Source organism: Xiphophorus couchianus, chromosome 5, assembly GCF_001444195.1.
Source record: "Xiphophorus couchianus chromosome 5, X_couchianus-1.0, whole genome shotgun sequence".
NCBI lineage: Eukaryota > Metazoa > Chordata > Actinopteri > Cyprinodontiformes > Poeciliidae > Xiphophorus > Xiphophorus couchianus.
In genome coordinates this window covers 1098055-1369541 of record NC_040232.1, presented here as the reverse complement: position 1 = coordinate 1369541, position 271487 = coordinate 1098055, and the positions used below count along the sequence as shown (strand labels likewise).

Sequence of the window (271487 nt, the reverse complement as noted above, 5' to 3'; positions counted from 1 at the left end):
TCATCTGGTGACAGAACAAGGTGATGCTGAGTTCGCCTCTGAAAGCTGATTGGTGGACAGGCCGTGTGGGCGTGGCACAGCGGCGTCTCGCGATTCCTTGCCGTTTCCGTACGGTTTGGCTCTAACTCGCACAAGAATGAAAAACTGACACCAAACTGGATCTGAATGATGTTTGCCCTAGTGGACACATGTGGGAATGGCGTGAGCCTGTTGCCAATGGCGAAGGGGTGGCAGTACAAACCCACTGACCGCCATGGGGTGTTGTCCACATAACCTGCCAGACTCCTCGGTGGAAGAACCTACCTGGCTTGGCTAAAGGTTCTGGGAACTGAGCTTCTGGAGGAAAAGTGTTCAGGAAGTTAGTTGAACAGTGATTTGACAGTGCCGTTTAGTTCTTCTCAGATGTTTTTTGTTCTTCTGACGAAAAAGAAAATGAGGAACGCTTCACGAATTTGCGTGTCATCCTTGCGCAGGGGCCATGCTAATCTTCTCTGTATCGTTCCAATTTTAGTATATGTCCTAGAGAACTAGGACACTAGCATGCTGTCTCAGAGCAGTATTTATAGCCCTCTGGTTCACCCCCTTCTCCTCAGCGGTTTTACTTTCACTTTCATAACAAGAGAAAACCTCCAAACATGAAGATCTGCTGCTAAATAAACTTTTACCTCCTTCCTGTACTTGACTACTTTAAAAATATACCCAAACTATCCACAAATTTGTTGTTTATTCTTGTAACCTGGTCGTTTCTGTGCACAGATGCATGATGGGTAATCTTGTACTCCATTACAAAGTAACCAGCCAGCTGAATTCACAAGAACCAGAGCTTTGACAACAAATATCAGGCTCAAAGCTCTCCCTGCCATCACCTGTGATTATGAAAGGTAAATATGAACACACTAATATCTATAAGACAAGACTGAATGAGAACTACAGGAGAAAAGTGGTTTGCTCCGGTTAAACTGAGCCATACGATGTTTGGTGTATGACTGCCATCTGCTGGACAAACCGAGCACTGCAAAGCCCAGAGTAACCCTGAAGTTTTCAGCAGCGTTACTCTGGTTTCTGGGGCAGGAGGAAATCACAAACCAAAGTTCAAATGTAGTATAAATACTGAAAATAAACACCTACCTGCTCCCCAACAAAACACAAAAAACCCTGGTGTATTCCCTTCTGGTGGTCAAAATCAATCCCAGAAACCATAAATTATGTCTGAAAAACGAAACTAAAGCAACAGCTGAAACAAGGAATTACAGCCGTATTAAGAAAAAAATAAAATTACAGGAAATCGGAATATTACCAGGAGTCATAATATTACGAGAATAAACTTGAAATAATACAACAATAAAGTCATAATATTAAAAGGTTAACATTGTAATGAGAATAAAGTCAGAATACTTTTAAAACAAATTTATAATATGAGAATAAAGTCGTATAATAATAAACTTGGAATAATACGAGAATAAAGTCATAATGAGAATAGTCGTACAAGAATAAATTTAAACTAGAAAATTTCTGAGGAAATTTAAAAGGGTCAGATCAGCGTTTTGATCTGACCCGAATCATTGCTGCGTTGCCTAACAAGTGCTTAGTGGATTCACTATGCTAACGTTAATGTATCAACAAAAATTATGCAAAATGCTAAGTTTAGATTAAATGCTGTCAGTAGCATGTGCGGTATCACCAGCATGTTGACTTACATTGACTTAATCCATTCAGTATGATAAACACAGCTATTAAACTAAAAATGAGCTAAAATGGTTGTTCTAAGTACAAACTAATGTTAGCATGAGGACTAGCACTAGCATGTAGCATCACTAGCATGTAGATACAACCAAGAGGTTGAGGGTTGTCCTTAGCGTGTTGAGTAACGCAAAATTAATCCATTCAGTATGCTAACAGTAGTGTACAAATTAAAATGATCCCAAATGCTAAGGTTAGCTAAAATGATGTCAGAAGCATGTGGGGCATCACCAGGATGTTGATTTATATTGACTTCATTCAGGATGATAGACATAGCTAATAAAAAGTGCCTATTTTAGGTGCAAGGCTAATGTTAGCATGAGGGCAATAGCTAGCATGTAGAGAGATTAGCATGTTGACACTACCAGTAGGGTGTAGGTTATCACCAGCAGGTTGACAAACACTGATATACTCCTTTTATTATGTAAAACTTTGCTTTTATATAAAAATGAGCTAAAATAACAATGTTAGCTTAAATGCTATGTTTAGTGAGTGTGGCTATAGCTAAGTAGCATGTTGATACCATTAGAATGTGTTTGAGCACGAAGGCTGTGTTTTAAGCCAATACTGCGATGTACTCTTCTCTCAGGTTAAAATACATAGAGTATAACAATGAGGCTTTTATTTTGAAATTTTCAGTTAGCTTAGTTTTCAAAGGCCACAGCAGTCCTGTGTGTAACAGTGGTTGGGTTATATCATGCCTGCTGTGTAAACTATGAAGGCTTGTATCTGCTAGGCTCCACTGACTTGATTTAAAGCCTTAGTTTCTCACCAGTGGAGGTTTGGAACCGACGTCGCTGCGTTTGACCTTTACGTCGCTTGGCGCCATCTTTAAAGGCCACAGACCAATTCTGCCGTTTTCATTGAGTAACCGACTGTGTGACCCCCACAAAGTGTGGTCACATTTGGTGGATTAAATTGTGATCTTAGTTGTTTTGAGGTTTTGGGGAGCAATGTCACGCAGTAACACGGGTGCGCCGCTAGATGGCAGAAGCGGGCTCTTGCGGGACTGACGGTGCATCATTGCGGTGTCGAGGAAGCTCCCTTCCATTCGGATGAGAGCTACCAGCACAGCAACACCGTCTCCTGTGGCTCATTTGTTCTTTTCCTGTTAAAACAGGTTATCTGCATCTGTTTGCCTGTCCCTCCGCCCGAGACCTGCAACAACTGCAGTGAAGTTGTTTTCAAGTTGGATATTGGATATCGGCGCTCCGCAGAGTTTAGCTGAAGGTTGATCCGATTTCTGAACGCTGATGTCGGCCAGCTGTTCTCTAGCTCCCTCCTCAGCGCTCGGCGGTTCACATTGGGACGTCAATTTCCAACCAAACACTCCTGTAAATAAAAGCCTTGTGACCAACTGATACAAAAAAGTGATAATTCATGCTATTACACTAGGCACACTATCCTCTATTAAAATGTTAAGACATATTCAATAGTTTAAATAATTTTAATATTAAATGTTTTCTTTAATAGCTTCCAAATAGTTGCCCAATTAACTCAAAATCCGTGTGAAATTATTCTACCAAACTGTACAGATGAGGCACATTTTTATTCCATTTTGACCCTTTTTTATTTTTTAAACTAATTTTATATTTAAAAATATATATATATTTTTTAAAGTTCATAAAATGTATTACCTCAGATGATCATCACATGTTACCTGTAATGTTTAATTACATAAAATTCTAGGACAGGATCAATTTCATTACATGTTCACTTCTTACCTTAAATATGTTAAATACAACAAATATTTCCTTAAAGTGTGACCTTTTCATGACATTTACTTGTCACCTTTATTGTTTACTCTGAAATGTTTAATTACACATTAAATGTTTAAAGATGGGCTCTTTCATCTGGTTTATATTAAATGTTTACTGCAAAATGTCTTATTATATAATTGTTTACTTTAATCACATAAAATGTTTATTTAAAAATATAATCTTTTATTACATATATGTTTATTACCTGAAATATTTTAAATATCACATTTTTTACTTAAAATGTGATTCATTTCATCACCTGTTTACATGCAACTTGAAGAGCTTGAGTCAAACGTATCATGAATTTTTACCACATTAAATTATTAAATGACAGAAAACAGCCACTTCCAACTGATCACATATTTCAACACAAATGGTTCATGTTCCTCTTCAGAGTGTGCAGCCTTGCCGATGCAGCCTTGCTGAGCTCTTCTCCTGGGGTTTCCTCCTCAGCCTCTCCAACTTGCTCCTCTTCTACAGCCTCCGTTGTTGTGTTTTCATGATTTACCTCTTCTGGGGTAAATCATGAAAACACAGTCTCTGTATAACTTGTTGATCCACCGTGGTTTTGCTGTATCGCCTCTTTAATTGACGCGCATGTCGGTCCGATGTTGTGGCGTTTACCTCTCAGTGACCCAGATTCAGCGCTAACAGGTTTGGTGTGCCATTGGACTTGACCTCTGACAGAGGTCACCAGTTCACGTCAGAGTTGTGGACTGCAGTGGCAGAGAGCCTTGGGGTTAAACTCCACCGTTCTGCTGCCTACCATCCGCAGACCAACGGTCAGTGTGACAGGTTCCACTGCACAATGAATTCAGCATTACGGGCCTCGTTGGTGGATAATAGCTGGACAGATCGCCTGCCTTGGGTTCTGTTGGGCCTGCGTTCAGATCCAAAAGAGGACCTGCTGTTTTCTTCAGTTGCGTTGGTCCTGGGCCAGCCTTTGAGAGTACCAGGGGAATTTCTTCCGGGTCCAGTGGGTTCGGTTGATTCCCAGGGCAGTAGAACAGTTCTAAATGGGGAATCTAGATCTTTTGCCCCGCTGGCAGCACATCACTGTCTTCCTCAGGTGTTTGTGCCAAAGGACCTGATGTCTGCCAAGTATGTACAGTATTTACCCGCCATGACTCACACCGCTCACCACTTCAGCCTCCTTACGATGGTCCATTCCGTGTTTTGGAGACCTAAGGATGTTTTGGTGGAGTTGGGGGTAATCAGGAGAGTATTTTGGTGGACCGTTTGAAGCCAGCTCATGTGTTACCAGGGACCCAGTTGGCTCAGCTGCCTCGCTGTGGTCGTCTTCCAGTTTCTTTACAAACTCTTCCAGGTCGTCCCCTTCCAGCTGGTTTGTCCCCTCAGGTGGACAGTTTGGTAGCAGTCGATCTGGAGAGTCTGTTTCAGTTTCAACCCGTTCCTGTGAAAAGAAGCCGTGGCGGCCGACTTGTTAGACTCCCTAGTCCAGGGGTGAACAACTCCAGGCCTGGAGGGCCGGTTCCTGCAACTTTTAGCTAATAAAGGATACAATGTATATATTTCACACCCTAATGTATGCTTTTATTGTGAAGGGGAGAAGATGTGGTGAGAAGACACCAACCGTTTTACTTCATTCTGTTTTTGGTTGGAAGACATTGAGAATAAATAAAGACTCAAATTACTTTTTGTCTTTTTCTGCTGACTTCCACAAGGTAATACTTGTAAAATGTTTGGTTTACTAAAGAATTTAATTTATTCCTGATCTAATTGGTTTGATTGATTAAAGTTAAGCCTTTAAACATAATAGTTTTATTTAACTGTAATGTCTTATCTTAGATCTGCAGAGTATTATATTATATATGAATAATTTGCTTATATTTATTCCTTGTAGATACACGTTTGAACATTTTGGAATCAAACCAACAGATTTATTTTTTACTCTGAACAGCCTTTACTACAGAATAAAACAGGAATCAGGAATAATACATGGCTGAAACAAACGTCGGCTCCGTTGTTTTTCCTTCGCCGCTGAGCTTCACGCCGTCACGGTTGCTAGGCAACATGAGTTACGCTGAGGTTGACGCTAACCAGCTAGCTGAAGGCTTAACCTGTCTGAGGTCACGGCTTCCCTCTTCCAGTCGTTGTTAATTCGTGACCCTGAATTCGGACACAGCTTGTATCCACCTTACTCCGAGCCCCCATGAGGCTTTGCGTGCTTTATGGGCGCAACTTCCGCCTCAAACCGGAACCGCCATTTGTTTACATGTTAGCAACTCGCTAACCGGCTTTTGTCAGAGGTTTTAGGCCATAAAATATGTAGGAACTCCAGCTATCAAAGCTTAAACGGCTACCTACAGCTAATGCGGGAAGGATGGCGACTTGAAATGGCCGCAAATAACCCGCACTAGCATAGTTAGCTTCTTCACTGACTCAGTTGCTTTGGGTTTTCTTCTGTTGGCTTTTTGTCCACAATGAAACGAGCACATAAAGCATTTTGGGTTCTCTGTTCAAGTTTAGATATTTCAGCCAAATTCTTTTTGTTTCCTTATCTGTCGGCAGGCGATGAAAACCTGCTTATCACAGAAACTCTGCCTTTTCGTTTCGGGAGCACGTTCACAACACACCTGCTGCTGCCACAAACCTGGTCTGGTTATTAGAGAACAGCAGCTACCTGAGCAACACGGCGGCATCTGACAGCACTTTCCAGGGCCTAGTTGCTCTGTAACGGGCTAATAGAGGCTGAGCCAGCGCTTGAAGCCACTGAGGGGGTACTGGTGCTGGTTACCTTGTCAGCTGAATTAAAATCAGAGCCGTGTTTGATCTTTGTGCAGGTCATCCATTTATTTTCTTTGCCTCTCGGCACTCAAAGCCAGAAATGTATCTTTCAAAACGATTCTATCCATCAAAAACCTGTTGACAGCATCTAGTGATCGGCGTTCATGTTCAACAAACCGTTTCCCCCGTTCGGGTGGAAAGGGGGAAACAAAGGGACCAACAAAGGTCCCTGTCAAATAGACGGCCGAGGAACCAGGCGACCCAATACCATTCACAAGTACGGTCATTCAAAACCTGCTCCTACAGTGTGATTCGGTTCGGTTCTGGTCCAGTGGGGAGATTCTCCGTATTACGGTCTGGAGCGCAGCAGCTGCGGTTGTTTCTCCGCTGATTTGCAGTGACACTCAACAACGGAGAACCTCGAGGTTCTGGTTCTGATGGACTAAATGAACCCAGATATTTCATTTTGTCTTGTAAAAATGTTTTAATGGCCCAAACATAACGATAAAGACTCAGATCATGAACTTTGTTATTTTTTAATTCAAACGAAAAATAAAATTCACATCACACCAAGCTAATATTATGCAGTTCTGCTGTTTTACGCAGAACTGCAGCTCAGACTCTGACCAGCTTTTCTCTTCTCTATCACCTCTGACCTTCAGAGAGACGAGCTGCTAACCCACCGTCACAAAACTCAGTTCCATCCTCTGTACTGAGCAGCTCTGACAGCTGACTCTGTGTCCGTAAACAAGTTTTAAATAACGAAATAACTGAAAAGAGATGTAACGACTGTCATGACTATAGATTAGCAAAAAACCTACAAATTACAGTGAAATGCTGCAAACCCCGTAAACGTTTCCACAGAAAGAAATAAACAGATGTACCATGGACAGCAGAGCAGCAGGTGACTCCCACACCCAGGGGCCCTGCGATCCTCTCCTCTCTGTCGTTCCCATTTTAATACTAAACAAGCTGCTGCCTCAGACCAACATTTATACATTCTGGTCCAAATAAAAACAGTTTCAGCAGATTAAACATCTGAATCATAATATTTGCATATAGTAGCCAAGTTTTCCAGATTCTGGTTCATTCTGATTTTGTCTTTTTTTATTTCTGTATTTCAGAGACACAGATGCATGATGGGAAATCAGGCAGGCTAACGCGAGCCACAACGTGATTGGCTCCTTACAGACACATGATCAACATGAGGGCACTAAGGGTACTGACAGCAGAGATACCATACAGATAAAAATTAATATTTATATCATGTTCTGTTCATAAATAATTGGAAAACTATGCGTAACCCCCATAAACTATGCTGATCTGTCTGTATGTTTAATGTGTTTGTTAGTTCTTAGAATGTCCTGTAGAGGGCACTAGACCCACATTTCTCCTGTGTCGGTATGAGAAGATCACTTCTCGGCCTTTTGGCTCAGACAGCGGCCCCCTCCTTTGGGTGGTGATAGCGGTAGTCTTTGTGACTTGGCTGTTACCACTGATTTAGAGGTTCAGTAAATCTTGTCCCCGGTTGAGATATTGACCACTAAGTAGTGGAAAATATCTTTTACCTTTTATTTGTATTTATTGGTGGTTCTTAACTATTTATTGGTTTTAGTAAAGGTTTTAAACCTTTAAACTGGTGGTGCCTCCACCATGGCGGCTAGCCATGCTGGCATGCGGAGGCACCACAGTGTTCGATTTTTATTTAAGGAAAGAGAAGAAGAAAATAGAGTAACGAGATTGGACTTTTCCAGGAAGCTAATCCAACAGGTGCTGAAGTTTCGGCCAGATGACCTGAATTGTATCCTCACCCTGCCTTTCAATAAGGGATATGACGTAAGTTTTTGCTCTGCCGCACTTCTTAAGGATTTTTGGACACGGTTTGAAAATGCTAAGACCCAGTTTTCAGCTTTTGACGTCGAGAAACTGACTGACAACTCCCTGAAAACGGTGATTGTCAGGATGTTCAATGAGACTGTCAGTGCTGAGGACATCTGTATGTGGCTGGGTAGATACTGCACTGTGAGAGGCCAGGCTATGAAGGTGCGGGATGTGGACGGCATCTGGAACTGTGCTTGGCGGGTCCCCATTAAACAATGGGAAGACCCCCAAGGCTTCCAGGGCCTGAAGCTTCTCCCCTCAATGATAGTCCTGGGGGAGAACAGGGGCTACATTCACTATCAAGGCCAACCCACACTGTGTCGGAAGTGTGGCGAGCATGGTCATCTGGCCGAAACTTGTGAAAAGGTATTCTGTGGTAAATGTCGAGAAGTGGGACACACTTTTGATGAATGTACGAACGGGCGGAAATGTAATTTGTGTGGCGGACAGGATCATTTGTTCAGAGACTGTCCAAAATCGTTTGCGAATAAACTGAAAAAAGGAAAAGAGATGCTAACGGAAACGGTTAATGAGCAAGTGGAAGCAGCTGGGTCGGAAATTTCAAATCTCCCGCCAGGTCCTCTGATTGGAGGAGAGGAGGAGATGGCGGGAAGCAGGGAGGGGAAGGAAGCCCCCCCCCCAGACCGAAACATCCAGTGAGGGGGGGGAGATGCTAACCGAAGGCGGAGCTAGCTCGGACTCTGAGGAAGAACAGACGGACAGCAGCGATGATGCCCCCCTCCCCGACGCCCAGCTGGCTAAGAGGCCGGCATCTGAGTCACCTCCCGACCTTACCCCCAAGGTAGGGAAGAGAGGAAGGCTGGAGGAACTCTTCGGTTCTTTCGGAGAGGAATCCAGAGCCTACCTCGCTGGCTCATCCAATGAGGTCTCGTTCCTAGACTTTGCTCACCAATCAACTCCGGAGGACCCAAACAAGGTAACGGCTTTAGAAAGACGGCCGACATATAAGGGACAGAAGCCTGCTGTCATATAAGGGACACTAGAGCCACAAAAGACCCTGGAGGGGTAAAACAAAAAAAAGCAACTAAACACAAGCAATAAATAAACAATCCAACAAGAATGTCTTGCAATGGCCGGTGACCTGTCCAGGTGACCCTGCCTCTCGCCCGCTAACCTCTGGAGATAGACACCAGCAAACTTTTTCTGGACAGACGGGGACACGCCCCCAGCGGAGGGACGGGGACACACCCCCAGCGGAGGGACGGGGACACGCCCCCAGCGGAGGGACGGGGACACGCCCCCAGCGGAGGGACGGGGACACACCCCCAGCGGAGGGACGGGGACACGCCCCCAGCGGGACCCGTTTAATTTGAAGTGTATTAATTTTCCAGTCATATTTTAGAAAGTTTTCCGAAGATGAACGGTATCAGATCGAGACGGACGGACGCCACCGGAAGCGGAAGTAAGACATGGAACGCCTTCCAGAGTTTTTTTATTTCTTACAAAGAACAACACAGTAATTAGAAACACAATAAAACTCCAAGGGTTTTACAGAACGCAGTTTACCGGCGCTGCAGTTATAAAGCCACTAAATTTGAATGACTTCAGCATTTCAGCTTAGTTTTAGGAATTAATAATAGAAGATAATCAAATCTAGAAATTAGGCGTTTGTTGTAAATATTTGGAGGTGTGAATATGATATTTACCAAAAATAATAAAAAAACTTTTAAAAAATCCTGTTAAAACTGGTTGACATTTCTCCATCCTTATCTGTTAAAGTAATATTAAAATTCTTTCGATGGAATAAAAACGCATCCCTAAAAAACACCAAAGCAGATGAACGAACTTTTCCCAAATATCTTTTTACCATTGTGAATAATTTTGTAGGAAATTTCTCTTACTTTATTATTTAGGCATTTCTTTGGAAGCAACCAACTGCGCTTCCAATTTCTATTTTCAGAAATAAAATATTCAAGCCAAAGAGTTAAAATGACATTTCTTCAGACCCAACACCCGGAACGTTCCTCTGGCTTTCTGCTCTCGGTTCTTATCACGGCGGGTGTGACGTCAGTGAACGTATCACGTGCGTCGCTCGGATCAGCTGACCGCGGTGTTTCCGGGTTTGTTTCTCAAACTTCATTTTGGTTCAGGTCCAGTTCGGTTCTGCACAGGTTCGTTTTTCTGAACTTACTCTGACAAAAAACGACCCGAGTGTCGGTCGGAATTATCCGAGTTCGGTTGGGTCAGGGAAAAGTCCGTTTGGGCCAACAGAGTCAGTTTGTTCTCTTCTGTTGAGGCAGGCAGTACCAGCTCGGTTCGGTTCTGTTCTATTAGACAGTAGAGTTCCGGTTCTGTTGCACTATACAGCACAGATTTGTTCCTATCGGTTTTCTGGATTCTGCTGTAGCAGTCGGCACAGGTTCTGTGTGGTTCTGGTAGTACAGACAGTAAAGGTTCGGTTCTGTTGGAGAAGATGTTACATGGTTCTGTTTGTGTACCGAGTCCAGGTTTTGGGTTCTGCTTAATTCTTTAGGTTCTTCTACAGATAACAGTACCTGTAGTTTCAGGACGGAGAGCAGCTTCTGTTGGGTTCTGCTTGGTTTTGTTGGGTTTAGCTGGTTCCGTTTGGTTCTGTTTGCAGTGATGAGCGTGTCAGACAGTGATGAGGAGCTCTACAACGAGCGGACCGCCCTGGTTCCCGCCCAGAACCCTGCGGTTCCGTCCTACCGACCTGACCCGGAGCTCAGCCCCACCGAGGACTCCGACAGTAAAATGGTACCAGCCCGGTTCTGCTGACCGTGTTTGAGGACGGTGTCGGTCCTGACGGGTTCTGCTCCCCTCGCAGGCCTGGCGGAGCGGCGGGCGGGCCGGTCCGGACCCGGGGGCGGAGCCTGAGGACGAGGAGGAGGAGCCTCTGAAGTACGGCGCCAAGCACGTCATCATGCTGTTCGTCCCCGTCACGCTGTGCATGGCGGTGGTGGTCGCCACCATCAAGTCCGTCAGCTTCTACTCAGAGAAGACCACCCAGCAGCTGTAGGTCCGCCAGGTTCTGGTCCCGGTTCTGGTTCTGGTCTCACCCGGTCTCTCTGCAGGATCTACACGCCGTTCAGCGAGGACACGCCCGATGTGGGCCGCCGGCTGCTGCACTCCGTCCTCAACACCGCCATCATGATCAGCGTCATCGTGGTCATGACCGTCCTCCTGGTGGTGCTGTACAAGTACCGCTGCTACAAGGTAGGACTGGGACCGGACCGGACCGGACCGGAGCAGATCGCCCTGACCCGACTCATCATGATCAGCGTCATAAACATATTTAATTATATTTTTGTGGCGGATTTTCTTTAGATTTTGTGTGATTATCAGTAAATCTTCTAATAACTCAGAATCATCAAGTTATATTTTTCCATTTCCTGTCAACTCTTAACATTTTGTAACAAAAAACCACGATGGGTGGATCTGGCGCCCCCTAGCGCCGCTGCCACCGGCACTGCCAGCAGGTTTTCGCAGGGAAACGATGTTTCTCCAGCAGATTTTCCAGCCGGTTCTGCTTGTGATCCACATTGATGCAACCGGATCGGGGCAGAGAATCGCTGCCTTGGTTCTGCACTAGAAGCCGGTCCAACCCGGTGAATGTTCTGGGTCCGTTTCAGCCTGAAGTTCTGGTTTTTCTCTGCCTCAGTTCATCCATGGCTGGCTCATCCTGTCCTCCCTCATGCTGCTCTTCTGGTTCAGCTTCATGTACCTGGGGTGAGTTTCTGTTCTGAAGGACCCAGCTGGCCCGGTTCTGGCTCTGGTCCATCGCTAGGCTCGTCCTTTCTGTGCCATCAGCGAGGTGTTTCGGACCTACAACGTGGCGGTGGACTATCCAACGGTTGCCATGGTGATCTGGAACTTCGGCGCCGTGGGCATGCTGTGCATCCACTGGAAGGGGCCGCTGCAGCTGCAACAGGCCTACCTCATCCTCATCAGCGCGCTCATGGCCCTTGTCTTCATCAAGTATCTCCCCGAGTGGTCCACCTGGGTCATCCTGGGCGCCATCTCTGTCTATGGTGAGTCCTGGAACGCCGTCACCTCCTGCCTCACCATCTTGGTGCCTCTAACTGTTCTCCCATCATGCCTTGCTCCCCTGCAGACTTGGTGGCTGTCCTCAGTCCAAAGGGACCGCTGCGGATGCTGGTGGAAACGGCTCAGGAGCGCAATGAACCCATCTTCCCCGCCCTCATCTACTCCTGTAAGTTCAGAGTCTCAACTAGTCTGAGTCTGGTTAGGTCTAATTACAGTTCTGTTCTAGTTGGGGGCTGGTCCGGGTCTCGTTCTTGTGTATTTGGGGGCTGGTCCGCATCTCGTTCTTGTCTAGTTGGGGGCTGGTCCGCGTGTCATTCTTGTCTAGTTGGGGGCTTGTCCGCGTCTCGTTCTTGTCTAGTTGGGGGCTTGTCCGCGTCTCGTTCTTGTCTAGTTGGGGGCTGGTCCATGTCTCGTTCTTGTCTAGTTGGGGGCTTGTCCGCGTCTTGTTCTTGTGTAGTTGGGGGCTGGTCCGGGTCTCATTCTTGTCTAGTTGGGGGCTGGTCCGCGTCTCGTTCTTGTGTAGTTGGGGGCTGGTCAGAGTCTGCTCTGGATGTCTGGTTGGAGTGCTCTGATTGGTGATAACGTCTCCGTCTTTCTGCAGCTGCCATGATGTGGACGGTGACGATGGCGAACCCGGCCGATGGCCAGCGCTCTGGAACAGGTCAGACATCGCTAGTGGCAACGCCTGCTCTGGCGTCCAAGCTTGCAATCTAAATAATGTCTCTATACTGTCTCTATGGCAACAGGTTCCGATGAGGAGGCAGAGTTAAATGGCGGGACGGCGGAGCCTCAAAGCCCACGTCTGAGGCCGGTCACGGAAGAGGAGCTGGAGGAGGAACGTAAGTGGAGGAGCTGCAGACCGGAGCTTAGCAGGTGTCTGGTTACCATGACGATGATGATGGTGTGTGTGTGCAGGCGGGGTGAAGCTTGGCCTCGGAGACTTCATCTTCTACAGTGTCCTGGTGGGAAAGGCTGCAGCGACCGGTGGAGACTGGAACACCACCCTGGCCTGCTTCGTGGCCATCCTCATCGTACGTTCAGCCATGTTGCTTTCCTTCCACTAAACTTTCCATCAATCATATCTGGGGTCAGTCAGGGTGCCAAGACAGTTTCAGATGCAAGGTAAGTTCCTTAGTCATCTCCAGGTGGTAGGAAGTTATCTAAGTCGGCCATGTTGAATCTGAGGATTCGGTCTTCTTCCTGTGTTTTCTGAGGCGAGGCTCTGATCCAGCAGCACTTCCTGTCAGAGAGGTAGAGGTAATGGCAGCATCATGTCTCCTCTAGTAGCATGACTAGGAGAGAATGAGCTGAAGAGAGAAAATGGTATGGAGTGTGAGAACTTTGAGCTGGTCATGTGACTCATTATCCACCTCCTTTGCCCCCCTCTTATGCCCCAACCCCTCTGCCCCTCCCTCCAGGGTCTGTGCCTCACCCTGCTGCTCCTGGCCACCTTCAGGAAGGCGCTGCCCGCGCTGCCCATCTCCATCACCTTCGGTCTCATCTTCTACTTCTCCACTGACTTCCTGGTTCAGCCCTTCATGGACAATCTGGCCAATCACCAGTTCTACATCTGAGACCAAGCCCCACCCACTTCCTCGTCAGCCTGCCAGACCGTCATCTGATGACACTTAAAGGCCACTTTGTGTGCAGCTCTGAGCAACAGGAAGTGACGTCATACACTCTGTGACCTTACCTGGTGGTCTGCTCGGGTGTTTGATCTATGTAGTTTGTCACTCTGTGATTGGCTGAGACCTGGCCTCTGCATCATCGACCTGGTGACCCCCAGACGCTCCAATAAAGGCGTGGAGATAGAGAAGCTGCAAAGTGGGCGGAGCCACCAGTTTGTTACTACTACATCCACTATATTACCCACAATCCTCAGTTCAAGAAGTCTGGTTCTTTGGACACTTCCTGTTGAAAAGCATTGTGGGAGTTGTAGTTTCCCATAAGACTCACAAACATTTTTACTTTTTTTTTTCCTTAATGAGATATTTTACTGCACAATTAAACTATTTAAGGTATTAGTTTTAACAGGAAGTGAAATGCCAAAATAAAAGCAGAAAATAATATTTTATAGTATTTGTCTGGCTCCTAGAAAATTAATAGTGGTGAATATGATCCCTTGTACGTGTTTGTATAATATTGGCCTGTCTGGACCTCCGTACGTCTGCAGGTTGTTCTGTTTTTAACTTGTTATTCTGTAAATGTTTCACATAAACAAATTAAATGGAGTTTTCTGGAACGGACTCAAGTCTTTTAACTTCTCAGTGACTTCCTGCTCCTCGGGTCCTGACCCTTCCTCCCTCCAGCTAAAGGTCAGAGGTCAGCTGACCTCTGAGTCATCCAGAGCTTCACAAGACGCTGCGGCCCGTCGGGTCCAGTCTCCAGAACAGAACCGGTGTGTCCTGAATAAACGAGGCGTTTCCATTTTTAACATGTTTATTCTTTATTCTAAAACAGATTTAGCTCCGCTCCTCGAACTGGGATTTGTTCTTCAGGAGGAACGCTGCCAGATATTCGATAGGGTTGGGAGGCCTGGAGAGAAACATCCACAACGTCAGAACCAGCGAATGGCAGCCGGTGCTGACCCATACCGCGGCAGAACCCACCTCTCCTTGGCCAGGATGGACAGGCCCTGCAACAGGATGGGAACCACGGTCTGGTCCAGGTAGGCCCGGGTCGGCAGCGCCTGCAGGTCCACCTTCTGCTTGGACAGCTTCTCCGCGCTCGCCTTCTCGTTCTCCACCGTCCGCTGGGAGCCAACGACCCGACCCGTTACTCAGACATCGGTTCTGGGACCGACCCGAAGGCGGGTCGGTGGCTCTGTCCCGTCCCGAGGTTCTGATCAGGCTTTGGATCCAGTAGCAGCAGAACCTCGAAACGGAACAGAACCTGTACAGTGGTGAGTGAAGCAAAGCATGCTGGGAGACGGAGTTACCTGCAGGTTCTCGGTCAGGCCAAACTCAGCGTGAGGGTTTTCAGAGACCTGCAGGAGGATTCAGGTTCAGACAGCTGTTGCCATGGAAACCAAGTGTGTGTGTGTGTGTGTGTGTACAGCTGTTGCCATGGAAACCAAGTGTGTGTGTGTGTGTGTGGCTCACAGGTGTGTGTCCCTCCATGGACTGGTCTGGGTCTGTGTGATCTGAAAGGTAGAGCAGCAGTTAGCTTAACAACAGGTACAGCTCCTGATCATGGGAAACATGGGAGAACGTTCTCCTCAGACCGGAAACACGCAGTGCATTGATCACGTGACTAGCATGCTGCAGCTCTTCACTGGATTGGTCCTCTGATTCCAGAACCAAACCGCTAACTGGACCGACTGGGTTTAGGATCAGCTTCATGGGACCCTGGTGACGTCTCCAGTGGCCGTTACCACGGTAACCTCCCCAGACGAGCAGCCTCTTGATCCGGAAGGAGACTGGACTCAGAACCAAAACCTCCACCTGAACCCTCGGGGTTGATTCGGAACTTCCCGGACTCACCGACAGAACCACAGGAACCGGTTCTGGTTCTGTTTGTGTCTCCAGCAACACAGCAGGGACAAAGCCGGCTATTTAAAGTTTGGTTGGAAATAAATCTGAGAGCAGCGGTTCGGTTCTGGTTCTGGCCGGTCTTAACCTGCACAGCTAGCCTGGATCCGGACCTGGCCCGGACCCAGATCGAACCGGGCGACGTGGGTCAGTACGCGGCGGGTTGTTAGCTTAGCATCTTAGCTCTTTCCGGTAAATAAACCGGACCGAAGACAGGAAGCGGCCAACGGCGGGAGACCTGAGCGATAACGCGCCAGATGAAACCGGAACAACCGGACCGAACCTCCCCAGAACTCATCGATAAGAACTAACAAAGCTCAACAATGAACTCACCGTCCGCCATGTTTGTTGTGGAAGTGTGCGCAGTAAATTCGGCGTACGCTGATTCTACTTTGACGTTACGTTAGAAGCGTTCCTTCCAAAATAAAAGCAACGGTATTTCCGGTTTTCTTTCAAAGTAAGAGCATAACAAGTACTTGATTTCAGGCTGAAGGAAAAACTAATCTCTGCGACAGACTGGCGACCTGTCCAGGGTGAACCCGCCTCCCGCCTGCAACGTACCTGGAGAGGCACCAGCAACCCTCCCGACCCCATTGGGGACAAAGGGTGAACAGAAAATGGATGGATGGATGGATGGATGGATGTGAATCAAAGAAGATTATTAAAAACAGAATTAGGTTTTTATAGAGAATTGAAATCTGAGAATGTGGTTGATCAGTTAAATAGCAATGAGGGGAAAGAGAAGATTTTTCGTTTTTAACAAAATACTGGGCTCATTAGGAAAATTTGAGGTATAGATATTAAGACCCAACAGATGGCAGTAGTGCAACAATAATGGATGCAAGCTGCCGTTAAAATCTAAAGAAGAAGAAGTAATCCACTTTAGATCCGCAGGTCGGATTTCCGCTCGGAAAGGTTTAAAATCCTGGCTCAGACTAAATATTCTCCGTAACTTTGAGCAGGATAATTTAATGAATGTTTTTCTATGTTGCAGTTCTGCAGAGTTAGCTTCAGGAAATGTTCCAACACCAGACAGAACCTGAGGAGCACCCAGGTTCTTCTGACCCGGCAGCTCCTCTGGTTCTGATTGAATGTGGGTCTGTTTACTGTTAAATCTGAGTTTATGAGAAATGTTGCAGCTTTCCTTTAAGACGTGGTTCTGCTTACCCTAAACAAGAAAAGCAGAACATTTTGCTGCTGGGTTAAAGTTTCCAGACGAGGCCTGTGGCCCTGTAGACTGCAGAGCTGTCAGATTACAACAATGTGAAAAGATTTTCAATATTATTTCATTTCAAGAAGTATTTGTCAAATTGCAGAAACAGCTGTTCATTAATATTCTAACAATCTGGTTTTATTGACGCTTTCTGCCACGAATGGCCCTTTGATGATTTTCATGATCTTAAAATGTCCAGAAATGAAAAAACCACAAGAGGACAGCAGATACTAAACCAACTGAGCCTAAGGCACCAATATAAGATACATTCAGTTTCAACATGAATGTTAAAATCTCCCACAATAATAACTTTATCTGTATTTAACTGTTAATCAGATTTTTTAAAAGTAGATTTGATGTAAACGTTGAGAGTGACGTCCTGTGGACGATACGGAACAACAAACTAAACGTTTCAGTTCTTTGAGGAAAACTGAGTTACATGTTCAAAAGAACTGCAGCTATTTATATTAATATTTAATAAAGCTTAAAGAAAAATGGCTGCTACTCAGACAAGTCATAGTAACACTTCAGTTTGGAAGGGTAAGTGAGGAATCCACCGAGCCAGAACCAGAACCCGCCGACTGCCTGAGTCCAAACTCACAGTCTGAATCAGCTTTAATGTTTATTCTGATGGAGTACCGACATGAAGACAAATACATAAAGTTTAGAGAAAATAAAAAGTACATATATGTGAATATAGAACCATTTTTAAAGAAAATATCAGGTTGTAACATTTCAAATCTGCTTATTTAGTTTCACTGCAGAGCAGCAGATGACTCTGTGGCGCCACCTGATGGTAAAAGCCTGGATAGTTTGAGTCCAGGATGTGCGGGTCCTGACCCTTGACCTATACCCAGTCCTGGATGGAGGGAACGTCAGCCTGTACCGGTCCAGTTCTGTGAAGGATCCGAACCTCACAGTGACGGAGGAGCACCAGGACGGTTCTGGGTTGGATTTATGGAGCATGTACTGGTTCTCTGAGGAGGAGGAACTGCAAAAGCCTCCATGCAGAAGGTACCAGTTCTCACGGGTCGGGCCTCCATCCCTACAGAATGAAGGGAATGATGGCTTTCCTGGAGCGGGGGTAGTCCTCAAACCTCCGCTTATAGTCCCTGGAAGACACGCAAGGAGCGATTCAGCCCAAGCTAAAACCCAAACCAGAACCCAACCAGAACCTTTGTTCAGTGTGTCTGATCCTGAAAGTATGGGACGGTACCTGTGGTGATGGTAGGCTCTGGGCCCGATGGAGCAGATGGTGAAGAAGGCAAAGGCGAAGGCTGGAAAGGACCAAACAGCGAGGGCGAAGCCGCACCACTCGGTGATCTCCCCAAAGAAGTTGGCACCAGAAACTAACTCAAACATCCCCCCTGGAAGACGGAGACCGGTCAACAGGAAGTCAGCATAAGGCGGAGCGACAGAGTCTTTGTGCCGTACCGCGGGGGATCCTGTAGACGTACTCCCCAGGTTTCCTCAGGTTACGCAGGACATGGTCACTGTGGATGTTAATGGTCAGACCGACAGCAAACACCAGAACACCTTGAGAAAACAGAATCAAGACATGAAGTCCAGCAGGAGCCACATCTCTACCCAACCTGATCCGCGGCCCAATTCCTCACTTTCCTATTTCAGAACCCCCCCGAACAAACCAAACCCAAACGTCCTCATCTCATCTTTCCAAACAAAAACTAATCAATTCATGTTCTAGCGTGCTTCTCATTGTCCTCTGGTGGCTTGTTCAGCTTTTGGACTTCAGAACCGGTTCCTGCCACGGCGGAGGGTTGCGTCTGACCTGCAGAGAGGCGAACGCCGGTCAGCCAGGTGTGCTGCAGGTGAGCGCAGTGCAGCAGGTGGTGACCCTGCAGGAAGCCGTTCAGAGAGCAGAAGACGACGGAGGAGCAGATGATCTTCAGAGGAACCGGCCGTCCGCGGGTCAGCAGGGAGTAGATGCAGCTCCTGCAGAACCAGAACAAAGTTCCTTCAGAACATCTCCACCAAAGCTGTCTGAAACCCAGAACATCAACAGGAAGAATAATCCATAATCCCAAACTAAATCCGTCTGAGACGCTGAAGCTGTTAGAAATCTTACAGCTTTCTAAATTCTGTAAATTCCCACAGGACCAGCGGCTCCTTGAATGCGTCACAGCTGGATCCCTCATCTGCATCGGGTCAGACAGAACCAAACAGGGTGGAACCGCTTTGGGTCAGTTTAATGGAGAACATCAACCACAGGTTGGAAGAGAAGGGTCAAAGGTCAAGCTAGCCTCTATAGAACTGCAACAAATCAAACAGGTTCTGCTCCAGGTCCACTTGACCTAGAGCAGAACCTGAAGAGCCTCCTCCCTGGGATCCGGGTCGGCTGGGTCAGAAGAACATGATGAGCTCAGCTTTCAGCCTCAGGTGAGACAAGTTGGACAGGTGAGGTAGCCAGCAGGAAGGTCTGAGTGTCTTACTAGAACCAGAACCATCTTAGGTTCTGTTCAGTCCAGTTAAACCTCCAGAGCCTGGGCTCTGATGAGGCGCAGGAATGACGTCATGATTCTTGACGTCATTCCTAATTCCAATCAAAAACCAGATCTGATCAGCTTCTCTCCTTGATGGATCTGCTGCTGAAAGTTCTTTTGGGTCGGCGGTTCTGGTTCTGATCAATAACCTTCATTAACGTCCTGTGGATAAATCAGGTGATCTGACGGGAACCGTCCCGCCAGGAGGTTCGGTTCCGAAACTCTGGACCTGACCTCACTGCGTCACTAAATCACCCAAAACACCCCGAATCTTTCCAGAACCTCCACCCGCCCCGGTCCGGTCCGGTCCGTCTAACCTGTAGAAGTAGTGCAGCATGAAGATCCAGACGAGCAGCGACCTCCCGGTGCCAGAGCCCGGTTCTGCAGAACCCAGCAGCAGCAGCAGCGGAACCAGGAAGGCCGGAACCTCCTGCAGGAACCAGGCCGGGCCGGCGGGCCAGCAGCGGCCGCCCGGCTGCGCGTAGCGGCCGTACTGTCCGCAGCGGCGCGTCTGCCGCAGCAGGAAGGCCGCCCCGCCGACCACCAGCGCCCAGCTGAGGGACGACACGGCGGCGGATCGACACTCCATCCGCGGCGGCGCAGCTGCTGCTTCCGGCGCGGCCCTCCGCCAGAGCCGCAGGATCAGCCAATGAGCTGCGGAGGCGAAGACAACAAGCTTTCAACGAGCCATGCAACTGCAGTTCTCAGAAGACACAGCAGATGGCAGCATAACAGCCTCCCATTAATAACCATTGAACAAATTACTGCTTCATATTTCAACACTTCATTTTTTACAATGGTATTAAGATACAAGATAGTGCTGGAATCACTTTTAACTCAACTTGCAAGACTAATTTATTATAGTTTACTTTTTGTCTTGCTATGCTCAAAACAATATTGTCAACTTTATAATGAAAACTACAAAGCAAGACATTCTATCACAGATTTACATTGGAAAAAGTCCAATTTTCTTCTAAAATACTCAAACTTCTGTCAAGATATCTGCCTTCATCTCATTGGTTGGACAATATTCTAGCTTGACTTCACCATTCTGCACACATTCATGAATGTAATGGTAACGAATGTCTGTGTGCTTGGTTCTTGAATGGTCCACCGGATTCTTTGCTATTGCAATGGCTCCTTGGTTGTCCTCCAGAATCACTGGAGGCTTGGTGACCAAACCCAGATCGTTCAGTAATCTTCTCAGCCAGGTTCCTTCTTGAGCTGCTTGACTGAGAGCAACATACTCAGCTTCTGCTGTTGAAAGTGCAACCGTTGCTTGTTCTTTGCTTAGCCAGCTCACTGCTCCTCCGCTGAGTAGAAATATGTTGCCTGTTGTTGAATGGCGGTCGTCTTGATCTCCAGCCCAGTCAGCAACAGAGAAACCAGTCAAATCTTTGTCCCCTGAACAGTCAGACTCTAGAGCAAGGTTAACAGTTCCCTTCAGGTATCGAAGAACCCTCTTCACAGCAGTCAGATGTGCAGTATTTGGATTTGCGTTGAACTTTGACACTGCACTCACTGCTTGTGCTATGTCTGGTCTTGCTTGGATTGACAGGGTTACTGACAGCATCATCCTTTTTCAGCTTTACACTGATGCCAGCAGGGGTTGCAACAGGATTTGCTTTATCCATCCCGTATTTCTGAAGAATGTTTTCAATGTTCTGTTTCTGGTGAAGAAAGATGCAGTTTTTTGCTTTGTCTTGAATAACTGAGATGCCGAGGATGTAGGACAGTTCACCCAAGTCCTTCATTTTGTAGCGCTCTTGGAGAGTCAGTTTTAACTAATCCATGCTTTCAGTTGACTCTGTAATCAGCATCAGATCATCTACATAAACTGCAACTATCTCCAGCTCCTGTGATGACTTCACAAACACACAGGGATCCCAGGTGCTCTGCTTAAATCCAAGCTCCATCATGAATTTTGTGAGCTCTTTGTTCCAACAATGAGGAGACTGTTTTAATCCGTAGATTGATTTTTTTTAGTTTGCATACAAGATGCTCCTGACCTGGTTTGATGGATCCCTCAGGTTGTTCCATGTATATTTTTTCCTCCAGGTGTCCATTTAAGAATGCAGTGACAACATCCATTTGATGTACATGTAGGTTATTCTGGATGGCAAAGGACAATAATGTACGAATTGACCCAATGACCTCTTTGTCCTTTGGTAGCTCCACCAGGTCCCATGTTTCATTTTCTTCCAGTGACTGGTCTTCTAAATCAGCCGCTTCTTGCCATTTTTTTGCATTTGGACTCTTTAATGCTTCTTTCAGTGTGATTGGTTCCATGACAGAACACACATTAGCACAATGATCAACAGTCACCATATCTGCAAACTCGTCATATCCATATCTCTTTGGAGCCTTTCTGATTCGGCTTCCTCTTTTAATAGTTTCATTGACAGTGACGTCATCATCAGTTGTTTCCTTTTCTTCTGTGATAGTAATCACCTCTTTCTCTGGACAGGAAACTTCCTCCTTCTGTTTCCAGTCAAAGTCCGACTCATTAAAGATGACATCCTTTCGAATCAGAATTCTTCTTTTTCTTCATCAAACAGACGATATCCTTATGCGTTGTTCGCATATCCCACAAACCTGAGCTTTACAGCTTTCTTTTCAAGTTTTCGTCTTTCAGCATCTGGAACATGTGCATAAGCAACACAACCAAACACTCTCACATGGTTCATGTCAGGTTTTTTACCAGACCATCGTTGGTAGGGTGTCTCTTGCTTCAGAACAGATGTTGGCAATCTGTTTTGTATGTAGGCTGCTGTTGCTACTGCTTCAGCCCAGTACATCTTTGGTAGCTTAGCATGTGACAACATGCTCCTAGCTGCTTTAACCAATGTCCTGTTTTTTCTCTCTGCAACTCCATTTTGCCGAGGTGTATGAGGTACAGACATCTCATGGTGGATACCTTGAAATGTACTCCCCACCATTATCTGATCTCAGTCTTGCAACTTTGTGTCCACACTCATTGGAGAATGTTCTCTCAAATTCCTTGAATTTGCTTAAGACTTCACTTTTTGTTTTATGAAGTAAACCTTACAACAGCGAGAAAAGTCATCAATGAAGGTTACAAAGTATTTTGACCCACCGATGGATTCAGTCTGCATGGGTCCACAGACATCACTATGGATCAGTTGCAGCTTTGGACCGGATTTCTCCCGCTGCCTTACTGTCTTGTGAGCTTTCCTTCCACACAGGCTTCACAGAAAGGAAGTTCTTTGTCTGCAGAGAATTTCACTCCATTCACCAGAGCTTCTAGTTTCTTTAGTTTGGTGGTGTGACCTAAGCGCTGATGCCACAGATTAGTTGTTACTGATGCACTTGATGCACTATGACAGACCGGCGTAGATCCTTTAATATCTAACTGCTACAGTCCATCAGATCTTTGCGTTCCCATTCCTTGAAGAGTTCCATCCTTGCCATGAATGTAGCACCGAGATTTTTTGAACTGCACTGTATTTCCTTTTCTTGTAGCAGCTCCCACTGAAAAAAGATTTCCAGACAACTTTGGGACGTATAACACATCATACATTATGGCAGGTTTAGCATCACTTATTTTGAAGGTCATGTTTAACAATGAACAATCCTTCAGCTTCCACCAGCCGGCCATCGCATGGTTTTACAGACTGTGGTTCTGAAAACTGCTGGTAGTTTTGAAGGATTTCTTTGTCACAGTTTTGATGCTCATCTTGTCCTGGTCCTTCCGAACATACCAGGGTCCAATCAGCAGCACAGGTTCTGTTCTGACCCGGTTCCTGGGAGTCCAGGCGGAGATCCGACTCTAGATTTCATGAAGTTAAATCTTCATCATCCTCTTCTCCAGTTCAGATTCCAGATGTTTTATAATATTTATGTTTCCGTCCTATTATAACCAGGAGCAGCTGAGACTCTGGAAATAAAGGTGATTTAATTCTCGGCTCTGCATCGAGTTCTGGCTTGTTGGACGGTTAGAGGTCCACTGAGTCCATCCGTCCTCTGCTGGACCTGAGAGAGACGGATCTGTCCCTTTCAGCCAAGGGGACAGCAGCAAACTTTATGTGTGGCAGACTAACTGTGATAAAACTTTCAGACGTGGATCAGAGTCCTGATGAAGGAACGGTGAACGCTGCCAGGTCCAACCTGGACGGGTCCACCGCGGACCCCGGGCGGAACCGGCTGGGGTTCGAACCGGGGACCTTGCTGCCTCCACAGCTCATCGTGAGTTTTAACCAAACTTTTTTCCTCTGGTTGTCCGAACCTGCGTCAGACCGGAAGTCCTTCATGTAGTCACGTGATAAGGCGTCCAGATGATCGGACACCTGATTTCATCATCATCATCTTCATCATCATCTTCTTTTTTTTTGTTTTATTAAACATTTTGAACAAGTGTACAATATCACGTGGCGTGTTCATACATGAAGAAACAAGTCTTACAGGCTTAAGGCACACATATAATTATGACAATAAAAAAATGTAAACAGGTAAAATAAAATTATAAATAAATAAAATTTATCAGACATCAAACAGAGGGATAGCATAACGACAAAAACAAGCAGAGACAAAGGGGCTTTAGTTTTCTAATAAATTCACACCATTACAGGCGTCTAACAGTTGTATTTATTCCTGCTGGTTTTTCATCAGTTTTAGCTTCTGAAGTGATTTTTGTCCATTAAAAGGTTTTTAAAAGCTGAAAAGTCAGGATTTCTATTTCCCATTTACAGCAGTGGATGGAGAATCTGGTGAGGATCAGCAGGTTGTGAAGAACTTCATCATCGTCTTCATCATAGTCTTCGTCAGCAGCAGCAGCAGCAGGTCTTCTTCTGCGTGGACCGGTTGTGTAACCGCAGGGCGAGACGCAGCCTGAAGGTCAGCTCCTGCTGCCCCCTGCTGGCGGCGGCGCGTCACCGCAGCTCCGCTCCGCCTCCATTTTGCCTCGGACAGCCGGCGGAGGAGCAGCGGCTCACAGCGGCTCGCAGCGGACTGTCGGCTCAGCGTCCCCGGCGGTGGATCCAGCTCTCTGCGGCTCCCTGCGGCTCTCTGCGGGTTTCTGCGGGTTTCTGCGGCATGGCGGCGCTGCGGCGGCCCGCGGTTCGGGCGCATCGGCTCTTCTGAGGATTTGTTCATTTGGCGGTTGTTTTGGAAGCGGAGCGGAGCAGCAGAGGGGGTTCGGTTCTGCTTCGGATGGTCAGGTACCGGCTTTGTTCTAATTCTCCATGATTGGCTGTGAGCTGCGGCTCCGCCTGATCCGCTCAGCGGGCCGCCGGGGGCCGCCAGGCCGCGGCTGGAGCCTCTCCGGCGGCCTGGCGGCGCCGCTTCCCCCGGCAGCATCCATCCGGCCCGGTGGGGGCCGCGGGGAGTGGGGTGGGGTGGGGTGGTGGGGGGGTGTTACATAATGTGTGCGCTGTGCACGCGCCCGGCGCGCGCTTGTGCCTGTCCGCATCTGATGGAGCAGATCCACGCAGGTGGATATGCGGGGATGCGCGGGGTCTCTGCGCTTTGTTTGGCTGGGAGGGCCGGTTCGGTTGGGGCCTAGCTGTACGTGCTGCGGCCCCGCACGGCCTGCTGGAGCTCCGGCAGAAATCAGGTCAAAGGATCAGCCGTCTGTCAGGCCTGAAACCCGAATGCTCGGTTCGGTTCGGTCCGTCATCCGGAACTAATGGGCCTGTTTGATCCCGGTCCAACACGAACTGCAGCTTTTTCAGAATATTTCCAGAGTTAACAGGAAGGAGTTTCCAGCACCTTGACTTATAAAGAACCTGATGGAGCTGGAGCCCAAACCTGGAAAAACCTGGAAAAATAAACCAGTAAATGTTCAACCCATCACTTCAGAGCTTCCTCGTTAGACCTGCTGACAGACCGGTTCTGGTTCTAAGCTGATATCAGTGTCAGAACAGAAACTTTATGATTTTAGTGAAAGTTGGTTTCCAGAACCATCCGAACCCATCGAGGCGTTTAATCTGTGTTGAAAACATGAACGAAACATCAACTCTGTTTTTCTTATCAAAGCTGTTGATCCATGACTGAAACATTCTAGAGGATCTTTGTTTGGTTCCGGGCCCATTTTAATCATTAAGCGATTTAAAAACAGAACCGCTGGACCCAGAGAGCCTATCGGAGGGCAGCACCGACGTATCGCTGCTCCTGCAAGAGCACAATGTTCATGAAACCAGCACGAAGCTCAACCACAGCGCGTAATGCGCATGGCCCACTGAAACAGCAGACTTTATTTATTTTTCCACACATTATGCCAAATAAGAAGACATGAAAGCAAAGCCTAGGATGAACCTGGAGGAGGACGGAGGTTCCAGGTCGGGAGGTTCCAGGTCCGGAGGTTCCAGGTCCGGTGGCTCTGAGACGTCCAGAGGAGAAGCAACAATGTCTGCTTCATTTCTGCTCTTTGGCCAACATTTCCACAGACGTAGCGCCACGCTCAGGGAGAGCGGCAGATGTCACGGTCGGCCAACCGGTCGCCAAACCATAAAACCGCCGACCCACCAGAACCGCACACGGTGAAAAGCCCAGGCGGGATCCAAACGGCTCTTAGAACTACGGGAGGATCAAACTCCCTCATTCACTTTTAGCTCACAGAAAAAGCAAACTGACCAATCAGATTCAGGCTTTGGCGTTCCCACAACAGACTCGCTACTACAAGACGTTTTCACACAAAAGATAATTTTTCTAAACAATTTTGCTAATAGTAAAGAGGGTTAGATAATAAAAAAATCCAGAAACTTCTTTTCTTTACTTGAAAGATAATCTGCAGTGAGCAGGCGCACCTAGATCTACAAAACCTAGAACATGGAGGAGTTGATGTTCTATCCGCCGGGTCAGGACAAGAAACAGACTGCAGCCATCAGTACCTGTTTTGCTGACCGGTTCTGATCCATTTCAGTCCAGTTCTTCAGCAGTTCTGGATCAGACGGTTCTAGGGGTTCTGGTTCTGTCTTCTATTGAACTAATCCTGAATTAATTCAGTAATTGATTAAGGGTTATGCCCTGCGACAGACTGGCGACCTGTCCAGGGTGAACCCCGCCTCTCGCCCGGAACGTAGCTGGAGATGGGCACCAGCAACCCTCCCGACCCCATTAGGGACAAGGGTGAACAGAAAATGGATGGATGGATGGATGGATGGATTAAGGGTTAACGGATCATTGTGGGGCGCCGCCGCAGGTTCGATTTCCGGCCTGCTCTTCTCTCATTTCCTGTCAACTCACTTCTGAATAAAAGGCCATCAGAGCCAATAAAACCTGAAAAACTGAATCCAGACTGAAAGAAAATCAGATCAATAATTAAAATAAAAATGTAAACACATATTAACATTTAAAATAAAAACATTTTAGTCTGAACTCCAGTTCAGTTTTAGCTTCACCTTCTGGAAATAATCTCCCATTAATCGGCTTTAGCATCCAGTCATTAATCAATAATCGATATCTATTGATGTTCAGCTTTTCTCCTGTCGGAGGGATTTCAGCTGCAGGAAATGATTTCTGCTTTCAAACGGGAAATAAATTCACGGTCAGCTGCAGCTCCGACCTCTGACCTCTGACCTTCATCCTCTGTGGACTCCAGGAAGGAAACCAGGTCTGAAGAGCTGAACCGGGTCAGAACTCTGGGAACACTCCCAGAGTTCTGACCCGGTTCAGAGAAGGAATCTGGATCCAGAATGGAGGAATCCAGGGATTTCATCCATTTGGGTCCAGATTAGAACCAGAACCAGAACCGGTCTCAGGGAGACGTTTGGACTTCAGAACTTTTCTTATGGTTCTGCTGATAGTCGGACGTTCTGCCGGTCTGACCGGGCCGTTGGTGGTTCTGATTCTGGAGCGGGTTTGCTGCAGCAGAACCACTTCCTGTTTCTGATCTGAGGCTCCTTATCGTTATCTGCCGGCTGCAGCCGACCCACCCGGACCAATCAGGAGCTGGGCCTGGGAGGGGGCGGGGCCAGGACGACGAGTCATGCTGCCGCGGCGCCATGGCAACGGGGAGGGGGGTCTGGGGGGAGAGCAGGGAGAACCCTGCTGGTTCTGGAAGCAGAACTTTTATGGATCTCCATCAACTGCTCCAGTAATAAACAGAACCACACGTGGTTCTCATAGAGCGGCCGAACAGAACCGCTGGAACCTCGGCTCTCATATGGTTCCTTCAGCTCAAATGAGTCGAAACCGGTACCATCATCTGGTACCGGTCGGGATGGAACCAGTCGGTCCGGTCAGGACAGACCTTTGGACCCAATCCGGATGGTTTCCTGGATCTCTGCTCAACGTTTTAATCTTCATCTTTAAAACTCCTATTTTCACCTGTGGTTGCGGAGCGACAGGTAGCGGAACACCTGGATCAGCTGCAGCGCTGCTACTGGTTACCATGGTGATGAAGATCAAATCAGACTAAAGCCACATGTAGCAAAGCTCCTCCTCTTCAGCGCTGTGACACTGAGTGCTGGGGTGTGCTGTGGTGGCGCAGGGGTTAAGCACAACCCACATAAGGAGGCCTTAGTTCTGGACCTGGCCGTCACAGGTTCGATTCCCGGCCTGGCGACCTTTGCTGCATGTCTTCCCCTTCTATCATTACCTGCTTTCCTGTCAAATAACTATCAAATAAAGGCCACCAGAGCCAATAAAACCTTTTTTTTTTTTTTTAAAGACTCTGAGTGCTAGCTGGCTAGCTGTAGCGTAAACATAGCTAGCACGTTAGCTCGCGTGCTCCTTTCAGCTGTTGGCACTGAGGTTTCCATGACGATATTTGTGCAGTCCCACTTTGTGTCAGACTCAGAGGAGGAGGTTTTGATTCCAACACCTAAAGAACATCCTTTAAAAAATAATTTATCATGTGTAACTGAATAAAATTGAATGATTTTATTTGCCACATGGCCCAGCCCAAGTATGTCTCTATGTACAACATCTGTGTTTCTATCTATCTTTGACAGATTTCTGCTCCACCGTCCAGACGATAAAAACATTACAGGAAATTACAAGATATAGCTGTGAATGCTAGCATTAGCCTGCTAGCATTAGCCTGCTGTTTCTAGATGTTGCTGGAAATCCAGAGGAATGTTCCCAGATCCCAAACCTCTGGCCTCTGTCTTCTTCAGGTTCCCAGTGAGGATGTGGCAGTGAGCATGCTCAGTGCGCTGATTGTCACCATGGAGTCAGTGGGTAGCAGCCCGGCCTGCAGCGAACAGAAAAACTGTACGGCCGACGATGAATCCAAAGACTACTGCTACTCAGCCCGCATCCGCAGCACGGTGCTGCAGGGGCTGCCGTTCGGAGGCGTGCCCACTGTGCTCGCCCTGGACTTCATGTGCTTCCTGGTGAGCCTGTCGTCGCTACGCTGAGCGGCGCGTTAGCAGCGCTGTTGGCTGACTGTAAGCAGAGCAGTTAGTAAAATGTTAGCACAGCATTAGCAGAGAAATTAGCAGGTGGTGGATGTGAGCTTCTGATTCTGAAATGCTGCTCAGGTGGTTTCAGCGAGGGAACCGTGTTTCTCTGGTTGGATCAGTTAAATGTGACGTTGTGCTAGAAAGCTGCATTTCTGTATTAATTTCTGTGAATTACAAGCAGAGCAAATGGCTCCATGTTCTCAGCTGGTTGTGTTACACAGAATCCAGTGAAAAAATACCCTCGGCTGAAAGCTAGCAGGAACTTAGGAGCAGGAATAGAGAGAGGGTTCAATCTGAAGAATCTACATCTAGCTCCGTATTCAGCTCTACATGCTCTTCTTCATCATGCTGTTTTTCTTCAGGTGCTCCTCTTCGTCTTCTCCATCCTGAGGAAGGTTGCGTGGGATTATGGCCGCCTGGCGCTGGTCACAGATGCAGACAGGTAAGCAGGAAGTGACTGGTTCCTGTGGTCTCATTGGCGCCCCCTGGTGGCGGGGCTGCTGAAGTGTAAATGTCTCTGGAGAACGCTGGGCTGAGGATCAGGAATGTCTGGAGAAGCGGGAGGTTCTGCTTCAGTAACTTTTCCTCATCTTCCTGTTTTTCCTTCTTGAAGACTGAAGAAGCGTTTCAGCGACCTGGAGGAGCAGGAATAGTATGTTGCTGCCTGTCGGCTGTTTGGTTTGTCCGTTAACTCCTTCTCTTCCTCCTCCTGTACCTCACTCTTCTTCTTCTTCTGCTGCTGCTTCCATTAACAGGATGCTGCGCTCTGATTGGTCCACTAGCACATCTGGCTCCTTCTTGTCCTATCAGACGTTCTGCTCACTAATGAGTGACTTTTGGCCCTGCTAACCCTCCATACTCTGTGTGTGTGTGTGTGTGTGATGAAGCTAACGCTGCGCTCCTCTCTCCATCTTTAACTCAGCCGCAGACGAGACACAGATAACTATGAGCCGGTGAAAAGGTAACGGCTGCTGCTGCAGCTCAGTGTGTGGTGACCCCGTGGTGACCTCGTGGTGACCCCGTGGTAGTCAGTAGGGTAGACCTCAGTGCGCCTTGGGCCGAATCAGAACCAGGTAGATCATGTCTGAACTCAGAACCCGCCTGCTAGCTTTCAAACTAGGAGGCGCCAAGGAGTTCATGGTTCCTGCAGGTCAGTCCCTGGAAGGACGGTCAGGAAACCCCTTACACCTGGTCACAGCAGGGAAGTGGGCGGGGCCTGTCTGGAAAGGTTTTCTTAATTTCTTTATGTTTTTGGTGGATTTTTAAACTTTTAGCTCAACATTTTCATGTTTTCATTTGCCTGAAATTTGATCCAGATCTTCATCGTTAAATCTGGGGTCGGCCTTTAGGGGGCGCAGTTTTAGTTCCTGTCCCTTTGGGGCCGTTTGTCCTGAAGTCTCAGACCCTGAAGCAGCTCCGTCTGTGTCTCCCTCATCCTGTCAGTCTGAGGGAACCAGCTTTCAGGCATAGAGGTCAAAGGTCAGGCGGCTACATGCTAACTGGCTCCTTCCCGTCTGTTTGCAGCGTTGCCTCAGCGATGCACTCGGAGACTCCGGATCGCTACGAACGGCTCACCTCGGTGTCCAGCTCTGTGGACTTTGACCAGAGAGACAACGTAAGGATGTCTTCATCACTCCTCTTCCTCCTCCTCCTCGCCGTCATCAGTCTCATATGAACCTTCAGATGTTTAACGGCCTCCTGGTTGGAGTTTCCTTCAGGTTCTGATCTGATTCTGAGGTCCGATTAGTTTCCCTGCTGTCATGTTCGCGTATAAAACTCAGCCTTCGGTACAGACTTGACCCGTTAGCCTAGCTTAGCATAATGCTGTAAACAGAGGGACACTGTTAGCCTAGCTTAGCATAATGCTACAAACAGAGGGAACAGGGTTTCCGCGCGGTAGTAAAAGGTAATAAATTAAATGAGCTCAAATTAAGGCCAGTAAAAGGTAGTAAAAGTAAGATAAGATTTATTTGTCATTGTCATCAACAGATTGAGATTTGCTCGACTCGAGTTAAGATGCAGGTTATGTGTATATACATAATATACAAAGATAAAGAAATGAATAGTACAAAATGAGAATAAATAGACATCAGAAGATGGTTGCAGCGCCTGGAGGTGTCGCAACAGAATTTACATTTTTAACAAAGTGGTGTCAAGAGCAGAAGTTCTTATGCCTTTGAATTTAGTGCCATGGTTGCCATCAGGTAAAAACGGTTTTTTAGGCGATTTGTCCTGGTTTTTATTGCTCTGTATCTCTTGCCTGATGGCAGCAGCTGGAAGAGACCATGGCCAGGGTGTGAAGAGTCATTTAAAATGTCCAAAACTTTCTTGTGGAGCCTGGAAGTGTAAATCTGTTCCATAGTGGGGAGGGGGCAGCCTATGGTTCTCTCTGCTGCCCTAAGTAACTAAAGGTAGTAAATTTTTCATCATTCCTTCAAAATATTTTTAATTTTCCATTGATGCCCACTTATTGTTTTAAGCTCGTTTTACTAAAATCTGTATAAAAATGATAACTACGGTTCTGGCAGGACCTGGGCTGTCACTGACGGACTCCAAGCTGCGTAGTGTTGGACCCGCCTAACCTGTTGAGACTAGCCAGTCATTTTGAGCTTCACCAGGGGAAAATATAAGTTTTCACAACTTTGGCTCGATGATCCGAGATTCAAAGACTAGGAATGACCGAAAGACATTTTATAAAGTATGCAGGAAAAAATGTAAATTTGACCCGGAACCACGTGACGGAGATGAAATCAGAGCGAGCGGAGCGTCCAGCTTTCATCAGCAGTCAGGATTCCTGCGGGTTGAGGCTCCACCGTGGAGCAGATCCCGTTTCATTTGTTGGTGCTAAACTAAGCGATGCATCTGGAAACTCGAGCTCAGATACGAGCCAAAGTTTTCCCAGCGACGCGCCAGGAGCTGCAGACAGGCAGCTGACCTGCTGACCCTAAAGCTCAGAGCTGAGCTGCTGCAGCAGCTAAAGTAAGTAAAATCCCACCAGCTGCAGTGTGAACAAAGTCAATAGTTAAGATTCCACTGCAAATGTAGGAAACATGTTAGAACAAGTTTATCATTCATTATTAGCTGGTACCATTTAGACACGTTTCATGTTATTGTTTACATCCAGAAATTTTGCAAAGGCAAAAAGACCATTCTTCTCCTTGCCGTCCGGAGCCGGTAGAACGGTTCTGGTAGAACGGTTCCGGTAGAACGGTTCCGGTAACTAAATGAAACCTTCTAATTTAGAGCAGTGCGCCGCAGCAAAGGGAAAATAACTCAGAAAAACCGTCAAAGAACAACTCAAACCACTCGTATCCCCTCCTCCCTCACTTTCCCTGTCGGCTAGCTACACGCAGACTCGTTGCCATGGCAACAAACCAACAGATATATGCATGAGGATCCATCACCATAAAACCCGCAAACGTTTTCCACACAAAGGGCAACACATTCAGTCCTCAACAGTTTCCTGTTTCCAGGCTGGATGTTTTTTTAGATTATAGAATAGAATAGAAGTACTTTATTCATCCCAGCAGGGAAATTATTTTGCAGTTACAGCATAGAGACAAGACACACAACATCCACCAAACAACATTTTTCAAAACAAGATTGTTAGATGATCTGAACTCAGCGCTGGTTGATCGGCTCATTTAAACTGCTGCTCTAATGGTGACCATGATCTGACACTGTGTGTGTGTGTGTGTGTGTGTGTGTGTGTGTGTGTGTGTGTGTGTGTCGGTTGCCTCGCTGCACATGGACATTTGTTTATTAAACTGTCCAATGACCTGTGAAATATGACACCTTGAACCTTGTTATCAAGTTGTCCTAGTTTGACGATTAGTAGCAAACTAATATTCTGAGAATAAAACATCAGCTTGTGAAATTAGAATGTCGTTGCATTTTGCTGATATTCTTAAAAAGAACAAATATCCTGAGTCTTATGGATTTAGGATAAGCACTAAAAATAGTGCTTCCTGTTTTTGACATGTGAGGTTTTGGTCTAGTTAAAGTCACAGTTAGACCTTCAAGTAAGTGAGATAAAGTTTTACATGAGCCGTCATCTTACATGGTCAGTAAACCGACTGCAGATTCTCACAGATTATCAATCTATAAAAGGTTTGACCTGCCGATTTCAATTTAGCCAGTTAAATCTTTTTTGATTGAAATGTCATTAAATATAGGAAGAAAGTCTCTGTTGGTCACAGTGAGGTCACTACTGATGACTACAGGCTTGCAGACCTGACCTGGTGGGTCGGTCTGTCAGTCAGTCTGTCCTCTCACTGCAGAGCAGAAATGAGATCGGCTTCACATAAATATCCACCGATCTCCCAGCTCCCAAAATTGAGGAAATTGTTGTTAAATTGGCTCAATTTTGTGTTTGTAGTAAAAATATTGTAGAGGTAGTTAAAAAGGTAGTAAATTCAACTCTGGGATTCTTGTATAAACCCAGGGGGAAACTGTTAGCCTAGCTTAGCATAATACTGTAAAAACAAGCTTAGCTTAGCATCAGATATAGTTAAGCAGATTAATGTAAAATATTGTCAGCAAAAACATTAGAAACTCATCTAAAAGTAGTTTTACAATATTTGTTTGTCATAAATTACAAACACAAAATTATGAAGTGTCATGTAAAATTAACCTTTTGATCTTAAAAACAAATATCCACTGCACCAAAGTGCTGTAGAGTATTCATAAACCTGCAGATAAAAACACAGATGAAAACAGTAAATTACCATGTCAGGCCTTCTGGAAAAGCTACAGAATAAAAATGAGTTTTGAACAGTGTTGTATAAAGTACTGAAATCTCAGAGTCAAGTAAAAGTACAAGTACCTCTCCAAAATATGACTTTGGTAAAAGTCCAAGTCACTGACTGAAATGTTACTTGAGTTAAAGTCTTAAAGTATCTGAAACTTCTTGTACTTAAGTATGGAAATTACTGTAAAAATGGATGTACTCAAGTAATGTAATGAAAAGTACAAGTAAAAAGTAAAACAAGGCAAATGCAGTTTGAATGACATTTTTTATATTTTGGTAAACTTGTCAAATACACTTAAAATAATGTACACAACCAAGTGCAGGCAAAATTAAACCTGCTAATAGATATACCTGCAGGCATCATTTAGTTAAGAAAATTAGGTGCTTTACCTATAGCACAAGGTTAACTTAACCTGCTTTACAACTGAACCAGCTTCTTAGTATACCCTCCAGGACAGAAAATACAAAGTTTTTGTAAGCCTCAAGTTTTCCCTTCAAGTAAGGTCAGTGCTGAAAATGAGAAAAATAAATAGTACAGAAAATGCGGCCAACATGAAGAAAAAGATCTGTTACGATTACTCTACTTCACAAATCAGTGAATCAGTCAATGCTACAGTCAGTAGGTGGTGCACACAACTGGTCATTATGCAAAAGAAAAAAAGAATTGGGAGGGAAATGCAGCTTATTGGCATCTGTAAACCTGGTTTTGAACTTGCATGCCTTTCCTATATTCGTTAAATTTAGTCTAAATTGCTATCGCTATGGCTTCTGTCCCCCTTGAACAGAGGAGTCTAGGTAGCCTGCTACAGTCAACATTAAGCCTAAGCTAAATACACCACGTATGGAACTGAAACGATGCCAAACAAAGTTCATTTATGGTCAACGTTTCACAATACAGTAGTGTCTAGTGACCAAGCTATAGTTACTGAAACAGGAGGATTATAACCATTTCATAAGAAGTTACCTCGATGTGTTTCTTCAAGTTGGACGGGGAGTTTTTGTAAGATAGAATTTCCACATCTTTGGGCAGGAATAACATAAACTGCGGTACGACGAATCTTTAACACCCACGAAAGAGTATATTGTGTTTAAATAAGGCCATGGGCTCTCATCACCAGCTGGTGGTTCCCCTGGAGCCGTGTCCGACATAGTTGCAGTCGTTGTGGTCTCCGTCTCCTCCTCCATGTGGCTGCTGCTGATTGCGAGACTTGCTTTGTGTTTAATGGGAGAAGCGAAACAGGTGTATCCTATTGGTGGTGATGAACAAGCCCAGGCAAGCAGGCTACGGACTTTGTTCGGTAGCCTGCTTGCTACTTGCTAATCAGTAGGTGGGATCAAAACACTTTGTTTCTCTCTCTCGCTTTTTTGTAACGAGTAACTAAACCACACATTGAAAATGTATCGGAGTAAAAGTACGCAATTAAGTTCGGAAATATAGTGAAGTAAAAGTGAAAGTTATCAAAAATTTTCATACTCGAGGAAAGTATGAAGTACTCCAAAATATACTTAAGTAAAGTAGTGAAGTATTTTTACTTCGTTACTATACAACACTGATTTTGATGATGTAATGTTGGAGGGCGAATCGCTCCACACATCAGGAGCAGTGACAGCGAATGGTTCTGGGAATATTTAGAGCAGTTTATTATTTGACGCTGGAGCGAGGCCACAGAAAGCTTTAAGAACCAATAAAAGGATTTAAAATCAATCCCATAAGAAACTGGCAGATACTGGAGTTCTGATCTCAGGTTTCAGGGTTCCAGCTAAAAGTCTCGCTGCCACATTTTGAATCATTTGGAGACGCTATAGAGAAGATTAATTCAAAGAAATGCTATTAATTTAAGTGAGGTTTGATGTATTCAGCAGTACAATGAGCTGAAGGCAACATGGCCGCTGGGTTGTGCCATGAAGTGGGACGACGTGCCTGGAAACGGACGCTGCGGCGCCGGCCCCTCGTCTGCTTGCTGCTCGATGGAAATGTCCTGAAATGAAATGTTGTTGTTCTCTGTACAACACAATAAATGTTGTGCCGCTGCTCTTCATGCTCTGGGGTTTGGTTCTGATCCGTCTGGTTCCTCCTGCAGGGCTTCTGTTCCTGGCTCACCGCCATCTTCAGAATAAAGTAAGTCTGGCTCTCAACAACCCGCCAGCTTCTCTTTGCTTTGGAAATGTCTGATCTCAGGGTCTGAGATCTGTCTCCTTCATCGACGCTTCAGGGACGAGGAGATCCGTGAGAAGTGCGGCGAGGACGCCGTGCACTACCTGTCCTTCCAGCGCCACATCATCGGCCTGCTGGTCGTCGTGGGCGTCCTCTCCGTGGGCATCGTCCTGCCGGTGAACTTCTCCGGTGACCTGCTGGGTAAGCGCTCCGGCTGAGGCTCAGAGGCAAAAAGCTGCAGACTCTGGACGGACTGCGGTCTGCAGGATTCCCTTCATGACGCTCTCCGTTTGTTTCTGGTTGGTTTTAGTCAGAATTATCAGTGCAGATGCTTTCCTAAGCCAGGGAGCTCCTGGACCTCCTTCCAAAGAAGGTAAAGGCGGCGGGCGGCTGCAGGGCGGGAGGCGCTCTGCGCCGCTCTAGGCGTGATTTAGCTGGTGGTTCTAGCTGGACCTGGACTCGGTCCCATCCGGTCTGTAGATGCCGTACTGAGTGTTGTGACCCGAGTCTGGTTCTGGTGAATTCTCCCTGACGTTGTTTAGATTTAGACCTCCAGCTTTTGGTCTGGAACGGTGTCAGAACGTGAAGGTTTCACCTGCTGGACTCATGACTCGTTTTGTCATGTCTGTCTGTTCCAGAGAACAACGCCTACAGCTTCGGACGCACCACAATCGCCAACCTGAAGTCAGAGTGAGTGACGGCGCTCAGCAACACTCACCGTCTGCTGGCATGTTTTCACCAACACGTGTGACCGCAAACCACAAATGAAGTATTAGATTTTGAATTGATTTAGCCTAGCTTAGCATGAAGACCTAAAACACAGGCTAAATGTTAGCCTAGCTTAGCATGGATACTGGAATTGAAAGAAACTCTTTGCCTCGTTTACAGGGACAAGTTTTAGGAAAATGCTAGTTCAGCATAAAGATTTGCCACAGAGGAACAATACTGACAGTGAAAGGTGACGGCTGCAGCGCAGCGCGCAGAACAACGCAGCATCAACCCAACAGAAACTGAACCGGCTCTTGTTTCCAGGACCAAGCTGCTGTGGCTCCATACGACCTTTGCCTTCATGTACCTGCTGCTGACGGTCTACAGCATGAGGAGACACACATCTAAGATGCACTACAAGGAGGACGATCTGGTAGGAGAGGCGGCGCTGCGGCCCGCCTTCTGATCCACTTGGTTCTGACGACGTCTACTGGGTTTGAGCTGGAGTGGCCAGTAATCCCAGGGTTGTGTCTTGCAGGTGAAACGCACTTTATTCATAAACGGCATCTCCAAGTATGCTGATGAGAGTCAGATCAAGCAGCACTTTGAGTGAGTTTTACCGTAACGAGGATCCGCCGGCCCGCAGCAGCTGTCCTAACCTTCCCTCCATGCTGCTCCGCAGGCAGGCCTACGACAACTGTGTGGTTCTGGAGGCTCGGATCTGTTACAACGTGGCCAAACTGATGGCGCTGAGCGCTGAGAGGTGAGTCCAGGTTGGTCCCGGGTCACTGGGCCTGCAGACGCAGCGTTCAGGACGTTTTATGGGTGTGGTTGCAGGAAGAAGACGGAGCGCAGTAAGAAGTTCTTCACCGACCTGATGGCCAAGGAGCACGTTCCCACCATGATCAACCCCAAACCTTGCGGACACCTGTGCTGCTGTGCCATCGCCGGCTGCGAGGAGGTGACCTCTGTCCAACCGGTCCCTCGTTCGTCAGGTTTCTGGGTTCAGAACCGGGCCGTTAACGCGTCTGGTTCCCCTACAGGAGGAGGCTGTGAGCTACTACACCAAGAGAGAGGCCAAGCTGAAGGAGGAGTACAGGAAGGAGAAGGAGAAGGTCCACACCAAGCCCCTGGGCATGGCCTTCGTCACCTTCCAGAACGAGGCCATGACTGCCATGTGAGCAGCCGAACCAAAACCACAGCTCAGATTTTACGTCCAAGATACCGATGGACACAATTTCATTCATTTCATCACTTAGATTACATTTATTCCTCAAATCGAGTATCTTTCTTCCTGCTGTTGGCCATTCATGCTTCTGACTCCACCCGTTCCCCTCTGACTCCACCCCTTCCGCTCTGACTCCACCCCTTCCCCTCTGACCCCACCCCTTCCTCTCTGACTCCGCCCCTTCCCTCTGACTCCGCCCCTTCCTCCACAGCATCCTGAAGGACTTCAACGCCTGTCAGGTTCAGGGTTGTCGTTGTCGCCAGGAGCCGTGTTCCTCTCAGTTCAGCGAAGTCCTGCATGTTCACAACTGGAGTGTGACGTACGCGCCGGACCCGCAGAACGTCCGCTGGTAGGTACACAGACTCCACCCACAGACTCCGCCCACAGACTCCGCCCACAGACTCCGCCTGTAAAACAAACCCGTGGCTGCGTCTCCTGCTGACGTGTTGCGGTTCCTTCCTGCAGGGAGCACCTGTCACTGGGCGGGATCTCCTGGTGGATCCGCTGCTTCATCATCAACTGCATCCTCTTCATCCTGCTCTTCTTCCTCACGACGCCGGCCATCATCATCTCCACCATGGACAAGTTCAACGTCACCAAGCCTGTGGAGTATCTGAACGTAAGCAGAGCCACCCTGTGTTTGTGTTCCTCTGAGCAACTCTTTGGGCCAGCTTTGTTCTACTCTGGTTCTGGTTCTGGTTCTGGTTCTGACTCTGACTCTGTTTTCTTCTGGACAGAACCCCATAATCACTCAGTTCTTCCCCACCCTGCTGCTCTGGGCCTTTTCTGCTCTGCTGCCCACCATCGTCTATTACTCTGCCTTCTTTGAAGCTCACTGGACCAGGTACCGCTGCTTCCTCTCATCTCTGGCATCAACCAGGGGTCGGGTTGCTGAGGCCCGTCTCGGTCCAGATCGGGCTCCGGTGTTCCGGTGATTGGAGCGGCGAGTGAAACCAGAACCGTGGCGGGTACTGACCGGTTCCTCTGTCTGTTCCTGCAGGTCTGGAGAAAACAGGACCACCATGCACAAATGTTACACCTTCCTGATCTTCATGGTTCTGCTGCTGCCGTCTCTTGGACTCAGCAGGTGGGACGCCTGCACCTGCAGCGGCGCCGCAGCGCCTGTCTGCTCTGCTGTCACTGAATCCTGTCTCTCTCTACAGTCTGGATGTTTTCTTTCGCTGGCTGTTCGATAAGAAGTTCCTGGATGACGCTAAAGTCAGATTTGAGTAAGTCACTGTGTCTCCATTTGTAAACTGCTCACCACAAACTGTAGGGAAGAGCTGATAAACCAGGTTCCCACTAGGGTCCATATGTCGTCTGAGTTAGAACCTGAGCTGAAACCAGAATTAAAGTCTAGACACCAAGTTCATCTTGACCAAGATGAAGAATCGGGTCGAGTTTTAAAGACAGCGATCAAGTCGCTGCCCCAACGACTTGGGAACAAGTCAAAGCCTGGCGCCTCATCTATAGAGGCTGAGACATTCAGCTGAAAACCAAAACTTTATGAAGTATGAAAAATATCAGTGAGACTTTTACGGGTCGGGACCAGAACCAGGATTTCTCCTGACTTCTTAAACACCAAAACTCAGAGTGATCCACACCGAGACAAAGACTTTGAGACTTGGACATCGAAACAGAGTCTAGACCTAAATTTGTAAATAAACACAATCAGGAAGTACCAAGGCTACAACTGTGAGCAACTGAGATTCAGTCAAAGCCAAAGGACAACGTGGCAGAAAGACAGAACCCAACAAAGTTACATCAAGCAGACGGGATTTCAACAGAAGCACAACCAGATGTTCAGAAAAGGAAGTGAGCCTTAAGGCATCTGGTTGGGTTTGTGTTTTCATCCTTCTGATCAGCCAATGAGAAAGGATTTTATCTTCAGGTGCGTCTTCTTACCGGATAACGGAGCGTTCTTCGTCAACTACGTCATCGCCTCGGCCTTCATCGGGAACGCCATGGACCTGCTGAGGATCCCCGGTCTGCTCATGTACATGATCCGCCTGTGCCTGGCTCGCTCCGCCGCCGACCGCCGCAACGTGAAGAGGGTAGGAGGGCGGAGACGGTGCTGGACACCTGGTCCCAGAAGTGTCCTTTCTGACTGCAACTCTGTCTCTGCAGCACCAGGCCTACGAGTTCCAGTTTGGCGCCGCGTATGCCTGGATGATGAACGTCTTCACGGTGGTGATGGCCTACAGCATCACCTGCCCCATCATAGTCCCCTTTGGTCAGTACGCAGCACTTCCATCAGCAGGTAGCTACCTGAGCAGGTAACTCAACTCTGCTGTTCCTCCAGGTCTCATGTACATGCTGCTGAAACACCTGGTGGACAGGTACAACATGTACTACGCCTACCTGCCCTCCAAGCTGGACAAGAAGATCCACTCAGCTGCAGTGACTCAGGTGGTGGCGGCGCCCATCCTCTGCCTCTTCTGGCTGCTCTTCTTCTCCACTGTCCGCACAAGTGAGCAGCTCTGCTTCTGGATTCCTGCAGCTTACCTTAGACGGCCAGACTAGGTGTGAGTTCTGGTACCAGGACTGGTTCTGTGGTCTCATTCTAACTGTTCTCCGTCCCGCCAGGCTTTGATACGCCCACCTCCATGTTCACGCTGGTGGTTCTGGTCGTCACCATCGTGGTCTGTCTGTCCCACGTCTGCTTTGGACACTTCAAGTACCTGAGCGCCCACAACTACAAGGTGAGTTCTGGCTGCAGGTGAGAGTCCGGCCGCTGATTGGTCGGTTGGTCGTCTCACTGCCCAGCATTCCTGTTTCAGATCGACACAAAGGAGAGCGACGTGGACGCCGTGAAGAACGGACGACCGGCTCGCTCTTCGTCCTCTCCAACCAACAAGTCTCAGGTGAGTCCTCCTGCCAGGTTCTGACCAGACCTCAGTTCTCCAACGGGTCACGAACCGTTCGGGTCCGGCTTTGACCCGCTTGTGGTTCTGTGGCAGGTGGCGCCGCAGCAGCAGATGTACATCGCCCAGGTGCTGCAGGACCCGAACTCGGACGAGCCGGGCGGCGCCAGCAGCGAGGAGGACCGGGGCTCGTCGCAGGACGAGGAAATGCTGAATGGAGGGAACAGCATCAACGAGGCGGATTTCCAGTCGGGGGAGGACAGTCTGATCGCCAACGAGGTCCACCAGTAGCCGGAGGCGGAGCTAGAGGAAGGGGCGGAACTAGCCACACCACAGCTACCAATAAGGCTAACTGGAGATTCACCGTTCGCACTCAAACGGTAGTGTGGCTGGGTTAGCCCCGCCCCCCTCAGCCTGAAGACTTGACCCTGACCTTTGACGCCGGCGCCGGATCGCCACCATCCAGCCCTCCACAGGAAGTCACTGTACATACCCACAACGCCAAAACTGTCGTCCGTTATCCGGGTGAGGGTGGGGTCCAACTTGTGCCTGGGCTGGTTTCCGTCTGTTCGCACTCGTGTCTTGATCGCCATCGATTCCTGTTCCGTCGGAAGAACGAACGCGTCGGACCGCTGAACTCTCCAACCGTCCGATCCAGTAGCCGTAGAAGCTTCGCTAACGCAGAACGGCCCCACCTTCCTTCTGTTCCCCAAACTCCGATGTCTGTTCTGCACATCCTTTTGGTTTGCTGTTGACCCGCCGAGCTTCTCGCTGCATGTCGTGACATCGCCACCTAGGGGCGACATCATTCATCACAGGAACAAACTCACCCGGATTCCTTTGTTTGTCAGCAGTTTGTCCGTCCAGATCCTCCCCTCCCGGATTATCTCACCTGGACTACCTTAAGTTGTGAATAAGGGAATGGGACGTTGGTGTCGGTAGCCTAGCGCTTCGACTCCTTCAAGACTCTCTGACTCTTCCGGCGGCAGAGAGCTCGGATGTCCGGAGACACGGAAGAGCAGCGCTTTTCGTCCGGTCCGATGCCTGAAGCTGTTTGGACTCTCAAGGGAAACGTTTTGTTGTGTCTTTTGTGAACTCTGTGTGTTTGTTTGTATGTGTGTGTGTGGATTCGATTGCTCTCCGGCATTCATTTCATACAGTCCAGCACCGTCTCCAGGTAATAGAACCGGTTCCGGTTCTGGTTCCTCTGGTCCCGGGTGGTTTTGATGATCCCAGTCGATCCCAGTGATGCTGGACTGGGCTGTTCCCTGTCAGACAGGTGAGCCCATTAAGGTATTCAAATGGCTGCTGTCTCCAACCTGACCACTAGATGGCAGTAGTTGTTCCAAACCAAACTGTTCCTTTTCAACATGGGTCATTATGTAGCAGCAAGGCTCTAGGCTGCCCCCTACTGGCTGATATTCTGAAACTTTAACTTTTTTCCTGTTTGATCCACTTTAGTTCTCTGGGATCCTGAGAATCAGCTGCATTATTACGTAGAATATCATCTTAATGTTATTCCTCATCAAAAACATCCCTGGAGTGTTGCCTGGACTCTTTCATTCATGTTTAAGAAAAAAATCATTCAAGTCTTAGTGGAGGAGCGACGTGTCAGAACGAGCAGGAGCTTCTTAAAGAGACAGAGGCCCAATTTCAAAACATTCAACAGCAAAGTCAGATTTCTTTAGTCATTTTAGATGCATCAAACATTTTCATAACCCAAGGCGACAGAGTCTCTGACTGGCCGTCAAAACAGATATGTGCTACCGTCCCTTTAAACCAGGGGTGTCAAAGTCCAGTCCTGGAGGTCCGGTGTTCTGCAACGTTTAGATGTTCTAGATGTTCCTCTGCTGCACCACTGGGACAGAATAATTAGGTCAGTAAGGCTCTGGGTCCTGGTCCTGGTCCTGGTCCAGGTCCAGGTCCAGGTGAAGGTCCAGGTTCTGGAGAACTGATCCACACAGGTCCAGGTAATGAAGCCGTTTCATTCCAGTTTTGGACCTGAGGCACAGTGACTGGAGTTTGATGCCTGTGGTTGAAACAGACCAGCTTGGTCCAGCATCATCCGGATCTGAACAGAACCACAGTTTCACTACTGGTTCTTCTAACCTGGTTGGTGCCGGCCCGGTCAGAACCAGACCCAGTCCAGTTGGGTTGTGGCTTCATTCCCAGTTTTCATTTCGGACCAGAACCGGTCCATTCAGACAATGATGCCCATGTTTTACTGTTGAGCGCCAATGGTGGTTTCCATGGTAACGGGAAACCGCCTGCAATGACGGGAAGTTTCAGGTGTTTGTTTTTCCTGAGTTCATGTTTACATCTGTTTGTTTTAGTGTGTGTGTGTGTGTGTATGTGTGTGTGTGTGTGTGTGTGTGTGTGTGTGTCAGACACTGAGCTGGACTATGAAAGCTGCAGCGCCCCCTCCTGGCGGCGGCTGCACGCTGGAGAACCTGCCGCCTCTGTGTCGTGTCGCTGCGTCTCCTCGGCCTCGATTGTAACACAGGAAGCAGAACCTGCAGAAGATCCGGGTCAGAACCAACAGAACCCTCCGGACTCTTCTGGGTCTCGCCGGATGCAGATAATCCGGCCCACTGGGTTCTGGTTCTGAGCTGGACCGCAGGTGGACCGGCTGTGTGATATTTTTGTAACTTGCTGATTGAAGTGTTTGATACCGGACAGAAGAAGCTGGAAGGTTTTTAAACGCAACACTTTCTGCTTTCCTTAGTTTTTTAAGCGTTGCTGCAGGAAGTGACACGTGATGATGATGATGATGATGATGAGTGTAAATAGCATTGGACTGCACCGCCTGAGGCGAACACGGCGCTTCATGTCAGGCTTTATTTATTGCTGTGAATATTTATTTTTACGTCGCTCTCCGGATGTACAGTGAACCTTTGTCCTGTTTATGTTCCATGATCAATAAAGCAGCTGATCCAAACCGCTCCGCCCTCTCTGGACCCGTCCCTCTGTCTGGACCCGTAGTCGGGTTGTGGTCTCGGTACCGTGGCGCAAAAAGTGGGTTTGAACCAGTGACGTGCGTTCATAGCTGGTGAGGCGCTGACGTAATCATAATCATTTTTACAAATATAAACCCTCTGCATGTTATTGTTTACATGTTTATTTCAAGTTCACCTCTCTGCAGCAAACAGGAAGGGCGGGACGGACCTCTGTTATGGAGGAAATTAAAGGTGCCTAAACTCATAGAATACATAAATAAAGGTTTAAATAAGACTCGCAACTCCATCTGCTCATGGTCACAGACTTTATTTGGAAATGGGACCGTTGCACTCCGGAAGTGAAGGGGGCGCTATTTCCTATATTATCCGTTTCTCCCATTTTTATTTTCTTTTGAAATCTGTGATATATCTTCACCTTTAGGAAGGATTTTCACTGAGCATTTTTCTGAACTTCTCTCTTTAATTTACTTCAGCTCAGCTCACAGTTTTTAACAGATTCTGTAGCTTTCTGTGAACTTCTAAATCTGCTGCTTAGTGGCATCTTTTCAGGTCTGATACTGCCTCTAGTGGCGTGGGGTGGTAACACAACTAGTCTATTACATTACTAAATCAGAGACCACAACGTCTTTAATATTTATTATTAATTCTGGCATTACTGGAACCTTAAAAGACCATACATTTTCATTTCCTTTAGGATGTAGAGCTAACGGTTGCTGCGCAGCCGCAGTGAGCTGCTATCAACCCGCGTCTTTTCAAAATGTCCGCCCGATAAAACACCGTCCTTAGAAATAAAACCTCTGGCAAAAATACAGACGGTGGTGGGAAGAAACAGGCTAAACAACCACAGTGACGTTTAATAAGGGCATTAAAATAAATGTGTCTGTGACATTCAGTGGGTTTGATATTAGACAGAATGGGTCAGGAGAGGAACCGCAGACCCGTCAGAACCTAAAGAACCAGAACATCAGTCTCTTCATCCCTCAGTCATTTCCTGAGACCGAAAAATAATATAAATGGCAATTTAAAGAACAAATCATACAAATAGATTAATAGGAAATAAATAAATATTGTGAAGAGAACATTAAAAACGTTTGTTAGGATTGTGTAGGAAAAATATTGATATATTTTATAAATACAGTGTTTTGTGGTCAATATTATTTCACCATTTTATTAATGTGGGTTGCCAGTTTGGATCAGGTTTCCTATCAAAACATAAAAATGATAGAAAACATGCTAACAAAAAGCCTCAGACCTGCAGACACAGAATAACAGAAGCGGCTCTTTGACTCAAATATATTAAAATATTAAATATTGCCCAGTTTTTTGTTTCGTTCTTTTTTTATTGCCCTGTAGGCAGCAATTATTCACATATATGTACATTTATTATTATTGATACTTTAAGTAAAGATGAATTGTACACGTTTATGTTTATGGGGGGGCGGTGACATGTTCGCACCTCAGAAAGTATGCAGTTTCTCCCCTGTCGGTACCCATTTCACTTTCTAAAAGCTTCTTTTTCTAATTTTTGAATCGTGTTCTTTGCTTGGAGCAAATTACCTGAGTAATAATAGTGATAAAGGTGATCCAGATTGGTTTGCATTTAAAATCAGATTAAACTGAGTCAGGTGTAACTGACAGATTAACAGTTTAGAATTAGAAAAGCATAAAGTGACGCGCAGCACAGACAGAATCTCATTGGGACGATTCACATCAACATGGCCGCCGTGATGAACACCGGGACGATGGTCCTGGTCCGGTCCGGTCCCGTTCTGGTTCTGGTCCTGGTTCTGGTCCTGGTCCAGTATTGGTCCTGGTTCTGGTTCTGATCCGGTCCTGATCTTGGTTTCAGCATTTAAAACATAAAGCCATTAAAAGAACTGATGTGTTCACTTTAACATTGTTTTTTGACGTTTCTATCTATTATTTTTGCTAAATACCCCACTGGCATTATTGTTTTGCATGTGCTGTGTTTATGATATTGATGTTGTTTGTCAACCCATTAAAAAAAAAAAAAAAAAGAAGATTAACAATAATAATAATCAGCGAGTTCTGAGTCCCGGAAACTACTGTAATCAGAGGAAGGAGAACGGTAATTATCCCGCTCCACCGGCAGGGGTCACTCCACTTCAACTCCGCAGAAGAAGAAGAGGAGGCGGAAGTAGCGGCAGCAGCGTCTGTTAGCTTCGTGCTAACTGCAGCGACCCAGAGGCATGTCTACGGCCTCCAAGGTGGTTCTGACGGTTTCTGTGGTTCTGACTGTCAGCTCGGTGGCCGGGGTCCACCTCAAGCAGGCCTGGGACCGGGAGGTAAGCGGACCGGAACCGGGCTGTACCGGACAAGTTGACCAGGTGGTGGACCCGGGTCCACCCAGACTCATCCGGACACAGACCTGTAGAGGTAAAGTCCAGAACCGATCCGGTTCCGATAGAACCCTCAGGGTTCGGGTGGTTCTATGGTTTAATGAGCGAATTGCCGGTAACCCTGGAGAAAGAGCTGGTTCCGGTCCACTTCATCATCCTCACTTAGAGAGGAAGATGGTTGCCAGCAGGAAAACTTCCCAGTCAGAGGTCAGAGGCACAGGCTGAACCCCAGAGCTTCACCTCTACAGGTCAAAGGTCATAACTCTGGTGGTAGTCCTGTTCTCCCCATCAATCAAACTGTAACCAGTTCTGGTTCTGATCTGGTCCTGATCCTGGTCCTGATCTGGTTCTGTTCCGATCCTGGTTCTGAGCCAGTCCTGGTTCTGATCTGGTGCCGGTTCTGTGCAGCGTCTGCGTGAGGGCGTCCTGCGGGATCTGGACCGGCTGCAGCGGAAGCAGCAGAACCTGCTGGAGGAGCAGAAGGTTCTGACCCAGCAGCTGGAGGAGGAGAGGCGGGGCCAGGAGGCCAGGCTCCGCCCACAGGACACCTGAGTCAGGTACGCACACCTCAAAAAGACCCTCACCGTGACGGGTCATTCTGAAGACGTCCTGACCCGGTTCAGGGTCCAAACCGGCGGCTGGTCACGTGACCCGTCCAGGCGTCTCTTCTCCAGGAGATGGACGGCGGCGGCGCGGCGGAGGGTCTGGAGGAGGGGGAGGTGGAGGGGGAGACGCTGCTGATCGTGGAGTCGGAGGACCAGGAGGACCTGTCACATGACCAGAGCGGAGACTCGCTGACCAGCGACCTGGGAGAGGACGCGGACGGCGGCTGGGCCTGCGAGGACATGTCCTTCTACTGTGACCGCTGCCACAAGTGGGTCCCTGCAGGTGAGCCAATCAGAGCTCTGCTGCCTGACTTGTTCTGCTGTTAAATCAAGATATTGGGAGGGAAAAAGCAACCCTTCAAAATAAGAGCACGAATATTAATGTCAAGCTACTTGGAGAATTAAAACTTCAAACCATCCCAGGAAATTATTGCTTCAGAATTTATCCAGACAAATAAACTTAGAGCTAAGAGCACTAACAATGTTCAATGTTGGCAAAGGTGCTAAGCTACAAGTTAGCTCCGCTGCTAGCAGGCTAGCATCCTGACCTGGTTGTGGTTCCAGGTCAGCTCCGCGGCGACCAGCCCAGTTACCTGAAGGGAGACAACTTCTTCAAGTTCCTGTGCTGCGACTGTTCTGAGGATGGCAAGGAGAGCTTCGAGAGGCTGAGGCTCACCTGGCAGCAGGTAAGGCCCCGCCCCCTCAGCAACTGCACACCTGTCCTGCAGGTTGAAACAACTTCCTGTGCGCAGGTGGTGATGCTGGCCATGTACAACCTGTCTCTGGAGGGAACAGGGCGGCAGGGCTACTTCAGGTGGAAGGAGGACATCTGCGCTTTCATTGGCCGTCACTGGAACTTCCTGCTGGGGAACAGGTGAGTTTCCCTCGGAGACCTGGCCGCAGGAAGCGGCTCTGTCCATATGTGGTGCAGTTCCTGTGCTGTAGCGGGCCGGTACCCCAGCCGAGTCGGGCGGCCAGGTGACGCTGGTGCTCTGATGTCGGCAGGAAGAAGACATCCACCTGGTGGAGCACAGTGGCCGGCTGCCTGTCCGTCGGAAGCCCCGCTTTCTTCCGGTCCGGAGCGCAGGAGTTCGGCGAGCCGGGTTGGTGGAAGCTGGTCCAGAACCGCCCCCCCACCCTGAGGCCGGACGGCGACAAGTCCGGCACCAAGACCAAAGGTGAGCGGCGGCGGCGGTGCGCCGGCGACCGGCCGAGCGAGCCCCGCCCCCTGACCTGTGGTTCCGCCGCAGCGACCCGGCCGCCCCTGGAACCCATCATCACGGTGGAGGGCCTGCGTAAGCGCGGCGCCAGGAACCCGGTGGAGAACGCCATGCAGCTGAAGGAGAAGCGCAGCCGCACACAGGAGGCCAAAGACATCCGGCGCGCCCAGAAGGAGGCGGCGGGCGGAGGCTACGCCGACCGCAGCGCCTCCTCCACGCCCGTCAAGCTGGCCTTAAGCCGCAGCGGCGTTCGCCGCCCCGACCTGGTGCTGGAGCGGGGCGAGGTCGTCGACTTCTCGTCGCTCAGCTCGTCGGACCAGACGCCGCTCACCAGCCCCTCGCCCTCACCGTCACCGGACTTCTCCGGGCCGGGGACTCCGGCCTCCCACTCGGCCACGCCGAGCCTGCTGTCAGAGGTCGACCTGATACCCGATGCCATGCCGCCACAGGCGCTGTTCCACGGTGAGTACGCCCGCCGCCAATGTCGGTGCAGACGTCAATTCCTGACTGCTGGCTCCACCCACAGATGACGAGGAGCTGGAGACGGAGGGCATGATCGACCCGGGGATGGAGTACCTACCCCCGCCCAGCGCCAGCCACACCGGTCAGAAGAAGCTCCGCCCCCCACATACTCTCATCAAGCGGGAAGCTGAGAGTGAGGAAGACGACGCCCACGAAGAGCGCTTCGAGCAGCCGGCGGGCTGCGGTGAGGCTCCGCCCCCTGACAGGCGCGTGGCAGAGCGTCGCAGGATGAACCTTCAGGACAAACTGGACGGCGCCGCACCGCGGCCCGTCGTCTCCGCCCTCAGCCTCTACGACGAGCGGCTGCTGCTGCGGCGGCTGGACGGCTGCCCGCTGGCGCTCGCCGTCACGCCACACGCCAAGCGCCTCCGCAGGAAGCTGCTGGTCCGCCACGCCAAGCGTCAGAGAGGGCTCCCCCTGCTGGACATCGACCGCGCCGTTAGCGCCGCGCTCAGCCTGGTGGGAGGGATCTACGCCACGCAGGAGGCGGAGCCACGGCCCGTGGGTGGGGTTAAGAGAAAGTACTGCACCAGCAGCCAGGAGCAGCGGATTCTGGACCGCTTCCAGGTCAGAACCTCCTGGTGCAGGTCAGAACCTCCGTAGGTCCGACCGGCTCTGACCCGTCTCTGTCCCTGCAGACCAGCGCGTCCAGCCGGCCGGGCGTCCAGCAGCGCTCTGTGTCTTTCTGGCACCGCCTGATGGGAGCCGAGGGCGGTCTGGACCAGAACATCAAGAGTCCGTACACGGCCCGGATCCTGAAGCCCTTCATCAGGTCCGGAACCGGCCGCCATTCACACATGCTGCAGTCTGAGTCTGCCGAGTTCTCTACTGCAACGATTCATATCAAATAATTCCCCCATTATTCTTGAAATATAAAAAACAAAGACAGATTGGTAACTAACATCACTTTCTAATGTCATAAACATATGAACATGTTCATCTCAAAGTAATGAAAACTGGACAAAACCAGAGCAAACCTGGAAACCCAAACTGTCCCTGTTAGCCAGCTATCTGGGCCTAGCGCAGTCTGACTCACCAGGAGCTAACTAGCCTAGCATGTCCTCACCTTCTTCACAGGTAGGAGTCAGGCTGGTTTGGGGAGCTGCTGACTCTGACTCATCTGCTGTTAAGTGGTAAAACCAACAAGTTAAATATATTTTCAATAAATATTTGTTCTTCACTGATGGTGAATTAGAGGCTAACAGCTTAGTTAGCTTAGCTACAGACTGCTAACAGGTCGATAGCCACCGACCTCTTGAAGAAATTGACTCCCTTCCTTCTCTAACCCTGGTTTTATTATTATTTTTTGGGCAGCTGGTTATTATCTCTTTCTCTACTGACTGCTAAACACCGTCACCGTCCGGCGCGCCCAGCAGGAACAAACCATTTCATGTAGAAACGGGGGGTCACTAAATATGGACGATGGCTTTCTGGTCTGGGAGGGAGAACATTTAACTCTCACTGCTAGAAACAAGTCAAATCAACCACAGCATTTATTGGATTAGTGACAAAAGGGCCTTTTGGTATTAAAAAATACATTTTTGTGGGGGGCCCCCTAGTGGTCAGGCCTTTGGAGTGCTAACTTTCCCTCCTATGAGGAACACTCGGTTCTGGTCCTTGTGTCTCTCTGTCTCTCCTTCACCTGTCCAACTCTTTCTCAGGAGGGATTTTGAGTCCCGCCCCCTAAAGCTCCGCCTCTTGGCTGAGATCCGGGCGTTTCCTCACAGGACGGATCCGGACTGGACCCCAGAACCTGACGCTCCCATTGACTACTGCTACGTCCGGCCCAACCACATCCCCTCGGTCAACGCCATGTGCCATGACAGCTTCTGGCCAGGTAGCCCCGCCCCCACCAGGCGCTGCTATGGCGGCTGTGGCCTCTGACCTCAGGCGTGTCCCTCCAGGTGTGGACCTGTCCGAGTGCCTGCAGTACCCGGACTTCAGCGTGGTGGCGCTCTACAGGAAGGTGGTGGTGGGTTTCGGGTTCATGGTTCCGGACGTGAAGTACAGCGAGGCGTACATTTCCTTCCTGCTGGTTCACCCGGAGTGGCGGCGCGCCGGCATCGGCACCTTCATGATCTACCACCTGATCCAGGTGAGTCCGGCCGCAAACACACACTGCCGGGACAGGTGTGTGTGTGTGTTTCAGACGTGTGCGACCCGTGTGTTTCAGACGTGCATGGGGAAGGACGTGACGCTCCACGTGTCGGCCAGCAACCCGGCCATGCTGCTCTACCAGAAGTTCGGCTTCAAGGCCGAGGAATACATCCTGGACTTCTACGACAAATATTACCCAGTGGACAGCAGCGAGTGCCGCCACGCCTTCTTCCTGAGGCTGCGGCGCTGACCCGCGCTCTGGACCTGGTTCTGGTTCTGGTCCTGGTTCTGGTCCTGGTTCTACCCTTCCAGTTTAAACCTTTAGCTCTGTGTTTTCCATGTTTGACCAGCAGGCGGCGCCGTTTCCCAGAGTCACAAATGAATCTGAATATATTGATAATTTTTCATCCTGATTTGATTAAAATGATAAAAATAATTTTCTCCTCCTGATGACATGAATAAATAAGAACTTCTAAATCAATGTTGGGTTTTATTTCCATAAACTTTCAGAAACGACCTGACTGGGGTCAAAGGTCAACCCCACAAATATTCCATCACATTCCATCTGTAGGTTCTGATTGGTCCGATCGAGGGCAGCCGTCACCATAGCAATCCAAGATGGCTGCCTCAATTCGTCACAGTAACGGGTCTGAAGCAGAACCAAGGAGTCTGAAACTCTGAAGGCGTATAGCGTTGTGGACCAGCCCGGTCCAGTCAGAGGAAGCAGCGGGCACTCAGGCCAGGTGAGTCGTACCTGAGCAGGAACTCGGCGATGGGCAGCCAATCAGAACCCAGAGCTGCAAATTTCTTCATCCTGAGGAAGAGGAGAACGCCTTGAGTCACATGACAAACTGAAGGGGGGGTGGTCAGAATGTGGGCGTGGTCAGGGTTCATGAATCAGGTGTTTCCACCTTCACTGTAACACCTGTGGCTCCGCCCACACCACCTGTGTGAGGTCATCAGGTCCTGGCGGCTCCTGGCTGGACTAAAACAGGAAGTAGGTCATGGTGACCATTCACCATGGTAACCGCCAGGACGTGGCGGTCCGCCCCCTGCTGGACCGACACTGGTCAGACGGGTGACGTCTGATCCGCTGCTCACCTGCAGCCAGACAGCCAATCAGAGCCCAGCTAGCTGGAGACAGCCCGGCCTGATCCGGTTCGGTTCTGTTCTTACCAACAGGTCTGGTTCCAGGTCGGCATCCCGCTTCCTCCTTGGACTTCCTGGAAGACAAAGCAGAGTTCTGAGCCAGAGGTTCTGATCCATTTCAAAACAGCCGGAGGAGAACCCCCAGGTATTCCGCAGGTCCCAGCCGGGTCGGAACCAGCTCTGTCAAGAGGAACCAATTTCATCCTAAAAGTAAAGTAGGAAGGTTTGGGATGGAGAAATGTGATCTTGTCAAAACAGAATTTTTATATGTTGTCAACTTTTTTATTATTTATGGTAAATATCATATTCACACCTCCAAACATTTACAACAAAAACCTAATTTCCAGATTTTATTATCTTCTATTAATATCTATTTAGAATCCTTAAAAATCAGCTCAAATGCTAAAGCCATTAAATCATAACTGCCCTTAAAGAACTGCAACCCTGGAGCACCGATTTGATTTTGACATTGAGAAATAATTGTTCTATGTTCTGTAAAGCCCGTTTATGTTATATCTGTTTGTAACTATTACTGTTCTATGTTGTTCACATATGTTCTTTGTTTGCAATAAAAAAAATAAATAAATAAAAAAAAGTAAAGTAGGAAGTAGTTTCTGGGTTTCCCCCTCCGGCCACCAGAGGTCACTGTTCGTCAGTCCGATCCAGTTCTCCTCTGTCCGGATCAGAACCACCAGAACGGGCGTAAGGGATAGCGTGACCCACGTTTGGAGGCCTTGAGTCCTCGACGCGGCCGTCGCAGGTTCGATTCCCGGGCCCGGGAAACTGGAGCCACAGAAAAACCCTGGAGGAGAAGAAGAACCAGAACATCCTCTGTTCTTACCGGCTCCGTCTGTAGCGCGCTGTGTGACACTGCTCAGCGTCTGGACCCGACCCGGTACCGTAGAACTACCCGCCGGGCCACGACCGTCGGGGTCGCCGTCAGGTCCGACCTGCTGGACACAGAGGTTCTGTTGGGTCAAATGTCTGCCTCAGAACCAGTTCAGTGAACCGGTCCAAACCTCACCTGCCGGTTCTGATTGGCTGCTAGCGAGAAGCTCAACGTCAGAACCACTTCCTCCTGGTTCTGCTGGACCAGCGCCGACACCATCTGGACCGGGTCAGAACAACAAACCGGATCAGAACCATTCTGGCCCACATTCAGCTGGACCACAGGTTCTGTTCCTCAGGTGAGCAGCTTACCCGGCCCAGTCGAGGTTCTGCCAGCAGGGTTCTGAAGGAGGCCCGGTTCTGGGTGTAGCTCCTCAGGTGAGAACAGACGTGGTCCAGTTGGTTCCTCCAGTAACCTGCAGAACCAGAACCAACAGAACAATCAGAATCGACAGAACCATCGGGAAGATCCCTGGACCGGGCCGAGCCTCTGATGGCGTTGCCATGGTACCTCTACCGGGGCTGACGGCGCTGAGCGGCGGCCGGGGGTCGCTCCTCGCCGCCTCCCGCCGGCGCCACAGCGCCCTCTGCTGGTCCCGCTGCTGCAGCTCAGTGGCTGATGGGTAATAGAGTCCGACGGTCTGCGTGGACCGATCCACAGGGGGAGGAGCTACACCCCGTCTGGAGGCGGGGCTCTGTGGGGGCGGGGCCTGCAAGTACCCAGCCTGTTAACAACAGGAAGGAAGTAAGCGGACAACAGGAAACCGGTGTCTTTCTACCTGGCTGTGGGCGGCGTCCTCTTCAGGCGGTGAGATGTCACTGCAGGGTGTGGGCGGGGCCATTGCCAGGAGGAACACGCCGCATGCCGCACAGTGGGGGGCGTCCAGCGGTGCGCTTGCTCCACACCGCCAACACGTCACCCAGCAGGGGGCTTGGCCAGCCTGGATACGCACAACAATGAATATCCCACAATGCTTCACTGCCCAGCACACCAGGAGGTCAAAGGTCACCTTGGTGCCACAACGGTCACAGAATCTGGCATCATGGCGGTTCAGACGGCGGCACCTGGAGCAGGACCACATGCTGCCGTCCGCCGGCCCACCAGAGGGGGCGCCGCCTCCACCCAGATCGACCTGCAGCAACACAAACAGGTAAACCCGGGCCGGTTCTGGTCTGGACGTAACGGCGGAAGGTCAGAACTCGATGTGAGTACTTCTTGGTTGACGTCCGGGTTCCATCAGTACCTGACCCATGGTTGCTAACAGCGATGCACCTTGAGCTCACCTGCAGGGAGAAGCCGGCCCGGGTCCCTTCTGTGGACGCCTCGCAGGTCCAACAGGTCCGAGAGTTGATCGGAACCAGGCAGCGACAGGAAGGACACGGCAGCAGCTGAGACAGCAGGACAGACGGTCAGTCCGTCTGTCCTGACCAGCCGGCAGCAGCTGGACGGTGGACGAGTGCAGTACCTGTCCTCTCCCAGCAGGGGGCGGCCTGAGTGTCGGTACCGGAGGAATCACAGCGCCACACTGAGAACAGAACCGAGCGAACGGGTCTGAAGGGCAGACGCAGAGGCAGCGGGGACACCTGGAGACACAGAGGACCAGGACATGTTCCCCAGTGGACAGGTGAGGAACCACAATACTAATAATACACCAATAATAAACTGATAATAAACCAACAGCAAAGATATTCTGACACTATAAAAACAAACTAGTTGGAAATCAGTTTGTATTTCATTGATAATCGATTTAGTGGGCGTGTCCTAATGGTAGTGTCATCAGAGTGGGGGTGTCCTGAGAGCCTACCGCTGCGCAGCGGCGTCTCTCGGCCGATGGGTTTGCGGTTCGCAGCTCAGCGGCGCTAGATGGTGAGAATCCTGGCAGACAGGAAGTAGATCACAGTAAAAGGTCGACCAGGTCTGGAACTTCCTGCTGGATCTCTCGTTAGCCTGTTTACCGCAGAGCGGGAGCGTCGGGAAGAGCTGGTCCAGGCAGCATCAGGATCTGGAATCCCGGCACCTCTGGAGCATCTGGAGGGTAGGGAGACCGGCGGAGGACTGGACCCGGTCCGGCCCGGTTCTGAAGCCGGACTGCAGGTGACTTTCCTCCACTCAGAGCGTCCAGGTGGTCCTTCAGGTGTTGGATCAGAACCGGACCGCTCATCAGAATCGTAGCCTCCTTCAGACTGGACCTGAAGCAACAGAACCACGGAGGCGGAGCTCTTCAGATCAGACAGGTGAGCGAGGTCAGAGGTCGGCTACAGGCCGCTGATTGGCTACCTGCTGGTCTGGTTCCGCCTGACCCACGGAGAACACCTTGGTGACCACGGAGCTGCGCCTCCCGTCCCTGCGCCGCAGTCACACTCAGCGGAGGGAAACAGGAAGTGATGCAGCTCAGGTGTTTCTGCTGAACGTTACCTGGCGACGGCCACGGCTCTGACAGACACCCGGCCCGCAGGAAGCAGGACGGGACCCGTGTACTTCCTGCTGCCAACCTCTGACCCTCGTTGCCCGGCAACCGGCTTCGAACCATCCAGAGTGAAGAAGATCAGCACACCTGGAGAGTCTGAAGAAACACACACCTGGAGAACCAGGGACACCTGGAGGACCAGGTTTAGATGTACCTGACTGGATGATGTCTGATGCTGGTTGGATGTGGTTTTAATGTGGTTGGATGCTGGTTGGATGTACCTGACTGGATGCAGACGGGTGTCCTGGTGTCGATGCGGGTCTTGGGTTTCCGGGTCACGCCCTCGCTGATCGGGATGATGAGAGGAGTTGAAATGGCGCCTGCTGCCATGGCAACCGCTGGCCGATAACGGTCACTGAGCTGCTGAGAGGCAGAACGATTGATTATTGATCTTATGTAGATCATTAACAACATGTTACCTCAGAGGATCACAAACTTTGATGAACGTAGTTCAGATCCGGTTCTGACCCGGTTCAAATCCAGTAGCAGAATGCTCCAATAGTTCCATTTCCTGACAAACTGGTCCCTAGTTTAGTTCCAGTTCTGATCCGGTTCTGACCCTTGTTTGGTTCTGGTTCCAGTTTTCTGTGAATTTCGTCAAAGTGAATCTCTGATCGGGACATCGGCTGTATTTTCACTGAAGCGGGGCTGTTGCGTTAAGGGTCACCATGACAACGGGATCACAGTAGGCTCCGCCCACAGCGCTAAGCAACAATGCTTGGATTCTAGAACCAGAACCAGAACCACCTTCCCTGGTTCGGTCCGGCACAGTTCTTATATATTTAATATGATTCAATCTCGTCCGGATTTTTCTCGGATTTTCTGGGTTTCACTGCCGACTAAAACAGCCGCAGTATTTTCTACATTAAAACTCCCGGTAAAATGTTTTAGCCTAAATATCTGATATATTTTATTTCATAAAACGGAACTAGAGTTCCTGAACAGAACCGACCAGCAGAATATCTGCAGGACCCCGACTCCTTTGTAATCAGGCACGGCGCAGGACAGCTCACACCGAGAGACGCAGCCTTAAGGACCCCGACCATCCGGCTCATCGCAACACGTTAAACCCGGTCCAGTCAAACCCGGCCCCGCTGCGGAGAGACGGAACCACTGAATTGGGTCAGGATGGCAGAGGTAAAGGTGAAGAAGGAGTCGAACCTTTCGGAACCGGCGGAGATAGAGAACAGGTGAAAACCCGCTCACAAGAACCGAACTCCGAGGTAGTTCAGCTCAGAAGAACCGAACTCCAGCTGACAGAACTTTCAGGTTTAAACAGAATGATTCTGAAAGGAGCAGAACCAGAGGTTCGGAGAGGAAGAACCAGGAGAAACGTTTTCATTATTTTTAATGTTTCCAGAAGCAGGCTCTGACCCGGTTCGGTTCGGGTGTTTTCCAGAATCAAGGAGCTGTGTCAGCAGTTTCCCCAGGGAATCACGGACCAGGTGATCCAGAACGACCTGCCTCACCTGGAGCCCCAGCAGCGCGCCATGGCGCTCAACAAGCTGCTGTCCCTGGTCAGTCACTTCCGGTTCCGGTTCGGTTCGTTATTCGCCGTATAAGTGGACTGCATCACTGAGACCGTTTCTGTGGAACATCAGCAATAAACTGAGAATCTGGGCCGAACCACGTCTGTAGGAAGCAACTTCCTGTTTGTCTGATGTGAAACTTTTAAGACAAAGGAAGAAGAAACTGTCAGGGTGTGAAACTTTTCCGGCTCCTGACCTTTGACCCGACTGTGTTTCAGGGTCAACTGGACCTGCTGAGGAACAATTCGGGTCTGCTGTACCGGCTGAAGGACACGCAGAGCGCCAGGTAAGCTCCTCGCCGGCCCGGTTCTGCCGGGTCGTTCCTCCCTGACGCTCCTCTGTGTTCTAGCAAGATGAAAGGTTCTGACAACCAGGAGAAGCTGGTCTACCAGATCATCGAGGACGCAGGAAACAAAGGTAGCGTCCTGCAGATGGCCCGCCGTGATCGGGTCAGAACCTCATGGCCGGTTCTGGTGTCGCCGCAGGAATCTGGAGCAGAGACATCCGCTTCAAGAGCAACCTCCCTCTGACGGAGATCAACAAGATCCTGAAGAATCTGGAGAGCAAGAAGCTCATCAAGGCTGTCAAGTCTGTGGCGGTGAGTCCAGAACCGCCCGGCCCGGTTCAGGCCCAGCTGGTACAACCCAGACTTATTTTTAACTTTTTGGTGCAATATTTTGTCATTTTAAAGACTTTTGTCAAATCGGTTATTTATTTTGATATTTCGGTTTTGGCAGGATCGGTCCTCCATACACAGCTGGTGTCTAAATACACAAAACATTAAATATAAATGATCAATCAATCAATAATCGTTATTGTCATTATAGAAACATAATGTAATTCTATATCTATTAAATTACATGGACTTTAATGAAATTGGTGGCAAACGGTAAACAGTAGCCATGGCGACTAGAAACCGCAGGGCTGCTGGGTTTGAACTGTCCGTCTGTCAGAGGCAGCAGCAGCTGATGCTTTCAGTGGAGCATCGATGGAAAACCTCCAGCAGCTTGGAGCAGGACTTGGAGCAGGACTTGGAGCAGGACTTGGAGCAGGACTTGGAGTCTCTGGGCCGTCTTTGTCCGTTCTGCTGTGTTTCAGCTCCAGGCCTGTTTATCCATGAAATGTACCCCCAGGAAGCAGAAGTCTGGCCCTCCCCATCCGGCCTCTGTCCAGCAGTTGAATGTCTCCTTTACTTCTCCTAAAGTCCAGGACGAGCTCCTTGGTCTTGGCTGAGCTTTGGACGGTCTCCCCTGAGGTCAGACCCCCTGCTGTCGTCGTCTGCAAGTTTAACAAGGTGCTACTTTGGTGGCCTGGAAGCGTGAAGAGCAGAGGGCTCGGCACGCAGCCCTGCGGAGCTATGGAGGCCCGCTCTGACTGTTTGTGTGTGATTCGTAAGGAAGTCCTTAATCCAGCAACAGGTGGGAAAGGGGCGTCCAAGGCCTGCCAGCTTGTACCGGTCTGTCAGGGAGGATGCCATGAAAGCAGAGCTGAAATCAGAGAAGCGGATGCATGCTAAGGTTTCTCCCAGAAAACCTTCTGAGCCCGGTGGTTGGCGCTCGGCCTGTCATCCATCCAGCGGCTCGCCGTGTCTTTCAGTTAAAAAATGTAAAATAAGTCGGGTGAGAGTCTCTCCGCCGGGTCCCGTATGAACAAAAGAGCTGCTACTGTTACTGTTGCTGTTCATACGCAGAGTCTGAGCGCCGTCAGTAAGGATGGTCCGTTTATTGATCAGTTCTGTAAGTGAGCATTGTTCAACCCTCAGATCTTATTACTAGTATTTATTACTCTGCTGAATACTAAGATGACCAAACCAACAGAGGAGAGAAAACGTCAACATATGATCTATAAACTAGGATCATCTTTGACTTATCAACCTGAAACTTTGTGAGCTTTCTTAGACAAAACAATCTTTGCTGGCCCTTTTTTTCCAGGTTCAATATAAACTTTAACTAATAGTCCCAAGACATTTGTAGTTTTCTACTGTCTTCACTCAAGACGAGCAAAGAAGTGGTTCAACTTCTGAGAAGTGCCTCCAGCTGGATTCCCACCCTAACCTGCCTGCTGATGCTCCTCCGTCCTTCTGGTCGTCCCGTTTTCCGATCCGTTCTCTCCGTGCCGAGCTGCAGGGCCTCAGCTCCACACTTGAAGGGAGCGTTCCTTTCTCTAAGCAGACTTCTCCGCTCTGCCTTTTTGTTTGGGAAGACTCGGATACATTTGTCACTGTGACGTTGTCAGTGCAGGTCTTCATGCAACAGAAGGCTGCCGGCGAGTAATTCCAGGTCTGTATGTTCAAAATGTCCCAGTTTGTTTGACATCAATGCTGCGGCTGCAGAGAGGCATCACCAGGCAGCTTGTGAGGCTCTGATGGATGGTGCGTTCAGGTTCCCTCAGGCCGGTAGATGCAGGAATCAGAAACGGTGACACTAGGCCTGGTACCGGCGTGTCTCTGGAACCCAGCCTGAAGTTGGAGTTGGTGTGGGCAGCACTGCCTTCAAGCTGACATGATTAAAATCTCTGTCAGCAGTGAAACCTGTAGCGGTTCTGTTCGTTCTCAGAGCTGAACCTGCTGATCATTACTGTGATGAAGTCCTGACTGCGGTCAGGGGAGGCCGCACCTGTCATAATGGAAAAATATAATAAGATCATTTATATTGCTATTTTCACCCTGTGGTTTGTATTGTAAAGTATTTATTTTTCATTTAGCTTAACCAATTTCGATTATTTTTCCTTCAAAATCGCTGAATTTTCCCATTCAAATTCTCGGAGCGCAGCAGGAAGCTGAGCCTCACCTGATCTGTGACAACATGCTCATCCTGTTTGTACGCCGCCAATCAAATGGTTAAAAAATATTTAATGCACTAACTGATTTTCCATAATTTAGCTTATATAATATAATGTACAGTGTTTTTTGTCACCAACTGTGTGTGTAACGTGTTTATGCCTTGTATTTAATGCATAGTACAGGAACATTTTTAATTTCTACAAAACTCAACAAACATCAGAAATACTGAAACAAATACAGAATACTTAGAAAATGTTGCAAAGGTTTGACAGAATTTAAATGTCCTCTCATTCTTCTCTGATTGGACGCTCCAGACTGTTCTGGCTTCTGATTGGCTGGAACTCCTACACATCAGCCAATTAGGCTGATTCACTTTATTAAAATGGTTTAGAAACATTAGAGTAACTGGAAGGAAATGAAATTAATAATTCAGTTTCATTTTGGTCTGATGAACTCAGAAATGGGTTAGAATTCAAAGCAGATTTTATATGTTCAGGTTTCTAGTCGCAGCTCACAGAGGGTGCTGAAAACAGTAGCTGACCCAGTTCTGATCTGGTTCCGGTGCGGTTCTGTCCTCCAGGCGTCCAAGAAGAAGGTGTACATGCTGTACAACCTGCAGCCGGATCGTACGGTGACGGGCGGCGCCTGGTACAGCGACCAGGACTTCGAGTCCGAGTTCGTGGAGGTTCTGAACCAGCAGTGCTTCAAGTTCCTGCAGAGCAAGGTACCAGCAGAACCTGTCCGACCAGAACCAGAGCTGTCTGGACACAAACACACACACAGCCTGGTACTTCTATACAAAGTGAGGACTTGGTATTGATCTCCATTCATTTCAGTGACTGTTTAATCCTAACCCAGACCTGTTCCCTGACCAGAACAAGAACTAGTTTATTCCGAACTCCACCCAAACAGAACCCAACTCTAGCCAACCAGAACTCTAACCAAACCTGTAATCTAACCAGCAGAGCTCAGGAGAAACTGCAAAGTAAGCCAGGACTGGGGAAAGGTCCTCACTTTCCACAATGACCTCCCTCTGTTGGGAAATGTTGGGAAAGTGGTCCTCTATATGTAATATATACAAGTACACACACACACACACACCGGTTCAGGTTTAGATGATTCGGGCCAGCAGGGGGCAGCACAGGTCTACTTCCTGAAGGCTCTGCAGGTCTGGGGCCTCAGTAATGACAGTAGATCAGATGGAACCAACATGAAACTTCGTCTTCGTCCTCAATTTTCCTTTACAACGGCTCCATGTGACCCCTGGTTGGGTCTGTGACCCCTGGTTGGGTCTGTGACCCCCTGGTGGATCACGTGACCTGCTCTGCTCTGTTCCAAGGCAGAAGCGGCGAGGGACGGGAAGCAGAGCCCGATGGTCCAGAGGAACAGCTCGTTCGCCACGTCGCATGAGGTGTGGAAGTACATCTGTGAGCTGGGAATCAGCAAGGTGACTCCGCCCGCCTGCAGTCCAGGCCCTTGGCAGCCGGTCTACCTGTGGGCTGACAGGTGTGTGTGTTGGGCACAGGTGGACCTGTCCATGGATGACATCGAGACCATCCTGAACACCCTGATCTACGACGGGAAGGTGGAGATGACGGTGATCGCTGCCAAGGAGGGGACGGTGGGCAGCGTGGACGGACAGATGAAGCTGTACCGCGGCGTCAACGCCATCCTGCAGCCCACCGGCCTCGTCAAGACGCCCTGTGGACTCTGCCCGGTAACCAGGGCCCCTTGACGCACCTGCAGCCCCTTCCCAGCCTCACCTGACCTCACCTGTCTGTCTTCTCTGCAGGTGTTCCACGACTGCCACGAAGGAGGAGAGATCTCCCCGTCCAGCTGCATCTACATGAGCGAGTGGCTGGACTTCTGATGGGGCGGGGCCGAAGGAGCCATGTGGGCGGAGTCTGTGTACGGAGCAGGCGAGGCTGCGGACATGTGAAGACGGCTGGGTGGAGGGATGAACGATGTAAACTGAAACCCAAATGTTAAGAAACAAATGCAACAGAAAAAATGGAAACAAAAACAACAGGAAGTATGAAAGCTGTGAACTCGCTCCCCAACAGAAGTCCTCCCGCCACTAGGGGGAGACTGCAGTCGGTTACATCACCTACATACAGACGCTGCAGCTGGGACGACCCGGTTCTGGTGCCTTTGGGAAAAACCCAGAGTGGGAGCGTCTTCAGCCTGACCCACGGATCGATGTTTGTCCCATCAGGCCCGGTTCTGCTCCATCAGGCCCTAATGGACCCGGTGCTGACGGTCAGCGCGGATCATCTTACACCACTTCCTGTCTCCGTATCGACCCGACAGGAAGCGGCTCGCCGGCCGCAGCTCCGGCTCCAGGCACGAAAACAAACACAGAGAACTTCTCCGGCTCTGGGTCCGGGCCTGGTGGTTCTGTTGGGTCTGTGGGGAATCCCCACAGAACCTCAGCAATGGACTGGAACCAGAACTCTAGTTTCTGTGCTGCTGGTTTAGTTTGTGAATAAATTCAATGAAGCCTGCAGAGTTCTGGTCGGGTTCTGGCAGCTGCTGGGCTTCATTTGGTTTAGATGACTCGGGTCGGTCAGCATGGTTTGATTGGACCTGATGGTTCTGGTGGAAAAACATTAAAAAGACATTAAAACAGCCTGAGTTCTTCTTCTGTGGTTTTTGCAGCGCCTCCAGCAGTTCCTTTCCTGTAGTTCTTTATGAACAGTTCCTTTCCTGTAGTTCTTTATGAACAGTTCCTCTCACCAGAATCACATCGATCTCTTCCTGGCAGCTGATTCTGGATTTCTCCCCATCATGCTAAAGGTTAGCTTCCATTAGCGTAGCTCAGACCCTGAAGCTCCAGAGTCCCCCAGGGCCCCGTCCTCGGGCCCCTCCTCCTCCTCCTCCTCCTCCTCCTCCCTGCCGTTGCCATTAGAAACATCGATCTTCTCTCCAGTTTCACATCCTGGAAACTGATTCGTTTCAAACTGAATCCATCAGATTAGCTGATTATTATTTTATTGATTTTACTTATTCTGTCCTCAAAAGTCAACAAAGGCGCCCATAAATAAAATGTATTATAATTATTCTGACAGAGACAAGCGACACACACACACACACTGTCTCCAGTCAAACTGGATTCAAACCCACAACCAGCTGCTGAACTCTACTGGGTCAGACCGGTTCTGGAGGGCAGAGATGATGAAGACCCATCAGCCCAGTTCTGTTGAATCTTCCTGGTTCTGAACTGGTTCCCTCCTGGGTTGGGTTCTGACCCGGTTCTACCAGCTTCAGGTGGAGGAACCATGGCTCAGTCAGCAGCAAGGCGGTCAGACCAGAACCAGAACCAAGAGTTCTACTTCCCACACGGCCGGTTCAGTGAGAAGGTGACGAGTATGGAGACATGACCTCTGACCTCTCCCAGTAACACTGTGACCCCTGGTTCCGGTTTTCCACTGAATTTCTGGGATTTAAAATGATTCTTTGTGGGATCAAGGCGGCCTGGTTCTGTCCTGGTCCGGTACAGGCTCGGTTCTGTTTCTGGCTGGATGGATGGAGATGAAGATGAGGAGGAGGAGGGTCAGTGCGGATCTTTTCCCGTCATTCCCTGCAGCAGCCCCCCCCTCCCCCCGCCCCCTCCCGGTGCTCCTCCTCCGGTTCCGTCCGCTCTGCAGACTCTTCCTCCGCAGCTGAAGTTTGGATCCTCGCTGTGGATCTCTTAGCAGGTAAGCGCCGCCCTGCTCGGGCTCGGTTCGGTTCGGTTCGGTTGGGTTTCAGTGGCCGCTGTGATTGGAGCTCCGGGTTGGGGGGGGCTCTGGGTTTCTAGGGCTAACTAAGCTTCGCGTCGGGAGTCCGGGCTCAGTCTGGCTGTTTGGACTCCGGATCCAAACCTAACAACCTCGGAATCTCCGAACCAGAACCGCGGTACTTCCGCTGGGCCCGGCCGCGCCGTGTGGCCGGGCCGCGGCGCCTCGCAGCCCGCCTAGCCGCCTCCGGCCCCCCGCCCTCCCGGATGGAGGATGGAGAATAATAACGGTGCGCCATGCAGGCGTGGCCGCGGAAGGAGGCGGTCTGGCCGGGACAATAACAGCCGCTGCGGCCGCGATTCTGCCCTCATTTCCCGGTCCGTTTCAGCGGCGGCTCGGACCGCCTGTGGCCGGCCTCCAGCCATCTCTCCCCGGCTCTCTGCGGCTCCGCAGGCCGCCGCGCAGCTCCGCTCGGCCCGCAGAAAATGCTGAAAAACAGCGGCCTCCATCCCCGGGTTCTGTTGGAGGAACGTTCCTCTCAGAGAACCGAACCCTGCTGCAGGTGTTCAAATTGCAGAACCAGATTCAACAGGAACTTCACTGGTTCCGAAAGATCCAAAGTGGAATCTGGTTCCAGGACTTCAGCTCCTCATTCTCTTGGTTCTGAAAAGTTGCAGGAAGTTCTGGTTGTATCCAGAACATAGAGCCGGGCCAGCTGTAGCTGCTGGTTCTGACCCGAACACGCAGAACGTTCTCCTGCTGGAGGTTCTGAACGGATTGCCGCTCCAGAAACTTCCTCCATGAACTCTGGGAAAATCTGGACTCAACTGAAGCCGGTCCGATCTGAACGGATCGGCTCCGATCCGAGTCCTGTTTTTGTTTGTCCTCTAATGAGTCCTTAGGGAGTGAAACTGTAAATGTTTCTGATGTTTGGCGGCCATCTTGGATGGATCTGAGGCCATGGCATCAACAATCAATCGATGATCAATCAATCAATCAGCTTCCTGTCTGAAGAGCTGGTTCTGGTTCTGAGTGAAGTCAGGCAGGAAGCCATAGCTGGATCAGGGTCCAGAGGTTGAAGTTCAGTTTTTCCTAAATAGACTCATGTGGACCGGTTCTGTCGGCTCAGTTGGGGTTTCTGTTGGGTCAGAACCGGGTCGATGGTTCTGGTGGGTGCGTTCCCTCGGTTCAGGAATGTTGGGGCAGTTTTCCCTGCAGCTGCTCCACCGTCTGGCTGTCTGACAGCTGTTCCTCAACCTGAGGGGCGGGGGCCGCAGGGGGACGGGTCGTGTGTCTCTGGGGGACGTGTGTTCAGGACTCGACAGCTGCCGGTTCTGTGTGCGTGGCCAGAACCTGGAAATGTTGAGATCATCCTTCCAGCCACTCCCTGGCTTGGTCTTCATGCTGTTGCTCTTCAATAATGATGATGATGATGATGAACACCAATAATTAATGTCTAAATCAGAATAAGGAGCTTCATATTGACCCATCAGTTCATTTCTCAAACCATCCAGCTGGTCTGAGGCTCGACTGCTTTGGTCTGAATCTGTTACTCTAGCTCCTCTGACCTCTATTTGACCCCTCTCTGACCCCTGACCTGAGACGCGTCTATGAGCAACTTTTGTTGCTATTGCTTGAAATGCCGCAAATGAGGCCCTTCAGGCCCCGCCCCCCACAGATCACAGAGCGTTCTCATCCACCCTGTTCAGCCATTTTTGTAGTTTATAGCAGCGATGTGGTTATCTAGCAGAGCAGAAACTTTTCGTTCCCCACTGATTGGAAGACGCCAACGACGTTAAGACTCGTCCATCCAGCCGCAGCAGGACTGACCTCGTATGGTAAACAAGGTAGTTAGCTAGTTAGCTAACGCAAGCGCCAAGAACGTAACTGAAAGCATTTGGATCACATGTTCCCAAGACAAAACAGTGAAATCAATGCCAAACTGTTAACATTAAAAACAGGATGGTTCTGTCCAGTAGGAGCTAACAGCTAGCTCACAGCGCTAACTCCAATGTGATGCTAATGCTAGCAAACAGTGGCTGGGATATCAACAATAAATTCATGAAGTTTGTCATCATTTTAAATTAATTAGCAGCTTAGCGTTTTGCTCGGTCAGACATAGTTAGCTAACCCTTCTGGATGCTAACGCAGGTCAAAGACGACTTTCCCCTCTGATGTGAAATATTTCCAGGAAAAATAAAGTTTAACCAGACATTTGAAAGATGTTCTGGTGCTGGGGATAGTTTGGATTAAAATACCAACAGCCCAGCAATTAGACCGATCCACTCAGAGTTTCGCCATTACTAAACCTGGAAGACAAAATCTCTGCCAGGAGTAAAAATGGCGGATTCATGGTTAGCGAGAGGTCCGTGGCCTGGCGTTGCAGTTCTGCAGCAAAAACTGATATCAGTTCAAAACCTGCAATGGGAAATAAAGCAAGCTGTAAAACATGAGGCAATCAGAAACGAAAGATTTCTAGACAAACTAGATCTGCTGTTCTAGAGTCCAGGATCAAACCAGAAGGATTCAGTGAAGCTGCTGTTAAAAACAGACTGGACGCAGATTCTGGTTCCCTGAACACACAGGCCAGCCAATGAGGCGCTAGCTCCTGCTGCCCTCCAATCAGAGTCAGACTTGGCTGTGCCAGGTTCAGGGTGTCGGTCAGTGTGGGAACTTCCAGCCTCCTGATTCTACCTGAGCAGCGTGACCTCAACCTCTCTGCAATATGAAATATTAATGCTGCAAAGATGTGCATTAAATATTAACTCCCTCTGAAGTGCTGGAGCCTTCTGGACTGCAACAAGAGCTCAACGTTTTCAGAAATAAAACTAGTTTCTGTTTCCATATGAATGAGAAAAAGTAACAAAATCAGTTATGAGATGTTTTCTGAAGTGCTGCCATAAACTAATTTGGATTATTATTAATGTAAAGGTGGAAACATGTCTCCTCCTCTGCTGCCGGTCGGCTCGCCGTCCCGCTGAAATGATGCTGGCCCACTGCTTGGCCACATGACCCCCCCATTACAGCTCAGCCAATCAGAGCGCAGCATCCAGACTCAACATAATCATTGGTCAGGAAGAAACAATACAGTGTCAGGTTCTGTTCCATGGAACCGGGCCCAGGTTCTGCTTCTGCCTCTGACCTGTGGTTCCGCCCACAGGTGTGGTGGCCCTGAAGCGGCCCGTATCAGCCGACCCATCATGATGACGACGGTGGCGGCCGAGTACGACCCGATGGAGCTGCACGGCCAGTACAGCAGCAGCGACACCGTCAACAACCGCTGGGACGACGACTGGGACAACGAGAACAGCTCCGCCCGGCTCTTCGAGCGATCGCGCATCAAGGCCCTGGCAGGTAGGCGGGTCGTACTCATTTACTCATTCAGCAGCGAGTGCGTGAGGTTGACTGACAGCGCTAAGCCCCTCCCCCTGGCTGTGATTGGTTGTTCCTGGTAGGAGCGGTGCGTTTCTGCCGCAGCTCCGGCAGGAAGTGGAGACGATACGACCAGAGGAAGCCCCGCCTCTCTGCACGCCTCACTGGGAAAGTGGGCGGAGCCAGAAACAGAAACGCACCAATCAGAAGCAGCTGAAGAAAAAAGTTCTTTAGCTGGTCCCGGTCCAGGTCCAGCTAAAGCACCTTTAGCTGGTGCTTTAGCTAAAGATCCTGGTCCTGGTTCTGGTTCTGGTCCAGACTCTGGTTCTGGTCCAGCAGGCCCGGCAGGATGTTTGCTTCTCACTTCCTGTCTTTGACTCTGGAATGTGAGAAACAATGAAGGGAAACTGATGACATCATCGCGATGCTGTCGCGTCATTGGCTCACGCTCTCCACTGTAAAAAGCTGTTTGGGGTAAATACCAGTCTGTTTGCAGAAGACAAACTGGGACCAGCATGGTGCCGGTCGGACCGGTTTTGGACCGGTTCTGACCCCACACACAAGCAGTTTCAGTCCAATGAGAAGTCTAAGGTAGAAATTCAACCCCAGTGACCTTTGACCTCATCAGACTCTGGATGAAAGTGAAGGAAGAAATCAGCATCAGATTGTCGTTTTTATTTGTAGCTTCATAGGAAGAATCCAAACCTGAGCTCAGTCTGGTGACAGCGCCCCCCGCAGGCTCATTATGTAACAAACAGGAACGACCTGCAACTTCTGCACACTCACCAGCTGGACCTGCACCGCTTTGGTGTGGAGTGCTGCAGATCTGACCTGGTTCTGGTTCTGGTTCTGCTCTGTTGGACCAGATGGATGCTGCTCTCACCTCATAATAAACATATGAGCAGATGGTGTGTGTGTGTGTGTGTTGTCTGCAGACAACAGGAACAGAACCTCCAACTGTCCCAGCAGCTTTCAGGTAGAACTTACTGGTAATGCTGGATCCAAACCAGCAGCAGATGATGTTGAAATGTTCCTCCAGAACCTCCTGACCTGCTGACCCCCTGCTGACCCCCTCCTGACCTCGGCTCCATCTGGACCAGCAGGGGAACCACCGTTCCCTCGCTTCCTGTTTTCTGTCAGAAACCAGAGAACAGCTTTCTGAACCTCCATGTCTGGACCGGCTTGGGCGGTACTGGTACCGGGCCTGGTTCTGTTCCCAGAAAACACTCTGGGTTTCAGTACGGGAGTACCTCAAGGCCGTGTGGTCGGGTCTCTGATCCCGGCCCGTCTGGAGGCGGATCTCGTCCAAATAAGAAACGCCTGAAGAGCTGGGATTCCCTCAGAGTTCTGACCCGGTTCTGGTTCTGGTTCTGGATGGATCTCTCTGCTGGAAGCGGCCTCCTGAAGGAATCTGCTTCACCTTCACTTTTTGCAGCGTGTCGTTCCTGGAGGGGCGGGGGAGTGGAGGGGGGTCCCTGCAGCCAATCGGACGGCAGCAGGACAGGGAGGCTGCTGCCTTGCTGCGAGGGCGTGGCAGGGCGTCACGGCAACCTCTGGACTCGTCACGGTGCCGCTGCAGACTCCAGGTCGCTGCTCCCGGTCCGCTCCACAGGCTTCCGTCCAGAACCAGAACCAGAGTTTCAGACGGTGCCTGCTGGGTTAAACTTTAATCTGAGCTTCTTGTTCATGAAGTCCAAAGTTCAGCAACGTCGCCTCCAAGGAAACTACCGCAGGATTTCCTTTCCCGGTTTCATCCCGACCTAATCCTCGGATCATCTGGGATTCTTCTGGCTGGGCCGCGTCGGCCGGAATGTCGCCGGACTGAAGTAGAACCAGGCCTGGAGCGGTCCGGGATCCGACCCACAAAGAGCCGCGCATAAGGAAGGGATGGAGGCGGAGCCGCAGGCCAGCAGCGGCCTGCTGGACGGACGCTTCAAGCAGCTGCAAGGTGAGGGGGAACCGCTGCCTCCTGGTTCACAGGTTCTGCAGGTTTGGGTCGGTTCCCTCTAACTGGGTTCAGTATCAACTGGTTTCTCTGCAGAACCGTTTGTTCTGATGTTTGGGTCGGTCCGGTCCGGTTCTGGGACCTCTGTCTATACCGTGGAACGTCCTCAGATCTCGTTTAAATTGATCCGTTTTTAATTTGTCCTAAATTTGGATGAAACTCAAATTGGGTCACCAGGTTCTCCAGAAACGGCTACGTTAGCAAAATGCTAAACATCAAGATTCTGTTGATCAAATATTTCATGTCTCCGTTGCTATGACGACAGTTTATTCAAATGAGCACCAGTGAGCAAACAATGGCGGGTTCTAGAGTTGATGGTTCTATAAGGAATACTTCCTGTTGCTATATCAGAACCAGCAACCCGATCCGGTTCCTCTTTCTTCCTTCAGAGTAAAGTTCCAGAATCCTGAACGGAGCCAGTAGGATCTACTGAATTAGCGGTTCTAACCCAGTTTGTGTCTCTTTCCACCCAGATGAACGTGAAGCGGTCCAGAAGAAGACCTTCACCAAGTGGGTCAACTCCCACCTGTCCAGAGTCTCCTGCAGGATCACCGACCTTTACCTGGACCTGAGGGACGGCCGCATGCTCATCAAGCTGCTGGAGGTTCTGTCCGGAGAGAGGCTGGTGAGGGCCGTAGGTTCTGTCCAAACCGGACGGTGAGGGCCGTAGGTTCTGTCCAAACCGGACGGTGAGGGCCGTAGGTTCTGTCCAAACCGGACGGTGAGGGCCGTTGGTTCTGTCCAAACCGGACGGTGAGGGCCGTTGGTTCTGTCCAAACCGGACGGTGAGGGCCGTTGGTTCTGTCCAAACCGGACGGTGAGGGCCGTAGGTTCTGTCCAAACCGGACGGTGAGGGCCGTTGGTTCTGTCCAAACCGGACGGTGAGGGCCGTAGGTTCTGTCCAAACCGGACGGTGAGGGCCGTTGGTTCTGTCCAAACCGGACGGTGAGGGCCGTTAGTAGAACCTGTAGTTCAGTTCTTCCCCAACCCTCCTTGCGTGTTTCTCTTTGTTTCTTCCCGGCTGATTTCAGGATGAATCAGTCTGAATTGGGCTCCCAGCCATGAGGCCACTGCTCTCAGGGCCGCTCCAGAACCTGCAGGCCCCTGGGGATTCTGGGTAATGTAATCTGCATACAACACAACCTAGACAAGCTGGTTCTGGTTCTTCTCTGGGTCCACTCAGTCTGAGGGCCGCCTTTCCAGGAAGCTGCTTTTCCAAGAAATGGGTGGAGCCTAACACAATTTCCCTCTCTGTGGGCGGAGCCTAACATCCCTCTCTGTATTTAACGCCACTTTGTTTAATACCAGGTGTGTCCACTTCCTGTTTTGCTGCTGCTAGCAGTCAAAGTGGCGGGTTCTGGATCCAGATAAGACGGCTCTGATCCAGTTCCCGTCCTGAGGTTCTGGGACACTCCACTTCCTGTACTGTGTTTAGAGCCTGCTAAACACTTTACTGCCCTCTGATAAGGCAGGGCTGGTGTGTTGTTGCCATGGTTACCAAGCAGCCATCTTGAGACGTCTTATCTTCTGCTGCTGCAGGGTTTATAATGAACAGCGGCCCCTAGTGGACAGCAGAGGGACTGCAGGGTTTATAATGAACAGCGGCCCCTAGTGGACAGCAGAGGGACTGCAGGGTTTATAATGAACAGCGGCCCCTAGTGGACAGCAGAGGGACTGCAGGGTTTATAATGAACAGCGGCCCCTAGTGGACAGCAGAGGGACTGCAGGGTTTATAATGAACAGCGGCCCCTAGTGGACAGCAGAGGGACTGCAGGGTTTATAATGAACAGCGGCCCCTAGTGGACAGCAGAGGGACTGCAGGGTTTATAATGAACAGCGGCCCCTAGTGGACAGCAGAGGGACTGCAGGGTTTATAATGAACAGCGGCCCCTAGTGGACAGCAGAGGGACTACATTCCCTTGTTTATCTGCAGCCCAAGCCCACCAAAGGCCGGATGCGCATCCACTGCCTGGAGAACGTGGACAAAGCGCTGCAGTTCCTGAAGGAGCAGCGGGTTCACCTGGAGAACATGGGATCCCACGACATCGTGGACGGCAACCACCGACTCACTCTGGGCCTCATCTGGACCATCATCCTGCGCTTCCAGGTACAGAGCCACGCCCCATCAGGCCGCCAGCAGGCGGAGGTGAGACAGGTGGCCCTGATGCTTCTGCTGTTCCGCCCTCAGATCCAGGACATCAGTGTTGAGACTGAAGACAATAAGGAGAAGCGATCGGCCAAGGACGCCCTGCTCCTGTGGTGCCAGATGAAGACGGCCGGGTAAGTCTCACCCTGCGCAGGTAACCAGGTGACCGGACCGGACCATCTCTGACCTCAGCTGTTCCTCTGCAGTTATTCCAACGTCAACATCCACAACTTCACCACCAGCTGGAGAGACGGCATGGCCTTCAACGCCCTCATCCACAAACACAGGTACCCTCCTCCTCCTGGACACCTGGACAGGTGTGGTACAGGTGTGTTGTGAAAAACCTGTCTGGTGTTTTAGACCTGACCTGATCGACTTCGACAAGCTGAAGAAGTCCAACGCTCACTACAACTTGCAGAACGCGTTTAACCTGGCGGAGCAGCACCTGGGCCTCACCAAGCTACTGGACCCAGAAGGTTCTGACCCGTCTGACCTCCAGGCAACAATCAGTTACCTGGCTGAACCTCGCTCACCTGGGGCTGGTGTGTCTGTCTGCAGATATCAGCGTGGACCATCCTGATGAGAAGTCTGTCATCACCTACGTGGTCACCTACTACCACTACTTCTCCAAGATGAAGGCGCTGAAGGTGGAGGGCAAACGCATCGGGAAGGTAGGAGCCTCTCCAGGTGCTGTGACCTCCAACAAACCTTTTTATACAAGCAAACCGCTACTTCACAAAAGGAACTGTGCCTACAAAATCTAAATGCTACTCAGCTTTAGATCTTCCAAACACTTCCATCCACAACAATGTTATTTTTCCAAGGACCAATGGGCTCAGAGTTTTAGCTGCTACAAGAACTCTGGACTTTATTCATGTCCTGAACTCTTTTCCTAAGAAAATCGTTTTGGACATAGAGAACGTTGGACATGAAGTCCAAAGAATGTGGACAAAATTCAAAACGTCCATTTTGATTCCAAGTTTTCCATGATAAATAAGAAGCTTGCTTTCCAAAAATAACAGGACTTTAAACAAACAAAATAATCCAGGATTTAAGGTCCAGTCGTGTTCTGGGAACTGACTGGAGTCTGTTATTTAAATCCCGAAGACTTTGAAAGGAAGATTTGGCCAATTATCCAGTGCTGTAAGAATCAGTTAGATCCTTCCGTCTGAACAAAAGAAACAGGCGCGTTGAGTCTAGAAAGCATCTTAACATCCTCCTTCAGAGACGTCTGCAGGTTCTGGTCCAGACGGGTCACCCAGCAGGCAGGTTGGATCCGGTCCACTCTCCTGTTTCCTGCTGTTTCCAGAAGCTAGTTGCTAGTTTTCAGGCACTTTGCTTCAATCTGGTCAGAATATGAACCTCACTGTCCAAACTGATCCGTCACTGTTCATAAACCTGAGGTTCTTCAACCAGGTGAGATACAGAGCAGAACTGCACCAATCAGAGATGAGCAGGTACTCAGCAACTCCCTGACCAAACCAAAGGACCGGTACCGAGGACCTGGTTCCTTCTTCACCCTTCAGGTCGGATTTCTGTGAATCCGGTTCCGGTCTGCTGTCAGTTCACCTGAGTCACCCAGGTTCTTTGTTGTCCAGGTGTTGGACAACGCCATCGAGACCGAGAAGATGATAGAGAAGTACGAGTCGCTGGCGTCGGACCTGCTGGAGTGGATCGAACAGACCATCATCATCCTGAACAACAGGAAGTTCGCCAACTCCCTGGTGGGAGTCCAGCAGCAGCTGCAGGCCTTCAACACGTACCGGACCGTGGAGAAACCGCCCAAGTGAGTGGCGGATCCTCCATGTCCCCAGGTAACTCCACCTGTTCGGACATTGATTTTGTTGTCTCTCAGGTTCACAGAGAAGGGGAACCTGGAGGTTCTGCTCTTCACCATCCAGAGCAAGATGAGGGCCAACAACCAGAAGGTCTACATGCCCCGTGAGGGGAAGCTCATCTCAGACATCAACAAGGTGAGCGCCGCCCACCGCCGTTCTCTGAAACGTCGTCCAGATTTCGAGTCTTTGTCTGCTCCTCCCGTCAGGCCTGGGAACGCCTGGAGAAGGCGGAGCATGAGAGGGAGCTGGCTCTTCGGACGGAGCTGATCCGACAGGAGAAACTGGAGCAGCTGGCCAGACGCTTTGACCGCAAGGCAGCCATGAGGGAGACCTGGCTCAGTGAAAACCAGAGGCTGGTGTCTCAGGTGAGCAGAGCTCTGCAGCAGTTCACCTTTAGCTCACCTGTCCTGCCTTCCTCACCTGTCCTCCCCTCTGACTCCAGGACAACTTTGGCTTCGACCTCCAAGCCGTGGAGGCGGCCACCAAGAAGCACGAGGCCATCGAGACGGACATCGCGGCGTACGAGGAGCGTGTTCAGGCCGTGGTCGCCGTGGCGAAGGAGCTGGAGGCGGAGCGTTACCACGACATCAAGCGCATCACGGCCAGAAAGGACAACGTGATCCGGCTGTGGGAGTACCTGCTGGAGCTGCTGAAGGCCCGCCGGCAGCGGCTGGAGATGAACCTGGGCCTGCAGAGGGTCTTCCAGGAGATGCTCTACATTATGGACTGGATGGACGAGATGAAGGCAGGCAGAGGAACCCACCTTCAGCCCCGGACCAGGACCCCAGCTCTAACCCCGGTCTGTCTTCCAGATGCTGCTGCTGTCTCAGGACTACGGGAAGCACCTGCTGGGCGTGGAGGACCTGCTGCAGAAACACGCGCTGGTGGAGGCCGACATCGCCATCCAGGCCGACAGGGTGAAGGCCGTCGTCAACAACGCCAACAAGCACTCGGTGGCCGACAGCGGTGAGCAGCTCTGGCCACATCTGGCCCCGCACCTTCACCATGAGCGCCACCTGGAGGAGAACAGCTACTTAAACTAGAACAGTTGCTGTTGAGAAAACTAATCTGCAGAATGAACACAGCAACACAGAGTTGCATTTCTGTCAGCTCCTCCCTTTCCCCCGAGAGTCTGGGGGATTTTGCTGCCGTCATTCCAGAAAACACGATTTCGGTCCGAAAGCACGACTTCATGTCGTAAAGCTTGTAAAGCTCCTACTCCAAACTTCTGCTCTCAAATATTCACTCTGCTTTCTCAAACTTTTCTCCTCGCACTCAAAACTCGTCTCTCTGCTCGGATCAAATGTCAGCCGATGGAACGCAGCTGATCTACTGGGTGCGTTTGTTTCCTTCTAGTGGGTGAGCCTGCGTGGCGATGTGTCTGTCTAAAACAGCGTTTCCCAATTCCGGTCCTCAGGCCTCCCTGCCCTGCATGTTTTAGGTGTTTCCCTTCTGTCACACCTGGATTGAATCTATGGGTGATCAACAGGTTTCTGCAGCACTTGATGGTCATGCAATCATTTGAATCAGCTGCTCTGGAATAGAGGCTCATCTAAAACATGCAGAGCAGGGAGGCCTGAGGACCGGAATTGGGAAGCACTGGTCTAGAGAGACACATCTGTCTACCCTATATCAATATACGAGCAATCTAGATAGATATTAATAGAAAACCCATCAATCTGATAAAAATCAGCAGCCATTGTTTTGACTCTTTAAAGTGTAACTGACCTCTGACCCCGCGCTGAGGGATGGGTGGTGTCATCAGGATGAAAGAAGGACTGCTGTCAACTTATCCACTTTGTTGCTTATCGATTTTTCAGATTCCTCTCTGGCTTTTTTTCCAAAGCAATAACTAATAATAAATGTAATGTAGAGTGAGAAAACATTTGGCTCTAAGCTTCTGATTTATGTCGTCATAGCAACGACTAACAACTAACATAGCAACTGTCAAGACAGCTGGGTACAAACACCAGCTATGGACATATAGATCATGTATCTGTTCGCACTTTCTGCAAATTATTCCATGTTGGTGGAGACGTTTATGGCGACAGCGTTCTGCAGCCGGACCGCAGCCTGTCTGTCCTGAGCGAGCTGCTATTAGCCGCTATTAGCTGCTATTAGCAGCTATTAGCAGCTATTACATATGGCAGATAAATCACATAAAGCTGAGTAGCTATCGATCAATGTTTGCCAGTCGCCATGGCAACCCTTGTTACTTCAAATTTGGACTCCCATTGGGCGGGCGGGGAGGGAGGGAACGCTGGCTCACCCACTAGAAGGAAACAAACGCACCCAGTATAAAGCTTGCATTCTATTGGCTGAGAGGTTGCCAGGCAACAGTACTTTTCTGTTCCAAGCAGAAAATGATTTGTAAGCCAGCAGAGAGGTTTGCAAGAGGAGAGTGGATCCGAGCAGAGAGACGGGTTTTGAGCGTGAGGAGAAAAGTTTGGAGTTCAAACATCACAAGTTTTGAGAAGAAAAACATGAAGTCCTGCTTTCAAAATGAAAATGGAATTATGGCAGAAAAATTCCCCATACGAGCGTCACTGAAAACGTTTCACATGAGCCCAATAGAGGAAGGCGACACTCCCTGCTGTTTTACAGAAAACCAGAATGCAATGCAAACAGCTGGGAGTGAAATTTGTGCCAACAGCAGCTTTCTGCTTGGGAAAAACCGGTAAAGTTTGAAAGGCATCAGCTACCAGACTGCAGTCTGTAAAACTGAAACTGAGCAAAAGTTAGCATAAAACTTAAATTGTGATTTTAGAAAAACTATAAGGCCTATGAGTCATCTGAAGGTAGAGGAATGGCTTGTGACTTGCTTGAAAGTTGAAAGAAGTTTCTAAGTTGAAGTAGGTGGAAGTAGCAAGCTGCCAAAGTCCACAAAGTTTTTGCTGAATTCTGAAGATTTTCAATCCATTTCAGTGGAGATGAAATTTGCATAAAAGTTGAAATACTTTAAAACTTGCAATGACAGGCTTACTGCAGCTTAAGGCAAGTTACATTTAAGACTTTTTAATACTTTTTTTAATACCGCCTGAAATTAAACTTAAGACCAACTTTACAATAAACACAAATAGAAATGAAACTAGTGACAATTTTACCCACAAATTAAAAAACCCCAAAACTTTCTGGTCCATTGTAAAAGTTAAATTTTTTTAAACACTTTCCAAAGTTGAAAAAAAGTGAACTTGTGAAAAGTGGACTCTAATTCCTTTTCTGGGTCGCAGTTCTTCCTCTAAAAGAGGCTTTCTGATGGGATGGGTGCGTTTGATTTATGGACTGGGACATTTTACACAGGTGGTCTACAGACATAAACATGCGGGACCCGACCAACAATGAACCTTAAAATCAAAACCAGGAAAGCCCAGCAGACAGTGAATTTTTAATTCAAGTCAAATCAAAACCTGATAAAAGTGCAGAAAACAATAACTAATAAAAACTTTGTTCCAAAGTAAAGACAGGCATGCCAACGTTATTTTTAAAGAACTGCTCTTGTAACAAGTACCTCATTACAATTTTACTGTAGGTACTTTGTGATGAGCATTAGTTTTGCTCATCACAAAGGAAATGAGAGCATGTTGGCCTCAAACGGTTTATTTAAAGCAGCACATTATAAATAAAAAGCAACACAAAATATTAAGTGTATTTTTAATGGGACATTAATTCCCGATATCCGATTTGTTCCTCCTGTCTAATAGTTTTAAATAACCGACTTCAAGCTAAGATCCTGATTTTCTGTTTTCAGTTTCAATCAATAGAAATTATAATCACTAGAACCTGATGAAACTGACATTTCCATTTGTTGTTCAAATATTAAAGTTTACAATGCATGATAAAGCTGCTGCCTTCCCCGTATTTACAGTTAAATCCATATCTTAGTTACAGCTAGATGTTTTCTTTTCTCAGAACTAAACTTGGATTTGAATACAAGCCCAGCTGAAGGATCAACGCCGTTTGTTTTTACTCATTAAAGGACATGATTTCAGATCTAACTGAGTAACTTTACTCAAAACAAATTCAAGTAAAAGTAAAAGTTTTGTAAACAACCTAAAGGCCAAATTAGACAAATTGTAATTACCTCAATAAATGTAAATGTAGCAAATTACTTTCCAGAGTTTTTCCACATTGTGAAGAGTTTCTACTTTCTGCATTATCCATACAGTAAAATATTCATGATTTTATTTGCTTTGGTTCGGGCTGTTGTAAAAGAATATTTTAGTAATCGACTACGGTACTCTAAAGAATATTTTTCCGATTATCCGATTAATCGTCTCTCTCTCCGCCATTCCTCCCGTTCCTCCTGTCTAGTCCAACCATCGCACGCAAAGTTCAACGATCCTCATTTCCCCCAAACCTGGCAAAACGCCGCTCAATTCAAGGCCTTGCTGCTAACACGGTGTGCTACATAATGGAGACGGATGCATTTTCCTCGATGAATTTTAATAATCGAGGTGCTCGAATCATTCGAGGAATCGTTTCAGTCCTACACAATGAGCCACTGACTGAACTACTTTCACCGACCCGCTTTTACCCGTGTAAACCCAACCCGGCTCCAGATCCTTGATGTTTTTGCTCCTGCCTTTTTAACCAGCCCTTCCTTTGGACCCCCAGCCACGACGCTTCCTCTGGTTACGTCATGAACGAGCTTTTATCATTTATACTAGCGACGGGCGGGCGGCAGGGGGCGCTGGCGGACATTTTTACAAAAGGGAGGCGCTGAGATTCCTTTGCTCCAAGATAAACTTTACACCTTAAATGCTCAACAAAACCAGTTTAGACTTTGAGCAACTTGCTAAAACTGTATTGTGACATTACAACATGCAGCGTATCCATGGCAACTCTTCTTCTCTTCAGTGTCTGTTAGCTTCTCCTGCTAATGTAGCTTCTCCATCAGTTCAGCGTCTCACCGGCTGATGATGCTGTGATTTACTTGTCTGGTGTCTGATTTTCAAATATTTGATGTTTTATTGAGGATTTGTGTGCATTTGTTTGGCAGTGCTGTGATCATGTCAAAGCAGCAACTGATATTAAAAATGTTTTATTGTCCGTCTGGATGCTTCATGGAAGGACAACAGAATATCGCTCAGAATATGTCACTAAAATCAGGACACCCTCAGAAAAATGAACCCATTTAAATAAAGAAATCCTCCATGTGTGATTTTATAGAGAAGAGTTATTGGTGCTGAAAGTGATCCGGTATGAAACGATACCACAGCACTTTTGAATTTAAATCATCAGAATACCGGGATTTTCCCCGTTGTTTTAAAAGGTTACATCAGTCTGCTGTTCTCCATCGATACTCTTCCTGACCGCAGGGGGTAACAAAAATAAAAACCATAAAACTCTGAAACAGGAGAACCAGGATGCAGAACAGAGCAACAAATTAGATGTGAATCCGGATCAGAGAATCAGAGAATCAGAGAATCAGGATCAGAGAATCAGGAGGTGAACAGCGAAAAATCAATGAGAGGAAAATCAGGTGAAACACGTGATGATTAAGCAGCAGGTGATGAGCGAAGGTTACTGGAGGTGAGCGACAATAAAAACTCTAAAAATCAAACTAGCAACAGGAAAGAAACTAAAGAAGACAAAATAAACAAAGAGAGGATAAAACTAATCAAAGAAAACTAAATGGAAATGAATGAAGAACAAAATGCAAGAATAAACTAAGAAACTAAATTAAATACAGAGGAATAAACTGGTATGGCAAGACCTTTTGAGCAATAATTAACACAGAGGACTATATGGCAAGAATAAATAGACATTGTTTTCAGATAAAACATAAAATAATATTGGTAAAGCCCCATGGGTTTGTTGAGAACACATCTAGTACTAAGAAGACATATATTTTACAGACAACAACAGTAAGGAGCTTTTCACCTATTTATGTTTTTAATTAGTTTTGATATATTTATTTCCTCAGTATTATTTTTCATGTCATGATGGTGTTCAGTGACTCCATGACACTTTTAATCTGACTCATTAGGATTTGATTGAGAACCAGCTTTGGTCTTTGTAATTTATATCCAGTAAAACTAATAATCTATAAATCAATAGTCAGGTCTACATAAAGATATAATCCATGTTTCTGTCCCATATTTCTATGGCATTAAAAGGATCTGGAACTTTAGTTTTTCCACTGAAAGCTCTGGTTTACGCAGTAAACGCCATGTGGATGAAATCTTATGGAGGATACTCTGATGTCCCATTCTCCTGAAGGCAGCACAGAGCTACAGAAACATTGGAGAGAAGAAGAGTTATGATTGATATGGTTGCAGTTTTATTCATGTCCTAATGTTGCAGAGCAGAGCGCTGTTTGCAGATAGATCAAAGTTTAAGCTGCTATTGTTGAACATTTTTTATCTGGTCGTTTTGTTCAACATTTAGCAACTAGCATCAGAAAATGGCTCAGAACAAGATTATGTTTTCCTCTCTGATTGGCTGCTGATTTTAACTGGAATGTTCTTTCATTGCATTTTTCTTAGACGCCTGTAAAAATGATTTTTAGTCCCATGGCGTTTTTGTTCTTGGGAAATTATTTTTGACGATAAATACAGAAACAACCATAAAAATCAAAACATCAACAATAGTGATAGTAATATTAGTAATACAATAATATTCAGTGCAAAGTAGTTTACAACTTCTGTGGGTTAGGCGATGATGGACTGGGGGCTCTGGCCCAAAAAAGGTTGAGAATCACTGATTTATACCGTATATATTGTGCATTCCTACTTCCCATGAGGTTAAAGGTAACATACTGCTATCTGGTTATATGAACAACGTGGATCTGCTATTAGAGTTATGGCTGCAACCACACTGCCTTTCACTGGTCCAACTACAGGCACTGAGTGGCGCATCTGGTAAAATAATCTTACTTACTTTAATATTTGAGACATATTACAATCATTCTATTTACAATATGTTAACATTTTTAAGACCTGTGAAAAATTAATTTAAGACTTTTAAGGTTAATTAAGGTCTTACTTTTAGATTGATGAATTCAATACCTTTTAAGTCTTTGTATGGACCGCGGGAACCCTGAATAGGCAAAGTTACCAAAAGTCACAGCACACCTCTCCTGAAGAAGCTGAATGCATTGATATATACATTGTTGAAATCAGATGAAATATGCAGAAGTAGCCAAGAGCTGAAAAATGTGCAGAAAATCATTCTGGCTGATCATGGAGAGGTCAGCCCACTAGCTGAAACCAGATTCCTGATGAAAACACTTTGTCTGTTCTCCAGGCTACAAGCCCTGTGATCCTCAGATCATCCAGGACCGGGTGGCCCACTTGGAGTTCTGCTACCAGGAGCTGACCCAGCTGGCCGCTGAGCGCCGTGCACGTCTCGAGGAATCTCGCCGACTCTGGAAGTTCTTCTGGGAAATGGCGGAGGAAGAGGGCTGGATCCGGGAGAAGGAGCAGATCCTGTCCTCCATGGAGCACAGCAAGGACCTGACCGGGGCGGTGCGCCTCCTGAGCCAGCAGCGGGCCCTGGAGGACGAGATGAGTGGCCGGGCCGGACACCTGCAGCACACCATCGCTGAGGGCCGGGCCATGGTGGATGCCGGTCACTTTGGTGCTGCCAAGATCCAGGAGCGAGTCTCAGACCTGCAGGCTCAGTGGGCGGCGCTGGAGCAGCTTGCAGCAGTGAGAAAGAAGAGACTGGAGGAAGCTCTGGCCATGCACCAGTTCCAGGCCGATGCGGACGATGTGGATGCGTGGACACTGGACGCTCTGCGCATCGTCTCCAGTGGAGAGACGGGCCATGATGAGTTCTCCACCCAGGCTCTGGTCAGGAAGCACAAGGATGCTGCAGCGGAGGTGGCCAGCTACCGTTCGGTCATCGACTCTCTGCATGAGCAGGTCGCCCTGCTGCCCAAAGAGGAGGCGGAGTCAGAGGTCGTGCAGGGCCGCCTAGCTGGCATTGAGGAGCGCTACAAGGAAGTGTCCGAGCTCACGAAGCTGAGGAAGCAGGCGCTCCAGGATGCACTGGCTCTCTACAAGATGATGAGTGAGGCTGGTGCCTGCGAAGTTTGGATCGACGAGAAGGAGCAGTGGTTGAACAGCATGGAGATTCCTGAGAAACTGGAGGACCTGGAGGTGATACAGCACAGGTAACAGCCGAGGGACTGCATGCATCCTGGATCTCTGTCAGGCTGTACAGATCTGATGTGGATCTCTCTGCAGGTTTGAGAATCTGGAGCCAGAGATGAACAACCAAGCGTCTCGCGTTGCTGTGGTGAACCAGATCGCCCGACAGCTGATTCACAGCGGCCATCCGAGCGAGACAAACATCAAGACTCAGCAGGATAAACTGAACAACAGGTACATATGGCCCGCTGGGAAAGACAGAACCTTAAAGGTACAATGCAGACCTGAATCTGGACACATTTTTAGATTGTCTAACCCTCTGTCTGCAGGTGGAGCCAGTTCCGAGACCTGGTGGACCAGAAGAAGGAGTCCCTGAACTCTGCGCTGGGTGTGCAGAACTATCATCTCGACTGCAATGAGACCAAATCCTGGATCAAAGAAAAGACCAAACTAATCGAGTCCACCCAGGAGCTGGGCAATGACCTCACCGGAGTCATGGCTCTGCAGAGGAAGCTGACCGGCATGGAGCGAGACTTGGTGGCCATCGAAGACAAGCTGGGTGACCTGCGGGGTGAAGCCCAGAGGCTGGCTGAGGAGCATCCTGACCAGGCCAACGCCATCACAGACCGGCTGGCTGAGATCACTGCCGTCTGGGACGAGATGAAGAATACTCTGAAAACACGAGAGGAGTCCCTGGGCGAAGCCAGGAAGCTGCAGCAGTTCCTGCGAGAGCTTGACGACTTCCAGTCCTGGCTGTCCCGCACTCAGACAGCCATCGCCTCCGAAGACATGCCCAACACGCTGTCTGAGGCCGAGAAGCTGATGGCTCAACACGAAAGCATCAAAAATGAGATCCACAACTACGAGGAGGACTACCAGAAGATGAGAGACATGGGGGAGATGGTGACGCAGGGCCAGGTGGACGCCCAGTACATGTTCCTGAGGCAGCGGCTGCAGGCGCTCGACACCGGCTGGAACGACCTGCTCAAAATGTGGGAGAACCGGCAGAACCTGCTGTCTCAGTCGCACGCCTACCAGCTGTTCCTGAGGGACACCAAGCAGGCAGAGGCTTTCCTCAACAACCAAGTAAGTCCAGACCCCAGAATCAGGACCTGTAAGCGCTGAACGTCTTGCCTGTTCTGGTCCCTGAAACAGAACCGCCTCCAGACTTCTAGCTTATCCTCTCTCCAGGAGTACGTGCTGGCTCACACAGAGATGCCGACCACCCTGGAGGGCGCCGAGGGCGCCATCAAGAAGCAGGAGGACTTCATGACCACAATGGACGCCAACGAGGAGAAGATCAACGGTGTGGTGGAGGCAGGCAGGAGGCTGGCCGGTGACGGGAACATCAACGCCGAGCGCATCCTTGAGAGAGTGGCCTCTATCGATGACAGGTAGCTTCAGAACTACATCCAGTTTAACGGACCCAACATGGCTTTCTGTAGCATCAGCAGCTTGAGGAGTCTGTGTTCAGGAGCTGGATTGTGAGGGTGCTGCCTTCATGCTCTAGAACAGTGGTTCTCAAAGTTTTTTCAGTGATGTACCCCCTTAAAAATATATTTTTAGTCAAGTACCCCCTGACACGGGCAAAACATTTTTGGAATAAAAAAGAGGTACAGTGCTGTAAAATCACTGTCTGATTTATTAAAGCCAAACAACTTATATCAGTGAACCTGACAAATACATCCATATTGCAAACATTGCATGGTTAAACAAAAAAGAAAAACAGAAGACGGTGACCACCAGGAAGGTATAAAACCAGTCAAACCGTTTTATTTTAAAGGATATTGAAACTAAATACTGAATATAAAATTCAGTGCATGAACACACATTTATATTTTATCGAACTTTTCACAAAATAATTTTTCCCAAGACTTATTATGAGGAGCCTACTGATTTTTTAAAGATATTTTGAAAAGCTTCACGTACCCCCTGCAGTACCTCCACGTACCCCCAGGGGTACACGTACCCCCATTTGAGAACCACTGCTCTAGACTGTAGAGTTTCTGCTTTTCCTAACCCTAACCCTTCATTTACCTGTTTGGTTCACATGGAGCCTGTCTATAGAGCTACCTGCTGTTTCTTCTTGTTCCAGGCACAAGAAGAACAGGGAGGCAGCAGTGGAGCTGCTGATGAGACTGAAGGACAACCGCGATCTTCAGAAGTTCCTGCAGGACTGCCAGGAGGTCAGCCCTTCAGAAGCACATTTTAACCCAACATTTCCAGAGAACTGGCTCAGAAAGTCTGAGACGGAGGTTTCAGAAATCAGGTTCTGTTGGGTCTCTTTGCAGCTCTCTTTATGGATCAGTGAGAAGATGCTGACGGCTCAGGACATGACCTACGACGAGGCCAGGAACCTGCACAGCAAGTGGCTGAAGCACCAGGCCTTCATGGCCGAGCTGCAGTCCAACAAGGAGTGGCTGGACAAGATCCAGAAGGTACTGAAGGGTGTAAAGTTCAGACAACTTGCTGCTCAGAGTTACGATGGTTCAGCTGAATCGGTCACGCCTGAATCAACAGCTCATAATTTTATTTCCATTGAAACTATTCAGTATCTCCGTGGAGGTTTATGTCATTTCTAGTGATTTTCCACCAACAATCCTCTTCATATAAACAAACGTTCCTCTCAGAACCGTAGACTGCAAGGTCAGCCTCTCCTTGGACCCGTAGTGGTCAAGGTAAAATATTACCATCATAACATCAACCAGTAACACCAGGGCCAATGAGTTTCTATGGAGAATGATCTTTTCTCCATTAGGTTCTTAATGTATGAAGAAAAGTCAGTGAGTTGAATTCATGAATTCCACTTAAGACTAAAATACAGCTGGTCCATTTGTTCATGCTGTCCTGATGGGCTAACAGAGCAAAATGACATCTGACAATAGTTTGTAGTTCTCTTTGTTGGCCTCTATCGAAGCTGCGCCCTAAAGAGGGCGTTTCCTTTAACCCTAGCTTTGCGGGCGTGTCCTCTGTGTGTTTGCGTGTATGTACGTATATACGAGCATGCAAACAGCTTAAACAGATAGAGAAAAACGCAGAATTATTTATTCTTAACATTTCCCAGTTCTCAGAATAACTTGTTGAATATCACAAATAAGGCTAATCCTGTTCCTAAAGAAGTCCACTAGCCCTGCTATGTAGCGGGACAGATCTCATCTTCTTGGTTCCTCCTGACGTCAGGATGGGACGCTGCTGGTGTCAGAGAAGCCAGAGACGGAGGAGGAGGTGAAGGAGAAGCTGGCGTCACTCCACACCTTGTGGGAGAAGCTTGAGTCCACCACTCAGACCAAAGCTCAGGGTCTGTTTGACGCCAACAAGGCAGAGCTGTTTACACAGAGCTGTGCCGACTTGGACAAGTGGCTGGGCAGCCTGGAGGGCCAGATCCAGTCCGACGACTACGGCAAAGACCTGACATCTGTCAACATACTTCTGAAGAAACAGCAGGTAAAGCTGCCTGATGTGACTCTATGAATTTCATCTCCTTCTGAATGAGGGCGATGGATTGATGTCTGCCTCCTGCTCAGATGCTGGAGAACCAGGTGGATGTGCGCCAGAGGGAGGTGGTGGAGTTGCAGAGCCAAGTGAAGGCCCTTGGTCAAGAGGTGAAGGACACAGATGAGGTGGACGGGAGGAGACGGGTGGTGGAGAAGAAGTTCCAGGAGCTGCTGGAGCCACTGCGGTGTCGCAGGGACTTCCTGGTGGCATCCAGAGAAGTCCATCAGTTCAACCGTGATGTGGAGGATGAGCTTGTACGTGTACAAACAGACTCCTCCTCCAGAGGTTTACAACTGACCCTGCCCCCTGACAGTACCCCCCACCTGCTCCTTTCATGGCAGTAATCATGAAGGGGGCATTCTCACTGGTGTCCTTCCTTCCTGCAGCTCTGGGCCCAGGAGAGGATGCCAGTGGCCACATCCACTGAGCATGGACACAACCTGCAGACAGTCCAGCTGCTCATCAAGAAGAACCAGGTGACTTCTTCTTCTCCTGAGCTTCTGGAGTTTCCCAGCTGCACCCTGACCTCTCTGGTTGATGTGTCCTCAGACGCTGCAGAAGGAGATCCAGGGCCATCAGCCTCGTATCAACGACATCCTGGAGCGCAGCCGCAGCCTACTGCAGGACAAGTCCTCCAACACCGACTTGATCCGGCAGCGCCTGGCCGACCTGCAGCAGCTGTGGAAGGAGCTGATGGAGGAGGTGGAGCAGCGGCACGGCCGACTGGAGGAGGCCCACAAAGCTCAGCAGTACTACTTTGACGCCGCTGAGGCCGAGGCTTGGATGAGTGAACAGGAGCTCTACATGATGTCAGAGGAGAAAGCCAAGGTGAGTGGGAGCGAACAGATCAGCCTGTAAAGTTCCTGAAGTCACTTCTCAACCGTCCCGTGTTCTGGTCAGGACGAGCAGAGCGCCGTAACCATGCTGAAGAAGCATCAGATCATGGAGCAGGCTGTGGAGGACTACGCAGAGACCGTCCATCAGCTGTCCAAGACCAGCCGAGGACTAGTGGCCGCCGGACACCCTGAAAGGTTGTCACTGCTCCTGTTTTTATTGTTCTGCACCTTCCTGAGTAGAAACCTGAGAGCTGTTGTTCGGGCTCTCAGAAAATAGAGGAGTCTCCCGATGTGAATTTTACTAGACAGGAACTGGTTCTCAGCAGGGCTTTTATTGTGAAAAATCTGCATACCAGTTGCCTTCTAATCCAGTTCCTTTGTTTGTCTGTCAGCGAGCGGATCAGCATGCGGCAGTCTCAGGTGGACAAGCTGTACGCCGGCCTGAAGGACCTGTCTGAGGAGAGGCGGGGCAAGCTGGACGAGAGGCTCCGCCTCTTCCAGCTCAACAGGGAGGTGGACGACCTGGAGCAGTGGATCGCTGAACGGGAGGTGGTGGCCGGGTCTCACGAGCTGGGCCAGGACTACGAACATGTCACGGTAAGTTCCTGTGGTCATGCGGTCTGTACCTGAAGTCTCCTGGATTGGAGCCGGGATGACCGACGTTCGGTGGCTTCAGATGCTACAGGAACGTTTCCGGGAGTTTGCGCGGGACACCGGGAACATCGGGCAGGAGAGAGTGGACGCCGTGAATAGGCTGGCGGACGAGCTAATCAACTCCGGGCATGGCGACGCGGCCACGGTGGCGGAGTGGAAGGACGGGCTGAACGAGGCCTGGGCCGACCTGCTGGAGCTCATCGACACTCGGACGCAGATCCTCGCCGCCTCCTTCGAGCTCCACAAGTTCTACCACGACGCCAAGGAGATCCTGGGACGCATCGCAGACAAGCAGAAGAAGCTGCCGGAGGAGGTCGGTCGGGACCAGAACACAGTGGAGACGCTGCAGAGGATGCACAACACCTTCGAACACGACATCCAGGCACTGGGAACACAGGTAACACAGCTGACAGTCCTTCCAGCCAGGAACAGGAGGAACAGGCAGAGTGTCTGCTGTCAGGATGTTCAGCTGAAGAACGGAGACAGCAGTGTAATGTCTGGTTGCAGGTGAGGCAGCTTCAGGAGGACGCCGCGCGCCTGCAGTCGGCATACGCCGGAGACAAAGCCGACGACATCCAGCGGCGGGAGGGTGAAGTGCTGGAGGCGTGGAGGAGCCTGCTGGAGGCCTGCGACGGACGCAGGCTCCGCCTCCTCGACACCGGGGACAAGTTCCGGTTCTTCAGCATGGTCCGCGACCTGATGCTCTGGATGGACGACGTGATCCGGCTCATCGAGGCCCAGGAGAAGCCCAGGTAGGCCCGCCTGATGCCACCGCCGCTCAGCCGGCGTCGGGAGTCCGACTGACGGGGATGTTTGTGGTTCCAGAGACGTTTCCTCTGTGGAGCTGCTGATGAACAACCATCAGGGCATCAAAGCGGAGATCGACGCCCGCAACGACAGCTTCACAGCCTGCATCGAGCTGGGCAAGGCCCTGCTGGCCCGCAAGCACTTCGCCTCAGAGGAGGTGAGCCCAGAGGAAACGGGGGGGGAACCTTCGAGACGGTTCTGGATTCCTCTCCAGACTGATGAATGTCAGATTCTTTCAGATCCGGCCTTAAAGTTCGACTGCTTTGTGCTGACAAACTGGTTCTATTAATGCTGTAAAAATAAGGTTTCAGCTGATCTATATCTTAACTGGGGGCATGAATAGTTTTCTGCCGCTCTGCCTGCCTGTGCAGCCTGGGGGTTTTGGTTCTGGTGGGTCCGGGCTGAGCTGTGTTCTGTGTTTCCTGTGGTCCAGATCAAGGAGAAGCTGCTGCAGCTCACCGACAAGAGGAAGGAGATGATCGACAAGTGGGAGGACCGCTGGGAGTGGCTCCGCCTCAGTAAGACACTTCCTGTTTACCCTGCGCCGGCCAATCAGAGCCACCCTAACCCTCCTGCTCCTCCCCAGTCCTGGAGGTGCACCAGTTCTCGCGGGACGCGGGCGTGGCCGAGGCCTGGCTGCTGGGCCAGGAGCCCTACCTGTCCAGCCGGGAGCTGGGCCGCAGCGTGGACGAGGTGGAGAAGCTCATCAAGCGCCACGAGGCCTTCGAGAAGTCCGCCGCCACCTGGGAGGAACGCTTCTCCGCCCTGGAGCGGCTGACCACGGTGAGCAGGGCGCCGGGCAGGCGGGGTCCCGCCCCGTCCGGTTCCACTGGCGCTGACGGCCCAGTTCTGCTTCCAGATGGAGCTGCTGGAAGTCAGGAGGCAACAGGAGGAAGAGGAGAGGATGAGGAAGCCACCGGGTCCAGAACCGGTTCTGGTCCAGCAAGACGGACCCCAGCAGCAAAGGTGAGCCTCCAGAACCGCCTCCAGAACCACTCACACCCACAAAGCAGACAGGAAGCACACAAAACCGGGTCAAACCAGAACCTGGACACAAGTGACATCAGAGCTAGTTTCCGACCAATCAGAGAGCAGAGGGACACGCCCACTCTTTCTCACCTCCAGGTTCTGGAGAAGCTGGACCCGCAGTCAGGGGCGCCAGCTGTCACCACTGCTTGACTCTATCTGACACGTTACATGACTAACATGCAGCAGTTAGCAAATAGTTGTTTTTTAACTGCCAGGTTTAAGTTCCTGAAATTAACGGGCAAAATATAAATCAGTTATTCATATTTTAAATAACCTGCAGAGGAGACAAGTTAGGAGGGAAAGTGGCAGCAGGTATTTGTAACTGACCTGCAAGCTACAATCGGATGCTCTCTGGTCAATCCGCCCAGCATCCGGTCCACACAGGAGCAGGGACTTATTTTACAAACATCGTCATTTTATTGGTGACGGGCAACTTTTAAAAATCCCATTATTGTTTAAACACAATAAAAAATAAGGATATAAACAGTGACATTTATAAAATGTTGAATAATTATGCTAAAATTTGCATAAACATGAACATAAACATCAAATGTTTCTGATCTCTGAAGTCTATTTCTTTAAATGCAAAATTAATCTACTCAAGTAAAAGAAAAAGGTACAGTGCAGTAAAACTATTCTAATAAGTACCCCCCCCTCCCCACACACACACACACCTCGGACCGGGCCAGTACTCATTTACTTGATTACCAGTTACTGAATCAAATGTAACCAGTACTACCCACATTAGAACATAGACAACAACAATACTAGTTTCCCATTCTTGCTAACAAGCTTAATGTGTTATATTGGCGTTAGCTGGTCATCATGTAGCTAACATTAGCTAGTCATCATGTAGCTAACACGGTAGCTAACATGAGCTAGTCATCATGTAGCTAACACGGTAGCTAACATGAGCTAGTCATCATGTAGCTAACACGGTAGCTAACATGAGCTAGTCATTATGTAGCTAGCACGGTAGCTAACATGAGCTAGTCATTATGTAGCTAGCACGGTAGCTAACATGAGCTAGTCATTATGTAGCTAGCACGGTAGCTAACATGAGCTAGTCATCATGTAGCTAACACGGTAGCTAACATGAGCTAGTCATCATGTAGCTAACACGGTAGCTAACATGAGCTAGTCATCATGTAGCTAACACGGTAGCTAACATGAGCTAGTCATCATGTAGCTAACACGGTAGCTAACATGAGCTAGTCATCATGTAGCTAACACGGTAGCTAACATGAGCTAGTCATTATGTAGCTAGCACGGTAGCTAACATGAGCTAGTCATTATGTAGCTAGCACGGTAGCTAACATGAGCTAGTCATTATGTAGCTAACACGGTAGCTAACATGAGCTAGTCATTATGTAGCTAGCACGGTAGCTAACATGAGCTAGTCATTATGTAGCTAACACGGTAGCTAACATGAGCTAGTCATTATATAGCTAGCACGGTAGCTAACATGAGCTAGTCATTATGTAGCTAACACGGTAGCTAACATGAGCTAGTCATTATGTAGCTAACACGGTAGCTAACATGAGCTAGTCATTATGTAGCTAGCATGGTAGCTAACATGAGCTAGTCATTATGTAGCTAACACGGTAGCTAACATGAGCTAGTCATTATGTAGCTAACACGGTAGCTAACATGAGCTAGTCATTATGTAGCTAGCAGGTAGCTAACATTAGCTAGTCATTATGTAGCTAACACGGTAGCTAACATTACCTAGTCATTATGTAACTAACACGGTAGCTAACATGAGCTAGTCATTATGTAGCTAGCAAGGTAGCTAACATTAGCTAGTCATTATGTAGCTAACACGGTAGCTAACATGAGCTAGTCATTATGTAGCTAACACGGTAGCTAACATGAGCTAGTCATTATGTAGCTAGCACGGTAGCTAACATGAGCTAGTCATTATGTAGCTAACACGGTAGCTAACATGAGCTAGTCATTATGTAGCTAGCAAGGTAGCTAACATTAGCTAGTCATTATGTAGCTAACACGGTAGCTAACATTAGCTAGTCATTATGTAGCTAACACGGTAGCTAACATTAGCTAGTCATTATGTAGCTAACACGGTAGCTAACATTAGCTAGTCATTATGTAGCTAACACGGTAGCTAACATGAGCTAGTCATTATGTAGCTAGCACGGTAGCTAACATGAGCTAGTCATTATGTAGCTAACACGGTAGCTAACATGAGCTAGTCATTATGTAGCTAACACGGTAGCTAACATTAGCTAGTCATTATGTAGCTAGCACACACCCCTGTCTCTGCGCAGCAGCAGGTCTCCTTCCTGCCAGGAGTTAAACCAGCGCGAGAGTTTAAGCGCTCATGTTGCATTTAAAGGCAGCGTTATGACATGTGAACAATGGATTAAAGGAACCACTAGTGATTAAAATGGACCTTATGTGGGAAGTATTAATGTCAATGTAAAAATAATACAGTAATAATACTGTAGGTTATTTAGTTTTTATCAATTTTAATAAAATATTTTCACAGGAACGTCGCCATGTTGTTCGCGCTGCAATGCATTCTGGGTAAATGACGTGTAACGGTCCAACTGCCTGGCTCCTCCAGCCAAACAGTGATGAGAAACGTTGTTAAGTCTTTTTCATTTGAACCGGAGCGAATCGAAACCGATCAGAACTAGAAATAACAAGAGGTGATGATGAGGAGGAGCAAACAGAGGAAGAGTTGGCCGGTAAGTACTTCTGTAGCTCTGAATCCGGTTCGGCAAAAGAAGTTTAGGATCCGAACTTTGTCCGGTGTTGGTAGTGGTTCGGTACACTCAGTACCGGTGTTCTAGCTCCGTTAGCGCTGCTTGCCTTTGACGTTAACCCCGGCGTCTGTAGCGCTGTGTCCGGTTCGGCATCAGCTGTGCTGTGTAGAGTCCGGTGTCGGTGGTAACGGCGAAACCGGACTCTACCACCGACCCGAACCTCCATGGGTCCGGCCGGGTCGGTGATGTCAGTACCGCTCCTGTTAGCATCTGAAAGAGCGTCCAGCTCTGCACGTCTCAGCGGCAGCACCGTTTATTTGTAGCTCGTTAAAGTAACGAACCTTGTTGGTTCTGCTGGTATAAATGGTTCAGTGCTGTGGAGAAAAGTCCAGGGTCCAGATCAGGTCCTTGGTTGTTGTTCCTCTCCGGCTCTCGCCCTGCGCTCTCCTTTCTTTCATGTGGGAAATTATCCAGATTCGCCTCAATTTTTATTTTTATTGTTTTAATTACAGCCGATAGTGCCACCGTGTGGCATTATCTAAAATTACACCAGTCAAACCATTATGATAAACAACTGTGGGGTAAAGTTAGCCTTGCTGTGTTTACGTCATCAACCCATCAGTGAAAAAATGGCGACCTCCATGGGTGAAAATATATCATAATTATGAGTTTTGGCGCATCACAGATGATGCCCCCCAAAACCCGCCTTAGGGCGCCAGGCCTGACAGATTCTGTTGGAGAGGTCTGTGAGGTTCTGCTGACCCGGTTGTGTCCTCAGTGTGAGTGTTTAACCAGGGTCTGTGTTGGTTCTGCAGCGCCGTGACCCAGAACGGACTCCCATCGGATCAGGACCAGGACTCTCCTCAGGTCAGTTCTGCTGCTGTGTCTGCTGCTCCCACTGGCCGGACCGACCCGGTTCCGGTACCAGAACTTCCAGAACACTTCATGCTAGAGATTTTATTCTGGATTGTTTCAGATTTAGTATTTAATGAAACATTAATTATTAATTAGATTTATTCATAGAGCTGCATTATTAAAACCATTTCTGTAGAACCGTGGTCCGCAACCAACGGACCTCGGTCCGGATACGGATCCATATGCCATCCCATCCGGATCCGGAATAAATTGTTAAAATATTTGTTAATTTTGACGGGAGAATTAATTTTAAACCGGAGCATTTATTTTTTTCCCTATCTGACACAAGTGCTTTTACCAGCACTGCACTGATTGGAAGCTACAAACCAATCGCGTGCGAGTCCTACTAACCACGTGGTTCAGAACCGCCTGGATGTAATAAAAATAAGCAGGCCCGATTTATGATCCGTGTTAAGGAAGATCCAGCCAGAACCGCAATAAGGGATCGATCAGATGGTTCTGGTCCATCCAGTTCTGATCCAGTTCTCAGTTTCCGTACAGCAGTTAAGTCAGATTAAACTGCAGGGGTCCCCAAAGTGGGTCCCTGAGGCCCGGCATCCTGCATGTCTTAGTTCTCCCTGGTTTAACGCACCTGGATCCAATGATGGCTCGTTAGAACATCGACCTGCTGAAAGGTTGTTGGTACCACAAGGGAGAAACTAAAACGTGCAGGATGCCGGCCCTCCAGGACCCACTTTGGGGACCCCTGGATTAAAGTCATGGTGTTTAGTTTCTACACTAGTCTGGAATGTGTTCTAACTCGGTTCTGTCCGATCCGGACCGACAGGACGCCGTGGAAGGCGGCGGCCTGGTGAACGGCATGGTGGAGCGCGGATCCAAGGAGCCGAGCCCCGCCCCCTCGCCGACCTCGGCCAGGAAGTCAGGCGGCAGCCAGTCGGCCACGATGCCGGCCCGCAGCCAGGAGGCGCCGGCTCTGCTGGAGGGGCCGCTACACCGCAAGCACGAGTGGGAGGGGCCTAACAAGAAGGCGTCCAACAGGTGAGGCCTGCTGCCACCGGCCCCGCCCCCATGGCCCGCCCCCCTGACTCCTGCGCTCTGTGATTGGCAGGTCCTGGCACCACGTGTACTGTGTGATTCGCGGCGCGGAGCTGGGCTTCTACAAGGACGGCAAGGCGGCGGCCCAGGGCGCCCCGTACCACGGGGAGGCGGCCGTCGGCCTGAAGGACGCCGCCTGTGACGTCGCCTCCGACTACAAGAAGAAGAAACATGTCTTCAAGCTCAGGTGAGCACTGGTCCAGAACCGGGCCGGACCGTCGTCGTAGGACAGCCTGATTGTTTCTGGTGATGACGACGATAAATGTGTCCATGTGAGAGGTCCAATGGGCTTCTGAAAGAACCGACCTTTAACCTGCAAAAACCGGTTCAGAACCAGTTCAAACTGGTACCAAAGAGCTTAGGCCAGTATGAACCGGTTCTGAACCAGTTTAAACCAGTATAAACCAGATCAGAACTGAAGGTCCAAACATCCTGAATCTAGTTGTTCTTCTCTTCCAGAGTCTCCGATGGGAACGAGTTTCTGTTCCAAGCCAAAGATGAAGTGAGTATCCCTGAAGCTGCGCTAGAAACAGGAAGCGGACCGGGACCGGTCCAACCAGCCGGCTTTCCAGAAAAATGTTTGGAGGGTTCTAACTGGTTCTGATGAACGGGTCCCCGTGGTTCTGATCAACAACTGGATCCGTCCTCCAACTGAGGCTCGGTGTGATCTGCTGTCCTCTGTCGCCCCCTGCAGGAGGAGATGAGCTCGTGGATCCAGGCCGTGCTGAGCGCTGAGCGCCCCGCCCCCGGCGCCGCCCCGGGCACGCCGCCCTCCGGGCGCGCTCAGACGCTCCCGGCCAGCGTGTCGCTGCCCGCCGAGTCGAGCCCGGGGAAACGGGACAAGGAGAAACGCTTCAGCCTGTTCAGCAAGAAGAAACAGTAGAAGAAGAACCACAGGGGGCGCCGGAGGACCCGCGAAGCAGCAAGCACCCGACCTGACCAGACCGGACCCGACCCGACTCGACCGTACCAGACCCGACCCGACCCGCTTCAGAGCGTTGCCTCTCAGCTTCTGCTTCCCTGAGACCCAAACTGCACATCCAGAACTTCCTGAAACATTCATCAGCTGTTCACCTGTTCTACAGAACCGGTCCAGAACATACCTGAGACCAAAATCCCAAACTTTTTTTTCCCAAACCGGACCCCAGACCAGGATTTAAATCTGGTTCTGCTCAACCAATCCCGAACCCATACCCATCGCTGGTTCTGCTCCAGAACCAGAGAGGCTGGGATATAAAACTGCTTCTGCAAGAAAACCCACCCAGAACCAGGTCCAAACTCTGGTTCTGCTAGGTCTAGTACAGATCTGGACCCGTGTCTGATCAGAACAGGTCCGCTGATCGGACAAACCAGAACCACCATTAGTAAACTCCGGTGTGCTAATGATGTCACTGATGATGTCACAGTGACCGACCAATGGTAGAGGTGGACAGCTGATGAGCGTGTCGCCAGCGTCGACCCGGTTGTTGGTTCCGAATGGTTCTGATTGTGTTGTGTTCGTCTTTGGGACACAGATGGCCTCTCTGCCCCCTGATTGGTTGATGGTGGGCCTGCGGGCGCTGTGATTGGTCCGCCTGACCTGGGCGGGACCAGCCGCTCCGGTTCGGATTTTCCTGAACTTGTTTTTGTATTTTCGTTGTTCTTCGGTTCTGAAGGAGAAACTGGACCAACTTTTTACAGCTTTGGAGTTAAACGTTCACCTGCATGTTTCACGTAAGCTCACCTGACCGACCGTCTTCTTCTTCTATGGTTCCGCGCCGCGCATCGTAACGTAGCGAACATGTATGGAAGTTCGTGTTTCTGCACAATCTGAGCTGCATCGTTAGGAATGACCTATTTAAAGCTTTTCTCATGTATGAAGCTGCACCTGTTAAAGCTGCCAACTCATTAAAGCTTTTAAACTATGACCTCACTTCCTGTTCTGTGATGTCATTTCATCACACCATGTTTTCTTGCTTATTTTTCCATCATTTTAATTCTAAATATTCTGATTTTTTCTCACCTTTTTACGTTTTCAATTAATTTTCTCAAAAATATTTTCCTTCATCATGTTTGAGTTTTTCCATATAAATTATTATATTGTGACTTTTCTTTCTGATATTAAACATTTTCTCAATAATTCAGCCTTTTTTCTTGAATTTCTTTCTTGTTAAAGTTCTTTCTCAGTTAAACTGAATATTTTCTCCAAACACAAATTTATAGTATTTCAGATTTTTGTCTGACTAAACAAGTTCAAACAAATTAAAAATCATATTTTATAATGTTTTTTTTTCTTTATTTGTGAAATTGTATCTTTTCAAGTTGTTTAAGTTCAAGTTTAAATCTTTGTTTTGTCAAACAGAAGAAGAAGAATAGAAAATGAATTTAGTTCAGCAGATCTTGGGGAACAGCAAATCATGAAACGGGAAGCTTGATTTAAAAAAAACATAGAAATATGACAGTTTAGTTCCAATATGTCAGATCTACAGATGATCTGGTTTGTAATAAGACTGTTTTCTGTGGGAACATACTTTTAATACGTTTTATTTACTCCTTTATATTTGAGTTTTTATTTTATGTGCTTTACTAAGCACAATTATTGGCTGTAAATATGAAATTCTGAAACATATTTAGTAATTAGTATTAAACACTGCAGCTCCCAGAATTCACCGCGCAGAGCTGAGTCTGATGCGCTAAAACCGCACCTGCGCTGTCAGCGCGCGCAGGTAGAGTCAGACAAACCGGAAGTTGGAGCTTCGCCTTCGGAATAAAAGTCTGCTGTGAGGCGGCTGTTCAGGCTCGGAGGGTTCTGGAACACTCGGTTCGGTCCAGACTCTGGTTCTGATTCAGAAGCCTGGACTTCTTCCGAACCACCGACTCTTCCCACAATGCATCACTCCGACAGCTGTTTCAGGTAACAGATGTAGTCAGACCTGATCCGATTCTGGGTTCTAATGACCTTTTACCCAGTCAAAGTCCTGCTCGGTTCTGATAGGTTCTGTGGACTGGCTGGAGGTCCAGATGGTGGTGAGATCATGGACAGTTTCAGCTGCTTTTATTTTGAAGTTCCCACAGGAAGTCCCTGGCCCAGTGTTCCAGCCTGACTCGCTCAGCGGTTCCTGAGATTCCCGTTAGTATTCCCACTCTGCTCCTGTTTTTGGGTCCAGCGGCTCTCCGTGGCCTTCGGACCCGCCGCCGGTGCCTGTCGGGCGGCCTGCTCCAGCGGGACCTTTCGCTGCGGGCCGCGGTGCCGGTTCGGGGCTGCTGGTTCAGATTGGTTCTGTAATCTGCGGATTTGACGCTGAGCAGACGGCGGAGGGATTTTCTCTGATTCCAGCCTTCGCGGACTCATCAGTGGAATTAATCTTGTGTTCTGGTCGGGTTCGGATCCGCAGCTGATCCCTAGACCCGGTGGGCTGAACCGATCCGCATCACCGACCCAGGATCAGTTCAGAGAGCCGCTGGACTCTGCCAGGTTCACCCGGATCTTTAAAGGACCCGGTTCTGCGGGTTTGAACTGATTTTGATCCGAACTGGATTCAGATCAGATTAATAGCAGATATTGAAACAGCTGCGGTGCTGAACATCAGGAATAAAACATGATTCCTGTTTTCATCATCAATAAATACACAGAAATACTCTGATTCTTCCTCGATTCACGAACAGTTATCTACAGAATCGGATCATTTTATAGTTTTTTTTTTTTTTTTTTTTTAATATGAAGAAACTTTCCATCCAATCAGAAACAAGGAATCAGTTCACAGCAGGACCAGCTGAGGTTTGATCTTCTGGACTAGAAACCATGTTGGCGGCCATGATGGAGGCAGCCTGAAGGAACAATCTGCTTTTTATAGGACGATTTGCTGACCGTTGCTGCATTTGCTTCAATCAGGAGGCTGCAGAATGGCATTATGGGAAGTGTAGTTGGAGGTTGCTCAGTTAGCAGCACTGCAGAGAGGGACTAGTGCTCCCAGCATCCTTAGCAGCAGAGCGGGATGTCGGATAAAACGGCGCCGCGCTGCCAGCTGCGGCTGGAGTGGGTCCACGGATACCGGGGCCACCAGTGCCGGAACAACCTGTTCTACACGGCGGGGAAGGAGCTGGTCTACTTTGTGGCCGGGGTGGGCGTGGTCTACAACACCCGCGAGCACACCCAGAAGTTTTACCTGGGTCACAACGATGACATCATCAGGTGAGGGGCGGGGCCCAACGCAACCACGCCTAGATTAGTGCAGGACAGGCGGTTGGATGAATGGGTCAGAGTTCATCATCCATCCACATCCATCTGTTCATCCAACCATCCATGCATGTCAACCAGCCAATCAGACGCCAGCCTATGGGCTGATGCAGACCTGTGCTGGGCTGTGATTGGCTGCCGCATTTTCTATGTGAGCGGTGCGGCATAACATCTGCCTCTGATAGAACCAGAACACACGGTCAACAGGTCAGAAGGTCACTGCAGGGAGGGTTAGGCTAAAGGTGTAAAGAAATGTCCCCATAAGTTTAGGTGTGTGTGTGTGTGTGTGTGTGTGTGTGGGCGTGTGTGTGTGTGTGTGTGTGTTATGCCAGTGAACACACACTCTCTGTCCCTGTTGGAATCGGCGGACCGATCGGGTCACTGAAACGCCTCCACGCTGCCTCTAGTGGAGAGAAGATGAATTACTTGTCAGGACGTGGTTCTGTTCAGATAAACGTGGGTTTAGTGACTCGTTCTGTCCGCAGCCTGGCCATCCACCCGGATAAGATCCAGGTGGCGACGGGTCAGGTGGGGAAAGACCCGTACATCTGCATCTGGGACACCTACGCCATGCAGACCGTCTCTATCCTGAGGGACATCCACAGCCACGGAGTCGCCTGCCTTGCCTTTGACTCAGACGGACAGGTAAAGCCACGCCCCCTCTCCGTGATGGGCGGAGTCCAGAGGATGAATACTAATTATGACCGAAGCTGCCCTCAGGTCGCCTCACCTGTGGTTCATGTCTGTCGTCATAGCGACTGGCCTCAGTGGGACTGGACGCCAAGAACACGGTGTGCATCTGGGACTGGAGAAGAGGGCGGGTCGTCGCCATGGCAACCGGGCACTCGGACAGAGTAGGACCGAGGAAGTTTACAGGTTCTGGAAACCGTTGGGTGCGTAACCTCTGCTCTGCTCCTCCCACAGATCTTTGACGTGTGCTGGGATCCGTTCCAGACCAGCCGCCTGGTCAGCTGTGGAGTCAAACACATCAAGGTGAGACAGCGCCCCCACAGGGTCGCAGTGGATCTGCAGCTCACACGTCATGAATCATAACATCTTTCAGTGTTGATGAAAACTTCCAGAAGAGATTAAAGTGTTAAACCATTTTATTGGCTCTGACATGAATTGGACTAAACACCTGAGTTAGAGGTTAGACGTCTGTCTGCTGACAGATCTTCCTGCCGTTTCCTCTGGATTTGGTTAAATTGCCTTTAATTCCATGACTACCCTTCCACAACACTTTGTTGTCCTTCAGTCATTTTGTATCTAATCTGCTGCTCTGTTGAGGGACATTGTGAATCTGGAAGACCCGTCTGTGTCCAAGCTTTAACTTAACACTAGAATGGCTTGAGTTAGGCCATTTTGACATATACCTATTTCGGCTTAGATAGTCCAACTGGCCTGAAGGATTTTATCTAGCAGGTGCTTTTGTTCAGTAAATAGGGCCATTACCTTAGAAGTACCCTGTTAACGGCCTCAACGCATCTCACAGTTGCACAATTGTTCCTTAGACTTCGACTTCGACTTAGACTGACTTTGTTGTCATTTTCAATGCACAGGGTGAATACAGAACGAAATTTCGTTGCATACGGCTCAGGATAATGTTTGAGGTTCCAATGTTGTGAGTAAAATAAAATACAGTATAAAATATGAATATAAATCTAAATATAGAATATAAAGTGCAGGACTGACAGTAAAATAGAAGTTATTTAGCTCTGTACATGTGCAAGGTATAAAGTGGAGACCAGATTTTAAGTGCAGTCCAGTTAAGAGTTCAGCAGTCTGATGGCAAGTAGGAAAAAGCTGTTTCGGAACCAGGTGGACCTGCACCGGATGATGCAGAACCTCTTTCCAGAGGGCAGCAGGGAGAACAGTCCATGGTGGGGGTGTGAGGGGTCACTGATGATGTTTCGGCCTCAGGACACGCATCCTGCATCGATGGTTGACCTGACACTTCGCCCTTTTGCCTGAGCTGGGTGTGGAAGGTTGTTGCCGAAGCAGTTTCTCCTTGTGTGCCTTCTTCTCACTCACATGAGAGTTACCCAACTCTTTTGCAAGCTCAACCAGGAAGTCCACCCGTCTCTCCTGCACCCCAATGCATGCCTGATAAAGCACATGTGCATTCAGTGCTGCCATGTCAATCATGTTTGCCAGGTTTGCTGACCAGCTGTCACATAGTGATGGAACCTTGGTCACCCCCCGCAAGATTATGACTGAAATAAATGCCATTAGTTCTTGTGAACTAAATAGGTGAAGCAGTCACCTATTTATCCTCCACAGCACAAAAGGCTGCATGCAAATTTGCATGTGCAAAGTCTCCCAGATTTCTTTTGCTTACACTTTTTGCATGATTTTTTTGAGGTGGAGCAACACAATTAATTTGTTTAGTTTATTTCTAAACTGTCATTTTATACCCTCTTAGCTTTATTTCAAAGAGAAACATTACTAATTTCTTTTAGAAAACCCTTTGCATATTTCTTGAAACAGATTGTATGTTTTGCAAACTCTATGTACATTTGGCAAAATGACCTGGATAATGCAGCACAACATCATGGATCAGCTGCAAAAGGTCACATCTCTCCAAAAACACTTCATGTATGCTTCAAAACTAGACTGAAGAGCATTACCTACAGGAGATCTGATCTCCTGCAGGTATCATAGATACCCACCCCCAACATGGACTATTCACATTCCTACATTCTGGCCTGACGGTCAACGGCCACATTTACAATTGAAGAAGGGATGCTAATTTGAGCCATCAGAGTCGTCAGGGTGGACTCCGGCCTTTTGGCCCTGTTGAGCCGATATGGGAAGGACTCGAAAACCGTATCATCCTAGTTTAAATGTTACTTCAATGCTTTCTTGTGATGTTGCCTATTTTGTGAAGCGCACCGGTCCCTCCTGCAGTAAAACAGCTCCTCACCATGATGCTTCCCCTCCACTGGGATGATGTTCTCAGGCTTAAGTGCTTTCCAGTTTTCACGGCTTCTTCCTCGCTGAGTGGCCTCACAGCACACATTGGTACAGGACTTGTTTCTTTGGGGATAATGACTCTCTGTTAGCTTCAGCAGCATCTTCACAAGGTCCAACCGGTCCATCTCTGGGCCACAGAACCGGTCTCCTTCATGGCTGGCCATCTCCATGATGTTCATACTTGGATGTAACTTTTTGAACAGATAAACTTTGAACCTTCAACTCTCTGGACCCAATGAAGAACCAGACTGGGGAAGGTTCTGGTTCTGTTCCTGATATTTGGGCTGATTTTTTTTAATTTTCCATGATGTCACACAAGGAGGCAGAGACTTTCAGGCTGTTTCTCCACTTCATTCAGAAGTTGTAGGTCAACCAGTCAGAAGCTTAAAAACCCATGTCATCATCATCTGACCTTTAGCAGAGAGAACTCATTCTAGTAATTCCCACTGACCTGAACCAGGAACCATTTAGCCTGATTTAATGTCAGACAGACAGAATAAAAAGGTTTTGGCTAAGAACCAGTTATAGACTTCAGAACGGTCCGAATTCGACTAGAACCAATCCAGTTCATTCTAATTCAACCCAACTGGACTCCAGGACTTAACTGGAGTCCAGTTGAGTCCTGATGTTTGTGGTAAAATCCAGGTGATAACCAGATGCGAGTCAGTGCAGCAGGGAGGTCAATGGGTCCGACTGTGTTTGTGAGTTTGAGTATCTAAGGCAGGTTTCCGGTTCTGAAGGTGTTCTCTCCCCTGACTTCAGTTCTGGACTCTGTGTGGAAACGCTCTGACTCCGAAGCGAGGCATCTTTGGGAAGACGGGCGACCTACAGACCATCCTGTGTGTCTCTGCAGCCAAAGATGAGCTGACCTACTCTGGAGCTCTGAACGGAGACATCTACGTATGGAAAGGAATCACGCTGATCCGGACCGTCCAGGCTGCACATGGGGTGCCAACTAACACTCCAACATCTTTAGAGCAGAGCCAGCTTGTTTCTAAACGCTGAATTGTTTCGTGCTTCACCGTGCAGGCAGGAATCTTCAGCATGCACGCCTGTGAGGAAGGGTTCGCCACTGGAGGACGCGACGGCTGCATCAGACTGTGGGATGTGGACTTCAAACCAATCACCAAGATTGACTTGAGGGAGGCCGAGCAGGGCTACAAAGGTGTGGAGATGCTGTCACTTTATCCTGTGGTTGGTAGGGTTAGGGTCACCCGCTGAAATTTAGTCACAAATTTAGTCTGGGCCAGACTGACCCAGATGTCTGGGTCAGTCAGGCCAGATGTACTCAGGAACTACATGTACTTTGAGTACACTGGTTCCACATATATCCAAGGGCAGCCCCCGTCCTAGCGTCAGGTCAGTCCCACGGTACCCAGGTGTACCCAGGGACTGGTCTGGTTCCGGGTATAACCCAGCATTAGATTGGTTTCAATAACTGGTGTTTTCTTTTTCCAGGACTGTCAGTTCGCAGCGTTTGCTGGAAAGCAGACCGGATTCTGGCTGGGACTCAGGACAGTGAGATTTTTGAGGTGATGGTTCGCGACCGGGACAAGCCAGTTCTGCTGATGCAGGGTCACAGTGAGGGTGAGCTCTGGGCGCTGGACGTGCACCCCAAACAGCCAGTGGCTGTCACCGGGAGTGACGACCGCTCAGTCAGGTTGGTTTGAACTAAAACTCTCCACCGTTGTCTTCCCTTGTCTGATTTAACCCCATTTGGGTCTCATCTGTTCGTCTTATCTGTGTCAGGCTGTGGAGTCTACCAGACCACACTCTGCTGGCACGCTGTAACATGGAGGAGTCGGTTAGGAGTATGTCCTTCAATAATGACGGCTCCCAGCTCGCTCTTGGTATGAGGGACGGTTCGTTCACCGTGTTGCGAGTCAGGTGCTCTCACTCATTTGTCTCTAGAGTTACTGCTGCCTCACCAGCTTCATTAGCTGCAAAGGCAAGGTGGGTTTAATGGTTGGTAAAACCTCCTCCTCTGCAGGGACATGACCGAGGTTGTGCATATTAAGGACAGGAAGGAGGTCATCCATGAGCTGAAGTTCTCTCCAGATAGCTCCTTCTTGGCGGTAGGCTCTAACGACGGCTTGGTGGACATCTACGCCGTTGCTCAGCGCTTCAAGAAGGTGGGAGAGTGCAGCCGCTCCACCTCCTTCATCACCCATCTGGATTGGTCTGTCGACAGCCGCTTCTTGCAGACCAACGACGGCGCTGGCGAGCGGCTCTTCTACAGGATGCCAGGTTTGGATCTCAGAGTCCTAAGTGGTCAGGTATAGTTTAGAGAAGTCTGACAAATCTTGAACCCGGCAGATCGTTACAGCTGGTATAACATGTTTTAAAACCCTAGTTGCATCCCAGTTGTTTGAACCGAGGGTTGGTTTTGGGTGTGTGTGTTCTGGTCTTGCAGCAGGAAAACTCGTTCCTAAAGAAGAAGCAAAGGGGATCCACTGGATGACCTGGACCGGTACCATCGGGCCAGAGGTGAACGGAATCTGGCCCAAGTACTCCAATGTGACCAATATGAACTCAGTGCATGCCAACTACAGCAGTGCTGTGCTGGTGACCGGGGATGATCTGGGTCTCATCAAGCTCTTTAGATTCCCCTGCCTGAAGAAAGGTTTGTATCTTCCTTCAAACAGGAACATTTGGCAACTCAAGGTTTGACAGAGTTTTTAGACCTGGTTCTGATTTTTCTGGGCTATTTCCTGAATGAACACATGAGTTTCTAACAACTGCTTCCTGCCACAGGGGCCAAGTTTAAGAAGTACATCGGTCACTCTGCCCATGTGACCAATGTTCGCTGGTCTAATGACCTCCAGTGGGTCATCAGTACCGGTGGCGCCGACCACGCGGTCTTCCAATGGAGGTTCCTTCCTGAAGGTGTAATGAACGGTGTTCTGGAGCCGCTTCTTCAAGGTAGATTAAACCGTTATCTCTCCTATTGATCAAAGGATCCATGAAAGTTGAGTACACTGAGACCAAAAGGACCCGTCAGAACCACAGACAGAACCGTCTGTAGGATCTCAGCGCCCTGAAGGGAGCATGTTGTTATTTTCTGGTCTTGGTTTCTCAGAGGGGTACGCCGACTCCAACAGTGGTGAGTCAGATTCAGATGTGTCCGACGTTCCAGAGCTCGACTCGGACATCGAGCAGGAAGCTCAGACCAACTATGATCGCCAGGTGAGAAGAGAACAAACAGCGTTTACCTTTCTATGACTTGTCTATGTGTCTGACCCACCAGTTTCTGTCTCCAGGTGTACAAGGAGGATCTGCCACAGCTCAAGAAGAAGCTAATTGGTTCCTTGAAGAGACAGAAAGCACCAGAGGAGGGGCTTCGTCTACAGTTTGTTCACGGGTAAAAAAGTTTAAGCAGTCAAACATGTCAGTTCTATGCGAGCAAGGTTTATTGACCCTTTGCACCTGACATAACATTCTTCAGAAAGCGGCCCACTCCGCCATGATGGACAGCAAAACAATCTAGGCATGCTTTAACTCCTTTAAAGTTTGTCCAAACCATACAGTTGGCCGCCTAATATCACTTTTATTTTGCTGATTCACTGGTGAAATGGCCGTAAGGTGCTGAGCATTTTTCCTGAACAAACCGATAAGGACTCAAACCAAACTTGTCATGTCACTGTAAGCCTTTTGGCAAGGAAAGAAGATGGCGATGGATAGCAGCCATGAGTGAATACACCAGGTTGCCCTTGTTTGTAAACACTTTTTACAAGGTAAGAAGATTAACATTCATAAGTAACTAAAATTAGTTAGCTTAACTTGAACCAGTAGAAGACATGGCTAATCTGGCAAAAACAATTTGGGAAAACAATCAGTACTCCTGTTCCTCACTTCCAATCGCATGGCAGTGAAGGGCGCAACATGATTAGGTGACGTAGTTGCAAAGGGTCTACATGAGCTTCGGTCTACATGGGTCAGTGTTAGCCAACGATCTCTACCTCAGCTTAGATTAGAGGTCTTCAACTCCAGTAAGGAGAGCTAAGATCCTACAGCTTTCTGATGCAAACCTGAGTTCTCTCACCAGCAACCAGACCTGCAGCTCTGAAGGACTGGAGCTGGAACCAGATTTAGATCTTTTGAGCAAAATATAGAGACGTTCTCTTTGAAGTAACAGTTTGTTCATGTCCTCTCATCTTTCTGAGGCTTAAATCAGATACAACAGGTAATCTCTCTGCATTTGTGTTATTTTGCTGATTTAAACTCTATGATGAAGGGACTACAGGTAAACCAGACTCACCTGAACACCTTAGAGAGAGAAAAAGGTTGACTGGAGCTGATAATCCACAAAGTTTCCTTCATTAGCTCACATTTAGACCCACATTAAGAGCAGTTTTATGAACGCTAGCAGCTTTAATGAGCTGCTCATCACACCCACTGTGACTTCCTACTTCCTGTTGGCTGCAGGTACCGTGGCTTTGACTGTCGCAACAACCTGTTCTACACCCAGACGGGGGAGGTGGTGTTCCATGTGGCCGCAGTCGCTGTCGTCTACCACCGGGTGCAGCACAGTCAGCGCTTTTACCTCGGACACGACGACGACATCCTCAGCCTCGCCGTTCACCCTCTCAAAGACTACGTGGCATCTGCCCAGGTACACCCAACCAATCATAGAGCAGCTCGTTTTGGGACACGTTTTTAGGGTTTCTAATTGGCCGTCTCTGTCATTAGGTGGGCAGAGACCCAGCCATCCACATCTGGGACATCCAAACCTTGAAGTGCCTGTCTTTGGTCAAAGGTCACCACAGCAAAGGAATCTGTGCTCTGGACTTCACAGGTCAGTCAAATCTCCCCACAAACTCTTCCACCTCATCTGGAGTTCCTCCAATCAAACGTAGAGATCATATAATGTCCAGTAAACCGAACATTTCCATCCAGTGGGACAGGTCCTGACCGTCTCAACTAGTGAAAAGGTGAATGAAAACTTCTTCTGGTGTTGAAATGTGATGAAACAGAACAACCAATTCAGACTTTGTTTGAATTTTTTTAGCCTTAATGAATTTGGACATTAAGGCTAAAACATTTTCATCCAGAATTTACTGAAAAGATCTCCATGGACATGTCCATTCAGTGTTTGGAGGACATCTTTAGTTGGATCTTATTACTCAGTGAATAGCCAAGAATAAAACCAAACCATATGTCTTGGGGACCGTCAGGTTCCTGGTGGCACCATCACATGCAGTCCATGAAGGTGATGAACAGAACCAGCCAGCCGGCCCTAGAACTCCCAGTGTTCAGGTCATCCAGGTCCTGGGCGGTCTGTAGCCCAGCAGTCCTTGTCCATGAAACCTTCACCAGCAGGTGGCTTCAGTAACCTCACCTCCAGCTCCTGAACCAATCACAGCTCAGCTCTACTTTGAGGAGCATCATCCAGTGGTACCAGCCTGCAGTCTGTAGGGTTCCTCAGAGTTATCCTGGAGACCCTGGCTGGGACATCTGAAACCTCCTGCTGGTCCATCTCCAACCCTCATGTGTCCTTTTGTCTCTGTCTGTCCCAGCGGATGGAAAGAGTTTAGTCTCGGTGGGAATCGATGAGTTCCACTCCATTGTCATCTGGGATTGGAAGAAAGGAGAGAGGCTGGCTAAGGCCAGGTAAGCACACCTGGATCCAGGTCCGATGCAGACTGGGTCTAAAACCAGGGTACTACATAAACCTTAGCTGACCTTTACCTGTTGGCTACAGCAGTGAGAGGTAGAGTAGAGGTGGCTTCAGGTTACTGTCTAATCTGCTCCAGCATCAGGCCGGGTTGTCCCAGTCAGACAGACTGCAGATGGACATGTCTCTGCCTGACTGACCGAAGTCCTCCTGTGTCCTGCAGGGGCCACAAAGATAAAATCTTTGTGGTGAAGAGCAACCCTTTCAGGGTGGACAAGCTGGTTACTGTGGGAATCAAACACATCAAGTTCTGGCAGCACTCAGGTATGCTTCCTGCCTTCGCTTTAGAAAAGGTTCTGTCTGCAGGAGACAAAGACCTGAGAACCTGACACAAGGAGCTGGGATCCACTGTCTGTTCTCTCCAACTAGGAGGTGGTCTGACATTTAAACGGGGAATTTTTGGGAACCTTGGTAAGCAGGAAACCATGATGTCAGCATGTTATGGCCGGTCTGAGGACATGGTCTTCTCTGGAGCCACCAACGGAGACGTCTACATCTGGAAGGAAACGACCCTGATGAAGACCATCAAGGCTCACGACGGGCCCGTGTTTGCCATGTGCTCCCTGGACAAGGTCATCCATCCATCCATCCATCCACCCACCCACCCACCCATCCATCCATCCATCCATCCATCCATCCATCTCAGGTCTTCAGCGACCTGTTTCCTCAGATCTGGAACAAACTGCCTGAAAACCTGAGATGATCAGAACCTACCAGCTACTACCGTTTGTTTCGCTCATGGTTTTTATATCTGTATTTTACCATCTTCTTGTTTGATGCAAAGCTTTTCATAGATGAAGGTTTTTGTTCAAAAATGTGTCTGATGTCCCATAGAGACCCTTGGATTGTCTTACCATTTGAAAGGACCTAATAAATAAAGTCGTCTTGTGTTGCGTTCACTGTCAGGGTTTTGTGACCGGAGGAAAGGACGGCATTGTGGAGCTGTGGGACGACATGTTTGAGAGATGTCTGAAAACCTACGCCATCAAAAGGGCAGCTCTGTCCCCGTCCTCCAAAGGTGTCCTCTCTGGCGTCCACAGCTTCCCCTCCTGAGGATTTTCTGTTGGACTGACGATGTCGTCCTTCTGAGCAGGTCTGCTGCTGGAGGACAACCCGTCCATCAGAGCCATCACTCTGGGTCACGGTCACATCCTCCTCGGGACCAAGAACGGGGAAATCCTGGAGATAGACAAGAGCGGGCCGATGACGCTGCTGGTTCAGGTGAGACAAAAAGACTCTGGTCTGTCCAGCAGAATCGATCAGAACTCCAGGCCTATCCCTGGTGAGATCCAACATGTGCTGTTGGAAGGAGAGTTGTTTGACCTGTAGCAACCACCAGGCTCACCTGGGGAGGTATGTAGGCATCCAACACTTCCTTCCTGCTTCTGTCCTTCACTGGAACCGAGATGATCATCAGTCCTTCCTCCCTGATCCACTTCTTCTCAGGTATCTCACCTGTGTGTCTCACCTGTGGTACTTCTATGTTCAGGGTCACATGGAGGGGGACGTGTGGGGGTTGGCGGCCCATCCTCTACTTCCTGTCTGCGCCACCGTCAGTGATGACAAAACTCTGAGGATCTGGGAGCTGTCGACCAATCACAGGATGGTTGCTGTTCGTAAGCTGAAGAAAGGTGACACCTGTTCAGGTAAGCGTAGGTTTTATGCTCGTTTCAGTTGGCTAACCTGTATTCTGTGTCACCTGCCAGGTGGGCGGTGCTGCACCTTCTCTCCAGACGGTAAAGCTCTGGCAGTCGGTCTGAACGACGGCAGCTTCATGGTGGTGAACGCTGACACGCTGGAGGACATGGTGACCTTCCACCACCGCAGGGAGCTCATCTCAGACATCCGCTTCTCCTTAGGTACCTGAACTCACTGCACAGGTGTGACAGGTGTTGAAGCCGAGTCCCTAATGTGTCAGGGGTGTTTCACAGATGCAGGAAAGTATTTGGCTGTGGCATCCCATGATTCCTTTGTGGACATCTACAACATCCTGACCAGTAAGAGGGTTGGAATCTGTAAAGGAGCTGGAAGCTTCATCACCCACATCGACTGGGACTCCAGAGGTGGACTCACCTGTTTTAATTAACCTCAGATGTTGACATTTCCCTGGTCCTCACCTTTACCAGCTGTTCAAGGTCCCAACCTAACATCTCATTCTAATCTTTTCCCTACAGGTAAACTCCTCCAGGTGAATACCGGAGCTAAAGATCAGCTCTTCTTTGAGGCTCCACGAGGACGCAGACAGAACATCAGCGTCTCGGAGGTCAGAAAGCATGTTTCTCTGTTTTCTCAGAGGCGTTTGTTCCCTGAGGTCATAGTGCTGTTTCTGTGTCCAGTTTGAGAAGATGGACTGGGCCACTTGGACGTCCGTTCTGGGTCCCACCTGTGAAGGAATATGGCCGTCATTCAGCTTTGTGAACGCTGCTTCACTCACCAGAGACCAAAAACTTCTCGCCACAGGAGATGACTTTGGCTTCGTCAAACTGTTCAGCTTCCCGTCCCGGGTGAGTCCAGAGACAGAGTCCGAAGCTGGTTTCCCTGAAGGATCTCTGTTCATCTCCTCAGTCTCTTCTCCCAGGGTCAGTTTGCTAAGTTTAAGAAGTACGTGGGTCACAGCACCAATGTGACGAACGTGCGCTGGTCCAATGATGATGCAGTGCTTCTGTCTGTGGGCGGAGCTGACACGGCGCTGATGATCTGGACCAGAGAGCCGCCGGGCCACAAGGAAAGCAAAGCCGTGGACAGCGAGGAGTCTGACGATGACCCTGAGGAGGACGGAGGTAACATCAGAGCAGGAAGGAGGTCGTAGTGAACGTCTGGCTGGTTGGTTGGGGGGCTCTCAGATTGATTTGAGTTTTAGAGATGCAGTTGTAGCCGCCACTAGCTAAAAAGCTAGTTGTGCTAACCCTAAAGACCTAATCACAAACATTAGTTGTGCTATTGCTAAGCGCTACAGCAACATGGTATTTAGGTGAATCCAACTTCAAGCATGTTTTACCCACCATGCATCAATAACACCTGTGCTACATCATAGCATAGCGCCCACAATAGGGTCGTATCTGTCATTACACACCAGGAAGTGATTCTTTGGAACAGGCCTTTCACTTATCATCTCCGTTTTATGGTTGAGTTTTGCTATCTCACATTTTCAAAATTAGCCCAAGTGCTAAAGCAAATGAAAATCCAGCTCTTCTATTAGCACATTAGCGGATGTGTGGATGTGTGTCCACCACTGCAAAGATGTTTTCTGAGAATGGTAAAGTTCTGGTCAAGGACAACCCCAACCTTCAGCCCCCAGGCCAAGGCACCGCCATCCAGAGTGAGTAGAATGGTCTGAGAAACAGCAATTGGTGAATTTCTGTTTTTTTAGGGTACGACAGTGATGTGGCTCGGGAAAAGGTGGTGGACTATGTCACTAAGATCTACTCAGCAAGCATCAGGAACATGACAGGAACCAAGCCCCACCTGCAGCACAGAGAGCTTCCTCTGGAGGACAGGTAACCTGAAGGCCTCATTAGGCCTCCTGATGAGTTCAGGTGCAGTTTGTTGTTAACGCTGCTCTTCCTGTTCAGGCCTCCAGTGAGCCGTGCCGTGCCGCTGCCCGACAAACTGCTGAAGGACAACGTGACTAAGAAGAGGAAAGCGGTGGAGGTCGGCACATGGCATCTGCTTGATAACGTCCAACGCGTCCTGACCTCGGCTCTAACTGCTGTCTGCGTCTGTTAGGAGCTGCTGCTGGAACACGTCTTCGGCTACCGAGGCTTCGACTGCCGCAACAACCTGCACTACCTCAACGACGGCGCCGACATCGTCTTCCACACCGCCGCTGCTGTCGTCATCCAGAATCTGTCTGCCGGTGTGTAGAACCGTCAGTTATCGTCAGTCAATGTTGCTCATGAGGTCACTTTTCCTGCTTCCTGTCCTGACAGGAACTCAGAGTTTCTACCTGGAACATACAGATGACATTCTCTGTCTGACGGTCAACCAGCACCCAAAGTACCAGAACATCATCGCCACTGGACAGATCGGTAAGTGTGAGACTGCAAACCTTCACATCACCTTCAGGTGGTCTTACCTGCCTCTCAGGTAGCAGTAGCGTAGCAGAGAAGGTTCTGGTTCATGATCATGATAAGATCACTGGCTCTCAGAAAGTAGGAGTGCTAAGTAGAACATCTAAAAGAACCTTTTCAGTAAACCCCACAACCACCTGAACCACCTGAATAAAAGTATGAATGAACTTGTTTGGAGCAGTGATGTTTTCTGGTTTTATGTCACAGTCTGGTAAAATATCTCAGGTAGGGATGCCTCACACATGATGTAATTCAAAAGGATGATGAATATCTGTTAAAAATATTACTTTCAGTATCAAGGAAAACCATCACAAAATTATGGTATAGACAAGACCCCCCTGCAGTGGAGCAGTGGCTGAGCATTGTGGAAGAGATTTTCGTAATGGAGAAAATCACGTATAGACTAAGACTGCAGGAAGACAAGTTTGTTGTTAAATGGGAAAAATGGAGCGACTACAGACGCAAGGAGAATGCCATTGTTGTATCCAGCTAAATATGGACACGGCTGTCCAACATTGTATATGAAGTTGAATGTATTGATACCTCTCCACTGTATGTGTTCAGAAATGTTCAATAAAAAATAAGTATTAAAAAAATATATATATCTCAGCTAATTTCATTTTGTTCTGAAGCAGCTCAAGTGTCATTAAGAAAGTTGCTTCAGATCTTGTCCTATCAGGTAGGGTTCTCTAAGATCCAGTTCATTTAGGTCAGATCATTTCAGCTCAGATTCTTACAGGTCAGGTTCTTATTGGTTGAGTACTTTGAGGTCAAGTTCTTTCAGGTCGGGTCCGTTCTGGTGGAAAGCTCATTGGTAGGTCCCACAGGATCATCCATGGAGTGAAGGTTGCCAGGTGAACCAAGCTCAGTAAAGGTGTAGGACCTGCTGGCTCTAAGAAGAATAATCTGCATCTATGGAAGAGTTCAGTCTTCATTTGAAGCTGCAGGAGTGGAGAACCAACTGAACATAAACTGGGGGCTTGTCCGGGATTCTGTCTTGGACAAGCTCCCAGTTTCTGCTACGACCCGGCTTTCCTGCAGGTCCGGTGAGGCTGCAGAGCAGTGTAAGGGCACCAGAGGGAGCCAGGTGTGTGGTAGCTGCTCCATGTTGTAGTCAGACTGCAGGTCGTTAGCTCCTCTGCACATTGCTTTCATGCATGACTGGCTGCTTTTGGTCCATCACACCTTTCCTTCTCTTCCACTGCTTCCTCATTGTCACCGTCTCTCCTCGCCACCAGGTGACATCTCTGAGCTGCCAGGTAAGGCTGAATCTACCTTTCTCACCGTGCTCATCATCATTCACACATGATTCTGTTTGCTCTGCTGTGTCATCTGCTGTCGGTGCGTAGAGACCGAGGTGTCCGGTGAGTATCAGTGGTCAGGATCTGGGTCGAGTCTGACCCATGTCTGTTCTGTCCTAGACTAGATCTGCTCTCATGTGGGCTCAGAAAACACTCGCTGCAGAACCTGCAGGTGAAGGAAGCTGGCCGCTTGTTGTTTCCGGTGTCATCAGGCAGAAAAGTGACACATCAAGTCTTTTCTTTGTGATTCCAGACTGAAAGAAAAATGGTTCCCAGTTTTTATTCTGACAGTAATAGAATAATTTCTTTCAAAGGAATTAATTATTCTGATATTCTGATCAGATTAGATTCTGCTTTAGATGGGTCACGGTTCCGAATGTTAACGTTTCAGTAGCAGGAGAGGTGTTCCCCCTGGAGGTTTACCGGGATTCTGGTTTTTACTGAGTTCTCCTGGTTCTGATCCTGGTTCTGGTAAAGATTAAGATTTTTCTAAAGGGTTCTGGTTTCACCATCGGTTTGACCCGATAAGTGACAGAACCTGACCAGAACCAGGTTCTGTAATGAGTGTTTTCATCAGAATGATGGTGACAGACAGGAAGTAGCGCCCCCTGCCAGCTTGTGGCAGTAGCACACCTGGTCGGATTGTTCCCCATGTAGAACTGACCGATGGTTGGATTGGTTCTGTTTCTGCCCCGTTTGGACCGGGTTCTGTCAGATGAACTGAATGATTTATCTGTTGATGGTTCTGATCTGAATGAACATTTCCTCTTCCTGTTTGCAGTTTAACTGTTAGTGACGATTTTATTGCATCTGTCCTGTTAACCCTAGCTTTGCCTCTGGCGTTCTCTCCACCTGAACTGCTGGGTCCTTCCCACTGTACCTCCCACTGTCCCCACTCTGTCCCTCCCACTGTCCCCACTCTGTTGGGTAGATTTGGATCCTGCCTTGCTTTCTGGCTACGGTGCTGATCAACATTCCTGTTCTCTTCTGGGGCAGAACCATCTTCTACGTTTGGACATTCAGACGCTAATGGTGGTTAGCTACTGCTGCCTTGGGGTAGTCTGACAGAGGCAAAGCATTGACACCACCTGCTGGTGGGGCGGGGCTTGAACCAGCAACCTACGGGTTACAGGACAAACTCCTGGCCCCTGAGCCACCGTCAGAAGTTACTGTAGTAACCGTGAAGCGTCCCAGTAGCGCTGTGCAGAGGCTACAGCCCTCGACTCGGTTGCCCTGAGTTAGATTCCTGGTCTCAAGCCATTTGCTGCATATCTTCCCTGTTCTCTCCTCCCTATGTCCAGTTACGGTTCAATAAAGCCACTAGAGACTAAAAAAGGGATTCAAAATAAACAAGTGGCACAATGTTGAGAAATAAGATCGGGTTGCGAGAATCAAGATCGAAAGCATTCTGCTACGTACCACGCGCTAGAAGGAAGTGACATGAGCCAAACAAACCTGGATCACCTCAAACTCCTAGTGGTTGGGTCATTACTTGCTGGTATCAATATCCTGTGAACTGAAAACTTTGATTGTTAATGTTCCACAATTAGAAGATAATCAGAAGGTCCAGTACAGAATGATCTGTTCTTTAACTAACAGATAATTTTTTTAGAGCTACAAGGAAGTTTATGTCTCGCTGGGACTCCTAGATTGTGTGGTTTCTTGACTCCAGCACAATTTCTGTGACTCTAGATCCAGTGTTTTACAGACTCTGACTTTGGTTCTCTGTTTCTGGTGTCTTCTCACAGGTCTTGCTCCATCCATCCATGTGTGGGATGCAATGACCAAGCAGACTCTTTCCATCCTGCGGTGTTCCCATGCTAAAGGCGTAGGTTATGTCAACTTTAGCGCAACAGGGAAGTTACTGCTGTCAGTGGGGGTGGAACCTGAACATACCATCACAGTGTGGAGATGGCAAGAAGGTAAGTTATGAAGGTAGAAACATGGAAGCATCTCTCTGCTGTCAAGGACCAGCAGACTCACTCTTATTTGACATTTAAACATCTGAAAACTCAGAACTGCAGTAAGAATCCTGCCAAAGCATCTGTTGAAGTAGAGAAGAAACGTTACCTGTTTTGCTTTTGCTGCATCTGAAGTGCGCACAACCTGACCCTTTACCTCCATGACAGGCACCAAGGTGACCAGTAAAGGCGGTCACGCTGAACGGATCTTTGTGGTCGAGTTTAGACCCGACTCAGACACTCAGTTTGTGTCGGTGGGAATCAAACACATCAAGTTCTGGATGCTGGTTGGTGGTTCCCTCATGTATAAGAAAGGTGTGATTGGCTCGGTGGAGGATGGCCGCATGCAGACCATGCTGTCTGTCGCCTTTGGTGCTGTAAGTCCTAGTTATATGTAGTCCATTTATGTCTACCAAGTTTTAGTTTTATTGTAAATCAATGTTTTCCTCCTAGAATAATCTGACGTTCACTGGTGCAATAAACGGAGACGTGTATGTCTGGAGGGACCACTTCCTGGTCCGAGTAGTGGCGAAGGCGCACAGCGGTCCCGTCTTCACCATGTACACCACGCTGAGGGACGGACTCATCGTCACTGGAGGGAAGGAAAGGCCGTAAGGAACTGAACTCACCTTCAGAGCTGTAGTCAGGGGTTAGTCAGGGTACTAAGACTTTCCCAGTCAGAAGGTTATCATAATGTTGTTTTACACATCTCTATCAGTGTGGAGATGTTCTTGTTTCATTAAATCTGGTCTTTTAACAAGACCCCTGACTATCATCGATGTTCTGCAGATACTTTAGAAGAAAGAAACACCTCTGAAAACCTAAAACTGGTCCGGTTTCTCTGTATCCTCATTGTTCTGGGATCCCATTGGCTCTGTGTTTATCAGTGTAGGATATGAAGACCAGATCCTTTATTCAGAAAGACTTACTCTGTCTCCAGAGGAGTAGGTTGTGTACTCCATCAGGGTGTTTGTTTCACAGGACCAAAGAGGGGGGAGCTGTGAAGCTTTGGGACCAGGAAATGAAGCGCTGCAGAGCCTTTCAGCTGGAGACCGGTCAGCCAGTCGAGAACGTTCGATCTGTCTGCAGAGGGAAGGTAAGGCCCACAGTCTGCTCCTGACCTGCAGGCAATGTTAAGAATGTATGGACAGTTTCTTCATCGTCTAAGTGTCCATGCTTTTAGACAAGAGCTAGAGAGGCCTTTCTCTCTTGCTCACAGTGAAGGCGGACTCTTTTTCCCTCTGCTCCCTCCCTCCTCATCTTCTCCCTGCTTGCTCTGTTTTTGTGTTGCTTTTTTGAAGCCTTTCTTTGCACGTCCTCCAAATCTACAAAGTATGGATCTGGTCAGCTGCTCTCTCAATGCAATTCCTCAAATTTTCTTGAGGAGAAGACTGGGCACAGGAGAGCCCTCCTGTCCTACAGGGACACACCCAGAGGGATACATCCTGGGTTTATTCATGACAACAGGATTCCTGTTTGGAGTTGGCGGATACCTGGCATGTCGACAAATTTGTGACGGATTGGGCCGACTAGCGAACACTCAGACTGAGATGCTGTGGGACAGAGATGCAAGTTGGATGTGATTCTTGCTGAGACTCGCAGTCCAGCTGCAGACTAAAACTCTCTAGCAGGAAGGAATCGATCCTGGAGAAGTTGCTAGTTTCGGTTCAGTGGAACGGCCGCACTAATTTGGATGATTGGAATTAACAGGGATGTATCGGTGAGACTTTAGGGCAGATTAAAATTTGAAATCTACCCAACATAAAGCTCTCTGTATCTGAACTGGCTCCCCTGTGTTGGCCTCGGCTGGCTGGATATCTCAAATCTCCTGGTAGACATGTGAACATGATGCTCCTGCTCTCCTCACTCCCTTCTGAAATCATCCATGTGACTGTGGAGCAGAGCGCTCCCAAGGACTTGCTCCTAGATAACACCATCATATCCGACTGTTGCCTGGGAGACCGAGCTGCATGGTTTCATGGTCATACACATGCAGCACACAAACACAGCAAACAGATACACTCTGTGATGCTGGCCTTATGTCTGAGCCTTATCTTGCTATACGTGCCATATCCTTCCCAATGTTGTCATTTCATTCTACTAATTCTTATTAGTTAGAACAAATTTAAGATCCAGGAAAATTCCTATTAGTTTATAAATTACAGACTACTTATTCTTATTCTTATTAAACATGGGGAACCAATATATAGTTTTTGCCTTTTGGTTTGTTATTTTGTTTGTATTTCCTTCTAATTCATGTAAAGCACTTTGAACTGCCTTGTTGCTGAAAATCTGCTATATAGATAAAATTACCTTACCTTGCGATGCTCAATCCAAGGTCCTAATCTTCTGTAACATCTAATCCTTTCTGCCTCTGTTTGCTGCAGGGTAAGATTCTGGTGGGAACCAAAGACGGGGAGATCATAGAGGTTGGAGAGAAGAATGCTGCTTCCAACACCATGATCAATGGTCACACTAAGGGAGGAATCTGGGGTTTAGCAACGCATCCTTTCAAAGACGTCTTCATCTCTGCTAGTGATGATGGGACCATACGCATCTGGGACCTGGCTGACAAGGTACTTACCTCCAGGGTCCAGTCTAGCCTTCAGATTTCCTGCAGTCCAAACTTTAATTTGTTTCTGCTTAAGAAACTCCTGAACAAGGTGAGTTTGGGACACCCTGCCAAGTGCACATGCTACAGCCCCAATGCGGAGATGGTTTCCATCGGCATGGAGAATGGCGAGTTCATCGTGCTGCTGGTCAACTCCCTCACCGTCTGGGGCAAAAAGAGAGACCGCAGTGTCTCCATCCAGGACATCCGGTAAGTAAGGCAGTGCATTAGAGCTGAACTCCTCTTTGTGGTGTCTGTGAAAATCTGACGGTTGTCGTGGTCCAGGTTCAGTCCAGATAACCGGTTCCTGGCAGTGGGTTCAGTAGAAAGTGCTGTAGATTTCTATGATCTGACTCTCGGCCCGTCACTCAACCGAATCGGTTACTGTAAGGACATCCCCGGCTTCGTTATCCACATCGACTTCTCTGCTGACAGCAAACACATCCAGGTGATCTGGGTTCAAGGTTTGGGTGTTTGACTGATCTCTGTAGACTCTAACAGTTCACATGTTTGCCTTGTTGTCAGGTGTCCACCAGCACCTACACTCGTCAGGTCCATGAAGTCCCCTCAGGGAAGATCGTCACAGAGCTGAATGTCATTGAACGCATCACCTGGGCGACCTGGACCAGGTAAGACTGACGCCGAGGTTGGGAAACGTGAGATTTGGTGGGTTAGTAACAGTTCTATCCATCTGGTGCCTGTAGTTAAGCTTGATGTCTGATTTGGTCCTGGTCCAAACCTGAAGGTTCTCCATGACTTTCCCTGAAGGTAATGACAGACTTCGGTTGGATAACTCTTATAGGCTCGCTGAGGAGCCAATGAGAAGCCAGGCTTCATGTTGCTTTGAAGGCAGCAGAAAAACAAAGTTCTCAACAGAAAAATAACAACATTCATCGTCCTGTGAAACCAGATCAGCTCCTCCCCCTGACGCAGGTAGCGCCCTGAGATTCCACCAACACCAGAAACAAAATCTACAAAGCCCAGTCCTCTTCGGCTTCCCCATTGGACAAATCAGGTCAAATTCGGACAGAAGGGGGACAAACGAACCTTTTCCTGTTGCACTGCAGTACCAGTATCTACCAGCAGAGGGCAGCAGCCCGTAGCTTTAAGTTGGCTGCAGTTCTCCTTCTGTTTCTGGTTCTGTAGAACTGGACCGGACCTTTAAGACTCGTCCCGGTGATTATTCTGGACATCTTTATGACAAATCAAAACTGGTCCAGTAGAACCTGAGCCTGAACCCACACTGGATCAGTAGAACCTGACAGGCCCGGTCCGGCTGTCGGGAACAGAACCGAGGCGCTTCCCATGTGGGCTTGGTACAGGCAGCTCTGAAATCCTCACTCAGTCCGAACGTCTTCCATTACGGAACCAGGATCCAGTTCTGGTCGTGTTTAAGAATCACAAAAGGAATTATGGGAAAATTCTGAGGTGAATTATTTATTTGTCTGAAAGTCAAACCGTCAGGTTACTTGTTAGCCTTGGTTGTTGTTTCCATGACAACAGGTGCTGGTTTCCTGTAATTCTGGACCAACATGGCTGCTGGAGAAGTCCAAGGCGTGCCTGAGTTCTGGGTTCTGACTGGTTCTGGGTTTCTCTTGTTTCTCCAGCATCTTTGGCGACGAAGTTCTGGGCGTTTGGCCGCGAAACGCCGACAAGGCTGACGTCACCTGCGCCTGCGTTTCCCACGCCGGCCTCAGCCTGGTGACCGGAGACGACTTCGGCCTCGTCAAGCTCTTCGATTTCCCCTGCCCGGAAAAATTTGTAAGAGACAGAGTCTGACCGGAACGTGTTCCGGACCCGGCAGAACCGGGTCAACCCGTCACCCCTGTCCTCTCTCTGGCTGTCCCTCCAGGCGAAGCACAAGCGCTACTTCGGCCACTCGGCTCACGTCACCAACGTCCGCTTCTCCTGCGACGACAAATACGTCATCAGCGCCGGAGGCAGCGACTGCAGGTCAGAACCGGGTCCGAACTAATAAGATTCAAAAAGTGTCTAAAGATTCTCCATAGATGTTATCCTGTTAGTAGTAAAATATTTCAATATCACCCTAATGTAGACCCTCTATGTTCATTTTGTCACAACTCAGAGGAAACCATCATCACTGCTCTGATGTTCAAATATTTTAATTGGAAATAGACGTTTAATTTAAGACTATATTATGTGGCTTTTTCTGTTTAAACGCTGCAAAAATAAAGTCTTTGTTATAAACTTAATATTCATTTTAGTATCCACAGCTGCAAACCCAAACTGAAGGCGTTTTGTGCCCATGTTTCTTCATATTTGTATTCTCTGAAGTTTCAAAGATCGTCTGCAACAATCTGCTGGATTTGACCTTTTCCTGTTGGACTCTTTGCTTTTACCTTCCTTAAGCCTCATCCTTCTTTTAGTTACTATTTATGTAACTTGTTTTACATATTATTGTAAAAAAAAAAAAAAAGGTCAGAACCAGAACCAGAACCAGAACCAGCTCCGCTGTCTATAAAGGCAGAAATTGATCAGCAGGTTTTTGTTTCTGCTCCATTTTTCCATAAATTCTGCCTTTTATTTTCTCAGTGTTTAAGCAGCTGGTTTAGGTTTATAACCAGTTAGAACCATTTCATAACATTATTGGTAAATCATTATTTAATTTGCCAATCAAAGGGGCTTTAAGCTGCCATATAAAAGCGTCATGATGGTTTAAACTCTTAAATCTCCCCCCGGAAAATCCAATGGAAAAACGTCACGCGGGTTAATGGGTTAATAATATCCATCCATCCATTTTCTGTTCACCCTTGTCCCTAATGGGGTCGGGAGGGTTGCTGGTGCCCATCTCCAGCTACGTTCCAGGCGGGAGGCGGGGTTCACCCTGGACAGGTCGCCAGTCTGTCGCAGGGCAACACAGAGACATACAGGACACACAACCATTCGCACACACACTCACACCTAGGGAGAATTTAGAGAGACCAATTAACCTAACAGTCATGTTTTTGGACTGTGGGAGGAAGCCGGAGTACCAGGAGAGAACCCACGCATGCACAGGGAGAACATGCAAACTCCATGCAGAAAGACCCCGGCCGGGAATCGAACCCAGGACCTTCTTGCTGCAAGGCAACTGTGCAGCCCAGAACCAGAACCAGATAAAAGCGTTCTGGTTCTAAAAGCGTTAATAATAATAGATTCATAATAATAACTGATTATAACCTGGAAACAGAAACACGCCGTGATCCGAGTGTCACTGAATAGGATCATTTTTGGTTTAATAGTAAAAAATAATTTTTTATTAGAATTTTAACTTATTTTTTTATAAAGATGGAAAATTTAATTAAATGTTACAATTTAGAAAACTGTAATGAAATGTTCATAACTAAAACTGAATGTTGAGGCTGGTCACCATGGCGACTGCTGTGGCTGCAGGATGAAACATCTGGATCTCTTTTCTTCTTCTTCTCTGCAGCCTGTTGGTGTGGCGATGCCAGTGAGTCCTCCTCTTCCTCTGATGAAGGCCCCCGGACCTCCAGGCCTGTGATTGGCTGAAAGGGACGACCCTGTGTGTGTTTCAGGTTTATTGTTCTCTGTAGATCCGTGGAGAAACGTCTGATCTCCACCTGTAGCTGTCATGTGACGTGTTTTGGTGTCAGTTTGTGCCTTTTTTAAAATCTCTGACCAAACATTTGATACAGATTTATTTTACTGGTGGTGCTATAATCTTTTAGGGCTTTTACATGTGGATGTTGTTGTGTTTGTGTCATGTGATGATGAAGATGAAGATGATGATGAAGTTCACTAAAAAAGAGGAAGATGGATCGGTGTTTGATCCCGGCCGTTAAAACCTGAGATCATCTGTAGAAACCAGTAAAGATTTCTACCTCTGAGAACAGCTGTGGGGAACAGGTGCAGGTGGCGCTTCCAGCCACACGGTGGTGCTGTTTCCTCCCTCTGGTCGAAATGCTGCCTGAACATTTAAAGGGAATAAACTCTGAATCTGAAAATGTGAAGAACCAAAGTTCTGATCCAACACGGCCTCATGTAGCGCTGTTGAAGTCCAGCTCCGATTGGGTCAGAACCGAGTCCGGTTCCGATTTCAACCTGGAAGAGTCTCTGTGGTTCAACCCGGGCTGAGCTGAAGAACCATCTGGACCTTTGTGGCTCCTGAGTGATTGCTTCCCGGTTCAGAAGAACCGAGTCTGAACCGGGTCTGAACCGGGACAGAACCTTTTAATCAAAATAAATAAATCTGTCACATGAGAGCACAACATGAGCGTTTCTGTTGTTTTATTGAATGATTTGATGGTGGCCATGTTTGGGTCCATTTTCAGAACCAGTTCCTCCCAGTTCAGTAAAACAAGTCCAGACAAGGACCAGTTCAGGAATCACCATGGTAACCGTGTTGTTTGGACTGGTCCAGGCATCCAGGATGATGAAACTCTGAATTTGGCCTGCAGTTCAGCCCAGATCGTTTTCCTCAGCGGTTTGGTAACTCCTGCTTTTAAAGCCGGGCCAAACAGGCGCTGAGCGGGTCGGACATGGACTCGGAACCGAGGAGCTCCAGGATCTCAGCCAGTTTAGATCCGTCTTGGCGAACTGGACAGGCAGCTTCCTTTTGATTAAATAGGCCAAATCAATAATAAGGCTATTTAAAAAGGCAAAGTTAATTATTCACAGGTTTGATCAATCTTTTTGATAAATACATTTTAATCTTGTTATTTGGTTAGAGGTCAGTTACTCTGTTCTGAACTCAGTTCATGTTTCATTCTTTCCTTTTCCTGAACAGTTCAGTTCAGTTCAGTTTCCTTCTTATTGTTTCTGCTGCTTCCCTTTTCTGTCTGTGTTTATTTCTAATTTTAACTGTGTGTCTTTAAATGTTAGAGGTTTAAGAGATGAAAAAAATATATATTTATTTTTTGTAAAAATACAAGGTGCCAAGGTGTTGAGGGGATCCGATTTGGTGGCCTTAGGATCTCATCTCTGCTTTTCGCAGACGATGTGGTCCTTTTGGCTTCATCGGGTCGTGATCTGCAGCTCTCGCTGGATCGGTTCGCAGCCGAGTGTGAAGCGGCCGGGATGGGGATCAGTGCCTCCAAATCCGAGGCCATGGTCTTGAGCCGGAAAAGGGTAGAGTGCCTTCTCCGGGTCAGGGGGGGTGTCCTGCCCCAAGTGGAGGAGTTTAAGTATCTCGGGATCTTGTTCACGAATGGGGGAAGAAGGGAGCGGGAGATCGACAGGCGGATTGGCGCAGCGTCTGCCGTTAAGCGGGCGTTGTACCGGTCCGTCGTGGTGAAGAGAGAGCTGAGCCAAAAAGCGAAGCTCTCGATTTACCGGTCGATCTACGTTCCCACCCTCATCTATGGTCATGAGCTTTGGGCCATGACCGAAAGAACGAGATCGAGGATACAAGCGGCCGAAATGGGTTTTCTCCGTAGGGTGGCTGGGCTCTCCCTTAGAGAGAGAAGCTCAGTCATCCGGGAGGGACTCAGAGTAGAGCCGCTGCTCCTTCACATCGAGAGGAGCCAGTTGAGGGGCATCTGGTCAGGATGCGTCCTGGACGCCTCCCTGGTGAGGTGTTCCGGGCACGTCCCACCGGGAGGAGGCCCCGGGGAAGACCCAGGACACGCTGGAGGGACTATGTCTCTCGGCTGGCCTGGGAACGCCTCGGGATTCCCCCGGAGGAGCTGGAAGAAGTGGCTGGGGAGAGGGAAGTCTGGGCCTCCCTTCTGAAGCTGCTACCCCCGCGACCCGACCTCGGATAAGCGGAAGAAGATGGATGGATGGATGGATGGATGTAAAAATACAAAAGCTAACTGCATATTTTTACAAGAAACACTTTATTGAGGCAGATCAGAGTTTCTGGTTAATCAATGGGGGGAAATAATTTTGTCTCATGGTTCTAATAAATCTGCTGGTGTTGATTTACTATTTAAAAATGTTCAGAATAAACTAGAAACTGGTAGGAAAGACAAGCACTGGATTATTTGTGACTCAAAATGGAAACTAGTTTTCTGATTCTCTGTAACGTCGATGGTTATAACAGTTTAACTCAGAATAAATCTTATTGTCTGAATTAACTAGTCATCTAACAGAACTAGCTGAGAAATATTCCACTAACTATTTCATATTGGGAGGAGATTTCAATATGGTGTACAATGAATGGCTTGATAGATCACCCTGTAAACTCCAACCTCATCATATAAATGTAGTTTTAGAAAACTTTTGTTTGGATCTGAACCTGGTGGATCCTTGGAGAGAAGCAGGTCAGAGGTCAGAGGTCAGTCTTTCTCCTGGTTTAAACCTGATGGCTCAGCTAAGTATCGACTTCTGGCTAATTTCAGACGGTTTGATGCAAAATAATGTTAAAGCTGGAATTTCACCTGCAGCTTGATCTGACCACTGCCTGATAACTCAGAGTCACAACTGGGTTGATAAAATCCCATAACAAAAGTTACTGGTAGTTTAACTCAACCTGCTTAACTAGGAAAAGTTTAATAACAAAATCCTGGAGCATCTCAATTTAATTTGTAGTGATAAAAATCTGAATTCTTACACGGAAAAACGGCAATTCTTTAAATTTAAAGTCAAAACACAGTAAATGAATAACTATCCAAAATAAGAAAAAGGAATTAGAAATCATTTTGGTCACATCAAAAACATAAACCGTTTTTTAATGATAATGACAAACAGTTAGATGATTTTTATACTAAAAAAGCCAAAGGATCATATCTGAGGTTTAAGTGGATTGAAGACGGTGAGAAAAGTTCTGCATATTTTTGTAGATTAGAAAAAATTAGACAAGAAAGAAATGGCATAAATTGCTTGCAAATTAATAATAAACCAGGAACTGATTCAAAATTAATATCCAAAGAAATTTGTACCTTTTATAGCAATTTATATTCTGCATATAATAACTCAATGGCAGAAACTTTCTGTCACTCTGTTCAACATTTGATTCCTAAAATCGATGACAGAAGCAGGAATCAGGCCGACGTCGCCACAGAGGAACTGGATCAAACTTTTTATCCCAGGACAAAAGTCCAGGCTGCGATGGCTTAACAAGAAACTTTTCTAAACCTTTTGGTTCCCATCAGAACCTTTGTGCTGACAGAACTATTAGAAAACGGCTGTTTGACCCAAACAAGGCGCCATCAGGCTAATAAACCTGGAAAAGATCCAACAATTCTTGATCATCAAGACGGATTACATTATTAAATAATGATTACGAACTTCTGACATATTTCAGCCAACAGGTTCAAATCAGGAACATGTCAAATGATTTCTGACGCTCAGTCTGGATTTCTAAACGGCGTCGATAGATAATAACATCCGACTTGTTCTGGACTTTAATCACTAGAACCACTTAGCTGAAAATGAATGAATTATTGTTAGACTTTTCTCAGATATGATAGAACGTGAATCTAAGTTCAAAACTTTAGATTTATTTGGGTTTGGAAATAAATGTATTAATGTAATGAAAACATTTTACAAAGATACAAACAGTTCAGTGTTTTCCTCATGGAGCCTCAAAGATTTAATAAAGGCAGAAAACCAGGTTGTTCAATCTCTCCTCTGCTGTTTATTGCTGCTGCAGAAATGTTTTCCATATCAATTAAAAATGATCAATTTGGTAAATTATCAGTGGGAGGCAAAGAGTTTTCTATTAGTCAGCTGATGACACAACTATCTACTTAAATAACCTGAATGAAATTCCTGAAATTCTTAATTTAATTGAAACTTTCTCAAAGGCTTCAGGACTTAAATTAAGTTTAAACAAAAGTTAAATTTAGTCTCTAACAGACTGTCCTATATCCACTGCTTTTAATATTCCTGTCAAATATCTGGGTGTGAATATAAATAAAAATAAATCTGAGTTAGAAAATCTGAATATTTGGGAGAAACTTCAAAAATGTAAAACTCATTTAAATAAATGGACACACAGAGATTTATCTATTCTGGGAAGAATATTTCTCACCAAAATGGAAAGTATTTCCAGACTTATCTACCCTGCATATACATTAGGAATAAACAATAATTCAGCAATCAAATCTATCCACAGGATGAATTTTGACTTTATATGGAAACAGAAAACTCACTAAATCAGAAAAGGTAATTTAACCAAACAGTTTGAAGATGAAGAACTGCAAGATATTGAATCTGACAGCATGAACTTTAAAAATAAACTGGCTTCGGTCATTTCTAACAAATCAAAATGAATTATGGTTCCATATTCCAAGTAAAATATTTTCAAATCTTGGTGGAGTTAATTTTCTTCTTAGTTGTGACTTTGACTTTAAAAAACTGCCTGTTAAACTTTCCTTCTTTCACCAGCAAGTTTTATTATATTGGAGATTAATCTATAAACATAACTATAGCCCACACAATACTCCCTAAGGAACTGCTGTTACATAAAAATTAATAATAAATCAATCTTTGCACATAATGGGCTGGAACAAGGTGTTTGGTCTGTGATGCATTTATTAAATAATGGAGGGATTCAGTGTTAAATATAACCTGCAAATTAATAAAAGTGAATTTTAAAAAATGATTAGTTATTCCCCCAAATATTTTATGCACAGCTAAATGTTTTTATGAGAACCGAGATTACAGAACCTCTGATCCACCTGGACTTCTGATTAATGGACCCAATATCACAGATAATAAACTAAAAAACTCAAAAATTAGGGAATGCTTTACTAGGACTTTGTTTACTTTTGTATCAAATCCAAATTTTATTTCTTTTCAAAGGTTGAAAGGGTAAAAATTAGAACAAATGATTTAAATAACCTGAGGAAGTCCACCTTAAAATCTTTCAGGTGTTTTTCCCTCTAAACTTTAGACTTTGATTTGCTATTGATGATAAAACTTGTTTATTTTGTGACATCGAGTCGACTGAACATCTTTTCTATGAATGTGTTTATTGCAAAGTTTTCTGTTATAATGTTCACTACTGGCTTTTCCCTAAAACTCCAAACTTACCTGAATTTTCTAAGAAACATTATTTATGGGAAAAGAAATTAAATTTGAAAGTCTATGAATGTAATAATTATCATGGCCCAGTTTTTCATTCACAAATGTTGTTTTCTTAAAGCCAAACCATCTTTCTTCACTTTTCATAAGGATCTCTGCCTCCTCTTCTTATCGCTAAAATTCATGGACAAGATGCAGATCTGGATAATGGATAATATGATCGATTATTTGAAACTGATTGAAAACCCTGATGGGTTTTTTCATGATCTCTGTCAGTAAGGAACCAGCCTGGTTCAGCTTCTTCAGGTTTGTGTACATGATGATAATAATAATAATATAATAATAATAATAATAAAATAATAATAATAATGATAATAATAATGAAAATAATAATAAAATAATAATAATAATGATAATAATAATGATAATAATAAAATAATAATGATGATAATAATAATGATAATAATAAAATAATAATGATAATAATAATAATAATAATAATAATAATGATAATAATAATGATAATAATAATAAAATAATAATAATAATGATAATAATAATGATAATAATAAAATAATAATGATGATAATAATAATGATAATAATAAAATAATAATGATAATAATAATAATAATGATAATAATAATGATAATAATAAAATAATAATGATGATAATAATAATGATAATAATAAAATAATAATGATAATAATAATAATAATGATAATAATAAAATAATAATAATGATAATAATAATGATAATAATAAAATAATAATGATGATAATAATAATGATAATAATAAAATAATAATGATAATAATAATAATAATGATAATAATAAAATAATAATAATGATAATAATAATAACAATAATAATAATAACAATAATAATGATAATAATAAAATAATAATGATAATAATAATAATAATGATGATAATAATAATAATAATAAAATAATAATGATAATAATAATAATAATGATAATAATAATAATAATAGTTTAGATCCGTCTTGTTCTGGTGGGAGGAGTCAGATCAGATCAGGTTCCTGTAAGCTAGTCATGTGACGTCCTGCGTCATCAGCAGATGCCGTCCATCATGGCGGCTCCCAGCTGCAGGTGTCTCTCACCGTGAGGTTGTTCGAGGTTCGGTGACGCAGGATGAGATGAAGAACTTACCTGTCTGAGGTGAGACACACAGAGCGCGAGCTGGCGGGACGCCGTCAGAAGAGGACTTCCGGTCCGCCTTTCTAGCGGCAGCAGCAGAAAAACAGAACCAAACAGAACCAAATGTGTTCGGCAGGTGAACAGACTTGAGATAAACACACATGCGGGCTTTGACTAGACAGCAGCTCTTCAGGAATCCTTCCGGCTGATCAGTTTGGTTCGTGATTAAATGCTTTTACTGACCTGCACGAACTTTAGACATATTCTGTTCAATTTTACGCGGTTTGGCTTCTGCTCATGTTCATTAGTCTGAAGATGATTCTTTTTATCATCTGCTGATTTAGTTCAGCTGTTTTCTTTCATTCGGCTTCGGTTTAAGGAACTTTTATTTTGAAAGATTGTGTCTTGCATGTCAGATCAGCTGACGGAGTCTTTCCGTTTCTGTCATTTCAAATTCAATTTAGAAATCCTTTATTGATCCCAAAAGAAAATAAATGTTATAAGTCATTAATTCAACATTTTTGAAAGTTCTTGTAGACAGTGACCTGCTGTAGCAGTCTGTCTCACATGGATCTGGAAGAAGCTTCTGACTGACACCGTCTCATGAAGAGGATGGTCAGAGTTTCCCTTCATTTTCTTGATTTCATGTGAAATCCTTCTTTGCATCATCATCATGTCCAGAGTTTTCACAATAAAAGTCAAATAAATCAATCAAAATGCTTTTCCTCCAGTGAGGACAGATGCAGTTTGTCTCCTGGCTGAACAGAAACACCTGTCCTCCACCTGTGTCCTCTGTAGCTATGAGTGTGATGTCATCAGCGATGCGTGCTGCGAGGCTTCTCCGGAGCTCCGCCCCCCTGCTCACCTGGCCTCAGAGCAGCCGACTGGCCTCCAAGCAGGTAAGGCTGTGGATGTTAGCTTAGCTTGTGGTTGGTGGACTAGAGTAAAGGCTGATGACTCACTTGGTGCAGGTCAAAGGTCAGAGGAAGGAGCAGAAGAAGCTCAAAGTGGACAAACAGGAAGTGGAGATCAGACAGGGCATGACGGCGGCGGCGCTGGCGGTGGCCATGAACAGAGACTTTGGTGAGCAGCGTGATCAACACCGTTGATCCGATTCTCCTGCAGATTCTACTGACCCGGTTCTGCTACAGACCACGTTCTGGAGGCGCTGCTCAACACGCCGGCGGACCTGGACTCGCTCCGGCCCGACTCGGTTCTGGAAGACAGCTGGATCAAGGAGGCGGTGATCCGGTCCGGGATGAAGTTCAGATGGGCCAAGCTGAGCGAGAGCCGAGAGCGGCCCAACAGAGACGCCCAGAGGAGGTACCGGCAGAACCGAACCGGACCCGACCGGACCGGACCCGACGATCAGCCAACTGACCTGTGTGTGACGCTCCTGTGACCCCAGGCCCCCCGCTGACCCCGCGCTCCTGGTGAGTCGCCCCCCGGTGGTCACCATCATGGGTCATGTGGATCACGGGAAGACGACGCTGCTGGACAGCCTGAGGAAGAGCCAGCTGGTCGCCATGGAGGCCGGCGGCATCACGCAGCACATCGGAGCCTTCCTGGGTAACGGGGCCAGCTGGGAGGCTCCGCCCCCACATCCTTCTGTGTAGAGCTGCTGACCTCTGACCTCTGTCTTTCTGACCTCCAGTCCAGCTGCCCACCGGGGAGCGGATCACCTTCCTGGACACGCCGGGCCACGCCGCCTTCTCCTCCATGAGGGCCCGCGGCGCCAACGCCACCGACATCGTGGTGCTGGTGGTGGCGGCCGACGACGGCGTCATGAACCAGACCGTGGAGTCGGTCCAGCACGCCAAGAACGCCAAAGGTAGGAGCGGTGGGGTGCCGGGTGGTTCCGAGGTTCTGGTTCTGATGTTCTGGTTCGGCCCGGCCCAGTCCCCGTCATCGTGGCGGTGAATAAGTGTGACAAGCCGCAGGCCGACCCCCAGCGGGTGAAGCAGGAGCTGCTGGCGCACGGCGTCGTCTGCGAGGAGTTCGGCGGCGACGTTCAGGCCATCCATGTCTCGGCTCTGAAGGTGATCCGACCCGAACCCGACCGCCGCGGTCTGGCCCACCCGCGCACGGCCTCACCGATGATGTTGCTGTTTCCAGGGTGACAACCTGCAGGCTCTGGCCGAGGCCACGGTGGCACTGGCCGAGGTTCTGGAGCTGAAGGCGGACCCGGACGGCCCGGTGGAGGCCGTCGTTATCGAGAGCCGAACCGACAAAGGCAAAGGGTGAGTCCTCTGGAACCCGGTCCGGTTCCGATAGGAGTTCCGCTGAAGGGCCCGCTCCCTGTGCACAGCCCCGTGACTACGGCCATCGTCCAGCGGGGGACGCTGCGGCGCGGCTGCGTTCTGGTGGCCGGCCGCTGCTGGGCCAAGGTCCGCTTCCTGTTCGACGAGAACGGGTGCGCGGTGCCGGAGGCGGCGCCGAGCGCGGCGGTCCAGGTGGTCGGATGGAAGGAGCTGCCGTCTGCCGGAGAGACGGTGCTGGAGGTGGAGTCGGAGGTGAGGGCCAGAACCGGGCCAGAACCGGTGTGTGATCAGTGAATGAACAACCTGTCCCGTCCCAGCTGTGTGCTAGCTACTTCCTGTGTGGACCGCTGCAGTAAAAGCCTGTCCTGTGGCCTGCAGCAGCGGGCCAGAGAGGTGGTGGAGTGGAGGAGCCACCGGGCGGGGCAGCAGAAGCTGCTGGAGGAGCAGAGCGCCATCCAGCTCAAGCAGCAGCGCCATCTGGAGGAGTACCGGCGGGAGCGCGAGCCGCTGGCCCACCTGAGCTGGCGCCAGAGGAGGGCGGAGCTGTACCGGGCCCACAAGATCCGCTTGTCTGTGCGGCCCAGCGAGCGGACGGAGAGCGACGAGCTCGGCCTGCCGCTCGTCATCAAAGGTGGGGACGGCGCTCCGCCCGGCGTGACGGCGCTGACTGGTGACCTCTGACCTCTGACCTACAGGTGATGTGGACGGGTCGGTGGAGACGCTGCTGAACGTCCTGGACGGCTACGACGCCCAGGACGAGTGCCGGCTGGACGTGATCCACTTCGGCGTCGGCGACGTCTCGGAGAACGACGTCAACATGGCCGCCGTGTTCGGAGGTAGGTCCCACGTTCTGGTGCTGGAGCGACCCAGGGCCGAGCGGTGTCGTCTTGGTAACGGCAGCAGGTTCTGGTTCCGTTCCTCAGGGTCGGTTTACGGCTTCAACGTGGCGGCGAGCCGCGGCGTGACGCAGCTGGCGGCGCGGAGGGGCGTGGCCCTGCGGCTGCACCGCGTCATCTACCAGCTGGTGGAGCAGCTGCGCCACGAGTTGAGCAGCAAGCTGCCGCCGCAGCGCCACCACAGCACCGTGGGTGAGTCCAGGTCCAGAACCACAGCAGAACCGGGTAAGATCGGACTGCTGGAGGTTCTCAGAACCGTCCCACCTGTCCCCTCCTGTCAGGTGAGGCGACGGTCCTCGCCGTCTTCGACGTCTCTGTGGGGAAGAAGAAGGTTCTGGTGGCCGGCTGCCGGGTCCAGAAGGGCCAGCTGGACCGCCGGCTGAAGTTTAGGCTGATCCGAGGACGAGACACGGTGTGGGAGGGTGAGTGAGACCAGAACCGGGCCGGATCCAGTTGGTTCTGAACTTGAACCTTGAGGATTTAAGTAGTCGGGTTCTGATGGGATCCAGTTCGTCCAGTTAAAGCTGCAGAGTGAAATGTTTAATTAAACCAGCGCTGCCAGTCATCCTCATGTACACGCTGCTCAAAGCAGAGGTGTGACCAAGTCACTGTGTTGCAAGTCTCAAGTAAGTCTCAAGTCTTTGTCCTCAAGTCCGAGTCAAGTCTCAAGTAAAGACAGGCAAAAGTCGAGTCAAGTCTCAAGTCAGGAACCTTTAATTTCAAGTCATTTCGAGTCGTTTTTATTTTTTATTTTTTTTATAATTTGCAATTATACATAAAATTCAAATAATAGACCATTTGTTCGTTTTAAAATATGTATTTATCTCAAATGATAGAACATGTGTAGCTGAACACAAAGTATAAAGAACATTTTTAAATTGGACCACTTTATTGCCCAGTTCTGTTAAACTTGATATTCAATAAAAAAGAGGAAAATGCTGACATTTCCACAGCACAATACAAAGAACCATAACAGCAGTTTTTTCCTCTTTTCTCTGACCTGTCAAAACAATATATTGTCAATATAATTTCCCAACGTAGATGTCTTCAAATACACCAACCATCCTTAGATGATACTAGACCCGGCTCATCATCATGATGGGACAGAGAGACTCTGTTCCCTGTGTTCAGGTCCAGAATCTGCTTTCTGTTCCGGAGCCCCGCTCACTATCCACCGGCTTCCTGAGCTAACACGGTGCACATTATTTGTGGAGGCATTTGAAGGACCGGATTTATGGTAAATAATCACCAATTTAACCCGGAGTACACATGCTAACACGAAGTTAGCTAAAGTCAACTATCTTACAGCAAAAGAAAAGCGCCACCTACCGATCTTTGTGAAGCTTCAAATGCCGGACAAAGTTGGACGTCGTGGCATCTCCATCCGATATTCTCTTCTTGCATGTTTTACAAGTTGCAGTTCGGTTTTTAGTCGAAAGTTCATAACCCACGTAGCCAAAAGAAATTACTCGCGGAAGCATATTCGAGCGGTTATTTCGTATTTCGTTCCCTGAGCTCTGTAGCTGTGTCGCGTTTTTTTAAACGTCCAAATCCTGTTAATTTGATTGGTTGTGCTGCAGCTACGTACACATACATACATAAGGAGAGAGGAAAACCATAGTGACGGTCTGCGCATATTGATACGGAATGAGTGACATTAATTAATGACGCCACTTTATAAATAATGTGTTTTAAATTTTAAGACTTTGAGTAAAAAATATCAAGTCTTTTCAAGTAAACAGCTTCAAGTCGAGTCAAGTCCCAAGTCAATGGCATGAAAGTCAAAGTCAAGTCCGAGTCTTTGAGCATTTCTTCAAGTCAAGTCTCAAGTCGTGATTTGAACGACTCGAGTCTGACTCGAGTCCAAGTCATGTGACTCGAGTCCCCACCTCTGGCTCAAAGCCTCCCCAGCAGCAAGGCGTCGTTTCTGCCAATAGAACATTTGGCAGCACATGCATAAGGATGATTGACATATCGGGAGCGGTGCGTCACCGTGGAGACGGTTAGGGTATAGAAGTTACATGCTTCAGCTTTAATGAGCCGGTTCTGGTTCTGGTGCAGGTTCTGTGTCGGCGCTGAAGCACCATAAAGACGACGTGGCGACGGTGAAGGCGGGGATGGACTGCGGCGTGTCGGCGGACGGCGAGGTGGACTTCAGCACCGGTGATGTCATCGAATGCTTTGAGGAGCAGGAAGTTCCTCGGGTCACTTCCTGGGACCCTGGGTTCTGACCGGACCGGTCCCTGAGACTGAGAAACGACTCGGTTTGGTTCTGAAACATTTTATTAATATTTCATAAAAACAAAATCTGATCATCGATTCACATGTTCGAATAAACGATTCCAACATCCAGACCCGGAAGCTTCATTCCAGACAGGAAGTTCACAGCTGGGTCTACTTCCTCCTGGTTCTGGCGAGCAGTGCCGGGTCGATCCGGTCTGGACTCAGGCCTCTGACGGAGTAGAGGCGGGCGGCGCGCTCCGACAGCGTTCCCCCGCACTTCAGGCCGCGGCGCATCAGTTCCTCCTTCAGAACCTCCAGACCCAGAGACTCCAGCTGCTGGACGGTCGGCACCGAGGACAGGTCCAACTGCTGAGGCAGAACCAGAACCGTCAGAACACAGCAGAGGGTTCTGCTCTAAATCACGTTTAAGCATCTAGATTCTGGTTCTGACCTGATCCGGTTCCCTGCAGCCCTGAGGAGGGTTCTGGACCCCTGACGGTCCAACAGCCGGTTCCGTCGGGAGCCCGGGATTCTGGACCTGAGCCGGTTCCGCCAGGAGCCCGTGGGTCTGGACCTGGGCCGGTTCCGTCGGGAGCCCGGGGTTCTGGACCTGGGCCGGTTCCCTGCAGCCCTGAGGAGGGTTCTGGTCCCCTGAGGGTCCAACAGCCGGTTCCGTCGGGAGCCCGGGGTTCTGGACCTCTGAGGTTCTGGCGGTTGGAGCGGTGCTGGAGGAGACAGCAGAACTTGAGGCTGGATCCGGGTCATGGGAACCGGTTTGGTTCTGGTTCTGATGGTGAACTGGTCCAGTTCGGATTGGTTCTGCTTAGAGTGAACAGCTGGTTCTGAATCAGAAGTGAGAATATTTCAGCTGCTTGGACCGGCGCTGGACGGGTTTCTGCAGCTGGACCATCTGGACCCGGATTATGAGGAACCAGTTAGAACCATCAGAACCAGTTCAGCCAGCGCTCCCAGGAACAGAACCTACCCTGAAGCTAAACATGGATCAGTCCAGAACCGGCCGGCCGGTCCGATCAATGGACTCTGAACCTGCAGCGCCTCCAGCTGGTCAGACGTGGAAAAGCATTTTGATCTAACGCTGACCTCTGACCTCTGGGGATCAGGCATGTTCTCACTGAAACCTGAATATTGATCCAGATATCAATATCAGATCAATCAACAGACCTGCTGCTGGGTCCAGGCTCCGCCTCCTCCCTCTGGGTCGTCATGGTAACAGCTCCTCCGCTGCACGGAGACTCATCATCTTCATCATCCTCAGAGCTCAGCAGCTCGTCCAGACCCGTCCTGTAACCATGGTAACAGAGGGTCAGAGCCGGGCTGTGCTCCCTTCGCCGGGTCAGAACTTCACACACCGACCAGAACCCGGCTGCCGCTGCAGTCTTTCTCCTCTTCCTCGCAGGGGCTCGGTTCTGATCCGGGTCGGCTCCGACCCTCACCTGACCGCTGGAGGTCGCCTGCAGGCCTGCGACACACACACACACACCTTAAGGACCCGGAGCTGCAGCTAGGTCGGCCCGCTGCAGCTCCGGTGACCCGTCACCTTTCAGAACCGAGTCCTCCAGACGCTCGCTCAGGTCGTGGCACTGCTGCTGGTACTGCGGGTCGGCGAACTGATGCCGCGGCTCCAACAGCTTCCTCTGCAGACGCTCCAGCCGCCGCTGCTCCTTCTCCGCCTCGCGCTCCGACTGCTTCTTCAGCCAGTCCGCCATCCTACCAGAACCAGAACCAGAACCCATCTGGACCCTTCACTACAAAACAACATCCAGAGCAGGAGGAGGAGCTTACTCCTTCTCATGGTTGACGTCTCGAAGGCGGCGGCCGCTCAGATCCCTGCAGGCCTCTCTGTTGGTCGTCTTCTCGATCTGCGCTCCCAAAGCCCGGAGCATGGAGCCAAAACCTGGAAAACCAAGGAAACATGGAGCCAAAACCTGGAAAACCAAGGAAACATGGAGCCAAAACCTGGTCATGGGATCGGTGCATTTCCTGGAACTGACCTCCCTTCCCTCCACGGAGCCGGGGCTCCAGGCGGTAGACGGCCCCATCCTGCAGCCGCTCCTCCAGCCCAGACAGACGGCCGTTAGTGGTGACATACCAGTCCTGATAGGAAATACTGAATCAGTAAAGATTCCTACAAAACTGGACCTGAGACAGAACCAACGACCCGTCACCACTTCAGGGTGAGACCTCTGGTTTGGATTTTTAGTTTCTGACAATATAAAGGTCACACAGCGCTGTGGGACACTGTCACAAAATGGTGGATAAATCTAAATTAAATACATTTATTTAGAATAATACAAATATTCTCTAAACACAAAACTTTATTTGTTCAGAGTTTCGCTCTCAGAGTTTGAGAACCATTTTAACTCCCAGTTCCATTGAAACTGGAAATACTGGTATCAGAGGCGGTCCCAGTAGGAACTATATCTGAACACTAGTTTTGCTCATTTAATGTTTCTTTTGCATTTAGTTATTTTCTGTTACTGTCACAATGGACCTTACCAAGCTCCGCCCACAACGACCCACGCGACCCCAAGTCTCACAAACAAAGCCTGGTTGTTTCTATGTAATCATGACTGATTAGTGCGTCATTTCTAGCGGATTTTCACAATATATCAGCTGCTAAATGGACAGAGGAACTAACAAGTTCATGTCATCAACTGGGAGGAGGTTACTGGTTTCTCAGCCAAACTGGTTGCAAACCTGAGGCCAGCAGGTGTCAGTCAGTTATGGTAGATCTGAACTTTGACCTCAATATGAGAAGCTACAGACTGATAGGAGGAACCAATAAGCTCTGTAAAGGTAAAGGCAAATCTTCTGAAGTTGGGATATAATTAATTTAATTTCACATAATTACCGCGGTAGAAGCCATTTGTTTGTTAAAATTTTATGAAATATATTTGTTCTATTTGATGTTTGTTGTGAATGACGTAAACTCACAAACTAACGAGGTAATTAGTCCAACGGTTAGAAACTACAGCGGCTGTAATGAGCCACAGCAAAGGGAAACAAAGGTAAAATAACCTGAACAGGTGATCAACTCAAAACCACTCCTACCTTTTTACTCTCTCTCTGTAGTTTAAGCACACCTGTTACCGTGGCAACCGCCTGCGCCCCGCAAGACGAGCAAAGATTACGTTAAAAACATAACATTCAGTTCGTTACGATATCAAGTTTCCAGGCTTGATATTTATTTATCGATTATTAATCAGCGCTTCCCTGAACACAGCGATGGTTGACTGACTAGCTGTACTTGGTGCTAGCGTGGCTAACAGGAGCAACAGTTTAGTCCAAAGCCTTTTCTGCTAAAATAAAATCTTTAGTGTATATCAGATACAGACACATTGCATATTGATCTGTTTAGCTAACGTCAGACTGTGTAGCAGACAGGCTACAAGGTGTACAAGTTGGATCAGTTCTGCCATCATGCTGTACTTAGCTAACGGGAAGCTAAGTGTGTTTGTGAGACGACCACGCACGTGACCACGTAGAATGGGCATCAGCCAATGAAACGCGGCCTCTGTGGTAAGGTCCATATGTACTTCTTTACAATCGTGCAAACAATAAAGGGTTAGAAGAAAACAAATCATCCATCAGAACACCTCCTGGAAACTGTAACATCTTAAATTAACTTTAATACAGCTCTATAGCAAAATAGGAGATTTATGTTAAAGCTTGTTGTCAACCTATAGCATGTTGAAGTGCGTAGATTTTTGTTATTATCCCTATATTAGCCTTCGGTAGCTCAGCAGCTAACAGGCTTCCAGCTCCGATCTAAACCCTGTAACCCCACGCTAAGGTTCGGTTCCGGTTCTGTTAGATATAATCACTCACCTGGTGCGGGATGAACCGTTCCAGAACGTCTCTGACAACAGAACCAGGTGGAAACTCGAAGCTTGAGCACCTGAAGCTCGGAGCAACAACAAACACCTCCATCTTGGCTCCGTTTGTTACAAGCTGAACGCACTGCGCAGGCGCAGGACTCTGTAAGGACGTCTCATAGGCGCCCCCTGGTGCATAGGATTAGAATCGATGCTCTTGGGGCGAAACACGAACCAGTAAATACATAAAATAATAAACTTAATTTTCTATTTATTTCAAACAGACAATAATAAACAAATAAACTTTTACAATTTGAAAAGTTTATGAAGCTATTTAAGATTTCCAGTCCAGATTTGCATTAACCTAAAATCATCCGGGGACGGCGCTGTGGCCCAACAGAAAGTCAAAGGGAACTCGTCTTCTTCCGGTATTGGAGGACAACATGGCAGCCTTGTGGAGACTTAGGTTCGGGTGCCGGTCCGCGTTCCGCTTCTCCTCGAGCGTTTCCGTCCGGGCCTGCTTCAGCACGGACAGTGAGGACGGAACCAGAGCCGGGGCCGGCTTCGCGGCAGCCTTTCAGCGGCAGGCGGAGCTCCAGCGGGAGGCAGAGACCTCCGCGCCCGATCAGAGTGCCTCCATCTCCGGCCAGGAGCAGACCTTCGCCTCGCTCTTCCAGGCAGTTCCGGTCAGAGACAAGGTTGTGGTTGGGAACATCTTCCATGTGGTCCGGGACGACCTGTACATCGACTTCGGAGGGAAGTTTCACTGCGTCTGCCGGAGACCCGCGGCCGGAGGAGAGAGGCTGCAGCGGGGCTCCAGGGTCCGGCTGAGGGTCCTGGACCCGGAGCTCACCGCCCGGTTCCTGGGAGCCAAGACCGACACCACCCTGCTGGAGGCCCAGGCGGTCCTGCTGGGTCCGCTGGATGGACGGGAAGCCCAGGGGGGGCCAGAAGCGGGACCAAAAACAGCTCTGGTTCAGCGTCTGGACCGCTGAGTGAATCATTGCAACAATCTTTTAAATCAAGTTTGTGTAAAATGATCAGAATAAATATTTATAAAGTATTAAAGTGTTTCTGTCTGCAGTTTCTGAGACCCAGCTCGCTGGAGTCTGGCCCAAACTAAGCCAGTAAGATCAGAACCAGAGAGTTCATCAGTCAGGATGTTCTGATGAGCCAGGTCAAACCCAGCACTGAGATCCAGGGATACCAAGACTGAAGTTCTGTTACGATGTGGATCATCCAGAACTTTTACCAACGGTTCCTGTTCTGTGGTCCAAGACCGACTGGGAACAGGTTCGTTAATACCTGGAGCCGCTTGGACCGAACCTGGGATGAACCCGTTAGTACCTGGCTCCTTTAATATCCAGGCATTAATGTGTTCATTGTTAAACCTTTTCCTGGTTCAATAATCCAGCAGATCAGAGATTAACAAACATCTTCAGTTGGATTTATCCAGCAGAAATACTTGGACTAGACAGATGGAGAAGCAGATTTTCAGTACATTTACAGAAATAAATTGAGGCAACTTTGATGAAATTGAATTATTTTATTTTAAAGCTTGTATGTATAAACAGGCTAATGACATTTTATGTAATCCAAAATTAGGAGCTTATATTCCAGTAAAGGATGTTTTGTAGGCCCCAGAGGTTTGTGGCCCCTCGGCTTTTACAAACTCAGGATCGAAAATGTTCTCCGATTTAAATGAAAACAAAATGTTTTATGTGTGAACTGTCAGGATAACTGGACATCATCCCATGTCCCCATGCTGGACATTTTAGTTTGGCAGTAATAGTGCATGAAATGAATCATATGAAGTAACATCTATATTGTTGTGTTTTTATGTTTTGTGTCATGCAAGCTTTGCTTTGATCCTATTACTGTAACTGCAGTCAAAGATCACTGATGTGTGTTGGAGGGAGCTGCCAGGTGAAAGGTCAGGAAAAGGAGAATTGGTAATAATCATGTTGAATGTGAATCAGAAATGACCTTTAACCTCAGTAAAGTTGAACACTGGCTGCTGACATGTCAGAGGCGAGCTGGTGCTGATGATCGACCTAAAGAACTGAAACTGAAGGAAAGTTTGCAGGCTAAAGGACTGTGACCCTTGACCTGACCAGGACAAGAACACAGACGTGACATCATGTCTCCAAAGCAAACATGGATCTGAGATCATCTATTAAAGCAGACAGCCCATGGAAGAGGCAGACGGTGACGTGAGAGTGACCTCTGAGCATCACTAGTCGTCTGCAGGAGGAGAGAAGCGGCGGCTTGTTCCTCCTGTCAGGTCGGATCAACGGGCCACAGATCCACCAGGAAGAGTCTGCAGCAGAGCCCCTGTACATGCAAGAGGAAATTCCCCCAAGATCCAACACCTGCAGCTTTGAATCGGGACTCTTCCAGCATCCGGGCCCTCAGGCCTCGGCTCCCAGGGGCCCCTCACTCTGCCGGGACAGATCCTGTCAACACATTGGGCTGCAGTTTGTGGTTCAGTTCTCGTCTGTCTTGCAAATTGTTCTCCCAGCGCTCAGTGACAGAGGTTAGGCTGAGAGGTATTGGATTGAAGTTGATTTTATTATTGTCTCTTGGATTTGATGGTTGCATCTGTTTCCTGCTACTGCTGAACTCTGGGTGACCCCCTAACCCCTCACCCTAACCCCTCACCCATTAAATGAGCAAACAGTCACTGGTGGACGTTCTGTGTGTCACCCTGCAGTCCTCTGATGGCTGTAACCAATCAGGGTGTTTGAGTGAATAAAGGTGTAACTACTGGTTGCTTAGCAAAACAAGGAGAAGATCAAAATTTCTCCTCTGAGATTTACAAACCAAAACTCTAAATCCTAACCAAACTTTAAGAGAATGTTGTGAAAATGTGAACGACGGTTAACGGGTCTGGTCTGTGGGAGTTCTGTGGTGAGCTAACCCGACCCGACCCGACCAGTTCCTAATGAATTTCACCAGAACCTGTGGACTGGGTTTGGACCTGTAGTGACCTTCTGGTTCTGACCCGGTTTATTGTCTGGATCTGGAATATTTCAGGATAAAAAGCGTTTGATGAACCTGGAGGGAACCGGGCTTTAGGTTCTGATCCAGGAGGTTAAAGGATGTAGATAGTCACACACAGTCAGCTGATCTGCTTCACTTTATTAAAGCTGTGGGTTCAATAAACCCTGAGCAGGTTCTCACAGGCATAAATACTGAGGAGCTGCAGCGCCCTCTATCAGGTCAAAGTGGTACAGCAGGAGGGAGGAAGAGCTCAGGAACAGCAGGACTGTTGGTCGGTTCTGGGTTAGATGACCCGGTGGAGCCCAGCTGCAGGTCAGTAGAAATGAATGAATGAATGAATGGATGAATGAATGTGTGGATGAATGAATGTGTGTTCTCAATTTGAGTTTGAAACTTTCTTAAATAATCCGTTTTATTAAATAACTTCTGAAATGAAAGCAGCTGATCATAGTGAATGACTTCTGACTGCAGCTGAACACCAGAACCAGAACCAGAACCAGTTCTGAGTACCCAATGAGAGAATGCTGATGGACGTCCTGGTCGTCTCACCTGACCAGGTGAGTCCTCTCAGGTTAAGCTGAGCTTGGTGGATTCATGCATGTTAGTGAAGGTTATGATAATTAACAGGTAAATACTAATTAATATAATAAATACACTTAAAATCAGACTGAGGCTCAACACTGTGGCCTTGCTGTCCTATCCAGTAATTATTATATAATTATTATGATTATGATAGTGACTCTGTAGTATTGTGGACATTTTGTAGCTCAGTGGAGCAGCAGCATCTTCTCAGTCTGGGTGTTTTGCTCTCATCTGTCCTCTTGGGGGCGCTCTGGGTTTCAGCCACACATGGTCACAAAGAGCCACTGTGGAGAAGAAGCAACAGACAAACAGTGAATGTCAGGCGCCCCTGGTGGCTGCACTTCCTGTCTGTTGTCATGGAAACGTCAGTTCATTTGAGTCTCACTGGATATCTAGAATCAGTTCATTAGAATGATCCGTTCATCAGATCTCACAGTTCGTTTCTACAGAACAGCGCCTCCTCCAGCACAATCTGCGTACGTCATTATTCAGAACCCGATCCGTTTCCGCCGTGACCAGAACCCGGAAGACCCACCCAGCAGGACGCCGACCTCATCGAAAACTGAGAATGACTCAGCAGGTGAAGTGATTCGCTTCAGTTTGATCACTTATCGGTGTGACCACTTTAAAATGTTTAAGAAGAAAATAAGAAGTTCATACCATTTTCAAGACAGTAATGCTAAGCAACATCGTCTTTTAATTATTTATTTTTTGTTTTAAATTACTTATGTAAGTTTCTCATTATTCCAGTAACAAAAAGGATTTTGTGTATCTCACTTAATAAGTTAACAGAGAGCTGGTGAAACTAGATAAGAAATGAAAGTCTGATGCTGGAGAAGTAAACTAGCAATATTTAAGTCCAGAGGAGCAGAACCAAGACAGAACAGGGTTTGGTACCTCCATGAGGTTCATCTCCACAGTTCCAGTCCCGTCTCTGTCCAGGCCCTGGAAGATTCCTGACCAACAGACTCCAACAGGTCAGTTCAGAACCACATGAACAGAACCGGCTCACGGATCAGGGTGTGGACTTACTGAACATGGTCTCCAGTTTGACCAGGCAGCAGGTGAAGTTGTCGAAGTCGATGATTTCATTGTCGGCGTATCGAGCGATCAACATCTGATACAGCTTGTTGTTCAGTTTGAACCCTGCAGATGGAGCACATCACGGGTCAGGTCCGGAGAACCAAGCCCGGTCCAACCCATGGACCGGGCTTGGACAATTTATTGTCCGGGTTATGGACAATAAACAGCAGCCTCTCCACCACATAGTGGACAGACAGCGGAGCACCTTCTCACATAGGCTGCTCCAGCTCCGCTGTTGTAGGGACAGATACAGGAAATCCTTCCTGCCACATGCCATCTCACTGTACAATAAAAGCTAAATCATTGTTCTGCACTAATCAGTCCAATTTGCACAACTGCACTGTGGCACACTGCTGTACATATATTTACATATACATTCTGTTCTGCATTTTGAATCTTTGCAAGGACTGCTCTAAGCTGCTTTTATATTGACAGCATTTCATATTTTATTCTTATTTTATCTTGTCTACAACTACTACTCAGTGGTGGTTGTTGTTGTGTCTTGTCTCTATGCTGCTGTAACTGCGAAATAATTTCCCTGCTGGGATGAATAAAGTAATTCTATTCTATTCTATTCTATGTTAAACTTCTTCCGGGAACATAAAACTCACCGCCGTTTTCCAGCGCCAGACGCATCTCATAAGAGTTCATGCAGCCGGACTTATCCAGATCAAACTCTCTGAAGATCCCCTGGAACACAACATAATCTCCTGAAAACCTAAACTGGACCCAGCAGGTTCTTAACCCTGACCCGTCTGGGTCAGAACCAGCCTGACTCACCAGCCACTTCCTAATCTTGTTCCAAAGGATCTGAAACTCCAGCAGACCGAGCCGAGCGCTGCCGTCTTTCTGAGCTTCAGTTAAGGTGTACCTGATCCAGACCCGGTAATGTGTTCTGACCAGGCCAGAACCTCGTTCAGGCCGGATCAGAACCGACCCTGTCATTCAGAGGGAGGATACGTCCATAAGGCTGACCATGGCCCGGCAGGACTCCATGCTGAATCCATCCGTCTGCAGGTCTCTGTCTGCAACAACAGACACAAGAAACAAGAAGCATCTTCAGGAAGTGGAACCTGAAACCTGCAGGAAGTGGAACCTGAAGCTTGCAGGAAGTGGAACCTGAAACCTGCAGGAAGTGGAACCTGAAACCTACAGGAAGTGAAACCTGAAACCTACAGGAAGTGAAACCTGAAACCTACAGGAAGTGAAACCTGAAACCTGCAGGAAGTGGAACCTGAAACCTACAGGAAGTGAAACCTGAAACCTACAGGAAGTGGAACCTGAAACCTACAGGAAGTGAAACCTGAAACTTACAGGAGGTGGAACCTGAAACCTACAGGAAGTGGAACCTGAAACTTACAGGAAGTGAAACCTGAAACCTACAGGAAGTGAAACCTGAAACCTACAGGAAGTGAAACCTGAAACCTACAGGAAGTGAAACCTGAAACCTGCAGGAAGTGGAACCTGAAACCTACAGGAAGTGGAACCTGAAACCTACAGGAAGTGAAACCTGAAACCTACAGGAAGTGAAACCTGAAACCTACAGGAAGTGGAACCTGAAACCTGCAGGAAGTGGAACCTGAAACCTGCAGGAAGTGGAACCTGAAACCTACAGGAAGTGGAACCTGAAACCTACAGGAAGTGAAACCTGAAACCTACAGGAAGTGAAACCTGAAACCTACAGGAAGTGAAACCTGAAACCTACAGGAAGTGAAACCTGAAACCTGCAGGAAGTGGAACCTGAAACCTACAGGAAGTGGAACCTGAAACCTACAGGAAGTGAAACCTGAAACTTACAGGAGGTGGAACCTGAAACCTACAGGAAGTGGAACCTGAAACTTACAGGAAGTGGAACCTGAAGCCTACAGGAAGTGGAACCTGAAACCTTCAGGACGTGGAACCGGAAGCCTACAGGAGGTGGGAGGTGGAACCTGAAACCTGCAGGAAGTGGAACCGGAAGCCTGCAGGAAGTGGAACCTGAAACCTTCAGGACGTGGAACCGGAAGCCTGCAGGAAGTGGAACCTGAAACCTTCAGGACGTGGAACCGGAAGCCTGCAGGAAGTGGAACCTGAAGCCTGCAGGAAGTGGAACCTGAAACCTTCAGACTGTGATGTTCTGGCTCTACCCTGCAGACCCTAACATCTCCACCCAGTGTACACCTGGTAGATACTGCTGGGGGAACCCTGTTGTGTGGAACCTGATTGGCTGCAGGAACATGGATGACCCGCCCTACATGTGCAGATTTCAAAAAGACTCACGTTTGGAGACGACCCTGTTGAGGACGGTTCTGAGCTCCCGCACTGAGATCTCCATGTCCTGAGGACAGGAAGCAAAGAGTGAGCAGGTTTCTGAGCATGCTCAGAGCTGAGCAGCCACTGAAAGAGCCTGAGGATTTGAACTCACTTCTCCGGACAGCTGAGCAAACAAGGACCTAAAGGAGTCGTCAATGTCACCCTCAGAGATTTCCTCCTGTGAACACAAAGTAAGGCGTTACTGATGTGAGGCCACTTTCTTCAGTAACTAATAATCTAAGGCGTTGCGTTTTCAAATCCAGTTCTCAGACTACAGTTACTTATCGAAATCAGTTTGCGTTACTATTTTCTTTTGTCATTTCCTCTACGCGTCTTGGGGAGCGAGCGCCGTTTCTATGCGACAGCATCAGCAGAAACCAACAATGGAAACGAGACGCACATTTTCCTGCTGGAAAAACAGGAACTGTTTAGAGTTTGTCATGGAGTCTGATTATTATAAGCAGCTATGGGTTTGTCTTTTTCTAAAGTCGCTTGCAGATTTAATGAATCACTGGCTGCAGTTTTGGGCTGTTTTTGAACATGAAGTTACTGATTTGGGCTTGGAAATAATCAGAGACATAATCAGCCCCAGAATGTGTCGACATCCAGGTAGTTTAGTCCATCGTTTCCGTCCTGCTGCGTCTTTGTTAATGTCAAGTTAAAATATGACCTCTGAATGAGGTGGAGCTTCGCTTTGCGCTACAACAAACTGCAAACATGGAGACTAATATGAACAGAGCAATGAAGGTGAAAACAGCCCCGAATGAACGAGTCCGTAAAGTTGTACAACTAAACGGCATTATAATTATTAATATTAAGATATGTGTCACTAATCTGTGCAGCCAGCTGAGCTGAGGAGCCGCAGCAGGAGCCGCAGCAGGAGCCGCAGCAGGAGCCGCAGCAGGAGCCGCAGCAGGAGCCGCAGCAGGAGCGCTGCGACAGCGAGCACAGGGCCGTAACACACAGCCTGGAGGCTGGGGGCAGACGGGGGGCTTTAAAATCCTTCTTATAGTTTTCCAGACAATAGAAACACAAAAACGCACAAATTACTAAAGTTTTTTTTTGTATTGTTGTAACCAGTAAAAAATCTTCCCTTCAGTTCAACCTTATAAGTGGAGACACATTGTTGATGTTAACATTATAAAATACTGTAGCTTGCAATAAATGGTGGTAACTCTCCTTAACGTGTATATTCTCCTGACTGGTCCTTTTAGAAACAAACAGTCGATATAATGACAACCAAAAGTCAGGGGATTTTAATATGCAGCAGAGACTTTAACGTCTGATTAAATCTGAAAATGGGCTCTTCAAACGGGAAACATTAACATTAAAACATTAGCAGGAGATTAAATACCTGGATGAGTGAGGTGGAGTCGTGGACGTTTGGAGAGAAAGAAACCCAAAGAGTCGAGATTACTCTCACTACTCACAACGTCTTCTACTAGATTACTGCTTTATGTTCAGGGAGGTCGTTTCAGGGCAGACAGCTGTGAAATGGGACCTGATACTCTTTCAGGTCATGGACCCATTTACATCTCAATCCGTCTGAATAACAACAGGAGGTCCAATCTGGAGACTGAACTCTAACATTTTGAACAAATTGGACATTAGAGATAAACTAAAACGTGAAATTAATTTATATTTAGAAAATAACGATAATGAGGAAGTGACTCCTCCTATAATCTGGGACGCGTTAAAAGCAGTGATTAGGGGTAAAATTATATCCATAACCTCATATGAGAAGAGAATCAGAGAAAAAAAACTCCAGGAATTAGAAGAAGATTTGAAACGATTACAGAGAGAACATGCAAAATCTCCCAAAGACGACAACACCAAACATAAGATTATAAAACTAAAGAAAGAAATAGAAGAAATAAACATTCAGGAAATCCAAAAAAAGCTTATTTTTATAAAACAGCAATACTATGAGGTAGGTGGGAAATCCCTGAAACTTTTATCATATAGGTTAAGAAAACAACAAGCCTGCAGAACTATACATAAAATAAGAAACAGCGTAACAAAGGCAATAGAAACTAATCCAGAGAAAATCAAAAACTGCTTTTAAAAATACTATAAAACATTATATTCCCAGTCACAGACAAGCAGCGACAACCAGACCGATGCCTTTCCGGAAAAGATCAATCTTCCAGCGATCACTGATGAACAAAATAAAAAATTAATATCCAAAATTACAAAAGAGGAAATTCAATCAGCAATCAAGAGAACTAAACAGGGAAAGTCTCCAGGGACAGATGGATTCACTACAGAATGGTACAAAATTATGCAACACCAACTAATCCCAACATTAGAGAAAACTTTCAACTGGGTTTTAGAAAATAAAAATATTCGCCCTCATGGAGAGAAGCAGTGATTTCAGTCACACCGAAGGAAGGGAAAGACAAACTGGAACGTGGGAGTTATCGTCCTGTAAGTCTTCAATGATTATAAACTCTTCACCTCCATACTGTCTAAAACAATAGAAGTCATATTACCAGCTTTAATACATAAAGGTCAGACTGGCTGATCATATTCAAAGACATTAGGAAAACACATTATGAGAAAAGTCACTCAGCAGAAACTACAGGAACTGATATTAAGTCTAGATGCAGAGAAAGCATTTGATTCGGTCGTTTTTTTAAAGTGCTTTCAAAATTTGGATTTCATACAAAGATAATCGACACATTTAAATCATTATATACTAAACCAACAGCTAGAACTAAAATGAATGGAGATTTGACCGATTCATTCACTTTGGAGAGAGGAAGGAGACGGGGCTGTTGTCACCTCTCCTCCTCACCTTGTTTACTGAGCCATGAGTCAACTGATCAGGCAGAGGTCAGAGGTCACAACGACATCTGGGGAGCAAAAACTATCCTTGATCGCTGACGATTTATTGATAAGTATAACACAGACAATCTCAACACTGATGAAGTTACTCGAAGAGTTTATTTTAATCTCTGGTTACAAAATTAATATAAATAAAACTCAAATATTAACATTTAACTACGATCCACCGTCTTCAATAAAGACTGAGTACAACTGGAATTGGGTCTATCAAATATTTGGGTTTCACTATCGAGGGATTTGTATCTGTTTGATATAAATTACGGCCCACTAAATTTGAAAATAAAATCAGATTTACATAGATGGAATGTTTTTCCCTTTTTAAGTTTGAGCTCCCGGATAGAATCCATCAGGATGAATATCCTTCCACAATTATTGTACTTATTTAATGTCTACCAGTCAGAATCCCAGCTAAACGGTTCTCAGAGTGGGATAGATTAATAACGAGGTATCTGTGGCAGGGTAAAAAATTAAGTTTAGAACTCTGCAACTAAAAAAGGAAAAGGTGGAATGGGCCTTAATACGACCATGCAGCCCAGCTGAGACCTTTAGTCTGCCTCTGTTCACCATCATACACCGCAGCGTGGAGGGAAAGAGAAGGAACCACGATAACAGGAATCCCACTAACAGCCCTACTTAGTGATTATAAATTATTAAAACAGCAGATCCCAGAAGACTCTATGACTGGTAGCTTCCTCAAGTCCTGGCAGGAATTGGCTAAAATTTGTAGAATATGAGACATATCTAAAATGTCTAAAATTATGCAAAATGATTCAGATTTTACACCAAATAGAATTGATATGGTAATTCAAGTTATGGACCTCAAAAGGATTAACTACCTATTATTCATTTGCCCACAAAGGGATATTTCAGAGTTTTGAAACCTTACAGACGGATCATGGACTGGAAAAGATTATTTTTTAGGTACCTGACATTATTTTAATAGAAACTTTAAGGAGGTGTTGAGAAAAAATGATTCAAGTTTCATGGAGGTATTTCTATCACTAATTAATCCCAGATCAGACAGCAGAATTATCTCTAAATTATATAATGCCATACAGCTATCTAAACATGAGAATACAGAATATACTGTATAAAGAGGAAAAGGAAATGAAGGTATTAATCCCACAAGAAGGCTGGGAGGAAATCTGTCAGCCGCACTGAGTCTCCACCGGATCAAACACATGGCGGGAGTTTTGCTGGAAAAACCATTTTTTGTTCCACCCATTCAGAGACGATATGAAAGCAACGGGACGCCTGCTGGAGACTTGGTGGGTCCAACGGAGCCAAACCACCTCCATGTTTTTGGGACTGGCAGGTAATAAAACCATATTGGGAAAAGTTCCACAAACACATTGAAAATATATTTAATGTAAAAATTCCATTCAAATGTGAATCTTTGTATTTGGGCAACTTACAGTTGGACACATGGACCAACAAAGACTAAAAACTGCTGGTTATACTGGCAGCCAGTAAGAAATCCATCACCAGGAAATGGCTTCAACTGGATCCACCCACCATCGACGAATGGATTGAAATTGTTTACCAGATTTATCTTATGGAAAAGATTTATTTTTCCCTCCAAGTTGAAAAAGGAAAGTTTTATAAGATCAGGACCAAATGGACTGAGTATGTAAAACCAATTGGATCCGACTTCAGTTGACTGTACTTTGAATTATGTGCCCTGCACTTTTATGTTCTTGTGGTTTTTATTGATGGAGATGGTGCATTCCCCTTTATTGTTCAATTCTGTTCACTTTTGTTATTTTTCACAACAAAAATTAGTAATAATCTGTAAAAGAAAATACCAGAAAGGCAGTATGGACAAAATCACTTGGACTCTCTGGTTGTAAACTCATGTATGATCTTAAATGGGTAAAGCTGTAATTAACGAATGTGATGGGAATCTGTCTTTCTAAATAAAAAAATAATTACAAAAATAGCTTACAATAAGTATTGGCAAATATCAATGGGATTTTCACAGCGTTGTTGTTAGCAGCTGCTGAAAGTAACTTAAATGTTTTAATGTCACTTAGTTACTTTCCAAATCAAGTAATCAGTAAACTGATTAAAGTTACTTTTTCAAAGTAACTATGCCACCACTGGTCATCTCTCACCTCCTCATCCAGGTTGGCCACCAACACATCGTCCATGTCCCTGCAGAGATTCACATGAGATTCACATGAGCACCAATCAGAGAAGACTGAAATCCAGAACCAGACCTTCTCCAGGTTTCTCACAGACTCACTCGGTCTCGGACTGTTTCTCAGTGAAAACCCTGAGGACAAAGTCTGCCTCCTTTGAGGGCTCAAACGTAGACGGGACGATCAGGTACTCTCCGGGCGGGAGGCGGAACCTGGAGCTCACCTCCCGCAGGTTGATGAAGCTTTCAGAGCGAGCGCAGGAGGAGTGGCGCAGGAAGAAGTCCTTCTTCATGTGGACACCTGCAGAACCTCGGAACTGCCAGATGACCGGACGGAGAGCGTCAGCGTCGTTCCCAGAGACAGTACATATGAAATAAATGATAAGAACTGACCTCCTTGGGAATCTGTGAATGAGACAGAAAGAAGAAGTCCTGAAACAGAGTCAACAGAACGCTCTGTAGTGACGAAAGTGAGGAACCGGGACTCAGTGCCGTCCTACAGGACTGGCAAGAGGTTCTGATGTTTGCTTCAATCTGATCTTACAGTAGGTGATGGAATCAATCACCAGCAAACACAATGAACCAGATATTCCTGCTGTGTTCGGAGCACCAAAGGTACCAAAGGCACCAGGTGATGGTCAACCCAACACCCAGGACTTCCTGTCCTGTGGGTAAACCTGCAACTGTTCCTGCACTCGTTAAGAAGGTTGATTCACTCTGACTGCTGCATTTGGTGTCTTGAAGCCCATTTGATCGAGAATTTTCCAGGCTGCTGGAGGGAAAACCAGACCTGGATCCGGAGTTTCTCCACAGTCTGCCATTGGAAACAAAAGGTACTCCAACCCGACCCACTTAGACCACTTTAATCAAACTCTAGATCGTTGGCCTGGAAAATCCCATTTGTTAGGGGAGATCTGAAAAGAGCAAACTCTGGTCCACCTGCAAACTTCCGTCTTCTTCAGTGGTTCTTGGTGCAGCGCCCCCACAGGCCAGGAGGGGAACAAGTTGGTTTGACTCAGAGCAGAAAGAAAGAGAACCACAGCAGCTGGAGAGGGAGCAGAAGATGACGTTCTGGTTCCAGTAGAACCGGCTCGACCGGACCATCAGGAGGAAAACAGCTTTAGCACAGCGTTTCTGACAAGGTGGTTAGTTTTCTAGTTTTCATGCAGTTCTCAGAGAACGTGGCGGTTTTTGTGGCAGTGGAAGAAATGTTGCAATACTCTAGCAGCTCTGACCTCATAGATGGCGAAGCCGATGGTGTGCATGTCCTCGTCGTGGCGGCGGAACTGGCGGCGGTCCTTCTGCATCAGAGCCACCAGGAAGCTGCAGGCGGCCTGGTCATCCTCAGGGTCATCGTCCTCCTCTAGAAGAGTGATCTTGTACTGAGGGTTGATCCAGAAGGTGTCTGCAGATAGGCATCATGGGAAATGAAGTCTTATCAGAGGTAGATCCATGACAGTGGTGCGGATGAAAGCTCTAGAGCCTTTATCCTCACTGGGGTGGTTCCTGCAGCCTCCAGCTGTGCTTCCTTTCCTCCAGCTGCCCTCGTACGTCACGGTGGTCCAGAAGCTGGTGGCATCCTGACTCAGTGCATCTGGAGTCAGGTTGCAAATCTCCAGACGTGAGAACTGATGCAGAAACTCCTGGAAGGACATCCTGACACAGAAGAACATCAACCCGTTGGGACATTCTGGAGTTCAAGGACTTGGACCGCCCAGTACCAACCTACCAGAACTCTCCATCCTCCATCTTACACAGCATCTCATCCTTTTCTGCAGAATCAATGGCGTTCCACTCTGAGGAGCTGAAACATCAAGATTCCCATCAATGATCCAACTCAAACCTTCTGTTCTTCCTTTCTGTGGAGCACTGACCTGTCGCTCCAGGCGCCGGTCCACTCCACCTGACCCCAGGGGTTCCTGATCCGGATCAGACGCTCCTGCCGCCCACGGTACTCCAGCTGCAGGAGAAACCAGGAGACAACACACATCAGTGAGCTCTGGTCCAGCATCCAGACTATAGCACCGGGTTGTCTAACCGTGACAGCGAGAGCCGCTCTGAGCTCACCTGTCTGACACCAGTCACTGAGTAGGCGTGGCCTTTCACCAGCTTCTTGAAGGTAACGGCCTCCATGTCAAAGGCACTGGTGATCTAAGGACAGAGCACACTCAGTCATCTTCAACTCACTCAGACTTAGTTTGTTTCTACAAGGAGGCCCGATGGACTCTGGAGTCCGGGAGTTCCTGGAGGCTGAGTGGAACAAGTCCAGCAGGGACTCACATCTATGGAGCATCCCAGCAGCGATCCTCTCTCCAGAGCTTTGCCGATGATCCGGTAGAGATCTCTGGGAGCTTTTTTCAGCTCATACATCTCCGCCACGCCTCCAGTAAAGTCCTCAAAACCTTCAGTGGTGCTGCCGCCGGACAAGGCCTCATACGAGCCATTCAGCCTCAGAAAACACAAACAGGGATGGATGGTTGGATGGATAATCAGGTGGATGGACAAATGTATGGATGGTTCCAGTTCTTACTTGGCGTAGGCCTTTTCCAGCAGGGCGCTCCAGAACTCGCTTCCCTCAGCTGAATGGACGAACAGCAGCTCTCCATCTTTAACCGGCAGCCGGTCGTCAATCACCACGTCCACCCACTTGCCAAACTGCCAGAACTGAGTACAGACAGACTGAATCCAATCCTGTCTACCAAACTCAGATTTGTAGAATCAGCAGTGAAACTCTGTGACGGCCCAGTCCAAGGATCCAGGCCTGCAGGGCCGGTGACCTGCTAATGACCTGATGATGAAGCAGACACAAACCTGCAGTGCACCGGCCCTCCAGGCCTGGAGGAAGGACTGGTTCCTCCTACTAGGCCACGTCAGGGGGCGTGGCCTGCTGGCAGGTAGAATCTCACCTGGAAGTGAAAGATGCCGGCGTACAGGTGGCTGAAGTCCTGGCCATGAGGAACCACCCGATGAAGCAGCTGCTGGTTGAGAGTCAGAGATCCGATAGCAGCCAGCAGCCAGCAGTCGCCTGGAGGACAGAGCGAGAGGAGTCAGCTGACGCTTCACTTGGCCAGGTGAGACCAGGAGAGACCAAGAGAGACCAAGAGAGACCAGGAGAGACCAGGCGAGACCAGGAGAGACCAGGTGAAACCAGGAGAGACCAGGAGAGACCAGGTGAGACCAGGAGAGACCAGGTGAAACCAGGAGAGACCAGGAGAGACCAGGTGAAACCAGGAGAGACCAGGAGAGACCAGGTGAAACCAGGAGAGACCAGGTGAAACCAGGAGAGACCAGGAGAGACCAGGAGAGACCAGGTGAAACCAGGAGAGACCAGGAGAGACCAGGAGAGACCAGGTGAAACCAGGAGAGACCAGGAGAGACCAGGAGAGACCAGGTGAGACCAGGAGAGACCAGGTGAAACCAGGAGAGACCAGGAGAGACCAGGAGAGACCAGGTGAAACCAGGAGAGACCAGGAGAGACCAGGAGAGACCAGGTGAGACCAGGAGAGACCAGGAGAGACCAGGTGAAACCAGGAGAGACCAGGAGAGACCAGGAGAGACCAGGTGAGACCAGGTGAGACCAGGAGACACCAGGTGAGACCAGGTGAGACCAGGTGAAACCAGGTGAAACCAGGTGAAACCAGGAGAGACCAGGAGAGACCAGGAGAGACCAGGTGAGACCAGGTGAGACCAGGAGACACCAGGTGAGACCAGGTGAGACCGTCTGTCGCTGATACCGTTGGCTGCCATCAAACCCTCGTATCGCTGCCTCTAACTGACAGGCAGCAACTTTCACTGGTTTGTGGAAAAAAACCTTCAGATGATCACGCATTTAGAAAGAAGGGACTGGCCAGGTTCCAGGTCCTGGTTCTGATCCAGTATAACCAGCCACTGAGCCAGGAGAACCATCTCATCCCTGCAGCTCCTTCCAGGATGGTAGCAGTAATTCAAGCCTCATTCTGACTCTGGACTGAACCGGATCCATCCATCATCCATCCATCCATCCATCATCCATCAATCATCCATCCATCCATCATCCATCAATCATCCATCCATCCATCATCCATCCATCCATCATCCATCAATCATCCATCCATCCATCCATCATCCATCCATCATCCATCCATCCATCATCCATCCATCCATCCATCATCCATCCATCATCCATCCATCCATCCATCATCCATCCATCCATCATCCATCCATCCATCCATCCATCCATCCATCCATCATCCATCAATCATCCATCATCCATCCATCATCCATTCATCATCCATCCATCCATCATCCATCCATCATCCATCCATCATCCATCCATCCATCCATCATCCATCCATCATCCATCCATCCATCCATCCATCCATCATCCATCCATCATCCATCCATCCATCCATCATCCATCCATCCATCCATCCATCCATCATCCATCATCCATCATCCATCCATCCATCATCCATCCATCATCCATCCATCCATCCATCAGCCTGTGTTCCATGCTGCCTTCAGGTGTCCTCTGTAATCCTGACTTTCTCGATGTTGACTGCCTCAAGCTGCAGGTAAACAGGAAGTGTCTCCTGCTGGGAAATGGCTGATGCATGATTTATGATTATTGAGAAACATTAATTATTAACCACAACAGTCTCTGTCTGTTCTCTTATAAAAGGTTTATGTTCAGGGGCCATGGAGGTTAGGGGCCCCTGAGTCTGGGACAGTGTGTCACCAGGATTGTCCAGCAGGTGGGGCTAAAGCAGCTCCAAAGTGACTGAGTTGCTTGTATTTGTGAAACGGAGGCTGAGACTGAAGACACTGAGGAATTCTGGGACATTTTAAGGAATGTTGATGATATTATTAGTAGCTGAGGGATAAAAAATGTTCTTAGAGCAACAATCTGTTGAACCAGAATAGAAAGACATTCTGCAAAGGAAATTTGCTTAACCCTTTCATGCATAGTGGTCACTACAGTGGACAGCTGTCGAAAAGCCATTTTCTTCAGCTTCTAGTGGAGTTTTATGTTATAAATGCACACAGACCACTGAAGTGGACACTAAGGTATCATAAAATATACCATCAACTACTGGCCATCAGCTGCAAATGCAAGAAATTATTTTTGTTAAATCCAATATGGCCGACTGTAGACGACTCTTGATGCTGTCTCTCCTCTAGAAATATTGTGACATCAGATAAGCATAAAGAACAAAACTACTGATGTGTTTTTCAAATAACTTCTTTAATTTGGGAGAAAATTACAATTGATCACCTAGAAAAGATGAAATCTTTTTTTTTTTTACAAAATACTTTTCCTACCTTTTTTTAATTCCTTAAGAAAATTTAAAAAATTGGAAAAACATCCTGACACAAAGGATCATAATTCATGCATGAAAGGATTAAAAGGGAAATTAAGTATGAACTAAAAACAGAAAAACAGAAGTTCAAGGAAAGGCTGGAGAAAGATCAGCTGATTCTTCCTGGTTCTCATTCTCATAACTAAACGAGTTCAACATATTTTTCCTGAGGTTTGATTCTTCTGATTTAGTAACGAGATTTCACATCTGAAAAACAAACGTCTGCTCTTTTCTCTGACTTTTTCTCTGCAGCTGAATCTGTCAAACGCTGCCAGGCTGGAAAAGCCGTCAGGAAATACTCAAGGCTGGCTCCGATTTGATCATCTTCCACATGTCACTTCACCAGCAGGGGGGCCCAAAGTGGGTCCCTGAGGGCCGGCATCCTGCATGTTTTAGTGTCTCCCTGGTTTAACACACCTGGATCCAACTATGGCTCATCAGAGGCCTGAGAGGAACATGGACCTGCTGAGAAGGTTGTTGGTAAAACCAGGGAGGGAATGAAACAGGATGCCGGCCCTCAGGGACCCACTTTGGGCCCCCTGCTTTAAAGGAACCACTAGTGATTAAAATGGACCTTATGTGGGAAGTATTAATGTCAATGTAAAAATAATACAGTAATAATACTGTAGGTTATTTAGTTTTTATCAATTTTAATAAAATATTTTCACAGGAACGTCGCCATGTTGTTCGCGCTGCAATGCATTCTGGGTAAATGACGTGTAACGGTCCAACTGCCTGGCTCCTCCAGCCAAACAGTGATGAGAAACGTTGTTAAGTCTTTTTCATTTGAACCGGAGCGAATCGAAACCGATCAGAACTAGAAATAACAAGAGGTGATGATGAGGAGGAGCAAACAGAGGAAGAGTTGGCCGGTAAGTACTTCTGTAGCTCTGAATCCGGTTCGGCAAAAGAAGTTTAGGATCCGAACTTTGTCCGGTGTTGGTAGTGGTTCGGTACACTCAGTACCGGTGTTCTAGCTCCGTTAGCGCTGCTTGCCTTTGACGTTAACCCCGGCGTCTGTAGCGCTGTGTCCGGTTCGGCATCAGCTGTGCTGTGTAGAGTCCGGTGTCGGTGGTAACGGCGAAACCGGACTCTACCACCGACCCGGTGATGTCTCTGAGGGACATCACCGGGTCGGTCTCCAGTCCAGTTGCCTTCTCACTCCCTCCCAACTGCATCAGAGTTGAGGGAGGGAGTGAAACCTCGGTCTCAGCCGGACCGAGACCGAGGTTTTCAGAGTTTGATGTTTCAGTCTGGATTGGAATTCAAATTTGCATTCACACTCCCCAAACGGATCGGACTTTCTAGACAAACAAATTAGAGTAGAGACTAAACGGAGGGCCGCACCGTGGCGCACTCCAGGTTCTTTCCAGTCCAGAAACATGACTGTCAGGTTAATTGGTCTCTTAGGTCTGAGTGTCTATGGTTGTTTGTCCTGTCTGTCTCTGTGTTGCCCTGCGACAGACAGGTGACCTGTCCAGGTGACCCCGCCTCTCACCTGAAACGTTCACTGGAGATGGACCAGCACCTCCTGACACCGCTAGGGACCAGGTGTTAGAACAGGGGTGGGCAATCCTGGTCCTCGAGGGCCGGTGTCCTGCAAATCTTAGAAATCTCCCTGGTCCAACACACTTGAATCCAATAACTGAATCACCTCCTAAGTGCAGTCAGGTTCTCCAGAGTCCTGCTAATGACCTCATTATTTGACTCAGGTGTGTTGAAGTAGAGATGCATCTAAAAGTTGCAGGAGACTGACCCTCTAGGCCTGGAGTTGCCCACCCCTGTGTTAGAAAATGGATGGATGGACTAAACGGGGCTGGTGTGAATGCATCCTTAGTTTATCTGTCATATATATTTATATATACACAAACAGGAGGGCGGGGCTTCGGTTGCCATGACGCCAACCGGTCCCCAGGAGGGGGCATGACGATGCCAGAAAGGCAAAAGAAGCACACACTGGAGGCCCCGCCCCTCGTTTAGGCCCCGCCCCCCAGAGAGCTGCCGCTGTAGCAGCAGGTTGCAGCACCACTCAGTTTCCTCCTGACTGACTCATCAGCCTCACCAGCAGCTTTCTACCAAACACTGACTGGCCCCCCCCACCCCGGATCGCCCCGCCCACAGAGCTGCGCAGACAGGTAGCATCTGCCCCACTGCATGCTGGGAACTTAGGACCTTCAGCTTCAGGTTCTGAATGAGGTGTAGATGTGGGCAGGTTGCCATGGTAACTCACCCAGCGCCCCCTGGCAGATGTCGGTCCTCGTGGCTCCGCCCACAATGAACCGCGGCTCCGCCGACAGCTCCTGACCAGCCAATCAGAGAAGAGCTGCGTCACCGACACGTCCTCGACTCCCGGCCCGGTTCCGGTTCCGGTTCTTACCGTGGGCCGGCGCCACTCCACGCCCCGGGTCTTGGCGCTGAGTGGGCCCAGCTCCTTGAAGCCCAGAGAGCCGGGTTCTGCCGGGAAGAGCGGGTCCAGGAAGACGGTTCCGTTCTGCAGGCACTCCTCCCTCAGGGCCCAGAAGTCCTGGTTCTGGTACTGGACCGCCTGCTGGACCGAGCCCAGGCCCTCGGCCCGGTCCCGCTCGTGTTGGATTCGACCCGACACGCTGCTGAACATCCTGAGCAGAACCAGAACCAAACACAGAACCGGACCAAAACCGGATCAGAACCAGCAGCGACGCCCCCTGCTGTCTGAAATAGCCTCTGACACGGAACTGGACCCAGTGGTTCCGGTCAAAGTTCTGGACTGAATGACCCGGATATGAGCTGGACCGGGTCAAAGCCTGTTCTACCATCAGCTGGTTCTGGTTCCAGTTCTGAACAGGGAGCAAAGTGGAAAGTAACAAATTAATTGGGCCGGACCAGCAGAACCATCAGGTCCAGTTCAGGCACATGGTCCGAACCAGTAACCTTCTGCTCCCAGTACAGCTTAGTGGACCAGAGTTCTAACTGGTTCCGGCTGGTTCTGAAGTAGTTCAGCTCACCAGCTCTCGGTGTTCTGCTCGAACCGAACCGGGCCGGACCAAACTCTGCTGCTGATTCAATTACACTGACCTAAGAACCGGAACCAGAACCGGGTTCTCCTTCCGAACCTCGTCACCCACAGTAACACCTGTCTGTGCGCGCGCCCGGGACGCTGTGACGAGCACGGCTCTGATTGGTTCAAATGTTTTTCATCAGTTTAGCGGCTGGTCCGGACCAGAACTCCCAGTCCGAACCGGGTCGGACCGCAGCTTGAAGTGTGACCCACCTGCGGTTCTGGTTCCGGCGGCTCGGTGTCGGGATGTCTCTGAGTTCTGCGGTCTGGTTCTGGTTCCGAATGATGCTGAGGCTGAGGATGCTTCACTGCAGCACCGGCCCCGCCCGGCGGGAGGGGCGGGGCTCCGCATGACGTCACAGCGCCACGGAGGGAGGGGGGGGTTAGAGAGCGCCCCCTGCAGGAGGACAGCGGTCCAAACCGAACATCTGGTTCTGGTTCTGACTCAGAAGGCGGGTTCCGGTCCAAAAGCATCAGATCAGAACCGGCTGAGATGAAAAAGAACATTCTGGAAACACGAACAGAACCGTCCGCTCAGGTTCTGGTGGAGGTTCTAACCGGGTCAGAACCTGTTCTGGTTAGTTTCCAGGTTCTAACCGGGTCAGAACCGTGTTTGTGATTTGAGGATTAATAAGGTGTATTTACATATTTAATGATATTTAATATATGAACTTTGAGCTTTATTTTGTGTTCTGGTAAAGTTTTATTGTGAAAGTTCAGAACTTCCTGTTGTCCAGTGAAACGTGAAGCTGCAGAAAACTGATTATTTAGAAATTACTCCTTTATTTTCTACAATACTGTTTACTGTAAACTTCATGGAAACAGGAATATATTTATTATATTATATTTATCATATTATATGTATTATATTAAGTATATTATATTGTATTATATTTATTATGTTGTATTTATTATATCTATTATATTATATTTATCATATTACATACATTATATTATATTTATTATATTTATATTATATCTATTCTATTTATTACATTATATTCCGTTTCTGATTCCGGGTTCTTCATATTCTTTCAAATGAAACTTCAAAACAGACTCTGAGTGCGTTCGCCATGGAAACACTTTAATGATCCGGTAAAGAGCAGCCGGCAGATAAAAGCCTGACTAACAGGTTCTGTGTGGCGCCGGTCCAAATGGACCTGCAGAGCAGAAGGGTTGAGGGACAGTCGGCTGGTGGAGGAGAGATTATAATACGACGAGAGAGAAGCTGCAGCTGATGGCGTGAAGCAGAGCGGTTCTGGTTCAGATCATGGCGAAGTTCAACCACTGCAAGACAAACACAGAGCATCACTTCCTGAACTCTGATAATAAACCGATTCAGTTTCCTGCCTCACCTGGTTCAGGTCGAGCTCGATGGAGCCGCTCTGGTGGGCGTCCAGCTTCCTGAAGACCCCTGAGGAAAAACATGGAGGTTAGCGTCTCTGCTCGGATCTTTGACCACTCTGGATGTAGAACCACAGTGATGCGTGTTCAGGTTTTCAGGGTTAGGGTTCGCGCCGTTGATCATCAGACTCACTGAACATCATCTCCAGCCTCATCAGACACGCCACGAAGTTGTCAAAGTCGATGGTCATGTCCGGGTCCGAGTACCGGGCCACCAGCTGCTGGTAGATGGTGTTGTTGAGGGAGAAACCTTCAGAAGGACCAGGAAGCAGTTAGCTAGCAGCATGCTAACTCAATGCTAACATAAAGAGTTATCAACTGAACAACAGGAGAAAATAATCCGGTTTTAAAATGAGATGATGGAGTTACAGATAAAGTTTAATGTCAATAAGATAGAATAGAAGTACTTTATTCATCCCAGCAGGGAAATTACTTCCTCAAGATTTCTGATGGTTAAACTGGAACATCTGGTGAAGCTAATTGGGCTAGCTTCAAATGTAGCGCCAACAGGACACGTTAAGGCCGGCTGGAGGACGTCTAACAGCTTCCTGTTGGACCTGGCCGGACCGCAGAGACGGGTCAACGGTTCTGTCGGCCCAGCCAATGAAACCAGTCATACTACAGACCACGCCTCCTCCTGAGAAAGGGAGGGAATCACCATGGCAACCACTGACTTTCTGATTCTTTCTGCTGACATTAATCCATCATGGCCACCGCAGCAATCCCAGATCAGAACTTCTTGAGTTCCAGAACCAGGTTGGTTCTGCAGAATTTAGTTCATACAGTTCAGAAATATCTGAAGTCCAAACAGGAAAAGCCTTTCACTGGCCTTTCAAAATAAAGGTAAATTAAATTAAACAGACAGGAACCCATTTAAAATGATCTAAACAAAGCTGAAGTGGGTTCTGGAGCAGGTTCTGGAGCAGGTTCTGGATCCTTAAATGGTCTTTATTTCTGAAAACATCTGTAAAACAGAGCTGAACAAACAGAACCAGCCTGAGTCCAACTCACTGTTGGCTGATCAGAACCTGAACAGAACCCAGCTTCATGTTGAAAGACACACAGATAAAAGACAGTTTGAACCAGAACCAGAACCAGACGTACCGTCGCCATCAGCAGGCTGAGCAGCAGAAAACAGAAACACACGTTAGATACAAACACTGCAGAAGAAGTTAGAGATAAACAGGAAGTTCTCCTCAGTTTACACACACACACACACACACACACACGCACACACACACACACAGCAGCACCTCGGGCTGGATGCCCGCACCGTGACTCATCCTGACCACCGAGGGGCGCCGCCTGGCCCAGGAATGTCAGGGGGAGTGGCCCCTCCCACCCAGCCGGGGTTTTTCCACAGAGGGAACTCTGACTCCGCCCACTAACAGCTGATTGGCTGTTTGCCTCCATCCTGGAAGCGTTTCCATCAGAGGGACAAACTGCAGATGTTGGAAGCAGCTGAACGTCAGAGACACAAGGACAGACAAAGAGACACGGAGACACCTGTCCACCTGCATTAGGGCGGGGAGGACACGGGGGGGCACTCCGTGTCTCCCTGGTCCAACAGAGTCCTGCTGATGACCTCATGACCTGATGATGTCACTCAGGTGTTGCAGCAGATCCTCTAAAGCCTCCAGGACTGGAGCTTCTCTGATCTCGATGGTTTTTCAGGAAACATCAGGAATCAAAGAGTCAGAATATCAGAAATCACATTTCTCCTGTTTCAGTTTCGGATACGAAATCCAGATTATAATCCCACTTAATCTGATTGGTCCAGAGGTTTCTACCAGAACCCAGCTGCAGGTTCTGCTGGTTCTGTTGGGTCCAGCAGTATTAAGGTAGATTAGCAGATTAAATCTTTGCTGACGGTTCGACTGGCCGCTTCACTGGTTCCGGTTTCGAACCCGATCTGATAATCCCACATGTTCTCAGATTATGGTGACGGTTTCCTGCTCCGTGTTCAGAGCGACCCGTTTTGCTCCAAACTGTCATCGAATCGACTCGGTCCGACCTGGCCCGATCAGCTGACCAATCACAGTGTTGCATTATGGGACAGAAGAGGAGGAAGCTGGTCACAGCGAGACGAGAAAACTCAGCATCTTCATGGCGCTGTCCCATCATGCACTGCAGCAGCAAGTGGGGAGGCAGAACCGAAACCAAGAGCTGATCCGTCTGCCAGCGGCACCAAACATCAAACTGAGACAGTTAAAGCTGGCAGCGCCACTGCAGCAGGCAGGCAGGAAGTAGGCAGGCGGCAGGCAGGAAGCAGGCAGGCAGCAGGCAGGAAGCAGGCAGGCAGCAGGCAGGAAGCAGGCAGGCAGCAGGCAGGAAGTAGAAAGGCAGCAGGCAGGAAGTTTCCTCTCTGACCACAGCGACCCACCTGCGTCCTTAAAGGCCACCCTCATCTCCGGAGTGCTCATGGTTCCAGAGTTATCCGAGTCGTTCTGCTTGTAGATCGACTGCAGGAACAGCAAACACTGAGATTTCCCACAATTCCAACATCAACAAAACAGCGGGTGTCACAGGTCAAAGGTCACAGCTCACCAGGTATTTCTGCACCTTCTTCCACAGCGTGGCGAACTCTCCGATGCCCAACTTGCCGTTCCCGCCGTCCTGCTGCAGGTTAAAGGTCACTCACAGGTGTTGGACAGGTGGGACCGCCGACCAATCAGCTGACTGATCAGCTGACCAATCACAGATCATCTAAACACATTGAAACTGGTTGGGTCCTCATGGACCTTCTGAGACCTGCTGAGGGTCCAGAGATCCAGAGATCCAGAACCAGAACCGGCGTGTTGCTCCAGAACCTCCTGACAATGGCAGAACCTCCCACACCCTCACAGGCTCCGCCCCTCTTAAGCCCCGCCCACATGCTCTGCCCTGAAGCTCCGCCCCTCAGGCGGTGAAGGATACGTCCATCAGGTTGACCATGACCTTGCAGGTCTCCAGGCTGAATCCGTCTGTTTTGATGTCAGTTCCTGTGAAAACAACAACAGACAGGAAGTCATGGCTGCGGCCGCTCCATGGCAGCGTGTTGAACGTGGCGAAGCGTCGGCTCACGTTTGGCTACGATCTTGTTCATGATGGTCTGGAGCTCGTAGGCAGAGATTTCCATATCCTGAAACAGAAGCAGCCAATCAGCAGGGAGGACGCAGCCGCTGGGCGGGGCCAGCCACGGCGACACTTACGGCTCCCGCGAGTTTAGTGAACAGGTTCCTGAACCCGGAGTCCACCTCACTGTCCGACACCGTCTCCTAGACACAGTCACCATGGCAACACATAAAGCATCACAACAGACCAAACGGATAACAGTGCAAAGATCTGGGCTATCATGGTACCGACTGGTACCAGCAACACCAGCCAGTATTAATGTTCCTGTTTCTACTGGTTTTACATTCTACAGGAACAATTATATTATTATTACAAGTTTTTGTAAATAATAAAACGTGATGTAAATCAGAATGGCTACATAATATTTTATAGATTTTATTTTATTTACATTTTTAAAACGAGTCTAGCATAACTGCAGCTTGGCAGCAGAACTAAGAAATACACAAATATGCAGCAAACAAGGCAGACATCCATTCCCAGTGAGGCCATGTCCTTCTGAACCAGCACTGACATGGACTTTATATGTTGTGGAATATCATTCATTACTTTGGGATAAACATAGGAAATGGTTTAAAGGCTGGTGGTCATTTGTAGATCCAGAGGAACCGACATTTCCAGATTGAGTTCAAAGAGCTGCACGACCCTGAATGATCAGGAAATACTGTTTAAAACCACTATGCAGGATGTAATAATCTACATTTCAAACTTTGCCAGCTGGGGTTCAAAGGTCAGAATGGTGCGAGGTTCTTTCCGTTTCACCAGGTTAGGGTGAAGCATCAGATCTGTACAGCAACGTACACAGCCTGGCCAAAAAAAAGTCGCCACCTGGATTTAACTAAGCAAATAGGTACAAGCCTCCTATTGGATAAGTACTGCATAGGCGATTATCTTTCAGCTGGCAACAAGTTATTTAACCCCAGCTGATGCAATGAGTAACTCCTCATTTCTTAAACAACCATGGCAAAAGACACATCCTGTGGTCGTGGAAAAGATGTTAGTCTGTTTAAGAAGGGTCAAATCATTGGCATGCATCAAGCAGAGAAAACATCTAAGGAGATTGCAGAAACTACTAGAACTGGGTTAAGAACTGTCCAACGCATCATTAAAAACTGGAAGGATGGTGGGGAACCATCGTCTTCCAGGAAGAAATGTGGTCGGAAAAAAATCCTGAATGATTGTGATCGGCGATTACTTAAACGTTTGGTCAAATCAAACCGAAGAAAAACAACAGCAGAACTCAGGAGTATGTTTAATTGTGAACGTAAAAGCATTTCCACACGCACAATGCGAAGGGAACTCAAGGGGTTGGGATTGAACAGCTGTGTAGCCGTAAGAAAACCTCTAATCCGTAAGGCTAACCAGAAAAAAAGGCTTCAGTTTGCTAGGGAGCATAAAGATTGGACTCTGGAGGAATGGAAGAGGGTCATGTGGTCTGATGAGTCCAGATTTACCCTGTTCCAGAGTGATGGGCGCATCAGGGTAAGAAGAGAGGCAGGTGAAGTGATGCACCCATCATGCCTAGTGCCTACTGTACAAGCCTGTGGGGGCAGTGCTATGATTTGGGGTTGCTGCAGTTGGTCAGGTCAAGGTTCAGCAACATTGTGGCCCAAAGAATGAGGTCAGCTGACTACCTGAATATACTGAATGACCAGGTTATTCCATCAATGGATTTTGTCTTCCCAAATGGAACGGGCATATTCCAAGATGACAATGCCAGGATTCATCAGGCTCACATTGTGAAAGAGTGGTTCAGGGAGCAGGAGACATCTTTTTCACACATGGATTGGCCACCACAGAGTCCAGACCTTAACCCCATTGAGAATCTTTGGGATGTGCTGGAGAAGGCTTGGTGCAGTGGTCAGACTCTCCCATCATCAATACAAGATCTTGGTGAAAGATTAATGCAACACTGGATGGAAATGAATCTTGTGACACTGCAGAAGCTTATTGAAACAATGCCACAGCGAATGCAGGCTGTAATCAAAGCTAAAGGCGGGCCAACAAAATATTAGAGAGTGTGACCATTTTTTGGTGCCGACTTTTTTTTTGGCCAGGCAGTGTATTTTAACAGAACTTTAAAGGTTAAAATGTTTAAAGTTAAATACATGCTACACCTGGAAGCTAACAGTTGTAGCACTTTCACTAGCAGCTGGTATGCGCTAGCTACCAGATGTGGGCGGATCATCACTCACGTCACTGAGGTCGGCACTGACCGGGTCATCACAGGGCCTGAAACAGAACAAACGGCTCTGATCACGCTCTCTGATCCGGAACCTCTTCCCCTCCTCTGCACCTTCCACAGAACAGAACCGGGATTCTGGACTGAAGGAAGTCTCTGAGGAACCTCACACAGAGTCTACAGGAGGGGGACGGGTCAGACAGAGAACCCAAGAGGTTCTGGTCCAGCAGAACTTACACGGTCTCGGCCTGCTTCTCAGAGAACACTCGGATGCAGAAGTCTCCGTTTTGGTGCGGGTCAAAGGTGGACGGGACAACCAGGTACTCTCCAGGTGGCAGCTTGAAGCGGGAGCTCACCTCCCGCAGGTTGATGAAGGTTTCTGACCTCGCCGTCTGAGCGTGGGTCAGGAAGAAGTTCTTGTCCAGGTGGACCTCCCTCTGTCCGTGGAACTGCAGACAGACAGCCAATCAGGAAAGCTCTTAAAGTCACCTGTGCCTGTCCAGCAGCGGCGTTCAGAAATGAGCTGATGAAGGCAAGAACGTCCATGAAGACCTTCAGGAGGATCTGCAGACTCATCCTAATGAGGGTTCAATAACCTGAAGACCTTCAAGGAGAACCTCAGTGAGACCCATGGATCGGAGCTGAAACCAACCTGCTGTGATCTCATCAGGTTTTACTGAAAATAGACTCTAAAACCAGGAAGTGATGCTTTCTAACAAAGAGAAACCTTGTGTTTGGCTAAGATGTTAATAGTTTCCTTTTGGATCAGGCCAGGCCGGGCGTTCCCTCCCTTCCTGTAGCCTAATTAGGCTCCGCCCACAAGCCGTTAGCTTGCAGAGCAGGTTGAGTCATCAACAATGTTGTTTGCTTTTCCAGGAACTCAGAGGCTGCAAACAACCCTGATATTACCAGTGAAACATGTCTATCAGGCCGTAAGGCCAACCCTGGCCAGGGAGAACCTGAACTGAGTCCCTTCCAGTCAGCCGGTTTCCATGTTTCTAAGGCTTCCAGGTAGACTCACCTGCCGGGGAACCTGGAGGAACAAAGCAGAGTTAGATCCTGGACTCGTGTTGGGAGTCTGAAGCTGGAATCAAAGGTTTCAGACCTCGTAGATGGCAAAGCCGATGGTGTGCATGTCCTCGCCTTGTTGGCGCAGCTTCCTGCGGTTCTTCTGGATCAGACCGACCACAAAGCTGCAGCCCACCTCACCGTCATCAGGGTCATCATCTTCCTCATCCAGCTTGATCACAAACTGAGGGTTCGTCCAGAAAGTGCCTGAGGAGAAAAACCAGCAGACATGAATCACCCTCTGGTTCCCTCTGCCTCAATAGAATCTAGTGGGTCATGAAAGTCATTGCTCCCATTAGAACCTGTCCTGAGCAGTTCTGGTTCTGGTCCAGTCATGTGCTTCAGGCAGGTTGCTGATCTTTTTCATATCATTTCCTAAGGGAACAGTCAGGACCATCCGGTCCATTGGTACCACAAGAGGTCTATAGTGGTGCGTGTGTACTAACAGGGGTGGTTCCGGCATCCTCCAGCCGTGGAGCCTCTCCTCCAGGTGCCGTCGAACTTGCTGACACTCCAGTGTTTGACGGAGTCGTCCTCTATCGTATCGGGAGTCAGAGTGCACACCTCGATTCGGGAGTAGTGACGCTGGAAGTCACTGAACGACATCCTGCAGAGACAGGAACAGAGACGTGATCTAATTCCATCCTCAGGTCAGTTCATGGGACATTCTGTCTGTCCTACCAGAACTCTCCGTCCTCTGAGTTGGCGTGAGGACAGTCCCCCTGGACGTGGCTCCACTCAGAAGACCTGCATAGAAGGAGATGCTGCTGTTAGACACTCAGCTGCAGGACCAAAGACTGTCAAGTTGGTCGATGGTCAGGCTCCTACGTCTGTCCTGAAACTAGTTGGACCAGCTACCTTCTGTCCAGATCAACTGGTTCTTTAGTTCTTGATCATCTGAACTCATTTTGAAGACAACACCTGCTGGTTTCAGAATCTCACAGTCCGGTTCTGGTTGCTTACCCATCGCTCCACGCTCCGGTCCACTCCACCTGACCCCAGGGGTTCCTCATTCTAACCAGCTTCTCCTGACGCCCGCGGTAGTTCACCTGCAACCAGAACATAGAGTTTTCTCCTGTTTCTGCTTGATGGAATCTCCATTCCAGGACTTCAGGCTACCTCCACGGCCCCCGTCAACGAGTAGGCGTGGCCTTTCACCAGCTTCTGTCGAGTCACCGCCTCAGAGTCTGCAGCACTTGTGATCTGCAGCAACAAAAAGCAAATCATCATGCCAGGGTTCAGCTGAAGAGAGCTGATGTTCTGCTGACAGGAAGTCAACTCTCAGGAGCCTTCCTGGTGGTTCACAGTGGGAGTGACAGTGAACTCACGTCGATGGAGCAGCCCAGCAGAGCGCCGGCCTCCAGCGCCTTCTTGATGATCTGGAACAGGTTGGACGGTGGCCGGTTGAGGTCATAGTTCTCTGCGATGCCTCCGGTGAAGTCCTCGAAGCCTTCAGTGGTGGAGCCACCAGACAGGGCTTCGTAGCAGCCATTCGCCCTGCAGGAGCAGCAGTAAAGTCACGGGTTGACACCGTGTCATGCAAGGTTTCATTCCTTCAGCTGTTTCTATGCAGATGATGGAAGAAGGACTCAGCCAGGAGAACAACCCCCCAGCAGATGCCTGTGGACCCAATGTCCTCCCATCCGCTCCAGTAGAACCAGCTCTGTTCTGTCAGTTCTGGGTGCTCTTACTTGGCATAGGCCTTCTCCAACAGGGCGCTCCAGAACTCCCGACCTTCCGCCGAGTGGACGAACAGCAGCTGCCCGTCTTTAACCGGAAGCCTGTCGTCAATCACCACATCCACCCACTCCCCAAACTGCCAAAACTGAGGACACACAGGACGACCTCTGAGACACAACAAAAACTTCCTATGATGGCGGAAGAAGCCAAACACCTGGAATACCTGGAAGTGGAAGATTCCTGCATAGTTGTCTCCAAACCCCTGGTCTGTGGGAACGACTCGCGCCATCACAAACTCGTTCATGGTCAGAGAGGCAATGGCAGCCAGCAGCCAGCAATCACCTGGACAGAAAGGAGACCATAACTCACTGCTGCCCCCTACAGGAAGTGCACACCTCTCACATCCAGGCTCTCCGTCTCCCCCTGCTGGCCCCCGGCTTTCATGGCTTCTGACTTAGGATTCGATTTGAAGCTGGGTTCTGTTCTGGATCAGAACCTGCCCGTCAGCGATGCGGTCGGTTCTGATGGGTTTTTAGTCTTTTAGTGTTTTTCTCAGAGCTTCTCCCAAACATCTCCATCATTCCTGACCAATCAGAGCAGGAAGAGCTTCTTAAAGAGACAGGAGGACGGTAAGTGGTGGACTGGAACCCTAACCCTAACATCATGTTTGTTCAGGTCCAGTTCCTCCACCACAGAGACACAGAGAGTTTGCGAGAGGTCTCACTCTGCAGTGAATTCGTGCTGCAACTTGTGGGAACAGAACTCTGGTTGCACAAGCTGCGGCGCTGCTGCGGTTTCTGGCTGCAGCGTGAGTCACTGAGCGCGTGACACGGCGCGTCCTGATTGGCCGACCGCGCTCCTCTCATGCTGCTTCTCTTCCTGTGCAGCTCCTCCCTGCCAGCCAATCGGAGCGCAGCCTGCAGCTGATGCTGAGTCTGCCCCGGAACCAGCAGTCACTGGCTGCTCTCTGGACCCGGGCCGGGTCGGATCAGAACCAACGCAGAACCGTCTTTGTCAGATGGGAATGCTCCGGGTCGAATCGGACCCTCCAGAACCTGGTGGAGCTTCTGCTGGTTGGATCTGGTTCCCCCTGCAAGGTTGCCGGTTTGGTTCTGTGGACCCGTGGCCTGGTTCTATATGACTGGACCAAGCGGAGGAATCGGTGACCTCTGACCTCTGACCTCTGCATTCAGGGCCAGTGTGGAAAACTCACCCAGCGCTCCCTGACAGATGTCGGTTCTGGTGGCACCGCCCACGATGAATTCTGGCTTTGAGACCAGCTCCTGCAGGAGGACAGAACCAGGTCAGACAAACAGAACCGAGTCAGACAAACAGAACCGAGTCAGACAAACAGAACCGGGTCAGATAGGTGGACAGAACCTTGCAGTTCTTCACCCTGTTGGCCCGACTGGTTCAGGTCCAACAGGATGAAACACTTTGATCAGAACCCATCTGCCATCAGCTGGACGTCGTGTGGGCGGGGCCTTTCTCCTGTTTGTGTTAGGTGATGTCACAGTCGTCGCCATGACGACCGGCTGGACATCTCTGTCCAACCTGTCCATAAAGAGTGGACCCACCCGGAGACAGGCTAACCTTTGACCTCCACTTATACCAATCAGAGCAGAGCTGCTCCTCTTACTTTAAACATTAATAAACTTCTGATCAAATCATTTTCTACATGTGAGGAATGAATCTGAAGGACTCATCTGGACCAGACCGGATCGGTTCTGAAAGCCGGACCGGGTCAGCCTCTTAATTACTTCCAGCTGATTCCAAATGGACCCGACCAGAACCAGTGACCTGCTGCTGCAGGTTCATAGTTCTGGACGGTTCTGAACGACCCGGTTCTCCATGTCTCTACAGTCCTGACCCAGTTCTGAGAGGTTCCGGTTCTGGATCAGATAGCTAACTGGGCCACCTGGAACTGCTGCTGACCCAGGTGTGTCTATCTGACCCGGTTCTGGTTCTGTCTGACTTCCTGCTCAGACTCTCTCTGAGGTTCCGGTCCAATCCGCAGAAAAACCCTCGGAGTTCATGTCTTCCAATTTTCTCTGCGGCAGGACCAGAACCAGAACCAGAACCCGGACCCATTCGGATGGTTCGGTCGGATTCGATGCAGGGAGGGTCCGGCCCCACCCCTCTAATCCCTCCCGGATTTCCCATCCGCCCCGGTTCGGTTCGGTTCTTACCGTGGGCCTCTTCCAGGTGACTCCGCGGGTCTTGCTGGAGTTCCGACCCAGTTCGTTGAAGCCCAGAGATTCGGGTTCGGCCGGGAAGGTGGGGTCGCAGAAGAGCTTCCCAGAGGAGAGGCACTGCGCGCGCAGGGCCTCGAAGTTCTGGTTCAGGTACCGAATCGCGTTGGAGTTGGTTCCGAACCCCGCGGCCAGGGCCCGCTTCTTGGCCAGAGTGGAGGCGACTCCGGACATGATGGCGCAGAACAGAACAGAACCGAACCGGGTCGCAACTAAGCGGAAAAAGTTTTGCTGCTGTACTCGGAGTCTGAGTCAGAGTGAGACCTCCTCCCTGATAGGAGGAGCCTATCTCTGCTGCTCACTGGCAGTCAAAACAGCCAGAACCAGAACCGGATCACCACCAGTTATCTCATCCCGGTCCAGTTATGATCCCGACCAGAACCAGCAGGTCTGCTGCTCAGTCAGAACACCGAGGCTCATCCATCCAGCATCCAACCGGTTGGATGCTCCAAGTTTCCACAAAGAAACATCAGCAGCAGCAGCAGCATGACCGATCAATCAGTCAATCAATCAATCAATCAATCAGTTTATTAGTCTAGAACATTTGAGCACTTCAACGTGTTTTACATCAAATGACGTCACAGAATCATCAATACATGATCAATATGTTGGTCAATTCCTCATTTATCATTAATCGAACTCCAACCAGCTGTTTAGTTTGTTCCAGATCTGTGGAGCATAGAAGCTGAATGCTGCTCCTCCATGTTTGGTTCTGGTTCTGATGCAGAACCGTGTTCTGCATCAGAACCAGAACCAGAACCATGTTCTGCTCCGCATCCCTCAGTGTCTCCATGAAGGAGCTTCCTGAAGCGGGTCGAGTTGAACAGAACCTCTTTCAGCTGCTCTGTTTGCTCTGCAGGTTGTTTACCCAACACACACACGCACACACACACACACAAACACACACAAACACACACACACTGCTGCTACCCTCTAATGCTGACCCAGCAGAACCTCGGCCTCGCATGGCAGAACCGGACAGGAAGCAGCTGAAGAACCAGAACGGACCAAAGGAACCAAAATAATGAATATCAGAACCAGATCAGAACCAGAACTCTCCGATCCGAATGAATCACTTCCTGTTCAGATCTGAAACTGATGTGATTCAGGCTGTGAAGACTTCCTGGGGGTGAAGGGTCAAAGGTCATCGCAGTGCAGCCACTTTCTGCTCCAGAACGTTCCCAGTCCGCAGCAGAACGTTCCTCGTCTTCTCCAGTGGCTCACCTGGACCGAGGGCGCCCCCTGCTGTTCAGCCTGTCCAAAACGATGGAGCCCAGTAACAGACTGGGAAACATGGAGGAACAAACTGGGAACTAGAAAATTTCTGAAGAAATTTAGCCGGGGCCTGCCAAGGCGTGCCCGTTGGTTTGGGCCCGGCGTTGTCACGCTAGAAATTAGCATCGATGTTAAGAACGCTCCACGTTCTTGTGGAGAATCACAAGAACGTTAAGTAAGGTGGACGTGCACCATTCAGTATGATTTAAAATTTTGTCAAGGCTTTTATTTTGGAAGTTTTGTTAAACTTCATTTCAAAGGGCCAAACTAATCCCATGCGTAATAGTCATTGGGTTAAAATAGTTATATAATGCTCAAAACACAAGTAGTTGATGTAAAAATATTAAAGGCTTTTATTTTGAAATTTTCAGTATGCTTCATTTCAAAGGGCCAAACTAATGCCATGTGTAACAGTGCTTTGGATGAAAAAGTCAAATAAAGCCAAAAAGAGCAATAATGTCATGTAAAAATATTCGAGGCTTTTATTTTGAAATTGTAGTTAAGCTTCATTTCAAAGGTCCAAACTAATTCCATGTATAACAGTCATTGGGTTAAATCAGTTATATAATGCTCAAAAGAGAAATTACCTGATTAAAAAATATTCAAGGCTTTTATTTTGAAATTATCAGTATGCTTTATTTCAAAGGGCCAAACTAATACCATGTGTAACAGTGCTTTGGATGAAACAGTCAAAAAAAGCCAAAAAGAGCAATTACATGATGTAAAATTTGTCAAGGCTTTTATTTTGCAATTTTTGTTAAACTTCATTTCAAAGGGCCAAACAAATCCCATGTATAACACTCAATGGATTAAATCAGTTATATAATGCTCAAAAGAGCAATTACATGATGTAAAAATATTCAAGGCTTTTATTTTGAAATTTTCAGTATGCTTAATTTCAAAGTTCCAAACTAATCCCATGTGTAACAGTTACTGAGTTAAATCAGTTATATACAGCCCATAGCAGCAATTAGTTCTAAAGGCCAGTTCAGTCCTGATCTGTTTCAACTGAGGATAGATAGAACTACAGTGATGCGTATTTGTAGTCCTAACCACCAGCCAATAGCCTCTTGAGTTCCGTTGCTATGGTAAATAATTTTCTCACCAAAGTGTGAAGTGTTAGTGAAAGAGGCTGGGGCAGACAATTGTGTGTTTGAGCAAACACGTTTTACTGAGAAAAAGCATTGGAAACAAATCCTTCCCATTTGGGAACCGTAATAGATATTCGAAAAGCGTTTGGAGCGTATGAGAGGCCTATGTGTCTTCTGCGATATTCCCAAGATTCATATCTGTACCTCAGTCAGAGCATTTACAGCGATGAGAGAAAGAAATGCTTTGCCCAGATCTGAAATGTTTGAGAAATACATGGGAGACAGCCTGAGACAGCCTAGAAAATCCTGTCGCATGACTTTGCTCTGAAGCACCGTGACAGAAAACCGTACGGTCTAGATAAATTTCGAAAACATTTTACCGGAGCAGACAGGCGTATCAATGTCAGGACCGATTTTGATACTAATCGTGCGATATTTGTGGGCGTGACGGCGATTTCAAAATTATCTTGGGCTCAAAAAATCTCTTCATTTCTCACTCTAGCAGAGATCGGCTCTCACTCTAATTTTAGGAAAAATTAGAAACTTTGGGTCGCTAAGAGGCAAATTGTGGACAAACCGTAACTGGTATCGACGAGCCGTCTTCACTTTCAAAGAGATCACAGACGTATCTACAAAATGAAATTTGAATGGCATTTCTACGTGAATTCGTGACGACACAGAGAATCCTCAAAAATAGGGTATTTCTAGGATTTTTCCCATTGACTTATAATGGGGTTTTTTCGTAGTTTTTTGCTAATTATGTCGCCACGTTAAGCCCAAATCCCACCAAAAATAATAGCTCCAATGGCGTGAATTTTCTGCACGTTTTGATACCTCATTTGTAGGTGTGCACGCAGCGGTATGAGCCGCATTAACGGTTACGGATGAAAAATAAAGAATTATAAAGAGACGCTTGTTGGGTGTAGAGTAATAGGTTCCTGCCATTGCTGTGCATGGCAGGCCCCAATGATGGTGTAAACAGCAGGGTGGAGGCGCCATGACTCAGGCTGCAGGAATGAGGCAGTTTTTTGGGAACAGGAAGTCTCTTCCTGCTGCTCGCTGCCAGTGCCTTTCACAATAAAAGCATGCGCGCAGCAGAAGCCCTTCTGGGTCGGAACCTCTTGGACTTTTGGTTCGGGGTCGTTCTGGTTTTTCTGTTCCTCCTTGGGTTCACTTCTTCATGCAGAACCTTGGTTCTGATTCCGGTTCGGACCTGAGGCTTTCTGACCTTTCTCCAAATCAAGAAGGAAATAGCTTTTATTTTGGAGGGCCCGCCCTCACCTGGCAGCAGGTGGCCCCGCGCTCCTGGCATCACTCACCTGGAACCGGTCTGGGCCGGTTCCAGGCCGTCCGGTACCTGGACCAAGACTACGAGGCTCTGAAGCGGCGCTGCCTGGAGACGGGCCGCCTGTTCCCAGCGCTGGGCTCTCTGGGCGTCAACGAACTGGGCCCGAACTCCTACAAAGTTCGAGGGGTTTCCTGGCAGCGACCCACGGTGAGTTCTGACTCGGTTCAGTTCATCCGGACCGAGATAGGTAGGTGATGCTCTGATCTGATTGGCTGGTTCCGTCTGACTGGACCCAGCTGACAGATCTGAGATCAAGTTCTCTTAGAACCGGTCCAGGTAAATCAGTCTGGACCAGAACCTGAAAAGAACCACAGCGGTCATTAACCAGATACAACCAGATTAAACCAGATTAAACCAGTTTAACCAGATTAAACCAGATTTAACCGGATTAACCAGATTAAGTGGGCCAGAGACAGACAGGTTCTGGTTCTGATGAGGTTCTGATAAACCCAGAAGAATTAACAGAACCCGTCCTGCAGCAGAACCTGATCCAGTCATATTCTGGCTTTCCCGGTTCCTTCAGAACCTTTGGGGAGTTCTGCGGGTCGAACCGGGCCTGTTGGAAACATGAACCCCACTGTGGTTCTTCCCGACCCTGTTGAACCGGGCCAGAACCTCTTCCTGCCGGTAACAGTTTGATTCTGATCTGGACTCAAACAGGACCGGGTCAAATTGGACCTGCTGGGATGAGAGGAGCTCCAGACCACCCGGAACCGGACCCGGATCATCGTCCTCTCTGAACGTCAGAACCATCGGCAGCCGGAGTTCTTGGTCTCTGGAGCCTCCAGAACCGACGTCTTCCAGCTCTGGGTGAGAGCCGCAGCTTTTCCAGAACCAGGCGGACTGGAAGAACCGGTTCTACAGGGAACGGCTCCGAAACAAATAAACCGACCGTTGATTCCTGAGGAATCGGCGCCGCCTCCGTCAGAGGAAGACGCTTCCCCTTTTGTTGAAGTCGGCTGAAACTGGACCAGAGTTCTGGTTCTGGTGGGAATACCGTTCTCCCTGGAATGGCCTCCACCACTAATCAGCTCCAGTCCAGGGAGAACCGGGCCTCTGCAGCAGTCTGGACCCGTCCTTCAGTCTGCTGTGAGGCGTAGCTTCCTGAAGGCCCGGTCCGGACATGACGGTTCCCAACAGGCGGAACCTTTTTCTTTATGTTCCTGCATTTCTGTCACTCAGCAGCAGCTGCAGCTTCTATTCACAGCATCAACAGCCAGGAAATGATTTTTAACTTCCTTTGTAAAACATAAATAGCAAGTCGCTCAGTGACCCAGTGGGTCGGAGGTCATGTGACTCACTATGAGCCACATGGAGTCCGAATATCGATGGTCAGGAAAATGGAAGCAAATAATCTGAGAAGATTTGAGATGAATTATTAACATGATAGCAAGATAAGAAAGGGATCCGATTTCACAGGTCGGTAAAAAGTTTTAAATAAAAAGTGGAGAGCAGGTTAGTTATGCTAACTTAACTTTTATCACCTTAACTTGTCAATGTCAAATTTATTTATATAGCACTTTAAAAACAGGTATAAAACTGCACCGAAGTTGGAACCACAAGAACCACAAAAACACACATTAATAAAAACAGAGAATCAAAACACTAGTTCAAATAAATGCCAAAGAATAAAAATGAGTTTTGAGAAGCGATTTAAAATGATCCAGGCTGTGGGCAGATCGAATCTGGAAAGGTAAATTGTTCCGTAAAATCAGAAAAAGCCCGATCTGCTTTCCTCTTTAGTCGGGTCCGAGGAACGGTCAGTAACATCCTAGGGTTCTGGACACAGACTGAACTTTTAAAAGGTCCCGAAGATAAAGCGGAGATAACCATTTAAAACTTTATAAGTCAAAATCTATTCAGCAGCCAGTGTAAAGAGGCCAGTATGGGCCTTATATGGTCACGCTTCCTGGTTAAAGCTTCCTGGTTGAACTTGTACACTTGCTGCAGTTCAGAGTATTTCGGTTCAATTTACACAAAACAAGGCGACCCACAGAGATTCTCTGACAGATAATCAGAAGAGCAGGTGTTTAAATGAGCTAAACAGCCAGAGTGTTCAGGCATCACTTCCTAATGAACCATCCATCCATCTTCCAGCTATCCGGGGTCGGGTCGCGGGGTCAGTAGACTTCCCTCTCCAGCCTCTTGTTCCAGCTCCTCTGGGGGAATCCCGAGGCGTTCCCAGGCCAGCGAGAAACATCGGGAATCGTATCCTGGGTCTTCCTCTCCTCCCGGTGGGACCTGAACTCCTCACCAGGGAGGCGTCCAGGAGGCATCCTGACCAGATGCTCCTCAACTGGCTCCTCTCGATGTGAAGGAGCAGCGGCTCTACTCTGAGTCCCTCCCGGATGACCGAGCTTCTCTCTCTAAGAGAGAGCCCAGACACCCTACGAAGGAAACCCATTTCGGCCACTTGTATCCGGTCCCCCTTTTTGAACAGGGGGACCACCACCCCAGTCTGCCAATCCAGGGGAACTGCCCCCGATGTCCATGCAATATTGCAGAGTCACATCAGCCAACACAACCCTACAACATCCAGAGCCTTAAGGAACTCCAGGCGGATCTCATCCACCCCCGGAGTCTTGCCACCGAGGAGCTTTTTAACCACCTCGGCGACCTCGCCCCCAGAGATTGGAGAGCCCAACCCAGAGTCCCCAGGCGCCGCTTCCTCAATGGAAGGCATGTTGGTGGGATTGAGGAGGTCTTCCAAATATTCTGCCCACCGGCCCACAACGTCCTGAGTCCTTCCTAATGATGCAAAATGAAAATACAAAAACATAGATCTGCATCGGACAGAATGTTCTGTTTGGTGCTTTTCGTACTTTTTTGTGTGGGAAATGTTTTTGTGTTTTTTTAGTATTGCACTTGAACTAATCTTTGCTCTTTGCTGCGTTGTTTACTGCTTGCCATGACAGAAACCTAAATATTTATAGATTTATATGCAGAGAAAATATATATTTTTACATCCAAACATCAGCATCTCAGCTTTAAGCCACATTTTATAGAATCCAGTAATAACCAACCAGACAAACATTTTTTACGTCTTTAATATTTGCTATATTAAACACACATGATATACAATACAAAGTCTGATTCATTTGGTTTACAGAAGTTATTATTTGAAATGTTTAATAACATTTTGATTGCTACTGAATCTCATGTTGTTGTTTTTAGCACTTGATAAAATCAGACAATAAAAGGAAATTATGTGATCATTCTTGACGGCTGCCCAGAGCAGCCAATCAGAGCCCAGAGCAGCCAATCAGAGCCCAGAGCAGCCAATCAGAGCCCAGAGCAGCCAATCAGAACCCAGAGCAGCCAATCAGAGCCCAGAGCATCCTATGAGGTGTTTCCTGTACCTGTTATTGGGTCAGGGTCAGTTAGAGCAAAGTTCAGATCCAAAGTTTGTGGTCTCATTAGATCATTGATCCAAGCTGATCTGTGATTAATGAATCTGGCTCCGCCTCTTTCCTGTGCGTCTCCTAGGCGACTGCCAGCTGCCATCGCCTCACTGACCCTGAACCAGGAGGTTCTGGCCCGAGTCGTCCCGGACGACTCGGGCTTCAGGGACGGAGACTACGCCGGGATCTTCCACTTCCAGGTAGGAGTGGCCGGGACCGGGCAGAGGACGTCTTTCTGTCCGTCCACCGACGGTTCTGGTCCTGTTTGTCCTCAGTTCTGGCAGTTTGCTGAGTGGGCAGACGTGGTGATTGACCAGCTGCCGACCCGAAACGGAGAGCTGTTGTTTGTCCATTCGGCTGAAGGAGGAGAGTTCTGGAGCGCCCTGCTGGAGAAGGCCTACGCCAAGTAAGAACCCATCAGAACCAGAGCTGGTCCTGGACCAGGTGGATCCAGGCTTTGAGTCTGACCCGGAGCTTCCAGAGGACACCGGGTTCTGGACAGGAGCCTCCTGGTTCTGGTGGTTTATGTTCAGATGATTCTGTTCTCATTCTGCAGATTCAGGAACAAATCAGTTAAAATCATGTGACCCCGCCCCTTTTGACCCCGCGGGTTTAACGGCTGCTCTGTCTGGAGGAAGCACCACTGAGGACTTTGAGGATTTTACCGGCGGCATCGCGGAGGTCCATGACCCGACCCGACCCGGTTCCACATCATCCAGAAAGCTCTGGGCCGAGGGTCGCTGATGGGCCGCTCCATCAACGTGAGTGAACCACCTGTCTGTCGGACCGATGGTCAGACCCGGTTCTGTTTCAGATCACCAGCTCGGCCGACTCTGATGCCGGTCAAAGGCCACGCCTACTCTGTGACAGGTGCAGACCAGGTGAGGATCTGCCCACATCGACCCCGCCCTGGCCAGGTGGGCCAGGTGGGCCAGGTGAGTAACTCTGCTTGTGATTGGCTGCAGGTGGAGTACCAGGGCGACATGGAGAAGCTGATCTGGATCCGGAACCCCTGGGGTCAGGTGGAGTGGACCGGCGCCTGGAGCGACAAGAGGTGTAGAACCTCAGAGGTTCTGATGGTCTCCATCCGAATGTCAGAACCAGAAATCCCATCAATCCAATGTAACCACGACAACCGTCTGTTGTGGCGCTGCATCAGCGATGAGGACAGCGAGTTCTGGTAGAACCTCTCTGTCCTAGTCCACCTGGGCCGCCGTCAGTTAGCTAAACCCTCAGATTTGTCTTACAGGATGTCTTTCTGCGTCACTATTCCCACCTGGAGATCTGCAACCTGACGCCAGACGCTTTGAGTAACGACGACGTTTCCAAGTGGGCGTTCTCCTGCGGGTCACCGGCCGTTCGGGGCGTGGCTAATGCGGTTGCTTCTTCCCCTGCAGAGCGCTGGAGGACCGGCTGGAGGACCGGCTGGAGGAGGTGAGAGTTCTGACCCGGTTTGCTCGGCTCAACGGGTCGAAACGTGGCGGCTGATCCGAGCTCTGCTCTGACGCAGATCGAAATCAACGAGGACGATGGATTCAGACGTCTGTTTGGACAGCTGGCGGGACAGGTGAGCCAGTCTCTGACTGGCCGATCGGAACAGCCGCGGTCCGGTCCAACCGATGACTCTCCCCGCAGGCGAGCTGCAGAGGATCCTCAACAAGGTGGTGACCAAACGTAAGGAAGCCCTTCAGGGCCTGTGGCTCCGCCCCCTTCTCTGTTTCACCTGCAGTCGCTGCTGAGGGTTTAGCCTCCGCTCTGTCCTCCACAGGTTCCGACATCCGGACCAGCGGCTTCAGCCTCTACACAACCGCAACATGGTCAACCTGCTGGACGTGTCCTTCAAAATAAAACGCCACCACACAGACAGAGGCGGTAACAGGGCTCTTATTGTGAAAACATTGAGTGTACAGGAACCAGTTTAGGGAAGTTGATGGTTGCGGTGGGAGATGGTGGTTTCCATGGTTTCGGTTCTGAGCAGATCCTGAACAGGGCCACAGAAGGACGGCAGTGGGAAACTGGGTCTGGTCGAGTTCAAGATCCTGTGAACCAAGATTGAGAACTTCTTGGTGAGTTGGCAGTTGGTCGGTGACCTCTGACCTCTGACTCCTGACCCCGCACTCACTTGTCACCTTTGGGTTCCCGAAAATCTACCAGAACCGAGACGCGGATAATTCTGGGACCACGAGCTCGGCCGAGATGCAGATGGCGGTGGACGAAGCCGGTGAGTCCGCCCGGGTTCTGGCTCCGCTTGGGTCCGGGACCCGACCCACTGGTTCTGGCTCCACTGGCCCAGAACCGGCTACAGCCAACCGGACCTCACCATCGACTTCAATAACTTTGTGAGCTGCTTGGTGCGGCTGGAGAACATGTTTGGTGAGTTCTGACCCGGCCCCGGGGAGACGGGCAGAACCCGACCCGAACCCGTCCTCAGACATGCTCACCGGACTGGACAAGGACGGGTCCGGAACTGTGGAGCTCGGCCTGATGGCGGTACCAGGCTTTGGTTCTGAATGTTTCTGTGGTCCAGTGTTCCTCTGACAGGAAGTCGGTCGGAACCGAACCGGCTCAGAGCGCGTGTTACTTTCATCGGCCTGATGGTGGCGCTCCTCCTTTCAGCCAGCGTAGCAGCAGGTGGGGGAGGGGGCCGAATGATTTTCAGGACGGTAGATATGTGACCCCTGGAGGAGTACGGAGGCCCAAAACGGCCAAAACCAAAACCTAAGAATTAATCTGACATTTGAAATGATTTCTCGGTAAATATTTTAAATATTCTCTGGATTTGGAACGTTCTGCTGTGACCCGCTAACCGAGCCGGCCCGGTCCCACCTGCTGCTTTAGAGCGCTCTGTGTGAAGCTTTTATTTTGAAAGTCGTCCAGTTCTGATGTAACGGATGTTTGTTTCCTGCAGTGGCTCAACGTGTCTCTGCTCCAAAGAACGGCCCGGTTCTGGTTCCGACCCAGACGGCAGCAGATGTTCTGGTTTCTTTTGGTGTTTGGTTGTTTATTTGTAAACAAACTGATGTAATCAATAATCAATAAATGAATCAAAAATTCAGTTCTGGTTTTATTTCTTCTAAAACAAAGAAATCTCTGGGTCCAATCACAGCGCGCCTCCTGGGGGCGGAGCCTGTGACATCATTGCCCTGCCTTCTTGCGGGCGAAGTCTTCGGCCCACCTCAGGGCCTCTGTGATGTCACCGCTGCTTCCGGTTCCCTTGGCGACCAGCGCCGATCCACCAGCACTCCCCCCCAGGCGGCAGCACAAGGCCACCGCCCAATCAGAGGCGGCGAGGGCCGGTGAGTCCTGCGGAGGAGAAGCACAGCCAATCAGAGGTGGCCAGTGACGGCCCCGCCCTCTATGATGTCAGCAGTTACCTTGGGAACCTGACAGGCACAGAAAACCTTCCCAGAATGCCTCTGGTGAGCGAGCAGCATCACGTGACTGAGGGGGGCGGCGGCACTCAGCTGGTTGACAGTCTTCATCAGAACCTGGAACAGAACCAGAACCGATTCGGTCATGTTAGTGCTCCGATCCCGGACCGGAACCAGAACCAGACTCAGTTCCAGTCGGATCAGAACGCGTCGGGCCCGGTTCTACTCACTGATGGCGAGTCCGTCTCCACGGCGTCCACCAGCAGCTCCGTTTGTCCGCGCCGCCGCAGCAGCGCCGCCGCGCTCTCCGCAGCCTGAGCAAAGCATGATGGGACAGCGTGAGCGGCGGGCGTCTCCAGGCGCCGTGCCATCCAGGTGCGTTCTCACCTGCTGAGCCTCCAGCTTCCTGATGGCGGCGCCGATGGAGCGCAGCGCGGCCCGCAGCCGGACCTGCAGTTCCCGGCGCTGCCACTGGGGGACGGGCGTGTTGTCCACAACCTGCCAGACACAGCTCAGGGTTAAACCGTCGCCTCGCTGCTGCACTGCATCATGGGAAGGACACCTACGTCAGACAGGACGCTGGCCTCCTTGGAGAACTGGAGGGCGGAGCCTAGGCTGGAGGGGGCGGAGCCTGACAGTCTGGCTGACAGAGAGTCCACTTCCTGGGACAACGCCCGGCCCATGTCCCTCGCCTGCAGAGACCAACGGAACCGGTTCGGTCCAGTCCCACAGAATCTCAGCTTGAGTCCAGCAGAACCATTACCTGAGCCATATCCCACCTGCACAGCGTCCTGACCCGTTACCGCCACGATCCGGCTGATCCCCTTCACCAGCTGCTTCTCAGAGACGATCACCAGATCCTGGATGGATCCGGTCTGCAGCAGGTGGCTGGAAGAGACACCAGAGGTTCACCTGGTTCACCTGGTTCACCTGGGGCGGGGGAACAGGTGTGTGCCGTCTTACGTCCCGCAGCACAGCTCCACCGACGTCCCTCTGTCTGTCCCGCCGTCCAGCAGCTCAGAGACCGGGACGCCCAACGAAACGATGCGGACCGGGTCCGGATACACCTGCAGGGGGCTGAGCATGAGAACCCGGGACGCCAGGTGGGACCGGGACGATGTTTCTGCTCACCTCGTCCGCTGTCCTCAGGCCCCGGATGGCGCCGGCGAGCCGCAGAGGAACCTCCAGGGTGTGGACGTCCTGATTGGCCGAGACGACGTCACGGACGCACCTGTCCACCTGCTGCAGCTGGGCAGAGCTGAGCGAACCCTGAGGAGAAGCAACAGAACCTTCAGAACCGGCAGACCCGCTCGGCGGGCCGTGGATCGGGTCAGAACCTTCACGCTGAAGTCAAAGCGCAGGCGGTCGGCCGAGATGCGAGAACCTCTCTGCTGGACGGATCGACCCAGAACCGATCGTAGGGCGAAGTTCAGGATGTGGGTCGCCGTGTGCTTCACCATGCAGGACAGCCGGTGGGCCTGGGGACAGGACCGGAACCAGAACCGGACAGGGTCGGAGAAAACACAGACTATTACAGAGAACAGAGACACCAAACCGAACCGAGCCAGAGCAGAACCAGAGCAGAACCGGGACGAGTCGATAACAGGATCAGTTTTCTCTGGTGTTTCCTGGCATGTTGTGAACTTTGTTAGGTGTCAGCAGCTGTTCTGGTTCTGGTCGGGCTGACTGACCAGTGTGAACGCTAACATGGTACGTTAGCAGCATGCTATGCTAACGGAGCACCAGCTGGAAGAGGTTCTTGTGGGACGGACCGGACCTCGGAGGGTCAGATGGACCGGCCCGAAACAACGCTGGCTCCAAGTCCGGACCGCCGCCAGCGCCGCGTTAGATCAAGTTTTATCACTTGTGGATTTTAGAACTCTTCAGCAGGAAGCCGACCGGATCAGGATCGACCTGGCTTCCTGTTTCATATCCAAGAGACTTTAACAACTTAAAAACTTTAAATGGGTTAGTTGCTCCTTTTCTTTTGAAACTTCATTCTGTGTCCAGAACTTTCAGGTCCAATAATCCCTGGGACTGGAACTTCAGAGGAAAAGAGATCGGGTTTCTTCCATTGCTGCTCCTAGGGGCCCCATCAGCACCACCAGCAGCATTTCACCATGGATGTAGTTTAATTGTTTTAAAGCAGTCAGTGATAATTGCAGTTTACTAAGATGCATTAATGAACAGCTACAACTTAAAGATTTAACTCATAGCATCAGACTGTTGCTATGGTAACAAAACCAAACTGTGAAGATTGTTCTTTGAACTTTTACAAAGTGAACTTGCCAGGTCCCTAAAATCTTAAATTTAAATGTTAAACAATTTAAAATCTTTTAATTGATTGATGCTGAAACCATCAAGTCAAGTTCAGCAGCATTCATCATCTCTTAGTTCATTTATGCCTTGGGCCGGCTCAAAATGTGACCAGCATGACATTATTTTTTAGAACCAATGACTGATGACTTAATTTGGATTTAACAGAAAAGCTAATAATTGACATTAATTTTAATTGTACTGTTTACCACCTTATTGTGGTGGAGGGCTTTTAGGGCCCCAATGATCCTAGGAGCTATGCTGTCGGGGGCTCCATGCCCCTGGCAGGGTCACACAAGGCTGACAGGTGAGGGACCAGACAAAGCGCAGCCCGAAGACGCCGATGATGAATAAAAACATTGGACTTGGTGTTCCCTCGCCAGGACGCGGGTCACCGGGGCCCCACTCTGGAGCCAGGCCTGGAGGGGGGGCACGACGGCGAGCACCTGGTGGCCGGGCTTTTTCCCATGGAGCCCAACCGGGCTGAACCCGAAGAGGAAACATAGGTCCCCCCTCCCATGGGCCCACCGTCCGTGAGAGGGGCCAAAGGGGTCGGGTGCAGTGCGTGATGGGTGGCAGCCGAGGGAGGGGACCCTGGCGGTCCGATCCCCGGTTGCAGAAGCTCTTGGGACGTGGAATGTCACCTCTCTGGTGGGGAAGGAGCCGGAACTAGTGTGTGAGGTCGAGAGGTTCTGGCTAGAAATAGTCGATCTCACCTGGACGCATGGCTCTGGTTCTGGAACCAGTCTCCTTGAGAGGGGCTGGACATACTTCCACTCTGAAGTTGCCCAAGGTGAGAGACGTCGGGCAGGAGTGGGCATACTTGTTGCTCCCCATCTCGGCGCCTGTACGTTGGGGTTTACCCCGGTGAACGAGAGGGTAGCCTCCCTCCGCCTACGGGTGGGGAGACGGGTCCTGACTGTATTTGTGCTTACGGGGCGAACGACAGTTCAGATTCTCCTTCCTTTTTGGAGTCCTTAGACGGGGTACTGGAGAGGGCTCCTCCTGGGGACTCCCTTGTTCTACTGGGGGACTTCAACGCTCACGTGGGCAATGACAGTGAGACCTGGAGGGGCGTGGTTGGGAGGAACGGACCCCCGATCTGAACTCGAGCGGTGTTCTGTTGTTGGACTTCTGTGCTCGTCATGGATTGTCCATAACGAACACCATGTTCAAGCATAAGGGTGTCCATATGTGCACTTGGCACCAGGACACCCTAGGCCGCAGTTCGATGATAGACTTTGTCATCGTTTCATCGGATCTGCGGCCGTATGTCTTGGACACTCGGGTGAAGAGGTGCGGAGCCGTCCACTGACCACTACCTGGTGGTGAGTTGGCTCCGGTGGTGGGGGCGGAAGCCGGTCAGACCTGGCGGCCCAAACGTGTTGTGAGGGTCTGCTGGGAACGTCTGGCGGAATCCCCTGTGAGACGGAGCTGTAACTCCCATCTCCGGCAGAACTTCGAACACGTCCCGGGGGAGGTGGGGGACATGGAGTCTGAGTGGACCGTGTTCTGTTCCTCCATTGTCGAGGCGGCCGATCGGAGCTGGGGCCACAAGGTTGTCGGTGCCTGTCGCGGCGGCAACCCTCGAACCCGTTGGTGGACACCTTCGGTGAGGGATGCTGTCAGGCTGAAGAAGGAGTCCTATCGGGCCTTTTTGGCCTGTGAGACTCCGGAAGCAGCTGATGGGTACCGGCGGGCGAAGCGGCATGCAGCTCGGGTGGTTGCTGAAGTAAAAACTCAGGCGTGGGAGGAGTTCAGAGAGGCCATGGAGAAAGACTTCTGCACGGCTTCGAGGCGATTCTGGTCCACCATCCGGCAGTAAGGCACCAACACTGTTTATAGTGGGGATGGTGTGCTGCTGACCTCTACTCGGGACGTTGTGGGCCGGTGGGCAGAATATTTGGAAGACCTCCTCAATCCCACCAACATGCCTTCCACTGAGGAAGCGGAGCCTGGGGACTCTGGGTTGGGCTCTCCAGTCTCTGGGGACGAGGTCGCCGAGGTGGTTAAAAAGCTCCTAGGTGGCAAGGCCCCGGGGGTGGATGAGATCCGCCCGGAGTTCCTTAAGGCTCTGGATGTTGTAGGGTTGTGTTGGCTGATGCGGCTCTGCAATATTGCATGGACATCGGGGGCAGTTCCCCTGGATTGGCAGACTGGGGTGGTGGTCCCCCTGTTCAAAAAGGGGGACCGGAGGGTGTGCTCCAATTATAGAGGGGTCACACTCTTAAGCCTCCCTGGCAAGGTCTATTCAGGGGCCTGGAGAGGAGGGTCCGTCGGATAGTCGAACCTCGGATTCAGGAAGAGCAGTGTGGTTTTCTCCAGGACCCTGCTGAGGGTCCTGGAGGGTTCTGGGAGTTCGCCCAACCAGTCTACATGTGTTTTGTGGACTTGGAGAAGGCGTTCGACCGTGTCCCTCGGGGAGCCTTGTGGGGGGTTCTCCGGGAGTATGGGGTACCGGGCCCTTTGATACGGGCTGTCAGGTCCCTGTATGACCGGTGTCAGAGTCTGGTCCGCATTGCCGGCAGTAAGTCGGGCTCGTTTCCGGTGAGAGTTGGACTCCGCCAGGGCTGCCCTTTGTCACCGATTCTGTTCATCACTTTCATGGACAGAATTTCTAGACCAGCCAAGGTGTTGAGGGGATCCGATTTGGTGGCCTTAGGATCTCATCTCTGCTTTTCGCAGACGATGTGGTCCTTTTGGCTTCATCAGATCGTGATCTGCAGCTCTCGCTGGAGCGGTTCGCAGCCGAGTGTGAAGCGGCCGGGATGGGGATCAGTGCCTCCAAATCCGAGGCCATGGTCTTGAGCCGGAAAAGGGTAGAGTGCCTTCTCCGGGTCAGGGGGGGTGTCCTGCCCCAAGTGGAGGAGTTTAAGTATCTCGGGATCTTGTTCACGAATGGGGGAAGAAGGGAGCGGGAGATCGACAGGTGGATTGGCGCAGCGTCTGCCGTCAAGCAGCGCTGTACCGGTCCGTCGTGGTGAAGAGAGAGCTGAGCCAAAAAGCGAAGCTCTCGATTTACCGGTCGATCTACGTTCCCACCCTCATCTATGGCCATGAGCTTTGGGTCATGACCGAAAGAACGAGATCGTGGATACAAGCGGCCGAAATGGGTTTTCTCCGTAGGGTGGCTGGGCTCTCCCTTAGAGATGGGGTGAGAAGCTCAGTCATCTGGGAGGGACTCAGAGTAGAGCCGCTGCTCCTTCACATCGAGAGGAGCCAGTTGAGGTGGCTTGGGCATCTGGTCAGGATGCCTCCTGGACGCCTCCCTGGTGAGGTGTTCCGGGCACGTCCCACCGGGAGGAGGCCCCGGGGAAGACCCAGGACACGCTGGAGAGACTATGTCTCTCGGCTGGCCTGGGAACGCCTCGGGATTCCCCCGGAAGAGCTAGAAGAAGTGGCTGGGGAGAGGGAAGTCTGGGCCTCCCTTCTGAAGCTGCTACCCCCGCGACCCGACCCCGGATAAAGGGAAGAAGATGGATGGATGGATGGATGGACATATTGTTTTTAAGATTGTAGAGTTGCGGGTTTAAGTGTTGGCATGGTCTTCCAGTAACATAATTAATCAGTAATATTTTGTGTTTCCTGTCAACTTAACGTGTTTTAATGCAAAGACCCGATGGATCGCCTCGGCGCCGGGCCGCCGGGCCGAGCAGGAAAACCTGGATATTACTTCTCTTTTCATCAATTCATTTTGTTATCATTTTTGTACAGCACTTTTTTAAAGTGCTATATAAATAAATTTGACATTGACCAAGGCCGCCACACACACACCCACACACACAAACTCTCTTCACGGCCAACAGAGAGGCGGAGCTTCCTGTGGCTGAACTTCAGTACGGTGACAGTAAAGATATTCTGGTTCTGGTTCTGTTGGTACCTGATCCAGGTGAAGCTCCACCAGGTCTCCAGTTCTCAGGTGGTCCGGAACCGTCACCTGGTGGACCACGTATCCTCCGGCCCGGTTCACCGCCTCCACTGAGAACAGAACCTCCTGGGGGATAGAACACCTGGAGTCGCATGGAGACTCGGCAGACGTTTCCCATGATGCTCGGCTCACCCGCAGCCCGCCGCGCGTCAGGTAGCCGCGGTCGTGTGACTGGCCGCCCTGCTCCGAGTAGAAGCAGGTCTGATCCAGAATCACTCCGCAGCGCTGACCCGGGCCGACTTCCGGAACCAGCGCCCGACCGTCGTACAGAGCCAGGACCGTCGCTCGGCATGCTGGGAACACTGGGAGGAGACGGGAGGAGTTACGACGTCGGCCAATCACAGGCTGCCTACCTGTGTGAGCAGCGCCTACCATATCGGCCGTTCTCCAGGTGGTAGTGGTACTTGGGGCCGTCGTCGGTGTGAGGAACGCCGGCGTGCCGCAGCGCCGCCAGGCTCAGGACATCTGGCAGAAGGCGGGGCTGCGCGTCCACATGCTGCTCCGCCCGCATCTGGAAAGGTGACATCACCACTGACATCAGCTCCTTCACAATAAAACCTCCCATGTAGCTTTTCACAGGAAGCCAAACAACCGCCATGATGCTGGAAGCGTCAGTCTGACCTCTGACCTACAGAGGACCAGCAGGTGCATCATGGGACTCCCTCACCTTCTGGTCATGGGACACGAGGCGGTCCAGCTCCTGGCGGTCCACCTGGACGCCGCGCTCCTCCAGCATCAGGTCCACCAGGTCCAGAGGGAAGCCCAGGTCCCGGTGTAGCGACCACGCCGCCGCCGCTGCGGACGAGCAGCAGGAAGTTAGCTTACCTGCACACCTACGCCTGCAGATCACCATGTGCGGCGCGGCGGACCGGGGAAGGGGCCGCCGTCCGTCCGGAGGCAGGTCCTCTGGATCAGCCGGCTGCCACGCTGCAGGGACGACAGGAAGTGACCCTCGTTCTCATCGATGATGTTAGCGATCTGAAAGAGACGCCACCGCTAGTGATCACTTCTTGTGACATCATTCATGTGCTGCTCCTGTGGACCAACACTCACCCGGTCCGCCTCCCGGGACAGCTCCGGAAATGAGTCGCCCTGCCGGCAGAGGTCAAAGGTCAATGAAAGCACGCGGTTGCCAGCCAGAGGGATGATGGGAAATGTATTGTACCAGAGTCTGAGCCACGGTGGGCACCAGGCTGGCCAGCGAACCCGGCGGAGCCTGCAGAACCTCGGCACAGAACCGGACCGCCCGCCTCAGGATCCTCCTCAGCACCAACCTGGACCGAACAAACGGGTCAGCGTGACATCACGGCGCCGCCAGCCGATGGGCCGCACACTCACTCGGCGCCAGACATCCCAGGATGCACTCCGTCGGCGATGCAGACTGCCAGGGTCCGGACGTGGTCAGCCACGACCCGGTAGGCCCGGTCTACCTGGGCATCTGGCGCCGCGCCCATCCTGCCGCCGTAAGGAGCTGCCTTCGACCGCTGCGGACGCAAAGACAAGTCGCCATGACGACAGGCCTGTCGCCATGACGACAGGCTGGTCGCCATGGTGACAGGCCGCCCTTCGACCGACTCACCTGGTGGATGGCGTCCAGCAGCGGCGTGAACAGATCCGTGTCGTAGTTGGAGCGCTTCCCCTGCAGAACGCCGACCAGTCGCTCCAGTCCCATCCCAGTATCCACGCTGAACTGGGGTAGCAGCCGCAGGCTCTGGTCCGCCTCCCTGAGGCAGACTGGGACCAGTTTACACGGCTCTGAGCTGGTTTAAACTGGTCTGAGGTGGTGTGGTGCGAAGCCAGACCTGTTGTACTGGATGAAGACCAGGTTCCAGATCTCCACCAGCTCGGATCCGCCTGCGTTGACCAGCGCCGCCGCGTGCCGGCCGCCCACGTGGTCGTAGTGGATCTCGGTGCAGGGGCCGCAGGGGCCCGTGTCCCCCATCTCCCAGAAGTTATCCTTCAGACCGAATGGCAGCACACGCGACACAGGAACCCTGCGAAGCACAGACCCGGGTCAGAACCGGGTCACGTGGCCCAGAACCGGCCGCAGTCCCGCTCGGACCTACCCCAGGTCCAGCCAGATGTCCCGGGTCTCCCGGTCCGCCGACAGACCGGAGCCGGCGTCTCCTCCAAAGTACGACACGTACAGTCTGTCTGCCGGTATCCCATAATACTCGGTGAGGAGGCTCCACGCCATGCGGCACGCCTCTTCCTGTCACACACAGACACGCTGAAGCCCCACCCACTTTGCAGCGGAAGCCCTGCCCCTGCAGCGGAAGCCCCGCCCACCTTGAAGTAGTCCCCGAAGGACCAGCTGCCCAGCATCTCGAAGAAGGTGTGGTGCGTCCCGTCGCGCCCCACGTCCTCCAGGTCGTTGTGCTTCCCTCCGGCCCGCACGCAGCGCTGGCTGTTGGCCACGCGGCGCCACAGCGCCATCTGGCTGCGGGGGTCCACCGTGCCCAGCAGCACTGGCTTGAACTGAGTCAGAACCAGAACCGGTTAGGACTGGAGCAGAACCAGAATGCGGTAAAGCTAGCCGCCTCTTTGAAAATGACAGTAAAGCCCAAACTCGATTCTCACGTGCGCCACGTTACGGCTCCCTAATTTACCAGATCCTTTCAGAGTAAAGGATCAAAGTCGGTTCATGTTTCATGTACTGCAAGTAGATTTCCTGCGGCTTCACGGTTAGACATTATATTTAGGCAGTTGCAAAAGGAAATTATGCATCTGAAAATGAATTCAAATTTATGGTATGAAAAAAAATACTGTTAACCATATACATGAAACCTCAATAAAAAATGGTGACGTTACACGATGCGTTCTCTCGCTCCAGGTTGACAGAAAGACATTTCTAGAAAACAGAGTCAATGGCCTACGGAGCTGATGTGTATTTCAAAATAAGAGCCGACCAAAGGAAGACGATTTGATTTTTATTTTTCAAAAGTAGACATACACATTGTTGAAAAACTCAGTTTCCAGTGACTTCTCTCACTTCTGGGTGGCAGAGGGTCACCTCTAGAGCACAACCAGCAAATGTCAACCACATCTGATGGTTAATTTCAAAATAAAAGCATGGCAACTTAGAGGGGAAAAAATGAAGATGTGGATAGGGTTGCTGCCTAGAGGTGACCCTCTGTCATTGAGAAGTGAGAGAAGTCGCTGGAAAGTTTTTCAGCTTTGCTTAATGTCCCCAATTATTACCGACACATTATTTCTTTTAAATAATCTACTTGCCGTAGATCAAACATGAACCGGATGTGCGCTTTTATTGTGAAAACAGCATGTAAATGGGGGGAAGGAACCGTAATGTCTTTAGCTGAGCTGTGCCGAGAAACGCGCGCCCTGCCGCGGGAGCGCGCATCTCTCTAAACTCTCCATATTGGTGAGAAAACGGACTGAAATCTGACCGAAGAGGAAACTTTTAAAGATATTTGTAACATTGTCACGTTTCTTAACCATGTAAGCCATAAAACGGTGGGTTTTATTTCGCGGATTAATTGAAATAAATACGGTTTTTATAGCTTTATTGAGTCAAACGTTTTTCAGTGTCTGATGAAAATGTTGATGGTTTGAAATTCTCCGATTTTTCTTTTAACACAATAATGGCTTAAAGCATTACAAAACAGAAGCCCGTTATGTAGAACATTTTATATCATCTTTAACTGTCTAGTCCAGTGGTCCCCAAACTACGGTCCGCGGGCCGGATCCGGCCCGCCTCCACATTTGGTCCGGCCCCCTGAACAATACCAGAGGGTATTTTCATATATGCTATGCTTACTTCTACAAAATATATTTGTATTTGATAATAAAGTTGGACTTTTGCAATAAAATGTTCCTTAGTTATGAACTTTTTTCATTATTAACTATTAGTTAGTAACTATTTCATACACGCATATAATGTGACATTCTGTTCCACCCTTCTGGGGTCTGTGCCAATATCTGGCAACCCGCAGCAAAAAATCGTAACCCCGCCCCTCTCAAAGAGAGAACAGAATAATGGCGAAAAGATTAGGTAAGAGAAAAATTGATTCACAATGCAGGGCATTTAACCTGCAGTGGAAAAACTTTTTTTTTTTGTTCAATGCAAAGAAAAGGCTGTCTGTCTCATCTGTCAAGAGACGGTGGCGGTATTCAAAGAATACAATCTGAAGACACTATGAATCCCGTCATAAAGACAAGTATGATAGCTTGCAAGGCCAAATGCGAGCAGACAAACTCTCAAAGCTAAAAAGTGGACTGTTAGCTCAGCAGGATACATTTGTACGCCAAGTTCAGCTGAACCAGTCATCTGTTCGGGCCAGCTTTCGGGTTGCTCAACTGATAGCAAGCAGCGGTAAACCTTTCACTGACGAAGAGTTTGTCAAGAAATGCATGAAAGCTGTAGTGGAGGAGGTGTGTCCCGAGAAGAAAGACGTCTTTAATGCCGTGAGTCTATCAGCCAGTACAATCACCAGACGCATTGAAGAAATCGGCGGTAATATATATACCCAGCTGCAGCAGAAGGCGAAAGAGTTTGAATTTTTTTCGTTAGCACTGGATGAGAGCACGGACGTGCAGGACACCGCGCAGCTGCTCATTTTTATTCATGGAGTTACTGCAAAATTTGAGATGTGCGAGGAGCTGGCAGCCCTCCAAAGTCTCAAAGGGACTACAACCGGGGAGGATATTTTTGGAAAAGTGTACCAAACCATGGAAGAGTTGGACCTGGACTGGTCAAAGCTGGCCAGCATCACAACTGACGGGGCTCCCAATATGGTGGGCATGTCTTGGGGTCCAATAGGACGCATGAACCGGGAGTTTGAAGAACGAAGTCTCACCGCACCGCTACAAGTCCACTGCCTAATTCACCAGCAAGAACTGTGCTGCAAAGTGTTGACGTGGAATTCTGTCATGAAGGTTGTGGTGTCGTGCATAAACTTCATCAGAGCAAAGAGTCTTAAACACAGGCAGTTCCAAGAATTCCTGTCTGAACTGGAATCTGCGCACGGGGATGTGCTGTACTACACAGAGGTCCGATGGTTGAGCCGGGGCAGAGTTCTGAAGCGTTTTTATGAGCTGCTACCTGAAATTAACGCATTTCTTCATTCACAAAACAAAACTGTGCCAGAGCTGAAAGACCCAGAATGGAAATGGCATCTCGCATTTTTAACAGACATGACAGAAATGCTGAACAGCTTTAACTTGCAGCTACAAGGCCAGGGGAAACTCATTTGTGAAATGTATTCACACATCAAAGCATTTGAGGTGAAACTAGAGCTACTTCTGGGACAAGTGAAAAAGCACCGTTTCATCCATCTCCCTGCTACACAAAATCTCTCTGCAGAGAACCCAGCGGTCCCTTTTCCAGCTGAAAAGTGTGTGGAAGCACTGGAAATGCTAAAGGTGGAGTTCGGTGGAGTTCAGTGTGCGATTCTGTGAACTACATGTTTATGCAAAAGAAATCCGTCTTTTCCAGAAGCCCTTTGTTGCCGACATCGATGAAGCCCAGCCTTCTCATCAGTTTGAGTTGGCCGAGTTACAGAACTGTGATGTTCTGAAAGACGCGTTCAAGCCCAACAGTCTCATTGACTTCTATGCCGCCCTCCCAAACAACACGAACCCCAACATCAGAAAACACACAATGAAGATGTCCACACTTTTTGGCAGCACGTATATCTGCGAGCAAAACTTTTCCCGTATGAAACTGCTGAAAACTTCAATGAGATCAAGATTGACAGATGAACATGTTGGAGACTGGACTGGAAAACCGACATTCAACTTCTCACCAGCCGGATTCAGGCCCACAGTTCACACTGATGAACGTACAAAGGTAAAATCACTTTTCTGATTTGAATGAGTCGTTCTGAGTATAAAAATATAATCATAATAAAATCTACTGGGATAAAATCCATCTCCACAGCCATACTGGTAGTGGTACTGGTTGTGCTGTGGAGGTTATGTTCGGTTTCTCAGCCTGCTTGCTTTGTGGGTTTCACAGGGAAGTTGATGAGCTGCAAACAGCGACGTCTACAAGCTACTGGAACCTGCAAAAAGATTATCAGAAAGGAACACAAGAACTTTGAGAACCTGCTCATTGGACCATTGAAGTAAGAGATTCTGCTCTGACAACTAAGCTGAACTTGGACCTGTTAAGACTGTGCATGGAGACTGTTATTTAGTTATTATTTATTTCATAAATAGTGTTATTTATTTCCTGACTTTGTTCTGTGAAGAATCCAGAAAGGGTTATTTGATTGTGCTTTCTGGAAAACAATACATTTTTACGTTTAGACACTCTTGCAATCGTCACACTTTTTCTGTTACAAACTGACCCCTGATGGGAAAAGGTTCTGATGGGAAAAGGTTCTGATGGGAACGTTTTCCCATCAGAGAAGGGAAAAAGTTTGGTGACCCCTGGTGACCTTCCTCATCGGTCAGTGGACTATCTGATCTTATGCTTCATTATTTCACAACACAGCAGGAAATATTCATAAAAGCCACTTTACTCAAATCTAACTCTTAAGTTCACATTCACCAACCTGCTTCCACTTCCTGCTGTTTCATCCTGTGTTGTGACGTCATAAATTCATAAGATCAAATAAAAACGGGGCCTGTAAAAATCAGCAGCTCATAATTTGCTGTGACAAAATATCAGCCGGTTCTGGTTCTTTGGGCCGGATTCCCTGCAGATTCTGGATGAATCCCTGCTGAACTGGACCAGAACCAGAACCATCTATCCCTGTTTCAGTCTTCTCCTGAGCTGAACCAAACTGGCCGATCGGAACCGATAAGGTTATTTTCTGGTATCATTTCTTATATTTGGTTCTGATGTCTCTGACCCAGTTACAGGACAGTTCCGTGCAGAACTGTGTCAGAACCGGAACATACATCTCGTTCATCCTGACTGGACCGAGCCGGACCAAAACACGCAGAACCAGGCTGACCTGGTTCATTCCAGCGTTCACGAACAGCAGGCTGGGATCTCCTCTGGGCCGAACCGGAGCGGACGGAACCAGCAGATGTTGGTGTTGATCCCGGAAAAAGTCCAGAAAGGTTCGACGGACCTGCGCGGCGGGCAGGCCGCTGAAGGAGCGTCCCGAGGCGGGGGACAGCCGCCGCAGCCTCCGGAGCAGCAGCCGCATCATCTGGATCACAGCGACACCGAACCAGGTCGAACCAGAACCACGTACAGCCTCAAGGACTACAGGAGGCTTCCCGGCGCATGCGCACTGCGACGCAGTTCTACTTCTACCTTAGACAATTTGGACAGTCAGCGCTGCTGCGGCGCCTGCTGTCAGGGTGGAGCTACTGCAGCTGAAACAAACTGACAGGTTCGGCTCGGTTCTGCTAGAATTTACAAGGTCAGGATTTGGCGCTCAGTCCTCGAGAGGTTGAGAGTGATCAGAAATAATATTGATAAACTTATAAATAAATAATAATAATATTTATCCCGTGACATCTGAGCTATCACAGACAGACAGACAGAGGGACAGACAGACAGACAGACAGAGAGAGAGACAGACAGACAGAGAGACAGACAGACAGACAGACAGACAGACAGAGAGAGAGACAGACAGACAGACAGACAGACAGACAGACAGACAGACAGACAGACAGAGAGATAGATAGATAGATAGATAGATAGATAGATAGATAGATAGATAGATAGATAGATAGATAGATAGATAGATAGATAGATAGATAGATAGATAGATAGATAGATAGATAGATAGATAGATAGATAGATAGATAGATAGATAGATAGATAGATAGATAGATAGATAGATAGATAGAATAGATAGATAGATAGACAGACAGACAGACAGACAGACAGACAGACAGACAGACAGACAGACAGACAGACAGACAGATAGATAGATAGATAGATAGATAGATAGATAGATAGATAGAACCTGAATTGAATCATCAAGAACTTCTTGAATCTCGAGTGTCTTGTGGTTCTGGGTCGTGGTTAGAACCCAAACGCGAAGCTTCAGTAATTCAGAATTAACGTCATTAATCTGAATATATTGTGAATTTTGTAACTTTCTATGCAACAATGGTTGATTCCTCTGACGTCATAAAGATCAGGTCTTATGCGCAATTCTGTTCCCCTGTGAAAATCTGCCCCCTTGTGTCGGGAGCGCGCATTGCAGCCAGAGAGGCGGATCTGACCATTTTCACGGCGCTTCTGATCGATTTCTCGGTAAAAACAACTCAGTTAATCATGTCAAGCTTGTAACATTTAGTTTAATCGGCTGCTATTGTTTACAAAATTGTAAAAATAATTAAATAAACGAGGTCTTTTTAAGACTTCCTGAAAAGACGAGAGCGTAGACTTTCTGGTAAATCCCGTTATAATGTAAAATATTACAGATTACTGTATTAAGGAAATTTCTAATATACAACATGCTATCACACATAACAATCCATCCATCCATCCATCTTCTTCCGCTTATCCGAGGTCGGGTCGCGGGGGTAGCAGCTTCAGAAGGGAGGCCCAGACTTCCCTCTCCCCAGCCACTTCTTCTAGCTCCTCCGGGGGAATCCCGAGGCGTTCCCAGGCCAGCCGAGAGACATCGTCCCTCCAGCGTGTCCTGGGTCTTCCCCGGGGCCTCCTCCCGGTGGGACGTGCCCGGAACACCTCACCAGGGAGGCGTCCAGGAGGCATCCTGACCAGATGCCCGAGCCACCTCAACTGGCTCCTCTCGATGTGAAGGAGCAGCGGCTCTACTCTGAGTCCCTCCCGGATGACTGAGCTTCTCACCCTATCTCTAAGGGAGAGCCCAGCCACCCTACGGAGAAAACCCATTTCGGCCGCTTGTATCCGCGATCTCGTTCTTTCGGTCATGGCCCAAAGCTCATGACCATAGATGAGGGTGGGAACGTAGATCGACCGGTAAATCGAGAGCTTCGCTTTTTGGCTCAGCTCTCTCTTCACCACGACGGACCGGTACAGCGCCCGCTTGACAGCAGACGCTGCGCCAATCCGCCTGTCGATCTCCCGCTCCCTTCTTCCCCCATTCGTGAACAAGATCCCGAGATACTTAAACTCCTCCACTTGGGGCAGGACACCCCCCCTGACCCGGAGAAGGCACTCTACCCTTTTCCGGCTCAAGACCATGGCCTCGGATTTGGAGGCACTCATCCTCATCCCGGCCGCTTCACACTCGGCTGCGAACCGATCCAGCGAGAGCTGCAGATCACGACCCGATGAAGCCAGAAGGACCACATCGTCTGCGAAAAGCAGAGATGAGATCCTAAGGCCACCAAATCGGATCCCCTCAACACCTTGGCTGCGCCTAGAAATTCTGTCCATAAAAGTGATGAACAGAATCGGTGACAAAGGGCAGCCCTGGCGGAGTCCAACTCTCACCGGAAACGAGCCCGACTTACTGCCGGCAATGCGGACCAGACTCTGACACCGGTCATACAGGGACCTGACAGCCCGTATCAAAGGGCCCGGTACCCCATACTCCCGGAGAACCCCCCACAGGGCTCCCCGAGGGACACGGTCGAACGCCTTCTCCAAGTCCACAAAACACATGTAGACTGGTTGGGCGAACTCCCATGCACCCTCCAGGACCCTGCTGAGGGTGTAGAGCTGGTCCAGTGCTCCACGACCAGGACAAAAACCACACTGCTCTTCCTGAATCCGAGGTTCGACTATCCGACGGACCCTCCTCTCCAGGACCCCTGAATAGACCTTGCCAGGGAGGCTTAAGAGTGTGACCCCTCTATAATTGGAGCACACCCTCCGGTCCCCCTTTTTGAACAGGGGGACCACCACCCCAGTCTGCCAATCCAGGGGAACTGCCCCCGATGTCCATGCGATATTGCAGAGTCGCGTCAACCAACACAACCCTACAACATCCAGAGCCTTAAGGAACTCCAGGCGGATCTCATCCACCCCCGGAGCCTTGCCACCGAGGAGCTTTTTAACCACCTCGGCGACCTCGCCCCCAGAGATTGGAGAGCCCAACCCAGAGTCCCCAGGCTCCGCTTCCTCAGTGGAAGGCATGTTGGTGGGATTGAGGAGGTCTTCGAAGTACTCTGCCCACCGGCCCACAACGTCCCGAGTAGAGGTCAGCAGCACACCATCCCCACTATAAACAGTGTTGGTGCTGCACCGCTTCCCCCCCCTGAGACGCCGGATGGTGGACCAGAATCGCCTCGAAGCCGTGCGGAAGTCTTTCTCCATGGCCTCTCCAAACTCCTCCCACACCCGAGTTTTTGCCTCAGCAACCGCCCGAGCCGCATGCCGCTTCGCCCGCCGGTACCCATCAGCTGCTTCCGGAGTCCCACAGGCCAAAAACAAACACATAACAATATTTGAGAATTTGGCAACAGTTGCTCTTTATTCCCAAACGTTATGGGGGAGGAGAGAGAATGGATATTTCAGCTGCCTGAAATAATCTGTTCCCCTCCATAACATGGGAACAAATTAATTCAGCAACAATCTTTAACTGTGTTTATTCATTTCATCATCAATAATAAATCATGTTAGTTTGGTAGCATTTGCTCTTTATTTGATAAAGTTATGAGGGGGAACCATTCTGCTAATCAACACCACCACAGACGTTAGTGGTAATAAATGTTTTTAAACTCTAAAAACAATCTATATAAACAAAAACCACATGAAAACTGTAAAATGCCCACTTTCTAGGTGATCTACCCACAAGAGAAAAAGTCTTTGTCCTTGAATCCATTGGGGGAATCAAAACAAGACATCCAGAAATGTTTGCAAATCACAAGGTATGGATAAAAATGTAAGTTTAACTCAAGTATGGAAATCAAATAAAGTTGTTCTTATTAATATATCTATATTTACAGGGCATTTATGAGGAAGAAGGGGAGCAATGTCTCACGTTGGACATGTGACCCAGTCAAGCGTCCAAAACAACAGGATAGTTCATCATGTGGTGGATTTTCACTGAAGGTTTCAGACATATTGTCACACAGTGTATGACTTTAGGATTTTGATATATATTTTGAGACATGTACAGTGAATTACTTTCTTTGTTACTTAAATTTAAAGACATTAAATGAAGCTGTTCATTTCAGTTTGCAGAACAAATCCTATCAAAAGAGGTTGTGGATTTTCCTGTTTCCAGAGAGGCGGATAAGTTTCCACAGCATGAGACTTATCCTTAACATTAATATTCTTATTTTGAGTGTTTATGACAATTGTTATCATGATTACTATTATTTGGATGTTTGGCTAAAACATCTGTACTTAGCAAAACTTAAAACATTAACATGGACTCTGAAAACATTTATTTAAGGAAATTGTTTGTCTACAAATTAATAAGTACAATCATTTCATCTTCTATATTTTTTTATAAATGACTGTGTTGGTGCTTAGCACATCCTGTGTAACAGTTTCATACACACACACATTTATACGGTCACAATTGTACATGTAAAAGTGTGTGTGTGTGTGTTTTTATACTTTTGTTGTTAACAGAGGACCTAAAAGACTTGTGTCACTTCAGTGGAGAGATGGAAAGTTTGTTGTTGCTGAATTAATTTGTTCCCATGTTATGGAGGGGAACAGATTATTTCAGGTTACTAGAATATATGGTTCCCCCCTTATAACTTTGGCAAATAATGATCAAATGTTTTCAAACTTGCAGGATTTATTGTTGATGATGAAATGAATAAACACAGTTAAAGATTGTTGCTGAATTAATTTGTTCCCATGTTATGGAGGGGAACAGATTATTTCAGGCAGCTGAAATATTCATTCTCTCTCCTCCCCCATAACGTTTGGGTATAAAGGGCAACTGTTGCCAAATTCTCAAAATTGTTATGTGTGATAGCATGTTGTATATTAGAAATTTCCTTACTACAGTAATCTGTAATATTTTACATTATAACGGGATTTACCAGAAAGTCCACGCTCTCGTCTTTTCAGGAAGTCTTAATTTTTGTGCCCTGCTTTCAGCCATCCTCTTATATCAGCAATGAAAAATTATAAATACACACTACGTGTTGGAAAACTGTTTTGGTGACTGACTTTTATTTCTGTCAGGCGGAAGTGACAAAAGTTGGAAAAAGACTGATTCTCTTGGCGTTTAAAATAACACAAAACAGCGTAAAAAAAACCTCGTTTATTTAATTATTTTTACAATTTTGTAAACAACAGCAGCCGATTAAACTACAGTCCTGCTCACCATTATTGGCACCACTTCATGTTTTGCATAACTGAGTGAATATCTTCAGAAATAAATGGAAATATTCAAAACTTATATCAGCAGGATCTTTCAATTTGAGGTCCAAAGTAATTTAACAAAGACAATTACCATTTCAACATAAATATTTTAATTGCAAAGGACAAACAGAAAACCAGCATGTGCACTAATATTGACACCCCTCCTTAATATTTGGTTGCACAGCCTTTGGCAGCAATGACAGCCTCCAAACGTTTCTTATATTCATCTATAAGCTTCTTGCACTTCTCGGGTGGCATTTTCTCCCAGACGTCTTTTGCAATATGCTCAAGCTCTTGTACATTTGCAGGGTTCCTTTCTCCAATGGCAGATTTCAGCTCCCTCCAAAGATTTTCAATTGGATTGAGATCAGGACTCATTGCTGGCCATTTTAAAACAGTCCATTTGTTCCCTTTCAACCATGCCTGCATGCTTTTGGAGGTGTGCTTTGGGTCATTATCTTGCTGGAGGACCCAGGATCTTCGCCTCAAACCAAGTTTTCTTACGCTGGGCAAGACATTTCGCTCTAGAATTGCTTGATAGTCTTCTGATTTCATGATGCCTGTGATACGGTCAAGGCCTCCAGTACCAGATGCTGCAAAGCAGCCCCACAGCATTATGGATCCTCCACCATGCTTGACTGTTGGTATGGTGTTCTTTTCTTTAAAGGCTTCATTGCGCCGTCTGTAAACATATTGTTTGTGTGAATTACCGAAAAGCTCCACTTTTGTTTCATCTGTCCATAAAACGTTGTCCCAGAAGGCTTGAGGTTTGTCCAGGTTCTCTTTTGCGAAGATCAAGCGTTCTTTTTTATGTCTTTTCTTCAGCAATGGGGTCTTCCTTGGCCTCCGCCCATAAAGCCCCACTTTGTTTAGTGTGCGCCGTATGGTACTTGTTGAAACAATCACACCAGACTGCTCCAGGTTGGTCTTTAGATGTTTTTTCCACCATTCGCACCAACCGTCAAAGACTTCTGTCATCAATTTTTCTCTTCCCCCCACGTCCAGGGAGGTTCTTGACCGTTCCATGCCTGGAAAACTTCTTAATAACATTACGCACCGTTGAAACAGGGATACCGAGGTCTTTGGAGATGGCTTTATACCCTTTGGAGGTCTTGTGCTTACAAATAATAGCATTTCTGGTGTCCTCAGACAGCTCCTTTGTCTTTACCATTGTCACATGTGAAGATGGAATAACAGGTGGCTTTTAAAGTACCAACATGATCATTCTTTGGTTAATTCATGTCACATGTGTGGAGGCAGTTCATCACAAGTGATCTTTATTTGTGATTTGCAACAGGTGAGCTGAATTGGGTTTTCATACTGATTTGCTGGAAAGGGTGCCAATACCATTGACATGGTAAATATTATGTTTTTCTTTGTTTTCCTCATAATGTTTATCTTTTAAAATGTTTTTTATCATTTGCTGTTTTGCATCGAGCACAAGCTATCAGCAGTAAAATGTTGTTTCACTTGATGAATTTCCTTCAGGAAATATTCCATTATATGTACTTAAACGTCATGGGTGCCATTAATGGTGAGCAGGACTGTAAATGTTACAAGCTTGACATGATTAACTGAGTTGTTTTTACCGAGAAATCGATCAGAAGCGCCGTGAAAATGGTCAGATCCGCCTCTCTGGCTGCAATGCGCGCTCCCGACACAAGGGGGCAGATTTTCACAGACCTCTACATTCTGTGCTGCGGTTCCGAGCCAGGGAACGGTTCTTTCCGATCCCCTCTCGGTCCGTTAACGCCTCGCAGACAGCGCGCGCTCTGGCGCTCATTAAACCCGATTGAAAACACCTGGAGGAGCGCGCGGCAGCTTTAGCGAAAGTCACCGAGGTCAGGAACTGTTACGTTCACGCGGAGCGCGGTTCGGTTCGGCGGGATGCAGAAAGGCCTGAAGAAGTACTTCGTGAACATGGATGAGTACCTGTCCAGTCTGGGTCTGTACCGGAAGATGGTCGCGCGGGACGCGTCCAGCCTGTTCCGGGCCGTGTCCGAGCAGGTAAGCCGGTGCTGGGGGTCAGAGGTCACCGAATGGAGATGATAGGTTTGGAACAGGAGCAGTGTTTCTGTGACGGTTCCGATTTGACCCAGTCGGTTCGGTTCTGTCCCGCAGCTCTACTTCTCCCAGAACTACCATCAGAAGATCCGACTGGACTGCGCGAGCTTCATGCGGGCCAACAGGTGCAACTTTGAGCCGGTGAGTTGGGTCCAACCGAACCGAAGCTCCTACTGGGGCAAACCTTTGGGGGGATTTGTACTATCCAGAACCAGGTCGGTGTGTTCTGCTTTTGGAAATGGAGAACCTTGGTGACCTTTGACCTGGACATGTTCTGATTGTTTGGGCTGAAAGAGTGCTGGGATCAGTGGTTCTGATAGAACCGGAGCCCCGCCCCCTGACAGGTCACCTGTCTGTTGTCCCTGCAGTTTGTGGAGGGTTCCTTTGAGAAGTACCTGGAGCGTCTGGAGGATCCCAAGGTGAGTCCCTGTGAGCTTCTGTCTCACCTGAGCTCACCTGGATCCCACCAGCTCAGTGTGTGTGTGTGTTTCCAGGAGACGGTGGGTCAGGTGGAGATCAAGGCTCTGTCTCAGCTCTACAGGTGAGGTCACATGACTGCTGCAGGTCACATGGTCACCTGGCTGCAGGTAACTTCCAGTCCACCTGCAGGCGGTGCTTCCTGATCTACCGTTACCCCGGGAAACCGGCCACCGTCATCTCAGAGAACGACTTTGAGGACAAGGTGGGGTCACTGAGGTCAGGTGTTCAGGTTGGCCTCTGATTGGCTGCCAGTGACCTTGACCTCCTGTTGTCTAGGTAACCCTGTGCTGCTCCATCAACGGTCACTATGACATTATCTATGGGCGGAGCTACCCAGCCTCAGCGGCGCTGTGCCAGTGTGAGTAGGCGTGGCCTCAGGCGGGGGGGGGCTGTGGGTGTGTCTACCTGCTCAGGTGCGTCTCTGTGTGCAGCTCTGCTCTACGAGCTGCTCTACACTCAGGTGTTTGGCGTGGAGGGGGTGGAGCTCTGGCAGGCCATGGAGACCTTCAGGGCCGGAGGTCGTCGCTACAGAAACAGCCTGTCTGTGTGCAGCGACGTTGACGTGGGCTACGACGCACCTGAGGACCGGCTGCACAGGTGAGCCGACCTTCCAGCTTCGTGATTGGACGTCTGCGGTCACATGACATCAGCGTGCGTTGGTTTTACCTGCAGGGACGAGGCGGAGGCGGGCGGAGCAGCAGAGGAGACCAAGGTGAGGCCGCCAGCCTCAGGCTCCGCTCACATGTAGCTAGCAACGTTTCCATGACAACAAACAAGGCACTGAAGTCTGAAGAAGACGGTGGAGGAGTGATGATGTCACTGTTTAAATGCAGGAAGAAATAAAGATGGCAGCTTCTGCAGGCCTGGTCTCCAGAACCGGATCAGCAGGTCCGGCCCGGTTTCTGCTGAACCGGGAACACGCCAATGAGGCGATTCCATCGGACCGGTTCTGGAGGACCGGACCTGGAGAAGCCCCCCTCAGCCCTGCAATGTAGCGCCCCCTGCTGACTGTCAGGTGTTTTTTTTTCTCTGGCAGTCTGACCGAAGCGTAGCGTCCAGCTCACTCGGACGCATCGGGAAGGTCAGACAGTGAAATGGCGGCCTTGCTATACCTGTGGTGATGTCGTGTCTGCTGTCGTTTAGCCGCCTGCTGAGGCTCCGCCCACCTCCAGACTCTGTTTGCCCTACAAGGTCCTGAAGTCTCTGGACGGCGACGTCTACAGGAACCTGGAGTTTGACGTGTGGCAGGACACCTGCAAAGGTAACGCAGGAAGTCACCGGGCCAAGCAGTTGATCAGACCAACAGAGAAATCAACCAATCAGATCAGTAGAGCTCTGATTGGTTGACGGGTTGGGGATGGAACCCAGGACTCATGGTGCCCCCTTCTGGTGTCTGTGTAATACTGCAGCTCAGACGGTTCTGGTCTGTCAGAACCTGCTTGCTGTAGGGCTGGGCGATGTGAGGAAAATCTAAATCCCGATATATTTTTGCTATAACACCATACACAATATAAATCACGATATTCTTAAATGAGCTTCAAATGTTATTTTAAACTATAGACTCCATGCATTTCCCTGCTAGACTTAAAGCTCCATATATAAAATAAAAGGGATGCAGTGTTTTGCTGTGAGCTGTCTAAGACTAGATAACAAAATCAGAAAAGTTTTAATTAAGAAAAACATAGCGAGGGAGAAGAAAGTAGGTCAGCTATGCTTGACTTTGACAAACTTAACATATACCGTATTTTCCTCACTATAGGGCGCACCGCATTATAAGGCGCATAGAATAGACAGTAGAGGCTGGGGTTACGTTATGCATCCAGTAGATGGAGCTGCGCTAAAGGGAATGTCAACAAAACAGTCAGATAGGTCAGACAAACTTTATTAACAGATTACAAACCAGCGTCCTGAAAACTCCCTTCATTCCCAAAATGAATAAACAGCTGTTGCTTCCACTATAACCATTGATTGGTTCATGTTAAATTCTCTGCTGCTGCTCTGTTCCCGCGTTTTACTGCGTCACTGATCGCCTGGAGCTTAAACTCTGCGTCATAAGCGTGTCTCTTAATAGGAGCCATTTTGGGGTCTTTACACAAAACCCAGCCTGCACCGCGCGCTTCTTCTTCTACGGGGGAAAATGAAGTCGGCGGCTGCTTACCGAAGTTGCGAGACCAGTTGTGGCTCAATATTGGTCCATATATAAGGCGCAGTGGGTTATAAGGCGCACTGTCGGCTTTTGAGAAAATTGAAGGTTTTTAGGTGCAACTTATAGTGCGGAAAATACGGTAATTGTGCTGTGGAATAATGTGTGTTTTGGTTCAGCTTAAAAATAAAACGGCGAAATACACAAACTGACTGATCATCAGTAAAGCAGGTGTTTAAATTATCTAATCTACCACCGCTGTGTTAGCTTGGCTAATAGCGGCGGCGGCGGCTAATAGCGGTGGTGGCTAATCTACCACAGCGATCACTTGTTTAATAAAAGCAAAATACACATCAAGTCTAAAAGAATAAAACTGTAATGAACTGAATGTTCTGCTCTATGTGGAAAATGTTTGAGTGTTTTTGGTCCTGAATCCTGATGGGTAAAGTTGAGTTGTTGTCAGTTGCTATGGCAACGAGTCTACGTGTATCGTAAAGCCGACAGAGCGAGAAAAAAAAGAATGAGTAGTTTTGAGTTATTTTTCCCATTGCACAGCACTAAATGAATCATATCTACGTCTCCAGGTTTTACTTTAACAAACCGGTTCTACCGGCTATGGACGGCAGGTTAAAGAATAATCTGATTAGGGGGAAATAAATCTGTGGTTCAAACTTTTGTGGCAATAGTTTGATAACAGGTTTCGTAAATTACCTCATTTTGTTGGACATCCTCCATATAAAATCTGAACCACTGCCAGATTATTGATCCTGCTGTTTCTCTTCAGAACTAGACGGTTCATCTGATTGGTCTCCATTCATCACTCGCCTCATGTTTGTTTTTTTGCGCAGCTGATTGGCAGAAAATGTTCAGGTTGGGAGGGGGAGGGACTAGTGATGCATTCATAGGGTGTCGGATAAACCATACGCTCAGTAAATTTGATGGCAAAAGTTTATTATTTGAACGATAATTTATACTAGATGGTTGTGATATAGTGATTTTAACTATCGTACATTGAAAATATCGCGATACATCGAGTATACTCGAAACATCGCCCAGCCCTACTTTGCTCTGTGTTGAACTGTTGGTCCCAGGTGAACCGGTCAGCTGATCACAGGTGAGACACACCTGGATGAAGTCAGGTTGTTTGTAGTAATCTGATTACTGTGACAGAGATGCAGAAGACGGACTACATGGTGTTCGCGGGGCGACAGTACTTCCTGGGAGACAAGTGCCAGGTAACGACTCACTTCCTGATTGGCTGTTCTCCAGACCTTCTGCAGCTGGTCGAGGGCCAGATCGGGAACCTGGACCGGTTCTGGTTCTGGAGGCTCCAGAACCAGGATCAGCCTCGGTCTCCTGGTTTCAGGTCCGCCTGGAGCCCAAAGGGAAATTCTACAACGCCTTCATCCAGGAAGTGGGAACCCACTCGACCGCCGTCACCGTGTTCATCGAGGAGCTGGGAGAGAAGTAAGCCTTTCAGAACCAGGTCTGAACCAGAACCCTGTTAGTACCTGGTTCTGGATCTGGCTGTTGGCAGCAGATTGAAGTTCCTGCTGATGTGATGCAGACACCTGGTTCCATTGACCGATCTGAAACCAGTCAACCCAGTGCCTGCCTGGAACGTGGCGGCGCCGCCCAGGAAAGGAGATCCGGGTAAGGTTCTGATTCTGTTTGGATTCTGGTTCTGTTGGGGTACACTGTGACCCCTCTGTTCTCTCCGCAGACCCAGAGTCTCGAGGTCAACGCCATCACCGCCATCGTTACTTCAGGAAGTCCCGCGGTAGTAGCGGGGCAAAGGGGGCGGAGCTACTGCTGCCGCCACCCGTCTCCTATGGAGGCCCCGCCCTTTCACCTCTCCCTCCCCGCTTCCAACCCGCGGGTCACCCTCGCCCACCTCTCCCCCCGTCACCAGGGGCCATGACCTACGACCCCTATGCCTCCCCACACCACCACCCCCCTGCAGCGAGAGCCCCACGCTACGGCGTGTCGAGGTAGAACATCATCCAACATGTCCGCCGTCTGTTGCCTCCCTGCTCCAGCTGCTTCATGTCTCTGATTGGCTGGTTTCTGTTCTTCTCTCCGACCCGACCTCGGGGTTCTGGTTCTGCTCTGAAGTCCTGCTCGGTTCCTGAACCGTCAGCTGATTGGTCCACAGCTGACCTATTACCACCCAGGCAGAAGATATTACCATGACTACGAGAACTACGCCTTCCGGTCCCGGTAAGCCCACACGACCAGAACCAGAACGGGTCTTTCAGAGCCTTCTCCTTCATGTCTTTGTGTCGCCAGCCGCAGTCGGCGCCACCTGCTGGCCGTCAGTAAGGAATGTCAGTTCGGGTTTCCCGCTGAGGCGGTGGAGGAAGCGGCCGACCTCGACCCGCCCATGACCTTCTACCAGCTGGAGGACGCCGGCGACGCCGTCTTTCCCCCCCTGCAGGTGAGGAACCAGAACCGGGTTGCTTCCAGATCACAGCCGCAGTATTGAACATCATGAACGGGAGGGATCCCATCAGGGGTCCCATCGGTCGTGTTTAAATGATGAGTTTGTCATTTAATTTCCTTCAGGCTGAGGTTTTTCCAGGTGTCGACGCTTCGTAGCAGAACTGCTACATGCCATCGTCAGGGCAACGTACCGATATCGTACGTTGGAGTATCGGGAAATATTTGTACTGTAGAATACTTTACAAAAGTTCTTCAGAACTTTAGAGCAACGTTTACCAGCCCTAACCTTATTTACTAGTAGAGCTAGCCGCTGCCATTAGCGCTGATGTTGAGTCCATTACTGGCTCCTGATTGGTTAATCCTGCTGATGGTGCTCCCACACAGGGCCCTGCTGTGGCTCCGCCCATTGGGGCCCCCTCACCGCCCTCAGGCTCCTCCTACCGGGTGCAGCGGGCCGCGGCAAGCCGCCCGCCGGCCTCCCCGCCCGAAGCCACGCCTCCCTGCTCCTCGGAGGACGACCAGGCGGACGCCAGCACGGTGGAGGACCAGGGTGAGTGGCTGACCTTTCAGAATAAAAGCCTGGGTGAACGTGCCGTGTGACGACCATGTGATCGGTTTCAGTCGAGTACACGGAGGAGTACGTGTTCGGCGCCCCGGGTGAGGATCGGGACATTGCTGCCATGTTTCCTGCTGGGACAGGAAGTGACATCGTGTTGTGTTGTAGATCAAAGCTACCAGATGCCAGGTGTCTACCCAACCGATGAGCCCGCCGCCACTCAGGTAACGACGCTCACACCTGGCGCTGCTAACCCGATTGGCTGCAGCTCCTCTCTCCTGATTGGTCCAATCAAACTGCAGCTGCCCTGCCTACTTCCTGTTTCTTCCAGTTAGATGGGTGGGGCTAACGCTAGCCCTTCAACATTCAGCATGAATCACTACAGACACGCCCACAAACACCTAAGAGTTTCCTCCATTATGGCCAATCAGTTCACCAACTCTGCAGCACCCAGACGTTTCATTTTTATGACCTTTGACCTTTGTGGCTGGCTGTCAGGTTTCCAGTCTTTCAGGCTATTTATTCTGTCTGATCTTTGATTCTTTGATCTTGTCTTTGAACTTTTTGGTTGTTTTTCTTTGCAAAGCTTTTTTGCTGCTGCATGTTGGAAATATGCTTCATAAATAAATATATTTGATTTTGTCCTATTGTGAAAGGACGTACAGGAAAGGGGTCCCACCAACTCTCCAAGCAGATCAGACATATCCTACAGCTACACTCCTCAGGTAAGCACACCTGCTTCTGCCTCCTGCTAACCCTAAACCCTCTGAGCAGCCTGTTCCCCTCCTGGCCTGTGGGGGCGCTGCACCAAGAATCGACACAAAAACTTCTGAGGACACTGAGAGCAACTTCCTTCTTCACCAAATGGAAACAAGATGGAGGCATCAGATTTCAGCGGTTGGCGGATTTCTCTTTTAGTCTTTGGCTAAAGACCAGGAGCCATTTCTGCTGCTAACGCTAGGCTAGCATGTTAGCTTTCGTTGTATTTACGCAGAATGCCCTCTCTGGTCTGCTTGGTGTTCACATTCAAACTGAACCCAGACTGAGGTTTGGAGGACCAGAGGTCAATTAGCGTTCACACCTCACCAACAGAACTGGACTTTGACTAGACAGATGGCTGGTGGGAGTGATGCAGCTTCAGACGTTCACCAAATGAGGTCACTTCGTTCATGTAGGAGGGTTCCAGGTCGTAGTGCGTACCAAATTCTCCACTTCCTACTTTAGCCCCGCCCCTTTCGGGGCCCCTTTTGAGTTAAAAGGAGGATTTATGAAAATGTTTTGTTGTTTTTTCCGTCTTTATAGTAATGTGGAATAAAAAGCTGTTTGGGTTTTTTATCATGATTTTTAAACAAATGTTTTCTTCTCAGACTAGAGGAGAAAACTGAATTTATTGTTACATTTTTGGTTCATAAAGTCATTCATAGTTTCTCTTAAAGTTACTTTAGTTTTATATTTTTTAAATGTAGCATCAGGCTTTTTAAAAATAAATTTTATATTTAATTTGATCTTTGTCGGCACATCAGCTCCACTTTACAGCAAACTAACTTTCAGCCACATAAAATATGAAGCTAGTCAAACCACAGACTGTTAAATTGAGTATTTGAACATTTTATTTTTATTTTTTTTTTCAGTTAGCCGCCTGTTGCAAAAAATCAGTTTTCATTGAAATAGTTTTTGTTTGAACTTGTGATCGTATGGCGTTTTGCTCCGATGTCTCCAGCGATGAGTTTGGGAAGCAGAAATATCTTTACTGTCCGTTTAAATGCGACCTGTCAGCCATTTTGGTGCCGACGTTTTGACTCAGCGCTCGTAACCTGAACTCCCTGACGTTCACCTCTAGAGGGCGCAGGTGGCTGAACTGCCTCAGATGTGTTTGTTCCAGGTGGTGAAGCCGCTGCCCATCATCTGCTCCTCCCCTTCCTCCTCCTCTTCCTCGCCTCCCTCGCCGTCCCGGGTCCCGGCCGCCCCTCACCTGCTGCCGGCCGCACACGCTCAGACTCGCCCAGGTACGCCTGCCGTCTGTGGGCGGGGCCGCCGGTCAGCCGGGAGATCTGATTGGTTTTCTCTCCTCAGTTTCCATGATGATATCCGCTGCTGCTCCCTGGTTGGTCAGCGAGTCAGGCGAGCCCCTGTGCACTGTACTGGCTCCGCCCTCTTACTCCTACGACCCAAGCGGCAGCGACTTACCCAGAGGTCAGAGGTCACATGGTTCTGTCTGGCCCCCCCGGGGTCGGCTCTAGATCTGATGATGTTTGTGTTCAGACTGCAGGGTTGTCCAGTACTACTACAACCTGGGAGTGCAGGTGGGTAACTGGGGGTAACTGGGGGCAACTGGCTTGTTGCCACATTAACCCTCTGCCCCCCGCCTCCCAGTGGTTCCACCAGAGCTGCTGGCCGCAGCAGCAGGCCTACCCCTCCCCCACCTTGCCGGAGCTGGCCTACCCCTACCAGCACTACCCGCCCTACCCGGGCCAGGAGCCCCCCCCCCACGGTGAGTCGGGTCCAGAGTTGATGGACAGAACATCCTCTCTAGAACCGGGTCGTTTGGGCCGGAGCTCAACCGTCTGACACCAGAGTTGGTTTGAAACCAGTCTGAACTGGGATATGATAACTCCTTCCTATGCTTCTGCCCCCAGCGGCCCCCCCTCCCTTCCCTGAGAGCGGCCGGGCCCAGCAGCCCCCCTCCTCCTACCCAGAATCCTCCAGGGCAGCGGACGGCCAGGCCAGCGGTTGGTTCCGGCGCCACCTTCTGACGGTAGGAACTCGATAGACAGGAAGTCTGAACCTCTGATGCTCCTCCCACTTCTCAGGCCCCGCCCCCTCCGCGGAAGGACCCACCTCCATCATGACCCCAGCGTCTCCAGGCTCTGGCCCCTCAGGACTACTGTACCCGGATCAGACTGCCCTTCCTGCCCCTACTCTGCTGCACCTGCCGTTCGAAGCTCCGCCCCCTGCTGGCTACCTGCCAGCAGCGCCTCACCCTCCTCTTCCTCACCTGCCCCAGTCCTCTTACCATCCTTGTGTTCCTCCTTCTGCCCACTGGGGGGCCCTGTCGACTTCAGGCCACGCCCCCCGGGTGTACTGTCCCGCCCCCAGTCCTCATGTGGTCGGCTACATCACTGCCCCCCACCCTCACCACACCCCCACTCACTACGTGCCCCCCTCCATGTGAACGTTAGCTTGTGGCTAACAGCTCCCTTTATTTTCAATGGGCAGCGCTAGCTGGTTCAGGTTCAAACTAAAATAAGTCACATGACTGAGATGTGCTAGGCTAGCAGCTAGCTGATGGCTAACTGCTAACATGGTTTTCTCCACCATGTCTGCCACAGTCACTTCCTGTTCAGAAGATGGAGCAATCAGAACCGGGTTCTTCTGAACAGCAGCCAATCAGAGTGGGGGGCGGGGCTAAGGGCAGGGCTAGTCCCTCACCTTTGGAGGGATTTCTTTGTGTTCAGTTCTGGTGCCGGTTTGTTTTGAGTGAATAAAGTTCGTTCCACAGCAGAACCGGGTCCTTTTCATTTCTGGGCTTAAGGGGGCGGAGCCTGACTCCCTGGTACCAGAACCGGACCCGGAGGGGGAGTTCTGGTTTAAAGTGAGCGACCTCAGCCCCTGCCCCACTTAATAAAACTGGAAATGAGCATAAATATTTTCAACCAGTAGAAATTTATTGATTACAAAGATGAACACAGAATATTTACAAACATGATGGAAGCTGACGTCGGACCGGAACCCGTCTGTCTGGTTCCGGTCCGACTGGTCAGGGTCGGAGCTTACACAGGAAGCCGGGTCTCAGCAGATTTCTGTTGCCATGGAGACCAGTGGTGACCCTGATGTTACTAGCACGTTACTGCCAGCGTTGTCATGGCAACAGCTCCGCGGGAATCGCCACGGTCCAGAGGTCGCGACCCCCAGGGGCCTTAAGGGGCCCCTTCAGCCAGCGGGGATTGGACAGCCGGGTCAGGTGCTTCTGCTCTAGACCAATCAGAACGGCCGACCGCTGCAGCTCCGCTAACTCCACCTCTGGCAGGGAGGCGGGGCACTGCCAGGTCCCGCCCACATCCACCAGGCCTGGCAGGAACAGATGGAGATGCGTTTATGACCGGGCTTTACACGCCACCCTGAACGCACCACCATTCAGGGTCTGGCAGGTGAGTGACGCGTTCAGGGCGGCGTGTAAAGCTCACCAGTCGCAGGTCACAACTTGCCACCATGTGTTGACTGGTGGTGCGTTCAGGGTCACCTACCTTAGACTTAGACTGACTTTATTATCATTTTTCATGCACAGGGTGAATACAGAACGAAATTTCGTTGCATACGGCTCAGGACAATGTTTTGAGGTTCCAATGTTATGAGGTTACTCCAGAATAAAATAAAATATGAATATAAATATAAATATAAAATATAAAGTGCAGGAATGACAGTAAAATAGAAGTTATTTAGCTCTGTACATGTGCAAGGTATAAAGTGGAGACCAGATTTTAAGTGCAGTCCAGTTAAGAGTTCAACAGTCTGATGGCAAGTGGGAAAAAGCTGTTTCAGAACCTGGTGGACCTGCACCGGATGCTGCAGAACCTCTTTCCAGAGGGCAGCAGGGAGAACAGTCCATGGTGGGGGTGTGAGGGGTCACTGATGATGTTTCGGCCTCGGGACACGCAGCGCTGGGATGAAATGTCCTGAATGGAGGGAAGGGGGGCCCCGATGATCCTCTCTGCTGTCCGCACCACTCTCCTCACGTTCTTCCAGTCGGAGGCGCTGCAGCCTCCACACCACACAGAGAGGCAGCTGGTCAGAATGCTCTCTATGGTGCTTCTGTAGAACGTCTTGAGGATGGGCGGGGGCAGGTGTGCTCTTCTCATCCTCCGCAGGAAATACAAACGTTTCTGTGCCCTCTTGACCAGAGACGTGGTGTTCACAGTCCAGGTCAGGTCGTCAGTGATGTGCACCCCCAGGAATTTGGTGCTGCTGACCACCTCCACAGCCGAGCTGTTGATGAGCAGTGGAGCGTGGCTGGGCCGGTTCTTCCTGAAGTCGACGATCATCTCCTTCGTCTTGTCAACGTTCAGGATCAGGCTGTTGTCTCTGCACCAGTCCACCAGCTGCTCCACCTCCTCTCTGTAGTCCAGGTCGTTGTCGTCTCTGATGAGGCCCACCACCGTTGTGTCGTCCGCGAACTTCACGATGTGGTTGGTGGCGAACCTGGTGACACAGTCGTGTGTCATCAGAGTGAACAGCAGAGGGTTCAGGACGCAGCCCTGAGGGGAGCCTGTGCTGAGGGTGATGACATCGGAGGTGTGTTGTCCGATCCGGACTGACTGAGGTCTGTCGGTGAGGAAGTCTAGCAGCCAGTTGCGCAGGGGGGTGCTGAAGCCCAGGTGTCCCAGTTTTCCTCCCAGATGCTGTGGGATGATTACCTGCCGTGACGTCAGTAAGGCGTTAATCAGCCAGTGTTTTCAGAAACGGGTAATTCATTTTCATCTTCTCTGTGCGTCTCGCCACCGTTTCTATGCTGAACCGTGGAGGAGATGCACATTTTATTCCTGGAAAAACGGGAGCCACTTTGGGTTTCTGTCATCAAGTCCGATTATTATAAGCGACTTTGGGCTTGTTTTTTCTAAAGTTTCTTGCAAATTTAATGAGTCGGGTTCAGTTTTCTGGGCTTGTTTTTGAACGTGAAGCTGCTCATTTAGAAATAAGCAGAGACACAATAAACCTCAGAATTTGACTGATGTTCCGTCCCGCTGTGTCTTTATGTCCAGGTAATAGAAATATATATCATTATAATATTTATATAACCCGGAACGGCGTCGAGCTTCCAGAAAACTTCAAACATGGAGACTAATATGAACAGATTGATAAACATGAAAACAGCCACGAATGAACGAGTTCCTAAAGTTACACAACTGAACGTCGTTCTAATCATTAATGTTAAGATAAGTGTCACTGAGCTGTGCACCCATCTGATTGGTGGAGCCGCAGGAGGAGTGCAGGGCCGTAACCCAGAGGGGGCTGCAAGGGGCTCTAAAATCCTATTTAGAGTTTTAACGGACAGTGGAACAAAGAAAAACACAAAAAATTACCAAAGGTTTTTTTGGGGGTTGTGTAACCATTAAACAATTTATTCTTCAGTTCAACCTCATAAGTGGAGACACACTGTTGATGTTTATAAAATAAATGGTGATTCCATAAGTATTGGAAAAACCCAGTTTAATTTTTAACTACGCCGTTTCTGCCTACCTGCCACCACGCCGCGGCCGAAGCGTTCCCCAGACTCCAGCAGCTCCTGGACACCGGCGGCGCTCAGCCCCCAGGCTCCGCCCAACACCGCCCTCCACTCCTCCCCGTCCCAGTCCCGCCGGGCGATGTGGACCGCCAGGGTGCGGTTCTCCAGCGGCGCCAGCAGGGGGCGCCAGCGGCTCTCCACGGTCTTCACCCCGTCCAGAACCAGACCGGCGTACGGCTGCCGGAACGACAGGCACCACAGCTGGACCGTCATGCTGCAGAGGAGCATCATGGGAGATTTCAGGACTCACAGGTCAGAAGTTTACGCCACCTGTGGTCAAAACTCTGCATCCTAAAAGCTCCGGGAGCAACTTCACTGTGGCTGTGGAGGCAGCTACGGCTAGCAAACGGAGGCAGCTACGGCTAGCAAACAAAGGCAGCTACGGCTAGCAAACGGAGGCAGCTACGGCTAGCAAACGGAGGCAGCTACGGCTACCAAATGGAGGCAGCTACGGCTAGCAAACAAAGGCAGCTACGGCTAGCAAACAAAGGCAGCTACGGCTAGCAAACAAAGGCAGCTACGGCTACCAAACGGAGGCAGCTACGGCTAGCAAACGGAGGCAGCTACGGCTAGCAAACGGAGGCAGCTACGGCTAGCAAACGGAGGCAGCTACGGCTAGCAAACAAAGGCAGCTAGCAAACTGGAGAGAAGCCAGAATCCGGACGGAAAGAAAAGCGAAGGTCTCAGGAAGAAATAAACACTGAGGCAATGTTAAAACTAAGTTCCTGGGGGCAGAAGGAAGCAGATGACCGCATAGAAGAAATTGGCTTACAAACGAAGCAGCAAAGTGTTACGTTAGCGGCTATTGCTAAGTCGGTTCTGCTCCAGTCGAAGGTGCTCAAAGACTTTAAGAAAACAACAGAAATGGAGAAACAAGTGGATTCGTTCTCCAAAGAGAGCCTGCAGCTGAAAGAGTCCTAAACAGTGAGAGATGTAAAAGACGGTGGAGCCTCTGCTAAAAAGCATTAGAGAGGAAGTGGAGGCGCTTCTGTGCAAAACCGCTGCTGATTCAGTGACAAAGATCAGTGAAGATCAGTCCACAGGGTGAGACAAGTCATTCTGTTTGAGGCGAGACGACATCTGGAGGAAAACTAAACGTCTCCCGTTTGCACAGAGGAAAGCAGCGGCCTTCGCGGCCTTCACAACCTTCATGGCCATGGACTTCACGGCCTTCACAACCTTCATGTCCACCAACATGTCTCCTGCCACACCAGAGGAGACAAGACCCTGGACCACGTCTACTCCAATCTGGCTGGAGCCTACAATGTGACACCCCTCCCCAACATCGGCCAATCAGACCATCTCTCCCTGTTCCTCACACCTCGGTACTTACCACTCATCCAACGTGTGAAACCTGCCGTGAGGACAGTAAAGGTGTGGCCAGAGGGCTCAGACGCTGTGCTCCAGGACCGGTTCAGGAATACAGATTGGACTATTTTCCACCATACAGACTTGGATCAGTACGCCTCATTTGTACTGAACCATATTTCCACCACCATAGAACGTGTCACCACCTGCAAATGCATTACCATGTACCCCAACCAGAAACCCTGGATGAACTGAGACGTTCGTCTCCTGCTGAAGGCCTGCAACATCGCCTTCAGGTCAGGGGATGCACAGACTTACAGTGCAGCCAGGGCTGAGCTGAAGAAGGGAATCAAGAAGGCCAAACACCACTACAAAAGGAAGGTGGAGGATCATTTTTCTAACGCCAACCCCCGACGTATGTGGCAAGGCCTTCAGATTCTCACAGACTACAAGAACCCCAATACCACCCCCGCTTCTACTGATGTCTCCTTCCTCAACGAACTTAACAACTTCTATGCTCATTTTGAGAGAGGAAATACCACAACTGCAACCAAAGCAGCTACCACCCCAGGCCAACAGCCACTGACTTTCCTCCCCACTGACGTAGGAGCGGCTCTGAGCAGGATTAAATCCCACAAGGCTGCGGGTCCTGATGGCATACCTGGACATGTCCTCAGAACGTGCTCTGGGGAGCTGGCAGGAGTGCTGACGGACATCTTCAACCTGTCCCTGGCCCGCGCTGTGGTACCGACCTGCTTCAAGTCTACCTCCATCGTCCCAATCCCCAAGAATCCCAACCCAACCAGACTCAATGACTACCGCCCAGTAGCCCTTACCCCCATCATTACTAGGTGCTTGGAGTGGCTGGTCTTAGCACACCTCAGATCCTGTCTCCTCCCCCACACTAGACCCCCACCAATTTGCATACAGGCAGAACGGGAGCACAGAGGATGCAGTCTCTATAGCACTGCACTCTGTCCTTTCTCACCTGGACAGTAAGAACACTTACGCCAGACTGCTGTTCTTAGATTTTAGTTCAGCATTCAACACTGTCATCCCATCACAACTCATTACCAAACTCACAGACCTCGGCATCAGTCCACTCATGTGTAACTGGTTGCTCGACTTCCTGACCAGTCGACCTCAACATGTCCGGCTGGACAACCACTTCTCATCCACCATCATCATAAACACCGGAGTACCACAAGGCTGTGTGATGAGTCCCTTCCTTTACTCCCTCTTCACCTACGACTGCAGACCTGTCCACGGCTCTAACGCCATCATCAAGTTCGCAGACGACACCACGGTGATCGGCCTCATCAGAGATAATGACGAGGCCTCTTACAGGGAGGAGGTAGACCGTCTGGCTGAGTGGTGCGACAAAAACAACCTGCAGCTGAACACCGAGAAGACCAAGGAGCTTATCGTGGACTTCAGGAGGAACGCTGACCCACATCCACCCATCCACATTAAGGGGACAGTGGTGGAGCGTGTGGACACCTTTAAGTTCCTGGGAGTCCACATCTCCGAGGACCTGACTTGGACGACCAGCTGCTCCAAACTCATTAAGAAGGCGCATCAGCGCCTCTTCTTCATGAGGACCCTGAGGAAGAACCACCTGTCCTCAGAGATCCTCACGAACTTCTACCGCTGCACCATTGAGAGCATCCTCACCAACTGTATTACAGCTTGGTACGGGAACTGCTCTGTCTCCGACCGGCAGGCGCTGCAGAGGGTGGTGAAAACTGCCCAGTATATCGCCGGGGCAACGCTCCCTGCCATCAAGGACATCTACAGGAAGCCGTGTTTGAAAAGGGCTGGGAAAATCACAAAGGACTCCACTCACCCAGCACACACTCTTTTCCCTCCTGCCCTCTGGGAGGCGCTACAGAAGCCTACGGACCAGAACCACCAGGCACCGGAACAGCTTCTTTCCCACAGCTGTCAGGCTTTTGAACGCCTCCTGACATAAAACATAAACTATAAGGACTGTACTCCCCTATCCTCTCATACAACAATAACACATGGACTATCCTCACACACACACACACACACACATCACGGACTGTTTTCTTCACACACACATACAACCTGTAAATTTTATCTGCCATTATTTATCTATAATTCATTCCTTAACATTCTTGTATAATCTGTATAATCTGTGCATATAGCTCCCATATTTATATTTATACACAATATCTATATCTCTTGCTATAACCCCTTATAGTCCATACATACATAGTCTTGTACATCTGTAAATAAATATCTATATCTCATAGAGCACTTCTGGATAGATGCAAACTACATCTCGTTGCTTGTACTTGTGACAGTGCAATGACAATAAAGTTGAATTCTATTCTATTCTCCACGGTCATGGCCTTCACGGCCTTCATGCACATGGCCTTCACAACCTTCACACGGCCTTCATGGCCATGGCCTTCACAGCCGCCACGGCCTTCAAGGCCATGGCCGCCATGGCCTTCACGACCTTCATGCCCATGGCCTTCATGGCCTTCACGGCCTTCATGCCCATGGCCTTCACGACCTTCATGCCCATGGCCTTCACGGCCTTCACGCCCATGGCCTTCACGGCCTTCACGCCTATGGCCTTCACGCGGCCTTCACATGGCCTTCATGCCCATGGCCTTCACGCCCATGGCCTTCACGACCTTCATGCCCATGGCCTTCACGACCTTCATGCCCATGGCCTTCACGGCCTTCACGCCCATGGCCTTCACGCGGCCTTCACATGGCCTTCATGCCCATGGCCTTCACGACCTTCACGCCCATGGCCTTCACGACCTTCATGCCCATGGCCTTCACGACCTTCATGCCCATGGCCTTCACGACCTTCATGCCCATGGCCTTCACGGCCTTCACGCCCATGGCCTTCACGACCTTCATGCCCATGGCCTTCACGGCCTTCACGCCCATGGCCTTCACGCGGCCTTCACATGGCCTTCATGCCCATGGCCTTCATGGCCATGGCCTTCACGGCCTTCATGCCCATGGCCTTCACGACCTTCATGCCCATGGCCTTCATGGCCTTCACGACCTTCATGCCCATGGCCTTCACGCGGCCTCCGGCGGCCGCTGGGCTCCGTCGGTGGTGGACGCATCACAGATGTTTCTCCAGCTGAGGACGGAGATGCAGGTTAACGGTTCTGGACGGTTCTGTTAAGGGTTTTTCACTCCTAAACCTTTTCCTGCAGGTTTTCTACTCTTCAGATACAAACTGGCGACTAAGAGACAACAGGAACGCTGCAGATCCCTTTAGTCCTGACTAGTGGCCTGCTGTGACCTCTGACCTCTGACCTGAATCCTATTGAGCATCTTTGGAAGGAGCTGAAACATCTGGGAAAGGTTCCTAACTGACATGTGGAGCGGAGGAGACCCGGCTGACGGAACCGTTTGTCCTGTTTGATGCGTTTATTTTTGAAATGTTGAACGACGTTTGAAAAGAAACGTCTGACTTTCATAAATTGAATTCATTATTACGTTTGTCAGATTCGAGTTGTTTCTGTTTTTCACATGTGTAAGTACTGAGAAATGTGGATTATTAAATGTGAAGGAAAAATGATTAAAATAATTGATAAATATAGAAAGATAATTGGCTTCAAAGATTTGGCATATTTTGGTGAAACATTAACTAAAAGTGATGCAATCAAATCTAATTACAATAAACAGATTTATAGAATAAATCGGAAACAACTAAACATTTGTTTAATGAATGTAAAGAATAACTAAATTTATGGGAACTATTTCATAACATTCCGTCTTCTAAAACCATAAATGTGGATTTTGTTTTAACACCAAATATTCAATTTGGTTAATTAGTCAAAGAAAAATGTTACATTTCTAGTGAATTATTGTAACAAAATATGATGTCATACATGTCCATATGCAAAACGCTGGGCTCATTCGCTGCTGTCAAAAACAAACTTTTGTTTTTCAAAACAAATCCTACGGTGGCCGACAGGTGCAAATGCGCAGCAAAAGAGAAAACATGCAAACAAACAAAAAAAACACGCGCACAAATTAAATGCGGCAAGCAAAAAGCGAATGAAATGCAGCAAACAAAAAGTATTGAAAACGGAAGTGCTCCAGACCACTAGGGGGAGTCAAAGAAAATAATATTCAATTCTATGGGACCAGATGCAAGATTCAGAGAGATACCTTTACTTTCTTTCAAATTTCTTTCTTCTTTCAAATTCGCTTTTTGCTTGCCGCATTTAATTTGTGCGCGTGTTTTTTTTGTTTGTTTGCATGTTTTCTCTTTTGCTGCGCATTTGCACCTGTCGGCCACCGTAGAAATCTGATCAGAAGCGCAACAAAGTGAGTTAATGTTTACAAAAACATGTTTTTATTTGATTTTTATTCATTTTGCTGATTTGTTTCATTTTTGTTTTGTTATTGACCATTTGATGTTTTCTTTGTGCAATAAAAATTTATGCAATAAATAAATAAAAAACCTTCACTGCAGCAGAATGACCTCACTGCGCCCGATGACGTCATACTGATGAATTATTAGAACTGCAGGAAATATTGATAGCTGATCAGTTTTCTCTCCGGTCCTTAGTCTCGACTTTTGACTTGAGGTTCGGATTTTTCTCTTCATACAACCAGAACCAGAACCGGGCTGTTCACTGTTCATCAGCCAGCAGCTGGAAGCAGGAGAAGGAAACACTGTAAACAACCCAGTTCTGGTTCTGGTCGGGTCCAGTCTCTCTGAAAGAGGAGTTGAAGCTCAGCAGAACCATCTGCAAGTTGAGGATCCAGAACCCCCCAAAATGGACCCGATTATAACCACCTGATGGTTTCGAACCCGACCGGAAGTCCTCACCTGACCGTCAGCCTGCAGGAAACCTCGTGATAAGTCCAAGCGCATGCGCAAAGCGCCGCAAACCGATGCCGAGCCTCCTTCAGAATCGATCCAAGTAGTCCTGCTGCTTTCTTCTTCTCACCGTCCCGGATCAGCGGGGCGGTGTCGCCCTCTGCAGGCCGGAAACGGTAAGGCTGAGGTTCATGTAAGTTCTGCTCCCTGACCAGAACCAGGCAAGTCTCCTACTTCAGTGCAGCTCACAGTTTTTAATCAATTCTGTGGCTTTCTGTGAACTTCTAAATCTGCTGCTTAGTGGCATCTTTTCAGGTCTGATACTGCCTCTAGTGGCGTGGTGATGGTAACACAACTAATCTAATCCATCCATCCATCCATTTTCTGTTCACCCTTGTCCCTAATGGGGTCGGGAGGGTTGCTGGTGCCTATCTCCAGCTACGTTCCGGGCGAGAGGCGGGGTACACCCTGGACAGGTCGCCAGTCTGTCGCAGAACTAATCTAATTACATTACTAAATCAGAGACCACAACGTCTTTATTATTTATTATTAATTCTGGCATTACAGGAAACTTAAAAGATAAAACTGTGAATTATTGCTTGTATCTGTTTAACAATCCTGGTTATTCTTCTGTGAACCTAATTCATTTGTTTGTTATTGACTTTTGCTCAATTAAATTTCTTATGTATATATTGTAAATGGTATTTTTATTATAGTTGATCATGTTGTTTTTCATGTCTTATTTCTTTTGTTCCTCCTATAATTGAGAGATACAGTATATAGATATTTATAATGTATAAAGGTTTTGTTTATGTCATTTAATTAGCTCTACTTCCTAAAGGAAATGAAAATGTATGGTGTTTTGTGAGGAACTTTATCTTTTAAGGTTCCAGTAATGCCAGAATTAATAATAAATATTAAAGACGTTGTGGTCTCTGATTTAGTAATGTAATTAGACTAGTTGTGTTACCATCACCACGCCACTAGAGGCAGTATCAGACCTGAAAAGATGCCACTAAGCAGCAGATTTAGAAGTTCACAGAAAGCTACAGAATCTGTTAAAAACTGTGAGCTGAGCTGAAGTAAATTAAAGAGAGAAGTTCAGAAAAATGCTCAGTGAAAATCCTTCCTAAAGGTGAAGATATATCACAGATTTCAAAAAATTGATAAAAACGGGAGACCGTGGATAATATAGGAAATAGCGCCCCCTTCACTTCCGGAGTGCAACGGTCCCATTTCCAAATAAGGTCTGAGACTGACAGCGGTTCGTCCCGCCCTTCCTGTTTGCTGCAGAGCGGTGGACTTGGAACCAGGTGGCCTATTAGACGCAGAGGGGCAGGGCTTACACTGACCTTTAGGGTCAGCGATGGTAGGTCTCCAGCAGCGGTGTGAGGATGGAGCAGCGCGACACCACCTGCTGGTCTTGGCTGGTACTGCTCCTGCAAGCTTTCGTCAGGTTGATGTCCTTCAGGGACACTGGACACTGATGACAGAGGTGATGATGTGTTCAGGTCCCCCGGCCGTTCCCTGGACTTCCCACCTTCCTCCACGGTGGAGTCCAGCTGCGTAACCTTTAACCCCAGCGTCTCCACCCTCTCCTGCAGCCTGCTCATCCTCAGGTAGAAGCTGCTGGCCTCCAGGAAGAGTTCCCCAAAGATGTCCTCTGCATGGCGGCCTGGTCAGCACCAGGGTCAAAGGTCAACAAGGCAAGATGAGATGTCAGAATCAGAACCGGGTCAGAACCACTCACTGAGTCCTCCCAGCTGCTTGATGATGGCAGCCAGGTTGTTCCGCTCGGCTCCTCTTGGTTTCGGCTGTTTCCGGCTGGTCGGTAAACTCCGGCATCTCTGATCTTTCCAGCTTCCCGGGAGAAATGATGTCAGACTTCCGCGTCGCTTCCGGTGGAGAGAGCTCATCCATTTCGTTTTCACCATCAGCTCCACTGCAGTTCCTCTTCTGACCGACAGGGGGAGCCAGGCGGAGGAGAAATATTCATGATGAAATCAGAGATTTTACAGCTCAGTGTGTTTCTGATTCATTAGCAGAGCAGAAGATTCACTGATGAAGATGATGAAGATCCCAAGCCCAGCTCCTGAAAATCAGCCCCACTGCATGATCATCCCTCCACCAAACTTTAGACACAGTGCACTCCTACGTTCAATCAATCTTTATTTTATAGCCCTGTTACACAAGAATAGGCAAAAGCAGTGAAATAAAAGAATTAAAACCCAACGAAACAGGAAGCAGCAGAACCTGACAGTGAAATGACAGATTGTGTTTTCTATAGATGGGCCCCAGAGGAAGCATAAGAAGGGCTTGGGCCCCAAAAGGGAACCTTGGGGTACCCCAAACTTCAGAAGAGGAAAACTGATCTAACCAGACAGAAAAGACATTTAAAGGGCCAGTATTCTGTGTTTTCCAGCCACATGGTGCCATTTGTTGCCTAATCCAGTTGTTGTTCCCTTCAGTTGGTATAAAAATGTTGCATTGATCCCAAATGACTTGAAAGAAATTTGATTTTATAATTTAGCACCTTGAAATTGGGCCTCTGTCTGTTTAACAATTCCTGCTCTTTCTCTCCTCAACGTTTAACAGTTTTTACCAGCGTTGCTCTAAGCAGCAGCTCCTGCAATAAACTCAGCAGATATTTACTAATTGCTGCTGGCTAGTCTGAAGGAGCCGCAGCTCTGGAGAGGAGCTGCGCCTTGAAGGCGGAGCTAGGTCCACCTTGGTGTTTAGCACAGCTGAAGGAAGGGATTTCTCAAACATGAACGAATCAAGGGAATACTCCAGGTTTGATGCTAACATGCTGGAAAGGTACAATTTTACACGATACCGGCCCTTTAAGTGCAGCTGGTCACTTCCCTCAGCAGGGAATCGAATCATCATTTGATGATCAAAAGCTTCTCAATAAAACTCAGTCTAAAGGTCAGAGAACCTGAATCTGAGACTCTAGAGATAAATCTTTACCTGACCTCTTCAATTTATTTGGTACTTTTACAAGAGTGTCTCTAGATGGGGTTAAAGGTCAAAGCAACCTGGTTCTTCTGTTTTGAAGGCCCAGAGGATGGAAATGTTCCTGGATCATGGTCGATTAAGGTCAGACAGAGTTGCAGCATCAGAGTTCAGGTGGCTTGGTCAGAGTCTGACACACTCAAACTCAGAGCTGGCCTCGTGCGCAGCGGCCATGTTGATGAAAAACACTTCCTTGGCGTCAGCTGGTGCGGTGCCAGGCGGCGGCGTCTCCTTGCCACTGCCCGGGGTGGCAGCCTGAGGGCTCTGGTTCATCGGGGAGTACTTCTTTTCAGAGCGGTTCAGGGGACCTTTGAGTCTGGCTCCTCCTGCAGCACGGCGGCCGTGACCTTCTGCCTTTGGTCTGAAGCGCTTCAGCCTGACGGCATCTTTGGCGTTCTGGGTGCAGGGAAGCAAGATGGCCACGTCTTTACGGAACTTGGAGCTGAGGCCGAAGTAGATCAGGGGGTTGTAGAAGCTGGCGGACTTGGCGAAAAGGCGAGTGAAGATGCTGGTCAGGTTGGGTACATGGAAACCGCAGGCGGACCACATGGAGACCACTGCATAGGGAGACCAGGCCAGGATGAAGGCCGTGCAGATCACTATGGAGACCTGGAGGAGGAAACTGGAGCCGTTAGACCTGCTGACTCATAGAGACTCGGATGCTGGTGGGAACTCACGATGGTGACATCTCTCTCGATCTTCCTCTGCCGGTCGGTCAGGTCTCCGTTGGCAGAAAGGGCGTTGCCCCTCTTCACCGTGTTGATGATGGACACGTAGCAGAAGAGCATGATGAGGACCGGCACGAAGAAGCAGAAGACGAAGATGGAGATGATGTAAGACCGGTAGACGGCAGAGTAGCTGGCTTTGGACCAGTCGATCTCACAAGTACCGTACCCCCGATCTGCAGAGCAGCAGCGGTGAGGGGCAGTGCCAGAGGTGGGTTTGGATCAGAACCGGGTTCCTACCTGTGTAGCTGCCCCAGCCTAAGAGCGGCGCTGCAGACCAGAACACAGCCGTGACCCAGATGCAGAGCAGAGAGACGAAGACAGAGCTCCTGGTGATGCGATGAGCTGAAACACAAGACAGAGCTACAGGGTCAGAAGCATCTTCCAACCGAGATTCTGAAAGTACCGAGATGAGTTCTGCTGGGCCCAGACCTCTGGTGGAGTGGCACCCTTTAATGTAACGGGTGAAGCTGATCACCGTCAGGGTGTAGATGCTGCTGAGACCAAACACCAGCGTGAAGAACCCGTCCACCTGAAAGAGAACCACAGAGGAACCCTTTCTACCTAAAGCAGGACAGAGGAGTCCATCTGCTCCAGTAGAGATACCTGACAGGTCCAGACGGAGGAGACAAGGTGGCTGCTGTCCTGGAAGACGTTGAAGATCTCAATGATGCCTCTGGAGTAGCCAAACACGGAGATGCTGGCATCGGAGACGGCGAGGTTAAAGGTCAGGTAGTCAGTGGGCTGCAGAGACGCTCTCTGTCTGAGGAGGACAAAGAGGACGATGCTGTTCCCAAACCAGGACATCCAACCTGGGGACAGAGAAGACAGCGAACCCACCGATCAGGGTCAGTCAGCGCGCTGCAGAGGACAGCGAATATTGGACCGAGGTCCAGAAGGTTCTGTAGAACCTCCAGAAGGTCCAGAAGGTTCCTCTGGTCCAGAACCCACCCAGCAGCAGGAGGTAGACCCCGATGATAGTCTCTCCCTGGTCAGATAGAGGGGGGTCCCTGCCCCCCACTGTGCTGAAGCTGTGATTCTTCCAGGCGGGTCCGGTTCCGGGTCCAGGTCCGGCGGTATTGCTAAGGGACATGTTGTTGTCTGCGGTCTGACGGTCCTCTCAGCAACGGCTCTGCTGGTAATCTGAGGTAAATTTAGCGGCTGATCCTGGTTCAGCTCCCAGCTGGCATAGAACCAACGCCCAGCCGGGGAGGTCATAGGTCAGGTCACCATGGAAACCAATCTCTGATTGGCTGGATAATCAGGTGGAGCTTCCTGTCTGGTTCAGAAACACCTGAACTCAGATGAACAGCAGGTTACTTTGGTGAAACGTCTTCGTCTTCCTCCTCCTCCTCCTCCATGACTTCTATCTGCACCGCCATGCCCTCGGGCCGACCGGGTTCACTGGGTTAAGGGTTACGATGGAGAGGCGGGTAAAGGGACAGGATCCATTCCAGTTAGTAAAGCTAATGCTCCACAAACCTTAACCACCATTAAATAATAATAGGAAGAAAATTCATGCAGATTAAACTGATTAAAATTAAAATTTGATGGTGAGAGAAGATCAATAATATCAACACTCAGATACAATATTTAGAACATAATAACACAGGAAGCAATGATTTTTGGGATGATGAAGAGTCAGTAGAGCATATTATGAAACATTATCAAAACCTTGAAAAGATTAAAGAGAGAAACAAATTGAAGAGTTGGAGGAAAAGAAATGCTCTCTCTTTATACAGGAATCCCTCGTTTTTCGCGGGTGTTACGGTCCAAAAAGATCCCGCGATCAGCGAAATCCGCGAAGTAGGAACCTTTATTTTTTAACAATTATTATACAATGAAATAATCCATAATACATTTAAAACAAAGAACAAAACCTTTTTTACAGGGCCAAGCATTTTTTAACAAATAAAAGTACTGTATAAACGTTTTGCTTTCTTTCTTTTGTTTTTTACAAATAACTACTATACTGAAAAATAATAATTTTAATCATCAATACGAAGTGAAGGCTTCAAATTGCGGAGATCAGCGCCGCCCCACAGCGACCCGAGTCATTGGATTAGAACGAGAAAAAAATGATTATGAAAAAAAAATACAAAGTGGACAAATAGTGACTCACCTGCATTTCGCGGCTCTTCTGGCTCCGCTCTGTCGCGTTGTTGTCTCCTAAAGCCCGCGGTGCAGGTGTGTTTGTTCGGAGAAGAACATAGTCATTGGTAGATGTTGTGTTGTTGCTCTTTTTTCTTCTGGGCAAAAAGGTTCTAAAAGGTTCTGCGACAGTGACCATCTTCCTCTGCCTTTTGGGCCCGACTGCAAGTGCTTTGTCGGTGCAGAACGTTTTGTCGACATTATGGGTTTTACAGAAACTTGAAATTTGCAAGAGAATTTGCTAACTTAAATCTGGCAAGCTGTTTTACGTACGTGTACATATTACCCGCAAAGTTATTGACACAGAGGTAGAGAGGAAGCAGAGAGACTGTTTAGCCAATCAGAATGCAGAACACAATGCACGATGCAAATCCGTGAAGCAGCGAGACCGTGACAGGTGAACCGTGAAATAGCGAGGGTTCACTGTACTGGACTTTCTTTATTATAACAATTATTACTATTACAATAATGTATCATAGTTATAATAAATTCGTTGATTTATTATTACAACTTTATTTTTTTGGTTATGTAAAGTAGATGTTAAAAAAAACTGATTCACCCTCCTCACCTATTGGTGGCAGTAATGCAGCATTAAGTTGTTTGTCAACCACAAGAAGACGAAGAAGAAAATTCACACAGGAAGTGCTGCGGTCTGTTGCTAGCGACGTTGTTAGCTACGGGTGTCCGGCCCGAGAGCTCGGAGCCCCGGGTAGCGAACCTAATCTGTCCAGAATGAGAACTTGGAGCGCCGGAGAACCGAACTGAATTTGTCCAGAATGAGAGGTGGGAGTCCCGGGAGACTGCCTGAACTCTGCCCAGCCGGAGGGCTCTGAGCCGGGGAACTGAACCGATCCCGTCCGGCCAGAGAGCGTCGAGCTTTTGGGAGAACCTACACCCATCGTGGCTTCAGGACTACCGAAGGCAGGAAGGCTGACCGCCGTGATGGCGACCAGAACCGGGGCAGGCAACGGCAGTGTTGCGGTGAGCTCCGCGGGACCCGAACCGACCGCTGGACAGGAGACGGACGGCGAACCTTTCGAGGACCTGGAGTTCAGCACCGAGGTGGTCTACAGCGGCTCGGATCAGGACTCGGAGTCCGGGGACGACGAGGACGCCGTGGGTTCCGGCGGGGACCGCAGGGGCGTGAAGCGGGAGCGGAGCGAGCACGGTCAATCTGGCCGGTCCTCCGGGGGCCCGAACCGGGCTTACAGCGGCGGAAACTCCGCGCTGTCAGGAGCCAAACCCGGGAAGAAGACCCGAGGGCGGGTCAAGATCAAGATGGAGTTCATCGACAACAAGCTGCGGCGGTACACGACGTTCAGCAAGAGGAAGACCGGCATCATGAAGAAGGTGAGTCCGGAGGAATTCACGGGAAACCCCCGGAGTTCAACACATCGGTCCCGGTTCTCTGACCCAGTTCAGAACCCGGTTCTGGACCAGTTCGTTGATGCTGGTCATGTCACCGTCAGCTAAGATGGTGACCAGATTGTCCAACTCAGAGACACCTGAGGAAAAACAGACAGGTGTGTGGCGGTTCTGTGGTTCTGGGTTGGGAATAAATCAAGAAATAATGCTGATCAGAACCGGGTCAAGTTCTGCCCCGTCTATGGTTCTGACCCGTCTCTAGTTCTGGTTCTGACCCATCCCTGGTTCTGACCCGGTTCTGGTTCTAACCCGTCTGCAGGCCTACGAACTGTCCACCCTGACTGGGACCCAGGTTCTGCTGCTGGTGGCCAGTGAGACGGGTCACGTTTACACCTTCGCCACCAGGAAGCTGCAGCCAATGATCACCTCGGAGACGGGCAAGGCGCTGATCCAGACCTGCCTCAACTCGCCTGACTCGCCGCCGCGCGCCGACCCGTCCGGCGACCAGCGCATGAGCGCCACCGGCTTCGAGGAGACCGACCTGACCTACCAGGTGGCCGAGGCGGACGCCGCCGCCGAGGGCGCCAAGGTACGGCGGACACGGATCGCCGGGTCCGTCCGGGCCCCGGTTCTGTTCACGGCGTCTGCTCTGTCTCGGTAGGATCCGGTGAAGCCGGCCTTCGGCCCGCCTTCCTCCTCTTCCTCAGGCCCCCTGCAGAGCGGCGCCCCCTCCTGGCAGCCTCCGGCCTCCTCCAGCAACGGCGCAGTGCTGAAGACTCCTGCAGGAGTGGTTCTCCCTGGAGGACTCACCTTGATGTCAGGTAGGAGGGCGTAGTCTCTTCTAACCAATCAGAAGCAGCCTGGCTGCTGAGACATTAGACAGGAAGTGATGCGGGTAGACTCCTGTCAGCGTTCTGGATCAGATCCTGTCTTCTCAGCCTCATGGTTCTGTTCTCTGCTGTTAACATCGCTCTGTGGCTCCGCCCCCTCCCTTCACCTGTCCACAGGTGCCCAGCTGCCCCCCGGCACCCACACCATCCCCCTCAGCCAGCTGCAGGGCCCCGCCCCCGCGCTCCAGGCTCCACCCACTCAGCCGGCCACGCTGCTCCGCCTCCCCGCTACCGTTTCTCTGACAGGTCAGCACAGGCTCCACCCCTTCTCTCTGAGTGGCTCATGGTAACAGCTTAAAGCAGGGGTGGGCAACTCCAGGCCTAGAGGGTCAGTCTCCTGCAACTTTTAGATGCGTCTCTACTTCAACACACCTGAGTCAAATAATGAGGTCATTAGCAGGACTCTGGAGAACTTGACTGAACTTAGGAGGTGATTCAGCTGTTGGATTCAGGTGTGTTGGACCAGGGAGACGTCTAAGAGTTGCAGGACACCGGCCCTCGAGGACCAGGATTGCCCACCCCTGGCTTAAAGGGTTCTTATCGGTCCAAACCAGCTGAGGTCGCAGGATTTGGATCAGAACCAGAAGCTTCTCATCTGCTGAAGCAGTTTTTTTTTCTTCTGGTATTTGTTTTTTTAAAAATTTTTGTAGATCTTTATTGAGATACAGAATACGTAACAGTACAAACACAGCATACATTGTGGTATAATATCTGCCAGGGGTTACAAACATTGAGACAATACATCACCATAACGTTACATAAATAACATAAAGAGCATGTTTTAATAGCTTTGGTATTGGTGGAATTTTCAATAGTTCTGATATATTGTTTGACCTCATTTTCAAACATGGAAAGAAATGGTTTTTAATTAGCGGAACGGCATTTGTGAATGTGGCATTTGGCTAAGAATATCATAAGATTAAGAATATAAAGATGTTTTTTTTTTGTTATTGGGTAGTCAGTGAGGCCAAACAATACATGTTCAAGACAAAGGGAGAAATCTGGTTACTATGGGTAACCCTGGCAACCCTGTGTAACTTTGGTAACTCTGGGTAACGTTGGTAACTCTGAGTTACCTTGGTAACACTGGTAACCTGGGTAACTTTGGTAGACAGAGTACCAGGTCCTGCAGGTTCTTTGGGAATTTGTTTATGGTTGTCAGATTATTAAAATGTATTATTATAAAGTACGTGTCTAGTGTTAGAATTATTGTAGGCTCCTGACCTTTGACCCGTTCTGGCCCTGCTGTCTCTGGTCCATGTGGACTCAAGTGTGATTTTGGTTCTGTCTGTTCTGCAGGAGGCGGAGTCTCTCAGCAGCTGCAGACCATTCAGGTTCAGCCCAGTAGTCAGCAAACATCCAATCACAGCGGCTCTGACACACGCAGCCCCGCCTCCTCCACAGGTAACCCCTCGCCCACAGGCAGTTGTTCAGAGACGAAAAGACTTTTATTGTGACAGGGCTCTGACCTGCTTCCTGTCTGTGTCTTGGCAGCTGGTCTCTCTGTGGTCTCTTCTTCCTCCTCCTCTTCCTCCACGGCGAGTCACATGATGTATCCTGGCGGTCCCACTGTGATGTACGCCACGTCCAGCCCCTCTCTGGCCGACGGCGGCTTGGCCGTCCTCAACGCCTTCCCCGCCGGCCACACCCCGTCCCATGACCCAGGTACGATCCATTCACGTTTGGGCCGGGTCGGAACCAGAACCAGAACTCTGATTGGTCCCTGTGGTTCTGTGTGACAGGTGCGGTCCAGCAGGTCTTCCTCACATCTCTTCCTCCGGTTGCTGCTCAGATCCCGGTTTCTGCTGTGCAGCTGCACCCGGTAACACACACACACACACACACACACACTCTCTGCCCCTGTGGTACCGGGTCGAACTGACCCCAGAACCAGAACTCTGATGGCTGCTTGTTTGTCCAGATGGTGATCGGTGCGCCCGGCGGTGGTGGCAGCCTGGCGGAGCTGCAGGTGGTCAGTCTGGACATTCATCAGTCCAAGGAGGACTGAAGGTCATGTGACCTCATCACCCGTCGCTCCTTAGTGTCACATGATGCAGGTTCCATCTGAAGGAATCCTTTCCACTGGACTGATGACTACGTAAATTATACAGGAAGTTTTCAAAATAAAAGCCTCGATAGAGGCTGGAAAATGATGTCATCATGATGTCAGGCCGCCACAGACCTGAAGGTGAGCAAACTTTATTTACACACTGCTGTTTGACGGACAACATGCCTGAAACCAGCAGTGACCCAGTTCAGAACTGGTTCAGGGACTGGGAGGAAACTGTTCTGGCCCAGTTCTGACTGCTGAGTGAAGAAGAGCAGCTTCACTGATGATGCAGCAGAATGGATCAGTGCATGGTTCTGATAATTCTTCTCTGGCCCGGTTCTGACCCAAACAGCTGATCAGGTTTACATGAAGACTGCTGTGTTTTTACTGAAACGAATAAAGTTTTTATTGCTTCTGGAAACTTATTCATGCTCTTCTGTTTGTTTCTTCTTCCAGGCTCTGATTGGTTGTTACTATGGTTACCAGAGAACTCTGACTCGGTTAACCAAAGTTTAGCCTCAGCTAGCTTAATGTTGACCTTTGACCTAATTTAGAGGAACACCAAAGGCAGAACTCAGTGCTGGACCGGTCCTGGCGATCCGACCCCCGGACAGGCGGACATGTTAACATAGATAGTCACCAGGTAGATTTGCTGTGCAGATGAAGAACTTTGCATTCTAGATGTAAAGACCCAGGATGGAGCTCAGCTGCTCTGGTCAGTCAGTGTAAATAATAATGAACTTTTGTAATAGTTCATTAGGAGACATCTGTGGAGCGGGTTAATATTTATTTAATAAAGAAAGCTACATTATTCAGCTGGTAGAGACTAGTTGATTTAAACATCCTGAGATTTGCATATGAGTTGTAAAATATTGCAGAAACAATCTTTAAATTGTGAAATGTTCAGTTTGTTTGCTTTGATGTATTTTTCATTATAAAAGTGCACAAAGGAGCGTTACAGCAGATCCTTCCTGCCAGCAGCTGTTGGACCATCACTGCTCCCAACAAAATCAATAACTTTACATCCCTTCTGTCATTTGCTCTTATTTGCTCATTTTTTAAGCATTTCTGCTGTTCTTGCATATTTGTTTTGTGTACTACACTTATATGCTGTTCTGTAACCAGTATGTATTTTTTAATGTTCATTACACATGAACATTGTGTCCATTTAAGTCATCCCACCCGGTAGCACATTCCTTGAGTTAGATATTTCTATTTCTGATAACTGTACAGTGTTTTTAAGTTGTAACATCATACACTCTTTGATCTTTGTGTGAACTTATATCTGACCAGAATTTCGCCACTGTTGGGCAAAAATAGCTATTTCTATTTTAGTGTTACACAAGCCTCTGTTTCCTTCCCAATATGGCCGATTCGTACAGCCGCGTTATGATTTAGCCTGCTTAAGGTTGGCGGCAAGATGGTGGAGAGAGTGGCTGCGTGTTAATGAGCTCTGTGTAGCAAGTTCCTTAAGTAAGTAGTTGAACATCTATGAACAGGGCCGGCCCAAGGCATAAGCAAACTAAGCAGCTGCTTGGGGCCCCAGGCTGATTTTTGTTTTTTTATATATATAAATAATAATTTCTACAGTATGTCGTAATATCAAAAACACACGATTTCAGTATGAAGTGATTTGTTTGTACAATAATGTATGTAGAAATTATTATTTTATGGTTAAAAAGAAGGGGGGGAAATTGCTCTTGAGGCCCCCTGGTGGCCGCGGTAGGTACCGCACACTTCGCCGGTATCGAGCTCAGAACATCCAAAGGTCCAAAGGTCCGGTCAGAAGTTAAGTTAGTAAAACTACAGTATGTCTCAGAAAAGGACTGATCCTTCAGGGAGGGAGAAAAGAAAGAGGAAGAATAGAAAAAACCAAGATAAAGGTTTTAATGAGCCTTGCTAATGTAATGTAAAAGATTAGTAAAGCTGCTAACAGAACATTAGCTTGATAGCAACCTGAACAGGTGTTATGCCCAGAAATGCATGCCTGCCGAGAATTGCATCCCCTGTCGCGGGAGCGCGCATCGCTCTAAACTCTCGCATTTTAATGAGGAAACGGACTGAAATATGACCGAAGACGAAACTTTTAAAGATATTCGTAACAATATCACGTTTCTTAAACATGTCAGCCTTAAAACGGTGGGTTTTATATCGCAGATTAATTGAAATAAATACGGTTTTTACACATTTATTGAGACAAATGAGTCGAACGTTTTTCAGTCCGTGTCTGAAGAAAATGCTCTCCGCATTTGGTTTGAAATTTCCCGATTTTTCTTTTAACATCATATTAGCTTAAAGTATTACAAAACAGAGGCCCATTATGTAGAACATTTTATATCATGCTTAACTGTCTAGCATATTAATGTAGAGGGGATGCATTTTAATGACTGAGCCTGCCAATATTTGTATCCCCTGTCTATTGTTGATATGAAACGTATAGCAGTTGCACAGAGAATAAGTGTCATTACGTAGAAAAGGTGAAGTCCCTCTTAACTCTTCATTTCTTCAAGTTAGCAGAGGGATGCATTTTCTGGCATAGCAAATTATTACCTTGCCAATACATGTAGGCCTTATATATTTTCCACAAATATAATTCTACTGATACAAAATGTATACCAGCAGTTCATAAAACAAGTGTGATTGTATAGAAAAAGTAATTTCACTCTTAACTCTTTATTTCTCCATGTAAGCAGGGGATGCATGTACAGCAAAGCCTATTATTAGCCTGCCAAAATATGCATGGCCTCTCCATGTTCTTCAAATATTATCCTATCGATATAAAACCCATACCAGTAATTCATAGAACATCTCTGATTATGTAGAAAAGGTGAAATCCCTCTTTAATTCTTTATTTCTCCATGTTACCAGGGGAAGCATTTTTTTGGCAATATGGATGTCGAGCCTGCCAAAATATGCATGCCCTATCTATTTTCCTCAAATATTATCCTATTGATATGAAATTCATACCAGCAGTTCATACAACTACTCTGATTATGTAGAAAAAGTTATTTCACTCTAAACTCTTTATTTATCCAAGTTACCAGGGGATGCATTTTTTGGCAATATGGATGTTGAGCCTGCCAAAATATGCATGCCCTATCTATTTTCCTCAAATTTTATCTTATTGATTTAAAACTTATATCAGCAGTTCATAGAACAAGTGTGATTTTGTAGAAAAAGTTATTTCACTCTAAACTCTTTATTTATCCAAGTTAGCAGGGGATGCATTTTACGGCAAGGCCTATCATTAGCCTGCCAAAATATGCATGCCCCCTCTATTTTCCTCAAATGTCATCCTATTGATATGAAATTCATACCAGCAGTTCATACAACTACTCTATTTATGTAGAAAAAGTTATTTCACTCTAAACTCTTTATTTATCCAAGTTACCAGGGGATGCATTTTTTGGCAATATGGATGTTGAGCCTGCCAAAATATGCATGCCCTATCTATTTTCCTCAAATATTATCTTAGTGATTTAAAACTTATATCAGCAGTTCATAGAACAAGTGTGATTATGTAGAAAAAGTTATTCCACTCATAACTCTGTATTTCTCCATTTTAGCAGGGGATGCATTTTTTGGCAATATGGATGTCGAGCCTGCCAAAATATGCATGCCCTAGCTATTTTCCTCAAATTTTATCCTATTGCTATGAAATTCATACCAGCAGTTCATACAACTACTCTATTTATGTAGAAAAAGTTATTTCACTCTAAACTCTTTATTTATCCAAGTTACCAGGGGATGCATTTTTTGGCAATATGGATGTTGAGCCTGCCAAAATATGCATGCCCTATCTATTTTCCTCAAATTTTATCTTATTGATTTAAAACTTATATCAGCAGTTCATAGAACAAGTGTGATTTTGTAGAAAAAGTTATTTCACTCTAAACTCTTTATTTATCCAAGTTACCAGGGGAAGCATTTTTTGGCAATATGGATGTCGAGCCTGCCAAAATATGCATGCCCTATCTATTTTCCTCAAATATTATCCTACTGCTATGAAATTCATACCAGCAGTTCATACAACTACTCTATTTATGTAGAAAAAGCTATTTCACTCTAAACTCTTTATTTATCCAAGTTACCAGGGGATGCATTTTGTGGCAATATGGATGTTGAGCCTGCCAAAATATGCATGCCCTATCTATTTTCCTCAAATTTTATCTTATTGATTTAAAACTTATATCAGCAGTTCATAGAACAAGTGTGATTTTGTAGAAAAAGTTATTTCACTCTAAACTCTGTATTTCTCCAAGTTAGCAGGGGATGCATTTTACGGCAAGGCCTATTATTAGCCTGCCAAAATATGCATGCCCCCTCTATTTTTCTCAAATATTGTCCTACTGATATGAAACTTATACCAGCAGTTCATAGAACAAGTGTGATTTTGTAGAAAAAGTTATTTCACTCTAAACTCTTTATTTATCCAAGTTAGCAGGGGATGCATTTTACGGCAAGGCCTATCATTAGCCTGCCAAAATATGCATGCCCCCTCTATTTTCCTCAAATGTCATCCTATTGATATGACATTCATACCAGTAGCTAAGAGGATAAGTGTAATTATGTAGAAAAGGTAAAATCCCTCTTGACTCTTTATTTTTTCAAGCTAGGAGGGGGATGCATTTTTTGGCAATATCGAATTTGAGCCTGCCGATATTTACATGCCATACCTATTTTCCCCAAATATCATCCTATTGATATAAAACTCATACCAGCAGTTAAGGGAACAAATGTGATTATGTAGAAAATGTTATTTCTTTATTATCGCTATTGCAAGGATACTGAAGGAAATAAATCTGACAATGCATCTTTGCTAAATGTAAAGCATGCACAAACCATTTTTATTTTGGTTTAACATAAAAATTAAATCACTTTTTTTCATTAATTTCAACAAAAGAATATTCATAACAAAAATTTTTGGAAAACCAATTAAGTCAACAAAAATTATGTCACATGTTTAAACTGAAAATCCACTGAACTGCAGTCATTACAGAATTAGATTGGTACAAACATAAAATCTATAAACACATTGCACAGCAGCAGTCTGTGTCGGTTTGTGGGACCTTAACGCAGCCTTGGTGGTTCCACCAGTTGCATCTGTCACATGTGATCTGTAAATAAATAATACAAAAATAACAACATAAATAATGTTTTTAGTTCCTTATCTGTTTACTGAAGGTGATTTTGGGTTTTGCCAACATAAAGCTTCTTCTTAATCATCAATATATGATTGGTAGAACTTTATTTGAGGAGATGACAGCATGTTCCTGACATGTATGGAGGTAAAAAAAATTCTAGGACCACAAGCATCTGTGTTTAATGTTTTACGACTGTACTTAAAAAAAAAAAAAACTTAAGCTACTTCCCACTTACCTGCCTTGGGTGTTTATTTATTTTATTATGATTTATTTTTGTATATCTAAATACTTTGCAACTATTTGAAGGATGGTATATGGTTTGCTTGAATTGATTTTTCACTGCATTACATTGTTGTCTTACCCACATGTGATCTTCTGTGTCCTCACTGCCACAGTGTCTGCAGAGTCTCCACTGACTCTACAGAAAAACAACACAATATAACTCCAAGTAAATCAAACTTCTGTGAAATCAAACTGTCCACTTAGGAAGCAACACTGATTGACAATCAATTTCACCTGCTGTTGTGCAAATGGAACTTTGTACAGAACAAAGTATTCAATGAGAATATTTCTTTCATTCAGATCTAGGATGTGTTATTTGAGTGTTCCCTTTATTTCTTTGAGCAGTGTATATATATACATGGATGCACATGGTCCTCCAGAATGGTTCGGTAGTCCTTGGCAGTGACGCGCCCATCTAGCACAAGTATGGGGCCAAGGGAATGCCATGATATGGCAGCCCAAACCATCACTGATCCACCCCCATGCTTCACTCTGGGCATGCAACAGTCTGGGTGGTACGCTTCTTTGGGGCTTCTCCACACTGTAACTCTCCCGGATGTGGGGAAAACAGTAAAGGTGGACTCATCAGAGAACAATACATGTTTCATATTGTCCACAGCCCAAGATTTGCGCTTCTTGCACCATTGAAACCGACGTTTGGCATTGGCACGAGTGACCAAAGGTTTGGCTATAGCAGCCCGGCCGTGTATATTGACCCTGTGGTGCTCCCGACGGACAGTTTTGGTGGAAACAGGAGAGTTGAGGTGCACATTTAATTCTGCCGTGATTTGGGCAGCCGTGGTTTTATGTTTTTATATACAGTATATATATATATATATATATATATATACAGTACAGACCAAAAGTTTGGACACAACTGTGTGTCCAAACTTTTGGTCTGTACTGTATATACTTGACTATGATTACTTATATTTCTTATGTAATGTAGAACATTGTCTGTTTACAAATCAATTTATATAACCTTTATGTGTACTGTTCTGTCTCTTTCCACATACATGTATATCTATCTATGTCTGAAGATAGATAGAATTATATATCAATATATTGGTATACATGCTTGTTTACGTTTTTGATGTTGTGAAAAAAAGATTAATATGAAAGTGGTTTACTAATAATCACATTGCCATTAATCTAATGCTATTTTGTAGGAGTAGAACTTTTAAGATGATGAACAGCTTTGGCTTAACAACTTAAACTGTGCATTTCTACCTGAAATATAATGTAGTTTATGAATTATATTGCTTTATTACATGGTTGATTTATTTTAATGACAATGGAAAGAGTCTGAAATAAGTATAGCAAAAATGTTAAATTATTCATAAATGTCATGACCTCTATATGACAATCTAATACTTTGACAAATATTTTGTCTTTGTAATGAGTCCGCTGTTACTCTTCTTTCTTTTTTGAAAAAAATATATTTGCCTTTCCAGTTTGCAGAGTGCATACTGGAAAACAAGGACCTGAACTTTCCATCAGCAGCAGAAGCTGTTAATACCATGAGACTCAACATGTCTTCCACACTTCTCTCAGAATCAGGTATCTTTTGACATATTTTTTATTCAGTTCCTATGTGGGTGGGATACTATGTTGTGTATAAAATCATGCACGCACAAAAAAATTGTGTTAGGTCAGCTATTTTATCTAATTAGAAATATTAAAATATTGAACTTTGCAGATGTGTGAAGTACAATCATGTTAGTGTTTATGTCAAATTCAATTAGTGAAGAACATTTCAATACACCTGGCCTTGATCTCTAATAAATAAATTACACATAACACAGCCCAATAACTGTTGAGGCAAAAAACATAATCAACAAACTTAAAATTGTTCTAGGATACAATTACACTTTTCTTGAGTAGCTTTAATGTAACTTAATAAGGAAAAAGGATTTGCAGTTTGTGAAAGTACAAAACTGGAATGAGATGCATTATGTGAACCATTATATTCATTACTGTGTTTTCATAAAATTAACATTTACAAAATGACAAATTTCACAAGATGTATACACATATATATGTAGACATATTAAAATTTTCTGAATGCCATTTTTATACTTTCAGTGGCTTAAGTTGGAGAAAATTATAAAAAAGTAAACACTAAGTGATGCTTTCTTTTACCATAAATCCCAGAAATACCTTAAATACATGTGTGTTTCAATTCATGAATAGACAGACACCATGTGCGCCTGCCTAATATGCCAATATGATGTACAGTTTCTATTACTTGTATTTGTTTATGAGACCAGACATTATCAAAAAGGGATGATTAGACGACTGAGATCTACACAGAGGATTATTGTTCCACTTTCAAAAGAACACTAACAAATGGAATTATTTAAAAGAAAAAAAAATACCATTAAGATTATTTTATAACATTGATTTAAAGATGCGGTTTGTTTTTCTGTAGAGTCAGTGGAGACTCTGCAGACACTGTGGCAGTGAGGACACAGAAGATCACATGTGGGTAAGACAACAATGTAATGCAGTGAAAAATCAATTCAAGCAAACCGTATACCATCCTTCAAATAGTTGCAAAGTATTTAGATATACAAAAATAAATCATAATAAAATAAATAAACACCCAAGGCAGGTAAGTGGGAAGTAGCTTAAGTTTTTTTTTTTTTTAAGTACAGTCGTAAAACATTAAACACAGATGCTTGTGGTCCTAGAATTTTTTTTACCTCCATACATGTCAGGAACATGCTGTCATCTCCTCAAATAAAGTTCTACCAATCATATATTGATGATTAAGAAGAAGCTTTATGTTGGCAAAACCCAAAATCACCTTCAGTAAACAGATAAGGAACTAAAAACATTATTTATGTTGTTATTTTTGTATTATTTATTTACAGATCACATGTGACAGATGCAACTGGTGGAACCACCAAGGCTGCATTAAGGTCCCACAAACCGACACAGACTGCTGCTGTGCAATGTGTTTATAGATTTTATGTTTGTACCAATCTAATTCTGTAATGACTGCAGTTCAGTGGATTTTCAGTTTAAACATGTGACATAATTTTTGTTGACTTAATTGGTTTTCCAAAAATTTTTGTTATGAATATTCTTTTGTTGAAATTAATGAAAAAAAGTGATTTAATTTTTATGTTAAACCAAAATAAAAATGGTTTGTGTATGCTTTACATTTAGCAAAGATGCATTGTCAGATTTATTTCCTTCAGTATCCTTGCAATAGCGATAATAAAGAAATAACATTTTCTACATAATCACATTTGTTCCCTTAACTGCTGGTATGAGTTTTATATCAATAGGATGATATTTGGGGAAAATAGGTATGGCATGCAAATATCGGCAGGCTCAAATTCGATATTGCCAAAAAATGCATCCCCCTCCTAGCTTGAAAAAATAAAGAGTCAAGAGGGATTTTACCTTTTCTACATAATTACACTTATCCTCTTAGCTACTGGTATGAATGTCATATCAATAGAATGACATTTGAGGAAAATAGAGGGGGCATGCATATTTTGGCAGGCTAATGATAGGCCTTGCCGTAAAATGCATCCCCTGCTAACTTGGATAAATAAAGAGTTTAGAGTGAAATAACTTTTTCTACAAAATCACACTTGTTCTATGAACTGCTGATATAAGTTTTAAATCAATAAGATAATATTTGAGGAAAATAGGTAGGGCATGCATATTTTGGCAGGCTCAACATCCATATTGCCAAAAAATGCATCCCCTGGTAACTTGGATAAATAAAGAGTTTAGAGTGAAATAGCTTTTTCTACATAAATAGAGTAGTTGTATGAACTTTTGGTATGAATTTCATAGCAATAGGATAATATTTGAGGAAAATAGATAGGGCATGCATATTTTGGCAGGCTCAACATCCATATTGCCAAAAAATGCATCCCCTGCTAACTTGGATAAATAAAGAGTTTAGAGTGAAATAACTTTTTCTACATAATCAGAGTAGTTGTATGAACTGCTGGTATGAATTTCATATCAATAGGATAATATTTGAGGAAAATAGATAGGGCATGCATATTTTGGCAGGCTCGACATCCATATTGCCAAAAAAATGCTTCCCCTGGTAACATGGAGAAATAAAGAATTAAAGAGGGATTTCACCTTTTCTACATAATCAGAGATGTTCTATGAATTACTGGTATGGGTTTTATATCGATAGGATAATATTTGAAGAACATGGAGAGGCCATGCATATTTTGGCAGGCTAATAATAGGCTTTGCTGTACATGCATCCCCTGCTTACATGGAGAAATAAAGAGTTAAGAGTGAAATTACTTTTTCTATACAATCACACTTGTTTTATGAACTGCTGGTATACATTTTGTATCAGTAGAATTATATTTGTGGAAAATATATAAGGCCTACATGTATTGGCAAGGTAATAATTTGCTATGCCAGAAAATGCATCCCTCTGCTAACTTGAAGAAATGAAGAGTTAAGAGGGACTTCACCTTTTCTACGTAATGACACTTATTCTCTGTGCAACTGCTATACGTTTCATATCAACAATAGACAGGGGATACAAATATTGGCAGGCTCAGTCATTAAAATGCATCCCCTCTACATTAATATGCTAGACAGTTAAGCATGATATAAAATGTTCTACATAATGGGCCTCTGTTTTGTAATACTTTAAGCTAATATGATGTTAAAAGAAAAATCGGGAAATTTCAAACCAAATGCGGAGAGCATTTTCTTCAGACACGGACTGAAAAACGTTCGACTCATTTGTCTCAATAAATGTGTAAAAACCGTATTTATTTCAATTAATCTGCGATATAAAACCCACCGTTTTAAGGCTGACATGTTTAAGAAACGTGATATTGTTACGAATATCTTTAAAAGTTTCGTCTTCGGTCATATTTCAGTCCGTTTCCTCATTAAAATGCGAGAGTTTAGAGCGATGCGCGCTCCCGCGACAGGGGATGCAATTCTCGGCAGGCATGCATTTCTGGGCATAACACCTGTTCAGTTCAGCAGTAAACATTTATGCTAGAGTTTAAACTTTAAATGAGTTGATTCTCATGGTGGCTCTGGATATTTCTGAGCTATTTTGGCTTCAAACCGTCTTTAATAAGAATAATTAAAACTTGTCAATGTTTGACATTGTTAGCTAAATGTTTTTCCGTCAGGCTACAAGCTGCTACATGATGAGCTGCTCTATGTTGTTTGCTGCTGAGCAAAATCATTTAGTGGCTAAAACATTATTTTTACATCAACTTCTAAGTTATGAGAAACTTCTGTTAAAATCAAGGCTCAGAATCAGTCCGGTACCGGTACCGGTCCATATTCTCAGGGGAGAAAAACTCACCTGGTGTAAATAACATTTTAGCTGTTGGAGTAACGCTTAAGAGAAATGAATTTAATCAAAGAATGTCATGAATATGTGTAGAGCTGCACCGATTGCAGTTTTCAGGCCGATCCCTGGTTACCGATCTTTAAAAAATCTGACCTGCTGATTTTGGCTGATATGAATTTTTTTTGTCTGAAATGTTGCTAAATGTAGCAAGAAAGTCACTGAGTTGGTAACAATGAGGTGAATATTGTTAGCTGTAAACGGTCAGACCTGGTGGGTCAGTCAGTTAAACGTCTCACTGCAGAGCAGAAGAGGACAGAGATGATTTTTAAACCTTTGCTGATGAAGATCAGATCAGGGGAGATAAGATCAGATCCACGTGCAAGTGTCGGCCGATAACGATCCCCCAAAATGAAGGAAATCGGCTCCCATAAATCAACTGGTCGATAAATCAGTTGGCCAATAAATGTATCTTATATTAAACATGTATATAATGTAAACAGCACTGCCAGAGATGTAATAAGTTTATAGCAGGTGTGTGAATGACCTAATGATCGGACTGCTGATTGCAGCCGGTCCACATTGTTAGCAGAACTAGAGGGCCCCAAAACCACATTTGGCTTAGGGCCCCATGGAGGCTTGGGCCGGCCCTGTCTATGAAGAAAAAAGGTAACAACTTAAAGCGTCCAGTGATAATGGTAAAGATAACGGTAAAGATGACGTCAAGCAAGTGAAAAACAACGACGATAATGGCTAACAGCAAAGCTAACAAGGCTCTGCTAACACAACCACTGCCACGCACAAAATATGGACACCGATGCCAACGGGACTAAAAATGCCCCAACACCACCGTGTAAGGCCCCAGAACCACCGTGTAAGGCCCCAGAACCACCGTGTAAGGCCCCAGAACCACCGTGTAAGGCCCCAGAACCACCGTGTAAGGCCCCAGAACCACCGTGTAAGGCTCCAGGACCACCGTGTAAGGCCCCAGGACCACCGTGTAAGGCCCCAGGACCACCGTGTAAGGCCCCAGAACCACCGTGTAAGGCCCCAGAACCACCGTGTAAGGCCCCAGGACCACCGTGTAAGGCTCCAGGACCACCGTGTAAGGCCCCAGAACCACCGTGTAAGGCCCCAGGACCACCGTGTAAGGCCCCAGAACCACCGTGTAAGGCCCCAGGACCACCGTGTAAGGCCCCAGAACCACCGTGTAAGGCCCCAGGACCACCGTGTAAGGCCCCAGAACCACCGTGTAAGGCTCCAGGACCACCGTGTAAGGCCCCAGGACCACCGTGTAAGGCCCCAGAACCACCGTGTAAGGCCCCAGGACCACCGTGTAAGGCCCCAGGACCACCGTGTAAGGCCCCAGGACCACCGTGTAAGGCCCCAGAACCACCGTGTAAGGCCCCAGGACCACCGTGTAAGGCCCCAGAACCACCGTGTAAGGCCCCAGGACCACCGTGTAAGGCTCCAGGACCACCGTGTAAGGCCCCAGAACCACCGTGTAAGGCCCCAGGACCACCGTGTAAGGCCCCAGGACCACCGTGTAAGGCCCCAGGACCACCGTGTAAGGCCCCAGGACCACCGTGTAAGGCCCCAGGACCACCGTGTAAGGCCCCAGAACCACCGTGTAAGGCCCCAGAACCACCGTGTAAGGCTCCAGGACCACCGTGTAAGGCCCCAGAACCACCGTGTAAGGCCCCAGAACCACCGTGTAAGGCCCCAGAACCACCGTGTAAGGCCCCAGAACCACCGTGTAAGGCCCCAGGACCACCGTGTAAGGCTCCAGGACCACCGTGTAAGGCCCCAGGACCACACAGGGAGACGAAGGAGTCCAGGAGGTCAGTTCAAATACATCCAGTGCCAAGATTTTAGAAGCAGCTGAAAATCTTCAGAAAAAGATGCTGAACTTTGGAGAAGAAATGAAACGGAACACGCTAACATTGCTAAAGCGGTGGAGTTTATTAGTGCTGCAATTCAAGATTGTAAAATAGAAATGAAAAGATGGAAAATGAGTTCGCACAACTTAAAACCACAAACGCCGAGCTGACAAAAGTCCAAGATTTTGAAAGAAAAGCGGCAGAACCAGAGCTATAAAAGAAGATTTAATCTGCGCATTAACGGCTTAAAAGAGCAAAAGGAGGAAGATGTAACCCAGCTGTATTTGTCTATTCTGTGTTATTTGCTTTTCTGTATTGTTTTTACTTTATGGGTAGTGTCCCTTTAAGAGCCAAGTACGGCTTTACTTTACGGCAGCATTCCGACTGCAGTTGCTAGGGGAACTCCCGGGCTTCGGAGTTTCCGAGCTGCTGCGGAGCAGAGATGCTAGTTTCTGCCTGATGTGTGATGTTTTCCTGCTGGCCGATATCAGTGACAGGAACGTGGGGAAGGTGTTACCCTTATACCCTATCCCTTACCCTAACCCTAACCGTAACCCTGCGGAGGAAGAGAGAGAAGCTGCTGCCATCGTCAACCTTTCATTTATCTATTTCATATGCATCAGACACACACACACAAATACAGAGCTCTATATGAACAATTATTTTTTCTTGCTGGCCAGCTTCTTTTAATTTTATTTTTATATTAAGGACCCTGAAACGATTCTTTGCTATCTAAGTTTTATTCTATTTTCACATTGAGAGGACTTGCTGTAGACAAATCTGATTTGTCCCACAAAGTTCAGAGGTGTGTTTAAGTGAAATTAGCACAATGCATATATTCCACTCGTGTTTGGAGTGAATGTTGTTTTTATTTAGTTGTTTTCCAGGTCAACTCTCACCAAGTTAAGATGAAGTTGGATGTGCTTCAGTAACTTGTAATAAACTTAACTGGTTGATAGTAAACTGCTCTCTGAACCCGAGTAAATTCTATTCTTTGGTTACAAAAACACAAGACAGAAAGTCGAGAATCTCATTTAGCAGATTATGCAGCACTGGAAAGAGAAGATGGACATTATTCTGGACACTGTACACAGATTATTGTCCAGTTTACAGGTCGGATCTTCAGGGATGAACTCTGGAGATCCACTAAGCAACAGCCGGTCCGCTGGGAGCCCAACATCCGTTTCTCTGAGGATCTCACCGAAGAAGACCGGGAAGCAAAGTACAGCAAGCACGGACAGCTGGGATACAGGCGGGTTCAAAGGTCAAAATGCCTTTATCAACCACACCGAGTTACTCCTTAGAGACACAATAGATCTACACCACATTTCTGACTTCAGGTCATTTTATCAGTTCAGGAGTTTTTGCTACCTACAGTTGAGTTTCTTCTCAGGTAAAACCCTTTCAAATACTGTTCAGTTTTTATTTTATTTCATTTTTTATGTTTGAAAAGTGGACTTTCTCTCATTTCTGTTAATGCAAGTGGCCTAAGAGATTTTACTAAAAGGAAAAGTTTCTTTTTATTTCGAAAAGGAAAAAGTGCAAATATAATTTTCTTACAGGAAACTCAGTCAAAACATGAAGGCAGCATCTTTTGGTCTAAACAAGGGGTCTCAGACTCCAGTCCTGGGGGGCCGCAGTCCTGCAGCTTCTAGATGAGCCTCTGCTGCTGCACCTGAACAGAATAATCAGGTCATTAAGGTTCTGGAGAACCGATCTACACCAGGAGGAGGTTATGAAGCCGTTTCATTTCTGTGTTTTGTACCTGTGGCTCATCTAAAACCTGCAGGACTGGAGTTTGAAACCCCTGGAGATGAAGCTTATTTCTGTCATGGCGTTTCAAGACCAGCAGGGGTCGCTATTCTCCTAAAGAGGAAAATAGCGACCCTTTATTCTTTTCCTTGACTTTTATAAAGCTTTTGACTCGGTGCAACACCAAGTCTTACTCTCAGTTCTTGAACATTTAGGTTTTGGAGAAAACTTTATTAACTTAATTAGAGGTTTATATCAAACATTAATAGTTGTGTAATATTACCTAAACCACAGCTAGATTTAACATTAATGTTTTAATCCTCGGGGTTTCCTATTTCCCCGTATCTCTATAATTTAGTTGCAGAAATGTTAGCAATCTATCTTAAAAACTGAGCAGACATCGAGAAATTAGACATTTTCTGTATATAATTAATCATTAGCCAGTTAATATGACGCCACCGTTTTCTTAAAAAATCACAAGCAGGTTCCAATTGTAATTGATAAAATGAAACTTTTTTCAGAGGCTCCAGGACTCTGGTTTAAAAAAGTTTAAGTTTAAAAAATGTGAGCTGATAGCCATTCATGACACTCTCCTAAAAGAAATATCTAGTATTCCAATTAAATCTGAAATTAAATACTTGGGAACTGTTATAATCAAAAACCAAGAGCCAACCGTAACTATTGAAAACAAGATTAAAGAAGATAAATTCAAACTCAACTCATGGCTCCAATGAGACGTTTCTATTTTAGGACCAATTTACTTATCAAAAATGGAAAGTTTGTCGAGGTTAATTTATTCAACCTGTAGCACTGCTGTCCTAAATAATTTAAAACTATTAACCAAATGAACATGAACTTTATTTGGAGAAACAGGCCACACCACCTAAGGAAAGGTCATAGGTCAAAGAAATCAAAGATGGCAGTCTGAAAGTAATTGACTTTGAATGTTTTAACGGAACCTGAAGATTAATTGGTTGAAATCCTGGATTAATAATTCTGTTATTTTGGTATTGTGTCCCCAATTATATATTTAACACAATAAATGGTCTAAAACTTCTAGCTGATTTCAATAAACATAAATGATTTATTAAACTATCAGAGTTCCATAAAAAGTGTTACTATACTGGAAAATGCTACTAACTACTGGCCACACTGCTCTATCATATGGAATAACAGATTCATACTACATCACAATAAATCCTTATTTTACACAGATTGGATGGAGAATATTTGGTCTATTATACAATCAATGGATACTAATGGTTACATGCAAGATGTTGGAGACCTTTTATCACAGTGTTGTTGCCGGCGCCATCTTCTTTGCTGCTGTGTGTTGGGGAAGCAGCATCAGAGCCAGCGACTCTAATAGACTAGACAAAATCATCAGGAAAGCTGGCTCTGTACTGGGACTAAGGCTGGAGTCCCTGGAAACTGTGGTGGAGAGGAGGACACTGAAGAAGGTTCTGTCTATTATGGACAATAAACAGCAGCCTCTCCACCACATAGTGGACAGACAGTGGAGCTCCTTCTCACATAGGCTGCTCCAGCTCCGCTGTCGTAGGGACAGATACAGGAAATCCTTCCTGCCACTGTACAATAAAAGCTAAATCATTGTTCTGCACTAATCAGTCCAATTTGCACAACTGCACTGTGGCACACTGCTGTACATATATTTACATATACATTCTGTTCTGCATTTTGAATCTTTGCAAGGACTGCTCTAAGCTGCTTTTATATTGACAGCATTTCATATTTTATTCTTATTTTATCTTGTCTACAATTGCTACTCAGTGGTGGTTGTTGTTGTGTCTTGTCTCTATGCTGCTGTAACTGCGAAATAATTTCCCTGCTGGGATGAATAAAGTAATTCTATTCTATTCTATTCTATGTTAAACTACGAATAATTTGCAGAAAAATTGATCCGAACCCCCAGAGTGTTTTGTTTGGGGTGTTTTCAGGGCCGTCTCCTTTTCCTCTTCCCAAGAAAATTCTTTGTCCTTTATGGCCATTATTGCAAGGAGGATAATTCTTCTTAAATGGAAATCACCACAACCTCCTTCTTTCATACTCTGGTTGAGGGATATTGTTTATTTTCTTAAACTTGAAAAAATTAGGATGTCACTGCGGGGTTCCTCTGACAAATTAGCAGAAATCTGGCAGCCATTGCTACGATTGGTTGGTCAAGTTCATTTCCATTCTGTCCCAGTTTAGTCCTTCTTGTCTGTATCTGTCTGCTCATCCTGTGTCCTTTTTCTCTGATTTTCCTTTTCTTATGGTTCCATATTTACTTTCCTGGGCACAAACTGTACTTTCTTTAGGTGTGGCAGAATGCATCTTAATTTTTATTTATTTAAAACATTTTTTTTTCTTGTGTGTGTCCTTGTTCTTATGACTTTTTCTTATTGCCTGGAGTGATTGGAGGTCGTTTTGTTTTGTTTTTTTATAACTTAAGGGAATTGTTTGTTTTATATGTATCACATTGTAAATGTATGGCTATGCAATTCCTGTTAAAAACCAAATAAACAAAGTTTGAAAAAAAAAAAAAAAACTACGAATAATTCTGTGCAAAATATCAATTCTTTCCCCCAAAAGCTGAATTTACCAGATTATATAATGCCTTACCAAAACAATTTATTAATAAAATTAAAAATATAATAATAGGTATTTTAGAATTGTTTAGAAAGGTGGGTCAAATCGAAAATCACACTTCCTGAATTTATTTCTAGAGATATGGTAACTTTTGGAGAGTTATTGAAAAACAAAACAATAGAACTCTGTTGTAATATTTTGTTTGGTAAAATTATTTATTCATAAAAAGAGTGCTGAGATCATTCCCAGTATTTAACATTTTTTAATCTGAATTCCAGTTATATTTGAAATCTCTGAAATGTATTGAATCATATGAATACCTGACAGAATTATTAATGGAATTGCCCACCGATGTATATTAATCCTAACATATGAATCCCCTTGTTGCTATTTTAGTTATTATTTTATTATTTATTTTTTCAATATTACCTTGTATTTCCATTTCTAAATCTGCCTCTTATAGCCCCTCTACAGAGTTGAACTGTTGTAATTAGCTTAGTTGTTTGTCGTTACTTTTTAAAAGAAAGTTTTTTTAAAAAGTGGCCTGGAACAAGGAAAGAGCTGCTGTTAACTTTACTTAAATCAGAACATGGCAACGATGGATTTAGAAAGAAGTGACTGGAATAGTGAGGGTTGTAGTGAGGAGGAAGAGATGGGTGGTCAAAATGAAGAAAAGGTGGGGAAGGATGGAGAGAAGCAGAAAGAAAGAGAATTGAGGAAAGTACAGAAGAATTAAAAAATCCAACTGTGAATATTATAGTAATGAAGGAGAAGGGGTTCAGAAGATTGATCCACTTAACAAAGCGCATGTTGGAGAAATTCAACCCTTGAGGAGATTTTAATGCACATCATTCATTATGGGGAGATGGAAAAGTTGATTATAATGGTAAAGTTTTAGAAAATGTTTTAGGTAGTAATAATCTTGTATGTTTGAATAATGGTAAGAAGACAAGAATTGATACTAATCCAGGTAAGGAATCTGTACTGGCTTTATCATTTGTTTCTAGTTGTTTGGCTCCATTTTATGATTGGCTAGTTAAAAATAAATCTGTTGGTTGTGATCATTATATTATAACCAGCAATATAAGGATGGGTCAGTACAGAGTCCTGAAATGATAGGAGGAGGAAAATGCATATTTGGGGAAAATTGAATAACTTCTGTGAATGTAAGATTTGAAATGTTCAAAATGATTTGAGTATTGAAAGTATGAATCAAGACATCAGGGAAAAATAGGAGAAAGTTATTTCCATGGTGGAAAGATGAGTGTAGAACAGCAGGCAGAGAAAGAAATAAAACATTTAAATTGGTTAAAACGTCTCTTAACTTTCAACATTTAATTGAATATAAAATGTCACAGGCAAAAGTAAAAAGAACAATAAGAGCAAAAAGAATATATTGGAGAGATTTCTGACAAACTTGGTAGCAGTACAAAGATTGGGAAGTTTGGGAAATGATTAAAAATGGAGGAATAGAAGAGAATGGAGTTATCTGATATTTAATAAAAACAATATAGTATCAATAAACGACAGAGAAAAGGCTGATATTTTAGTAAGCACGTTTGTGGAGAAACAGTGGGAAAAATTGATCAGTTAATGAAATACAAGGAAGATAGAAAACTAAAAGGAAAAATGCTAAAGTTTTAAGAAGGAAGGAGAGTAATACTGATGATCTGATGAATGATCCTTTCTCTTTTGGAGAACCGAAAAGAGCTTTGGGTAGAACTAGGAATATTGCTCCAGGTAAAGATAAAGTGTGTTACATTATGCGAAGACATGTGAGTGACGACATTTTAAATAAATGATTAATTTTGTATAATAAGATTTGGAAAGAGGGGAGACTGCCTTGGAAATGGAAAGAAGCCATTGTTGTTCCGATAAAGAAACCTGGGAAAGATCCTAGTAATCCTGGAAACTACAGACCGACTGATTTAACGTCTAAAATGTGTAAACTGATGGTGAATGAGATCAATACAATATTTGGAGTCAAAATATTTAATTGCTCCTTATCTGAGTGGCTTTCGTAGAGAAAGAGGAGAAATAGATCCTGTTTTATGTTTAGAAGATGATATTAGAAAAGCTCAGATTAATAAGGAAACTGTTGTTGCTGTGATTTTTGAGGTAGAAAAAACATACAATATGTTATGGAGAGAAAGATTAAGGATTAAATTACATCAGATAGGTATAGGAGGTAATATGTTTAATTGTTATGGGATTTTTTATGTGATATTCAAGTCAAAATAGGATCTCATGTTTCACAATCATGTAAAATAGAAAATGGAAATCCTCAAGGAAGGGTGTAAGCCCAACATTATTCTCAGTTATGATTAATGATATTTTTAAAGAATTATCAATTAGTTTTGGCAAGTCACTTTTTGCTGATGATGGAGCATTATGGAAAGGGAAAAAATGTAGAACATCTTATTTTAAAACTTGAGGAAGGCATAGATAAAGTGGGGTTTTAAATTTTCAATCAAGAAGACAGAAGTAATGTTTTTTACAAATAAAACAATTGGGCTTGGTAAAAAGTTGTATTTATATGGGAAAGAGTTAGAAAGGGTCGACTGTTTTGGGTTTTTGGGAGCAGTTTTTGATAAGAAACTAACTTAGGAAAATCATATAGAACATATTATGGAGAAAAATAAAAAGGTTCTTAATATTATGAGGCGTTTAGCAGGTTGACATGGGGAGAAAGTTTTCAATCACTTAAAAATGTTTATGTGTCACTAATTCAGTCAAGGATAGATTATGGGAGTGTGTGTATGGCTCAGCAGCTAAAACTAGATTTAAAAAAAGATGTTATTCAAGCTAGAGCATTGAGAATTAGTTTAGGGGCAATTAAATCAACTCCAGTATTTGCTTTACAAGTAGAATCAGGAGAAATGCCATTATGTATCAGAAGACAACAGATAATGGTTAATTATTGGATACATTTAAAAGGACATAATGAAGATCATCCAATTAAGAAAGTATTAGAAAATTGTTGGGAAAGAGGAAAAGAACAAATGAATAGTTTTGGGTGGGTTGAGGATGACAGAGCAAAAACATTTTATGTTTATAACAAAGAATTTAGTCCAACAGTTTTGTGGCCTTTGAGACCTACATGGACATGGAAATATATTAATATAGACAGATCATTATCAAATATTAAGGAAAGAAATATAAGAGAAATCTGCCAAGAATTTTATAATCAAATACAGAATGAATATAATGATTATTTGCAAATTTATACTGATGGTTAGAAAAAACCCAAAAATGAAGCAACTGGTATAGCAGCAGTGATTACTGAATTAAAGATTAATATTTCAAAAATAACATCTGATTATCTCAGTATACATGCAGTAGAATTATGTGTTATATTACTGGCTTTAGAATGGGTGGAGGATACTAATATAAATAAAATAATAGTTTGTAGTGATTCATTATTTGCATTGTTGAGTATTGGAAAAGGAAGTACAAATAATCATCAAAATATATTATATGAGGTTATGGCTGTTCATCATAGATTATGTGAACAAAATAAAAATCTAATATTATTTTGGACTCCTGCTCATGTGGGTATTTTGGGTAATGAAAGAGCAGATAAGTTGGCTAAGGAGGCTATTAAGAAAGAAGATATTGATATGCTAGTAAAGTTATCTAAATCTGAAGGCAAAAGTTTAGTTTTGAAAAAAAGGAAGAAGATATGGAAAATTAGGTGGGATAATGAAATAAAGGGAAGATATTTATATAAAATACAAAATACAGTTGATGTAGTAAAGATTAAAAGAATTAACAGAAGGGAGGAGATAATTATAAATAGAATAAGAACCGGTCACAGTTTTTTAAATGGAACTCTTTTTAAGATGGGAAAACATCTTACTGGTTTATGTAGTTGGTGCGATGCTGTAGAAATGATGGAACATGTTTTTATTAGTTGTAGAAAATATGTAAATCAAAGAAGATTATTAAAAACGGAATTAGGTTTTAATAGGGAATTGAAATTGAGAATGTGGTTGATCAGTTAAATAGTATTGAGGAGAAAAAGAAAATTTTTCGTTTATAAAATAATACTGGGATCATTATGAGAATTTCAGGTATAGAAATTAGGACCCAACAGATGGCAGTAGTGCAACAATAATGGATGCAAGCTGCCGTTAAAATCTAAAGAAGAAGAAGAAAGCGCAGCCTGCTTTACGTTCCTTATTACGTCATCTAGGCGACACGCGGGCTAGTCTTAGCAGTTAGTAGAGCGTTGTGGCTGCTCGTCTTTTAACCTGATTCACCGAATTTCAGCCGAAGCAGAAACCCGCATAACGATGGCTGCTGTCGGGGTACAGGGCAGGAAGAGGCTCCTAAAGGAGGAGGACATGACCAAGGTGGAGTTTGAGACCAGCGAGGAGGTGGATGTTACCCCCACCTTCGACACGATGGGTCTCCGGGAGGACCTGCTCCGCGGGATATACGCCTACGGTACGATCGGGGCTGGCCTGCGGCCTGCGGTGGAGTTAGCTCGGGATGCTAATGCTAATGTTCTTCCTCTGGTGAAATTGGTCAACCTACAGGAAATCGAACCTTTAGGAACCGGGTTAAAGACGGATGAACCGCAGATATTCTGGTGGAAGGAAAAGTTATTAATTTGTGTAGACCCTCTGAGGAGGAGGGTTTGTCGGAGAAACTCGCTCCGCTAACATCGCGGTTCGGACAAAACGCTGTTTGGTCCTGGGGGTCGGAGAACAGGGGCTGCTTCTGCCGATAATCAGGGACCGACTCCCGGCAGCATGTTGGGACCAGCGTCGCTGCTGTGAAACTGGCAGAAATTTAAACGGAGTCCGGCGGGAACATCGCAGCACTAACAGGCGGAGGCAGAGCGGGGCTCCCGGTGCAGCTAGCATCAGGACGCTGGGAGCTAACGCTGCGTTCAGCCGTTTCAGCTTGAAAGGAGAAAAACTGGCGGAGTTTGTTTGTTTTGGTGCTAACTAGCGTTAGCAGCGACAAAATATTTACTGTCCAGATGTTAAAAGATGCTAAAGCACGGTGTGGACCAGAGACTGGACCTAACTGGTTCTAGTCTTGGTTCTGGTCCTGGTTCTGACCCGGTTCTGTGTTCCAGGCTTCGAGAAGCCGTCGGCCATCCAGCAGAGAGCCATCAAGCAGATCATCAAAGGCCGTGATGTCATCGCTCAGTAAGCTGCCCAGCTCATCACCGGCGCCTCCCGTTGTCATGGTGACTAACGCCGCTCTCCACTCTGTGCAGGTCTCAGTCTGGGACGGGGAAAACCGCCACCTTCTGCATCTCTGTGCTGCAGTGTTTGGACATCCAGGTGAGCGGCCGGGTTCCGACCCGATTCTGCTCCGGTTCTGTTCCGACCCGGTTCCGACCCGTTTGCTCTCTCTGCAGGTGAGGGAGACCCAAGCTCTGATCCTGGCTCCGACTCGGGAGCTGGCGGGACAGATCCAGAAGGTAGCTCCGCCTCTTCCGTCCTCCAGGTGAGTGTTGTCTGCTGCACGCTCTGATTGGCCGGCGGTCTCACCTGCGCAGGTGCTGCTGGCGCTGGGCGACTACATGAACGTCCAGTGCCACTCCTGCATTGGTGGCACCAACGTGGGCGAGGACATCAGGAAGCTGGACTACGGGCAGCACGTGGTGGCCGGCACGCCGGGACGCGTCTTTGGTGAGTCTGGGAGGGGGCGGAGCTTTGGCCGAGGCCCCGCCCTCTCTGACCCATCACCTCTTCCCGCAGACATGATCCGGCGCCGCAGCTTGAGAACCCGAGCCATCAAGATGTTGGTTCTGGACGAAGCCGACGAGATGCTGAATAAAGGTGGGTGAGGGAGAGCCGTTAGCACGCTAACTGCTGCTAACCCCATGCTAACTGAGACTGTCCCTCCATGCTAACCCATACTAATGGTGGCTGTCCCCACGTAAATCCTTCCATATTAATACATGCTAACGACAGCTAGTCCCTCCATGCTACCCCATGCCAACGGCGGCTTATCCCTCCATGCTAACCGATGCTAGCGATGGCTATCCCCTCATGCTAACCGCAGCTAACCCCTCCATGCTAGCCCATGCTAACGGCGGCTGTCCCGGCAGGCTTCAAGGAACAGATCTACGATGTGTACCGCTACCTGCCTCCTGCCACCCAGGTGGTTCTGATCAGCGCCACGCTGCCTCACGAGATCCTGGAGATGACCAACAAGTTCATGACCGACCCGATCCGGATCCTGGTCAAGCGGTGAGTCTGAAACCGGGCCGATTTTGATGATTTGGCACTAGAACTTTGGGTCCAGACAGAAAACAGAAAAACTGCTTCCTGTCTTTATTGCAGCTGGGTTGTTGCTGAACTCTGATACAGACTAGAACCGGTTCTGGTCCGGATGGAACCTGTAGATGTGTGATGGGGTCAAATCTGGTTAAATGAAAAATATCTGTGTAAAAACAATAAGTTGCTTCCTGTAAAACAAAAAGATTCTGTTTCTCTCAGTTTGCAGATTATTTCTCTGCTCCAGGTTTGATGGTTTGACCTAGTGGTCTTAAGAGGTCATTAAATCCCAAAAGTTTTTTACTGCGCGCTTTTATCCCCCGCTGACCGTGAGACGATCAAACCAAAACCGGGTCCAAATGATTGATGTTTTTGGACCTGCCTTAGTAACAAGCTCTGTGCCGCGCTGCTTCCTGCTGCAATGGCGGTCGTTCCATCAACATGGCGGTTAGCCGAGAAAGCTGCTATTCCTACTGCTGACCCAGAACCGGTTCCAGCTCCTCTGGTTCTGGAACAAACTGAGAACCTGAGATGATCAGAACCTGCTGGTTCTGTTGAAACTGGACTGACCCAACCTCCTTTCCCCCAGTGATGAGCTGACCCTGGAGGGCATCAAGCAGTTCTTCGTCGCCGTGGAGAGAGAGGAGTGGAAGTTCGACACCCTGTGTGACCTTTACGACACGCTGACCATCACACAGGCCGTCATCTTCTGCAACACCAAGAGGAAGGTCAGACACACACACACACGCTGCTGCTGTTGTTTAGTGGTTGCCATGGCGACCAGAGAGCAAAGAGGGGAAGAGCTGAATTTCACTGAGGCAGAAGCTGAAACATTTCTGGTTGCCACGTTCCTGTTTCATCCAGAAATTGGGCTCATTAAGACTTTTGTTTACCTTCCCATTCGTAGTCGCTAGCAGAGTCGCTAGTGACACGTGGAGCAACATCTGGAGATGTCAGCATTATTAAATCAAAGCGCTGAACGTTGAACAAGAAAAACACTTTTTTCTCACTGTGTATGTAGACTACTCCACAGGCACTCGTTGCCATAGCAACTGACACCACCAAAACACTGAACCATTTCCACACAAAGAACAGAATATTCAGTCTGTTGGGTTTCAGGTTTGATGTTTATATTGCAATTGTGATGAATTAGCTACTGGTGCTATTAGCTAAGCTAACACTGTGGTGCATTAGCCACTGGTGCTATTAGCTAAGCTAACACTGTGGTGCATTAGCCACTGGTGCTATTAGCTAAGCTAACACTGTGGTGCATTAGCCACTGGTGCTATTAGCTAAGCTAACACTGTGGTGAACTAGCCACTGGTGCTATTAGCTAAGCTAACACTGTGGTGCATTAGCAAAATTTTTTTTTTAACCTAATTCCACAGCATGTCTACACATTGTGGGTGTCAAAGTCAAGCTAGCATAACTGAGCTACTTCCCTCTCCCTTGATGTTTTTCCTGACAACTACTTTAGCGCTTTGCTACAGTAGTTGTCACACTGTAGCAAAGCGCTGCATCCCGTTGCTTTGATATTTATTTAAAACCAATGCTAGTCATTGTTAGCCAGCAGCTTTTTGACCTCAGCTGCAACGGATCCATAGAATACTAATGTAGCGCCCCCTGCAGGTTGTAGCGGCATACAGCATCAGTATGGGCCAAAGCCTGATGGGAAATGTAGTTAGCTTGTTTCTGCTGCAGGTGGACTGGCTGACGGAAAAGATGAGGGAGGCGAACTTCACCGTGTCGTCGATGCATGGAGACATGCCCCAGAAAGAGAGAGAGTCCATCATGAAGGAGTTCAGGTCCGGCGCCAGGTGAGACTGGGAGGGACTGGGAGGAGACTGGGGGAGAATGAGGCAGACAGGGCGAGACTTGTAGACCCATCCCCACTGACACGTGTCCCCTGTGTCCCCAGCCGGGTCCTGATCTCCACAGACGTGTGGGCGCGCGGACTGGACGTCCCCCAGGTGTCGCTAATCATCAACTACGACTTGCCCAACAACCGAGAGCTCTACATCCACAGGTAGGCCGCGGCGCAGTGACCCCCTGGGCAAAACATTATGACCGCTGCAGAACAGGTCCGAGGTTCTGATTGGTCACCTGACCCTTCGTCTCTCCCAGGATTGGCCGGTCGGGTCGCTATGGCAGGAAGGGCGTGGCCATCAACTTCGTTAAAAACGACGACATCCGGATCCTGCGGGACATCGAGCAGTACTACTCGACCCAGATCGATGAGATGCCCATGAATGGTACCGGCCTGTTTCCATGGCAACAATGATGGCTCTGCTCCCGTCGGCTGTTTCCATGTTAACACTTTGTCTGGTTTTCTTTGCAGTGGCTGACCTGATCTGACCTGATGACGTCACAGCCCCACCCCTTCCTGTTTACTCCTCATTGGCCTCAGTTGCTTCCTGTTTTATCTGTCCATTTGACGTTCGCTGTTGAACGTCAGCCGTTTTTGTAAATAAATTTGCTTTGGATTCATGTATGTTGCTGATATCTTGTTTCCATGGAAACGCTCCACAGCCGCTGTGGACTAGCAGCAGCGCCCCCTGACTGCAGGAAGAGGAACTCGACGCACAGCCAAATTTGTTGAAATATTTTTAAACAGAAAGAAAAAAATCAAAAATTCAGATTTTATGAAGAAACATTGAATGCATCAGAGAGGTGGAGCTCCGTGGATTTGGCTTCGCCTCCAAACATTTTAACATGTAAAAACAATAAAAACTTGAGTATTTCATTTACAGGACAAGAAGCAACGTGCTGCTAGCAGGAAGTGATGTCATTGTGTTGGAGGGACGTAGAACCCAACATCAATCAGGAAGTGACTTCACAATATTGGAGAAAAGGAAGTGATGTCAGACTGTCTGGGCGCAGGAAGTTAGAGCTGCTTCCAGCAGCAACCGATCAGAGGAAACTTCCTGTATGTGAGCCAATGACCAGAAACGGTTTACAAAAAAGTGTTCTGATTGGTCCATCGACAAGGTGAGCTCTGTGGGCGGATCCTACGGCTCTCTGCGGATGAACCAGATCTCGTTGCGGCGCTGCGGCGCTCCAGGGTTGTCGTACACGGCGACCATGTAGCGGTCGCCGTGGACGCCGGGGTCACCGGGGTCGAGCAGTTCCCGCAGGACGCGTATCTGCCAGCCCACCGTTTGCTCCGTGGTTGTCCCATAGAACGTCCTGCACGCAATCAGAGAGTCAGGGGCGGGTCAGCTGATGTTCCGCTGCAGAAGGGGTGGGGCTTACCTTGCAATTACTCTGATTGGCTCCCGGTAGGTGACGCTGATGTCGGGATCGAGGGAGCGCGGTGCGCTACTCTGGAACTCGGAGGGAAGAAAGAAAGCCGTCTCCACACTCTTCTCAAAAGTTTTGCCGTCCTCTATCACCTGGACGCTGCTGACCACAGGTACGGTCATGCCCAGGTAGCGCCCTGCGACCACAGAGACGCTGTGATGTCATCAGTCGCACCAGCCGACAGGTGTGAAAGCGGAGCCTCACCTGCAGAGTTCTCCTTGCAGATGAAGCGCATCAGCTTCATGAAGGCGAGGGAGATGCTCTGTTCGTACAGATCCTCGCCGCTCCGTGAGCCCACCCAGAACCCGGCTGGGTACCGCCGCTCCTCGTACAGAACCTCGCCCATCTGCACACACACAGGCCGTCACCATGGCAACAGCTACTCAGAACCGGGAGTTCCCGTTAAGGCCTGTACCTTCTCATGGCGGGCGATCAGGACGAAGGGCAGCGGCTCCCTCTGCTGGCGGTTCCGGGTCATTTCCTGGATCGGCCCGGTCATTTCTGGAACGCAAGGAAAACAGGCCTCTGATTGGATGAGTGTTTGGCCCCGCCCCCTCAGCAGGCCTCTGATTGGATGAGTGTCTGGCCCCGCCCCCTCACCTGCAGGGACAGACACCTGGTGGGTGCTGGCCACCGCCTGCCAGTGGCTCAGCAGGCCTTCCTCGTCCCCCATTGGCTCGGTGTTGTCGGTGATGTCATCCTCCAGCTGCTCGTCGTCCAATCCCTCCAGGTCATCCAGTGAGATCAAAGCCATGACGGCAGCGGACCGGACCTGCGGACCAGACAGAACCAGAACCATCAGAGCAGCCAATCAGATCCCTCCACCTGCTGCCGAACACCTGACCAACAGGGGGCGCCTTGCAGACGACCAGGACCAGAACCTCTGGGTTCTGTGAGCCGTTTGGACCAGAACCTCTGGATCGGTTCTGCTGAAAGGACCTTTTGAGTTCTGAGCACAATAATCTGTGACCTCACGAGATATGAAACGCTCTTTAATGTAAATCGCTCTGACGTCACACTCAGACCTTTAATGTAACCCCCCGACCCCCCGGCTTGAACCGGTTCTGACCCGGTACCGTAGTTTCGCTCGTGACACGTTTACTATGTCAGCACAAAACCTGGACCGGTTCAGCCGGACTGGATCAAAACAGAAAGTAGGTCACGAACGGAACTGGTCCAAACAGAACCGAACTCGCTGCGAACTCCGTTCTGTGATGGTTCCGAGATTCTGCTGCCCCTCCTGATTCTACAGGCAGACAGAGCCGGTCCAAACCCGAACGGAACCGAACCGGAGCGGGTTCTGTACAGATTAGCTCTGTTAGTAGCAGGTTCGGATCAGCGGCAGCACCGAATCGAACCGAACCGGACCGCCGCTGAGCCCGGCCCAGGGTGGGATGGCTTACCGTGTTCTGGTCGCACCTGTTCCTCAGGTCAGTTCGGAGCTCCGACGGTCCAAACAGTTCAGAAGCTTCTCTGCTTCCGGCTACTGGTCTGCGCCAAGACTTTCAGAATAAAAGCCTGATGTCAGCAGCTGAGTTTCGAACTGATCTGAGTCGAACCGAACCAAGCGACCCGTTTGTAGACATGACGTCATATCATAGCAACAATAATAAAGACTTTAATCCTGTTTTTATTTTTACTGTTTACTGCTCAGAACCAGAACCTACTCGGGATTCTGCAGGTCGAACCGAACTGGGTTCTAAGTTCTGCTGTTTAGAACTCCAGTAGCGGTTCTGCAGAGACAACAGAACCGAATCAGAACCTAACGACAACAAGCTGCGGGTGATTCTTCATCATCTTGGATCACGAATAATCAATCAGCTCAGCTCCTCTCTGCAGCCGACCTTGCAGAACCAGGACCGATCCAGAACTGGTTCTGTTTGGGCTTCAGACATTGTCAGCTGATTTTGTTGTTTGTTTGTTTTTTGGATCTTTATTTCTCCAGAACCTTTAACGGGTCGGAAGTTCTACTGAATCCATCTGGTTCTGTTACAGACAATTTCAGTTTGGGTCGACCAGAACCAGAACCAGAGGGCGGTCCTGCCTGCAGAAGAACCTGGTGCTTTATAACCCTGTAGAGCCCTGTTGGTCAGGTTGGGACTGGTACCGGTACTGCCTGCTCATCTCTAGATGATCATGATTGGACCTGTTCCCTTCTGGACTGGGTCCACCAGAACCAGGAGTTCTCAGGTTCTGACCCGGCTGACATTCATCATCTGGAATATTTAGATGAAAACTGAAGCTGGAGGGAAATGGAAAGTTCTGGTTCTGGACTGATTCTGACCCATAATACAGCTACTTAAACCCATTTAGTTGCTGTGATGGTTCTGGAAGCCCAGGAGACATCTGCAGGTTCTGGTTCTGTTGGACCAGAGGTGATATTCATGCTGGGTTCTGGTTCTGATTCCAAATGGTCAGAAGGAGCGACATCAGTCGGTTGTCCGAACCAGAACCGGTACACGACCCTGGTTGTGGGTCGGTCCAGATCTTGGTTCAGTTGCTCATCTGTGGTTTCAGAACTTAGACTTCCTGCAGGTACCAGAGAGCAGGTCGGACCTGATCCAATTAGGCGGTGACTCCGCCCCCTTTTGGTGGGAGGAGCTTCTCCAGAAGGTGCTGCTGCTTTTGGTCCAAACAGAACCGGGTTAAAGTTCAGAACCTCAGCTTGATATCAGTAAAATCACTAAACACGATTTTCCTGCATCATAAATGTTTATTTTGATGCAGTTATCAGTTATTATCGATTATTATCGGTTATTATTACTTGCTACCAAGGTGGACTTGTTGGTGTCGGTCACCAACACTCTAATTTGAACTCTAATTTTTAGATGTCAGCTTTTTAAACCAAGCTGCCACTCACAACATGGCGGTGTCCGCTTCTCTGCGCTGCTGTTTTTATAGCCTGTTGCCATGGCAGCAGGCTCCTGGCTGTTGACCTTGATGCAGCTCAGATCTGAACAGCGTCAGCAGAACCGGGCCGCTCTGAGCGCGCTCTGTTGGCTCAACACGACCACTTCCTGTCACAGCTGATCAATAATATCCATCCATCCATCCATCCATTTTCTGTTCACCCTTGTCCCTAATGGGGTCGGGAGGGTTGCTGGTGCCCATCCCCAGCTACGTTCCGGGCGAGAGGCGGGGTTCACCCTGGACAGGTCGCCAGTCTGTCGCAGGGCACAATAATATCCTCATTATCAATAATCAACTGCAGAAACACTTCTGGTGTCAGCAGCACCTGCTCCTCTTTGCAGTTACACCAGTCACCATGGCAACCATCCACTGTGTCCGGCCACATTAACGTCGTCCTTGAGATGTGGGAGACATTTACTTTGAAAGTGCCATAAGGAAGTGGCCTCACCTGGTGGTTCCAGCTCAGTGACCTCCATCCTGCTGCTTCATCACCATGTCACACCTCAGCGGGGGGGGGGGGGGGGGGGGGGGATTTTGACTGGGTGCTAATTAACCACACACACACACACACACACACAGAGAGAGAGACACACACGTTTGCGTGGCTATATTTGTGGGGACTTTCCATTGATTTCCATTCAGAATAACTCTAACCAAAACTCAATTCACATCTTAGTCCTAAATCTGACCTTTGACCCTCTTGTGGGGACCAGGCTTCGCAATTGGTATTAGTATGTGTCAAGAAAATGGTCCCCACAAAGTATTACTCACACACACACACACCCACACCCACACAGTCCCCCCTCCAAGGTGATCTGGACCCGCGGGTCGATTTGAGCTGATGGAGCTTCGGGACTATGATCAATACCTGCTGTGGGGAGGAAGAGGAAGAGGAGGAAGAGCTGACAGGAGGCAGCTTCTGTCCCGGTGGAACCTGAGCTGCTCTGGGTCTGGTGGAGGTTCTGGTCCAACTGGGTGGAGCTGGATGTTAAAGGATCCACAATTATTTCTAATAATCAACTTTATTTTGGAAATATTTATTGTAGATGTAAAAACTATACAGTAATACATCTGTAGTTTATTTAGTTTTTATAAATTTTAATAAAATATTGTCACACGAACATTGCCACATTAGTCACGCTGCAAAGTATTCTGGGTAAATGACGTCTAATGGTCCAACTAAGAGCAACGTTATTAGCCTTTTTAATTGGACCCAGTAGGTGGAAAAAATGGCGACATCTATGGGTGAAAAATATAACAAAAGAAACACGGTACATTTTTTGTCACAAACAGCAATGTTTTAGTTTATCCACTTTATTCCTGGGAGGGTTACTGTGGAAACGATTATTAATCTTACTTCCGGGGCCCACCGGAAGTAGCAGTATTTTACTGTAATTTGTAGGTTTGACCCGAGGTATTTAAAATTAGCCACAGTTTCAACAGGTTGGCCATCGAGTGAAACTGGAAACACTTTCAGGTTTTGTTTATGTCATTAAATTAGCTCTACTTCCTAAAGGAAATGAAAATGTATGGTGTTTTGTGAGGAACTTTATCTTTTAAGGTTCCAGTAATGCCAGAATTAATAATAAATAATAAAGACGTTGTGGTCTCTGATTTAGTAATGTAATTAGACTAGTTGTGTTACCATCACCACGCCACTAGAGGCAGTATCAGACCTGAAAAGATGCCACTAAGGAGCAGATTTAGAAGTTCACAGAAAGCTACAGAATCTGTTAAAAACTGTGAGCTGAGCTGAAGTAAATTAAAGAGAGAAGTTCAAAAACATGCTGAGAGTGAAAATCCTTCCTAAAGGTGAAAATATATCACAGATTTCAAAAGAAAATAAAAACGGGAGAAATGGATAATATAGGAAATAGCGCCCCCTTCACTTCCGGAGTGCAACGGTCCCATTTCCAAATAAGGTCTGAGACTGACAGCGGTCCGTCCCGCCCTTCCTGTTTGCTGCAGAGAGGTCCTTCTTGCCGTAACCCTATTCTGCATGCAGCATGCTGTGGGGAGTAAAACCCGGACTGGAGTCTCATGACTATTCTATCAATCAAGTGGAATAGATTCTTTCACAAAACAATATTATGTGCTGTATTTGTTAGGCTTGTCCACAATGCCCAGTGGTCAAATGATGACATCACTTAAGCCACGCCCCCTGCTAATGGGAAATGTCATGTTTTACTGTGAACGGTCTCTGTCTGACCATTTTCACCTAATCAGAATGAAACTGACAGGATTTCCAATCCTGATCAGTTTTAGATGGTCATTTGGTGACATCACCTTAGCCCCGCCCCCTTCCAAAAGGAAGTCATCTGTAGTTTCGGTCTTTTTCTCTTCATTCATATAAGTTTAAACCTGAGCCAAGTGACATACAATAAGATGATGATGAATCTCTAACCAGTGGTGTCCCAAGTGGAGGCCCGGGTTTAACTCGGCTGCATCCAACGGTGACTCATTAGAAGAACATCGACCTGCTGAAGAGGAAGTTACCACCACCAGGGAGGAACTGAACCATGTGGGCGTGGCAGCATGGCGAATTTCAATCCCTCGCCGTTTGCATACGGTTGTCTCTAAATCATACATGAGCCATCTGATTTACACCAAACTGGAGATGTTATGACCTTTGTTCACCTCTAAAGAGGCCAATGCTATTACATATTTCAGCTAGCATTAGCTAGTCATTTTTCAGCTAGCATTAGCTAGTCATTTTTCAGCTAGCATTAGCTAGTCATTTTTCAGCTAGCATTAGCTGTATTGAACAGCTTTACCCAACTCACTCTGTTACTTTGGGGGGAAAACTGTCCAAAGTTCTTTGCGTTTTGCTGGTTTGCTGCTGTGATTCTAACACACCTGAGCAGCTCTGCACAGGTGTGCAGCATCTTGGCGCTCATGTTGCGTTTAAAGGCGGCTCGGAAAAATAGCCGACTGCTGAAAACAGTGACAGAGGACACAGATATGGGAAGTGCGGAAGCCCCTACTGTATCAAATCCATACAGGAATAACAGACAGTTGGCCACTTATAGGTAAAAACAACAAACAGCTTGAAGTCCAGGGGGGCACGGCTGACTCTGTGGGCGGCCAATGAACCTCAATGCCCCTCAATGCCCGCCCATGCTGCTGGGCCTGCCCTGGACCCCCCTGGATCTGCATGAAATGGTTTGTTCCTGGTGACGGTGTTCAGCAGTAGTCAGTGGAAAACATGAAGGACTGGGATGGAGAAATGTGATCTTGTCAAAACAGAATTTTTATATGTTGTCAACTTTTTTATTATTTATGGTAAATATCATATTCACACCTCCAAACATTTACAACAAAAACCTAATTTCCAGATTTTATTATCTTCTATTAATATCTATTTAGAATCCTTAAAAATCAGCTCAAATGCTAAAGCCATTAAATCATAACTGCCCTTAAAGAACTGCAACCCTGGAGCACCGATTTGATTTTGACATTGAGAAATAATTGTTCTATGTTCTGTAAAGCCCGTTTATGTTATATCTGTTTGTAACTATTACTGTTCTATGTTGTTCACATATGTTCTTTGTTTGCAATAAAAAAAAAGAACGACTGTGGCAGTTTCTAAGCTGCTAAGAAAAATAATAAAATCAGGTTTTCAAAAAATAAAAAATAGAGAGAGGGAGAGAGAAAAAGACAAGAGTGTCAATTTGTAACCCAGTTTTTCTCCGAGAGGTGAGTAGACTGTGTGAGATTATCAACCATTTAGCATAGTTAGCTTAGCTACAGACGACTGTTTGCCTCCATTTCACTAGCATTTAATGAATTCAGGGGGAAAGAAGTTACTAACATATTAATATATTTAACTTGTCCCTGTACCTTTTACCATGTAACAACAGCTGAGTCAGTCAGCAGCAGCTCTAACCCCGATACCAGCATAACCTTTAACCCCTGTTCCAGTGAAAAAGGTGAGCAACATTGTGTCCAATGACAAGCTAGTTAGCATCATTCCAGTGAGTCTGTAGGGATTTCTCTGTCTTTGTTCTTTTTATAATGACGCAACAAAAACAATATATTTATTACTGACAGAAATTCAAACAACCTTTATATAATGATGATAAAAACAGTTTTACCTTAACTTGTGTTTAAATTATAGATATGTTACTACGCCCTCTCCTGAGTGAAATTAAAGCTGCACTATGTAACTTTTATAGAAAATACATATTTTTTAACATATTTTTTCAAACTGTCATTATGTTGTCGAAGTATGGCATGAGAGATGATTTGTGAAAAAATGACTTCCTCTGCCTTCTCCCAGTGCTCTCTAGAAACAACCAATTAGAGGCAACGAGGCGGGTTTTAGTGCTGTCAATCACAATCTCATGTGGCTGCTCATCTTTCCTCCCCATCGCTCTGTGCTATGCTATAGCTCGCGCAGCCTGTTGTAAATGCTCAGTCTAGTTAGCATAGCTACCAGTGACAGCAGATAAACCTTTTTCCTGTAATAAGTTGTTTTTCCACTATTAGCACATTTAGCAGTGAGTGAATGAGGTTCCTCCTGGGGAGAGACATTTCAGTAATCTAAAACTAATTTAAAAAAATGTAAGCAGCCTACTTGCAAACAGCATGCAGACTGTTGCATGTAAAATTCATGAGAAGTAAATATTGTGCTAGTATCCAAAGAAAGCGAGGCCGTTGCAAACCTTTAAAATTTGACGCCTTTTATGGGTCAAATAGACAGAAGAAATTTATTTTTTTTGTCATGGGGCCCAAGATTTCTGGCGGCGCCCCTGTGTCCAGTAGAGCTTCCTGTTTTCAAAGCCTCCTGCTTTTAGTAGATTCCTGTTTTATTTTGGAGAGTGTGGGGTTTTCTCCTCACTTCCTGTTCTTGAAGCTCCTGTCGGTTCTGTTTTATCTGGTCGGGTTTGGGGGGAGGTGTTGAGTTACAGGAAGCAGCAGAGGCCAGCAGGGACGCTCCTGAATTATTGATCGCTCTCATAGCTTTTATTTTCTTCCTGGGATGACGGCAGAAGCATTCACCTGAGATTTCCCAGGAGGCCTCAGTCACCCGGTCGCCACAGAAACAAGATAAAGCTGACAAGGACGAAGATGAGTCCAGTCGAGTCACATGACCCTGACTCTCTCCAACAAGAAAACACACCCGGACGCCCCCACCCACTAATCCCTCCATCGATCTGCAGACTCAGCGCTAATCTGGAGTTTCCTTCACAACCGAATTTCAAAATAAAACCACTGGATTATATCACCTGCTCATTAAGGTGCCTGTGCTAGCCCTATTCATCTCTGAGCCAAATATTTAGATTTGACACTAAATCACTTGCTGATAACCGGAAGTGGACCACCAAAATAAAAAGATGGGTCTTCATAAACCGTCATGTCTCCAATCATCATCGTTCAGCTGAAAACAGAACGAGTCGAGATGCTTCAGCATCTCACCAGCAGGACTTATGGAGGAATTGGCTCAGCCTTTATTTTGAAAGTCCCCCTCCCTCCACCTATCTCAAAGTAAATTTCTATTTTGGCTAAACATGTAGCTCTGAGCTAACTGACTAGTTTGGAGATGAATATTTAGCTATCAATCAATCAAATGTTATTTGTTGATCACATTTCAGCAACAGAACAAAGAATCGAAACTTTCCATTTAGTCCCAACGATAAATTATTAAACCGCTGAGTGATTTATAAACAACCAGTGAAGTACTGAAGAACCGGGTGATGTAGAACCGGGTTGTGTAGAACCGGGTGGTGTAGAACCGGGTGATGTAGAACTAGGTGGTGTAGAACAGATTGGTGTAGAACCGGGTGATGTAGAACCGGGTTGTGTAGAACCGGGTGGTGTAGAACTAGGTGGTGTAGAACAGATTGGTGTAGAATCCGAGGGTTCCAGGATCCACCTTGGGAACCCCACATGTGACCTCTGACCTCTTGAAACAGAAATCCCAGTTCTTCAGGTTGGACTGGAACCAGTTGAGCTCTGGACTGGAAAGTCTGACCCAGTTCTCCAGTCGGTTCAGTAACATGATCAGAACCAGATCTGTGGTTCTTCCACCGTCTGTGTTTATATGGATAAACTAGACCTTTAACTAGGCCAGTCTCAGTGCTGCGGTAACCATGGAAACCAGGTTACCGGAAACAGCTGCAGGTTGGAAATCCAGACGGATTCTACCAGGTTTGGTACCTGCTGCTTCTGAAACACCTGACCAGGTGAGGTTAGGGTGACCAGACGTCCTCTTTTTCCCGGACATGTCCTACTTTTCAGACCTAAAAAGATGTCCGGGGGGAATTTAAAAATCGTCCGGGATTTTGGTCAACTGCCTCAAAACACATTACATAGTTTACAGTGCATCGTAGGGCACTGCGCACGGCGTTGCGTGTCACCTTATCCCTCAGCCGCGTCAGTGCGGGCAGCCCTGCAAACAACATGCGAAAGCGGAAATGTATGTAGTTTTCCCGCTCTTAGACTTTCTGCCCCCCCCCCCCCCGCTGCAGGTTGTCCGGATTTACCCCAAAGTAAAATATGGTCACCCTAAGGTGAGATGAGTTTGTGATGAAGGACATCCAGACAGTGATTTAATGATTCATTATTTCTTCTGGGGTTTTATAAGGAAATAGTTGAAATTGGGTTTATGTTGGATAAACAGTGGTGCTGGATTTAGGGTGGATGTGGAGATTAATCCTCTAATTTCTAAATAACTGGGATTATTGCTCTGAGCGAAATCCAAATTTAGTCTGAAACTTTATAACTTAACGCAGAAAGGCGGCGCAGTCTCTGAAAATATGACTTTGTTTTTTCCTCTTCAAAGAATTAAATAATAATCTGAATAATCCAGATTAACTGAACATGATGATGCGTAATCAGAGGGACTGTCGTTCTGTTGGACTGGACTCAGAACCAGCAGGTGGTTAGAACCTGTTGATGACATCAGATGGTGTTGTTGCAGCATCACCTGGACAGGTGTAGGTCAAAGTTTACTTCGGTTCTTTGATGTCAGCAGGAAGGGAGTCACTGGAAGTTTCTAGAACAATAATGACACTGGGCTTTTATTGTGAAGGGCCGGCTTCCGGTGCAGCAGCCCACCTGCACGCACCTTGACGCAGCTCAGAGGCCAGTCGGCATGACAACGCGCTCTCCAGGGCAAACCGGGAACAGCTGATGGAGGAGGAGGATGGCAGCTCAGCATGTCCAGTAACGGAACCCGCGCAGACAGCAGAACCGCCGCCGGTTCGGTCCAGCTGCCGGCCATGGAGAGAGCGCGGCCCATCACGGTGAAGGTGTCCGCGGTGAGCCTGGCGCTCAGCTCGCTGTCCCTGCTGCTGCTGGTCACCGCCATCTCCACCGACCACTGGTACCAGACCGACACCCGCAGGCACAAGCAGAACTGCGACGGTTCCGACTCCAACGACCAAAAGAACCGGGAGATGCCCATCTACCACCTGCCGCTGGTGGACACCGGCGGCGCCGCGGCCCGGCAGCGGGACGTGGCGCTGATGAAGCCCGTGCATGTGGGCAGCAGGGAGGAGGAGCTGCTGGAGAACTGGCGGGCCATCCTGGGGATGGGCATCCTGGAGACGGAGTGCGGCAGGCCGCTGTTCTCCACGCACTCCGGCCTCTGGAGGAAATGCTACTTCAAGGGATTGGACCCGGACATCGACAAGCTGATCGACCGGGGTGCGTGAACCGCGCGCGCGCGCGCGCGCGCACACACACACACACACACACACACACACACACTGATAAATGCACCACCGATGAGGGATGGATGGCAATGTTTAATCACGTGATCTGCTGCTGCGGATGTTCCGTTCAGACACCTGAGCTTCCTGTAGGTGTGACCCCTGATGACATCACAGGAGGTCATAGAACAGAAAGCTGACTGCGAGGACGTCAAAGGTCCCCTGGTGACGTCATGAGGTCATCAGTCTGTGTTGAAATTGAACTGGAGTGAGAAGAAGCTCAGTTTGGACTCAACCCAATACCTGCCGGTACCAGTGAACTGGGAGGACTGGTGGGACTGGCAACCTGTCCATGGTGTCAGCAGTTGAGAGCTGGTTCTGGTTCTTCTGGTTTTTGTTCTGCTGGTTCTGGTTCTTCTGGTTCTTGTTGGACACACCACCTGCAGCTTTCCTCCAGCCTCCTGCTGTGACCCGGTTTTCCCTAGAGCTTCCTCTGGTTGGATGGTTTGTTCGGGTTCTGGATCTGATCCCGGTTGGACTCCTGTAGAACTCTTAGAAGAACATCCAGCGGTCCAGACGCAGGTTCCAGAACGATCTGGGTTCCAGATCCTGTCCAGGTGTTGAAGACGTGCAGCTGGATAATGCTGACCTCTGACCCGACCCAACAGCGGTGGGCCAGGACGGATCAGAACCAGGGTCCTGCTGACCTGAGACCAGCAGACTGGGTCCTACCAAATGCTCTGACCCACTCTGGACCTGACAGAACCAGAACCACAGATTACATCAGCCTCCATTAGTCAAGTTAAAGCCATGCCGCATCACTACATTTCCCATGATGCACCTGCCACTCTGACCCTGATGGTTGGCAGGTTATTAGGGCGCTTCTGCTGGTTGATGACATCATCAAAGGTGTGTCTCACCTGTGTGTCTGCAGGTATCGCAGATCGCTGCACGGCTGTGAAGTACCACTTCTCTCAGCCAATCAGATTAAGGAACATCCCTCTGAACCTGACCAGGACCATCCAGCAGGACGAGTGGCACCTGCTGCGTAAGCACACACACACACACACGCACGCACGCACACACACACTTGTATGTTTGTTTCTGTATGTTTGCAGGGACTAAACATTGACTTCCATTCATTTCTAATATGAACCTGAAAACAGTTCCTGTAGGTTCCTATTGGTTCCTGTTGGTTCTTGTTGGTTCCTGTATTCTCCTGTGGCTTCCTGTGGCTCCTGATGGTTCGTGTAGGTTCCTGTAGGCTCCTGTGGGCTCCTGTTGGTTCATGTGGGTTCCTGTATTCTCCTGTTGGTTCCTGTGGCTCCTGATGGTTCGTGTAGGTTCCTGTAGGCTCCTGTGGGCTCCTGTTGGTTCATGTTGGTTCCTGTAGGTTCCTGTGGGCTCCTGTTGGTTCATGTGGGTTCCTGTAGGTTCCTGTGGGCTCCTGTTGGTTCATGTGGGTTCCTGTATTCTCCTGTAGGTTCCTGTAGGCTCCTGTGGGCTCCTGTTGGTTCCTGTTGGTTCCTGTAGGTTCCTGTGGGCTCCTGTTGGTTCCTGTTGGTTCCTGTGGGCTCCTGTTGGTTCCTGTTGGTTCCTGTAGGTTCCTGTGGCTCCTGATGGTTCGTGTAGGTTCCTGTAGGCTCCTGTGGGCTCCTGTTGGTTCCTGTTGGTTCCTGTAGGTTCCTGTGGCTCCTGATGGTTCGTGTAGGTTCCTGTAGGCTCCTGTGGGCTCCTGTTGGTTCATGTGGGTTCCTGTATTCTCCTGTTGGTTCCTGTGGCTCCTGATGGTTCGTGTAGGTTCCTGTAGGCTCCTGTGGGCTCCTGTTGGTTCATGTGGGTTCCTGTAGGTTCCTGTGGGCTCCTGTTGGTTCATGTGGGTTCCTGTAGGTTCCTGTGGGCTCCTGTTGGTTCATGTGGGTTCCTGTATTCTCCTGTAGGTTCCTGTAGGCTCCTGTGGGCTCCTGTTGGTTCCTGTTGGTTCCTGTAGGTTCCTGTGGGCTCCTGTTGGTTCATGTGGGTTCCTGTATTCTCCTGTTGGTTCCTGTAGGCTCCTGATGGTTCCTGTAGGCTCCTGATGGTTCGTGTAGGTTCCTGTAGGCTCCTGTGGGCTCCTGTAGGCTCCTGTAGGCTCCTGTAGTTCTATTTCATCCCTACTGACCGCCAGAGGGCGTTGCTGAAAGCACTGAATGTTCCCTTCGCGCATGCGCCGTTCAGTAATAATATCAACAGAGTCACACCTGTGACATATCGGATGATCAATCAGAGGCTATATAGCCTGACGTCACCCGATGCTCTGTTCCTCTTTTCTTCTCACGTGCGGTTCGCTTTGTATGGCATCGGCCTTTTGGATTTCTGGATCTTTCTCCGTCGTTGGACGCCCGACTGCCAGTTGGCCGGAGTAGCCAGTCGCCCTCCTAGCGCTGAGACGGATCTTCGTTCAAGGTACTGTTTGTTGGAGATGACAGCATTTGCGCCTCTTTTCCCAATTCGCAGCTTATAACCACTGTGTTTGTACACATGTTGGAGCTTAGCTAACGGTGTTAGCCTTTCTAAGATTTGACATTTCGCTTTAATTGGTGACGGTAGCGTTCTCCGCCCCCTCTCCCAATCTTGATTTGATTTTCATTCTATACTGGACGTAGCGGAACGTGTCTGCCTGTCGTTGGTCTGCTGTTTTTTCTGTAATTGGTGACGGTAGCTGCTCGCCTCCTCTCCCAATTTCAGCCGATCTTGTGATCTTAGTTTTGTGTTTGGCTCACCTGACTCTTGTTTGCTGCTTTAATTGGTGACGGCAGCGTTTTCCCCCCCTCTCCCAGTTTTATTTTTTTCGTCCTTTAGCTGACGGTGTCAGCCCCTTTGTTGCCATTTTTAACTGATTGGTGACGGCAGCGTTTTCGCCCCCTCTCCCAATTTTGGCAAGACTCCTGTTCGGAGTTCTGGGTTGGGCTACGTGTTGCCCCTCCGTGTTTCTTTAATTGGTGACGGCAGCGTTTTCGCCCCCTCTCCCAGTTTTATTATTCCACCCTTTATTCTGGACATAGCTGACGGTGTCAGCCTCATTTTGCTCTTTTATTGTGATTGGTGACGGCAGCGTTCTCCGCCCCCTCTCCCAATCGTAGTCTGCTCTGTCTGCCTGTGGTTGGACTCGCTTCAGTTTTGGACATGATTAGCTCCCACTGTTGTGCGGATTGCGGGGCTGTGCTTCAGGCAGATGATGGTCACGACCTGTGCCATGTCTGCCTTGGGCACGATCACCTGGCTGAGGCCCTGTCAGAAAATCCTTGCATGAACTGCAGCTACATGCTCCATGCAGTGAAAGTGGCTCGACTGGCCCAGTTACGCCCTGAATGTGGAAATGACCTTCCACCTTCTGGGCAGGTGGCCACTCCTAGGCGCTCTAAACGCAGGACTGAGACCACAACCTCTGTGGCTCCTCCTAAGAAGAGGCGAGCTAAATCTGATCGGGGTCTTTCCACAAGGGTTGAACGATTGTCTGTGGAGATGAAATCCCTTCTTCAGGCACCTCAGGTGGATGCTCCCATGACTGGGTTCTCTTTCCCAACTGTGCCAGTGTTATCTGTGGAGGACGATGTGCTGTCTTTGGCTGCCTCTGACTCTTACTTTGGGAATGAGGAGGAGGAGGCACAGACGTCTCGCGCTTCGAAGACTGGCTCACACTCTTCGTCTCAGAGTGCGGCTAGTGGCTCAGGTGACAGTTCCATGCAGTACATCATGCATATGGCCTTGAGATGGCTGCAGCTGGATGTCCCGCAAGTGCTGGAGTCCGTTCCTGGCAGTGCCTTTTTCAGGCGTGGACAAGGCCCTACTCCCTTTCTGTCCCTCCATTAGAGGAGTATCTCAGGGAGTTGCATGCTTGTTGGCAGGACCCTAGAGCCTTTTCACGTCTCTCCACAGATGGTCGGGTGTTGGCAGCTATGCATGATTCGGTCAAGGCAGGCTTGGATCATATGCCTGCGGTCGAACCTGCTATTGCCTCGCTCATTGTGTCCCCAGATGAAGCCCTGCGTGATGATGTTCGGTGCCCGTGGGCTCAATATCGCATTACAGATTGCTTCCTCTGTAAAGCGTATAATGTTGGAGCTCGTGCCGGCCACCTTGGCAATTCCTTGGCGCACCTCATGGTTGCCCTTTCAGAATACCAGTAGGGCAGATACAGCTATCGGCTTTAGCAACGCAGTTCTTCAGGCCTTTGCATTCATGACCAGAGAGCTTGGGCGTGTGATGTCCTTTCTAGTCCAGGCTCGCCGACAAGTCTGGCTGGCTCAGTCCACATTGACTGAAACATGCCGCAGGACCCTCCGCAGCGTTCCTGTGGTGCCAGAGGTGCCAGGGGAGGTACAGCAGAGACCCAGTAGGGACATTTGTGTGCCGGTCCGTCAACCAACCAGGCACACCCGGGCCACAGACTTTGGTCGCCGCCCCCCCAGAATCCCTATGGGTCGTGGGGAGAGAAAGTGAGGCGGCCAGGCCAGCCGTCAGATATTTTTCTCATCAGCAGCTCAGTTACTGGGCTGCTCTCACTGCCGATCCATGGGTAGTTGCCACTCTGACCCATGGTTACCGGTTATATTTCCAACGGCGGCCTCACATCTCACACCGGGTCAGAGTGACCGTCATCACCGACCCGGTGAAAGCTCAAGCCCTGGACTAGGAGCATTCTGCACTCATGGCCAAGGGTGCAATCGAGGCAGTGGATTTCTGCGGCAACCCAGAGGCTACTATTCAATGTATTTCCTTGTGCCAAAAAAGACAGGCGGATTTCGTCCCATTTTTGATCTCAGGGGACTCGATCAGTATTTAAAAGTCCTGCCATTTCACATGCTCGTGATGGCAGAGATTCTTTGGGCTGTGACAAACGGAGAATGGTTTCCATCAATTGACCTCACAGATGTGTACTTTCATGTACCTATTGCAGCGGAACATCGCCACTTCCTCAGGTTTGCCTATCGGGGTCGCCACTGACAGTTCTGTGTACTCCCGTTCGGCCTCTCCCTTTCCCCAAGAGTGTTCACTTGGTGCATGAAGGCAGCCCTCTCTCCTCTGCAGGCCTGCGGCATGAAGGTTCTGCCATACCTCGACGATTGGCTTCTCTGCACCCTGTCTCGAGAGCATGCATCTCGTTATACGAGTCGCCTGCTTGCTCATGTGTCTTGGTTGGGCCTCAAGGTGAACTTGGAGAAAAGCTGTCTGTTTCCATCGCAGACAACCACTTTTCTTGGGTTGCTTTTGGATTCTCCCTCCATGACAGCCTGCCATCTGTCCGGAGGGTGGACGACATTCTCCAGCTGGTGAGTCGATTCAGGATGGGCAGGCAGCTTCCTTATATCGCCTTCCTGCAGCTGCTGGGCAAACTAACATCGGTTACTTGGGCCATCCTTGGCCCGGGGTCCTCCTATATGCCTTTCCGCCCCTTCCCTGATTTGGCCGACTCTTCAGAGTGTTCTCGAGGAGGGCCACAGGATGTTGCTAGTAGCTCCGTATTGGCCGGCACGGCCATGGTTCCCACTTCTATGGAATCTGTGTCACGGGGTCTCATGGTGTCTTCTGGCCAGGAGGGATTTCCTGTCTCAGTTGGGGGGTCGGACAGGGCGTCCCGATCCCCAACGCCTCCGACTGTGGATGTGGCCACTGGGAGGCTTAACCAGCAGCTGACTGGGTGTTCAGCTCCCGTCAGGCACACTATTTTGAGTGCCAGGACATTCTCCATTTGTCAACAATATGAAAACAGATGGCGTCTGTTTTCCCGGTGGTGTTCTGCCCGTAATGATGATCCAGTCACCTATGCGGCACCCACTATTTTGGAGTTTCTTCAGGCTCTTCTAGATAAGGGGCGCTCTCCTTCAACGCTTAAGGTATATGTAGTAGCTATATCATCTAGTCATGCTGACACTGATGGCTGTACAGTGGGGAGCCATAATCTGGTTTCTCTTTTTTTGCATGGTGCTCGTAGACTGCACCTGCCAATTTTTCCACGAGCACCAGTTTGGGACCTGTCCTTGGTCCTCAGTGCTCTGTGCCACCCTCCATTTGAGCCTTTGGTTCAGGCGGACCTCAAATGGTTGTCATATAAGACTGCTTTTTTGTTGGCTATTGTCTCAGCTAAGAGGGTCAGTGAGCTACATGCTCTTTCTGCCAGCCCATGATGTCTCAAATGGAGTTCAGATGGCTCTGGTGTTACCTTGTGCCCAAACCCGACGTTTGTCACTAAAGTGTTTTCTCATTCTCATTGTAACCAGCCATTGAGATTGGTGCGTTTTCAGCCAACGTCAGGGAAACTGGTGATAGTTCTGAGTCACTGTGCCCAGTGAGGGCAATGGAGGCATATATTGCAGCCACTGCTGCTATAAGATGCTCAGACCAGCTGTTGTGTTATGAGGGCCCTAGATTAGGTTGTCCTCTGTCCAAACAGCATCTCTCCCATTGGATTGTGGATGTCATCTGCCATGCCTACGCTGCAGGGCGCCCCCCCCAGCCAGTCGGCGTGAAGGCACACTCTACCAGTAGCGTTTCCACTTCCTGGTCAGCCTGGAGAGGAGTTCCACTGGAAGCTATATGTGCTGCTGCATCATGGGCTTCTCCAAGCACGTTCACTAGATTTTACAATGTGAATGTGGCCTCCTCCCATCCTCTGGACCAGGTTCTTTTACACGGGTCCTCTGGGCCTTCTCAGTGAGGTATGTGCTCAGGATTCCTTGTGACATCGCTGGTATTAGTCATTCAGTGCTTCCAGCACCGCCCTCTGGCGGTCAGTAGGGATGAAATAGAACGAAAGTTACGTATGTAACTACGGTTCTATGAATCCCGGATGACCGCCAGAGATTCTCTGTCACTCAGAATCCTTGGATTTTGCGAGAAGATTCTGTAGGAACAGAGCCTTGGATGACGTCAGGCTATATAGCCTCTGATTGATCATCCGATATGTCACAGGTGTGACTCTGTTGATATTATTACTCGATCGGCTCATGCGCGAAGGGAACATTCAGTGCTTTCAGCACCGCCCTCTGGCGGTCAGTAGGGATTCATAGAACCGTAGTTACATACGTAACTTTCAGTTCCTGTTGGTTCCTGTAGGCTTTGGCCCCACAGGAACCAACAGGTTCCTGACACACAGGAAAATGATTCCTGCAATGCTTCAAATACATGGCACACACACACACACACACACACAATGTGAAGGTTACCTGCAGGCTGACATCACCTGAGTGATGTCACTCAAGTGATGTCAGCCTCCCATTGGCTGTACTGGAGCTCCTTAGTTCCTTCTTACTGTGTGTTGCCAGTTACCATGGAAACATCCTAGGGTGGTTATGTAACAGAGGGGGGTGAGCAGGAGCCGGTTACCACGGCAACAATTTATGGGTCTCTGAGCCTCATTAGACACATTAGAAACTGAAGAAGAGATGTTTTCCTGGTCTTCAGCCAGAACCAGAACCAGAACCTGGCACTCTGAGAACTTCCTGCCTGCTCATGTAGTTTGACAGCACAGGTCCAGATGCTCACTGCTGTGTGTGTGTGTGTGTGTGTATATATATATGCATATATAAATATATACATATATATTTATATACGTATATAAATATATACGTAGAAGGAATATGTGTATATATATATATATATATATATATATGTATACACACACACGTGTGTGTTGTGTGTGTGTCCTCAGATCTGCGGCGCATCACGGCGGGCTTCCTGGGCATGGCGGCCGCCGTCCTGCTGTGCGGCAGCATCGTGGCGTCGGTCGGCTTCTTCTGGGAGGAGAGTCTGACGCAGCACGTCTCCGGCCTGCTCTTCCTTATGGCAGGTAGGGGGCGCCCCCTGCTGGGGCAGCCAGGCGCTGCAGCACACACCGGACCGATCCGACCCAGACACAGAACCACAGATACGATTATACACGGTCCATTAAAGAGTGATCTGTTCAGAACCAGAACCGGACGGCGGCTAAGCAGCAGGTGTGATTCCAGCCAGGAGGAAGACCTTCCTGTTTGGGTCTCGGTTCTGTTTGATTCACTGAAAGTCCTGAGGTTCTGACCCACTGAGGTTCTACTGGTTCATGTTCTGCTTTCAGAACCCAGGATCCTTTGTGTGTCCTGACCCAGCGTTGCTTCTGTCTTCAGGGATCTTCTGCACCATTTCTCTGTGCACGTATGCAGCCAGCGTGACCTACGACCTCTCCAGGAACCCGCCCTTCATCTATGGTCTCCCGTCCGACGTGGACCACGGCTATGGCTGGTCCATCTGCTGCGCCTGGGCCAGCCTGGGTCTGACCGTCGCCTCCGGCTGCCTCGGAACCGCCTTCCCTTTCCTCAGCCGGGCCGGCGCGCTCCGATCCAAAACGGCCCGTGAATCCTCCGTGTGAGCCGCCGGTACCGGCTGTGCGACTTTGGACCTCAGGTGGACAGACTCACCTGTCTGTAGATGCTTTGTGTAGGTAGCGCCCCCTGGTGGAGGTGAACTAAGGAAGTGTTAACTGAATCCAGTTGGGCTCTGACCACAGCAAATTTTCAGGTGTTCTGCTATGACATCACAGGTGGGCGTGGCCACACGGACCGCTGCTCCTCACAGTTTCTCCTGAGAGTTTTATTTTGGAGGATGAGGAATGTTTTTCATTCCACTGGGCTCCCCACTGCCCAGGTCTGGACTTGTTAAAAATCACAGCTTGTTAACATGTCTGGACTCGTTAACTCAACTCGTTAACGTCTCTGGACTCGTTAAAATCTCTGGACTCGTTAACGTCTCTGGACTAGTTAACATCTCTGGACTAGTTAATATCTCTGGACTCGTTAACGTCTCTGGGCTCGTTAACATCTCTGGACTCGTTAACGTCTCTGGACTCGTTAAGATCTCTGGACACGTTAACGTCTCTGGACTAGTTAATGTCTCTGGACTAGTTAACGTCTCTGGACTAGTTAACGTCTCTGGACTAGTTAATATCTCTGGACTCGTTAACGTCCCTGGACTAGTTAATATCTCTGGACTAGTTAATATCTCTGGACTCGTTAACGTCCCTGGACTCGTTAACGTCTCTGGACTAGTTAATATCTCTGGACTAGTTAACATCTCTAGACTCGTTAACATCTCTGGACTCGTTAACGTCTCTGGACTCATTAACGTCTCTGGACTAGTTAATATCTCTGGACTAGTTAATGTCTCTGGACTAGTTAACGTCTCTGGACTCATTAACATCTCTGGACTAATTAATGTCTCTGGACTAGTTAACGTCTCTGGACTCATTAACATCTCTGGACTCATTAACGTCTCTGGACTAGTTAATATCTCTGGACTAGTTA

At 48.1% G+C, this 271487-nt stretch overlaps 25 protein-coding genes, 4 long non-coding RNA genes, 1 other non-coding gene and 1 pseudogene across 71 annotated transcripts in view; 19 read left to right on the top strand and 12 right to left on the bottom strand.

Annotated features, from left to right (window-relative positions):
- Positions 1-428: 428 nt before the first annotated feature.
- Positions 429-534, bottom strand: LOC114145666 (U6 spliceosomal RNA). Its single transcript, XR_003595752.1, has one exon. It is a non-coding gene; the product is annotated as a U6 spliceosomal RNA (small nuclear RNA).
- A 9593-nt stretch (positions 535-10127) lies between these two features.
- Positions 10128-14406, top strand: psen2 (presenilin 2). Its single transcript, XM_028016475.1, has 11 exons — positions 10128-10261; positions 10732-10865; positions 10936-11123; positions 11183-11324; positions 11770-11837; positions 11919-12139; positions 12223-12321; positions 12757-12816; positions 12902-12994; positions 13071-13186; positions 13574-14406. Exons 2-11 carry the CDS (start codon positions 10734-10736, stop codon positions 13727-13729), a joined length of 1275 nt encoding a protein of 424 aa, XP_027872276.1. The 5' UTR covers positions 10128-10261; positions 10732-10733; the 3' UTR covers positions 13730-14406.
- Positions 14407-14576: 170 nt separating this feature from the next.
- dpy30 (dpy-30 histone methyltransferase complex regulatory subunit) lies at positions 14577-16144 on the bottom strand. Of its 2 annotated transcripts, none has more exons than XM_028016477.1 (5): positions 16019-16144; positions 15257-15297; positions 15094-15141; positions 14765-14907; positions 14577-14690 (listed from the first exon to the last, which is right to left on the bottom strand). In XM_028016477.1, the coding sequence occupies exons 1-5, from the start codon at positions 16026-16028 to the stop codon at positions 14618-14620; spliced, it is 315 nt and encodes a 104-aa protein (XP_027872278.1). In that variant the 5' UTR covers positions 16029-16144; the 3' UTR covers positions 14577-14617. The 2 variants fall into 2 exon arrangements, with proteins under 2 accessions (XP_027872278.1, XP_027872277.1); XM_028016476.1 differs by lacking the exon at positions 16019-16144 and adding an exon at positions 15379-15511.
- Positions 16145-17495: 1351 nt separating this feature from the next.
- LOC114144025 (3-oxo-5-alpha-steroid 4-dehydrogenase 2-like) lies at positions 17496-20409 on the bottom strand. Its single transcript, XM_028016472.1, has 5 exons — positions 19717-20409; positions 18688-18851; positions 18333-18434; positions 18115-18265; positions 17496-18010 (listed from the first exon to the last, which is right to left on the bottom strand). The coding sequence occupies exons 1-5, from the start codon at positions 19986-19988 to the stop codon at positions 17944-17946; spliced, it is 756 nt and encodes a 251-aa protein (XP_027872273.1). The 5' UTR covers positions 19989-20409; the 3' UTR covers positions 17496-17943.
- A 4043-nt stretch (positions 20410-24452) lies between these two features.
- LOC114144019 (CSC1-like protein 2) lies at positions 24453-42120 on the top strand. Of its 8 annotated transcripts, none has more exons than XM_028016454.1 (24): positions 24453-24576; positions 28477-28695; positions 29127-29206; positions 29378-29416; positions 30289-30379; positions 35596-35633; positions 35728-35870; positions 36308-36359; positions 36702-36810; positions 36916-36986; positions 37060-37140; positions 37215-37338; positions 37421-37554; positions 37817-37954; positions 38071-38224; positions 38343-38449; positions 38606-38692; positions 38769-38834; positions 39497-39659; positions 39733-39838; positions 39908-40075; positions 40192-40307; positions 40386-40469; positions 40566-42120. In XM_028016454.1, exons 2-24 carry the CDS (start codon positions 28504-28506, stop codon positions 40758-40760), a joined length of 2538 nt encoding a protein of 845 aa, XP_027872255.1. In that variant the 5' UTR covers positions 24453-24576; positions 28477-28503; the 3' UTR covers positions 40761-42120. The 8 variants fall into 8 exon arrangements, with proteins under 8 accessions (XP_027872255.1, XP_027872254.1, XP_027872252.1 ...); XM_028016453.1 differs by having other exon boundaries at positions 40563-42120; XM_028016451.1 differs by having other exon boundaries at positions 40560-42120.
- Positions 42121-45569: 3449 nt separating this feature from the next.
- On the top strand, positions 45570-46601 carry pet117 (PET117 cytochrome c oxidase chaperone). 2 transcript variants are annotated; one of them, XM_028016473.1, is made up of 3 exons: positions 45570-45732; positions 46195-46343; positions 46461-46601. In XM_028016473.1, the coding sequence occupies exons 1-2, from the start codon at positions 45637-45639 to the stop codon at positions 46336-46338; spliced, it is 240 nt and encodes a 79-aa protein (XP_027872274.1). In that variant the 5' UTR covers positions 45570-45636; the 3' UTR covers positions 46339-46343; positions 46461-46601. The 2 variants fall into 2 exon arrangements, with proteins under 2 accessions (XP_027872274.1, XP_027872275.1); XM_028016474.1 differs by lacking the exon at positions 46461-46601 and adding an exon at positions 46410-46429.
- Positions 46461-50711, top strand: kat14 (lysine acetyltransferase 14). Its single transcript, XM_028016459.1, has 10 exons — positions 46461-46674; positions 46956-47077; positions 47144-47265; positions 47397-47569; positions 47642-48073; positions 48138-48700; positions 48772-48905; positions 49795-49970; positions 50038-50228; positions 50307-50711. The coding sequence occupies exons 1-10, from the start codon at positions 46464-46466 to the stop codon at positions 50478-50480; spliced, it is 2298 nt and encodes a 765-aa protein (XP_027872260.1). The 5' UTR covers positions 46461-46463; the 3' UTR covers positions 50481-50711.
- Positions 50704-55532, bottom strand: dzank1 (double zinc ribbon and ankyrin repeat domains 1). 9 transcript variants are annotated; one of them, XM_028016464.1, is made up of 17 exons: positions 55172-55532; positions 54957-55098; positions 54684-54831; positions 54546-54612; positions 54224-54457; positions 54073-54143; positions 53734-53851; positions 53552-53656; positions 53278-53400; positions 53047-53208; positions 52779-52977; positions 52580-52683; positions 52404-52487; positions 52221-52332; positions 51407-51453; positions 51142-51331; positions 50704-51044 (listed from the first exon to the last, which is right to left on the bottom strand). In XM_028016464.1, exons 2-16 carry the CDS (start codon positions 55063-55065, stop codon positions 51233-51235), a joined length of 1782 nt encoding a protein of 593 aa, XP_027872265.1. In that variant the 5' UTR covers positions 55066-55098; positions 55172-55532; the 3' UTR covers positions 50704-51044; positions 51142-51232. The 9 variants fall into 9 exon arrangements, with proteins under 9 accessions (XP_027872265.1, XP_027872263.1, XP_027872264.1 ...); XM_028016462.1 differs by having other exon boundaries at positions 54957-55095; XM_028016463.1 differs by having other exon boundaries at positions 51156-51331; positions 54957-55095.
- A 232-nt stretch (positions 55533-55764) lies between these two features.
- Positions 55765-61675, top strand: polr3f (polymerase (RNA) III (DNA directed) polypeptide F). Its single transcript, XM_028016471.1, has 9 exons — positions 55765-55925; positions 56135-56252; positions 56483-56550; positions 56614-56681; positions 56750-56862; positions 59627-59770; positions 60386-60493; positions 60572-60763; positions 60839-61675. Exons 1-9 carry the CDS (start codon positions 55864-55866, stop codon positions 60914-60916), a joined length of 951 nt encoding a protein of 316 aa, XP_027872272.1. The 5' UTR covers positions 55765-55863; the 3' UTR covers positions 60917-61675.
- LOC114144027 (uncharacterized) lies at positions 57114-59664 on the bottom strand. Its single transcript, XR_003595381.1, has 2 exons — positions 59562-59664; positions 57114-58879 (listed from the first exon to the last, which is right to left on the bottom strand). It is a non-coding gene; the product is annotated as an uncharacterized LOC114144027 (long non-coding RNA).
- A 965-nt stretch (positions 61676-62640) lies between the features above and the next one.
- On the top strand, positions 62641-93655 carry LOC114144018 (spectrin beta chain, non-erythrocytic 1-like). 3 transcript variants are annotated; one of them, XM_028016449.1, is made up of 36 exons: positions 62641-62744; positions 65926-66119; positions 68616-68767; positions 70076-70249; positions 70331-70422; positions 70495-70575; positions 70649-70764; positions 70847-70959; positions 71887-72074; positions 72144-72261; positions 72333-72491; positions 72569-72871; positions 72939-73092; positions 79375-80245; positions 80319-80456; positions 80552-81308; positions 81414-81616; positions 82318-82408; positions 82514-82660; positions 83403-83666; positions 83747-83971; positions 84104-84193; positions 84267-84545; positions 84618-84748; positions 84946-85150; positions 85230-85604; positions 85715-85959; positions 86033-86171; positions 86448-86532; positions 86601-86797; positions 86874-86980; positions 90588-90639; positions 91475-91686; positions 91757-91930; positions 92203-92245; positions 92438-92626. In XM_028016449.1, the coding sequence occupies exons 2-36, from the start codon at positions 65966-65968 to the stop codon at positions 92624-92626; spliced, it is 7023 nt and encodes a 2340-aa protein (XP_027872250.1). In that variant the 5' UTR covers positions 62641-62744; positions 65926-65965. The 3 variants fall into 3 exon arrangements, with proteins under 3 accessions (XP_027872250.1, XP_027872249.1, XP_027872251.1); XM_028016448.1 differs by lacking the exon at positions 62641-62744 and adding an exon at positions 65719-65835 and having other exon boundaries at positions 92438-93655; XM_028016450.1 differs by lacking the exons at positions 62641-62744; positions 65926-66119 and adding an exon at positions 67893-68085 and having other exon boundaries at positions 92438-93655.
- An 817-nt stretch (positions 93656-94472) lies between these two features.
- LOC114144523 (echinoderm microtubule-associated protein-like 6) lies at positions 94473-118783 on the top strand. 3 transcript variants are annotated; one of them, XM_028017447.1, is made up of 43 exons: positions 94473-94636; positions 96445-96604; positions 96715-96813; positions 96884-96952; positions 99695-99880; positions 99962-100097; positions 100391-100592; positions 100682-100819; positions 100923-101179; positions 101346-101555; positions 101687-101854; positions 102012-102118; positions 102193-102293; positions 103358-103544; positions 103622-103727; positions 104449-104542; positions 104770-104870; positions 104976-105178; positions 105513-105624; positions 105700-105827; positions 106096-106237; positions 106313-106465; positions 106538-106669; positions 106781-106869; positions 106943-107110; positions 107185-107386; positions 107977-108103; positions 108179-108257; positions 108333-108462; positions 108536-108634; positions 109915-109935; positions 110026-110040; positions 111726-111899; positions 112107-112315; positions 112392-112549; positions 112920-113034; positions 114326-114514; positions 114587-114759; positions 114835-114997; positions 115075-115178; positions 116157-116310; positions 116402-116502; positions 117983-118783. In XM_028017447.1, exons 1-43 carry the CDS (start codon positions 94611-94613, stop codon positions 118005-118007), a joined length of 5712 nt encoding a protein of 1903 aa, XP_027873248.1. In that variant the 5' UTR covers positions 94473-94610; the 3' UTR covers positions 118008-118783. The 3 variants fall into 3 exon arrangements, with proteins under 3 accessions (XP_027873248.1, XP_027873245.1, XP_027873247.1); XM_028017444.1 differs by lacking the exon at positions 94473-94636 and adding an exon at positions 94702-95914 and having other exon boundaries at positions 106096-106465; XM_028017446.1 differs by lacking the exons at positions 94473-94636; positions 109915-109935; positions 110026-110040 and adding an exon at positions 94704-95914.
- A 5754-nt stretch (positions 118784-124537) lies between these two features.
- On the top strand, positions 124538-130155 carry mtif2 (mitochondrial translational initiation factor 2). Of its 4 annotated transcripts, none has more exons than XM_028016589.1 (14): positions 124538-124667; positions 125445-125545; positions 125618-125729; positions 125798-125969; positions 126055-126215; positions 126301-126477; positions 126546-126685; positions 126762-126886; positions 126955-127159; positions 127286-127538; positions 127603-127743; positions 127831-127995; positions 128085-128225; positions 129865-130155. In XM_028016589.1, the coding sequence occupies exons 2-14, from the start codon at positions 125447-125449 to the stop codon at positions 130032-130034; spliced, it is 2061 nt and encodes a 686-aa protein (XP_027872390.1). In that variant the 5' UTR covers positions 124538-124667; positions 125445-125446; the 3' UTR covers positions 130035-130155. The 4 variants fall into 4 exon arrangements, with proteins under 4 accessions (XP_027872390.1, XP_027872389.1, XP_027872391.1 ...); XM_028016588.1 differs by having other exon boundaries at positions 124552-124667; positions 125175-125545; positions 127289-127538; XM_028016590.1 differs by having other exon boundaries at positions 124552-124863.
- Positions 130069-134064, bottom strand: sde2 (SDE2 telomere maintenance homolog (S. pombe)). 8 transcript variants are annotated; one of them, XM_028016600.1, is made up of 9 exons: positions 133876-134030; positions 132039-132141; positions 131830-131941; positions 131585-131754; positions 131401-131506; positions 131209-131328; positions 130601-130751; positions 130478-130564; positions 130069-130395 (listed from the first exon to the last, which is right to left on the bottom strand). In XM_028016600.1, exons 1-9 carry the CDS (start codon positions 133975-133977, stop codon positions 130198-130200), a joined length of 1149 nt encoding a protein of 382 aa, XP_027872401.1. In that variant the 5' UTR covers positions 133978-134030; the 3' UTR covers positions 130069-130197. The 8 variants fall into 8 exon arrangements, with proteins under 8 accessions (XP_027872401.1, XP_027872403.1, XP_027872404.1 ...); XM_028016602.1 differs by having other exon boundaries at positions 130069-130392; XM_028016603.1 differs by having other exon boundaries at positions 130637-130751.
- A 188-nt stretch (positions 134065-134252) lies between these two features.
- On the top strand, positions 134253-134925 carry mrps28 (mitochondrial ribosomal protein S28). The gene has a single exon (XM_028016608.1). It carries the CDS (start codon positions 134306-134308, stop codon positions 134855-134857), a length of 552 nt encoding a protein of 183 aa, XP_027872409.1. The 5' UTR covers positions 134253-134305; the 3' UTR covers positions 134858-134925.
- A 2058-nt stretch (positions 134926-136983) lies between these two features.
- Positions 136984-153765, bottom strand: LOC114144099 (calpain-1 catalytic subunit-like). 3 transcript variants are annotated; one of them, XM_028016585.1, is made up of 21 exons: positions 153526-153765; positions 153379-153448; positions 148716-148834; positions 148340-148473; positions 148090-148258; positions 147877-147960; positions 147684-147769; positions 147539-147613; positions 147305-147465; positions 147045-147214; positions 146203-146214; positions 145915-146126; positions 145784-145823; positions 140935-141000; positions 140790-140847; positions 139491-139555; positions 139311-139379; positions 139142-139220; positions 138480-138593; positions 138345-138403; positions 136984-137731 (listed from the first exon to the last, which is right to left on the bottom strand). In XM_028016585.1, exons 1-21 carry the CDS (start codon positions 153763-153765, stop codon positions 137705-137707), a joined length of 2109 nt encoding a protein of 702 aa, XP_027872386.1. In that variant the 3' UTR covers positions 136984-137704. The 3 variants fall into 3 exon arrangements, with proteins under 3 accessions (XP_027872386.1, XP_027872385.1, XP_027872387.1); XM_028016584.1 differs by having other exon boundaries at positions 139142-139379; XM_028016586.1 differs by lacking the exons at positions 146203-146214; positions 147045-147214; positions 147305-147465; ... (6 more) ...; positions 153379-153448; positions 153526-153765 and having other exon boundaries at positions 145889-146028.
- LOC114144113 (uncharacterized) lies at positions 144249-145606 on the top strand. Its single transcript, XR_003595408.1, has 2 exons — positions 144249-144984; positions 145087-145606. It is a non-coding gene; the product is annotated as an uncharacterized LOC114144113 (long non-coding RNA).
- Positions 153766-153772: 7 nt separating the features above from the next.
- On the top strand, positions 153773-166472 carry LOC114144112 (uncharacterized). The gene is made up of 2 exons (XR_003595407.1): positions 153773-154225; positions 166204-166472. It is a non-coding gene; the product is annotated as an uncharacterized LOC114144112 (long non-coding RNA).
- On the bottom strand, positions 155249-166156 carry LOC114144102 (calpain-2 catalytic subunit-like). The gene is made up of 21 exons (XM_028016591.1): positions 165820-166156; positions 164844-164913; positions 163854-163972; positions 163642-163775; positions 163279-163447; positions 163070-163153; positions 162914-162999; positions 162632-162697; positions 162397-162557; positions 161988-162157; positions 161904-161915; positions 161120-161331; positions 160896-160932; positions 158781-158846; positions 158653-158710; positions 158506-158570; positions 158137-158205; positions 157973-158051; positions 155723-155839; positions 155541-155599; positions 155249-155472 (listed from the first exon to the last, which is right to left on the bottom strand). The coding sequence occupies exons 1-21, from the start codon at positions 166054-166056 to the stop codon at positions 155449-155451; spliced, it is 2094 nt and encodes a 697-aa protein (XP_027872392.1). The 5' UTR covers positions 166057-166156; the 3' UTR covers positions 155249-155448.
- A 2605-nt stretch (positions 166473-169077) lies between the features above and the next one.
- Positions 169078-173415, top strand: LOC114144110 (calpain-2 catalytic subunit-like). Of its 3 annotated transcripts, none has more exons than XR_003595406.1 (3): positions 169081-169783; positions 173083-173197; positions 173273-173415. XR_003595406.1 is itself a non-coding variant. In XM_028016610.1 (3 exons), exons 1-3 carry the CDS (start codon positions 169429-169431, stop codon positions 173287-173289), a joined length of 447 nt encoding a protein of 148 aa, XP_027872411.1. In that variant the 5' UTR covers positions 169089-169428; the 3' UTR covers positions 173290-173415. The 3 variants fall into 3 exon arrangements, 2 of the variants coding, with proteins under 2 accessions (XP_027872412.1, XP_027872411.1); XM_028016610.1 differs by having other exon boundaries at positions 169089-169743; XM_028016611.1 differs by lacking the exons at positions 173083-173197; positions 173273-173415 and adding an exon at positions 170257-170372 and having other exon boundaries at positions 169078-169783.
- On the top strand, positions 173307-176052 carry LOC114144111 (uncharacterized; annotated as a pseudogene).
- On the bottom strand, positions 176042-190055 carry aars2 (alanyl-tRNA synthetase 2, mitochondrial (putative)). Of its 3 annotated transcripts, XM_028016582.1 has the most exons (22): positions 189536-190050; positions 184902-185090; positions 184679-184824; positions 184415-184606; positions 184192-184336; positions 183951-184096; positions 183778-183886; positions 183666-183704; positions 183482-183590; positions 183280-183407; positions 182985-183123; positions 182745-182914; positions 182565-182678; positions 177706-177846; positions 177500-177637; positions 177332-177435; positions 177148-177256; positions 176935-177060; positions 176756-176866; positions 176599-176682; positions 176372-176485; positions 176042-176300 (listed from the first exon to the last, which is right to left on the bottom strand). In XM_028016582.1, the coding sequence occupies exons 1-22, from the start codon at positions 189734-189736 to the stop codon at positions 176133-176135; spliced, it is 2922 nt and encodes a 973-aa protein (XP_027872383.1). In that variant the 5' UTR covers positions 189737-190050; the 3' UTR covers positions 176042-176132. The 3 variants fall into 3 exon arrangements, 2 of the variants coding, with proteins under 2 accessions (XP_027872383.1, XP_027872382.1); XM_028016581.1 differs by having other exon boundaries at positions 182565-182914; positions 189536-190051; XR_003595405.1 differs by lacking the exons at positions 176042-176300; positions 176372-176485 and having other exon boundaries at positions 176663-176682; positions 177132-177256; positions 182565-182914; positions 189536-190055.
- LOC114144105 (general transcription factor II-I repeat domain-containing protein 2-like) lies at positions 186252-189179 on the top strand. Its single transcript, XM_028016598.1, has 2 exons — positions 186252-188421; positions 188590-189179. Exon 1 carries the CDS (start codon positions 186813-186815, stop codon positions 188028-188030), a length of 1218 nt encoding a protein of 405 aa, XP_027872399.1. The 5' UTR covers positions 186252-186812; the 3' UTR covers positions 188031-188421; positions 188590-189179.
- Positions 190056-196665: 6610 nt separating the features above from the next.
- On the top strand, positions 196666-206097 carry alg13 (ALG13 UDP-N-acetylglucosaminyltransferase subunit). The gene is made up of 23 exons (XM_028016583.1): positions 196666-196812; positions 196927-197010; positions 197238-197410; positions 197479-197551; positions 197626-197707; positions 197781-197946; positions 198022-198061; positions 198493-198610; positions 200663-200727; positions 200859-200959; positions 201060-201145; positions 201216-201483; positions 201608-201712; positions 201782-201929; positions 202319-202484; positions 202556-202591; positions 202659-202714; positions 203147-203215; positions 204358-204496; positions 204564-204683; positions 204753-204793; positions 204864-205219; positions 205301-206097. The coding sequence occupies exons 1-22, from the start codon at positions 196693-196695 to the stop codon at positions 205056-205058; spliced, it is 2451 nt and encodes an 816-aa protein (XP_027872384.1). The 5' UTR covers positions 196666-196692; the 3' UTR covers positions 205059-205219; positions 205301-206097.
- Positions 206098-206134: 37 nt separating this feature from the next.
- Positions 206135-209939, bottom strand: LOC114144109 (protein CXorf40A). Its single transcript, XM_028016609.1, has 2 exons — positions 208725-209939; positions 206135-206558 (listed from the first exon to the last, which is right to left on the bottom strand). The coding sequence occupies exons 1-2, from the start codon at positions 208999-209001 to the stop codon at positions 206350-206352; spliced, it is 486 nt and encodes a 161-aa protein (XP_027872410.1). The 5' UTR covers positions 209002-209939; the 3' UTR covers positions 206135-206349.
- A 7125-nt stretch (positions 209940-217064) lies between these two features.
- Positions 217065-221214, bottom strand: opn6a (opsin 6, group member a). Of its 4 annotated transcripts, none has more exons than XM_028016594.1 (7): positions 220775-221214; positions 219604-220056; positions 219259-219464; positions 219085-219184; positions 218893-218997; positions 218605-218828; positions 217065-218536 (listed from the first exon to the last, which is right to left on the bottom strand). In XM_028016594.1, exons 2-7 carry the CDS (start codon positions 219743-219745, stop codon positions 218051-218053), a joined length of 1263 nt encoding a protein of 420 aa, XP_027872395.1. In that variant the 5' UTR covers positions 219746-220056; positions 220775-221214; the 3' UTR covers positions 217065-218050. The 4 variants fall into 4 exon arrangements, with proteins under 4 accessions (XP_027872395.1, XP_027872396.1, XP_027872397.1 ...); XM_028016595.1 differs by having other exon boundaries at positions 219604-219946; XM_028016596.1 differs by having other exon boundaries at positions 219604-219931.
- Positions 221215-221451: 237 nt separating this feature from the next.
- Positions 221452-225533, top strand: LOC114144103 (serum response factor-like). Its single transcript, XM_028016593.1, has 8 exons — positions 221452-222153; positions 222488-222757; positions 222830-222989; positions 223176-223304; positions 224358-224462; positions 224553-224723; positions 224801-224880; positions 224980-225533. Exons 1-8 carry the CDS (start codon positions 221746-221748, stop codon positions 225064-225066), a joined length of 1410 nt encoding a protein of 469 aa, XP_027872394.1. The 5' UTR covers positions 221452-221745; the 3' UTR covers positions 225067-225533.
- Positions 225534-231987: 6454 nt separating this feature from the next.
- LOC114144189 (uncharacterized) lies at positions 231988-233588 on the top strand. Its single transcript, XR_003595430.1, has 3 exons — positions 231988-232094; positions 232966-233022; positions 233411-233588. It is a non-coding gene; the product is annotated as an uncharacterized LOC114144189 (long non-coding RNA).
- A 12651-nt stretch (positions 233589-246239) lies between these two features.
- Positions 246240-250795, top strand: eif4a3 (eukaryotic translation initiation factor 4A3). The gene is made up of 12 exons (XM_028018187.1): positions 246240-246515; positions 247156-247228; positions 247300-247366; positions 247444-247506; positions 247585-247717; positions 247787-247867; positions 248140-248281; positions 248898-249036; positions 250010-250125; positions 250227-250334; positions 250433-250560; positions 250647-250795. Exons 1-12 carry the CDS (start codon positions 246362-246364, stop codon positions 250661-250663), a joined length of 1221 nt encoding a protein of 406 aa, XP_027873988.1. The 5' UTR covers positions 246240-246361; the 3' UTR covers positions 250664-250795.
- A 138-nt stretch (positions 250796-250933) lies between these two features.
- soul4 (heme-binding protein soul4) lies at positions 250934-253148 on the bottom strand. Its single transcript, XM_028018188.1, has 6 exons — positions 253012-253148; positions 252209-252380; positions 252024-252109; positions 251813-251954; positions 251561-251744; positions 250934-251494 (listed from the first exon to the last, which is right to left on the bottom strand). Exons 2-6 carry the CDS (start codon positions 252360-252362, stop codon positions 251317-251319), a joined length of 744 nt encoding a protein of 247 aa, XP_027873989.1. The 5' UTR covers positions 252363-252380; positions 253012-253148; the 3' UTR covers positions 250934-251316.
- An 8459-nt stretch (positions 253149-261607) lies between these two features.
- tmem178a (transmembrane protein 178a) overlaps positions 261608-271487 on the top strand; it is an 11381-nt gene continuing 1501 nt past the window's right edge. The window contains exons 1-4 of one of the 2 annotated variants that reach the window (XR_003595625.1): positions 261608-262168; positions 263108-263221; positions 269864-270001; positions 270315-271453. Coding sequence is in view for 1 of the 2 variants with exons in the window: in XM_028018635.1 (XP_027874436.1) it covers positions 261679-262168; positions 263108-263221; positions 269864-270001; positions 270315-270556 (984 nt within the window). In the remaining variant the exon portion in view is untranslated. Of the gene's footprint in view, positions 262169-263107; positions 263222-269863; positions 270002-270314 lie in introns of both variants that reach the window. The other variant, XM_028018635.1, reaches the window with a different exon arrangement.

What these genes read in the sequence shown, in the direction of transcription:
- LOC114144102 (XM_028016591.1), bottom strand. Translation starts at nt 166,056, where the DNA reads ATGTCCGGAGTCGCCTCCACTCTGGCCAAGAAGCGGGCCCTGGCCGCG. An exon ending in TCAGAGGACGGAGAGTTCTG is followed by an intron (nt 162,558 to 162,631) that starts GTAGGACAGACA and finishes CTGTCTCTGCAG; the next exon opens with GATGTCGTTCAGTGACTTCC. An exon ending in GGTGGCCTTTAAGGACGCAG is followed by an intron (nt 155,840 to 157,972) that starts GTGGGTCGCTGT and finishes GTCCTTCTGAAG; the next exon opens with GTTTCTCCCTCAACAACACC.
- mrps28 (XM_028016608.1), top strand. Translation starts at nt 134,306, where the DNA reads ATGGCAGCCTTGTGGAGACTTAGGTTCGGGTGCCGGTCCGCGTTCCGC.
- sde2 (XM_028016607.1), bottom strand. Translation starts at nt 133,977, where the DNA reads ATGGAGGTGTTTGTTGTTGCTCCGAGCTTCAGGTGCTCAAGCTTCGAG. An exon ending in AACGGTTCATCCCGCACCAG is followed by an intron (nt 132,142 to 133,875) that starts GTGAGTGATTAT and finishes ATTTCCTATCAG; the next exon opens with GACTGGTATGTCACCACTAA. An exon ending in GCAGCGGCAGCCGGGTTCTG is followed by an intron (nt 131,329 to 131,400) that starts GTCGGTGTGTGA and finishes CCATGGTTACAG; the next exon opens with GACGGGTCTGGACGAGCTGC.
- pet117 (XM_028016473.1), top strand. Translation starts at nt 45,637, where the DNA reads ATGTCTACGGCCTCCAAGGTGGTTCTGACGGTTTCTGTGGTTCTGACT. An exon ending in AGCAGGCCTGGGACCGGGAG is followed by an intron (nt 45,733 to 46,194) that starts GTAAGCGGACCG and finishes GGTTCTGTGCAG; the next exon opens with CGTCTGCGTGAGGGCGTCCT.
- dzank1 (XM_028016464.1), bottom strand. Translation starts at nt 55,065, where the DNA reads ATGGCAGCAGGCGCCATTTCAACTCCTCTCATCATCCCGATCAGCGAG. An exon ending in AGGCGGAACCAGACCAGCAG is followed by an intron (nt 54,458 to 54,545) that starts GTAGCCAATCAG and finishes CTGTTGCTTCAG; the next exon opens with GTCCAGTCTGAAGGAGGCTA. An exon ending in ACCTGGAACCAGACCTGTTG is followed by an intron (nt 51,332 to 51,406) that starts GTAAGAACAGAA and finishes GTCTGGCTGCAG; the next exon opens with GTGAGCAGCGGATCAGACGT.
- aars2 (XM_028016581.1), bottom strand. Translation starts at nt 189,736, where the DNA reads ATGATGCGGCTGCTGCTCCGGAGGCTGCGGCGGCTGTCCCCCGCCTCG. An exon ending in GTGGAGCTGTGCTGCGGGAC is followed by an intron (nt 177,257 to 177,331) that starts GTAAGACGGCAC and finishes TGTCTCTTCCAG; the next exon opens with CCACCTGCTGCAGACCGGAT. An exon ending in GTGCCTGTCAGGTTCCCAAG is followed by an intron (nt 176,301 to 176,371) that starts GTAACTGCTGAC and finishes TCTCCTCCGCAG; the next exon opens with GACTCACCGGCCCTCGCCGC.
- opn6a (XM_028016594.1), bottom strand. Translation starts at nt 219,745, where the DNA reads ATGTCCCTTAGCAATACCGCCGGACCTGGACCCGGAACCGGACCCGCC. An exon ending in GGTCTACCTCCTGCTGCTGG is followed by an intron (nt 219,465 to 219,603) that starts GTGGGTTCTGGA and finishes CTCTGTCCCCAG; the next exon opens with GTTGGATGTCCTGGTTTGGG. An exon ending in AGGCTGGGGCAGCTACACAG is followed by an intron (nt 218,829 to 218,892) that starts GTAGGAACCCGG and finishes GCTGCTCTGCAG; the next exon opens with ATCGGGGGTACGGTACTTGT.
- LOC114144103 (XM_028016593.1), top strand. Translation starts at nt 221,746, where the DNA reads ATGGCGACCAGAACCGGGGCAGGCAACGGCAGTGTTGCGGTGAGCTCC. An exon ending in CAGCCCCGCCTCCTCCACAG is followed by an intron (nt 224,463 to 224,552) that starts GTAACCCCTCGC and finishes GTGTCTTGGCAG; the next exon opens with CTGGTCTCTCTGTGGTCTCT. An exon ending in CACCCCGTCCCATGACCCAG is followed by an intron (nt 224,724 to 224,800) that starts GTACGATCCATT and finishes TCTGTGTGACAG; the next exon opens with GTGCGGTCCAGCAGGTCTTC.
- LOC114144099 (XM_028016584.1), bottom strand. Translation starts at nt 153,765, where the DNA reads ATGTTCAGCAGCGTGTCGGGTCGAATCCAACACGAGCGGGACCGGGCC. An exon ending in CAGTGACTGGTGTCAGACAG is followed by an intron (nt 147,770 to 147,876) that starts GTGAGCTCAGAG and finishes TTTCTCCTGCAG; the next exon opens with CTGGAGTACCGTGGGCGGCA. An exon ending in TGGAGATGAACCTCATGGAG is followed by an intron (nt 137,732 to 138,344) that starts GTACCAAACCCT and finishes TCTTCTCCACAG; the next exon opens with TGGCTCTTTGTGACCATGTG.
- soul4 (XM_028018188.1), bottom strand. Translation starts at nt 252,362, where the DNA reads ATGGCTTTGATCTCACTGGATGACCTGGAGGGATTGGACGACGAGCAG. An exon ending in CTGCAAGGAGAACTCTGCAG is followed by an intron (nt 251,745 to 251,812) that starts GTGAGGCTCCGC and finishes CTGTGGTCGCAG; the next exon opens with GGCGCTACCTGGGCATGACC. An exon ending in CCAATCAGAGTAATTGCAAG is followed by an intron (nt 251,495 to 251,560) that starts GTAAGCCCCACC and finishes GATTGCGTGCAG; the next exon opens with GACGTTCTATGGGACAACCA.
- mtif2 (XM_028016587.1), top strand. Translation starts at nt 125,387, where the DNA reads ATGCAGTTTGTCTCCTGGCTGAACAGAAACACCTGTCCTCCACCTGTG. An exon ending in AACAGAGACGCCCAGAGGAG is followed by an intron (nt 125,970 to 126,054) that starts GTACCGGCAGAA and finishes CTGTGACCCCAG; the next exon opens with GCCCCCCGCTGACCCCGCGC. An exon ending in GCGCCACCACAGCACCGTGG is followed by an intron (nt 127,996 to 128,084) that starts GTGAGTCCAGGT and finishes CCCTCCTGTCAG; the next exon opens with GTGAGGCGACGGTCCTCGCC.
- dpy30 (XM_028016476.1), bottom strand. Translation starts at nt 15,496, where the DNA reads ATGAAGCTGATCCTAAACCCAGTCGGTCCAGTTAGCGGTTTGGTTCTG. An exon ending in CCATGGAGGGACACACACCT is followed by an intron (nt 15,142 to 15,256) that starts GTGAGCCACACA and finishes ATCCTCCTGCAG; the next exon opens with GTCTCTGAAAACCCTCACGC. An exon ending in TCCATCCTGGCCAAGGAGAG is followed by an intron (nt 14,691 to 14,764) that starts GTGGGTTCTGCC and finishes GTTTCTCTCCAG; the next exon opens with GCCTCCCAACCCTATCGAAT.
- psen2 (XM_028016475.1), top strand. Translation starts at nt 10,734, where the DNA reads ATGAGCGTGTCAGACAGTGATGAGGAGCTCTACAACGAGCGGACCGCC. An exon ending in AGGACTCCGACAGTAAAATG is followed by an intron (nt 10,866 to 10,935) that starts GTACCAGCCCGG and finishes CTCCCCTCGCAG; the next exon opens with GCCTGGCGGAGCGGCGGGCG. An exon ending in ACAAGTACCGCTGCTACAAG is followed by an intron (nt 11,325 to 11,769) that starts GTAGGACTGGGA and finishes TCTCTGCCTCAG; the next exon opens with TTCATCCATGGCTGGCTCAT.
- polr3f (XM_028016471.1), top strand. Translation starts at nt 55,864, where the DNA reads ATGGCAGAGGTAAAGGTGAAGAAGGAGTCGAACCTTTCGGAACCGGCG. An exon ending in TCAACAAGCTGCTGTCCCTG is followed by an intron (nt 56,253 to 56,482) that starts GTCAGTCACTTC and finishes ACTGTGTTTCAG; the next exon opens with GGTCAACTGGACCTGCTGAG. An exon ending in TCAAGTTCCTGCAGAGCAAG is followed by an intron (nt 59,771 to 60,385) that starts GTACCAGCAGAA and finishes CTCTGTTCCAAG; the next exon opens with GCAGAAGCGGCGAGGGACGG.
- LOC114144523 (XM_028017444.1), top strand. Translation starts at nt 95,718, where the DNA reads ATGTCGGATAAAACGGCGCCGCGCTGCCAGCTGCGGCTGGAGTGGGTC. An exon ending in CACAACGATGACATCATCAG is followed by an intron (nt 95,915 to 96,444) that starts GTGAGGGGCGGG and finishes TTCTGTCCGCAG; the next exon opens with CCTGGCCATCCACCCGGATA. An exon ending in TGTCTGTCGCCTTTGGTGCT is followed by an intron (nt 112,316 to 112,391) that starts GTAAGTCCTAGT and finishes TTTTCCTCCTAG; the next exon opens with AATAATCTGACGTTCACTGG.
- alg13 (XM_028016583.1), top strand. Translation starts at nt 196,693, where the DNA reads ATGCAGAAAGGCCTGAAGAAGTACTTCGTGAACATGGATGAGTACCTG. An exon ending in CCTGAGGACCGGCTGCACAG is followed by an intron (nt 197,947 to 198,021) that starts GTGAGCCGACCT and finishes TTTTACCTGCAG; the next exon opens with GGACGAGGCGGAGGCGGGCG. An exon ending in GTGGCAGGACACCTGCAAAG is followed by an intron (nt 198,611 to 200,662) that starts GTAACGCAGGAA and finishes TTACTGTGACAG; the next exon opens with AGATGCAGAAGACGGACTAC.
- LOC114144110 (XM_028016610.1), top strand. Translation starts at nt 169,429, where the DNA reads ATGCAGAACCTTGGTTCTGATTCCGGTTCGGACCTGAGGCTTTCTGAC. An exon ending in TTTCCTGGCAGCGACCCACG is followed by an intron (nt 169,744 to 173,082) that starts GTGAGTTCTGAC and finishes TGCGTCTCCTAG; the next exon opens with GCGACTGCCAGCTGCCATCG.
- LOC114144018 (XM_028016448.1), top strand. Translation starts at nt 65,774, where the DNA reads ATGACCCCCCCATTACAGCTCAGCCAATCAGAGCGCAGCATCCAGACT. An exon ending in TCCTGCAGGACTGCCAGGAG is followed by an intron (nt 82,409 to 82,513) that starts GTCAGCCCTTCA and finishes GTCTCTTTGCAG; the next exon opens with CTCTCTTTATGGATCAGTGA. An exon ending in GGCTGGACAAGATCCAGAAG is followed by an intron (nt 82,661 to 83,402) that starts GTACTGAAGGGT and finishes TCCTGACGTCAG; the next exon opens with GATGGGACGCTGCTGGTGTC.
- LOC114144109 (XM_028016609.1), bottom strand. Translation starts at nt 209,001, where the DNA reads ATGATGCTCCTCTGCAGCATGACGGTCCAGCTGTGGTGCCTGTCGTTC. An exon ending in CGGCCGCGGCGTGGTGGCAG is followed by an intron (nt 206,559 to 208,724) that starts GTAGGCAGAAAC and finishes TGTTCCTGCCAG; the next exon opens with GCCTGGTGGATGTGGGCGGG.
- LOC114144025 (XM_028016472.1), bottom strand. Translation starts at nt 19,988, where the DNA reads ATGGAGTGTCGATCCGCCGCCGTGTCGTCCCTCAGCTGGGCGCTGGTG. An exon ending in ATGCTGCACTACTTCTACAG is followed by an intron (nt 18,852 to 19,716) that starts GTTAGACGGACC and finishes CTGGTTCTGCAG; the next exon opens with GAGCTGCATCTACTCCCTGC. An exon ending in CGTCTACAGGATCCCCCGCG is followed by an intron (nt 18,266 to 18,332) that starts GTACGGCACAAA and finishes TCCGTCTTCCAG; the next exon opens with GGGGGATGTTTGAGTTAGTT.
- kat14 (XM_028016459.1), top strand. Translation starts at nt 46,464, where the DNA reads ATGGACGGCGGCGGCGCGGCGGAGGGTCTGGAGGAGGGGGAGGTGGAG. An exon ending in AACTTCCTGCTGGGGAACAG is followed by an intron (nt 47,266 to 47,396) that starts GTGAGTTTCCCT and finishes TGATGTCGGCAG; the next exon opens with GAAGAAGACATCCACCTGGT. An exon ending in GGATTCTGGACCGCTTCCAG is followed by an intron (nt 48,701 to 48,771) that starts GTCAGAACCTCC and finishes CTGTCCCTGCAG; the next exon opens with ACCAGCGCGTCCAGCCGGCC.
- LOC114144105 (XM_028016598.1), top strand. Translation starts at nt 186,813, where the DNA reads ATGCGAGCAGACAAACTCTCAAAGCTAAAAAGTGGACTGTTAGCTCAG.
- LOC114144019 (XM_028016451.1), top strand. Translation starts at nt 28,504, where the DNA reads ATGCTCAGTGCGCTGATTGTCACCATGGAGTCAGTGGGTAGCAGCCCG. An exon ending in ATCGCCAACCTGAAGTCAGA is followed by an intron (nt 36,360 to 36,701) that starts GTGAGTGACGGC and finishes TCTTGTTTCCAG; the next exon opens with GACCAAGCTGCTGTGGCTCC. An exon ending in ACTACAAGGAGGACGATCTG is followed by an intron (nt 36,811 to 36,915) that starts GTAGGAGAGGCG and finishes TGTGTCTTGCAG; the next exon opens with GTGAAACGCACTTTATTCAT.
- eif4a3 (XM_028018187.1), top strand. Translation starts at nt 246,362, where the DNA reads ATGGCTGCTGTCGGGGTACAGGGCAGGAAGAGGCTCCTAAAGGAGGAG. An exon ending in TGGCGGGACAGATCCAGAAG is followed by an intron (nt 247,507 to 247,584) that starts GTAGCTCCGCCT and finishes TCACCTGCGCAG; the next exon opens with GTGCTGCTGGCGCTGGGCGA. An exon ending in CGAGAGCTCTACATCCACAG is followed by an intron (nt 250,335 to 250,432) that starts GTAGGCCGCGGC and finishes CGTCTCTCCCAG; the next exon opens with GATTGGCCGGTCGGGTCGCT.